The sequence below is a fragment of the Rattus rattus genome, chromosome 4 (genome assembly GCF_011064425.1).
Source record: "Rattus rattus isolate New Zealand chromosome 4, Rrattus_CSIRO_v1, whole genome shotgun sequence".
Taxonomy (NCBI): domain Eukaryota; kingdom Metazoa; phylum Chordata; class Mammalia; order Rodentia; family Muridae; genus Rattus; species Rattus rattus.
In genome coordinates this window covers 144,733,207-145,021,564 of record NC_046157.1, presented here as the reverse complement: position 1 = coordinate 145,021,564, position 288,358 = coordinate 144,733,207, and the positions used below count along the sequence as shown (strand labels likewise).

The 288,358-nt window shown below is 40.2% G+C and overlaps 1 protein-coding gene across 1 annotated transcript; it reads left to right on the top strand.

The window, feature by feature from the left end:
* The first annotated feature begins 52,126 nt into the window (after window positions 1-52,126).
* Window positions 52,127-221,966, top strand: Abca12 (ATP binding cassette subfamily A member 12). The gene is made up of 53 exons (XM_032901300.1): window positions 52,127-52,369; window positions 65,020-65,113; window positions 109,825-109,978; window positions 121,146-121,237; window positions 123,082-123,179; window positions 125,684-125,869; window positions 128,665-128,843; window positions 133,745-133,857; window positions 139,437-139,506; window positions 143,686-143,804; window positions 144,817-144,923; window positions 149,891-150,147; window positions 150,229-150,341; window positions 151,745-151,866; window positions 154,541-154,714; window positions 157,122-157,286; window positions 157,598-157,808; window positions 159,111-159,250; window positions 161,127-161,246; window positions 163,711-163,801; window positions 166,559-166,738; window positions 167,274-167,589; window positions 169,267-169,381; window positions 175,134-175,463; window positions 176,551-176,620; window positions 176,706-176,840; window positions 177,764-177,919; window positions 178,838-179,024; window positions 181,375-181,593; window positions 182,027-182,223; window positions 183,001-183,161; window positions 185,129-185,365; window positions 186,357-186,507; window positions 188,895-189,147; window positions 189,665-189,751; window positions 190,803-190,896; window positions 193,203-193,330; window positions 195,003-195,090; window positions 197,133-197,238; window positions 201,738-201,792; window positions 202,370-202,547; window positions 204,008-204,123; window positions 205,115-205,274; window positions 206,326-206,579; window positions 209,107-209,311; window positions 210,518-210,627; window positions 210,905-211,046; window positions 212,150-212,284; window positions 214,192-214,295; window positions 215,902-215,994; window positions 217,137-217,242; window positions 219,528-219,665; window positions 220,991-221,966. The coding sequence occupies exons 1-53, from the start codon at window positions 52,301-52,303 to the stop codon at window positions 221,096-221,098; spliced, it is 7,788 nt and encodes a 2,595-aa protein (XP_032757191.1). The 5' UTR covers window positions 52,127-52,300; the 3' UTR covers window positions 221,099-221,966.
* Window positions 221,967-288,358: the final 66,392 nt, after the last annotated feature.

Genomic DNA, 288,358 nt, shown 5'->3' with positions numbered 1-288,358 from the left:
ATTTGTCTCTGTGCTTCTACCTGCCAGCCTCAGCCTCCAGTCAGACTTGGTTCAGGTCAGGAGCGAACCTTCCTGTTCTGGGCACCAAAAACCAACTACAGGAAATGGGCCATTTGGAAGATGAACTGTGATGTTATAACTATGATGGGGGAAGATGAAAAGCTTTCTTCTAAATAAATTGTTCAAAGAAAACCAGTTAGGCAGGTGACACCCATTTCTAGAATTCTGGGCCTTCACATATGGCAGTTTGTGATTTTGGTGGCACGAGATACATCTGTGACACACAGGGAAACAAAGACAGGGAAACAAAGGCTGGGGACCCATTGACAGGCTCACTGACCAGCATGGCTCTATCCTTAGTGTAGGGCACAAGCCCATTCAGCAAGCTACAAACACAATGAAAACTGTGTCGTAGAAACAGTGAATGCCAAAACCAGTCCCATCAGTTATTCATGATGTACCACATGGAAGGGAATTTTCTCAAAAAACAAACAAACAAAAAACCACTTAGATACTCACGACACACTGTGTTGGCTTTGTTACACAACATGCTGGACATTGGTTTCATTTCCAAGATTTCTCATGTTTGTATTTGTCAAACTAGAGGACAAGAAGCCATTGTGATTAAAAAGTAAAGATGCCCTCTTTCTTAATGGCTGAGTAGTACTCCATTGTGTAAATGAATCACATTTTCTGTATCCATTCTGTTGTGGGACATCTGGGTTGTTTCCAACTTCTGGCTATCACAAAAGAGGCCACTATGAACATTGTGGAACATGTGCCCCTGTGGCATGGTGGGGCATCTTTTGGGTATATGCCCAAAAGTGGTATTTCTGAATCTTTAGGTACATGTATTTCCAATTTTCTGAGGAACCTTCAAATTGATTTCCAGAGTGGTTGTACAGGTTTGGAATCCCACCAGCAATGGAGGAGTGTTCTTCTTTCCCCACATCCTCGCCAAGTGTTGTAATCTGAGGTTTTGATTGTAGCCATTCTGACTGGTGTAAGGTGGAATCCCAGGGTCTTTTTGATTTGCATTTTCCTGATCACTAAGGACTTTGAACATTTCTTTAGGTGCTTCTCAGCCATTTGAGATTCCTCTGTTATGAATTCTTGGTTTAGTTCTATATTCCATTTTTTGATTGGGTTGTGTGACAGTTTGCATATGCTTGGCCCAGGGAGTGGCACTATTAGAAGGTGTGACCTTGTTGGAGGAAGTGTGTCACTGTGGGGTGGGCTTGGAGACCCTCTTCCTAGCTCTTCCTAGGATGCTGAGTCTGTTCCTGGCTTCCTTCTGGGTGAAGATGTAGAACTCAACTCCTCTTGCACCATGCCTGCCTGGATGCTGCCATGCTCCTGCCTTGATGATAATGAATTGAACCTCTGAACCTGTAAGCCAGCCCCAATTAAATGTCTTTTATAAAACTTGCATTGATCATGGTGTCTGTTCACAGCAATAAAACCCTAAGACAGGTTATTTGATTTTTTGGTGGTTAGCTTGAATTCTTTATATATTTTGGATATTAGCCCTCTATGGGATGTGGGGTTAGTGAAGATTTTTTCCCCAATCTGTAGGATGCCAATTTGTCTTATTGACAATGTCCTTTGCCTTACAGAAGCTTTCCAGTTTCATGAGGTCCCATTTATCAATTCTTGATCTAAGAGTGTGAGCCATTGGAGTTCTGTTTAGGAAATTACCCCCTGTGTCAATGAGTTCAAGGTTCTTTCCCACTTTCTTTTCTATTAGATTCAGTGCATCTGGTTTTATGTTGAGGTCCTTGATCCACTTGGATTTGAGCTTTGTGTGTGGTGACAAATATGGGTCCATTTTCATTTTTCTGCATACACACAGTCAGTTGACCAGCACCATTTATTGAAGATGCTTTCTTTTTTCCATTGTATATTTTTGGCTTCTTTGTCAAAGATCAAGCATGTGTAAGTGTGTGGTTTTATTTCTGAGTCTTCAATTCTATTCCATTGATCAACCTGTCTGTCTCTGTACAATACCATGCAGTTTTTATCACTATTGCTCTGTAGTAGAGCTTGAGGTCAGGGATGGTGATTCTCCCAGCCATTCTTTTATTGTTAAGAATTGTTTTCACTATTCTGGGTTTTTTTGCCATTCCAGATGAATTTGAGCATTGCTCTTTCCACGTCTTTGAAGAATTGTGTTGGGATTTTGATGGGGATTGCACTGAATCTGTTGCAAGCAAATGGATGGAACTAGAAAATATCATCCTGAGTGAGGTAACTCAGACCCAAAAGGACATGCATGGTATATTCTCACTAATAAGTGGATATTAGCCAAAAACAACAACAACAACAACAAGAACAACAACAACCTCCCCCCCCCAAAAAAAGCAAAAACAAAAAACCTATGATACCCAAGATACAGTCCACAGAATTCAAAAAGGTCAACAAGCTGAAGGGCCCAAGTGAGGACACCTTAGTCCCACTTGGGAGGGAGAAGAAAGCAACCACAATGGGGAAGGAAGGGAGGGACCTGGGAGGGAAAGGGAACAGGATGGGGGGATGGGGAAATATGATCTGGTATTGGGTTGGGGAAAAGGACTGAAGCCCTGAGGGCCAGCAGAAAGAATGGAAATAGGTGACCTTGGGAGGAAGGAGGTTGGAAGGACCCTCCAGAATGTACTAGAGACCTGGGAGGTGAGAGACTCTCAGGACTCAAAGGGGGGGGGGACCCTAGATGAAAGACTCTATAGTGGGAAGAGGGAACTTATTGAATCCACCTCCAGCAGAAAGACAGGGCATCAAGTGAGGGATGGGGTTGCTATCCCACAATCAAAACTCTGACCCATAATTCTTCCTGTCTAAAAGAAATGCAGGGATGGAAATGGAGAAGAGCCTGAGGAAAAGAAGGTCCAGCGACAGGCCCAAAGTGGGTCCAGCTCAAGGGGAGGCTTCCAGACCTGACACCATTACTGAAGCTATGGGACATTCACAGAAAGGGACCTACCATGACTGCCCTTCAAAAGATCCAACAAGAAGCTGAAAGAGTCAGATGCAGATAAGTGCGCCCAACCAATGGACAGAAACTGCTGACCCCTGTGGTTGAATTAGGGGAAAGCTGGAGGAAGCTGAGGAGGAGGGTGACCCTGTAAGAGGACCAGCAGTGTCAATTAACCTGGATCCCCAAGATCTCTCAGATACTAGATTACCAACCAGGCAGCATACACCAGCTGAGAGGAGGCCTCTAACACACATACAGCAGAGGACTCTTGGGTCTGGGTTCAGTCACCTAACCCCTCAAGAGAATGGAGACCCCAAGAAGTATAGAGGTCTGATGGGGTGGATAGGGTGGGGACATCCTCATGGAGATGGGGGGGCACGGAGGAGGTATGGGATGTGAAACAGTCAGAGGGTGGACTAGAGGGGAATACAATCTGGAGTGTAAACATAAATAATTATTAAAAATGTAAAGATGCTTTTATTTATTTAAATGATATAAACCAAAAATATTCTATAGATTTGAAATTATGTTGTACAGGTAAAGCATGAAAAGAATTTGTCCAGATAGTCTATTCATGCTAAATTGCTGTTAAAGATAAAAATCCCACTGAGGATGTTGGCACATGTTAATTCTACAACTCCGGTAGCTGAAGCTGGAGGACCACAAGTTCAAGGTCAAAGAAAAAAAATAAAATTAAAATTCCTGTGTAGAAAAGATTATTAAATACATGTGTGTGTATGCATATATAGGCACATGCACAGGGTAATGGGAGTGAGGGAGAGAGGGGAGGAGAGAGGAGGGTAGGTGGAGAGAGAGGGTTAGGAGAGGAGCATTAGGGGTTGGGGATTTACTCTCAGTGGTAGAGCGCTTACCTATAAAATGCAAGGCCCTGGGTTGGTCCCCAGCTCCGGGAAAAAAAAAAAAAAAAGAAAAAAAAAAAAAAGAAAGAAAGGAGAGGAGCATTAGGCTAAACAGAAAAGCAGGAAGTGGGGACAATATATCAGTGACACTCGGTACCATACTCAGGTTGACTTGATTTGGTTGATGGGTTAGGCCAGGAGTGTGTCCACTTCTTCACCGGGTGCTCCTGGGAGAAGATGGCCTTGCAGAGAAGGGGACCATTCTTCAGGGTATGCAAGTAGCTGTGCTCTCTGAGAGCACCTCACACAGGGCTTCGAGAGAATACACGCAAGGAAGCCTGGACAGTCAGCTGCATCCAGTAGCCTCTGCTCATCGCAATTTCCACCATTTTAGTTACTCACAGTCAAGCATGGTTTGAAAATTTCATATAGAAATTTCTAGAAGCCAACAGCTCATGCGTTTGAAATAACAGTTGCTGTCTTGTCTCCCCATAATTCTGTTTTATTCTTAGCTTTACCATCGGTACCATTTCATGTCCATCTTTAAGTTTCACTATAGGTTTGAATATAGAGAAGGAAACTGGGTATGTATGGTTTGGAACTATCTGAGGTGTCAGGCGTCTGTTAACTATCCCAGGACAGATTTCTGTTCTCCCCACCCTCCCATTCCCTCAAGAGGCAGAAGCACTTCCATAAGGCCACCTCTTTAAAGTGGGAGGGGCTGGATTTGTCCAAATGTTTTGGTGTAAAAGCTTCCAGGATCAAATTATCTCCGACTCCCTCCTTCAGATTTTTTTTGCTGTATATTATTAGCTCATGGTGTTTTTGAAGTCATGTACTGATTATATGTAAAATATAATAATTGAACTTGATAGCGCCTGCTATTCCAGCAATCTCTAAAGTATTTTATTGTTTGTTAAAGTATCAGTTAAGCAGGACTTGCCTCACCATCCAAGAATTTTCTATATGCAGGCAATTTGATACACACAGATCCTATATGAACTTTCAGATTAGCTTTAAGGTTTGAATAGGACTAGCCAACCAACAACTATCAAGCTATGCACAAGAAGTGTGTGTGTGTGTGTGTGTGTGTGTGTGTGTGTGAGAGAGAGAGAGAGAGAGAGAGAGAGAGATAGAGAGAGAGAGAGAGAGAGAGAGAGAGAGGAAGAAAAGAGCAGGATGAATCATTAGAAAGAGCGTCCAGATCTGTAGTTACTTTAAACTTCAAAAGAAAGCAGGAATCTACATTTCACCTGAAGCAAAGTACTAGTTACACAATTCTTCCCATCAAACTCAGAAGAATATTGCAGTTAATCCTCCACAGGTAGGTGCTATATTATGCAATACATTGAAAATCTATACAAATGAGGTTCAAGAGAGGGTCATGGCATAAAAATGTGGTCAATAATATAAATGACTTGCATAAAATGCCTGACGTATCAAGGCTTACATTATTTCTAAAGAGATCTACAATAAAGGCTAATTTATAAATATACATGTATATTAAAATAGAAAAGACTATGTAAGGAACTCACACCCTAGTTCCCTTAAGTAACCTCCACCCTTTACCTGTTTAAAATATTTATTAATTCTATATTGCAGTAGCGAAATTGCAGAACTATCTTAGAGTTATATTTTCACAGGGACCGGTTGATAAGAGATGCATATTGCTTTCCTAGGACTGTTGTGAGATTATCAGAGTCACTGCTTCGCTCCCTCCCGCCCCACCAAGAAAATACTTGCAGGGTTATTCAGCCTGGACAGAACAGAAAGCCTCACAGAGTTTCTTCCCAGACACTCCCATCCCTGTTTCTTTGAACAGCCATAAAGTGTGGTCACTGAGGTCAGCGCCTCCTCGTGTGTGCGCAGACTCTCAGTAGCTTTGGTTTCATTGCTGAGGGTCTTTGTTTCTCGGTCTGCTTGCTTTCATTTTTGTTTACTGAAAAATAACCTCTCTAAGTAGCCCAAGCTAGCTTTGAACTCAGAGTTCCCAGCCTCTGCCCCTCCCGCACCCCCATTCAGGAGTACTTACCGGAATCCAAGCTGTGACATGCAGCTCTGTGCTGTTACTGTGGGCTTTGTTTCCTGTCCGGAAGATCAACTCCTAGAAAAGTGAAGAATCTTCCTTTCTCGGTTTCTGTTAAACCTTCACAATGTCACCCACTTATTTGGGGGTATCCTTGTAGTAGGTTTTCTCTACATTCTGAGAATTTTGGGTTTGTCTTGATTTTTTCCTGACCTAGAATGCCCTTCTCTGAAGAACCCCACAAACTTCTACTTTTCCACGAAGAGCAGGAGTGATTAGCACGGAGCCCACAAGATAGCAGATGCGTGGAATTGAATTCAGTGTTTGTGAGGCAGCTGAGGGAGTTGCTCTAACTTTCCAGGGGATTAACTTAGAATTAAAACATGTGATTTTTCCCGTGTGCTCATTTATCAGATTCCGCTGACTCATGGTTCAGTGTTGGAGTTCAGGTTTCATGCATATTTCATATCCAGCTTAAAACAGAAAAGGGCACAAAAGGGGTCCTAGGGTTCCGGAAATACCTAGCTGTGCAGGTTCAGATGAACAAACATTGTTCTCACGTTCTGGGCCATTTTCACATGTTTCTCTCTGCGTGTGTTTATTGTATGTATTTTCACTTTATTATGAAATGTAGCCTATGTGCTCATTATACTCCATATAAACAATAATGACATCACTTCCTGGGGAGACTTCCTCCCTCCCTCCCTTTCATTTATTTATTACTGGTGTGGGAGGCACACATGCAAGTCTTGTCGGACAGTGAGAGGGCACTGGGTAGGAGTCAATTCTATTTTTTTTCTTTCTTTTTTTTTTTTTCCGAAGCTGGGGACCGAACCCAGGGCCTTGCGCTTGCTAGGCAAGCGCTCTACCACTGAGCTAAATCCCCAACCCCCTATTTTCTTACCATGTGGGTTCTGTCACATTCAGTTTGTCAGGCTTGGGACAACTACCTTTATGCAGTGAGCCATCTCATACAGGCATACCTGCAGGCAAAGCACTCACGCACACACAATAAATAAATCTGAAAGACATTTTCGATACTGCAGTGAGCAATAAAGGAAGGCCATTGACCTCTGGCCTTCACATATACATGCACACATGTGGACCCACACACATACGAACATGTAAACATGTGTACATCATAACACACAGAAAGATTAAAGCATACGGAAGAAACACATCGAATAAGACTAGGGGAAACTGGAGTTAGTAGAAACAGTATAATATGCCACAGAAACTCCATCTTTTCTGTCAATTTCTCGGTAACAAAAACCCAATGTCAGGTAAGATCCTTTTGACAGAGTCTAGGGTGTTTTACATTTGACTGGAGGACAGCAGGCTTGTTACAGGGAAGAGCTACCAGAGAAAAATCGCCACTTCAGAAGCTATAATTGGAAAAATATGATGTTCTGAGGAAATCCAATAGAATAATCATAGCTTCAGAGTAATATTTAAGTTGGAAAGAATCAATCTCGATAGAAGTAATTATCAGTTACATTACAGATAAAAATAGGAAAATATGAAATGTGCTGTATAGAAAATTAATCAAAGAGTCAAACTGGCTTAATGGAATAAAGCCCAAAAAGAAACTTATTTTTTATTTTTAAATCAGAGAGCTCATATTCACTAAGGGAAATTCAATTGACTGATCGAGTTTATTCACTTCCAACAGGCAAACTACGACCCTGTAAGTGAGCATGGCTCGAGGATTTTACTGTCTTCCGGGTGAGGAGAGGAAGCTTCGCTCTGGTCATGAAATCTTGCCTAACTCTCCTCTTCACGCTAGTGTTCTCTTCTCCACCTCTAAACTACTGTATTTTTTCATTGTAATTTTAACCCCTTTCCAGAGAAAGTGACGTCATCATCACCTGCTTCCGGCAGACACCCTACTTCCTGTTCTCACACCGCTTTCCCCAGGGCCTATGTTCATGTATGGGTCCTGTTGGCACTTGCCACATTTCTTACAGAAACTCAAGAAAGTCAGCCTTGCTGACCCAAGTGTTGACAAGGAGAACCAGAAAATGCGTAAAGTATTTAGCCAGGATCAAAATGGTTTCGGGGCATAGGGTGCTGCTGCAACAAACTACACTGTGACGTCATCAGCTCCTTTCCAACTTAAAAGACCTGCAGCGTTTTCCTTCTTCTTTCTCCCTTCAATTCCCTTGCAGTCTTTGAGGTACAATGTCAGAACTGCTCACCCATGAATCAGCAACTCTTTTCTCTGAAATGCTTCTGCCTTTGTTCCCTTTTCTAGTGACTCAAAGTATCTTTCCCTGCAGGACATCCACGTCATCAGATCGCTTCGATCCTCTTTCCTCCCTTCAGTCCCCATTATGAGTCACCGATCATCTTGAAGACGCAAAGTCCAGATACTCAATAGTGTGTGTGGGGGGTGCCCAGCCTTCTCTGCGAGCATCCTGCTCTCTGCCTTTGCCCCCTTCCTCCATCTTTCTGGCTGCCTACCCTCACTAAACTCTTCACTCCCTCTGGGACAGTTCCAGGAGTCACAGGCTCCGATGGCAAAGTCACTCTTTAGCTCTTCTGCTGGTTCATCTTGGCCCTGAAAGGACACCGGGGTGGGGAAGACCCCCACTCAAATCTAGAGACGACGCAACCCCCAAGAACTCACGAGAAACCCATCTTGACGTAATAAACAAGAGGTGTATTTGAGGAACCAGAGCTCTGGGGACGACTCATATCTCACACAGGAGACAGAGGAGTCGACCCCGAGCCCAATTAGGGGAAGGGAGTTATAGGGAAAATTACATAGGCAGTTGGCAACAGTCACACAAAGCAATTTCATTGGTTTGTAACTTGGGCTCAGTTCAACTCTAGGCCACCCTGCTTCTAGGGCAAGGTGACCCTAACTCTCGATTTTCTCAGGACTGTTGAGTCAGGCCTTATCGAGGTCAGATGGTTTGGGGTGGCTATAGCCAGGCCACATCCCCAAAACATGTTTTGTTATTCTTTGCTGTGAGGTGCACTTGTCCTCACAGCAGGGTCAGTGGGGGATAGTTTAAAATCTTTATTCTTTCAGTACTATGCCTTTTGATGGTGACTATGTTTAACTCTGGGCCTTGATAAATAAATATTCCATTGGACACCTGCATTCCAGACTTTCTCTCTTACCCTTTAAAAAATTTTTTTTTGTCTGTTTAAACTAATGATGTTGGGGATTGACCCACTAAGCCCCCCTCTGTTTTGTTCGTTTGCTTGGTGCTTTCTCATCCACTAAAACTATATTGCCAGTCTTCTGGATTCCTACCTGTGACTACAGTCTCTGGCTTGTCACCCTGTTCCTGTCTCCAGATGCCTTTGGTTACTTGCCTGGTTCGATCTCTGAATACAGCTTCCTGCAGACAGTTTCTATCGTCTCCTCTCTGTTGTAACCCTAGCCTTCCAATATATATATGTATGTGTGTGTGTGTGTGTGTGTGTGTGTGTGTGTGTGTGTGCGTGTGTGTGTGTTGACACTCCCTAATCTTGGGGAGAGATCTCTTTGGTTGGTTTGCTTTAAATGCTCTTAAGTCATTTTAGAATCACAAATAATTCTAATATTTACTACATCTGTCTAAAGATGCACTGGTATTGCTCTAATAGAAAGAAAGGGAAGGGGCAGGAGAGCCAGCTCAGTGGTTAAGAGCACTGGCTGCTCTTCCAGAGGACCCCGGTTTGATTCCCAGCACCCACATGCTGGTTCACAACCATCTGTAACCCTGGCCCTACCTAGGGGATCCAATGCCCTCTTCCAGCCCTAGCAGGCGCTAGGCATGAATGTGGTGCAGAGACGTACATGCAGGCCACACACCAGTGTACATAACAATAAGTAAACAAAAATTTAAAAAGAAAGGTCCCATGATCGTCATCAGAGGACTTGCATGCAAACAGGCTGCACTCCTCTGTCTTTAAGTGGTGCACACACCGCCAAGTTGCAATGAAGTTGGAGAAAGTTCTACCAAATGGAATGTGCAAAAGCTTACGCCCATAAGAGTCTGTCTGATTGACTTGCTTTGGGCAAGAGGATCAGGGGTTTCTTCATAGCCCATTTGAGCTGCTTCCTGAAGAATAAGTGTTTGGCCATAAGGGGCCAGCAACAGGCCAAGGAGAAGAAGCAGGAAGTGGAGAGATATTCCAGCAAGTCAGAGCACAGCCCACTCCATTGGGGAAATCATGAATAATCTGGGTGGCTCCAGAGAAGCTTCTCTGAGGGGGCGGAGCAGGAAATATGACTGGAAGACAGGTTGAGGTGCTGGTGAAAGATCTATGCTAAGCATCCCAAGCCTGATCCTGTGGTGATAGTAATTATTCCTTCAAGTTGAGCAATTCAAGTACCTGACGGTGTAGCCCAGCCTTTCCTGGCTGCCTCAAACTGTACTTACAGAATTTTAAGAACACATTAAGTATTTCGTGCTCTAAAAGTTGGGTGAGACTGGAATAATTCTTCTAGAAGGTAGGTACCATTCTAAACTTTAGCTCTACAAATGTCTGTTTTTGTATTTACATGTAAGTATTTTTCCTTGGTTAATGGACAATTTGTGGGAAATATACTTAAAGCTATAGTTTACCTGAGCACAATAGTGTGTGCTAATAGTTCTGGCTATTTGGGAGACTGGGGCAGGAGGATTGCAAGTTTGAGGCCATTGTACACAATTCAGCCAGATCATGTCTCCAAAAATAAGCAAAGGAACAAACAATCAACTAAACAACAACAACAACAACAACAACAACAACAAAAACACAAATCCTGGAAAACAAAAGTATAGTTTAGGTTTTCCTGCATCTGGGTATTTATTTATTGACATTAGAATTTTGGGATGAGTACAGAATTATTTTTAAAATAATTTTAAAAGATTTATTTATTTATTTTATGTGTGTGAGTACCCTGTCTTCCTGCATATCAGATGTGGGCATCGGATCTCATTACAGATGGCTGTGAGCCACCATGTGGTTGCTAGGATTTGAACTCAGGACCTCTGGAAGAGCAGCCAGTGTCCTTAACTGCTGAGCCATCTCTCCAGCCCTAGAATTATTTTTTAATGGAAAGAGTAACTGTGTGTACATATGAATCCATTTATTTTTAAAGAGAAAGAGACATTGGGACAGAGAGAAAGAAAGAGTGAGTGAGTGATGGAGAGACAGACAGAAAGGTGTCAAGAATTGAGAAAGAGAAATTGGGAGAATCCCAATTAGACAATGTACATTTATTTTTTCTTGAAGTTTTTTAGGTTGAATATGAAATTTCCTCTGACTTACTGTTAGAATAATCTCTCACAATTTCTAGTAAATGACTAACAATTTTACATTTTTTTTCATGTAGTTCTAGGAAAGGGATTGTCTCTCAAGGAAATGTAAAAATATTTTCAGAACTCTTCCCTTTCGTGAATACCTTTAAACAGATGTGTTAGAGAGACACATCAAAAAGGACATAGACGTGGTTGACACCCCCTCCCTGGTTATGCCACTGGATGACTCATGTCTTGTCCAATGTATCTGTAGCATTGGCTGCACACCAAGCCCTTGGCTAGGTGCCCAGGCAAGGCTCACAGAAATAAAGAGTGAGCTTCTTTCGCTGCTGTCTTCATATCTATCAGGTACTTCTCAGGACACTTGGATTTTGTCTGCTCACTCCTGGATTTGTGTCTTTTCATTCTTCCTCAGAAGATAATGCTTGGGTTTCTAAAGCCACCGCTAGAACCAGTGGCACTCACATTGTCCAGCAGAGCTGTAGTCAATGACAGAAAGGGGGAACTTGATCTGGAAATGCCACTGTGCCTGGGTTCTCATTCTCTTGGGTAGTGGGAGAGGGCAGGGTGGAATTTCAAGCTCTCACTTGTCCACAAACCACCAAAAAGCAATGATTTTGGTGTTACAGGTAAATTTTACAAGTAGACGTATTAGAGAATATGGAATCTATGAATTGTGAAGGTTGGTGGAATGGGTTTGTTATATATGTGTAATATACTTATTACACGTATATATGTACATGCATATATGTGTGCATATATATGGGTATGCTAAGAACTCAATCAGGAATTAATGCTACACTGTTTTGTCAGAATTTCTTCCTTAATAAACCTTCAATTCTAGGAGTTCCTTCACCTACTTGGCTGCGGCCCACTCATAGCATTAAAGTCAATCGTATACATAAAGTCAATTGGTTGTAGATGTTATATACATTTACACAATTCTTCATAGCAATGCTTAGATTGGTAATTTTTCAAAGTTACCGGGATTCTGTAGACCACTCGACTTGGCACAACAGAAGAACCAACCTGCCTCCACCTTAGTTTTCAAAGCCATCTGATAGTAAAAAGAATAAGGTTCATTCCTGTTCATGATTAAACCTCGAGAGTTAGGCCATGCCCCACCTCTATCTTGAATGACCAGTGGCTCTGTACTGCCTGTTCCAGGAATGGCAATGATGTCTATGTTTTAAGAAGTTGTTTATAACCATCTTGCAACCCTACTTTTGTTTCAGAAGGTTGAATTACCACCTCTAACTGCTTTGTTAGAGCTCCTTGTTGTTATGACGAGCTTGTTATACTCATCTTACAACCAGGTCTTCGTTTCAGGAGGTCATTAGTACTCACTTGTTACGATGTTCTGCTTCTGTAATCTCAACTATTTTGTTAATCGAATCCCCCATTTGGAACCCCTCTACCCCTGAGCTATAAAAGTCTTGCTTTGCTCACATCCAATGCTGACCATGCAAACCTCACCTTAGGGGCAACCTACATACATGAATAAAAATGTTTGCTTTAACCAATTAAATTAACTTAAATTAATGATGATTTGGATTAATGGTCTTTCTCCTCCCATCTTTGGAATTAACACCAGCAGGTAATGCTTATACCACACAAAACGGTGTTAGTGTGAAGTTAGTGCAAGTAAAATGTAAGATTGGTGTTGTGGGGGGGTACTGTGTGTATGTGGGGTTCATTTGCATACACCATGGACTATGTGGGGGTGTGAGGACAACTTTGTAGAGTCGGCTCCTTCCTTTCATCTTTACATGGGTTTTATGGAGTGTCCTTGGGCGTCTGGTTTTCACAGCAAGTACTTTTATCCATGGAGCCATCTCCCTGGCTTGCAGTTTCTCTATTCTTGATTATCTCTTGGCTGCACATTGCAAGGTATCTCCACTGACTGTTTCTGTGAGGGCCATGTATTTATAGCCTCCTTCTCAGTCTTTTTCTCTCCTTTTTGGGGAAGGGTGGAACCATCTTCATTTCATTATTTCCTGAGTCTATATCCCCAGGTCATCATCTTCCATCCTCATGAATTAAGTTCACTGTTTTCTGGGACAGCTCTGATAATTAATTAAAGTCTCATCTGGTTTTATTTAGGTGGGAGTCAGAAGCAAAAAGGCTAATGTGTTATTGACTTGAGATTGCATGTTAAGTATGGACAAGATTGAAATAGGCTGAGAGGTCTAGGGGAGGGATGAGCAGGAGTCAAGACAGGGGCAAGAGGGAAATGAAGAACACAGTCTTAGAATGAAAAATTGTGCTAGAATCATCAGACATCAAAATTCATGTCTGTGTCAAAGCCAGAAAGATAGGCAGTGGTCACATCACATAGATACTTGAGCAGAAATAGGCATATTACAAGAACTTTGGCATAGCTATGTCTCCTTCAAACATTCCTGTTGGGTTAGAAACAACTGTTTGGAGTTGAGTCCTTTGTAGGTCATTATGGATCAGATAAGTTGTCATGATTGAGAAGTGAGAAGGTCTAGAGAACGTGCACATTTGGTACCATGTGGTACCCTACATTGCCTCTGGACCCTGTGATAAGAAGGCTGTAGCCAGCAGTGATCTCTTACAACTTCTGTTTCTCTGGTCAAATATCCCAACAGAAGCCACTTAGGAGAGAAAGGGTTTATTTTCGTGCACAATCCCAGAATATTGGAAGTATTCTTTGTATTCATTGTAGTCAAGACAGAAGGAACTTGAAACAGCTAGGCGAACCTATAGTCAAGATCAGAGAGACATGCGTGCACACATGCATGCTTAGTGCCCAGATGGATTTCTCCACTCTCATACAGTGCAGGGGACCAAGCCCACTTTAGGCTGAGTCTTTCCCCTTCAGTTAAGTCAAGACAATCTCCCTCAGACATGCTCACAGACCACCCTAATCTAGGCAATCAATCCATCATCGAGACTCTCTTCCCTCAGGAGAATTTACAGAGTCGTGATGATAAGGATTCATTACCACAAACATCTAGAGACCTAAGTCAAAGCTAATCTCTTTTTTAAAAACTTTCCCAATCTGTGGCATTGTGTCAGGAACATAGGAAATGGACTAAAAACACATGATGGGTTTTGCCTTTATCCTTCCCACCCCCTTCTTGGTTTCCTCTTCTTCCTCAAGAAACCCCTCTGTATCCAGTCTGGATATGACGTCTTGCCATGAGAACTGGGAGAAAGGTTTAGGATCTCAGAGTACACCAGGAAAGAGAGGGAATATAATCAAGCCAGAAAATTTGAATGTTAAATGCTTAATTAGTCATTAAAGAGTAAACTAATTGCTCCATTTTTTTTCAGTCACCACATGAGTGAATGACCAAGGGGACATCCGAGAGGCAGTATCCCTGAAGCATGGCTGCTGGGGCTCTTTGCATCTGCACATGTGAAAACAGCCTCTTCTCTCCATTCCAGAGAGAGACTCCGGGGAGAGCTGAGTCTCCTCTGCTCTGTTCTCCAGCCTGCAGAATACAGAGTGCACAAAGCACCAGCTGAAAATGGCTTTTTCCTTTGTTCTTCCTCTGTAGAGCTTGGGGATTTCGGGAGGTATTTACAGGCAGTTCAAGTGAAAATGGATGTTGAGTAGTTCTTAACTTTCTGGAAAGAAAGTAAAGGGAAGGAAAAAAAAAAGAGAAAGAAAGAAAGAAACCTTCAACAAGTTGCCTCCAGGTGCATTGCAAATCGCATGCTGATTGACTCAACTCCAAAAGAAATTAGGGATGTAAATGTGTTTGAGAAAATTATTACCCAAATCACAACATCCTCTTCAGACAGTTCTGTGATTGAATACCAAAAAGAACATTAAAAGTCTTCCAGCAGAGTGCTTCCCCCAAAGTATTAAATGATAAACTGGAATGAATTCTCGTCTTGCCTTGGTATCTGCTGTCAGGCTAGGTTTGTGTGCAGGCCTAATTCACACACATTTGATGGTGGCCTTCTGTCAAAATGTGATACAGCTTTGTATTTAAAGCTATTAATACCTAAAAAGAGTAATGATTCTTAGAAATATTGGTAGAGATAGCTGTTTTCAGGGTCTTAAAGCCAATGGGGTATAAATAGTGTATCCCAAATGTATGTTCAACCTGCAATAACAAAAATTCCTTTCATTTGATTATGATGACAAATGTCTTAATCTTTTTGCTTTAAAAAACGTAGAAGTCTAATAAACATCCATGTATTTTGACCTTAATGATCAATTTATTAATTCTATTCACAAAGACCACTTACTGTGTTGATGCAAGAACACAGCTATCTTTCTGCTCAACGTGAATATGAGATAGTTTATTCTGGAGTCAAATGTGACCGCCCGCAGCCTTGGAACACAGATGCAGGTCACCACAAATACTGTGTTCCCAGGCGCTAAGAGTTTCATGAACATTTTTATAGTAACAAACCAGAGAAAATTGTAAACAAGACACTTCTAAAATACATTTGTGAAAACAGCCAGGTGTGTGACAGCCAAGTAGAAAAATTGTGCGTCAGGTACTCTCTGATGACATTTTCAGTCTTTGGGTTGGTGGAGGTCAGGGGTCTTGTTTGTACATTGCAAAAAATTTACATAACAGTCCCAGGTATGTTAGGTCGCACCAGAAGGACTTTATTACCCACACAAGTGGTTATAAATGGCAATTTAGGGGGTTAAAGCTAGTTCAGTAGAATTTAGCTCCCCAACCTGTAACATTTTAGCTTCCCACAATCACAGAAGTTCTAATTGGGCAATAAGCTTTGTGGGATGTTTAGCCCAGGTGTGTTTTGTTTGTTTGTTGATTTGTGTGTGTGTGTGTGTGTGTGTGTGTGTGTGTGTGTGTGTGTGTAAGGGGTGAGTGTCAGTTCACAAGTGACAGACCTTGGAGATACACAGCAGTGAAGGAGATAGACATAGAAGGATGGTGTCCTTTACTGTGAGGACACAGACAAGATAAAACATGTAAACGCATCCCTGTGCCTGAGCTTCGGCTCCTCCCTGCCTTCAGTGAGTCCACCAGAGGAGATTTACCTTACCCATAATGTCTGCCACTTCAAATTACTGCCTTATTCAGTGGAGTGGCACCTGTGAATTCCTAACAGAAATGTGTGAAATGACATAGTTGTATGTTTTAAGAAGCTTCCACAGTAGTAGGTGTTCATAAGGCTTCTTCAAAAGGCCTTTTGTTTTATTTATCTCTGAGAAGTTTTTGGCATTTGCTAACTGCTTGAAGAGGGAGAGTCACTTTTGTCTCAAGATGTGACTCCTAGTAGGTTTACTATGCTCCAGGGCAGGCCCCGTGTACTGGCTGGTTTTGTGTGACAACTTGACACAAGCTGGAGTTATCACAGAGAAAGGAGCCTCCGTTGAGGAAATGCCTCCATGAGACCCAGCTGTAAGGCATTTTCTCAACTAGTGATCAAAGGGGGAGGACCCATCCTATTGTGGGCGGTGCCATCCCTGGGCTGGTAGTACTGGGGTCTATAAGAGCAAGCTGAGCAAGCCAGGGGAAGCAAGCCAGTAAGTAACATCCCTCCTTGGCCTCTGTATCAGTTCCTGCTTCCTGACCTGCTTGAGTTCCAGTCCTGACTTCCTTTGGTGATGAACAGCAACATGGAAGAAAGCTGAATAAACCCTTCCCTCCCCAACTTGCTTCTTGGTCATGATGTTTGTGTAGGAATAGAAAGCCAGACTAAGACACCTCGTGTCCAAGAGTATCTGGGTAATGCTTGTTTTTTTAAAAGAAAGAACATGAAGTTGGGTGAGTTGGGAAGGGGAGATTGATCTGGAAGGAGCTGGGTAAGAGGGGTGAATAGGATCAAAATACATTGTATAAAATTCTTAAGGAATTAATAAAAATATTTAAAATATGTGGAGTTAGAAGAAAACAAAAGGGATGTGGAGGAATTATTCTAATGGCATGTGTGTATGTGTCCGTGTGTATCTCTGTCTTTCTCTGTCTCTCCTCTGTCTCGGTCTCTCTCTCTCTGCCTCTCTCTCTCTCTCTCTCTCTCTCTCTCTGTGTGTGTGTGTGTGTGTGTGTGTGTGTGTGTGACCAAGGAGGCCGCTGAACTTGAAGCTTGCCTTATCACTGGCTAGACCATTACTGGATGGCCAGAAAACCTCATCGATCCTCCTGCCAAAGGGATAGGTTTTAGTCGTATACGGCCACACTTGACTTTTATGTGAGTGGTGGGGGATTCAGACTCAAGACTGCATGCTCTCACAGTAAGCACTTTACTGATTCCCATGTCCTCAGTCCCCTAGTGTTGATCTTTATAAGGACTAAATGAATTGAATTCTCTGCTTATGGAAGGATGGTCATCAGGCAATACTGGAAAGATAGCATTTCTTTTTACTGGTACACATTAAGTTCTTTCATTATGCTTTGTTCTTACAGGTTTTATAAAGTAAGAAACATGCATGCAAGCTCACAAAGAAGTATTCGTATTGATCCACAGTGCATTCATTTGGACAGCGAGCCACAATTATATATTACAAACCTTTTAACACAATATGTTGTGGTTTCTAATACTCAACCAAATGAAAAGGATACATTTTTTATTTAAAGGTAGACTAACCTCTCCCACTTCCTGCAACTTCTTTAATGTCATTCTTGATTCCTTAAGAATCTCTTTCTAGAGCTAAAGCACTGTTTTGGAGGGATGCTTCTGTGTGAAGCAATGAATTAATAATTCCAAGAAGGGAGATTTGATGACACAGCAGGCCACTGGGTAGAATGCAAACCTTAAAACCCAATGAAATATCTGAGAGTATAGCACAGTGCCCATGGCTCTGGCTTCCTTGGTACTGATGTGACATTCTTGTTACTAGAGGTGAGAAAGAGACTCAATTATTTATTTTTCTACTTGAGTGAGTTCTGGAATATAAAACTGTAGTTATTAGTAACAGAATTCTGTTTAAGAAGAACCTTATCATTTTAACAAAATACCAGAAATACATAGGTTTTCCCTATTTTGTTACATACTGTTTAAGCTATGTATTGTTCCTTTTTTGGAAATAGCTAACTATTTTTGTTGTTGTTGTTTGGAAAAATGTACTGAGAGTACTGTATAGCAGAATTATAGATTGTAGAATTTGACACTTAGCTTTGGGACAGCTGTTGTACACACTTCAGCCACGTTGTTTCTCATCTTTAGGATGAGAGGAGTGTTAGCTGAGCTCCATGTTGCCCCACTGGGCTAGCAAAAGTCTTCACTTTTATAACCAATCTATATCATTCAAGTGAGACTGCTGTGCTCTCAGATCCTGTCCCCATCTAAAATCCACATCCACTTTGTCTTTTTGGTATTGGGTAGACCAGTTGTCCACTAGTAAATTATAGAAATACCAATAGATGTTAAAGGGAGGAGATGTTAAAGGGTTCAAAATTTCATCTTTAAACTTTATTACGATTATATTTTCATAGGAGGATTACATGGGACACTGAAGGAAATGTGAAGATCCTTTAAAAGCAATTTTATACATGCACATGCACATGCATGCTTTGTTCATTGCCTCCCTACATCTGAAACCCATGCACAACACAGAAATGACTTTATCTTTCATAACTTGAAGCTGATCCTTTAAGAAAAGATACTTTTTCCCCCATTTTATGTATATGAGTACAATGTAGCTGTGTTCAGACACACCAGAAGAGGGCATTAAATCTCATTACAGATGGTTGTGAGCCACCATGTAGTTGCTGGGAATTGAATTCAGAACCTCTGGAATAGCAGTCAGTGCTCTTAACTGCGGAACCATCATCTTTCCAGCTTCAAAGCTGGTTCTTAAACACAGTGATGATATTTTTACTTAGGGATTCTGTGAGATCTGTACCCTGAGGGTTAGACACTCTCAGAGGATTCTGTCCTTATTCTTCCCTTGTACCCTTCCTGCTGCTGTATTTCTTAGGGCTGCTGGTCCTGCACTTCTGATCCCTTCAGTTTTTCTCCTAAAACCAGGGGATTTAGCTAATCACCTCATTTTAGTGGCAGTGTGGCTCTACATTTGTCTATTAATTTATTTGAGACCAGGTCTTGCTCTGAAGCATAAACTAACCTCAAACTAAGTCCCCTTGTCTCCGCATTCCAAGCTGTAGGATTATAGGTGTGTACCATGTCCAGCTAAAGTTTTGTTTATAGTTTGCTTTAAGAAAATCTTGGCGTACTGTTAATATAAGTTTGACAAACATATAGCATACAACTGCAAGGGAATAGATTAGGGCTGCTACATTAAAATTTCCTTTGTAGTCAAACCTCCAACTTTCCCTCTCCCAAACCCTTTGCCAGTTACTGATTTGCATGCTGACCCTTAAAGCTTTGCATTTTCAAGAGGACCATAGAACTGACGCAGTAAGTATAGCATTAATCTCTCGAGTCTGCTTCTTTCACTTTACTTAATGTTCCCGAGAATCATTTATATCCACACATTTCATTATTTTTTCTTTTTATAACAGAATATTATTCTAACATGTGGATGCTTTCAGTCACTTTTGGGGATATATTTGGGTTGTTTCCAGCTTTGGGCGATTATGAATAATGTTGCCAGAAACATTTATGTTAACGTGTTCTTATGATTATTGGTTTTCATTTCTGATAGGTAAATACTTAAGTGTGGAGTTGCCAGGCCCTATGGTACCCTTGTGATTTATTTTGTAAGAAAAAGCCCACTTTTTGCCTGAGTGGCTATTCTATTTTGGATGCCCACTAGGGATGCATAGGGATGGCAGAAACTCCTCTGATAATGTTTCACATGGTCAAACTTTGTTCTCTCCCTCCTCAGTATGTAGTCAAAGGTGAATACTGAGATGGATCCCTAAAAAACCATGAGAAAACAGGGCTACTGAGATAGCTCAGAGGACACCTGCCACCACACCTGACAACTTGAGTAATCAGATCACCATAACCTACAAGGTGGATGGAGAGAAGTGACTGATCACCTGTCTCCTCATGCCTGCATGCACATATGTAGATATGTAAATATAAGAAAAAAGTTAAAGACATTATTTACATTTTAACATTTAACATTGCATCCTCATGCATTTGCATTTGAATTAAATTGCCAGCATCCAGAGTGGCCCAGGTAGAGTAGGCATTTGTTTATATCTGGTTGGCTAAAAGGATGGAAAGAGTAGATGCCATTTCAAACCCAAGACAAGCCTCCCAAATGGCAAACTAGACATCTGGGTCAAGAGAAAGAAAACGCATAGGTTCAAATTAGCTCATTTGCTCTGTACACCATTACCAAGTGTTCAGAAGTGACAAAGTCCCTTCAATTTGCCACTATATAACTCAGAATATTTAAAATAATAAGAGACCGTTCACATTATGGGTCTGACAATACCTCCAGTCCTGTTTTTAAGAAATACATTTGAATCTTTTCTAGGGAGTTTTCTTCTTTGTTTTTGTTTCCAGATGAATGGAATTCCTGATGTTTTGTTTTGCTTTGTTTATTTTGTTTGGTGAATGGGTCTCACTGTGTAGCTCAGGGAGGCTCAGCTTTTAGTGCTTCTGATAGGATTATAAGCATGTGTCATCCCCTTCAGCTGTAACTCTTGGTTTTAAGTATCAGTCTCATGGTGATCCAACCATCCTTTAGAAGAGCTAATGTTCACAAGTTCATGCCTTTAATCCCAGCACTCAGGAGGCAGAGGCAGGTGGATCTGAGTTCGAGGCCAGCCTGGTCTATGGAGCGAGTTCCGGAACAGTGAGGGCTGCACAGAAGAACCCTTGTTTTGAAAAACAAACAAAACAACAAAAAAAAAGTTGGTGTCCTCTCTGTAGTATCTAGTTCATGGCATCTCATAACCTCAAAGTTGGACCTGCCCATCTTGGAGCTGTTCAAAATGGGCAATGATTGGGTTATATTTTAAGGGAGGGTTAATTTTTTCATCAGTATGAAAAGAAAAACTAGTTGTTACAGTTAAAGCTACTTCCCAGATTCCTTGAGGTTGGTGCCAAGATGGAGGCTGCCACAGCATCTTGCCGCTGAATCCAGCTCTGCCAGTTCCTTCCCAGCTTTGGAACAAGTGGCTTTTCTTCAGTTGAGCCACAGATGAAGGTGTTGGCTTGTATGCCAGGGCCATGTGGTAAGAGAACCATCTTGAGCATCCAAGCGCCAGGACTTTGTTTAGGGAGTCTGACTCTTATACAGGAGAGGCTGGGAGAAACTGAGCCAAGCTGACAGGGAATTAGGCTTATTTTTCCCACTGTCAAGCACGCTAGGCACACACTCAGCCACACTGGGAGGTACAGCAGGTGGACGGTCTTAATTGTTATCTTTTCACCTTTTCCATTATTTTCTTCCCCTTCCCCAGGTGTACAGTTGAATTTCTGGGGGGGAGAAAATGTGATCCATGTTGTTAATGTAATCTTGCCATCCATCCGACTGTGGAGAAGCTGATTACCGTATTCTTTTGTGTTTCTTCACAATGAGATGGAAAAAAATTGGATTTTTTTTTTTACATGCTCTGTAATGTCTAGTGGTACACTTGACCAGCCCTTGGTGCTGCCCTCTGTCAGTGGCACAGATGAGGAACCAGACCACAGAACGGCCATATCCATACTGCTATTGTGTGTGAGAGAGACATTCCCTGTTTCTTCTAGCCCGGAGCTGCAGGCTGAGATTGCCCCTCCTGAGGTCTATAAATGCTCAGGAAGATTATAGAGCAGGACTCATTAAAATCTGGCTGTAGAGCAAGAGCAACGGTAGTAATAGAATGTGGTATTATTACTTCAATTTTCATTTTCTGAAATGACCATGACATTACTCATTGGAGATACATTAGACCTTTTGGGCATGTTTTTACACAATCAACTTTTATGAGGGAAAAAAAAATGCCAACAAAGTTCCCTAAAATTGGCAAGACAAATTTCCAAGTCTGGTTAATAATGGCTAATTCCACGTAGTAAACAATAGCATATAAAGCCGGATAATGACTTGTAAACACAGCTAATTAACTATGCAAAACTAGGCAGGCAGGGATTTGAAAAATTGCTAGCACAAAGCTTCGTGTGATAGGCATTCATTAAATATTAAATACCCTCCCTTTTGTTCATTTTTAATCCTCTGTTTCTGGAAGATGAGTTTGTTAAAAGTATGATCATGAAAAAATAAAAAGCAAAAAAGGCTTAACAAAGTAAACTTAGCCCTTAGGTCCCCCATTCTTATGTATGTTTTGAAAGTTGGAGTGTCAGGAGAAATTTGACGACAAGAGCAAATCATGAGAGTCCCTGTTAACTGTGACTTTGAATGAACTGTTTTTTGTTTCTGAGCATAGACTTTGTTCTTAGGAGAGGGGACTATTTTGAAGATCAATGCAGCAGAGAGGGACAGCATCTTGAGGACTTGCTGGAACTGTCTAGGACTAGGCCATTAATCGTTTACGTTCCCTTCTGTTTTGGTTCCAATTCATTCTCTAATTACAACTTCTTAGTTTCCCAGGTACTGCAGGGAGATTTTGACTAGTACAGGCTCCAGATCCTCTCAGCCATCTCTTATGACAATCAAGACCATCATGGCCTGGGCTTCTTCATGGGAAAGAATGCATGACTGATGCAGCCTGCTGCTAGCATGAGGCTTCCCCTACGTTAATAGGCTTCATAGTTACAATCAACACAACTTTCCTTGCTTCTCCTAGAGAAGGATTCCCCCACCCCCTGTGTGTGTGTGTGTGTGTGTGTGTGTGTGTGTGTGTGTGTGTGTGTGTGTGTGTGTGTGTGTAAAATTAAGTTCTTAGTCTTCTTGGAGCATGGTAACAACTGAAGGTTATACCCTCAGCCCAGCAATGGCACCCAGAGGCAAGAGGAAAACCAATAAGTAATTTCTTTTCAGATTACTCTACTCCTGTCTATTTGCTAACTTTTTCTTGTAACCACTAAGTTAAAATAAGACATAATTTAAAAATAAAATATTTGATTTATAATGCAAACTGCCCGGTTACTGCTACTCAGAGGCTACCACTTTTATCTCTGTAACACTTTTTACTTTTATTTAGTTATTTTGGCCTTCAGACTTTTGAGTTGGATATTCCACGTGTTGATTTCTTTATTTTAATTTTGTTGTTGTTGTTGTTAATTCCATCCCCTCTCTCTGATCCTCCCATATTCTTCCCACTCCTTTTCAAATCCATGGCTGCTCATTCTTTAATTATAATTGTTTATCCTTGCATGTAAGCTGATAAATATAATGCGCTGTGATCATTTGGTGTTGCTCATGTGTGTTTAGGGTTGGTCTCTTAAGCTTGGTTAACCCCAGGGCAATTTTGTGCTTTTCAAAGTTTTAGACGTTTTGTATTTACTTCAGACTATGGGTGAAAGGACTTTGCCAATCTCTTCACACTAATCAATCCGTATAATGCTGTGAATACATACCTCTTCCCATACTGCCTTGCATATGATTATCTCAATTTTTATTTGTAATAATTGAACATTGTAATATTTGTGTATGCACTCATTGCTCATAGTTGGGACATTACTAGTGAGTCCTGTCATGGCACCTTTTTTTTTTCCTGTACAACTTTTCGAAATGGGTCCATCCCCCCATAAAGCCACACTGGATGACATGTGTCTAGGGTGCACACATCTCAGTAGCCACTCCTACTTAACAGACAGCTGAGGCCATTAACGATGCTCTGTCCCCGTGCTTCTGCTCCGATTTCAAGTGTCCGTTTTGAAACTTAGATGATCATCTATAAGGTCTGCGTCTTGAAGATTCCAGCCTGCATGCAGTCAGCTCTGCTTCCCCTGTTGTGTGGGTTAGCATCCAGGGCTCCCAGCCTCTTTTCCACATGGCTGTGCTCCTGAAGGACAAAGGCTCAGTGCTCAGTGCTGGGTTCAGACCCTGAGTTGCTTCTGTAGTTATTATGTTTTAGTTTCTGTTGTTTTCCCAGCTTCCTTTCTCTAACTTAAAGCATATTGAAATGTCATCACTTGCATATTCTTGGAGATGGGCCTCCAGAAGCTTTGTCTTACTTCCATAGGACTGGCTGCCCTGAGGCTGGAGTCAGAGCTGCTATCCCAGGTCTATGCTAATGCAGTGGTTCTCAACCCGTGGGTCTGCAAGCTGATGGGGGTTGGGGCTTCACAATCAGATAGCCTGCATATCAGATATTTACATTATGACTCATAACAGTAGCAAAATCATAGTTATGGAGTAACAATGAAATAATTTTAAGGTTGGGGGCCACAACATAAACTGTATTAAAGGGTCACAGCATCAGGAAGTTTAAAAGCCACTGGGCTAATGCTTATCCAGTTCTCTCAGCTTTGGGACTCTGTTCCCCACACTGTGTTTCTTTCTCTTTCCTGACTTCCTCTCCTCTCATAAGAAAGCATATTCTGCATTTTTCTAGGAATCATTTTATGAGTGATACTTTCATTTTTTTATATCCCAAGATATACTTATTCTGTTTTCAAACTTATTAGCTTGTCTTCTTCATATTCTAGAGTAGAAGTGCTTTTTACTTTTCAAATGCATCCTCCAATGCGGCCAGCTTCTGGTTTGTGAAGGGGAAGTTTGAGGCTGTGATTACTATGGCTGGGGTAGGTCTATAGTGAGTCTCCTTATATTCTCAAATGCTTTTCATTCCAGCAGAGTCTTGTTTTATTCTTGGCTAATCTCATTTGTTTTCTCTGCTCCCTGTTTCTGGGACTAATATCATTTAAATGTTGGGCTTTTGGGGTTAATTAAATAAATAAAAATTTCCCTCAATTTTCAATGGCTTTGTAACCCACTTTCTCTTGTTTTCCAGAGCTTCCGTTGAAGTATATATTTTTTTACACTGCTGTTTTTCAAGAGCTCCTCCTTTTCCTGTTGCTTCACAGAAAAGATTGGTGCTGAATTCTTCCCTTTTCTCGACACCCCTTCTTTTTGGTTACTGCAGGGTATAAGCTTTTCTTCCCAATGAAATAAATTTACAAGTCTTCCAAGGTTTTTTTCCTATTCCCCACTTATGTTCTCTGCGTTCCTGTTTCTGCCTTCTGTGATTCTGCTCTGTGATATGGAACTGTCCCCCAGGTTGCCTGGTTCTCTCCAGTTGCTCATTTAGAAAGAAAGTCCCCTATGGAGCTGTGTTTGCGGGCGCAGTGTAACCAATTTGTGGGCCTTGACAGGAAGAAGGTAGATGGAGGATTTGTCCCTTGTTAAGATGCTCCTCACAGAAAATCTTTTGGATGGATTCTTTTGCCTTCTGGGAAGAAACTCACTGTTCTCCTGCCCGAGGACATACATTGACTGCAAGTTCTTGGGGAGTCTATCCTCGAAAAGATGCTAGCGAAGGGATCAAGCAACAGATTTCATCAGTCCTGGAGAGTTAGAGGGGAGCGAGCTTAGTGTTTCTTACCACGGTGAACTAGGTGTTCCTCCTCCTGTCTGGGAAGAGGTGGGCGGTGTGGCTAGGGTATTTGTTATACATATCAGGGCTAAAAGGAGCAGGAGCCTGTATTTTGTTACAGGGAGCATAGTACTGAGCCTGTAGCTGCCAGTTAGAGAGTAAAGTACTTAGCATGCGATGAAAGCACTTTAGTTAGTTCCTGACAGCAACTACTATCGCAAATATAAATGTCAACAATCTGCCACAGCTTTGGGGACCTATCAATCTTTGTACCTTGCTAAGAACATCTCTTATTTGAATAAGACCCTACTTTCAAGGAGCCCGCATTCAATGAGAGACACGTGAAAAACTGATAAATTAAATCACCGAGGGAAAGCACAGGATAGAATGGAGAATGATGCCTGTGTTAGCAAAGACAGTAATGGATTCAAGGAAGATGCTCTGTCCAAGGGCAGAAAAAGCATCTTTTCTGGGCCAGAGGAGACTCCAGGGCCCCATCCCCTCCAGTGTTGGGGCTCTCACACACATTCTACTTTTACTCTCGCCCTGCTTCAGAAAACTGTCGGGAAGTCCTTTAACATAATCCCCCCGAGGGGTGGGGCCTCGCTCACTGCTTCCTGGGCAGTACTTTTACATTCCTAAGGAGGCATAAGTGTTGTAGATTTTATTTTCACCGAAACAGGAAGCAGAAGTCACCCAGTAGTCCTCTCACGGGCATTAGTCCTCAGATGGGCATTTTAGCAGTTTTCTGTTGCCCTAAAGAAGCCAGTTGCCCAGAGGACTCTAACAATAGAAACTAAAGGCTATCAGTGTTATCCCCCTGGGATTCAAGAGGGTAGATGGAAGGACAGCCACACAATCTCACATGACAGAAGCTAGGCTAATCTTGTCCTGAGGTGAAATTGTACGTGTTCAAGGGCAGCCGAGACCTGCTAATGCACTGTAACAACGGCTGCTGCTATTCCCCAGGTTTGTGTGTTTTGAGAACAGAACCATTTGTTATTCTCAAAAGAGACGCCTGGCTCAAAAGAGGCTCGTGTTTTGTTTTCTTTTATTTTAACTAACTTTTTGAAAACAACAGCAACAACAAAAGATCTTGCCTAGATGTCAGTGTTATTTCCTGTGTATTTGTTTATGTGAATCCTGATAATCCAAAAGGGGGTGTCTTCTTCATGCCCATATTCATGTGATATTGTCACCCATCATGAAAAATAATTAAGCAAATATTATTTATTTAACAAAAGTTTACAGAGGATCTCCTAGGTAGCTGGCACAGCGGGGGTCCTGGAGACACAATGTGATCCCAATGTGTTAAAGATTTCAGTATTTACAGCCTTGTAGAGGGAGACAGACAGTAGTGAACTGTCACACAACTAGAAGTGACTAACTATCGAGAAGATAAGTGCAATACTGTGAATGTTAAGCTGGATGTTTCTAAGAAAGTGATCCCCAGAAACCGTAAGTAATATAGAACTTGGGGATGGTAAGAGGGACACATGTGCAAATCTCTGTGAGGAAGAGGCGCTAAAAGCAAACTGGAGGAGAGACTTCCCAAGCAGGAGAACACGCAGATAGGGTCACGCCATGGAAAGTTCTGTAGGTCATCAAGTGAGCTGCTTTATTCCTAACATAAGGAGAAATTCAAGGCCATAAAAACAGGTGACATTTTTACATTAGTGCTTTCAAAGGACAGTTTTGTCTCAGCTAAGGAAGGAGGATGCCGACCTTTGACTCTTGGGCTGCATTGGGAGAGCCTGTCTCAGAAGGAGGAGGAGAAGAAAGAGGAGGAGGAAGAGGAGGAGGAAGAGGAGGAAGAGGAAGGAGAAGAAGAGGAAGAAGAGGAGAATAGGTTGTTATCATCATTTTGGCCATAACCTAGAGAAAACTTTAGAAAGACGAGAGCAGACAAAGCTGAACTCTTTGCTACAGGAGAGCAGCATTTAATATAAGAGTGCACACCTGAACAAAATGTCAAGAAACCCAATCAAATGTTCTACTCTCAGATCAGAAAATGCCGAAAACTCACAGGACAAATGACTTCATAAAGCCCCCAGAAGAGAGAAATAACCACCATATCTCTTGGGAACAGATCCTGGCGTTTGACGTTATTACAGGAGAACCTATTGAGAATTGTAAAAGGCCATTACTCTTGATATAGGGAACATTCAGCACTACATGGAGAAATAAGTTGGCATCATTTCAATTTGTGCAGATGTGGACTTCAAGGATTTAGAAGCAGAGAAACCCAGCGATTTGTCCTAGGGAATGACAAAAGTGAAAGCCGGTGGTACTTGCTCATTTTCTTCTCCTGCTTTTAGTTCTCAGTATCACCCAGATGACTGCATTGGCCACAAACGTCTTGGAGAACTTAAAACTATGATCAAAGTAAAGGATTGTTGTTCAGAAGTCTCTTCTTGTTGGCCATCTCTAATGCTATTCTAAGCATAAAGCTATATTCTTGAGCTCAAGTTTTACATTTTTTTCTTTTCTTTTCTTTTCATCCTTATTAAATTAGGTATTTCTTATTTACATTTCGATTGTTATTCCCCTTCCCAGTTTCCCGGCCAACATCCCCCTAGCCCCTCCCCCTCCCCTTCTCTATGGGTGTTCTCCTCCCCATCCTCCCCCCCCCATTACCGCCCTCCCCCCAACAATCCTGTTCACTGGGGGTTCAGTCTTGGCAGGACCAAGGGCTTCCCCTTCTACTGGTGCTCTTACTAGGCTATTCATTGCTACCTATGCAGTTGGAGTCCAGGGTCAGTCCATGTATAGTCTTTGGGTAGTGGCTTAGTCCTTGGAAGCTCTGGTTGCTTGGCATTGTTGTTCATATGGGTTCTCGAGCCCCTTCAAGCTCTTCCAGTCCTTTCTCTGAATCCTTCAGTGAGGGTCCCGTTCTCAGTTCAGTGGTTTGCTACTGGCATTCACCTATGTATTTGCTGTATTCTGGGTGTGTCTCTCAGGAGAGATCTACATCCGGTTCCTGCACTTCTTTGCTTCATCCATCTTATCTAGTCTGGTGGCTGTATATGTATGGGCCACATGTGGGGCAGGCTCTGAATGGGTGTTCCTTTACATTTAAAATGAAGATTTTGTCCATTTTAGGCTTAAGTTCATTTACTGCTCTAGGCTACTTGTTAACTCCCAAAAGCAGCTTTGTTCATAACAGTTTATGAGCAGAAATGGGCCCATTAAACTTTCAGCCACAAGATATACATGGTGGGATCTTTAGGGCTGATCCATCTTCATCCCGTGGGAAGTGATTAATGTGAAGTTTTAACCTTCCAATGCAAAACTTTTTCTTAGATGATAAAAAGTGATGTTCATAAATTGTTTTAAAAATTCATGGTAACAGCAATATTCTGTCACAGATATTGATGTTAACCAGCCTCACTTGTTTGACCTCTATTTGTAATATTGATTAACCATTTTCTAAAGCTTCGAAGAAGCCTTAAAAGTGAATGATATTTTAAAATTCCCAAAGCTTAGTCTGCTGGTTTGAATGAGGATGGTCCCCATAGGCTGGTGTATTTGCATGCTTAGTCCCCAGTTGCTGAACTGTTTGAGAAGGATTAGGATGTGTGTCCATATTGGAGGAGGTGCGTTGCTGAGAGTAGGCTTGGAGGTTTCAAAAGCCCACCCCAGGCCCAGTGTCTCTCTCTTTCTACCTGCTGCCTGTGGATCAGGTATGAAGCTCCGGCCCCATTCCTGTCTGCTTCCTGCCATGATGATCACGGACCAGTCCTCTAAAACTGTAAGCCAGCCCTCAAATTAAATAATTCCTTTTATAAATCACTTTGGTCACAGTATCTCCTCAACACAGTGGAAGAATAACTAAGATAGTTAGGCAGAGTATTGCATGCCTTTAATCGTAGCACTTGGGAGTATGAAACAGAAGGATCATGAGTTCAAGGCCAGACTTGTCTACATTGTGAGACCCTGTTTCTGCAAACTTATAAATGAATGAATAATGAAAAACAGGAATTCCTGGAAAAGTTTCCCATTTTTGTCTCTCCTCTCAGCATCTATATAGCGTCTGGCTTAACGTTAGAATTCAAGATTTTTCACTGCTCTTTAAAAATTGCATGAAGAAAAGACCTTTGGATGATTTGATGGTTCCTGGTATTTGGTAATGAGCAGAGAAGAAAATGTTTTATATCATGAAAAGATATTTAAATAGATACTGAAATTCATCTTTAGATCGCTGGCAAAACATACATCTACATGTCTTGTTTAACATATGGCTATCTAGATACATTTAGGAAAAGCATCTTCCTCTCTAGGGAATGAACCCAGAACTTTTTTTTTTTATTTTAGATAAGTACTCAGTAACTGAGCTAAATCCCTAACTTTTAAAAAATACACCCCCCCAACCCCTTTGAGTAGCTTTCGTCAAAGAAACCTCTTTTGGCAGCAGAGATTGTTACAGAGATACACAACTTGTCAAATGCAAATGATAATTGATCATGGAGTACACAGCCCGAAAAGGTTTATCTACATCCCTAAAGCAAAGAGGGGGCAAAAAGATAAGACTGGAGGGCCAGGATGCCTGGGCAAGATGTTGTCATTTAGATACAACAGGGATGCCTCATCAGTGAAATCTCAACAATATGGCTGCTGAAACAAGATTTGCATAAAGAAAACACCTCTTAACATGTCAGTGTGGATGACGGAACTTTGTAAGGTCCCATAGCCAGATAAAGAGCTACAAGTAATCAATTTCTTCTGAGAGAGGCAGAATCAATTTTCTTCAAGCATAAATTCCCTCACAAGTTTGCTAGTCCCAAGTGGTCATCCCTAAACACATGTACGTATGAGTAACACTACGTGTTTCAGTAAGTTTCATACATGCATGTATACACATATACACATAGGTACAAATATATATGTAGCAACAATAATTATAGAAGAGGCCAAATATGGGTGAGGAGGAGTTGGGAGAGGGAGAAAGAGTGATGAAGATGTAAATACAGTACTCAGGTACAAAATTCTCAAAGTTTAAAGAAAGAATAGTTAAAACGACTATTTGAATAGATACTACACAGATATTCTGCCTTTCTTTAAACTTGCTCCCCTAATACTACCTACTATATCAGACCTAGTATCACTACCTACTGTATGAGTTTTAGTCATTTATTACACTGTTGAGGCTGGCACTGAGTTCATCACATAACTCAGGTTGACCTTGAATTTCTGATCCTTCTGTTTCAGTACCTAGAGTAGACATTATACCTGACCACTAGTTTTTAATTAAAATGACAAAGCAACAGAAAGACATCTTGGATGTTATTGAAATTATAGACATATTATTATGTACCTTTCTTTCCTATGCATAGTTCCAGTTTTCCTGTTATGAATGCAAAGTGGTTTGTGGTTTTAATCCTATTGGTCTGATGGAGTGGGTAGTATTATGGGAACAAGTTTAAAGGAAGACAAAATATCTGTGCAGTATCTATCCAAATAGTCGTCTTGCAGTGGAAAAACTGGAGGCCAGTGCTTTAACCACGGGCTCAGGACCAATATTTAAAGGGTTGGAGAGCTGACTCAGGCACATGCCTAATTACGAGGGTATGAGTTTGGATTCTAACATCGACGATAAGCAAGGAGTTATGCAAATGACTGTAACTCCAGCCCCGTGTGATCCAACAACCTCTTTTGTTCTTCATATACACACAGATGCGTGTGGCTGGGCACACATGTGAACACACACACTTAAATAACGACAGAGTAACATGTTGAGATAATAGTATAAAGATGGTAATTAACATTGTATCCTAGAGAGAAATCTGACGCTCTTTGCTCATATCCACTTGGAATGGAAGACAGGCCCGATAAATGCAGTTTCCGTGGTGTTTATTGGCAGGGGCATAATCTTTATTTGACATAGTTACTATTATGTCTTGTCTACCTAATAAGCATTCAGAGACGAGCAATTGCTAATTCATTCCACACTTCTTGAACACTGGAAAGGAAATCTATATAGAACGTACACACACATTTATTTAAGAAAATGCTCTCAAATGAATGTCATTGTATGATTGGGATCATAGCGGGGTCAGAATTTTGATTTAATCATTCACATAGGGTCTTCTAGTACAGGCATTGTTTTTAAAATTATAATCACATCATTTCTGGTACTTCCCTTTCCTCCCATATGTAATCTCCCCCCACGCCCCATTGCTTTCTCTAAAATTTATGACCTCTTTTTCTCTGACTGTTGTTATACACACACACACACACACACACACACACACACACACACACACACCACATACTCATGCATCCCTAAATACATAAATACAACCTTCTTAGTGTGTATAATGTTACTTGTACATACGAGAGCTCAGGCCTAACCACTTGGTATTGTATAACTACCTTGGGCTTCTTTTGGGGTGAAGATTATTTCTCCTGCTCTCAGCGCTTTCCAGTTGCCTGTAGTTTTTTGTCTAGAGTTGACACCCCATGAGTGTTCCCCCTTCCATGCTAGCATGACTGCTGGTGTCCTCACGGTTCAGGTCTTTGTGTAGGCAGCTATTGTGATAGGATTTCATGGACAGAGCCTCTGTCTGTGACATTTCTTGGAGACAAAAACCTCATAGCAAACTTCCTGTCCCTCAGGCTCCTACACTCTTCCTGCTTGTTCTTTCTCAGTGAGCTCTGAACTTTAGGTATAGGAACGGTGTTGTAGGTACATCAGTTTGCCACTACGACATCTCTTGTTCTCTGCATTTGTGGTTTTTGGTCATGGTCTCTAACTGTAGCAAAGCAAAGTTTCTTTGATGATGGGCAAGGACTACAGTTATCTGTGGGTATAAAGCTAGATAAATACTTTAAAATATAGTTAGAAATTATGTTGGTTCTCCTCCAAGACCCATGACTTCACCAGCTTCAGGTAATTGGCTAGTTATCTAGGTCCAGGTATGTTTTTCTTCTTGATGAGTGGGATGGAAGACCACTTAGAGAGCTCTTGGTTTCCATGCCACTCTTGCACCCTAAGGGTTATTATGCCATGTTGTAGCTCATAGGTGTTCTTGCTGGGTAGAACTTTCATTTATTTTTCTCTCTCAGAAGCTTGCAAGGCATTTCTGGTACTTACAAAGCTAGTCCTCAGGGAGGAGGTTTTCAGGTTAGATCCAGCTGGATTCTCTTGGTCATTTGTCTGAAGTGCATGGTGTCATCAGCAACACGGACTCACCTTCTACCTCAGCAAGGCAACCAAGGGCAACATCATAGCCTATAATGTTTTGGAAGTCTTTTGGACAACCCTAATCAGCAAACCAAAGGGGCCTTCCCATGCCTAATGTTGGGGGCTTTGCTAGGTATACTGTGGCTCTTGAGGTCAGTGTTGTCAGCCCAGACGGGAAGATTTCATTTATGCTATATGTATGCATGGGTATATTATAATCTATGCATTATATGTATATATATATATACTTGGTTTGTTTTGTTTCTGGATTGTGGAAGAGAAAGGAGAAAGTACAATACGTTGCAGAAAAAGAACTTTTTAACAAGTGGGGCTGGAAGGAGCAGCTGAATATCCACATGCAAACCCAAATATATATATATGTATACACACATACACACACACACACACACATACACACACACACACACACACACACACACACACACATCCCTTCACAAAAATAGAATGAAAATGAGTTACAGATGTAAAGGCAAAAACAAAAACAGTATAAAAAATAGTAACTGTCCTAGAAGATAATAGGCCAACAAAAATCTATATAATCTTCAACCTAGTAATATTAAAGTAAGACCAAAGACAGGATCTGTGGAAGAAAGAATAGACAATCTGGGCTTCATTAAAATCAGAATCCCTGCTCTGCCAAAGTCGTGGTCAACAGAAGCCACCAGTTGGGAGGAAATATTTGTAAAATGTACCTCTGGTAAAGCACTATTATTAAGAGAAAACACAAACAATTCTCAAAACACAACAATGGGGAAATACCTTGCTTCCAAACCAGAATGAAAACTAAACAGACAGCTTGCCAAATAAAATGAATGAAAATAAAGAAATGTTAGACACAATTTGTCCTCAGGGAAAAGCAAATGAAAACAGCAAAGACAAATACTTCAGCTCTTGCAGAAAGTCTGCAGCCTAAAACAATGATACAGCGGTTGGGGACAGATGGTGACAATTTGGAGTCACTGAAGGAGGTGCAGCATTACGGTCACTTTGGAGGGCTGTTTGGAAACTGTCTGTGGGATTAAACATATTCCCGGCATATAATGTAGTGGCTGCATACCTTGGTATTTACTCAAAGGACCTTAACATTTATATCTGCACAAACTTCTGCCCACAGGTATTTATGGCCACTGTTAACTTTTCTGGGGAGATATGAATAAACTTCTTTTCACTCTGTATATAAAGCACCAATGACACAGCGAAAGTACAGATTCCATCGAGTCCAGCTTGGCAAACCAGTGAGTTTATTGCACCTACAAACACACTGACAGGAGCAGCAGTGACCCAGGAGCAGCTGTACCACTGCAGAGCTCACCTCCAGAAGACTGGAGTAACAGAGTTACATCCTGGGTACCCTCCCTTGCAGCTGGATGGGTAGCAGGAGGGAACAGTGGTTGGAATCCAAGGTGAGTCAAGTGAGGGACCTGTGACACTGCTCCCTTTCACTATGGAGTATTCACAGCTCCAATCTTATTACTGTAGAACTAGATACCTCTGGCGTATTCCCCTTGCTCCATTGCCAGGACAAAGTTATATGACTAAGAGATGCCCAGAAGAAAAAGCCATAGTAATACTAATTATGTCTTAGTCATGATTGTGAGAATTTAGAACGAACCAATGTGTCCATCAGCAGGTGACTGAATAAATAGTCATGGCATATCCAGACGATAAAATAGTCAGCGTCCAGTATGAACGAGCTATGAAACAAGATGGAAGAAAGTCAAGGGAATGTTTCTGTGGAAGAAGTGAAAATGAAAAGAAATTACAGACTGAGCCCTTCCAACTATAGCCTGTTCTAGTAATGGTAATACCATGGAGACTCCTGGTAGTGAAGGGTGGGTGGCGATGGACAGGCAAAACACAGAGTAATTAGGGCATAAAAAAAAACAACAACAAAACCCTGATCCTGATATATAAACAAAAATGAAAATAGATAAAGCACAAATAAAGAACGAAGTGAGGATCTATGTTGACATGTCTGAATAGCCAAATACGATTACAGCAGAAGACAAGGGGTAACACACATTTGTAGAATTGCAATTAGTAACTGCAGAAGGATGGCGGTAAATATAGAGCCACTCCAACTCTGAGGTAATAATTGCTTCAGGCAAGATTCACCAGGGATGCCAAAATTAGCAGAGAAAGTCCAAAGGAGGAACATGATACATGCGTCTCTAGGTATCTGCTCAAAATCAGCCACTTGACAGTGGAGAAGCTCCCATCATTAAGGGATCCCAGTACCTTGGGTTCACGAATCTCCCCTACGTTGTTAACAGGAAACACTGGGTCCCTTCTGTGGGCTCTCAGTCCCGATAGACAAAAGGAGGAAACTTTAGGATAATTTTGAAATTTGAGAGAGAAAAGCAACACGCATCCTTAGAAAAAGAAAGTCAAGTTTTCTGAATTGGTGGTCCACACAGTGAGTAGGCTCAACTGTGAAAACCAGAGAGCAGCTGGGCTGAAGGGGAGAGTGGGGGCGAGAGGAAGGGGTGAATGGTAGGGAAATCGGACTTTGAGGTTTCACCAGTATCTGCAGAGGGGAGGTAGAAAGAAGGGAAAGGAAAAGTTAAGACTCAGAAAACACTAGGTCTTGAGGTAGGTTATTTACAGGGACAGTTTAGGGACATGTGACCCCCTACTGCATCCATCTGGACGTGCCCGCTCTGAATGAGGCAAGGGTCAGTTTTCTTAATAGTTCCGTAGGATTCCCTAACAACTCCACTCTTGTGTTTAGTTAGAGATCAGAGCCATCCTGGGACATATGCTAGAACACAAACGAGGCCGTGCGCCCATCTGCCTGGACTGGTTTTAAGTGCATGTACTGTTTCTGCCAAGGACCTCAGCTAGGTCAGAGTGCCTTAGAGAAGGGGTGTATGAGAGCCGAGAAACAAAGGATTCAAAGTCAAATCGTGGGTCCAAGCTGGCAGCCTATGTCCTGCTGAGATGACCTTCCAGGCCGCTCTCTGGGTTCTGCTCTGCTCTAGACCGCGTTTTCTTGTTACTCTCAAAACTCTATGGTTGGGACATCCAACTTTCTGCTCGAGATAGCTCTCTACTAGTAAAAATTCTAAATTTATTTTTTCATCTTCTGACCAAGTCAAAAGTCCTGTTAGAAAAATTCTAAAAGTAATTCTAAAAGTTTTCCCATCAAAATCAGTAAGCCAGAAAAAAAAAAAAATTCTAAGAGTTGTGCTTCTCTGACAGCTGTTAGAACATATCCTGAAGGAGCAGTGTCAGCTCTCTGAGTAGTTCTTGGGATTTCTGACCAAGAAAAAAATTCTAAAGAGCTATGAAAAATTCTAAAAGAGCTGTGTTCACTCTCCATGGATTTTCTGACTAAAATCAGAAATCCCATTAGAAAAAAATTCTGGAAGAGCTGTGTTTGCTTTCCAGAGATCTCCAGACAGCTCAGTTCTTGCTAGAAAAAATTTTAAAGAAAAACAGCTATCATTCTTCGCTAGCTCAACTCTATAGACCAAAAGTCCCAGACACATATACATTATACACAATACACATACACATATACATACACATATGCATACACATACACATACACAAACACAAACACATACACATACATATACACATACATATACACATACACATATACATACACCAATCCAGTTATTTATTCCAGGTTTCCTCTTGATCATCTCACGAATCTACACTCCAAGACCTTAGCTTAGCTCCTTGACTCTTAGGAGTAGACAGCAACCTTAAGCACGGACAATAAGATGGCTGGGTGGGGCAGGCCGACAGGAGCCGGATGTAGATCGCTCCTGAGAGACACAGCCAGAATACAGCAAATACAGAGGCGAATGCCAGCAGCAAACCACTGAACTGAGAACGGGACCCCCGTTGAAGGAATCAGAGAAAGAACTGGAAGAGCTTGAAGGGGCTTGAGACCCCATATGTACAACAATGCCAAGCAACCAGAGCTTCCAGGGACTAAGCCACTACCTAAAGACTATACATGGACTGACCCTGGACTCTGACCTCATAGGTAGCAATGAATATCCTAGTAAGAGCACCAGTGGAAGGGGAAGCCCTGGGTCCTGCTAAGACTGAACCCCCAGTGAACTAGATTGTTGGGGGGAGGGCGGCAATGGGGGGAGGATGGGGAGGGGAACACCCATAAAGAAGGTGAGGGGGGAGGGGGATGTTTGCCCGGAAACCGGGAAAGAGAATAACACTCGAAATGTATATAAGAAATACTCAAGTTAATTAAAAAAAAAAAAAAAAAAAAAGATAGCTGGGTGGGGCCCCGCCCTGGAATTACCCTTCTGATTAAGCCTGAACCTAAATTTCCTTTGTCGTAGGCTGACCTTGAACTCAGGAATCTTTGTATCTTTCTGACAAGCTGGCTCTATTCCTTTAGATCTGTGACACTCCTTATGCAATTCATATTGCACACTTTTATTTCTACATAGTTGAAAAATTACAGATATATTTAATTGGATTTTTTAAATTTATATTTCAAATATTATCCCCTTTCCCCACCCCACCACCCACCCCTTACTCCCTCCCCATGCTGACATTTCCCTACACTGGAAGGAATGGCCATTCAGAGCCTGCTCTCCCTGGAGATCCAACCCATATACATACAGCCACCAAGCCCAGACAGTATTGCTGATGCCAAGAAAAATGATATTTTTTCAAAGTCATGTTTTTAGAGTTCTTTTCCACAGTCTTAAGGGCTGTCTCGAAAGGGTCCCAACTTTTAGCATTTTTCTGAGACCTTAGTCACACCTTTGCCTCCTGGACGCATGCTGTCTCTGATTATCATGGAGTCACTAATGTTAAAAAGGAGGACGTTCCTGGAAGGAATGTGAAAATATGTACATTATCATACAAAGAAGCCTTATGCCCAAAACAGCTTGTGGACATTTGTGGAGGCCTATGCCCCTGCTGACTCTATCCTGGGACAAGAACCATGTCATTCTGTCCCTAGTAGGGCCATGCCAGACTTGGTAAGTTTGTTTTGCTTGAACATATGTCTTAAAAAAGTGGCAATGCTATCTATCTATATATATTATCTCTTGTATGCCCTATGAAACTCTCCCTTTATGACAGTGGTCTTCACTGTATTAGGCTGCGCTGATTAACTTCTAACATACACATGGCGACTCAACACCATGACCAATAGGTTAAGTCCTCTCGACTTTGTAAAATTAACAATATAACCTGGAGGGATTTATTATGTGACTAATGAGATGAATTCAGCAGCATGTTTTCTATAAATAAACTTTGTTCTAAGGGTTTAGTTTGCCAAATCTCAGTTCTTCTCCTTCAAGTAAGTAAGTGCTCCCCGGTCCACAGTCGTTTGTTTACATTTTAGTCTTTGGAGTACGGAGGAGAAGTTTTGTTCAAAGTCTTTATAAATCCTACTGTCCTCCAGTTTGATTAATGACAATGAGATGTGGTGGGTATCTCATTTTTCTTTAATACTTTCTCTTTCTCACAGCCTTCATTGTGCTTGGATCGAGGATAATTCATCACTGATATTTTTAGACACAATTTGAGAAGCTTTTCTTCCGCCGCAGGTCGGAAGAAGCCAAGTTGCTGCTTTGATTTTGTTTCCTCTGCTCAGAATATAAATTATTCCAAACTAAGATTTTGTTTTTCAATTATTCAAGGACTGCGTGTCACTAAAATTGAAAAGTTGAGCACAGTTCTTAAAATGTATATTATGTAATAAGTATAGCACATTAAGTAGTTCCAAATAATACGTGTGGTGATTTGACCTCAGTTATGTGGATTTATGTAGTACTTGAGGTGAGGTTTGAAAGATTTATATTTATAAATAGTGCTAGATTAATGTGTCAGAGGTTGCACCAAAATTTTTTATTTAGATTCTTTTAATTTATCTGTCTGTGCGGGAATGTATTTGTATTTATATGTGTGGGTATATGTGTTTGTATATTTGCAGAGGCTGAAATATAACTTTCAATCCCTTGGAACTGGAGTTACCGGTGTTTGTAGAATGCCTAGATTATTAAATGGGTCCCAGGATCTGAACTCAGGTCTTCATGATTGAGCAACAAGGCTCTTAAGCACTTAAAAAACAATAGTAAACATTAGCTATCCTTACAGTGCTAGTTATTGCATTGTATTGTATTGCATTGCATTGCATTGTATTGTATTGTGTTGTGTTGTGTTGTGTTGTGTTGTGTTGTATTGTATTGTACTATATTGTATTTCATTTCTTTTTTCACACTCGAGACAAACTGGAGTCACCCAGGAAGAGGGAACCACAGGCATGGCTGTAGTGGACTTTCTTGACTCATGAACTGATGTGTGGAGGGTCCAGCTCACACACATGCAACACAACTGATATAGGGGACCCAGCCAGTGGTCTTGGGTTATATAAGGAAGCAAGCTGAGCAAGCCATGGAAAGCAGGCTAGTAAGCAACATTCCTCCATGGTTCCTGCCTTGGCTTCCCTCAAAGAAGGACTGTCACCTATAAACAAATAGGTCCTTTTCTCCCTGGACATAGTATTCATGCAATCTCTCTTTTTGGTTTCTCTCAGTGTGGCAAACACAATAGAAGGGCATGGACGTAGTGGTGAGGAACACATTGCAGGCCTGTCCTAGCATACGTGCCAGGTTATATTTTCCATTTAACATTCACAGGGATTATTAATGGACTTCTCGTTTACAATTGTCTTCTTACCTGTTAGGGTCATACATTTTCGTTTAACCTTCATACTAATTATCAATATAGTTTCTTATTTATTTAGCTATTTAAAAACTTTTAGTAATTGGTCCTGTCCATTAAATTAATAGCTTTTAAGGCTTACCATTTGAGCAACATTTTACTGTTGTCAGAAGTATAGCTTTAAGTTTAAATATCTCAGAATTTCAACTCAAGTACACAAACAGGTGTTTATTTCAGTCTATTTTGAATTTTACCAACATTTAATAAGAACAATCCAGTCAATAATAAAAATTCATAGAACTTGCCTTATTCATGTCCTTCGCAGTGTAATTCTGCTTAGGGATGATGCTATCATGCACGATGACATAATCATTAACCAGGTATGGGTTCAGGGTGTCTGAAATGTCATTCACTTTGGTATTTACCTCACCTCTCAATGCCTGAGGCCATTGGACAGATTTGGGTCAAATAATGAGGCCAAATGTCAAGACATTTCCACTACATAGAGCCATCCGTGAATTCCAAGTTAACCTACATTTTCTTTTTCAGATGATTTCTTTCCAGTCTTCAATTTCTTTCTTCTATACTTCAAAACTTATAGTAGATGTCTTTCCCTCCTTGGTTAGGTTTGTTCTTAGGTAATTTTTAGAGACTGTTGTGAGATTATTTTCTGGTCCACTTCTTTGCATCTCTGTCACTGATACATAGATACTGGTTTTCATACATTAATGTTGTAGCAGACTATTTTACTGAAAGTATTTATCACATTGATGGGTTTTCTGGTGTAGGTTTTTGTTGGTTTGTTTTGGTTTTTGTCTTTTACATATAGGCTAATATCATCCATGGATAGGAATGATTTGAGTTTTTCCTTTCCTATTTGTCCCTTTAGACCTTTCTCTTCTCTTATCACTCTGGCCGAGCATTTTGATGTTATAGTAAGAATAGGCAGGCATTCTGATAAATTCCATGAAGAAAATGTTTTCCAAGTATTCTCTCAGAAGCTTCTGGATTTCATTGATTAACTGTTACAATACTTCTATTTCATTTCTGATTTTATTAATTTGGTGCCCTCTCTCTTTGGGTTAATTTAGCTCATGATTTGTCTACCTTGATTTTCCTTTGAAAGAAACACTTTCATGGAGTCTTTGCCTTGCTCCAATTTATTCTCCACTTCATTCATTTGTGCCCTGATCATGGTTATTTCTTTACATCTAAGAGCTTTGGGTTTGACTTGTTCTTCTTTCCCTAAGACATTGAGGTCATAAGATGACTTATTTGCCTTCTAAGTTTTAGATATAAGCAGCCTCTCTTACTTCCTTTTATGTCTTTATTTATTTTATCATTATTTATTATTACTATTAAATAATATATTTATATTATTATTTTTTATATTTGTATTTGTCTTAGGACTGCCTTTACTATAGCCCACTTATTTTGATAATTGCATTTTCATTTTTTACTTGATTTAAAAAAAAATTTAAGTTTCTTTCCTGATTTCTTTAATGGCACACTGATAATCCAAGAGGGTATTTTTTCTATCACTATGTGTTTGTGTGATTTCAGTACAGCTTTTTTTTTCCTATTGCTTCTAATTTATGTCACAAAACATGCAAAAATTATTTTAACTCTTGTTTGATAAAACTTTTTGTACAGCACAGAATGCCTTTTATTTTGGATTATATAATATATATAATACACACACACACATACACACACACACACACACACACACACACACACACACATATATACTCTGTAGTTGTTACATGGAACATTCTGTAGATGCCTGCTAAGTCCATTTGCTGGATGATACAACTTAACTCTGAGGTTTCTCTAACTGATTTTATTTTTGTTGGAGTAATAACTTTTCTAGATACAGTGACATTAGTTGCAAACTACTTGCTCTCAGGGCTTAGGAAATATTATTCCAGGCTTCCTTTGCTTTTAGGATTCTAGTGGAAACAGACAGGTTTACTGCTATTCTTCTATGAGCGTGCCGTGTAAGTTTGCTATGTTCGTGTAGCTTTTAATAACATTTCTTTGTTTTGCAATCTATGCATTTTACGTTATAATGTCCTGTGGAAAGGTTTCTGAACATGTTAGGAGTTCTAAATGCCTCTTCTAGTATGTAAATGTCTATATATTTTCCCAGTGTTGGGAATTTAGTGCTACAATGCATATGTGTTCTATGCTTCAGCTCACAACTCAGTTCTTAAATTTATCTATCTCATGAATTCTTAGGATTGTTCTGTTGATTATGTCCTAATGTTATGGTTATCCTTTTTTCTTTATTTCTGTCTTAATGTGGTATTTTCTTGACCTTGTCCTCACACCTCAATATTCTTTCTTTCCCTTGATCTAGTGTACTAATACTGTCTATTCGCCCCTCTCTTCATCTGAATCTTCTGTGAGCAAGCAGGGGTGTGCTTTGAAGTTTGGAAATATAAAAATGAGGGCCATTTACTTTTGAAGTCAAGAGGCTTAGCTGAAAATTGTCTTCCAGATGGGTTCCCTTTGCAGAACCCCTAGAAAGTGAAAAATACGTAGTGGGTCTCTTCTCTGCTCTGTGCTTGGTGCGACCCCTGTGTGAGCAGAACCTCTGTAACCCCTGGCTTTGCCTGGTGCACTTGGCTGCTGCATTCTTTCATTTCCTTTTCCTGACCCTTTTGCTCCGTGCTCTAAGATGAGGTCAATGATTGCTTCTAACACCCCACCCCCAGCCCCAGTTAATCTGTTAGGATTTTACCTGAAAACTGTTCATAGCTGTCACCTGCTGGCTTCCTATCTCACTGAACTCTTCTTGCAAGTGTGCATCTGGTGATGTTTCAGCCTCACAGAGATGTAGGGTGGGAATGGGGTAGTGTGTGTGTGTGTGTGTGTGTGTGTGTGTGTGTGTGTGTGTGTATCTAATTTATCATCATTTAGATGATGTCATATAAAGATAACTTTTCTGTGATGGTCTAGTGTTTCTTCAGGGTAAGTGCTTAATATTTTACACTCCATCTCACAATCACAATCTTCTTTAGGATCACATGATGATGACTTTTGAGGGATGGGTCTACCGTGGTAAAGAGGTCAAGTGGGCCTGTAAGATTCATGAACTATAAAAGCCACAGACGTGAAATCATCCTGGTTCTTCACGGGCCTCCTCTACAGTGTCAAATCTGGTTTCTACATTGAACTTACAATTCCTAAGATAGTTCTGTTCCATGGTTTGGGCATCAAACTGATACCTATAATTAATAACCATTTAGCAAGGCCATTTGTTTAGAAATTTATTTCCATTACAGTCTCTTTATTGTTTACTATCTATAGTTTCCAGTAATTGTTTGAATTATGGGCTGTAGATTCCATATAAAACATCATTAAGGTCAGTACTTTTATCTTCAGAAACAGTAGGAAAAAGGCACATCCTGATATTCTGAATTATAAAAAATTAATGAATGTACAGTTCTGTGATAAGAATTCCTTGAATCTCTCTTACATATATGTAAATACACATATATGTGCATATGAATATATATAAAACCAAAGGAAAAATCCAGTTATGTAGGATTACAAAGAGAAGTACTACATTTGTAACTTGTAAATAAATCTCACAATTCTTTTGCATTTCAGTTGTAGTGGCAGATATGAATCAGTTGATGCCAGTTTTACCTCAGGATGTAAGAAACTAGGTAATGTTAATTTACTGAAAGGTTAAATATCTCTATCATATGGGATCGCATCCTGCTTAATTTTTCATCTAGGATGCCTGGAGAAAGTGAAATTAACTTCTATAATTTCACAAAGGGTATCATAAACATTAAAGATAGTCAATGCATATCACAGGATATCATAGAACATCAAAGTTGTAAAGGGTGTCATAAATATGATGGTCTCAAAGGACATATATGTCGAGAGATAGTATAAACATGAGCATTATCGAAAGCTATCAAAAAACTATCATAGGTTGTCAAGTGATATCAAGAATATAAACTTCAGAAATTTCCATAAACATCAAATGGCATGACAACAATTAAAACAGCAAAATATTAAATCTGCAAAAGGATTTGGTAGAGCCCTGAGAATATGTCACAGATACCTAGAGGGGTGAACTAAAGTTCCTGAAGTATAAGAAAAAATAGAAAGTGAGCCTATTTCATGTGTCCTGATGTAGAATTGCACATGGCTATGCGTTTGAAATGTTTGATATGAAATTAATCTCATTATCTTCCTTGATCACCATTGTCTGAAGGTTCTAAGTGATGAAGCATTATATCGGTTAATCGTGGTAAGCTGTAAGGACATTTTACTCCTTTAGGAACCACTAGCCGGGTCTGTCAGAGAAGAAAATTAGAACATCTTTCTTCTAGTGACTAAGGAATGTGGGTGTTGAAACTCTGCTCTGAGATGTGTGGTCGACTCTGGCATCTCGGGTCAGCAGACACCAAAGGATCACAGAAAACTGCAGAAGCACTTGACAGGAAAGACAAGAGGTATTTAGTACCTAGAAGAAAAGAAAAAGAATGGAGTGTAATCAAGTTACGATTTGAAAGACAGATAAGAAAACCAGACTCTAACCGTAGTAAGACCTACCAGCCTCCAGTGAGGGTACTAAACTCTTCAAATACTTAGCACATGATTTTGTTTTGTTTTGTTTTGTTTTTATATCTATCACCAATGTGTTGAGTTTCTATGCATTTCAAAAATTTGAAATTCATTTTCATATTGGATTTACAAGTAAGTACTTCCTCAAAAAGGTTGATATGACAACCTGATATTTTGAAAAAAAAAATGAGTTTATTATAGAACTACTATATACTCATGTATATAGTTCTATGATAAGATATTATAGGTATTATATTTATTATACAGTCCTATAATAAAATACAGTTATATAATAAAGATGACTTAAATTTGTGTTTAGGAAACACCGTGGTTGTGTCTGTAGATGCATAGACATATGAACTCAGGGACAGAGAGGTCTCAGGTCATTTTGAGTTAGCCAGATTTATTTGGACTGTTAGAAGAAGGACACGTCTGTGGACTAAGACTGATTACTGCATTTTCTAGAGAAAGCAGCCGAGCCTCACAAGCCAAGGCGACAGAAAGTGATAAAGATATGCAAAACTGCCCAGATAGCATCACTGGCACCTCTCTGTTCAGTTGTCCCCCATTCTCAGCTTCTTTGTCAGAGCAGCTCTTCAAATAAATCCTGGAAGCACTCCGGCATTTTGCAGTAAATTAGTGCCTTCTCTTTCAACATGATTTGACATTTCTCACGTGACCTCTGGTTTAGGGAATGGAGTTGCTATAACAAAATGGCATCTTGCCAGTGACCTCTGGAGGCTGAGGGACCATTGCATCAACAGAACTCATTTTGTGGATTCCTTGTGCTACGCGGAAGACTCGATGTTTGCTTTAAGCAATGAACTTTTATTATTGCAGGAGGCGGAGGAGTTGAGGGTCAAACTGTAGGTGAAAAGCAGATTATGTTTCCCAGAAGAGGAGCCTTGGTGGTAGCAAAGTTCGTGCAAGCTTCTCAGAGAACGTTGGACAGATTTTGTTTTTAATTATAGTCTATATATAGACCATAACCAGCTTTCTAAACAACCCCATGATCCAGAAAGCAATCGCAGGTATAACACACCGGACAAGACGGCTTCATGTCTGTCATTTGAATTATTCTGAATGGATATTATTATATCCATTTCGTATTATACATGGATGCTTTCCTGTTGACAAAGGGATAAACTAGAAACCCAATGTTCACAGTCATAACGAAAATTACTGAATGTGTGGCTACTTAATTTAGGATAATTTGAACTGGAGTGTTTAGAAAAATCCTGCGGTTGAACCTATCTGTTCAAAACTCTGGTTCAGAGCCTTGGTCCTCTATAGCAAACGTCTCTGGCATGATGTCCAGATGTTCTGTTTTTCTCACACTATCATTAAAATCCTTATTAAAATGCATAACCAGAGAGCCAGACATTTTATTTTTATTGCCTTCTATTTCCTTAACATTCACAATCTACATATAGTTACAAGGCGAGTGAAATTTTGTGACAGTTCTTTCCATATTTATGTAAAAGGTGTTACAGATGTATATTTATATAGATAGAAGCACAGACAAAATGAATATTTTGGGCATGGCCAGGTGTATGCACAAAATTCTATCTTAATTAAAAAGGACTTGCTCTTGCTAAGGAACCGAGCAATCAGACCCCTCAGAACAATGACTACCATTCACTAACTCATTTGTTCTACTTCTCCCTGATTCTTTCCTTCTCTTCCCCTTTCAAATTATTGCTTGTCAAGGACTTGATAGAAGAGAGGTGCTATTCAGTTAGGCATACACAGAAACAGAGATCTTAATTTTCTCTGTGCTGTCTACTTACTGCTTGATTCTTGACCAAAATATATTTTTACTGGTTTAAATCGAACCAGAAAAGTGTGGCTGGTCACATTTTTCTAAATTTATCCTTTTCAAATAGTAACTGCATGCAGAAAATATATAGAAAATTTTATGTTGCTCAGGGTTGGGGGGGATGGACAAGAGGGTGATGTTTTTCTTTACTGAAAGTTGAAATGTTAAAAATCACAGGCAGGCTAACTCCTAGCCCGGAGATCTCTTTTCCAGACAGTTTCTGTGTCTTCAGGAGAGCCTATGATTCCAGTTATATCTGGATTTCTTCAATATTTGTGAAATTCTCCCCCCGCCCCAGGAATTCAGCAAGGAGACCAATTATCAGAGTAAGCATGTGAAGATATTTGTCCGTTCAATCATTTCCATAAAGAAAGAAGGTGTGTGTGTGTGTGTGTGTGTGTGTGTGTGTGTGTGTGTGTGTGTGTGTGTGTGTGTGTGTTTTCAGCTGCTCTAGATGCCTAGATGTAAGGGAATGAAAGGTGAAATCAGGAGAATACTTTTTTCATCTTCATTTTAATTTTCTTTTGTCTTTAAAGGGGAAGCATTGGTTAAACTTTACACTCTTAAAAAGGAGGCACGATCTTTCTTGAAACCTTGTGTCAAATCTTTTCTTCATTCTTGGGTTTTTCTCTGGCTTGGAGGGGACACCGATTTTTAAAGCCTTTTATTACCTCTTCTCACAGGATGACTGCAGTACATGTAGTAAAACTTGCTAATTAAACACACTTTACCTGTCTAACCAACTTGGTTATTACTCACTCTAAGTGAGTGGGTGAGCGCTTCTTTGCAAGATGGTAAATTGCCATGAAATTTCCATGTTCATATGCTAAGATAATCAGTTGCTCTATCAGACCGGCTGTCCTGACATGACTGTCATTTGTGATGGGAAGTCGGCAGCCCCGCCACCATCTTGGAGGACCTGCTTGTCTTAGAGACTGGTTTCAGCTCTTTGAAATCATATTTTCCTTTGTGATTTTTGTAGACCAGCTTTGTTTCTAGCTGACTTTTAAATCAGCTATTCTGTCTACATATTCAGTGGAATGTCTCGGTACAGGCCAGCTGATAACTTTTGTTCTATTACGTCCTCATACCTACCTGATTCACAGCATTGGCTATCGGCTCCCTACACACACAGTCTGATCTTAGGTAATAAGGTATTAGCAATAGGTGCCTCATTATCTTAATCTTAGGGTGGTGTCTCTCCTCTTTGTAAAAGAAGGTGCTGTTGTTATTTTTGTGAGTTAGCTTCAGTTTCCCAATTTGGGGTGTCTTTCCACATGGGTTTAATGTATGTGCTTAAGCAGTTCCTCACTCAGGTTTCCTTTTCGAGGTGCAGTTAGCGAACAGGCCTTGTAGACATAAGGGCCTGGGTTCAAATCACTCCTCTGAGTATCATTAGCTTGTGACATGGGAAAGGATCTTGTCCTGTGCCTCATGTATGGAATAGAAAGGCTAATATTGACCTCCAAGGTTTATTATGTAGATTAGCTCCTGTGTGAGACTCGCACGCCATGGTATCTTAATGTACAAAGTCAATATCTTAAAAATAGTAACTCATTATTGATGCTAACTGGTGAAAAAGCAGCCTGGTAGGAAAGCAGTAAAAGTGTTGTCCTGACTGCCATTACATTTTCTGAAGTATTTTACTACATTGCTAATTTCACATTGCTGTGGATTTGAAAATGAGGATTTTTAGATCTTAACTTCAAGGACCACCTCATCCCCACAGCATCAACTCTACTCCACTATCTTTGTGGAAGAGTCACTAGGCGCTTACCATTCTCTGACCTCAGTATGTCACATCTGTTCTTCAGTACTAGGTCCCCAACTCTCCATTTTATCTCTCCCTTCCAACCAGCTCTTTAATGCAGTACAGCCACAGTTCTTCACACACGTGACAAAGCATTCTCGATCCTTCATATTCCCCTCAGACATCCTCTCTGTGTCCCAGGAGATCGGAGTGGAGGCGGAAGTGAGCTGACTGTAGAATACAAGGCAGGGAGCTATTGGCTATCTTTACGAACAAAGACTTATGGGAAAGCTGCTGAAGGAGTCATTAGTTCAGCTGGGAGTGGGGTGTGGTGGGTGGCAGGGCTGGAAAAAGCCTCACAGAGGAAGTAACCCTTGAGCCAGCCCTTTAGGAACGAACACAGGTTCATGTTGGGCAGAGGAAACAGGATGACAAAGTCTGAAAATGAGCAGTCCTCTACCGTGCCACGGCAGATGGCAGCGGGGATAGCTGCAGATACAGTTCTGGTGGAACTGGCAAGAGCCGGCTGTGAAATGCTTTGGTGTTCAACCAAGAAGCCTGAAAGCAGAAAGCGGAGCCTTCTCCTCCAGTTATTCTTGTGAATACATTTGGGCGATTTTTTTTTTTTGTGTGTGAATGTACTTTTAAAACAATCTCTAAAGTGTTTTCCAGTGAACTGGAAAACCCTCTGTTGCAAAACGAAACTTTATTTATTTATTTATTTATTTATTTATTTATTTATTTATTTATTTATTTATTTATTGCCTTGCCCTGTGGTATTGGAGACAGAGTAGTGTAAAGACTAAAAGTGTAGACAGACAGCATGGCGACTTCCTGCCTGCCATTTCTCAGTAGCTCTGCTTCCAGCTGGGTCCTCTAATAATCACCAAATGCCACTTTCTTCTTTGAAAGGAGGATAGTGACAATTTCAATACGGTAAGGCTCCTTTGATAATTGCTTAGTAAGTGCTTTCTGTTCACCATTTACTAAGCAATAATTAACCATTTACTGTGGAGCAGCCCTGTGCTAAGATTCTTACCTGATGGTGACAAGCTACACAGACTGGGGACTTACAGTTTGTTGGTTTATTTTTATTACTCCCATTATTAAATGAGAGATGACTTCAATAAATACTGTTAAAATGAAATGCATTCTAGCCATTTTCATGCCCCGTTTGTAGGGCTGTACTGTTTCCTTTTTGGTTCAGCTGTGGAGTGTGCTTCAGGACTGGTTGACTAATCCTAGTTTCCAAGTCCGTTGTTCGTGCGGATCCTGAATCCGTACCATCATGCAGCCTGGGTAACCTCATCATTTAAGCTCTGTTCCGTAGTCAGAGGTGGTCCTGACCGGTTTTAGATACAAGCAGCCTCAGAAGGATGGCCACACCCTCTCAGAATGAGTTCTGGACTTTTAGATTAGTTAACTTTGGGCTGGCTGGGCTTCTCCTAAAATTTGCAGTCAATGGATCTTGGGAAAGAAGAACTTCAGAGTCCTCACATCCCATAATGAACTCATCATATTTTACTGCTGGTTAGAGGAGCACTTAAAGACACACACTATCGAAGGGCATGTATATAGAATGGCTCTCTGATTGATTAAGGGGTCCTATTGATCTCCAGGGAGTAAAGGCATCAACAGAAAATAAAGGGAGTTCAGGTACACATGCTGGAAATCATGACTGAAGACAACTTGGATTTACTGACCAAGAAGCACAGGTTTGGCTGACACACAAGGCAGGTGATCAAACCGGAGTGGCACTAACTCTTCAGAAGAACCCTAAGTGAATGTTTGCAGGGCTCAACTGGTTAACCAGGGTTTGCTTTTGCTTGTTTTCCGAGACAGGTTCTCACTATGTAGTCCTAACTGTCCTGGAACCTGACATGGGGCCCAGGCTGGCCTTGAACGCACAGTGGAATGCTGGAATTATAGACGGGGGTTGGGGATTTAGCTTAGTGGTAGAGCGCTTACCTAGCAAGTGCAAGGCCCTGGGTTCGGTTCCCAGCTCCAAAAAAACAAAAAACAAAAAACAAAAAACAAAAACAAACAAACAAACAAACAAAAAAAACATGCAGGAATTATAGACGGGCATAATTATGCCCGTGTAAGCAAGGACGTTTTTCATTTTCCTTATGTTGTGTTACCTGAACTTTGCCTCTGTTTGTTTGCCCTGCAATTTACCCTTTTCGTGTAAAAGTGGTTTTAGTAGCTGTGTATTTGGGTGCAGATTATTTTTGATTAACAATCATCTTTTCTTTCCTCGAGGAAAATCTGAATCTATCTGTCAGTAGCACCTCAACCTATAATCAGGACTGGGGAACAATGCTACATTCTCCCCAATACAATATCTATCTCTAATTTCCCTGAACATTCTTCTTCCTAAGTCTTTTTGTTTGTCAATAATCACCTTGACTTTTTGTCTGTGTAAAGTATATCATACTTAATTTATATAAGCTATACCTTCCAAGGTTTATGTTTTTTTTTAATTTTTTAAAAATTATTTATTTTATGTGAGTGCAGTGTAGCTATCCTCAGACACACCAGAAGAGGGCATCGGATCCCATGATAGATGGTTTTAAGCCACCATATGGTGGCTGGGACTTGAACTCAGGACCTGTAGAAGAACAGTATGTGCTCTTAACTACTGAGCTATCTCTCCAGCCCAAGATTTATGTTTTTTAATGTTAGACTTTTAAAAATTCATCTTTGAAAATCTCCTTTTAAAGGGAATTTACACATTTAAAACAATATTGTCAACGCACCTCAACTTAATTAACTACTGTAAGTTATATTTTATAGAAGATTGCCCATCCTCCATGGAAATGTGTGTGATGTTTGGACCAGTTACAACATTCCTTCCCATGCCAAGGGCTAGCCAATGAATATGGGGCACCTAATGTACAACTAGGGAATTTTGCTGAAGAAATAGATCTCCCAAAGAGGTCCTGGGGTGTAAGGAAATGCGTTGTCTTCACTGGATAGTCAGAGGTGGTTGGGTGAAGGTTTCCAGTCAAAAGGGCTGCCCGAGAGGTCATCAAACAGCACAATTCTGGGATGATATTGTAAAAATGGACAAACCCCTTCTTGGAACCACATGGTTCATCTTCAACTCGACTCTCACGGCCCTGCATCAGTCACATGATAATTCAGGTCTTTTTGACCTGAGGTTACCTAACTTCGGAAAGCCACCATGTCTGCAATGTCCCCAACCCTATTCTGTCTTCCCACATAAGCTGTTTATATGTGAACCATTACACCCTTGTGGGTTGTGACAACAGCTAAAGAGTTCAGGAAAATAGAAACTGCAGACATTTTCAGAAACACTGCTAATTAGAGAAATCTTAGCTCTTTTCTCCCCCATCCCCCATTGAAGGGGCACACTATTTTAGAGGCTTTCTCTCATTCAGAGAATACTTTGTAACCTTGCCTAGAAACAAGAACCTGTAGGGGCCACACTCTCCGTAGTCAGGACTGTTTGCCTGGCAGATTGGGTTTGGAGACTTCACAGTAAGGAGAGCCAGAGCTGAGGTAATGGGCATGCTCTATCATGGATCCAGTCTGCCCCAGGCTGGCTGCCACCAAGCTCCCAGAGTTGGCATGGAGACCAGGCAATTGAGCCAGCATTTACTGGCTTGACTTGAAGGAAGAACTCAAACGATGCTGTAACTGATTTGGCAAGTAGACTCTCGATCAATCAGGTCAAGCAGTAAGAATCAGAGATGCATTTGATTGGCTTATATGGTCTGTCTTTTTTATCCAGTAGCGATTCTTAAGCACCGATCATACACAAAGCACTGTGATCTATAATCATTCGTGCCCTCATAGAATTTTTAATCTAATTGAGATATTCAAAATAACAACAAGGCAGCAATATAAATTACTGGAGAGAGATAGTAGAAAGAACTGTAATGAGCTATAAAGAGGGAGAGATATATCTGATGAGGTCATTTAAAGGCCTGTGTGGAAGCTGCCATCGTGGAGATAATTCTGAGAGGTGCAGGTCTACATGGGCAGAGAATGTCTTAGGCAGAGAGGACAGCAGAAGCATTCTGGGTCACTTTGTGTCTCCTGTAAACTGTAACTTCCCACATGTCATTTTGTTACCTTTCACTGACCACTAAACCTAGGAGCTGGGGCTCAATTGGCCTGGTCACCTTCCCCAGACCAGAACATTACATTTTAAGCTAAAGTTTGGAACTTTCATAGTTTATCATCTAATCATGAGCTGAGATTACAGCTTTGCATCTGATTTAAAACATCCGATTAAAACATTTAAAACACGCCAGGAGTCTCACTCTCTGCCTTAAGGAACCTGTAAAATCCTCAGTGCCCAGTCCCTGTCACAGCAGGGACTATGTGTAGGGATGAAAGCAAAGGGATGTAGGACAAGTCCTACTGGCCCTTCCAGGGTCCCGCCTAATTCCTATGACGCGTCTAGTGCAGGTGACACGCTCTCTAAGGTGTGGAGAGGCAGTTAATTTCTGGAGAGTAGGAGGTGTGGGTTCACCTTTTGTTTGTTTTACAGTGGGGCATTATCTGAATGATACTCATTCTGTCTGGAGTGTGGACTTCGCACAAGAGGCATTATTTTACAATAAGCACAAGCCACTGAAAGGCCCGGAGGTGGCTCCTCATTCCTGAAGACATTTTGCTTGAGAAGAGTTTCTTGGTTAAGGATTTACTGACGGGAAAAGCAAATCCATTGGGAAGAGAAGAGCTGTGGGCCTCTTACCCCAGGCCCTACGAAGCTATGCCGTGAAAAGGCTCCCGACCCATCGGCATACAGCAAGTTAGACGGGACACCACTTCTCTTGAGGACCGGAGGAAGAGTCGGGAATTTTTTGTTTTGTTTTGTTTTGTTTGTTCAGGGTGTCTGAAGGATGGCTTCCCAGTTTCATCAGCTTCGGATCCTGGTGTGGAAAAATTGGCTAGGTGTCAAAAGGCAGCCGGTGAGGAGTTCTTGGGTTTGTTTTGTCTAAGGTGGGAGCGTGGGGATACGAAGCAGTAAATCCTGAAATGTGATGTTAATGAGAGCTAGACAGAGAAGAGCTTAAAGGCATTTTTTCAAAAGAGAAATAAGATACTTCAAGTTCTTGCCTCCATCTGTCCTTCAGCTAATGGGGCGAGTCTTAACATGCCCCCAAAGCAGCCTTTTGATTTGAGTAAATTGAAAGAGTAAATCGGGACGCTCCTTGGGCAAAGCAGAGGATGTACCTTGTGACTGGATGAACTGGTACTGGCGTGGAAGTTTGGATGCAAGCCAGAGTGCTTTTAGAAAGAAACGAGGTGTATTTCCAATGGGATGAATGAAAGTAACATTTGAACACATCGGAGATGGGAAGGACTGTTCTAGAAAGGGAAAAGTAGTAAGAACTTGGTTGAAAAGACTGTAGGGTAAAGGCTGCTAGAATGGAAAAGCTTTGAAAGGAATTCACGTATCTAAAAATCATTTACTGGAAATGAGATCGTGTGTGTGTGTGTGTGTGTGTATGTGTGTGTGTGTCATATATATATATACACACACATATAAATATACACACATATATATGTATTTGTCTCACATACATATTCCTGTTTTTAAGAATACCACTGACTCTCTTTGCTGTTTTTTTTCCCACATCATTTTGAAAGTCTTACATTAATGCTTTTTTTTTTTTAAATTACAAAGACAAGTTATTCAGAACTCCACTGTACAGAGTCCAGGGTCCAGAGAGCTGAGGGAGGAGCACGTTTCTGTGAGTTATGCATTCAGAAGAGTGTATAAGAACTAGAGAACCCAAGCCTTATTGAATCCTTCTCTTTAGAGCAGTCACTCCAGCCTCTGTTGGGTAATGCAGCTATGCAAATGCAAATCAGTTTCATCATAAAACCCAGCGTTTGATCCAGGCTCCTTATCTCTCTCTGCGCTGGCTTGTGGAGCCTGCAACCCCAGTATTCTAATGTATGTACTCAAAGGAAGAATTAGTTAGGTGGTTACTTACGCTAGGGAATTTGATAGGCAGGGCTTTAAGTCATAAAGCGTCATGTGATCGAATGAGTGTGATAAACTGATGAAATCATTGACTTTGTTTGTTTGTTTGTTTGTTAACTATAAAACCAGCACAGAAAAAGAAATTCCCCCATACTTCCCACGTGGGTGATTCTGGGTGTCGTTCAGCAGGGCAGCACAGTTGTCGGTATGTGGATGTCCCGAGCATGAGTCGGGGCTCCTCCCAGGATCACCCGGCACCTGTCACTTGAGCTCTGGTTTTTCCACTCATAAAATGGGCACAAGGTCTGTCAGATTTATCCTATAATATGGAAAGATCTAAGTGTGGACCTAGATTCCAAACTGCTTTCTAATAAGTCTAAATTGCTGAGGAATTTGAGTAATACGGATATGTTATTTTATTCAAATTAATGATGAAAGTCCATTTGAACAGAGAATGCAGAAGACATTATTTAAATATATATTAAAAATCAGAAACCAAGACAAACAAACAAACAAAAACCAGTGAAAGCTGGTATATTGTTGACAAAATCATTGCTAAAGTTGCCTGCCTTTTGGCGGTTCAGTTTCTAAAATCTTAATCATTTAACCCCAAGCTCCCCAAAACACGCACTGAGATTTCAAGTGAATATTTTTCTCCCCAGTCAGGATTTTAGAATGCCAGCATTTTTATCTGTACATTAATTCTGAAAATGGTATGTCAAAGACAGACATTCATACTCAAGAAAATCCGAATGAAGGTGTGTGATACTGGAAATGAACTGTCCTTACTGAATGACAAGCAAAACATCAGTATCGCCACTATGTCAACCGCCCCTAATTTAGAAAAGCATCGTCTCAAAGTGAGATGGTGGGAAAGAAAGATTACAAAGGAAGATAACGGAACTAACGAGTGCAGAAACAAAGGCACAAGAAAGAAAAGGAAAGGTGAAAAATATTCAGGTAGACGGGGTACTGTAGAGAAAATTCAACTGCTCACGGCAGGATGGAGAATGTCACAAGAATTATCGATAACTATATGATTCAAGAAAAGAATGTTAAGAATAGCCTAAGTGTTCATCTGGGGCATATTTGCAGGGACATCCTCTCTTAAAACTGCATCTGAAATGAATTTCACTTTTACTTAGAAAACTGCAGATGAGAATTTCAAAATATTTAGGGATATGCAATTGACAATTTTACAGAATTCCAGAGAGTTATCCAAGAACTTATCCAAGGTTACACCATGGCTCCAAGAATCAAAGTCAGATTTCCCCAGTGATGAATCTGTTATCTGTACTATGATTTCTTTTTGTTTCTTCTAAGTTTTCTATCTTATTTTCTCTGATCTTTGGTCAGAGTTGAGCCCACCAAAGAAGAGGTTGTATCTACTGTATAGGCCATAGATATTTTTCTATTTATTTAAAAGATTTCTGATGATATACTTCTCAGTTATGTTGGGAAATGTATTAAGTACCAGCAGAAATGGTGGGTAGCAGAGAAAATCAAGTAGATGTTACCCTGCTGAACTTGGAATTTAAAATTTATGGGCAATGAAGACAGATTCCAGAACAGCAACAGGAGGCTTACCCAGTGAGATACTCCTTAATGAGAGGAAGGGGGACCGCAGAGAGTTGTGGGCTGAAAGACAGGGTTAAATGGGAGAAGGGATTATCTTTCATTTAGAAGATGGGTTCTAAATAGGGGTTCAAGTCTCGTCAGAAGCAGATTCTAATTTCAAACTTCTGACCTGAAGAGGAAAAATTCATGCTAGTTGAATATTTTCCTTTCTATGTGCTTAGCTAGGGACCACACTCAGCTCAGGTGAGGACGGTCATGGACGTTCTCACGTTTGTCAAAATGGCACTGTGGACCAAGTTTGCCCTCCCTCCCTCCCTCCCTCTCTGCCCTTCTTGCCCCTCTTCCCTTTAGAGAGACTAGAGGATGAAGGGAGAAGCCTTAACATGGGTTGGTTTGTGCGTTAAAATAAACTTTGCATGAGAATCAGCTGGGACTAAGTTCTACTCCCAGGTTTAATTCTTTATCAGTTTAATAGAAAGTAAGTCCTGTATGGTGTACTCGGTTGTGTGAGTGAATGTTCTGGTCCTTTCACCACGTGGAGATGGAGGACCAATGATGTCCTTTCATTCCTTTTAATTGCTTGAAAAATTTTTTTCCATTTGCTAATTATGGCACCTGATACATGGCAGATACACATGTTTTAAGTTCTGTCAAGAAATGTGAAGCAATGACATGAAGGTGCTTTAGGAATTTGAGCAATGAAATCCCAGCAATAATGTGTTGCCCTACATGCAGTGTGACATACATGGGAGAAAACTCTAGGATGAAACCCAGGACTTAGTTGTATGCTAGCTTTGCAGATTAAAGAAAAAAACTTCCATTGTCAACCCAACAGAGTACATTGTTTCTATATCCATCAGAGGACATTTACCTATCTCCAAGATGGTATTGTAATTCATAAGGACAGAATCCAGAAAATTGACTTATTGTTAGTCACTTAATTGACTTATTGAGTTACTTATGTTCATGGCAGCATTGAATATCAGAAATTCCAACTGACTAAGGTGTCCATGTCACCTATAATGCCTTATTTTGGAGGTAGAACTAAGGTTTATCCCAGATTTAAGATCCTGAGCTCTTATTTTGAATGTGAATCTTGGGCTCCTCTGTTGCTTTCAGTAACGGTCATCCTTGTCTTATAGGGAAATGCAAAGTGAAATGGATAAAGGAGAAGGAGGCAGTGTATTCAGTGGATTTTATGTTATGAAAGGTTGGACAACTTTTATTTTCAAGTTTGTAATAAAAAGTTATGATTCTAGATTACAGGAAGACCTTTAAATGACTTTCAATGCTCTCTAGCTTCGAAATAATAAAAACTCTTTTACTAGTCTCAAGGATGAACTAATAAAAATATAATATTCAGATCAAAGCAAGCCAGAGTTCTGTTCTGTAGTGTTTAATCTAAATAGCTTAGTGGCTAATTGCACTGGTGCTGAAGCAGGACTCTAGGTTCAAACATCCGCTCTATGGCTTTGCACCTTCTGGAGAGGCTTATTTCGTCTTCTTGTGTTTTCCCACCTGCAAGAGAAAATGAACCTGTTACACTAAGTGAGGTACACAAGCTAAGTGTGTCCTAGCATGTGCCTGCTCTAAGTCATTCATGTTAGGCGTCCTCTTTCAGAATTCTGTAAGAAGTTCTGAAACTAATTATAAAGCAACAACTTGACTACAACATTTCATTCTTGGATATATATATATATATATATATATATATATATATATATATATATGTAATTTGTGTAGGAGTGTGCGTGTACATAGGCACATATGAGCCAGTCACAGGATAACTTTCAAGAGACAGTTCTTTTTTTCCATCATGTGGGATCCAGGGATCAAAATCAGGCTGTCAAGTACGTCTATTCACTGAACCATCTTGAAATTCAGGGAAATCCACTTCAAAATGAGACTTAGTAGAGAGAGTTATTGAAGATACCCTGGGAGTGAAAAGATTTTTTTCCCCTCTCTTCAGATACTTGCAAAACTCTCATGCAGACAGGCCAAACTAAAATAAGCAAGTGGTGAGTAAAGGAAGGAAAAATTTTGCATCAATATTATCAAAAATGACAGACAGCATCCATTGTCTGATAATGTAGTCTCAGGGCAGTAGACTTGTCACTAGAAGGAAGCGTGAGGCTGAATAACTGTATGACATAGATGCTCCCACTACCTCCTGATGAGTCAGTTATGTGCTCCTGGCATACATAGTCTTCAGTTCTTTCTGTCTATGAACATTAGTCACATGGTTCCTCTGTTTGAAAGACTTCTATGTCATAACCCCCCCCATCTAATGTACATGTCTTTTCTTCTTTCTGACCCCTTTTTACCTTTGAGGCTTTTCCAATGATCTTTCCTTGAATTACCATCCCTTTCACACTATCTTTCTATACCGTAGCATTGTCTATTACATTCATTGTATTTTTTTATGTTTCCTCTCCTTAAAAGATGGACTATTTTATTCATTTATCTTTATGCCATGGTATACAGTAGGTGCTCAGCAAATGTGGTTGTACTAATGAATGCACAAACCTTGTGTAGATGAATACAGTATTATATGTTCAATTTTAAGTACCTTAAGAGTCTCCCAGACTATGGTGAAGTAGACTAGATGGTTAATGCTAGGCATTCTGGTTTTATTTTGGCAAAATACCCCTAACCAAATTGAGTGCTGATACCCAGTATTATTCATTTGTTACATAACCAACTTCGAAACACTGTAGAGCAAGAGGTGCTGGTGTCTGTAAGGGCAAGGTGATAATGAGACCATGTGAGGCACACAAAGAATAAAACCGGAAGGAATGGTGTAGCTATAATAAAGTGGATCACATGCTCTAAAGCATTCCAACCCCACTGACAACAATCCACGTGCAATGAATGCAGCCCTTCAGTGAGTCTGATTAGACACCAAGCCCCAGTCAGTATCTGATCTGGGTAAAAGGGTAAAAGTCTGTAAGTGATATTTTAAAGTCATTCCCTCAAGTTTTAAAATAGGCATTGAAATTTAATTTAACTATGTTTTTTTTTAACTTTCCCATTAGTACAATAACCAGAAAATTCTAACAATGTTAGGCATGAATAGACTCAGACAGACTGGCAGGAATTACAGTAAACAATTCTGACAAAGTAGTAGAGGTAAGAATGAACTAAAATCTAAATGATAGCTCCTTTTTTTGTTTTTCGAAAATCAGTTTTGTGAGATTTCTCAATGGTTCTTTCAGATGTAAATGCATCTGTGTGATTCATTCTAGCTATTGGGTACTACAGATCAACTCTCAGTGGAAATTTGGGGGTCAGTTTACATTTGATTGGTGCCAGTTGGTGTGGATGACATCACCGAGTGTAGTTAATAAAAATGTCGTCCAGTACGTCCATTCACCTGCCCAACTTGAGAGTGACTAAGAACAAGATGCATCAAGACACGTGTGTGAAGGTGTCATAATGAAATCCATTGTTTTGTACGCTAACTAAAAACTAATTAAAGAAAAACACACAAAACCGAACGAAAATCATGGCGCTAGGATGGAGCTCCGCGGTAGAATACTTGCTTGGCATGTGTTAAGCAATGAAATGTGAAAGCCATGTATCCTGCCCTCACACCCACAGTCTTACAAAGATAAGATTCAACACCCTACCCCTTTCTTCTCCCCCCACAATCCTATACACCCCTCCCCACTTCCTATGAATGGTCTAATTACTGACCATTGCCCCGTGGAAGGAAGCCTGGGCTGCTGTGACAGTTCGTTGGGATAGCTTGCAACTGTGCACACCTAAAGAGGCCACCATATGGGCCCTGCTGATTAGCCTGCTCGTAACCCAGCAGCCTCATTAGCTGATGTTCCTGGGTCATGCTTGTCCTTCTGTTTCATCTGTTGGTTTGTGCAAAGCATGTGCCCAACCCATGAGCTGACTTCCAGGTCGTAATCACATTTATCTCAACGTTAAAAAGTGCCCTCCAAGTTTAAGAGCCTTGTATCTGGGTAGATAGAATTTCTGCCTACAAAGCTTGTCTGTTTGTTATGTCTTTTCCTACTGCTCTGCCTTTATGTTTGAGTTTTCAGATTGGGTCTGGACCTTTTCAAGAAGAGATACAGAGATCATTAATATAATTTCCAAACTTTTCATTTTGAATAATTTCAAATTAAAAGGAATGTCATTAGGACAGCACACACACACACACACACACACACACACACACACACACAGACACAGACACACACACACACAAGTCCACCACCATTAGAGGCTAGCACTAATCTTTAGTGTGCTTTTCTCTATATAAATGTAAAACACCATCAGATTGTAGACTCTCAGCTTCTAATTATGAACAGAATCCTTTTGTTTTTAGTTTGTGCACAAAATAATGGACACCATTATGACATTTTCATGTATTTATCTTTTTAAAGTATTATTTATTTAATGTATATGACTACACTGTAGCTGTCTTCAGACACACCAGAAGAGGGCATCAGATCCCATTACAGATGGTTGTGAATCACCATGTGGTTGCTGGGAATTGAACTCAGGACCTCTGGAAGAGCAAGCAGTGCTCTTAACCGCTGAGCTATGTTTCCAGCCTATCATGTATTTATCTTGATGTGCTTTGTTTTTGTTTCTATATGTCCTTAGATTATATTTATATATATGTATCTATATGCATATATAAAATGTATATATAAATTTGTGTGTATACACACACACACACACACACACACACACACACACACATATAAATGTGAAATGCCATCAGATTCTTAGGCTCCTTTCAAGCTTGGCCATTCTTGGCACTGAGTCCTTTAAAGCTAAAGGACTGACTGTTCAGGATCAGATGCTGTATGTGGCTTTCAGCTCTCTCATCTTCGGTCTGAAATCATCTTCCTGTCTTCCCTTGATGTCCATGATCCTAGTTCTCATGAACTCTCAGGAGGAGCTGCTTTGTGGCAGTGGTCATTCATTTCCTCAGTTTTACAGCAATCCATTATCTTGGGCAAGAAACCCAAGGAAGTGGATCTCTCTTCTCTCTTATTGCATTTTATCAGTAGTGCATGAAGTCAACTTCATCCTTGCAGGAAAATATGCACATGCATTCTAGTCTTTACTGAGCATTCTATAGAGTTGTCTGCTTTCTTATGCATTTGTTTATATCTATAGACTCAGTGACCCTTAAATATTTGGTTATTATATTGAATTTTAATGTTTAAATTTGGCCATCGAATCAAATCTGGTTTGTATTCTCATGGGTTGGTACTTGTGTCTTCTGTATGTTTTCATCATTTGACCGTCTCTGAACTATTAAATTCCTTATATCTGCCTATGTTTATCTATTGACTGACTGATTGATTGATTGATTGATGAATAGATCTCTCTTTATCTTCCACATGATTTTCTAACTATGTCTAGGCCTGGAAATACTGATAGTCCACCAGCAAGGATCACTGGTAGTTCTTGGATGTCCAGTTGAAGAAGACAAGATTTCTTGAACAAATTAGCATTTTCAGGGTTGAGACAATGATATAAAATGAGGTGGAAAGAACTTTGTAATCATAAAGGCAGGAAATAAGTAACACGTATTTATGTTTATTATTTGTACTGCTATTTTTTAAAGATAGCATCTCATTATGTAGCCCTGGTTAGCCTGCAATTTGCTAAACAAACCAGGCTGGCCTTGAACTCACTATCTCTGTCTCTCTAGTGTTGGCACTAACTAATATGCCATTATGACCTTTCAAATTTGGAAATGGGGAATGTCTTAGCTTGATATTCTGTTACTGTGATAAACCACTCAGTCAAAAATCAGCCTTAGGAAGGAAAGGGTTTATTTTAGCTTACAAGTTACAGTTCACAATTAGGTGACAAGAGAAGAGCTCAGGGTAGGAGAATGAAGCAGAAATCATGGAGGAATGAGGTTTGTTCCCAGTCTCATTTGCCTAGGAATGGTGCTGCCCACGGTGGGGTGGGTCCTCCTACAACAGATTTCAACCAAGGAAATGTCCCCACAAACGTGTCTATAGACCTCAGTTCTTCAGTTGCGATTCCCTCTTCTCAGGTGTGCCAAGTTGACAAACCAGGCTGGCCATCCTAACTTTATCCCCATGTTCTTCAGCCCACTGGGCTCTGATGTCCCTCATTGACCCAGGATCCTCCATAGTTCTGGGTCCTCTTCGACTGTTTAGAAATCTACACCTCTTACTTGGCCACCATGATGTCTTCAAACCTAGTGTGGATGGATGGACTTTACCCAAAGGTTTTTTAAAAAATAAATTGTTCAGGAATGAAATGAGAGAGAAATAACAGAACAGGGCATTTCAGATAAAAATCAACCTCAAATGATTTGAAGAACACAAATACCATCTCCTGTCAAGGACTTTGTAACTTAGTGTGCATACTTCTTTAAAGGTCAAGAGCACAAGGTGATGAGATACAAATGAGTTACAGGAGTAGCCCGAGACAATTAAAATATCAAGAAGAAATGCGGAACCTTTCAGGAATAGCTTTTCTCGGAGTGTTACTTAACACCTGTGGCTCTAAGTATAAAATCAATACATTTGCCTTTTGCCAAACAAACAGAAGTCATGGCTCACTGAGCATTGGAGCCTTAACTTTGTTTTTGCTTTCTGGCCGCTTATGATGATACTTAGCACAGAACTGAAAGCAGCCCTGCGTTATGGAAACTGAAACTTTATTTCTTGCTCTTGTGATTAATTTGTCAACTCCAACATTCCCTAGACCACAGTGTAGAGGACTTTTGTGTTTATCATCCCTCGGAGATGAAGTATACAGGGGAGTCCTCAAACCTTCTGTGAACTAAAATTCCAGGGAAAGCCTGGGAGAATAGATATGCTTATGGGTTTTGTGATAGTTTTTGGTTTTTTCTTTGTTCGCTTGCTTGTTTTTGGCTTTAACAGGGCCCACAATGCCTTAAATTTCTCTGACTTAGACTGTGATTTTATCTGGATTTAAAATAGATCTAAAATTAATTTCAAAATGTGCCAAAGCACCCTCATGAAAAAAAAATCATCCGATTAGATCAATCAAAAAGACAACTTTAAGAAATGCCATAGTGTGTTCTTCATTTGAAGGTGGATGTCTGGAGTAGCTTAACTCAGTTTCTTATTCTCCTGAGGCTACCAGAGGAAACAAATAGATACTTCTAAAAGCAACTAATGGATTCCACACCTTCTATTCCAAAAGAATTTTCTTTTTAAAGAATATCAATGGTCTCCCATAGCAAATGGTTAAATCCACCTTCATTCATGTTTTTTTTTTTTAAATTCAATTCCCTATAGTGCACATTTCAACTGAGTCATACAAAGTATAATAGGTATTCCGTATCCAGAATGTTTGAAAAACAGACTCCAATTGTCAACTATTCAAAGACTAGGCAAGGATAACAATATTGCTTATAATTCATTGGCAGTAATATTTATTTTTTTTAGAATCTGCGTTCTGCGACGATTTCTTTTTTAATCCTCAAAATAGCACAATAATTATATTAAAAAGTCCTGCCCTGAATGTTCTGAGATTCACACACCCTTGCTCACAACCTGTTTACACATTGTATATGATGTTAGACACGTTCTGCGAGCACTTGGTAAGCAGCTGACATAAAGGAGCTGCATCAGATAAGGACTCATTTGCATCTTTGATGTCTTTGTTGTGTTCAGTGGCCTGGCCTAGTCTGTGGCTCTCTCTTCTAACAGTGGTCTTTTACAATTCATAAAACAAAAGGAAATTGAATAAATAAAATTGTAAACTAAGTCAGCTGTATCAGAATTGTTAGTGAAGTGTTAAAGGGGAATTTATGATCTGATAAGAGGTGGGTTTTAAAAATTATAGCATTAAGTAAGAAGCTTAGCGGGTACTCCTTAGTGCCATCATTCCAATGTGATTTTTAAATATCCATGAGTTCCGATGCTGACACAGTCAGAGGCCTACATGCGTGATTTTTGGAAATTTTAATTTAAGGTACAGAAAAATAAAAATGCAATGTGTCCCCATATGTAAGCTTTCAAATGCCCTAACTTTTATCCATCAGATGATTCCAATGAGACTTTCCAGCAAAGATGTTGTCAGACTTGATAAACAGTTCTTCTGCACATCTAGCTCCTGTCTGTGCAAAGGACCATCGATACCACCTACCTAGCAGCCTTAGACATGTAGACCCTCAGGACTCCCTTCAAATCTCCCAAGCCCAGGTCTGAATGTTTGAGAGGTTCCCCAGGTGACTTGGAGCACACATCACTGTCGGAGAAGTGTCACATTATATCGAGCGGTTCCACCTGTCTGGGTACGTCTTAGCTTCTGTCAAACCGAGCCATGTCAGATGTCCGAGAGCTAGAAGAATGTCTTCAATCTTAGAAAAACGTGTGCTTAGATCCAAAGTCTACCTACACCTGTGTTGGTGGCATAGTGGCGAGCAGAGCTGCCTTCCAAAGTCTACCCACCAGTGAGGAGAATCATGATCTTAGATCCTGGGCAGAGACCTGAGTGGAGTCTTCCAGCTGGGAGTTACTGAGGGATCAAGAACTGATTGGCTTTGGGTGGTTTTGAAACGCTGACGAGCCACAGGGAGAAAATTTGAGACGTGCTATGCTAAGCAGGTGGGGAATGGTAAAAGTCTGACTTATAAGCAGAGCAGAAGGGTTCATATTTAATCATAGTGAATGCAAACAAAGTCTGTGCCCCATCTTGTGTTTGCACACCACAGTTCATGGGTTTGTGAAGATGTAGTTTCCACTGTTATGGGGCCAGTATCATAGGCCTGAAAAATATTAGGCAGATAGTGAATTAAAGTTTGTTTTTTTCAGTCCTGAGGATTGAACCCAACCCTCGCACGATTTAGATGAGTCTTCTTTTTATTTCTTTATTTTGAGACAAAATCTCACTTAATTGCCCAGGATCGAGTTGAACTCACTCAGTGGCCCAGACAGGATTTGAACATTTATTCCTTCAGCCTTAGCCTGCTGGGAAGCTGGGATTAAAGACCTGTGCCATCAGGCCCAAATGTAACTTCTAAAATGTTTACCATTACTGTTATCATTAGTGTGTGTGTGTGTGTGTGTGTGTGTGTGTGTGTGTGTGTGTGTGTGTGTGTGATGTATGTGAGGAGTGGGTGTATCACAGCATGTATGTGGATGTCAGAAGACAACTTTGTGGAATCAGTTCTCTCCTTGCACTGTTACATGTGTTTGGGGATGGACTCAGGTCCTTAACCTTACCTGACAAGCATCTTTACCCACTGAGGTTCATCTGTCTCCCTGGCCCTGGCTGTATCTACATTGGAAGGGAAAGCAGCCACTACTGTGCCTAAAAGTGAAATTCCCATAGGCGTTTCAGGGCAGTGTACATTCCTTGGGAACCTACTTTGCACCAGGTACTGAGGATTAAGAAATGAATACAACACTGTCCTTAGCATAAATGAGTTGTTGGTTTTTTTTTTCTTCTGGGATCCAGGCAACCATAGCAATAAATTAGGCTCTACAATGGAAGCACACAGGATGCTACACTGGGGCGGTAAAGAGCTACAGTTCACTGTCTGACTCAATTAGTCACTGCTTTGTTCAACCACATTTATTGGGCAGTTCCTCAAGGCCACACGCTAGTCTGTGTGACTGAGTACAGAATGCTGACAATGGAAACTGTACTATGTTTCCAGGTTGAAATAATCCTGTATTTCATATGCCCTACTTGGGACACTGAGCCTTCCCCATCAGACAAGTGGAAAATACTAAAGTATTTTATCTGGAAGTTACTGATCTGATTGGAGGTTTAAGATAATCACTCTTGGGATGGTCATAATTGGTAACCAGAGAGGGAACACCAGATGGACATTTGAAGACTTGATTTGGAATAGTCATTCTTATGAATTTGTCTGCATTTATAAAATTCTTTCATTTGTTTCCTGTTCATAAACATGTAGTCAAATATCTAGCCTCTGTAGGAATATTATAACTTGATTTTTTTAATTTAGTAATGGTATGGGTTTTTTTTTTGAGTATACATATTTTTCTTTAATTTACTGTCAGCATTATAACACTTTCTATTGTTACTTTGCAGCTTTGGACACTTGTTTTGATCTTATGGCCAGTGATTATTTTCATAATTCTGGCTATTACCCGGACAAAATTTCCACCAGCAGCAAAGCCAACTTGTAAGTAAATGACTGGTTTTCTAATGTTAGTATTCTACTGAAAACTTTCTGCGTGCCATGTTACTGCTCCATTCTAAACTTAACTTTTTAAAATAGCATTTTCTCTTGGCTACTGCCTAACAGTTTGTGTGTTTTTTCACTCCTAGTTCTCCAAATCAACAGATTTCATTTGAAAGAAGGTTGTTTCCCAATTAGGGCTGTTTCACATCTATGAAGTCATTGCCGGGTTATAAAGTGGGCAGACTGCCTAACTCACTCCATTATTTTCTTTTGGATCTGATACAGAGATGTAGGAAGGACTTGGGAAGGCCTGAGTATCAGACGGAGAGCTTTGAGTCACAGTCATTTGTCTGGTGTGGCTGTCAGTGTATCGCTGTTGTTAATTTCTCTTGGGGAATGGTTTTCTTAGTTTAGGACTAAGCAACTAGTCAGGTGTTTCAAAGCAGCAGCCTCCTAAGAAGATCCATATAAAACAACCTTACAAAACCAGCATCAAATGATTATGACAATACACAATTGTATTGTGCCAGAGTACAATGTTGAATTATTTTTTAAGGAATAATAGTAACACACTACTGACTTTTGAATACAGTGATTTTCAGTCACCTGCTCTCAAGAAATAGGATGAAAACCACAGGAGTATACTTTAATCATGCATGGTAGAATAATCCAGAAAATATCAATTCAGTTAGTGTGAAGCATTTAAACTGTTGGTGTTAGAATAAGCAGTTCCTTACACCTGAATAGCACCTTTTTCCCCCTGAAGAACTTTCCAATAAGTCATTATATAATGTTGTCAAAGAGAATTTAATAAGTTGTTATTAAAACAGCATACTTTCATTTTCTGCATTGTAAGTGCATTAGTTCTTTGTAACAAATGTATTGTGTATTTAATGACTTGTATATAACTATGTATGCCATACATAATATATACATGTTAAATGTATATGTAATGCAATCACATATAATATAATGTATTTGTATACATATGAATAATAGAATGTATATTATTTGACAGACTTTAGCAATAGTACATTCAACTTATTAAGCAGGACAATAGGACTCAAGATGTGCTACTTTAAGATGCTGTGAGTTGATTCACTGATAGTGTCTGGAGTTTACTAGAGCCCTTCAACACATTTTCTCCAATTTCTTACTTTTAAGGATTTCCACTCCCCCCCCCTTCAGTTACCTAATATTGTGTTGTGAAACTTTCAGGAGAGAAATATAAAGGTTTTGGAATGAATGGTCTTAAACTAACTGGTTCCACCTGATAGGAGTTAGAGACTCATTCAGGAAATGATGCACAGGTCTCAGCATCCCACTGAGTGGGCAAGAATCAAGAAAGAGTGAGCAGTTCTTCCTGGTCTAACCTGGAGGGTTCTGAAAGAAACATAGTATCAGAGATGAGATGAGAAACTATTGTAATATGCAGCTCTTACAACTGTAGCAATAAATTCTGTCTGAAGGTAGAGGAAAAAAATTATAGGAGAGTTCAAACACTGAATGTGTGTTTGCTAGCCTCATAGAACAAACTGGGTAATGTTCCTTTGATTTCTATTTTGTAGAATAGTTTCAAGAGTATTGGTATTAGGTCTTCTTTGAAGGTCTGATAGAATTCTGTACTAAACCAATCTGGTTCTGGGCTTATTTTTGTTGGAAGACTTTTAATGACTGCTTCTATTTCTTTAGGGGTTATGGAACTATTTAGATGGTTTATCTGATCCTGATTTAACTTTGGAACCTGGTATCTTGTCTAGAAAATTGTCCATTTTATCCAGATTTTCCAGTTTTGTTGAGTATAGGTTTTTGTAGTAGGATCAGATGATTTTTCGAATTTCTTCAGTTACTGTTGTTATGTCTCCCTTTTCATTTCTAATTTTGTTCATTTGGATATTGTCTCTGTGCCCTCTGGTTAGTCTGGCTAAGGGTTTATCTATCTTGTTGATTTTCTTAAACAACCAGCTCCTGGTTTTGTTGTTTCTTTGTGTAATTCCTTTTGTTTCTACTTGGTTGATTTCAGCCCTGAGTTTGATTTCTTCCCATCTACTTCTCTTGGATGTATTTGCTTCTTTTTGTTCTAGAGCTTTTAGGTGTGCTGTCAAGCTGTTGGTATATGTTCTTTCCCGTTTCTCTTTGGAGGCACTCAGAGGCATGAGTTTTCCTCTTAGTACTGCTTTCATTGTGTCCCATAATTGTGTGGGTATGTTGTGCCTTCATTTATATTAAATTCTAAAAAGCCTTTAATTTCTTTATTTCTTCATTGACCAAATTATCATTGAGTAGAGCGTTGTTCACCTTCCAGGTGTATGTGAGATTTCTGTTGTTTTTGTTGTTATTGAAGACCAGCCTTAGTCCGTGGTGATCTGATAAAATGCATGGGGTTATTTCAATCTTCTTGTATCTGTTGAGACTTTTTTGTGACCAATTATATGGTAAGTTTTGGAGAAGGTACCATGAAGTGCTGAGAAGGTATATTCTTTTGGTTTTAGGATGAAATGTTCTATAGATATCTATTAAATCCATTTGGTTCATATCTTCTCTTAGTTTCACTGTCACATAATAATCAAAACACCAAATACACAAAACAAAGACTATTAAAAGCAATAAGGGAAAAATGTCAAATAACATATAAAGGCAGACCTATCAGAATTACACCAGACTCCTCAACAGACTATGAAAGTCAGAAGATGCTAGGCAGATGTCATACAGCCCCTAAGATAACACAAATGTCAGTCCAGGCTACTATACCCAGCAAAACTCTCAATTATCATCGATGGAGAGACCAAGATATTCTATGACAAAACCAAATTTGCACAGTATCTCCACAAAAATCCAGCCATATAAAGGATAATAGATGGAAAATTTCAACACAAGGAGGGAAACTATACCCTAGAAAAAACAAGAAGGTAATCTTTCAATAAACCCAAAGGAAGATACCCACATAAACATAATTCCACCTCTAACAAGAAAAAACAGGAAGCAACAATCACTTTTCCTTAGTATCTTAACATCAATGGACTCAATTCCCCAACAAAAAGAAATAGACTAACAGACTGGATACGTAAACAGGACCCAGTGTTTTGCTGCATACAGGAAATGCATCTCAGTGACAAATACAGACACTACCTCAGAGTAAAAGACTGGAAAACAACTTTCCAAGCAAATGGTCCTAAGAAACAAGCTGGAGTAGCCATTCTAATGTTGAATAAAATTGACTTTCCACCAAAAGTTATCCAAAAAGATAAGGAAGGACACTTCATATTCATCAAAGGAAAAATTTACCAAGATGAACTATCAATTCTGAACTCTATGCCCCAAATGCAAGGACATCCACATTCATAAAAGAAACTTTACTAAAGCTCAAACTTTACTAAAGTTTTACACATTGCACCTCACACAATAATAGTGGGAGACTTCAACATCCTACTCTCATCAGTTGACCAATCATGGAAATAGAAACTAAACGGAGACACAGTTTCCTTGCCTCTTAGATAGCATATACCTTGTCAAAAAAAAAAGTAGCTGATTGGTTTGCCATCAGGACCAGGAAGGAACCTGTTCATGTTATACATGAGACCCCCAGAGCCCAGAGGGATTTCTGCTTGCCAAAATTCAGTCATGTGGGCACAAGAGAAAGGTATTGGAAATTGGTTATTAGTGATTGTTCTTTATTTTGGAGACTTGGAGCCTATATTAAGTCTCTTAAATAACCTTTTCTAGATCTTCCTAAATAACACTCAAAGAAAAATATGTTCAGGATTTCAACTCAAAATTAATAGACTATAAAACACAATTATACTATTGAAGGTATTGTTCTGGGGAGCGTCTGAGACCAGTATAAAAGGAACAGCCCATTCAACCCCCATCCTCACTGTTTGACAGTATAAAACATAACTCGTCGATGAAAGTTTGAGTTTAGGTATTTTTATGTTATTGTTTTAGTTGTCCTTGGTTTGGGTCTTACATTTGTCTATAATATTAAGCAATCAAAGCTGACTAATAGCAAATAATAATAATAAATTGTTATTGATCTCATACTTTGGAGACAGGCCCTCAGAGGCATGATGACTGGATTATTCATTTCATAATTGAGAAAGCTAATCATACAGAAGCCTAAAACAAGTAAGATTTCACAGTAATGAGTGATGATGCCTGACCTAGGTGGGTTGGCTCTAGACTGACATTAAGCTATTGAAAATCTCTCTCTCTCTCTCTCTCTCTCTCTCTCTCTCTCTCTCTCTCTCTCTCTCTCTCTCTCTCTTCAAGATAGGGTTCCCCTGAGTAGCTCTGGCAGTCCTGGAATTCACTCTGTAGAGCAGGCTGGCCTCAAACTCACAGAGATCCATCTACCCCTGCTTCCTAAGTGCTGGGGCTAAAGGCATGTGCCACCACCTCCCAGCTAATTATAATTCTTACATTTAGTAGTTAGTGCTTGATTTTCATGTCACATCATGTATGTCAGTAAAAGAGGACTAAAGATCAAGGGTTAAAAATATAAACACTTCTGTCACAAAATTAAGAAATATAAAGTCATTGAAATGGGCATCTCAGAGTCTCCCTTAATATTAATATTCAGTGTGGCATGTACTGACTCATAGTGTATCACTGTGGTTGTAGTATCACAGAAATCACAGGATCACAGATCCTGTTTTAAAAAGGTAAAACCCTTTCTGGGCTACACTACTGGTTGGGCCATTGCATAATAAAAATGAGCATTAGACTACACCCTTTGCTGAAACTTGGTCATGATGAGTATGACATTTGCAATTCCACAGCCACATTCTGCTCTCAGAATAGCTTGGCAGACCTGCCTGTAGGACTCTGTACACCACTCAGAAAAAGATAATAAGTGACTCTCAAAAGACTCTAGTATTTTTGATGGCTGGGCACCTGAAGAAATCTGGCCTTCTTCTTGCCATTGTCTGCCTCCTTCTCTGACTCTTTCGTGTTGCAACAAACATCTCCTGCATATTACAAATCTCTGGGAAAGGAAACCTCCCAAGCCTGGCAGGCAGGCCCTGATGCTTCATTCCAACAGAAAGGGGTCATAGCACTAACTTTGAAGTTGATCCAAACTCTTGCAATCTCCACATGAGGGAACTTGTCAAGAGATAAACTTCAAAGTGTGAATGCCACAATTAAGGGTAAATGAACTTCTCCAACACACACTCAGACTAAGCTGAGCTATAGCATATCATGGAGTTTTCTTATTTTCTTATAAATATACCCAAAATGTCCAGGGCAGCTGACTGCTATGGGGCTGTTTGTTAAGACCAATAGAATCCGGTCTTACTGAGACCAGAGATACCAAAGAATGCAGTTCTGACTAACTAGCCATCATGCATTCTTGTGTGTGGTTTTAAATAAATATTTTCAAGTAATTGGAAATATTGCTAAAAGCATGATGAAAAATATATTATACAAATATTATCACATATGGAATTAAACCCCAAATATATTAAAGCTAACATTTCCTAGTACACCTTCTTCTTTAGAGCAAATTCATATCCCACAGGTTAGAATTGATAGGAGCTGGTACTCAGCAGGGATTAATTGAACTATACTAGTCTACGCTATCATAAAATTATACTAAATTCTGTACATCCAGATGTGACTTCACAGCTTGGATGAATGCAAGCTCAGCTAACCTTTCTAGCATGTGTTTTGACCACCAAAGCATACCTTTTGTATTTACAGACAGGTGAAAAGAACAGAAAACGTTTACTAGATACTGCTATGCAGTAGACACTACACAAATGAGAGTCCTGTGCTCATTTGATCTCAGTTAACACATCACCTCTTTGAGCTATTTTGAAAGTTAAAAATTCAGAAACATGCAAATGTTAAGAACTCAGTGATGCTCATATGTACAAGCCTGGACTTTACCTAGTTTCCACCTACACATCACATTTATCCAGCTTGTAGGTGCCAACCATCAAGAAGCTGAGGTTTGCTTTAGTCTTTGATTTCTTCTGCCCACCATCTATCAGTATGTCCATAGATTGACCAATGACTTCAATTGGGTTTTCTATCTATCAGCAGGTCTTGGGAGCAATGGAGCGGTTGGGTGGGGGAGCACCCTCTTAGAGGCATGGGAGACTGGGAAGTGGGGGACCACACTTAAAATGTAAATAAATAAAATAGCCAAAAAAAGACATTATTGCTCAATGGCGGGTCAATGGGGTCTATGCAGGTTGCCTTAGCCTGACTCCTGAATCGTTAGGAAGAGGCTGGTGAGTCAATTTATGCTGAAAGAGTCTATGAGGCATCTCTCAGGTGAGAGTTAAGAAAGTCAGGGAGATGAGACATTTTTTTCCTGTTGAAATTGCCAGGGGTGTTTTCACAGAAGGGAAGGTAGAGGGATGTATGCAGGAGTCCGAGGTGTATCTACTCTAGCAGTCACAGGAGTTAGAGGAGCTGATGAGGGACTCAGAATTCATAATTTGCTTACTGTCTTGATTGAGTTTAAATGTATTGGCTGAACGTGGCTGTGAACTCTTGTGTGTTTTTTCTGTTGGGGGGTCAGGTCTAGGGAAAATGAGAAGGAAGGTTGAAATTCTTGGTCCCTTGGTCATTTGTTGTTCGCAGGATGGAAGGATTTTGTTCTGGGAAGATCATGACTCAGCATTATTCATCACTTGTTGAGTATTGATTGCCCCATCCAGTTTCTCCATTCGCATCCATTCCGGCACCTCTAGTCAATCTCTTGGTTTAGAAACATTTGAGTCATCTTGGACTTCTCTCTTTTATCACCTCCCATGACCAATAGCTCTCAGTCAGAATCTGTCTTATGAAATGTATCCTCGAGTTACCCGTACATTTCCATCCTTCCTCTTTCCCTCTGACATCAAAACCACATCGTCTCATGCTTGGATTGATTCCATAGCTGAAAGGGGTGGGGTCAAATCCTATTTCTATCTTTTGCCACATATCCTAAAATACTCTGTATTCAAGACAGGATTTTCTCAACTTTACCTGCTTATCATTCTTAGACTTAAAGAGAAGATATCTGAATGGCCTCATTCCATGTTCCTTCTTATTGGGTTGTATCTTTTACATCCTCAAGGCCTATTAGGGCATAAATTCATATCTTAGCCTCTAAGCCTTCTGATTACTTACATTCTAATCACTACACCTGTCATTGACATATTGACGTGTATTTCATTTGCATGACTGGTGACAACTTTAACTTATTTATCACACAGAGGGTGCATTGACAGCAGGGACCACCTTATAACATCACAGTAATGTCAGATACAGCTCAGTTCTAGATGTGTTGGGGGTTGGTCTGGTGCTGCTATGCATTCAAATGCTAACTACTGGTCCCCAAGATCTGGTTGTTCCTGATGAACAGATCTTCAAATACACCAACTGATACTATGTAAATTTTGCTCTCCAATTTAAAACTATTGGCTAAGATAAATTGGTTACAACCAATTACTGGGGAGAAAAGAATTCTTCCAGGGCTTCAGTCACTGGGCTGGGAGGCGGGCCGCAGGTAGGAGAGAGAAAGGAGGAGAGAGGAAAGGAGGAAGAAGGCAGAGAGAACAGGAGATCCTGTTAGACGTGATGAACCAGAAGCATGTGCCCAAGTGATAGGCAACCCCCAGGAAGTACTGCTGGAGCAGAAGTTACCCCAGGATGAGGTTCAGTCAGCAAGCATTTGGGAAGCGCTGCTGAAAATGAACAGTCTAGCGAATGGAAATACAGATTAGGGGGCAATCCCCAGTAATTGGGCTAAAGCTAAATAAATAAATCATAGCTTGAGTATCATTTGTTTGGAAGCTAACTGAAATATTAGTAATTTAACTCTTCTACATTTGGCGCCCAATGTGATGAGCAAATGGGAATCCAACAAGTCAAAGATGGTCCAAGTTAGGAGATGGTTATTGGAGACTGGATCGTAAATTCACTCTCAAGTAAGGGTAAAAACACTCTTGTGTTTACGTGGTGCGTAAGTGGCCAACACCTTGTTTGGCTTTGATTCTTAGTTCCCAGATATGAGTGAATGTGACTGTGCTATCAGAAAAAGGGGAGGGATGGGCAGGGAGGAAAGCATGTAATTATATGCCTTAATTTTAAAAAATTAAAATGAGAGGAGTATGAAGAAAAAATACCAAAAATATCAATGATGCTTACATTGAAAATGGAAGTCCCATTACCCATCTCAAAGTAGGTCTGCCTTGACATTCCCATCACAAATATTTAGAAATTCTAAATTCATAGGAGACATTGGCTTTTTTTTTTCTTTTTTTCGGAGCTGGGGACCGAACCCAGGGCCTTGCGCTTGCTAGGCAAGCGCTCTACCATTGAGCTAAATCCTCAACCCCGGCATTGGCATTTTTTATGTAGGAGAAGTTAACACCTGTAAGTTGCTTAAGAAATTTCAGAAAAAATTCACAAATAGCCTCTAAATCCCATACCCAGTCTTTCATTCTTAAAACAACAGTTAATGGTCATTTTGAAAGCAGTACTGACACTTTCCATGAAAACATGAAGAGAAACTCCGGGAGACACATAGAGACAAGATGGAGAGGACACTGGACTCTGCTTCTCTTGGCATTCTTCTCAGAGCTGTTTATAGTGAGCAAGAAGAGGCTATTGCGGGCTCAGCTCTGCTTAGCCAGCCAACTGCAGCACTTGCTGTCAGGTGCCCATTTCCCTAGCTCCAGCCTGAGTCTCTCACAGTGCAGATGGGCACACCCTGATGCCAGACAAGGTGGGGAAGAGATTTCTCAGCTCATGTTCTCTTGAGTTAAGAACACAGAGTTACATCAGACTACCAGAAATGCCTTTAAAGTACAGGAGAGGTTGGTTCATCTAGTAGAGACTCAGGATACCAAATAGCTGTTGATTCCATCAATGGGCTTGTCTTAATTTTACTCTCTTTCCGTTCCACATCACCCCCACTTTGACAGCTTTGCCTGACAAACTTCCTTGTGTGTTCCACTCGAGTTTGGTATGGAACTCCTATAACTCTCACACAGGAAACATGAGTGTCTGCATCTATAGGTGAGAGTAACCGAGTAATTATTTTAAGTGTTCTTATAAGAATAGTCACATCATTTCCTGAAGTTGCCAATCGCAGTTGCTCTCTCTACTCAAAGTCAAGATCCAGAGTTAAAGAAAGAAATCTACCTAATTCTCTTTCACTTACTGGGGAGCGGACAGCCCAGCTTGGCTCATGGGTGAGGATCTGTGATGCAGTTGGCTGACCACATCTTCCCAAGTGACTGTTCATTAAAACTTGCTTCTAAGCATCACTCAGGAAACCTGGCCTACCAGACTTTAGTCATCCGTGATACTCTTGCTGTTTAAGTTTTTCGTTGTTTCTGATTAGGTCACATCATGTCTTATGTCTTTGATAAATGAACCCGTGTATTTTTAGAATGAAATAGCCCATGTGGAAGAAATGCCATAGCACACACTATTCTCTTTCTCTCTGGTCAGTTGGAATTCCATTGTGGATTAATATGAGAATGCCCTATGACATTTTCACATTTTTGACATTTTGTTTTGGTTACACACTTACATAATTATAATCGGGATGGAATTGCTATTATCGTGAGAGGCAATGTAGAGGTTGAAATCATGGATTCAGTTGAGATTGCCTGTTTAAACATATTTTGGAGAAGTCTATCAGATGCACTGAGTGGTTCCTGGTACTGTATAATGATGTATAGTTTATGGAGTTACTGTGTAAATAAACCAGTTAACAACTCCTAAATACTTAAGTGCTTGATCCTGAAGAACAGCAGCTTTAGTTATGGTTATTATTATTATTTTTTTTGTAATATTATATATAGAAACAAACATCAGCTACTGAACACTGGTCATTATTGAGAGAAGAATAATTGCTGATTGAAATTTCTCAACATATACTCATGCTGTCATCATATATTTAAAGGCTGCTTGTTAGGTATCTTGAGCACTTATAGCATCATGTCTCGATGCATGTAGTAAGTACATTAGACATGCTAAGCATATTAGCTATGCCCATCTCATTGGTTAAGTAGGTCCAGGAACAAAGGAACCAAACAAAATTCAACTGGTGACTTTACCTACGACCTGGAGTAGGCTGTGGCAGGACAGAGGCAAATCAAATTCACACATTTGGCAAAAAGCTAGGATTCAAGGTCAATTATATTTTAATTCAATTATTTTAGAAATTTATGCAAGAACACAATATTGACAGAAACATCAGCATTTAATGTAAAATCAGAGTCACTGTTACCAATTTCTTGTTTGCTGATAGTTCTACTGTGGCCCCCATATGGTTCCACCCCCATGTGGAACACCCAGGAAAACTTTGTGGTAGGTGTGTCTCAGCAGGATACTTGAAGGACTGTGGGTGTCTGTGAGGTCAAGACTAAGTGTCTTTACATTCCTTAGGGATACCAACTGCTGTGGGTGGGGACACGGGGTAGGAATTCTGAGTCTATTGTCTAAGGAAGGTGCTTATTAAAAGTGTAGGTGATGGAACTAAAATTATTTATCTTTTTTTAAGGGAGTGAATTTTTTTAAACTGAATTTATTTTATTTTATACCATGTGTATCTTTTTCTGTCCAAGCCTGTTGATAAATTATATAATTATATTTGTATTGTAAAATATAGAAGTCCTGCATTACTCTAAAGGGAAGCATTGTTATCACTTCACTCTACAGTTTCTGACAAGGCACACAGCACACACATTCTCACACATGCATACACTCTCTCACACATGCATACACGTACTCTCATACATTCATATACTCATACTCTCACACATGCATACATACACACTCACACATGCATATACATACACTCTCACACATACATATACACACAGCCATCTTCAGACCACTAGGTTCAGATGTCCTGTTACATCAGGAGGGGACATGGCCCAGAAGTGTAAACACAGGTGACCCAGTTGGAAATGGAGTTCTAGTTTGGAAACTCCTTTGAACACCACTTTATTGGAAATGTTAGAGGTCTGCAATGTCTGTAGCCTTCTCTTTCACAGTTATTTCCCCAGTGTTTCACACCCCTTTCTTCTATCCTTTACTTTCCGTGCTTTTATAATTCAGAGAATTATTCTTTATAACCAGAAGCTTTCCATATAAGGCCGGTCATGGTTTCTAGCTTCAAGCTATCCAAATGTAATTGATACAGTTTAAGATAGATGTGAGTAAAGGACTACACTAACTAAAGGGAAAGAAAGGCAGGGGTCTTAAACAGTACTGTCAGGCCAGTGACAAATGACTTAATAGTCACAATATCTTGAGTAGGTGTTCCTCCAGAAGGACTTTTGTAGATGACTTACATGTTCAGAGGAACATAGTTTCACATGACAAAGCACCTCACACAGTGACAGATAACGCTGTGTTGCTCATGAAGAACAATGAGAAATGTCAACATCTTCCCGCTATTTTGAAATGGCTGACTTGTATGGAAATAGTGTGGCGATGCCCCTGTGTCTTGTGAATAGGAGCCATCTAATCGCAAGTTGCTTATGACGTAATTTAAGAGTGAAGGGACACCCACCACCTCCATCATAGCTTGAAAGTAAGAAAGTTAAATATAACTGTATTTGGTATAGCCCCGTGCACATGATACTCACTCAAACGTTTACTCATTGATTAATAGGACTATGAACTGGGGCACTAAGTATCAGTACTCCAGTACTGATCACATAGTGTTAACAGCGAAGTCTACTGGAAGTTAAAAGTAATACAACATTGCTTAGAGTTAGGATAAAATGAAATTATATTTGGAAGGGAAAGGATAAATAGGCAACAAGAAAAGTTAAACATTTTGGAGCCAGGAATTCCATAAGTAACTGGCTAATGAATGAAAGACTGATCCGACCAGAGTATAGTGTCTTGCTGGAAAGGAGAGGGGAAAAGGTAGGATGGAGTTGGACCTTGTAATGTTCTGAATACTAGACCTGGAAGTTTGCACTTTATCCTATAGGATGGACATAGTGGAGGTCTGTGGGAAGTTACCTAATTTTCATTTTTCAATGTGGCCAATAAACTAAAGGAAACTATAAATGAATTTTTTCCTGCCCAAATCATTTATCGTTATATCTATATAAATGTTCCTATCATTAACCATGTGGACTATTCTATAATCGCCTCCCCTTCCACCCCCAAAATTCATGGTAGCAGGAGTGAACTTGCCCACTGGTTCTCATGGATTAAAAATTAGGGAGTGACTTTGCTGTGGGTGTGGCTCAGAATTTCTCATAATCTTGCATCAAGATTTTGGCGAGGGCTGCTCTGATCGCAAGATTTAACTGGGACTGGATCTTTTTCTGAGGCAGACTGCTCCCATGACTGACATGCTGTTATTAGCTGTTGGTGGGTGGCCTTGGTTTCTCTCTGACAGAATCCTCTCTATGGGTTGCTCAAGTGTTCTCATAATTGGCAGCTGGATTTCCCCAGAGCTCGAAACCCAGGAGAAAACCAGATAGAAACTTGATGTTTTCTCTTACTTAAAAACTGTGTTTTTGCATATGAGAATGTGTCTGCATGTATGTATGTGCACCATGTGTATGCTTGGTACCCTCAGAGGACAAAGAAGGGGGTCAGATACCCCGGGACAGCAGCTACAGATGCTTATAAGCTGCATGTGTAGATGGCAGGAATCAATCCTGGGTCTCCTACAAGAACAGCAATTGCTCTTAACATTGAGCCGTCTCTTTCTCCAGCTTCAGAAACTTGGATGTTTATGACTTAGATTTACAAGCCCCACTTCTGCCACATTCCCTAATACCAGAGACAAGTGGCCAACCTTCATCCAAGGGCAAGGGAACAAGCCTCTGGTCTTTAAGAAAAAGTTCCAAGCATCCTAAGGACAGACTTTGCAAACACAGGTTCGATGGTGTAGTAAGAAGACGCACAAGTCTTCTGTGCTTGAGAAATACGACTTGCCATGGCAGAACCTTTATCTGATTGCCTGATGTATAGCACAGTGCCTACTACACACTGAGGACTTCATTACATAAGTTTTGAACTATAACTATTTTATAGACGGAGATATTTAGTTTTTAGAGATGTTACCGACAGACCTCACCAAGTGTGGAAGCCAAGATTCATTTCAGTTTTCCTGTGAACATTTGCTTTCCCCTCACTATGTGATCTGTCAGACAGAATCACTCTCCACTATTCGATATGCTCACCTTGCTGTTGGGACAGCTAACACTCTCTGGAATATTGCCTGCTACTCCGTAGTCACCTGCCAAATATTTAGTGAACAAATGGATGAATTTGGTGCAAGAATAACTGAGGCTAGTGATGTAAAGAAGTCTGCTCAAATTTACTCACAAGTCGAGGTGAAGCAAAGACATACAGCTGAGCCTGCTTCCTTCTTATGTAGGGGACCATTCTGCCACATTCACTGAAAGGACATCATGATCCAAGTTCAGAAGTTACATTCTAAAGATACAAATGGCAAGAAACTCCTGTATTTAGAGTTTTATGATGACTTCGAGGAAGGACTTTATGGCAAATGATCTTGTATCATAACAACATTATTTTAGACACAGCTAATACTAATACTAATACTAATACTACTAATAATAAACAGTCACCATCATGATGATGATGATGATGATGAGATAGGGTCTTATTATGTAGCATCAGCTGGATAGTTTGCTATCCAGACCAGGCTGGCCTTGAACTAACAGAAATCTACCTACCTCTGTTTCCTGAGTGCTGTACTAAAGGTATGCATCACTGTGTCTGGTTAGACACAGTCTTATTAAGAGTAGAAGGTTGTGTGTGTGTGTGTGTGTGTGTGTGTGTGTGTGTGTATGCACACATGCACGCATGTGTGCATGCATGCACGAGCACATGTGTAGGAGTCCAACAAGTGCTAAGCAGCTGGAATTCCTCTGGAAGAGTCATTTGCATTGACGTTTAACCCACAAAGGGAACCAGATGAGTGAGGGGACCAGATGCTATCCTTTGCTCTCGTATACCTCTCTCTGCAACTCTAACATGAATTATTATAGAAAAATTGTACTAAAATTGAACCTAACTACTGTGCAAACTTTCCTCGCCGTCTGTGAATCCTATTTGCTTTAATATGATGTCTCTAGGATTTATTTTTAAGTAGAGTTCAAAAACTGAGCAGGTAGAAAGTCCATGATTTTGTAACCTGGATTATATTCCCTCCAATGGCAGACCAAAAGCTGGTTTAATGTCATCATTTTGTTGGTATATATTTAGTTTTATGTGGAAGTCTTGCCTTACATGTGTAATCCAGAGGGGAAGCCACAGGAGCAAGTGCAGTGCACGGGCAGGCTGTTTGCCATTATTATCAACGCCGTGTTAGCACAGGTAATGTAGCCAAGCATCCTGCACAAGCAGTGATCAAATTTCTGAAATGGGTATTAAACTTTAGCTCAACGAAAGCCCAAAGCAAATGAGCAAGAATGGGATTAGACTCATTTGAAGCACCAAGAAGGATGCTTAAAGCATTAGAGCCATGACTGCAATAATACATGTTTTATTACATAGATTTACATATATGTTAATGTGGATTCCGTAAGCATTCAATTACTCTTTATTTGTATTTGTGTGTGTGTGTGTGTGTGTGTGTGTGTGTGTGTGCGCGCGCGTGCGCGCGCACGCGCGTGTGTGTGTGTACCCTATGTATGTATCAGCAACTGTGGAGGCCAGAAGAAGCTATTAGATCCCCCAGAATTATGAGAATTTGATGCGGGTGTTGGAGTCTGAACTGGGATCCTCTGGAAGAGCAGCAAGTGCTCCTCACTAGTGATGGATCTCAATAGCCTGCCCCCATTCAGCTACTTAATGACACTCTTCTGCTGTGGTGCTATGTGGGGCTGAAGGAGAGCATAGAGTTCTTAGGTGAAAATGTCCATAGTTGCAGCTTAACCTGAAATCCATAATCTACTATGTCATTGATTCTAAGAGCAGGAACAAAGAATCAAATATCCACTGAGACTTAAAACAACAGTGAGAACTTTCAGGCTCAAGAAGTTAGGCAAAGCTTAGTATTCAGAAGACTTGAGGAACAGCTATAGTTAGGTTCTCGTGGAGACAAATAAGGTTTCTCAAGGAAGGAAAGGAGAGGAACCCAAATCATGATGGTGAGGATGTAGAGGGAGTAGAGTTGTTTCTTAGGGTTGATTTCTTCACTCTTCTTCCACCCATCCCTACAGCTATAACAATCTGAATATACGTGGGATTTGTTTCATCCATATTCCTCTGGTTTCTCCTTAACAAGGTCTATGCTGAGGGGGTCTTTCTTACCACAATACATCACCAGTGTTTGTTAGTACGTCACAGACCAATCATGCAGCCTGGTTCCATTAGATACCAGCAAGAAACACATTTGTCTCTGTAAGATATGACCAAGTGATCGGTCCCTACTAGAGTGAAAATGTTACGATACATTTATCTAAGGACATGGCAATAAGAACTGGCGTTCAGTGCATATTAATCAGATCTGATGAGAGGACTGGATTAGGATAAGGGGCGGTCAGAGTGAAAACATAATCAAGCATTTATCCAAATTATAAAAATCAGTGGGCACTCTCACTAATACAAATTGGGAGATAAAAATGTGAAAAATGGGTAAGATCTGGAGATCCTGGGGAGAGAGAGCTGTACTAGGATATGAGGGAGATTGGGTGTCGAGGACAAGAGGATCAGAAGGCATGGGAGCATTCTCTTGGGGTTTGACCCAAGAGTGTGAGAAAACAAAACAAGTAATTGTAGCAATGTTCTTGGGCAGTATTGTCTCTCAGTTCTTGTAACAATCCTGAGGGATTCATTCTTATGGTTTCCTTTGTACTGAGCAAGTCCGGATTCTTAAAGTAGAAAGTATAGGGTACTTGTCAAACCCATGAGTGCTTGATCACAGCACTCAAATCGACAAGATCAGTATTTGTGTCCTTGCAAAATCATTTGACTTTGGAGAGAACCAGCTACCTCCTTTAAGCAGGGGTAGTTAAATAAGGGATTACAACCAATGAAATAGTATCTAATATGGTAATTCATGCTATATGGAAAAAGGAGGCCTACAATTGATCTGTGCATATAGTAAGCACTCAATAAATGATAGCATGAGTAGGTGACTTGTCCTAGGTTTGACAGGTAGTTAAGTAGCAACCTTCTGCTTTGGGTCCCGCTCCGTTGATGCATTCATTATGTATGGCATGATGCCACAGTAGGACAATGTCACAGGCATAGGGACTTGGGATGATTAATTGTTTGCTACCAACAGGCTCTTCCCCTATTTTAAAACTTATTTATTTTTGCAAATCATGCTCAAAAATGATCACTGATCTGGTGTTCAAAGAAATGTAAAAAAAAAAAAAGAAAAGAAATAGTTTTTTACTTATAAGCTCACCAGTATGCATTATCCTAAGATTTTAGGAAAGACAAAAATTGTTCTATGATTTCTATACTCCTATACCAGATAATATAAGTGCAACTGTGCCAAGAATTCTGAATGAGAACTCTCTTAATTCTAAATTAGTATTGCTAGAAGGAGTAAACCTGAATCCCAGCTGAGATGAATCCATCTGAGATCCGGGTGTTAATCTGCTTCGGTTATTTCTGTCTTATGTCTCAGGTTCCACATTTGAAAGTGGAGATTTGAAGTTCCAAAGCCTTCTCTTAGTGCTCCGACCACAATTCAATACTTTTCTTAGAACGTTTCTCAGACTTTCCTATTCTTGTTGAATATTTGGACAGATAAAGGGATGGACAGACATCCATTTTTGTGAACTTTGTGGAATGCTGAAGTTTAAGAACAAATTCTGGCTTCTCTTTCACCACAAAGCCGGTTGACAGGCGTGGTGTTGTACTCAGCAACATTATGATGGATGGAGGATCATACTGAGATCAGACAGTCTGTTCTCCACAAAAATGGGTGTCTCCATCCTCATTTTCCTTTCTTTAATAAAATCAATTTCGCCCCTTCCCATTTATTAAAATTGTGATTTGAACTGATGACAAATACCTCTATGGCAAGCCTCTGACAGCTTCATTTCCAATCCTCCAGTCAACCCATAAAGAATGAATCAAATCCCACTTCTAGCTCTTGTGACCTAATGGCTTTCCATTAGGTCAGACTAACTCCTCTGCAATTCCTAAGGAAAAATCATTACGGATATATGGGCTTGTTACAAATGTTCAATACATTTAATGATAAACCCTTTATCTTCCTTTACCCTAAACTGGCCACTGAATGATGCCAGGGAGAGCTCCACAACCCACTGAATCATCCTGAACAAAAAATGACACCCTGGCCTTTCTTCACCCCTCCATCTTTCAGTCACCAGATCTGTCAGTTTATCCTTCCAAATGTCCATTTCTGCTGCCACTGTTCACATCTTTATCCTGTCCATCGGTCATAGTATAGTGGCGTTTTGTCTGGTTTCCATGCTTCAATTTAGACTTCTATTGACCTTTTATACTAATGACAATTATGTTTCTATACTCAAGCTCCAAATACTGCTTGCCTGCTTACTTGCCTTCCGAATAAACATGGCTGTCAGGTGCTATCATAGACCACTTTAGACCTCCATGAATGGACCATCTTTTTTGAGAATTCCCTCCCTGTCATAGCTGCATATGTCACATCAGTCACCCAAATAAAGGAAGTGCTGCCCTGCTGCTATAAATGGGATCTAGAATATTCAGTTGTGTGCAGTGCAGTGGCCTATTTTGCAAGGATAATGAAATGACCAGGTGAGCCAATTGCTTTCCATCTGAATTCAAGTTACTGCATTACCATGGGGTTCCATTCTACTTCAGGCTCCTCCAGGGTTTTCTTACAGTCATGCCTCTGCATATATTTTCTTCCCCTTCCTTGTCATTTGCTCAGCTGTCTGCAATGTGCCCTTCAAATCTCACAGCAGGCACTGTTTTCTCTAACACCCGCCTCCAGCCCACCCTATTCTGTGATACTAAATGGTATCGAGCCCAGATTTCATGCTTTATGTACCATGGGTACAATTCTACCATTGTGCGCGCACGCACACACACACACACACACACACACACACACACACACACACACACACCACACACTATATCAATGGCAATATTTACATACATCCTTGAACCTTTATCTTCCTGAACTCCATGGCATTGTGCAACCTACTCTGCTTGTAAGTGTGGACTCATCTGTGATCCACGTGGATACTGAAGCTCTGTGTATGTAGTAAACCATGAAAGCAAGCATTCAACAGGGCTCTGTAGCCTATTTCGTACATCCCAAGTCAATCTGCCCATTCATGATCGATCATTAGATTCTTCTCTCTAGACAGTATAATAATTAGCTGCTAATTCCAGAAAGGTGAGCTGTGTGGGTCTCACCCCTCATCCAGTCTTGCTTGCAGTTGTATATTTACAGTGAAAACAAGCTTCAGTTTGCCACACTGTGAAAACATTCATTAACCAGCATGCACAAAGGCAGTCACATGATGCTCTTCTAGAAGTTGAATGAGGGCCCAGATCCTATGCCTTGTAGGTGTTCAAACAAGGTCACTGATGGTAAAGTGCAGCAGAGACCCGTACAGTAGCCTCCAGTCCACATAGCGCCTCAGCTCTGGGAATTTCCTCATATTACACATGTTCTAGAGTATCCTAGAGTCCTGGGCTTGCTGGTTCTTAAGACCTTGTCTGTGCAGTGGTGGCCTTTACAGCATTAACATGTCTGCCACCTTACCTCACTGAGAAAAACTTAGGTTTCACCCCTCTGTTTCTGAACACCATTTAGGGCTGACTGACGTCCAGGTCGGAGAAACATTTCCTTGCAAAGTACCACCCTAGTTCACTTTCTGTTAGACTTAACTATCCCTGCATGTCTGTCTTTCTGATTTGGGAGCTTCAAATGTTCCCTGTGGGTTGTAAGCTCTAATTAACTAGAAAGTTCACTGAGAGTGGCTAGGCTGTAGATTTAAATTAACTAATGCACCTGGCCCACTGCACCTGATGCATTATAAAATAAGTCAGCGGTGTTTTAGATCCTCTAGCCAGGCATGATGGGTGCTCGCCGGCTCCCTCCTAAAGATGAACCATTGAAAATGTGGCTGATTACAGAGGAACATGACCAGGATGTTGGATGAGCTGAACAAAGACTTTTCTCCTCTGGTTTAAATCTATTTAGTATTTCCCATTCTTCTTTCTCTCCCAGGGGTCTCTCTGTTAGGATCACTCTCTCATGGTTCTGCCTTCCATTTTCCACCACCACGTGCTGCCTTTTATGCTTTACGAAACTCCCACATGCTCGTCTTATCACTTGCATTTGGGGTCTGGCAATTACTTGCTATCCCTAGTTCTTATATGTTTAATGTCCTTGTGGATATAGACTGGGGCTTTAAAGAGTATTCTTGTTTTTCCAGGGTTCTTTTCCCTTCCCTTCTCTGCCTACTAGCTTGGTCATAGTTACTTATAAATATAATGAGCTAAAATGTCTACTGTGAATGCATGACTATCCAAGTTACTAATGGGAGAATTTTACCCCTATGTGTATAAAGCTAAAATGAAGAAGATAGGAAATTACATACACAAGCAAATCAATTTAGGCAGGACTTGCTGACTGAGTACAATTATTAAAGAAATTGTTTCAAGAATTAACAGTTTTTAGCTCAAAGACTAGCTACTGTATATAACCACTGTCAATCTTTCACATACAACATCCCATTTGATCTCTAAAATATTACTATGGGAAGATGTTATTGCCTTTTGCCCCTGTAGATAAAAAAAGCACTCACAAGCAGCTGGGCAAGGTCATTCAATGGTAAGGCTTACATTCCAGGTCTGGGATAACACCATACATGAGTCCATTATAACCCATTGCCAAAAGCACTTTCAAATCCTTATCCGGTTCACTTAATTTCAATTTGTCTTTAAAGCAGTGACTGTCCAGTCCACACAAGGCATGGGAAACACATTATAATTGAGATCTGAACTTTATAGCTCAGGCTTCGTTAGATGGGCACTTAGCATCAAGCCACCCGTTCATTTGTTCTTTTGGCCACCGCGCTGTAACTGACTGAGTTTTTTCTCCAATCGTATTATGACAGCTCTATCCATGGCATGATAGACATAAAAAGCCTTCTGAGAAAGGCAAATCGACCTTCACAGGGAGCTGTAACTCTCCATAGGTTCTTGGGCTGGAATGGGCATATCAATCTTTATGCGGCTGGATATTAATCAAGATGAGAGGCTCCCAGTAACGCACCCTCTTCTGACCACTAAGGTTTCTTTTTTTTTTTTTTCTTTTTTTTTATGTTACCTATTTCTTTTTCTTTTTTCTTTTTTATTATTAACTTGAATATTTCTTATATACATTTTGAGTGTTATTCCCTTTCTCGGTTTCCGGGCAAACATCCCCCTCCCCCCTCCCCTTCCTTATGGGTGTTCCCCTCCTCATCCTCCCCCCATTGCCGCCCTCCCCCGACAGTCTAGTTCACTGGGGTTCAGTCTTAGCAGGACCCAGGGCTTCCCCTTCCACTGGTGCTCTTACTAGGATATTCATTTGCTACCTATGAGGTCAGAGTCAGGGTCAGTCCATGTATAGTCTTTAGGTAGTGGCTTAGTCCTGGAAGCTCTGGTTGGTTGGCATTGCTATGCGTATGGCTGACCACTAAGGTTTCTATGTGCCCCTGAGAGCTGGAACATTTCAGTCTATAGCATCTTGGGCTATCTGAAAGCTGTATTTGACCTTAAGCCATTTTGGTTTGTAAAGAATTGTAGGAAAACAATTCTAGATGTTTTCTTTAATTTGTATCACACGACACCCAAGTGCCGTGGCTTGGGTTGACATTCAGTAAGTAAAGGGTCATTGTGCTTATGGCTTCTGATATAAGGAAGTTTGGTCCATGTGTGAAGAGTGTCATCTGGAATGCAGATTGAAAATGTACTTTGTACAAAAGGGTAGAAATTTCATAATGACAAAGAAGACACTCACAAAGGGCAACCACAGTAAACCAAGTTTCCATTTGCTGTAGGTACTTAAGGAAAATATGCCTAAAAATTAGGCATCATACACACTTGGTATGTGTGGTGGTTTGAAAGAGAATGCCGCCCCCCCAGCTCACATGTTTGAATATTTGGTCCCTAGTTGATGGAACTGTTTGGGAAGGATTAGTGCATGTGGCCTTGTCTGAATAGGTGTGCCATTGGGGTGGACTTTTTAAAAAGCCACACCATTCCCAGGTGGTTCTTCTCTGCTTTGTGGTTGTCGTTTCAACATGTAACTCTCAGTCACTGTTACCACCAGGCCTGCTCGCGTGCTTACTACCAGGAAAATTATCAACTCTAACCCTCTAGAACTGGGAACTCCCCCTCGCCCCAAATTAAATGCTTTCTTTTATAAATTGCCATGACAACAGAAAGCAATTAATTCAGTATGTCAATAGCCCAAGCTTTGTCACTGGGCCGAATATTCATAATAAAGACATTTGTTATTTCTTTTTTTCCTATTTATTCTATTTTTTTTTATCTTTATTAACTTGAGTATTTCTTATTTACATTTCGACTGTTATTCCCCTTCCTGGTTTCTGGGCCAACATCCCCCTAACTCCTCTTCCTCCCCTTCTATATGGGGTTCCCCTCCCCATCCTCCCCCCATTACCGCAACAATCACATTCACTGGGGGTTCAGTCTTGGCAGGACCAAGGGCTTCCCCTTCCACTGGTGCTCTTACTAGGCTATTCATTGCTACCTATGAGGTTGGAGCCCAGGGTCAGTCTATGTGGGTAGTGGCTTAGTCCCTGGAAGCTCTGGTTGCTTGGCATTGTTGTTGACATTTGTTATTTCATGTGGGCTGCTTATGTTATTTCAGATGAGCTGTGGCTTTGACCCTATTGTCCCCAACAGGGCACCATGATGCCAAAGTGCTCAGGGCATCTAGTAAGCATCTAGACAGGGTGTAGAAAGCAGTCTCATGGTCATACCAGTGACAACTGACTGGGATTAATTTTTTTCCTTGTTGTGACAAATCCTTTCCTCATTGCTTATCATAAAGAAATATTATCATAAAATCTCTGATGCCAAATGCAATCAGGGTTTTGAGACCACAAAACACTCCCTGTTTGTCACCTTTTCTCCTGTTGTGACTTTAAGCCTTCATTTGTCCTTTAGTTTGTAACACTGACATCCAAACAACCCTCTCCAATGTCCCACTTGGAATAAAACCCTATGATCAGTTTCTTCCTTTCCTTGTTAAACTTTATCATCTCACAATCTACTGCTAAACTCTCTCTTTTGTTTGGAGAGTCTAGGTCTTATGATGAGTAGCAGCAATATTCTCCAGGGATATGTTGGTGATCCAATAACTTAAATCCATTACTATGATTTAAATGCACAACCCTCTGCATTGTTATTGCTAATAGCTACTAGATGGTTAGATTGTGTGTGGGGGCATGAGCGCGATTTTGAATCATGATTAATTTCTGTCAGCTCTCAAATCACCCATTCACACACAATGATGAAGTAGGGAGATTGTGAGGCACAAGTCCTGATTAAAGTTCCAGCGAGGGGCTGGTGAGAAGGCTTGGTGGTTAAGAGTATTTGTTGACATTGAAGAGGGCTAAGATTCAGTTCCTTGCACTCACATGGCAGTTTACAACCATTCCTAAGTTCAGTTCCAGGTGATCTGATATACTCTTCTGACCTCTAAAGACAGTGCTTATATGTGGTGCACAGATAAACAGGTACACACACATATGTCTAAATAAAAGTAAACAAAAATCTAAAGTTCCAATGCTATTACTCACAAATACCACTGAGCTTTATTACCTAACCCATGAACAAGGAAATGATGCTCATCTCCCATGGTTACCTGAATAAGACCCAAGTGCAATGTTATTTGTGAAAACACCTTTCATCAAAACACACTGTACTTATGTATAGATAGTGTAATTCCAGAGAATGAAAAAGATGCCTTGAACAAGCTCTTTGGGAGATACAAAAGATAACTTGCATTTAGGAAAACTACAAGAAGACTGGCATTAGCAATATGTGTGGAACAATGAGTGGGTCACTCATTACATCACTCAGACATTGATGTAAGAGTCTCTTTGATGACACTCATCGGCTCTTTCACATCAGCCTGGCCTTAAAGCTAACAGGTTAGAAACAGTGTGGAAAACAAGGGAACTGCTTGAATGAGGAATATTGATTGTCCAGGGTCTCAGGTTCCTATAAGTGCTATGGCACAATTATAAAAGTACTAGGATACAAACAAAATGATTTATCTTAGTAGATGGGAGACACATCTTGTGGTTGGAAGATAGTTGAGGGATGGAGGCTGGCAGGGATCTTACTCAACACTAAGCTTTGATTATGTTCTAAACGTGGGAGGGCAGCTTAAGAAAGAATGAATTAATGCGCCAAGAAGAGTCGAGCAGTTTCAGTCCTATACCTAGGCTTGATGCGACTACAGATGGGTTGTCAGGTAAGAATCATGCTTTCCTCTGCAACACTCTTAATAGGTTATGCCAATGTTCTACTTTGTATAACAGTGTGGATAAGCTGGGTAGCACTGTTAGCAAGGGTATTTCCAATAGTCAAAGGACAAGAAACCATCCAATACCATTTTCATATTAACTTTGGGTTAGAACCATCAAAATTACACACACACACACACACACACACACACACACACACACACACACACACACACATTTTTTTAAATATAAATTTCCACTGTGAACCTTGTTTTCCTGAACCCCCTTCTCTCTCCTGACACAGTATCTTCTCTTGCAAAGTCATGACCTTTCTAAAGACAGAGGTGTAGAACCTGCGCTCACTCTGTGGTAAGCCGTAAGATAGGCGTCACAGATCATAACATGCCAGCATCCAAATGTAATGTTATTTAGAAGGAAAACCAAATTTAAGCCCTGCCTTGTATTTCATTTATTAGTTTGCTTTGCTGAGAGGTGCAGGCAAGTAGACTTAAGATACAATTTAACTTGAGCTTTTGAACACAAATATGTACGATATAAAACTTAGGGTAATTGGTATCTATTTTTCTAACCAAAAGTTGGTGCCATAAAATTAGGCTTAACTCAGGAAGCAATGATTCTGGGTAGACCAAGTGATTCTCAACTCACTGATCAACCAACAGAGGAGTTCCCAAGCATGGGTCCAGAAAAGATAAAAAATACAGTTCTGACGGTGAGCAAAGAAGGCCTTGATGAAGAACTCATTTCATGGGTTGCCTGACCCTTTTGGGATGGTTACTTAAACCACTACTTAAACAAGCAAAAATGGCTATAGAGTAGAAGTGGCACAGCCAAGACAATGTGCACTGTCCAGTACACATCCCCAGTGGAGGGGAGAATAAAATGGCTGTGAATTTGTCTTCTCTTTGGCCTACTCCCCATCTAAATAGGTAATTCCTTTTTCTTAGAAAGACGAAGGCCATTGTTTCTTGGATTTATAATCTTGTGTGTTTAAAGCATTTTGAGCACCAATAAAGAATAAGTGTCCATCCCAGGCTAAGCTCTTATAAATTTCTGACTTAGACTTACCTCTTAAAGGGAGTATGCTTTTCCAGGAATTTAAAATAACTGTTTTGAAGAATGAACGACTGTTCACACCCCCATTTTCATGTGTAAAATCAGCGAGACAACATGGGACTGAAAATGTAAAATAGACCTTTCAAATACATGCCAGAGTCTACCAATTACCATAGACAGCAGAAAGAAATCCCACCTAGCTAATCCATTACAAAAATGAAAGACTAAAGTCACCTATAGGATATGTATTGAGACTACAGTAAGAACTACAATTAATGTATCTATCTGCAATCTGTATTTTGGTATCAATCTGACTGAAATATACGTATTTAATTTTTTCAACTTTCTGTCATACCCACGTTCTATCAGCATATTTTAATGCTGAAAGCCATCTTCCTTGAACTTAAAGCTTTTGCTCATTTTCCCTTAGCATTGGCAGAATATTAAGAGCTGCACAGTCTCAGCAAAGGAAATGACAGTCCAATGCTTATGGAAAAACCTGTGGCATTTTTAGGAACAATATGAAAAGCTGGTCACTCATTCTGCTTGCTTGAGTGATAAGAGCAAGAAGGGCCATGGAGAGGGAAGTCTGAGGCCATGGAGAGGCAGAAGGTGGACTGAATGACTTTAATGTCTATACCCTGACTTCACTCAGCCTTTAAGCATCTGGAGACGGCAGTGATAAAGTTACTCCAATTGTGATGTTTGAAAAGTGGAGAGTAGATGGAGCTTTGAGATATCTTCCCTGCTTCTTTTCTATTATTTATCAACATGCTCTGGGGCTGACCCTGAGGATCTGATATTGAGTATTGACTATTTAGTGAGATCTTTCAGTCAGTGATCTACTTATTCTCTCAGAGCCAGAAAGGAAGTGTATTGATTTCCAGGGTCTAATGCTTGAGTTTCACGTAGGCTGTCAATTTATTTTAAAGATCATCCCAAGATTTCCTCCTGTGTTATAGTGCAATTCTCTTGAATGTGCTTCACCCATCACCAATATTGAACTGGGAAGAGAAGACGGTAGAGGGAGAAATTCTAATGGCTAATATCTCTGAAGCCGGGCCATTGGAAGACTTTCGTCTTCTCTGCCTCTCCTCGCGTCATTAAGCTAGGAGAAAAACAGCACATGCATACCTGAGACTTTAGGCTGCCACAGAGTGCACTGAATAGGCACAGAGAGGACAGAACTGAAGGACAATACCCTGTGTGACTCACCAAGTTTGCTAGCCAATTCACTTTCTTTCAATTACTGTACTTGCCTGATAGGATTTCGTTTTATTGCTACTTTAGAGAAGTCTAATCCTAGAAGGGAAGTTCTAACATAAGAATGAGAAAGGCCATTGTGAGGAAGGTATTGTGTTAGTTAGGAATAACTCTTAGATTTGCATGGCCCCAAATAAAAGCTGACAACCATCTTTTTTCCAGATAGCTCTATGTTATGGGCATAAACGAGTCTTTGGACAAAGGCATTGATTGGATGGATAAATGCTTAATGATGCTGTGTCTGTATTGCAGGCCCAGATATGGGAACAATATCTAGCTAGACAATGACAACAAAGGGGATAACTGCCACATGTGACTTCATAAAATCCAGAAAAAAAATTTTTTTTTTTAAATCCGAAAGGATTTGAAGGCAGAATTACCTGATATCATAGCAGGAAATCGATGGTGTCATACACAGGATGAAATCAGATGAGTCTATAATGACTGTATCCTTTCAAACTAACAGTGTTGAAGGGCAAAGGTCAACATGATACTGCAAGACCTTGCATTACATTTCTCCATAGAACGATGGAGACCACTGACTTAAGTTTTCCGGTGGAAGCCATGGAGTCTAGTGGAGAGGAAATGATTGCTTCTCTGAATTTTCACTTAAGAAAAATCTGATGAGGATGTGAGGGCGATCTGGCTGCGACATCTGTCACCCCATTGATCGCCAGGGTTGATTCGGCTGATCTGGCTGGCTAGGCGGGTGTCCCCTTCCTCCCTCACCGCTCCATGTGCGTCCCTCCCGAAGCTGCGCGCTCGGTCGAAGAGGACGACCTTCCCCGAATAGAGGAGGACCGGTCTTCGGTCAAGGGTATACGAGTAGCTGCGCTCCCCTGCTAGAACCTCCAAACAAGCTCTCAAGAAAAATCTGATGAGATTTCAGGACAGAACCAAAGCACTGACAAATCCTTGTCACTTGTCATTATTTATAAGTGTATCCTGGGGGAGGTGCTAGGTGGCAAATGATGAATCTGTTGATTAAAATGTGAGACGAGAATGAGAGATCCTGGGAATTCACCCAAGGATTGGGCTTTTTTTTTTTTTTCCCCATTCATCAGGAGAGAGCAGTGACTATCCTGGTAGCCTAGTTGGGTCAGCTGTAATGAAGTAAGTTATGTTTTTCTAGCTGGCGGAAATTCTTTGTAAAAATTAATTAAATATTTGTAGCTAGGAAAAGCTAGTTATTGTCAGTATTTTTGTGATTGCCCCATAATACTATAACAGACTCCCACATGGAGTTACCAGGGGATATAGTAGATAAAAGGTCTAAGACCTGGAGAGTTTCAAACAAACAGTTGAGAAAGGCACTCAGATTAAACACTGAGTCAGATTTTAGAAACAAGTAAAATATATTTATTAATAATTCAGAAGCAATACAAATGAATGGTACATATTTAACCAACAACACAAAGTTTGAAGGATTAGGAGGAACTCTTAAAGGACTTAATTAAGCTCAGTAATGGGGCACACAATGCTCAGTGGGAACAAGACGGAGGTAATGTAAAATGAACAGTTTGGAGTCCTGTTTTTAATGAGCTCTGAATTAGCCATCCCTCTTAGGAACACAGATCCTAGCTAATATCATAATCAACAGGGCAAGGAGGATGTCGAGAAAACAAAAACAAAATACCTAGGTCAATGAGTTTTCCACAAGATTTGCACAAAGGGTATAGAGTTTATTAACTTAGAGAGCATTGTAATAAAGCTCTCCTTGAACTGGCTTCTAGGTAAGATTGCCTTCTAATGAGCCTTCTCGGCTTCTTCGGTAACTAAAACCTTCTTATTATGGTCAGATGCAATTCTAGTATATCACCATTAAGAAAAATGTGAAATGCTCAGAACACATTGGCAAGCATGAAAATAACTTACAAATATCAAAATGTACCCACTATATATGACCTTATCAATTCCTTACATTTTTATGCTATATTGGACTCAGCACTTATTTTCTTAATGTTTAACAGAAATTGAACACGATCACTGAAGCTCCAGTGTAAATCTTCCAGATCTCGTTTCTCCCTTCCTTGCTTGCTCCCCCTTTCATTGCTAGAGAAACTGTGAGCAGTAATATTTTCATACTTGGTTTGTTTCATGCCTGACTATGTTATCCAGTGGGTTTTGTTGGTTTTTTTTTTTTTTTTTTTTGTTGTTGTTGTAGCGGTTTTGTTTGTTTTGTTCTGCCTTCAGGTTCTTAAACTTCATAGAAATGATATCTCATTTGTGTATCCTTTTTCTTTGTTCATTTTAGGCTCAGCATCATGCTTTGCTTGGCACTGTATTGTATGGACTTGTCTCCACTGATCTTTACATGCATTTCCTGCCCAGATACATCATAATCTATCTGTAGTCTTCAGATAGGCACTTATATTCTCTTCAACTCATTGTCAACCAATGGGCATTCTCTCAGGTGTCTCTTATTTTGGTAGAATCTGTCCTTAGAAGTAAGCATATTTCAGTCATTGTTGAGTGTGCCCAAGTGCCGTCTACAGTGAGTTTACCAAATCCCTTTTTCCCACTGTGGGATGAGAGTTCCCGTTGCTCTGTTGACTCTCTTATTCTTGGAGGTATCAGATTATTTTCATCCAAGATGGTTGATATTTTTAATTTCTCTAAAGTCTTTCTCTTCCAGCAGAAAGATTTCTTAGGAAAATATAGAAAATATTCATTGTTGTGCTAATGTTAAATTGATAGGTTTTGAACCGCATGACTTGCAAAACTACCAGAAGAAAATTTCCCTCTGTATCTCCCCACCCCCACCCCTTAGAGAGGGAATTTGATGAAAAGTGGTTCTGGCAGAGCTGGGGAGGTGCCCAGTGATGTATTGAGGATTACAAAGCAAGCCACAGGTCACTCACATTGTCTCTTCCCATTGGCAGGGGTCTTGGTAAAGGACTCTGTGGTTTAGCAGAAGAGCTGAGTCTGACAAGAGGATGGTCCTGCTACCTGCCAACAGTGCCACTTGAGAGAAAAGGCTGTGACACAACGTTTTCCACTGGCAGGTTGTCATTTGTATCATTTGTAAACAGATGATACCTGAATATCAAAGACCTAAACATTGCCTGGCTGATGAGGAGGGTCGAGACCCCTAACCAAACTGTGTATTTCCCCAGTGAACAGACCATCTGTTGATTAGAGAAGTACTGACCTGTGCCTTTATGAGATTTTTTTCCCCCTCTATACAAATGACAGTGGCAGTGTGGGTCCCCAGCTCTTATTTTGCAGTAAGTGACACACAGTTTCACGCGATAAGTAACAACTGACTCAGATTTCCAAATGAAAAAGTCAGTGTCAGGAGCATACCTCTACGGGGCATAATTCTTTCCTCAATATCATTATTCCTAATGGCTTACAGAAATCACATTTTAATCTCCAAACATAATTTTCATCTTAAATGTATGACACTTCCACATGCCAGTCTTGTTTTACAGGAGATTTTTTAACTCACAACATTATGATGGATGGGTAGTCCAGATTTTTTTCCTTGTGTAAGTAAGGAAATTGACTTGAGACAGAAGGTGATTGTTAAATAATAAATCATTTCAGAGCTAATACTTGAAGGATGCATTTTAGACTTCTCTTCCTATCTGGTATTTCACTCACTGGAGGACTTTGTAAAAATTTTGCTGATAGATACTTTCGAGTAACAACCCCAAATTCAGATTATCTAAAGGGAAAGGATTTGGTAGAAAAGTCAGAGTGGACATTTTTTTTTCTGAGTGTGCCTTATCAACTTGGAAAGTTATTTCATGGTCCTGATCACAATTCTGCCTACTGGTGTTAAGATACTGTCCCCAACTTGGCATCACTTCTCTTCTGAGTGGTGAAAGGAGAATAATACAGTTGCTCTTCCCCCTCCCCCTCGTGTGCTCATGTGTGTGATTGTGTGTGTGTATATGTGAGTGTGTGTGTGTGTATTTACATATATGCACATGTGCATTCACATTTTTCTTTTGTGTGTGTGTGCACATGTGTGTATGTATGTGCCTGTGTAGGCCAGGGGTCAACACTGGATATCTTCCTCAATCATACTTTACATTTTTTGAGGCAATATCGCCTCTCACTGAACCTTCAGCTTCCTAGTAAGGCTGCCCTGGCTTATGGGCAAGCTTCAGGATCCTTCTGTCCCTCACTGGTGTTACTCACAGGGATTACTGAACCTGGCTTTTGACATAGTTGCTAATAATTGAACTCAGGTCCTCATCCATGCACGGCAAGCAATCTACTTTACTGAGTAAGCCAGCTCAGCTTTGACTCCAGTAGCAAATGCTTTCATTATTTCCATCCCCATTAAAGATATTGATGTACCTTTAGTGACGTTTCTGTGCTGGCCCGAGGATAAAATCACTGGGAGGCCCCAGAATGAAGCTCTTAGTACCTGATAGACAGGATTCTCTCTATACAGAAAGAGCCATCTCCATTCCCAACACATTTATTTAGTTTTATTTTATTTTATGGATGCTGTAAACTGAGTCACATCTCTGTAGTTCCTGGACTTCTCTAGGACATCCAGATCCAAGCCTATAGCCCCTTGACCAGCATGTGTAGACCTATGATGTAACTACTGGGCGGGCTTTGTTTTTCTGACCCTTGTTTGTTCTCCTCTGATTTCCTCATTACTTTATTGTTTTTCCTCATTATGGAGTGGGTACTTTTAGAAGCCTCCGCCAATCCTTCCACGGTGAGATTTCTGCCTCTGAGCAATGTCCCAGGTGAGTTTTGGAGATGAACTGCCGAGGACTGCAGTGCTCATTTCCGAAATACTTCCTGACTCACCAAAGCTAAGCCCTTTTAGTGGGGTGGCAACTCACAGGCAACTCTTAAAGGTCAAAGTGAAACTAAGATGTTTTCTAATGGAAGCTATTCCCCATTGCAGGGCATTAGGGTAAGAATGTGTGAGCTCCTGGATTAGTCACTCTCTCCATGTGCTCCATAAAATAGTCACTCAGGGACATTATTCATCACCATCTCTAAAAAACACAAGTAAAGGAAAAAATGAATCCTGTGATCATGCATGTAAATGTATGGAACTTACTAACTTTAATCCTTCAGGATCTGTGTGTGTGTGTGTGTGTGTGTGTGTATCTGCAAAACTTTTTAAAATCTTTAATATGCAAAGATATCCTGTGTTCCCCAGATTGGGAGCCTGAGTTAAGTTTCGTAAACACTCTGGGCCCAAGAGCCTGGATTACGGAAATCTCTGGTGCTCCTCCACTCTCCACTGGGGTAACTTAGCATTGCATCTGAGATCAGGGTAGCAGAGAGGCATTAAATCCTCCACTCATCTCTTCCCACTGCAGGCTTGGTGCCTCTGCTGCCTAGAGCCCTGGGTGATCTACGGTGCAGATAACTATTCAGGCAGCATTCTGCTCGCCACTCATAACAGATGCCCTGATGCTGTAGGACTGTACCCTCTCCAGCGTGCTCCTCCTTTGATGAGGTCAGCTGGGGTTGATGGATCTGTATAGGGGACAGGCTCAGGGGAGGGCTCCCCACAGTGACGATTACTAAGGGCTCCTGGCAGAAACTCCCAACCGAGGCATCAGGCATCTTTGACATTTCTCAGCAACACAGTTGTGCCAAGTAGGCATACATCCAGCCTCAGTCAGCCCCTCCCATAGGCCAAAAAGAAGGTTCCTACTTGAGTAGGTCTGAGAGAATCAAAGGACTAAGTTAAAGCAAGAGGGTATATATAGCACAGTGAAGGGAAGGGAGAATCTAGCCTTCATTTTTTTCCCTCTTAAAAGTCTAATTTAGCTGTAGAGAAGAGAACTTGCTGCTTAAGCGTCTGTTTACAGATGGCAAAAGCAGAGAGATTCTTCAAAAACGAAACTGAAGCATTGTTGCTAAAAAGGAAGTTTTGGAAAAAGCAAGCCAGTTAGTTACCACTGTGCTCATCTAGAAAGATCCACAGAGCCTTGCAGATAAGCCACGGGCCTCCACATATTTGCCCACTGGGAGTAGCGTGTCTGAGATTCTTATTTTTAAATATCCCCAGATGCAATCCCCATGGGAGTTTCTTATCTGCCACGTACCTGTTTCTGTTCAATCTTCCAGCCTTAAATCATGATATTTTAAAATAAAATTTAAGTAGATCAGGGCTGGGATGTGGGAACTCCCCATCCAACTGTCTCTGGGTGGCATTCATAGAGGAGGGAACCTGTTCTGTTGGAGCCTCAGCTGAGGCAGGGTTCTGAACTTCAACCCGACCGTGCACTTGAGGGTCAAAGAAGCAACGGCCAGAGGAATAGCATGGTCTGGAGTCTAGACTGCATTCTTAAAGCAAGGAATTTTCCTTTAAAATCTGATGAGCAGTAAGCCAAAATCATAAAGAGGCAGAAATCATTTCTTATTTGTCTTTGTTTGCATCCATTTCCAAAATTGTCTCTGCTGGGGCAGTTTTCACACCTTTCAGAATCTGTCTGTCTGTCTGTGCACTTGCCAACAACTTTGAGGAATGTAGGTTTGGGTTTGACAATGTGAGCTCCAGCCCCAGTGGTCCAGGGTCTGTTCTTATTCTTGGTGAGTGTAGATGTTGAGCCAAGCAAATGCCAATTAAACTTTTACATTGCTTTCAGCTATAGGTTAAACCCCGATCTTACACATTTTTGACAGACACTCTAGGCCTGAACAATAGTCCTCAGATGCCGATCAGGTGAACTCGGGGCCTCACTGCTCACTGCTTTAAGGCTCAGACCTCAGACACGAGCTCTCACTGTCAGCTGTACTAGACTTCTTGCCAATGAACTTGAACTGAGAAAACCATCTCTCCTATGGAGCAAGACTTGCCACAGGCAGAATTAGAATGTACCACACTGTACCACACCCACTGAGCACGCAGTAACTGGAATACTGCTCCAGTTGATACAAGTATATATTATGAATTACTAGGTAGAAAGAAACATCATGCAATGTCTCTAACCATTCATTGGCTCAGGGCACAAAGACTAGATTGAGCAGCAAAGCCACAGCCACTGGCAGTTAAAGAAAAGATGGCGTAACAGCAGGCAGATGAGCAAAGCAGCCTATGTTTCTACAGGCCTGCTCAGTGCTCGTAATGTCTCTCATAAGCTTCATCTAATTCATCTTCCTTGAGCCCTGTGAGGCAGCAAGGCCCATCATCCTCAATTTTATAGATGTAGAAATAGGTTTAGAGAGGTTAATTGACCCCCTCACCCCCTAATGATTTAAGAATTCAAGAGCAAAACCCAGAAATGTACCCGTTTTTCAAATTCCCACCGCTCCAAGATACTAAAACATAGCTGAATGAGGTGTGTCCATCACCAAGTCTCCTTTGGTTGCATTTTGACATGTCGTTGTTCATCTGAACTTAACCTGGCGTGAGCTGCCAAATGGATGTCGGACCTGCCCATCCTGTCCTTTAGGATTGTCCCAGGGCTCATGAGAAATTGTATATGTTAATTTTCTTTAAAACTTAGGATGGCATCTTAGCTTTCTGTTGCCATGACAATGGCGGTGGATAGAACCATCTTGTGGAGGAAAGGGTTCATGTGGCCTACGTACCCTGATAACTGTCCACCCCAAAACAGGAACTCAAATAGGGCAGGAAGTGGAGCAGAAGCCATGGAGGAGTGCTGCTTGCTGGCTTGCTCCTCACAGAGCTCTCAATTCGCTTTCTTCTTCTACTCACGACAGTCTTCCCAAGAATGATGCCACCCACAGTGAACTGGGCCCTCCCACAACATTCACTAATTAAAAAGCAAACCAAAACCCGTAAGCCAATCTGATTGCGGCACTTTCTTAACTGAGGTTCACCCCCCACCTCCCCAAATAACTCTGTCTTGGGTCTAGTTGACAAATAACCAAAACAACAGCAAAGTGATCAGGATAAAATGAAACCTATTCCTTTCAGCATTTCTTTAAAACATATGCTTTTCTATATCCAGAATTTCTGGCAGTTCAGGAAAATAAAGACTTTCCAGGTACATTTTATTTAGTAAATGCTTGATGAACTTGAACATGTGACAAGTTCACAGCCATTGTCTTATCCCTTTATAACCCCTATTAACTTTTTATGTTCAAAAAGAATTTTTATTTTTTAAAAAATATAAGAATGAGCCTTACTTAATCCTTTATTTGGTGCCAAGCACAGAGTATTTTAGTAAATATTTATTGAGTAAAAGATAGAGAGCTTCACTATGTGTTCAGTGGTTGGTATTATAGATGCCATGCATTAGTTAGATTTTCAGAAGTACCAATATTTATGAAACGTACAAGAGTAAGCATTACTGGTTGTTTCAAATAACCAATTCTACCCATTTCTTATTGGATAGTTTATATGTTTACATTTCAAATGTTATCCACTTTTCCATTGTTTCTCTTCTCTCCCATCACCACCACCTGCTTCTATGAGGATGCTGCCCCTCTAACCCAACCATTCCCACCTCAATGCCCTGGTATTCCTCTACACTGAGGAAAGGAGCCTCCACAGGACCAAGGGCTTCTCCTCCTATTGATGTCAGACAATGCCATCCTCTGCTAGATAAGCAGCTAGAGCCATGGGTCCCTCCATGTGTACTCTTTGGTTGGTGGTTTAGTCCCTGAGAGCTCTGTGGGGTCTGCTTTGTTGATATTGTTGTTCTTCGCATGGGGTTGCAAACCCCTTCAGCTCCTTCAGTCCTTCCCCTAACTCCTCCATTGGCATCTCCATGCTCAGTCTGATAGTTAGCTGAAAGCATCCTCATCTGTATCAGTAAGACTCTAGCAGAACCTCTCAGGAGACATCTATATCGGGCTCCTGTCATCAAGCACTTCTTGGCATCAATAATAGTGACTGGGTTTGGTGGCTGCATACGGGATGTATCCCCAGGTGGGGATGGCCTTTCCTTCAGTCTCTGCTCTACACTTTGTCTCCATATTTCCTCCCTTGAGTATTTTGTTTCCCCTTCTAAGAAGGACTGAACCATCCACATTTTGATCTTCCTTCTTCATGAGCTTCATGTGGTCTGTAGATTGTATCTTGGGTATTCCAAACTTTGGGGCTAATATCCACTTATCAGTGAGTATATACCATGTGTGCTTTTTGGGATTGGGTTACTTCACTCAGGATGATATTTTCTAATTCCATCCATTTGCCTAAGAATTTCATGAAGTCATTGTTTTAATATCTGAGTTGTACTCCATTGTGTAAATGTGCCACGTTTTCTGTATCCATTCCTCTGTTGAAGGACATCTGGGTTCTTTCCAGCTTCTGGCTATTATAAATAAGGCTGCTATGAACATAGTGGAGCATGTGTCCTTGTTACATGTTGGAGCAGCTTTTGGGTATATGCCCAGGAGTGGTATAACTCAGTTCTCAGGTAGTACTATGTCCGATTTTCTGAGGACCCGCCTGATATCCAGAGTGGCTGTACCAGCTTGCAATCCCACCAGCAGTGGAGGAGTGTTCCTCTTTCTCCACATCCTCTCCAGCATCTGCGGTCATCTGAGTATTTTATTTTAGCCATTCTGACTGGTGTGAGGTGGAATCTCAGGGTTGTTTTGATTTGCATTTCCCTGATGACTAAGGATGTTGAACATTTCTTTAGGTGCTTCACACCATTCAATATTCCTCAGTTGAGAATTCTTTGTTTAGCTCTGTACCCCATTTTTAATAGGATTTTTTTGGTTCTCTGCAGTCAAACTTCTTAAGTTCTTTGTATATATTAGCTATTAGCCCTTTATCTGATGTAGGATTGGTAAAGATATTTTCCCAATCTGTTGGTTGCCATTTTGTCCTACTGACAGTGTCATTTGCCTTACAGAAGCTTTGAAATTTTATGAGGTTCTATTTGTCAATTCTTGATCTTAGAGTATAAGCCATTGGTATTGTGTTCAGGAAATTTTCCTCTGTGCCTATGAGTTTAAGGCTCTTCCCCACTTTCTCTTCTATTAGTTTCAGTGTATCTGGTTTTATATGGAGGTCCTTGATCTACTTGGACTTGATCTTTGTACAGGGTGATAAGAATGGATCAATCTGCATTCTTCTACATGTTGACCTCCAGTTGAACCAGCACCATTTGTTGAAAATGTTCTCTTTTTTTCCATTAGATGGTTTTAGCTCCTTTGTCAAAGACCAAGTGACCATAGGTGTGTGGGTTCATTTCTGGGTCTTCAATTTTATTCCATTGATCTATCTGCTTGTCTCTGTACCAATACCATGCAATTTTTAACATGATTGCTCTCAAATTGGAAAAGAAGAAGTCAAGATATCACTATTTGCAGATGATATGATAGTATATTTAAGTGAGCCAAAGAATTTCACCAGAGAATTCCTACAGCTGATAAACAACTTCAGCAAAGTGGCTACATATAAAATTAACTCAAACAAATCAGTAGCCTTCCTCAACTCCAAGGATAAATAGACTGAGAAAGAAATTAGGGAAATGACGCCCTTCACAATAGTCACAAATAATATAAAATACCTTGGTGTGACTGTAACTAAGCAAGTGAAAGATCTGTATGAGAAGAACTTCAAGTTTCTGAAGAAAGAAATCAAAGAAGATCTCAGAAGATGGAAAGATCTCACATGCTCATGGATTGGCAGGATTAATTTAGTAAACATGGCCATTTTGCTGATAGCAATTTACAGATTCAATGCAATCCCCAACAAAATCCCAAGTCAATTCTTCACAGAGTTAGAAAGAGCAATTTGCATATTCATTTGGAATAACAAAAAATCTAGGATATCAAAAAGTATTCTCAGCAATAAAAGAACTTCTGGGGAAATCACCATCCCTGACCTCAAGCAGTATTACAGAGCAATACAGAGCAATGAGAGAAAGTTCTACTCATTTTTATAACCCAAGACTATAGGACAGTCTTACCTATCGAAGGTGGAATTTATGTTGACATTAACAGTAGGGGAAAAGCTAACACCTTGGTGTATTAATAACATGAAGGACTATCTTTTACTAAACTCATACATCATGCAATATTCTTTTGACCTTGGGAGTTTTAACCAATTATTAATTTATATACATCTCATGGTTGATTGCGGAGTGTTGTACACTGTGCTAAGATATACCAGGAATTTCCTTCTTTCAAATAGCTCATGATTTATGCAGTATCTTTCAAATATGCACTGTTGCTGATTTTCTTTTTTCTCCATCTTTATTAAATTGGGTATTTCTTATTTACATTTCAATTGTTATTCCCTTTCCCGGTTTCCAGGCCAACATCCCCCTAGTCCCTCCCCCTTCCCTTCTCTATGGGTGTTCCCCTCCCCATTCTCCCCCCATTACTGCCCTCCCCCCAACAATCCTGTTCACTGGGGGTTCAGTCTTGGCAGGACCAAGGGCTTCCCCTTCCACTGGTGCCCTTACTAGACTATTCATTGCTACCTATGCAGTTGGAGCCCAGGGTCAGTCCATGTATAGTCTTTGGGTAGTGGCTTAGTCCCTGGAAGCTCTGGTTGGTTGGCATTGTTGTTCATATGGAGTCTCAAGCCCCTTCAAGCTCTTTCAGTCCTTTCTAAGATTCCTTCAACGGGGGTCCCATTCTCAGTTCAGTGGATTGCTGCTGTCATTCGCCTATGTATTTGCTGTATTCTGGCTGTGTCTCTCAGGAGAGATCTACATCCGGCTCCTGTCAGCCTGCCCTTCTTTGCTTCATCCATCTTATCTAGTTTGGTGGCTGTATATGTATGGGCCACATGTGGGGCAGGCTCTGAATGGGTGTTCCTTCTGCCTCTGTTCTAAATTTTGCCTCCCTATTCCCTCCCAAGGGTATTCTTGTTCCCCTTGTAAAGAAGGGCTGATTTTCTTTATAGAAGTGTTTAAAGTCCTATCAGGTTTTCCCCTAATTTGTCACACTGGGACTTCTGGGTGCCAACACCCTTCCTCAGAGGGTGCGGAACAAGGAGGAGCAGATACATTTTTTTCTCCACCCACTGGAGGGTGGCAGAGCAGCAGACTTCCCTGTCAGGTATAACCTGGTGGGAGATTCCTGTGGAGAGCTCTCTGGTGGAGTGACCTTGTCTGTGAAATGATTTGGAAGGTCAGCTTTACATTCTTTACAGTTTTAATTATGTCTTCAAAATGTAATTAAGAGCAAAAGTTGTTCAAAAACTACCAGAGCAAAAACTTACATTAAGAAATATACTCCCAAATATACTCCTCAGACCCATTTCCATATTTATATTATCTTACATTTAACTGTATTGAGTATTTCCATTGCTTTTAGATGATGCTTTTTGATCTGCTTGCCTTATTTACTCATGTCCTGAAGTTGTTTAATAAAAAGAACCATCCTGTGTGTGAGCAGTAGGCCTTCTATTATCCGGACAAGAGGACTCTCTGTCTGAAAACTTAAGAAAAAATGTAAACTCCTTAATGAATAACTCACTAGTTTCTAGTCCAAATTTTCTGAGACTTAAGTAATCTTTTCATTGGAATACAGATTAATTTCTCTTCACCTGGAAATATAAAAACTACTGAGTAGGTTAGGGTTCTGACCTGTTTTGAGACAGACACAAAGAAACACAGTGGAAATTTGTGAATTTTGCCACTACTAGAATATCTATAAATGTCACCAAGCCAGCTTCGCAAATGCTTCCTGGCCAAACAGTGTTAAATGAAAGAAACTTCATTACAATAAAGATTGACATTTCTGTTTTGAACAGTAGAATAATTAGGAAGGAGCCATTGTCTAGACAGTATGGGAGAGCAACATGCTCTTGAATTGACTGTGGAAGTGAACAACAATCCTACTAAAGTGAAGGTAGAGCAGAAAGGGAGGATGCTGGGAGAACACTCTGGGTCACATGATGAGCAAGAGATGATGAAGCAGAAGATGGGGAGAGAGATGGAGGAAGCAGGCGTACGGAAAGCAAAGAAAGATTTGGAAACAGGGAAAGGGCAATGTGGAGAAAACCAGAGAATGATGGAAGGAGAAGAGAGGAAAGAGTAAATGAGAGAGAGAGAGAGAGAGAGAGAGAGAGAGAGAGAGAGAGAGAGAGAGAGAGAGAGAGAACATGGAATTAGGAAGTCTCCCTCCCAGAGCACAACAAACTATAGTTCATAGACCACCTCCAGCCAATGGCCTGCCTTTGTAAGTGAAGTTTTGATCACACATCGTCTGTGGCTTCTTTCAAAATAAAAGTCACCCAGTTAAGTAATTGTGATGCTGTTGGTCAGTTTACTGAGCAAATACGTTTCCTATCTGACTCTTATGTAAAGGCCCACCATCTAATCTTCTGTAGAGTATGTGCCTGAAATACCTAACCTAGTTGTAACCACAGATTACTGAGCCCTCCTTCCCCACCAGCGTTTTCAATAAACCTGAAGCAGCACTTTTTTGGGGGCGGGGGCAAACTTTATTGATGGTATTCAAGAGAGTAGGGATGGTTCCCTTGGCCCTTCCTGTTATTATGGGGTTTAGGATAGGATTATGAGGGAAATGCTCAGTGTTGGGGGCTGAGTTGGGATGGGAACTCCTCAGCAACTGAGGGCCTCTCTCTTGCTCTCAGTATCCTTGCTGGGCTGGGGTGGGTGGTCCAGGGTTTCTTACTCCTTGGAAGCCATGTAGGTCCACCATCCTGTTGCTGTAGCTGTATTCATTATCATACCAGGAAACGAGCTTTACAAAGTTGTCATTGAGAGCAATGCCAGCCCCAGCATCAAAGGTGGAAGAGTGGGAGTTGCTGTTGAAGTCGCAGGAGACAACCTGGTCCTCAGTGCAGCCCAGGATGCCCTTTAGTGGGCCCTTGGATGCCTGAGCAGCACTTCTAAGTCAGGAGCTGAGCTAACTAACGTCTCTCTTCTCCATGGGGTGAGTTGAGCTCTGGGTAGCTTACGCATGCAAAGCAGGTGTCCCAGTCTCTGAAACTTCATTTCTAACTCAGTCCCAGGTGATGCCACCGAGGCTGTGGTCCACCCATTGCTTTAATCTTCAAGGTATGTCTCCCAAATAGTGCTCTGAATAAGGATTTTTGTGTAGTGGGAAAGGAAAAGCTGATCCTTCCTGTCAGTGAGCATGGATATATGGACTGGCATCACTACACAACGAATGTGCTGCTCAAGATCTTAGATCTGAATCTGTTTGTAAGGCGAGTTTTACTGGATTTGATTTAGGTTAGATTCATTCCTAAAGCCGTCCTATGGTTGCCCTTGATTACACTTCCCAAGACAACTGAAATGTGTTGACATTCCAATGGGGTGGTGTTAGTAATGCGGACGTTCTCCATTCTAAGGAAGTAACTTTTCCCACCCAGGGTTGGTCACTCACTGTATATATTGGGGAAACTGAGTGGTGACTTGGGATTTTCATTACTATTCTTCTTTCTCCTCTTCCAAACTGGGTTAGGGACAAATCTGACCTCCAGTAGCTATTCTCCCAGTGATGGGCATGGGTGTTTTCCTGAGTGTGGATTCTTTGGGTATCATGATACCAAGAATCTTGTCCTACTTGACATCCTGAGCCCCTGAGATCTGATTTTACCTGCAAGTTTTGCTGTGGTTTGGCTTACAGTCATGGCTTTCTTCCATTTGTTCCTTAAATCCGAGCTCTGGTCTAGAACATGGCCATCAATTATTAGGATAAACTATGCATGCATCTTAAACGTCTTGTGAAAGAGAGGGGGCTTTTCTTTTTCCCCCCTTCACTCACATTTAGGGATATAAAGGGAAAACATCATTTTAGGATCTGAACACCACAGAGACACCTTTAGAGTAGAATAAGTTCAAGCTAAAATTAGCCACTCCTTAGAGCTCGTGGTTGTCTAGTGACAAGTTGCTCTGAGTCGTTCCTTCCTTGAGCAGATAACTGAGATTGGCGGAAGACAGAAAAATCCATTTTCCTTTCACAAGGAAGCCACAAGAGTTTAATTCTACTTGATTCTCGTTTGTTAGCTTTAGAGAATTCCCATGCTTTGTGGAAAGTTGGTACGGAAGAGAAAAGAAATCATGGCGGTGAACCTAGGATGAGTGGCAAAATGCATGGCACACGTCTCGCAGAGAACACAGGACACAGGCATGCTCCTGCATCAGTCCCCTCCCTATGATGAATGCACAGACCTTAGTTCAAAGATGACCAAGTGTGGGCTCCAGGCAGAACATGCCCTGTGAAACACTTGGGCAAAAAGGAACCTATTACTCATTTGCATGGTCCCATTATGACAGCTTAAATATCACTTATCAATAATCTAGGCACAGTGTTATCACCTCTCCCTCTGATACTTCCGGAGGTGGTTGTTGTTGTTGTTTAATCAAGGCAGTAAATAGGTTGGTCCTTTTTTTTTTTTATGACATTGAAGACTATTGTGAGTTTATATTGTTTCAAATTCTTCTTGAGCCATTTGCAAGTTAAAATCAACTCCAGAAAAGGTAAATTGGATGCAAAACTCCCTCCTTCCCACAGCATCTTTCATTCTTTGCCTCATTTCAGGCCATAGCATAGCCTTGGTGTACTTCTGTTTGTTAGAGCCCGGCCCCACTCATTCATCCCAGCAGTACTAAGTGATGCAGAGTAATGGAACCTTCTATCGTGTTTCTACATCCCTTCCTTTCCATGTTACTTGGTAAAATGTAATCTATTACCTACATGTTTATGTCTGTGTACCACATGTGTGCAGTGCCTACAGATGCTAAAACAGTGGATCCTCTGGAACTAGAGTTACAGACACTTGTGTGTTGTCTCACAAGTGGGCAGTCTCAGGTCCTCTGGAAGAACAGCCAATGCTCTTAACCATTGAGCCATCTCTCCAGTCCCTTATTCTTCCTTCAAGTCAGTGTCTACATGTGCTTGAGATAGAGTGGGATAATCTCATTGGCAGGGTCATAATTTAAATGAGCAGCTATAGCAGGCATCTATGTAATAAGACGGATGACCATTCATAGCGAATCTGTACTATAGACGTGTGCCGGTCTTGCATGATGTTCACTCAGGCAGAAGTTTGCTCTAGAAGGGATGGTGAGAAAGGATAAGGGCTGACTTGATTGTTCCCTAATAGCTAGTTCCCCGAAGAAGACACACATAGGAATGGTTGGTCCACTTTATTTTGCCTTTGGGTTTAGCAGAAGGAATCTTCCTTGTGTCATAAACTGGGCCAGTTTTTGTGGTACTAGTGGGTAATTAGGTGGCCCTAAGTTCTCTTGAATCTCTTCTGAATTTCCAAGCTTTGGAAACTACCAGTATTCATTTTGAAGACAATTGGTGATTGTTTCTGCATTATTTCTTTGTGTAGGCTATAATAAATCATTAGAAAGTCAGTTGCCTAAAAACAATAGCAACTCATTACTTTACGTCTCTGGAGATCAGAAGTCCCAGAACTGAATCTCGGTGTGCTCATGATTACGGCATGAGCAGACCTTCATGTCTCTCAGACTTTCTGTGCAAGAATTGGCTTTGTAGCCTTTTCTGACTTCTGTATGAAGCCCACCCCTGGACTAGTAGCTGCCCTCTTCATCTTCAAGGTCAACAACACCATTTTTCCTAAAACTTCTTTCTTTACCTTCTTGCTATTCTTCGGGCTAACATTCTAGGCCCCCTTCCAGTTCTTTCTTTCTACTGGCCTGTCTTTAGGCAGTTTAGATCACATCTCTTCACCTCTCCTCTCTTCTCTCATATTAATACATGGTCATGGTGAGCTCACCACTAAGTTTGTCTCTTTCTCTTTAAAATGAAACTAGGCTCGCACGGACTCCCTTTTAAACCAGATTCATGAGGAAATTAAGGTTGTTTTGAGCCCCCAGATTGGAATTTCCCTTGGAGTTACAACATCTGTCTTTTTTTGAAGTTCATTGTCTCCCATCTTTTCCCACAGGACACATCTAGTATTTTAATATCAAGCCTAAGTGTGAGAAAACCCTCATATTCTACAGCTGGCCAACTGCCTTGCCAGCCAGCACATTGCATAAAGCGGTTGTTAAAGTCGGCCCTTCACCACTGCGGTGCATAAGTAATGCTGGGGAAAACCTGCATGTTCATTCACACCATTTACTGTTGTTTTTATTATTTTACAGAGTTAGGTTTCAGTTTGACATTTTTATTTTTCAAATGAAATTTGTTTCTATTATTCCTGTGCCCTGCTTCCCGGCCCTTCACTTTTACTTTTGAGTTGCATGTGCCTTTTGCCCCTCCCTCTCAACCAACCTGGTCCACTCTCCTGGTCTCCTGTCTAGTTCCACAGTCTGCACCTGCTCTTCCAACCTCTCATTTACAAACACAGATGCATATATCTCGTGTATACTAACATTCGAAGTTAAGATCCCCAGATATAAAAGGCAATGTGAGAGTTTTGTTGTTCTGAGAGGAGGCAAGGTCACTTAATGCCAGATTTTCTGGTTCCATTCATTTTCCTGTCAATTTAATTTTTATTAACAGCTGAATACATTCTTTGGTGTCTATAGACTATGTTTTTATTATCCAGTCTCCTGCTGATGGACATCTAGGCTGTTCCATATCATCACTATTATGAATAGTGCATTAATAAGCGTAAATGCACAAGCAGCTCTGTGGTAGGATGATACACAGTGCTTTGAGTACATGCCCAAGAGCGCCATAGCTGGGTAATAGCATACTTCCATTTTTTGTCTTTTGAGGAACCTCTATACCGATGGCCATAGTGTTCACATTAGTTACACACTGATGGTCTAGTGTTCACATTGGTTACACACTGATGGTCTAGTGTTCACATTGGTTACACACCCACCAGCAGAGCATGCGCTTTTCTTTCCCACTTACTCAATAGCACTCATTATTTGTTTTCTTGACAGTAGCCATTCTGACTTGGGTAACAAATGATCACAAAGGGGTTTCAATCTGCATTCCTTAATCATTAAAGGATATTGACTATTAAATATATAATATTAGATACATATACTTATTTAAATATTTGCCAGCCATTTGTGGGCTTCTTAAAGAGCCGTCTTTTCATTAGCCATTTGTTGATTGGAAATTTCATGGTTTTGGTGTTTAATTTGTGCAGTCCTTTATATCTCCCATATGTTAGGCCCCTATCTGAGGTATGGTTAGCAAAAGCTTTTCTCCTGTCTGTACGCTGTCTGTTAACTCTGCTGATATTTTCACTATTGAGTTTTTAAACAAGGGGCAAAAGAACATTTATTTGTAATAGTTAAAATGCCAAAGTGCGAGGAGTCTAAAATATTTCTTAGCCTCTGCAAAGTTGGTTGTATTCATTTGAGTACAAAATCAGACATCTATTGTGGGAAAAGCTGATAATACACACAAAGAAGACAGGAAATTCACATAAAATGTATCACCCAAATTTAAAAGGCCATATACTTTTTTTTTTTTGGTGTGATCTTTCAGGTTTTTAATACAAATGTGCTTATTTATTTTTAAAGGATTTGGAATATTCTGTTTTTTAAGTCTGTCCCCTTTGGCATACTTTATAAACTTTCCCTATGTAGATTGGCATGCTCAATGGTTACATAACCTTTTATCACGTGGATTTATAGATTTATTTTTAAACCACACTTAACAAGTGTTCTCATTCAAGCATTATTTTAAGGGGCCGCAGTAACTCAGTGGTTAAAAATACTCTCTGTTCTTTGTGAGGGCCTGAATTGCGTTCCCGGCACCCACACTGGGTGCTCCCAACTCCGGGAACTACCGCTCCTGATGCTCTTTTGCTGTAGGTACCTGCATTCATATGCACACCCTGCATCCCAGGATACATCACATAGTCAAAAATAAAAACAACAAAAAAATTTTTCAAGTGTTTCTTTCGAATGAACTCTAGGTAGAAGAGCCCATGGGGCAACCAGCATTTTTTAAGTCCTTTGATTCGTTTTAGGAAGTCTAGAAAAATCAGGGTGAAGAAAACCGTCTCTAGACCAGTGTTAGCCTCCATGTGGGACTGATTTTAAGGTCCCAGGCAGTCTTACCCCAAATGCAGTTGTGTAAAATGCAGCTGTTACTACTCTTCTCTCCCTCCCCAGGTATGTCTGTCACAGTGATGTCATCTTTATTTTTTAATTTCAGGTTACCTCGCACCTCGAAACCTTCCCAGTGCTGGATTCTTCCCATTCCTACAAACCCTCCTCTGTGACACAGACTCTAAGTGTAAAGACACACCCTATGGGCCACGAGATCTGCTCCGCAGGAAGGGCATCGATGGAACGCTATTTAAAGAAAGGTAAGGCGTGAGGGTGGGGATGGGGGCGGGGCTTCTTAGGGACGCCGACTTTTTCTGAGAGATCAACTGTCTTTCCTTGTGAAACAACCAGTGTATCCATCTGAGAACTATGTGAGTGGATGTAACTGTGAAAGAGTGAGTGTACACTGAAGTCCCAACATTAGGAAAGATTGAACACATTCTATTTATTCTGAGGCAGTTAGCTCCTCAGATTTTCTATCTCAAGATGAATGGCTGAGGTTCTATTTTGCTTCCCTCAAAGATTCTCTATACTTCCTTACCTTGTCAGTGACACATTGTCCTAAGACACAGTCACAGATATAAAGTAAACAGCAAGGACTCATGTCCAGGAAGAATGACACATTTATATTACTATATGTGGTCCTTCCAGTTATAATGAAAACCAGGAAGTGCATATAAGAAAACCCCAAGATCTCAAAATGCAAAGTAATAATGTTGACAGTACAGTAATCAGCTGGGAGGTGGTGGCGCACTCCTTTAGTCCCAGTAGTCAGGAGGCAGAGGCAGGTAGAGCTCTGAGTTCAAGGTCAGCCTGAACTGCAAAGCTAGTTCTAGTTCTAGGACAGCCAGGGCTACACAGAGAATCCCCTCAAAGTAGAGTGATTAAACAATAACCTTTAAATGGGGTTAATTCATGTTCTGTTTTATGGTGTAAGAAACAGCTGAAGAATGAAGATAGACAATAGAGACCAATTACAGCCTTATCATTTACAACCTCAGCTTCTCCCTGGAAATTTAATCTCAAAGAGATGCTCAGGAGCCCACCAGTCAATAGAACTGCAAACAATATTGTAATTTAAATCAACTGAGATAACAGTTACAGAGATTTTAAAGGGTTCACTGAATAAAAGATTAGGGATAGTTGGTTCTGAAATTTGAATGTTAAATTTCTTAGCATGTAGCACTGTTTCTCCTTTGACTGTATCAGCATCATTTTGGCCATCATCCTACAAGATGACTGATAATTTTAGAAAGATCGACTGCAACCTTTTTAGCATAAACTGTAAACATGTCAAGAATTATCATATCTGATCTATAATTTTCTGTGTCTTCAATTCTAGTGTTCCTTCTAGGCTATATTGCCAAGATTTAATTTTCTCTTTCTGTTGTTCATGTTGTTCCATAATTACCTGTATCTTCTGTTCTAAAGCTAGAAATTTGTTATTTAGGGCCCTGTCTTTTGAGAAGATATAGTAAATCAGAAGAATGAATATTGCAATACTGGTAAATGATAAAGTGTCTTTTTCCTCAAAATTCTCAACTGTCAGACCATTCAAAATATCATTCCATAAGGCCCAAAAGATATTCATTATGTTTCTCATCTTTAAGTATCATAAAGTTATATATCTCTCTTACATCAAAGTAGTATCTGATCTGAAGCCCCTTGTACCTTTTTCTCCCTCTGCTTCAGAATACGTGCATATGGGGAAGAGATCTACTACAGCAGTGGAAAACTCAAATTAATATCCCCTCAGTTTCAGGTTCTGGCCCTAAAATTCATCAGACTCCTAATAAAAACTTTAAATTAGTCAGGGAATGTTATCAAGGACAGTTAGAGACTGTCCAAGCTGTCCATAAGCAAGATACAGCAGAGGCTGACAATTTAGTGCTACCCCAAGGAGCCACTGCTGTTAAAACAACAACAGCCTTGCCACTAAGGTGGCTGACTGACCAACCCATCTGGATTGATCAGTGGTCCATGACAAAAGAAAAGCAACAGGCATTAGAGCAGCTAGTCCAGGAGCAGCTGGAGGCTCAGCATATAGAGGAGTCCACCAGCCCTTGGAATTCTCCAGTATTTGTCATTAAAAACAGTCTGGCAAATGGAGGGTATTGACAGATCTCAGAGCAATTAATAAGATTATTCAGCCGATGGGTTCCATGCAGCCTGGGATCCCACTGCCTTCTTTGTTGCCTAGGAGTGGCCTATTATAGTGATTGACTTAAAAGATTGCTTTTCACTATTCCTCTACATGAAGGCGATAAGGAAAGGTTTGCCTTTTCGGTGCCTACCCTTAATAGAGGTTAGCCCCATAAAAAGATATCAATGGAAAGTCCTTCCACAAGGAATGTTAAATAGCCCAACCTTGTGTCAATATTTTGTACAGCAGCCATTAGATATAATTCAAAAAATTTCCCCAATCTATTATTTATCATTACATGGATGACATTTTATTGTCTGATTCAGATATAAATATCCTGGAAAGAATGTTTGATGAAGTAAAAAAAACATTACCATGCTGGGGATTACGAAATCGCCCCTGAGAAAAAATACAAAGAGGGGATTCTATTAATTATCTAGGGTATAAAATAAGTGTACAAAGAATTAGGCCACAAAAGGTGCAAATCAACAGAAACAAATTAAGGACACTTAATGATTTTCAGAAACTACTTGGAGACATTAACTGGTTGAGGCCTGTGATTGGCTTGACCACTCAAGAGTTGAGCAATTTATTTCAAACACTACAAGGCGATAAAGAATTAAATAGCCCAAGGAAACTATCAGCTGAGGCTGAGAAAGAGCTAGCTTTGGTAGAAAGGAAACTGCAGGACGCAAATCTTGATCGTATGGTCCAAAGATGGCCTGCATATTAGTCATCTTGCCCTCTACTCATTCCCCTACAGGAATTCTCATGCAAAGGGAAGATTATATCTTAGAATGGATATTTTAGCACATAAACAGAGTAAGAAACTGAAAACCTACATTGAGAAGGTCTCTGAATTGATACTTAAAGGAAAATTGAGACTTGACAATTAGTTGGAATGGATCCGCTGAAATTGTGGTACCTTTTACTAATGCAGAAATTAACTCTTTGTGGGTACAAAATGAACATTGGCAAAGAGCATGCAGTAACTTTTAGGAGACATTAACAACAAATACCCTAAAAGCAAAAGACTTCAGTTCATAAAATTAACTAACTGGATCCTCCCTCGTATAGTAAAGGGAACTCCAATATATAGAGCCCCTACATTTTACACTGATGCCAGTAAGTCAGGGAAGGCAGGATATAAATCGGAAAATGTAAACAAGGTGACTGAGAGTCCCTATAAGTCAGTTCAAAATCTGAACTGTATGCAATACTCATGGTGTTGTCAGATTTTGAGAGCCTCTTAATATAGTAACTGACTCTCAATATGCAGAAAGGGTTGTTTTGCACATAGAGACTGCTGAACTTATTCAGGATGATTCGAATTGACATCACTATTTATTCAGCTACAACAAAAAATCAGAAATAGGAGTTACCCACTATATATAACACACATAAGATCCCATACAGGTCTGCCAGGCCCTCTGACACAAGGTAATAATGAAATTGACCAGCTACTGATAGGAAGTGTACTAGATGCTTCAGAATTTCATAAAAAACACCATGTTAACAGCAAAGGCTTAAAGAAAGAATTTTCTATCACTTGGCAACAAGCCAAAGAGGGATGGTTGTGAGGGATGGTTGTGAGGGATGGTTGTGAGGGATGGTTGTGAGGGATGGTTGTGAGGGATGGCTGTGAGGGATGGTTGTGAGGGATGGTTGTGAGGGATGGTTGTGAGGGATGGCTGTGAGGGATGGCTGTGAGGGATGGCTGTGAGGGATGGTTGTGAGGGATGGTTGTGAGGGATGGCTGTGAGGGATGGGTGTGAGGGATGGCTGTGAGGGATGGTTGTGAGGGATGGCTGTGAGGGATGGCTGTGAGGGATGCTTGCTTGGGATTGGTGGTTTGTAACCTGGGCATTAGAGAAAACACTTAGGATATGTACTTACTATTTAGTCATCTATCTGTTTATATATGTGTGTGTATGTATGTATGTATGTATGGATGTATATATGTATGTATGCATCCATGTATCCATCCATATACCCATCCATATATCCATCCATCCATCCATCCATCCATCCATCCATCCATCAATCCATCCATCCACCCATATATCCATCTATCTATCTATCTATCTATCTATCTATCTATCTATCTATCTATCTATCTATCTATCTATCATCTATCTATCTATCTATCTATCTATCTATCTATCTATCTATCTATCTAATATGACTTTCTTCTTTATGGCTTTTCTTATCCACAGGGCCCTCATGAAATAATACATTTCCCCCTGAATAGTAATGTTCCTGTGTCCTAGCATAGAGAGTCAAATGCAATTGGTCATGTCTGCTATTTAAAATGACTTTCTAACCTCCAGGTTGTTTATCTACTCCATTGCATATTGCTGCCCATTCAGTACTTTTCTGAACTAACTGGCTTAATTTAGGAAATTATGTACAATAATAAAATTGTACTAATGATACTTCTTGGCATCCTATTAACTTTTATGCAGCCTTGCAGTGAAACTGGCACCTGGTTGCTCGGTGAACTTCTAAATTGCTTCCCTTTAGTGAAGGAAGATTCACCACAGAGCCTCATTAAACACCAGTCTTCCTCTTCTGGTCTTGGAATGAGGAAAGAAACACCTTTGGTGGCATCCAAAGAGCCCTGCAAGGTTCCCATTGCAGTCACTGCAGCCTGGCTAGTGGCCTAATGTTGTAATGTGATTTTGATTTGGGCATGAGTCTTCTGTTATTAAGTTCATACTCCTCTGAGCATTAGCTTCACAATGAAAGGAAGAAAGACAACACAGCAATGACAACAACAACAACAACAAGATGGTGCTGAACTCAGCGTCTGTGTGGCAGAGAGACAGTTGTATTTATGGCTTTCCTGCTCTCTCGAGCAATGGATGGTCTGACATCGGAGCTTACCTCTGTACCTCTTCCCTATGCAGTGTCTAAGAATACATCACACAGTGGCAACCTCTGACCCATGCCATTGCTCACACAGTCGGTGAAGGGCAGAGATCACTCCCCTCAGAGCTCACAGGGTCATTATGTGGAGAAATGATTCAGCATTCCTGGGGACTCTGGGGAGAGTCCTCTACAGATTTTACCCCTGTTCTTGATCATACTTTTCCATGACCCATGGCTTGTGAATTCATGTCCTTGATCCTATTTGAAGGCTCCTGCAGAACTAGAAAACTAGCCAATGTAATTTATTCAGGGAATTTGTCTGTGTGTGTATGTATGTGTTAGAAAATATAACACACATAACTGAGTTTTGAAATAAGTCTGAAAACAAGATAAGGAGGTTGGTTTGACTGTAGAAATGAAATAGGATGTATATATAGTTCCTATGTTGCTTTAATTTCAAGCTATAGTCATTTTAAGTGGAATTGGTGTTAAAATAAAGGTTAGAATTCATTTCTCTAAGAACAAACTGGAAAGATGCATTAGCTGTCACACAGGCCAATTATTCAGCCAGATTGAATACATTGACTACACAAAATGTGCTACAGACGATGCAAGTTGCTGCAGATGCAGAGATGAATTATGCACACTTCATGCTCAACAAGAATTTAGAACCTCGGAGGAAGAGGTAGAGAGACAAAATAACAGTCAAATGATCACATAATATGCTAAATGTGATGAATATTTGTTCTCAGCTCTTACTGTGTCCAGAACATTAGACATAAATGGTGACTCGTCACACAGCTTTCTTAAAATATTGTGGATCTTGCAGTTAGCTATACCATTAGAGTAGAAGTAGATTTGGGTAGGGAGATGGCAGGAAAGTTCACCCAGGGACTACATTTGAGCGCTGAGGATGCAGCTCAACTCCTGCCTAGTATGTGCTAAGGCCCTTGGCTCAAGCCTTAATAAGACACACACACACACACACACACACACACACACACACACACACACACACATACATGTGTGCATGTGAAATTGTGTGCTAACAAGGGTTCTGCCACTAAGAATAGAAGTTGTGGTTGTGTTAGAGAGAATAGTAGATGTGTTTAGGATAAACCACAGAGAAAGACTCCTAGAACTTATTGAAAAAATAGACGAGATGTGGATTAATCAGCCTGGAGAGACAGGAGAATGGATTTTCCTTTAAATTGTGATTTTCATGAAGTTTCTCAGTGTTGCCACATCTATTCTGTGTCTTGGTAGAGCATAGGTGCACAGCATCATTAAAAAGGCCACTGGTGCTGCCTCTTCCTCTCTGTTGCCTGTGTTCCTAAGACTTCTCTAACATGTTTCCTCATACACTCAACATAGGACCTTAAAAAACTTCTAGACATGTACTTGTTTTAGTTAGATACTGTAAACCTGAAGGTCTTCCAATGAATATTAAAGCCCTGGGATAGGTCAACATATTAAGGAATTTATAGATCTTGACCATAACTGGGTGACCTAGATGAGAATGGTTTCAAAAGCAACGGGCAGGTATTATATCTGAAGTGGTGGACGGCTGTTGTGGTTTGCCTTGGGGTTTTCTCTGAATTTGTTAAATAAAGGCAAGAGCGTGAGATTTGGGCAGAGGTAGGAGTTGGGAGTGAGAGGGGGATTAGGTTCAGAGGTTAGGTTGACAGTTGACAGTTGGAGACAGTTGAGCGAGTGGAACCTGAGGAGGGGGGGGTGAGGATTGACAGTTGAGGGAGGAGGGGTTAGAGTAGGGAGCCAGGAGGAAGAAGAGAGGGGAGTTGGAGAGACGATGGGGAACTGAGAGGAGTTAGAGGTACCAGGGGGGAGGAGAAGCTGGAGACTTGGTAAATAAAAGGTGCAGGGATGAGTAATTTGGGAACTGGGATTGGGACAGTGTAATGGATCTGCCAAATCTAGACGCTGGATTGCTTTAATGCTAAATGAGTGTGTTTTTTTAAGAAAGAGTCTCAATTTAAGTAAGTGTGGCTGGGCTGAGTTTTATGCCAAGATATCCAGCAGATATCTGGGGCACTGAGGTGTGGAACACTAGCAGGGTAAAAACACCAGTTGTATGCTCTTTTGTGTAAGAGTCTCAGTATAAGAAAGTGTGTGGCTGGGTTGTGTTTCTGCCAAGATATCCAGAAGATATCTGGGGAAGCGAGGTGTGGAACCCTAGCAGGGAAAAACACCCTGAGGGAAAACATTCCACCCCCGGTTTTCGTTTATACATTTTTACTTTTACTTTATTTTTATTTATTTACGACAACAGACGGCCCTTGAAGAATGAAGGCCAGAATAAAACCAGAGAGATAATTAAAGCAATTAAAATTTTCCTGTGAATGGCATTGGCTCAGGGATAGCCCAGAAGGCCAACTGCATCAAGTCAACATGAATGACTCCATGGCCACTACAGTGTCCTGAGTCTCTGTTGTTAAGTCGGTGATGAATGGCAGGTGGAACTGGGATCCTATGAAACCTTACAGCTCATTTTTCTTCCAGATGTCACCACATATGATTATGATTCTGAGGAGAAGTGAAAAATACTTACAAAATTTTAACTAACCCTTAGAGATAAAAAAAGAATGTCAGGCGCGTCTTTCCAGGATGGACCATATGTCTCTTTCCTAGTAAGAGTGCTTTATATAGACACACTTCACCGAGGCACACAGACGTTACCTATCCAGGTAGTCGCTCTCTCTCACAGGAAGCACTGACATGAGGTACAAGTGCAGAAATCCTATTATGAGGACATATATAGCTAACTGTGACATTTCCCAAATGTAGCTGTTGGTAGACATGTCTGAGAAGTCAAATCTATTCTGGGTTAAGTTTTCATCACAACTGAGTGGAAATTTTAATACAAAACATCTTTCTTATTGAGTTCTGCTCCGAAGAGATCTTCATAAATGCCACTGAGCAAAGTCCTCATCTCTGGCATGCTAGAAGAAAGGTCCTCAACCGACTCTGTGGCATGCGTACACACATCTTAGACCAATGAAGGCCCATTAAATAATGCCACAGGCCACTTGCTGATGTGTGTCAGACATTCTTGGCTCACGCCCAAGGATAAATTTTCTCGAATCGGATGGACCTATCTGTCAAATTCAGAAGCTCTCTACATTTTGCACAATGCTTTCAAATATTCCCAGAGATATCCAATGCGAAATAGATTTTAGATGAGTTTACTAGCAGCTATTCAGAGCTCCTGAATAGGAACTATTCAGTCTCCTAAGTTGGTGGTGGGGAGTGTGAATGGACGTGAGCTATCCATATGTAATCGAGTTCCATTGTCAGACTCCTGCAGTGGTTTCCAGCTTGGGTACAGCGGATACTTGGGACAGATAATTCATTGTTGTGCAGTGTGTCGCAGGGTGTGTAGCATCATCGTCAGCTTCTGCTACTAAGTCCCAAGTGCATCCTGTCTGAGGTAGTGACAAATGACTGTCTCTAGACATTGTATGGTCAAATACCCTCTGAGAGAAGCGAGTAAAGGCATTCTTAGGCATGGCTTAGAGAGCCAATGGATAGTGGGACAATGAAGAAAAAAAATCAGGTAACAAGGGTTCAGGTTCAGGCTGTGAGCCTAATGGCTATGCTCTACAAATATGACCAATGATAGCTCCAATTTAGGAGCCCCATCATATTTTTTATCACCCCCTGTATGTGACCTCCTATGAGCTCCTCCTCCTATGAGCACACCAGAACTCTTAATTTTCCTATTCGATTTTCCCATTGTTACAGAACAGCAGTTTAATACATGTTGGTAAGCTAATGATGAGTAAGGATAGGAAGGGGTGCCATTATGTGTCTGTGTCTGTAATGCCACCACTGGGTGTTGCCTTCTGCAGGAATAGCTGCAGACTTGAACACGCCTATGGTGAGGGGTCCCACACAGATGCTTAGTCCTTCACATACAGATGAGGAGAACAATATCCGAGATCTTTTAGGAGGAAACAGAACTGAGATTTCTAGTACCCTCTAACTCCAATTAATGTGAGCTATCCAGCAATTCTGTTTCTTTATTAAATCAGCCATTGCATCAAATGGTCCAGTGCTAGGCGGACTGCGTTAGATCTAGAGTGAAGAGGTGAATGACACATGGTGCCTGCTCCCTGGTATCCAAGATGTCACAACTTAAAATGCAGAAGTTACAGCATTTAAATGGCAGGAGTCAATTATGTGAAGTAACAGAAAGGGCACTCTGCCTCTCCTGACTCTCTAATCATGCTCATTAGAAAGCTCAGAGGATGCCACTCAGGATGGCTGGCTTCCTTTTTACCCCTTTTTGTGTTTTATTAGAGGGGTAATAAAATGATCTTTGTTTGACAGAAGTTGTATTTCAACTAATAGTATTGACATGAAATAAAATTGGGGAGATTTTTCCAGAGGACAAACTGAGGTACATACATACAATCTTGAAACCCCAGGATCCCATAGCCCAGCCTCACAAAGGAAGTGGGCATGGCGCACATGTCACTTTCTCATCTAGGGAGGATCTCCCAGAACTGCAACCTCCACAGCCCCTTGTCTGGAACCAGAACTTCTCTTATGGCAAGGAATGGAAGGAGCTGTCCTCTTGGCAGCAGTAGGGTCAGTCAGGGCTGTTAAGTGACAAGCGAAGCTGGGTAGCTTGGCTCTGTGTGGCAGGAGAAGCCGTGCTTTCCTAAGACCACGGTTCTTAACTGCCCACCTCTCTCTCCCTCTTTCCCCCCATTTGTTATTCAGTTGTTATCCCTTGGCTCTTCTCTGCCATTTTGATCTTCCTCAGGTCTCCTCAGATTGTTTTTGCTGTCCCTGGCCCTTAAAATTTTTATGAAGGCAGGGATTTTTTGTTGTTCATGTTTTGTATTTTTTTTTATTTTAAAAATGTGATGATATTCAGTGGTCTTCCTTATAGAGTTACAAGCTGGACTAGAAAAAAAAATAGTCAAGGAAAAAAAGTAAAGCAAACCCAACTTTCTCCAACTTTCTAACGCTTCTTTTTTTTGAGAGAAGGGGAAGGTTCAGGTCAGTTCTTATTTTCATCTGAATGGCTTTTCCATCCAAATAGTCAGCATAAGGAATGTAAAAAGATTTAGGGGAATATAGTCATGGCCATGAATAATTCAAGTGTACATTAAGAATGCAGAACTTTTGGAGGAACCAGTACATTTTAAGGAGAATATTGGAAAAACACTGGGGACTGGAAACAAATGTTACCTCTTCTTACCATTTTTATAAAAAGACGACACCAAAACAAATCCGCCACTGAACAGAGCTTCCCAATTAGAACTTGCTAAGATCAGCTTTGTAAAGCAGGAGTCGGGCTGAAACGCAATTATAAGTAGAGTTTCTTGCCATCTTTATGTATCTTAATTATGCACTTCATAAACAATTACATACAATTCACCAACTTCCCAGAATTCTGAAAATGATTTCAAGTGAGGGTATTCTGTTTGTGGAGGAGACAAATCTATTTTAAGTGCTTGTTTTTAGTTGTATCAAATTTCAAGAAAATACAATTATTTCCACTTTTGGGATGGGCGATTATGTCTCACTGGTCAAGTTCTGGCCTGGTGCACATGAAGTCCTAAGTTCAATCCTCACTAGTGAAAAAATGGAGGAAAATATGTTTATTTGGTGTGTGCGTGTTTGCATTTTAGTACTAGTCATAAACATGGGGAAAGCATTCTTAAAATGGGGGTTACTAAATTTGAGAGAATTCAATAATATTTTCTTCCAAAACTTAGCATGGTTATGTGACATGGAAATAGCTGGCTCCACAATGCAGTTGTCACCACATCGGCATATTTGGTGGGATTTGAAATGTGGCTGAATGCTATCCCTTTATATCCAGTGCCACCCATAAGGGCATCAATCTCAGTATGTTCCTGGCGCGTACTGGATACCCACCAAATGTTTATTCTTCTCTTTTTCCTTGAATCTGTCTGTAAGTACTGGTCCCCTTAGAATCAAAACGGCATCCATAATTAAATGCAGTAGACTTTGTTTTTTTAAATTCATGACAAACAAGCAGGCCTTGTTTCTGTCTTCAAAACACGACTCCTGTACTTGGAATCTGTCATCTTTTGAATAAGAAAGAACGCCATAAATATTTTCAGTGTCTGCCTGCAATCCTTTGTTCAAGTAAGTTCTTTTTACAAGAATAAAATAATAATGGCTAATTTAAAGCCTTATCTAGTCCACCATCAAGGAATAAAAGTTTACCAGGCAGGAAATCTTATCTGTTCATTGGTACATTGGTTAAGTGACTCCATCCTTTAAGAGTTCTAGAAAATAGGTGAGAAATTTGCAAGTCCTTGGAGCCCCTGAACCTTCTGCATAATACATTGCTTTAGTTAACTGAAATTAATGTGGACAAAGTCAGAGAGTTCTTGCTTTTTCTTCTCTAGTGAAGTTCTGAAAAAGTCATCTAACCCGAAGAGGGACAGCAATTTATCACTCCGGAGCACCCAAGTTCCAGAAAGAAGTCACACATCATTGGGTAAGCCAGCTCTCTCTTGTAAGGCTTTGAATAGACTTTTGGAACAGTCAGCAAAAGGGATACTCTTTAAAAGGTTTAAACCTCAGATTTTCAAATAAAAATGGATTGCTTAGATTGCCCCTATGGGACCCCAAGATTTCCCATGGCTACCTGAGTGTGGCAGTATGATTGTGCAGTTCTTCAGAATAATTAGAAATTAAGTTCCGACTGAAATGCTCTATGGGAAGAAACATCTAGATGTTGAGAATTGCATCCCAAAGTTGAATCAGGGCTTCATCTGCATAATAACCAGAACTGGGGTGGATGGAATTTCCAGCAACAAAAATTATTGTCAAACACTTCACAGATTTGTCCAAACTTTCATTTTAACGAGTGAAGATTATGAAACCCAGTGAGTTTAAGTACAAGGTCATAAGAGCAATAGGCATTGGGCAGATGATGTCCAGTGATCTTTGAGCTGTTGGCTTTTTCTCCCCCTTCATGCCATGTTTCAAAGTCTTCAGCTTGACCCTGTTTCTCATAAAGCCAGTACCCTTCAAATATGTGTGGTGTGCCTTGAAGTTCTTCAGTTGCTTTGTAAAAACACAAATTTCTAACTTTTTACATGAGTAAACACTAATTAGAACCCCAAACCCTTAACCCAGAGGAGTGTTTACATTCATTTGACAAATAGGAATTGGGGGTGTGTTATCTTCTACTTGGTACCTTAGGGACTTGGCATCTACTATGGAACAGAACAAAGTTCCTGACTTGCTGGAATTTGATTGGTCCTTTGGGGGAAAGAAGGATCATACTAATGGAAGATTTAAACCTATGATAGGCAGTATGCTGGGCAGTTGTCTCGGGAGTTAATGTTGTTATGACTGATCCATGCCTATCTGCTTGAGTAGGTTCAGGCACAGCAGAAGTAATGTCAGCCTCACAGTCTATTAAGCTTTGCTCTGCTCAGTATCTATAGGTCATGCTGCTTCTCCTGGATACCTATCTAATTAATAGATTGCTTGGCTCCAGAGAAATCAGATGGTAAATCATTCAGTCCTGATAGGCACTAAAATGAAGGTCTTCCTGAAATATGTCACTGGTATCTTTAAATGCTGATATTTTCTGTTGTGAAGATAACAAATAATTGTGCCCAAAATTTATAGAGCGTCAACATACTTGCTTTATGGACATTCATGGTATAAATATGAATCTATACTCTATAGTTAATTAATGCCCCAAACTCAGAAAACTATACCACATTATAAGGAGTACTAGACAAGGCCACTTTGAGAACCTCAGATAGAATATATTATAGTCTAAACTAATTACTTCATCCCATCTATTTGGTCTAAAATATCATTCAGGAACCACTTTGGGGAGGAGGGATTTATGATCCTACACAGGTTTCAGCATCCCAATAGGATAATTAAAAAGAAAGACCATTATCACCAGATGTGCACTGGTTGGTCCTTGGAACAGATGTTGGAGATGATGGATCTATGGAGCTGGTCAGAGCACCTCAATCCTCTAAGCTCACACAGAAATGATTCTGTTTATTGGGCAATAACACTGGTGATGAAGTTTAATGGCAGAGGCTGGAATGAATGCAAATGCCATCAAAATGTTTGTGGGGAGAAATAGAAGAGCAGACTAAAACAATGACAATTTTATATAGAAAGAAAAACTACCATTTTGCCAGCATGCAATGCTCATGGGTGAGTCATATGTAAGCACATTCTTGCTGTGGGGGCATATGAGGTTACATAGCATAGCTATGAAATCATATGTGACTGTGCCCACTTGCAAGCATATGTGTATGTGTGTGTATTTACATTTCTAATATACTCTCTCTTCTATCACAGCCACAATACCTCCTAGACCAAGCTATGATTCAGAAGGAATGGGCACAGAAAATTTCAATGGCAGCCAGTTGCTTACACGAATCCTTGATTTGGAAAAGGTAACTTCATTTATTTCTGCAATGGACAAACATATTTTACATTGATGGAGGGATCTCCCAAGCAGAAAGGGGTTTACAGAACGTCTCCAGTTTAAGTACTATCTCGGGCAGGTTCTTTTCTTGGGCACTTTTCAATTATAGCTTAATTTTCAGACATTGCAAATTCCTTAAGGCCTTGGGCATTTATTTACTGCCCTGGTAAGTCCCTTAATTGAACTTACAGTTTTGACTTACTAGGAAATAATGTAGTATTTTATGTGATCTTTCAATTTTATGAAGCAAGGAAATAAAATACGAAGCTGTAAAACTCTGCATTTGATGCCTCATCCACACTAATACCTTTGGACAAATTGGAGCTATGGAAATCTCTCCCTTAAGTAGAAATATTTTTTTTCCTTAACACATTTTAGAAAGTTTACCTATGGAGTTTTCTGTTTCCCAAGATCACCTACTTTATGATTCCTTGGATTGAAAGATAATAAACACACTTTAATAAGAGTTGTGAGCTGGCATCTATAACCTCTCTCTCTCTCTCTCTCTCTCTCTCTCTCTCTCTCTCTCTCTCTCTCTCTCTGTATGTGTGTGTATGGAAAATGGATTTGAATAGCTTTAAAGGGAAACAGTTACTCTGCAGTTAACTACATTCTAATTTCTTGCTATCTTCCAGCCACCTCAGTTAGCTGCATCATCTTGCTTTTCTCTCCCCACCTTGTCTTCTCTCCCCGTTTCTCTCACACACTTTATCCATGTAGTGGGCATTTCTCCCATGTGAATCGTAAGACATGCCTCTGACATTTATCCCCATCCCAGTAATCCTAGCCACTACTGCTCACTGTGAGATTATTACCGACTCTCGGGTTACCATTGTATGTAACGGAGGCATCTCATTGAACTGAGTCATGTCCTATCAAACTAAATCATATAAATAAATGGAAAGCACAAAAATATATTCCATGAAAGGACACCATAATCAACAATTATGCTGACCCTTCCTGAGCTGTGATAGAAGACTTTCTTATTATAGTATATATAGTCTAGACATCATAGTATGTATAGTCTAGACATCATAGTATGTATGTTCTAGACATTGAACATTGATATTCTGTCACATCCATGCTTGCTAAGGCTCCTTTGGTGGCCTGGAGTTCCTCAGCATTCCCAATTAATGCCGGTCTAAGTCCTCCCCTCACTGGGTCACAAGAAAAATCCGTAGCATTTCATTCTGCTTTCTTCTTGCTTCCTAGAAGGAGTTTGTATCGGATCAGACAACTTCTGTAGTACATAGAATAGAAACACTGTTCTCAAAATTACTGCTTTACGGTCTTGGAACTTCCAAGTTCTCTTTTTCATATGGGATGGGAGTTTAGAATTTTGTGAGACAGCACAAAGTCACATATCCCAGAGATATAAGCCCCGAGTGAATTTAGTATGTATGGACACATATTTTTAGAGTAGTTGGAACACGGCAGGGATGTAGGAATTAGGATGACATATCGATGGCTGTGTCAGCAATCTCTCTGATTCCTTTCTTTCTCTTTGCCGCTTTCTGCAACCCTTGCAGGAATGAGTAGAGAAATCACTTTGGGGTGAGTTTATGTGTAATGTTAGATCAGGGCTGTGGATGAATGATCAGAAAACCTAGCACTTGCAATGCCTCCCAGATAAGTGGATTCTGTCTTGTTCCATTATACTTAGAAGTTGAGTTGCTGGAGAAGAGTATAAATTTTATGATGGAAACTTAAGGGAGAATGAAGTTAGCCATTACCTCACAGGGTCATATGAGTTGGCTACTGGAAGGAATCCCTTGAGTATTACAATTAAATGCAATTAACATTGCAGATGCATAAACTGTTATGGTGTTCAATATTGTGGCTGAAGGAGTGTTTCATCTGTACTATGGGAAATATCGCCCAGTTACAATAATTTCATTATGAAAAATTATTTCCCATTATTGCTTGTTGTAATTAGGTTGGCTTATCTATTTAAATAACATTTTTATATTTTCCTTTTTTATCTTTCTGCAAGGAAATGCAAGCCATCTGCCCCCTTTTGGAATAAGCACAATTGGTTGTCAGAGTAGATCTGGAAGCATTCTTTTGAGGTCTTCCAAAAATTATGACCAATTTTACAAGAAACAACACAGAGTTAATGCACTTGAGCTCATGTCACACAAAGCCCCCCCAAATTAATACAGTTTTTATTCACAAAGATTTTTTTTATCAGAAAACATTGGGTGCTTTTACGTTCTCTGGCAAAACATAAGAAGTAGGTTCAGTTATACAAATGAAATGTGGACCATTTAAATCAAAAGCATGACTAGAATTTATACCTTCCTGCATATGCTTCCTCTACAACTCTACAGAGGCAAAACTGTGTATTATTGTTTCGAAAGGCAGAACTTTAAACCTTGCTCTTGTGAAGATAGGCCAGTGGCCTTAAAGATAAAAATCTTTTCCTATTTATATTTTCTAATATCACTTCCAAATTCTCTTACACACTTCTAGCTCTTGAAGCAAAATTCAACTCCAGAAGACATACGAAGAGAGCTGTGCGAGAGTTACCCTGGGTACACTGCGGACTACGCCTTCTCTTGGGTCACTCTAGGAAAAAATGTTTTCAACAAATTTTGCCTTTCAAACATGACACTTTTAGAGTCTTCTCTCCAGGAACTAAAATATCAGGTCTCTCAGGTGAGTGCATTATATATATATATATAATATATGTATAATATATATTATACATATACATATTTGTATATGTATATGTATAAATATGTATATGTATAAATACATATTCCTTTGGATCTCCAAACTGACTCACTATGAATTACTAAGCATTTCTGTAGCCCATTTGGACTGGGAAATATTGACTAGAATATCTGAGAACTTCAGCATAATTTCTTCTCACATAAACATTTACACCCGGGATTTGATGTTAAGTACCAGATATTTATCATTAAAATGTGCAGGACTGAAATGATTTGATGTTGATTTGAAATATTTCATATGGTTAATGTACATGCTCCTCAGATGAAATACGGCTTGGCTCCATGTTGAATAATGAGTGTGTTCCCTGAGACCCGGGAGTGTGGCTACACAGGACAGAATGCAAGTTTAATAATTCAACTATGAGACTCATATTCTTGTCAGAAGTTAGAAAAATGGGTGATGTCTTTTTATTTTTCTCACGACATCAAATTTCATCTGGTGACTTTTGATGGAATCATTTTTCCCTGTTCCTCAATTTTACATGTTGAAGCCAATCCTGTTCAGTGAAATCTGTGTATGCTAGTCTTAAGTTGTGATGGCAAAATCAAGATACCAATAGGCTAAACTTAATGAAATCTATATGCAACATTCTTCACAAATTTTATAGACAGGAATGAATAAAGAATGTGTACTTTAACATTTACCCTTGAGGAAGCCCTGGATCCTGCTAAGACTGAACCCCCAGTGAACTAGATTGTTGGGGGGAGGGCGGCAAGGGGGGGAGGATGGGGAGGGGAACACCCATAAGGAAGGGGAGGGGGAGGGGATGTTTGCCCGGAAACCGGGAAAGGGAATAACACTCGAAATGTATATAAGAAATACTCAAGTTAATAAAAAAAAAAAATTTACCCTTGATTCTCTAATTATACTGAAAGTAACTTTTAATTTTTTAAAAAATCTATCTTTTAGTAATCTGGTTTCCAAAAAAGCCAGGTTAAAGACACCATTGTATTAGTTCAAATATTATATGAAACTCTCCCATCCTTGAATTGTAAGAGGGATGGTGTCTTAGTCAGGGTTGCTATTCCTGCACAAACATCATGACCAAGAAGCGAGTTGGGGAGGATGTTTATTTGGCTTACACATTCACATTGCTGTTCATCACCAAAGGAAGTCAGGGCTGGAACTCAAGCAGGTCAGGAAGCAGGAGCTGATGCAGAGGCCATGGAGGGATGATACTCACTGGCTTGCTTCCCCTGGCTTGCTCAGCTTGCTCTCTTATAGACCCCAAGACTACCAGCCCAGGGACAGCACTGCCCACAATGGGCTGGGTCCTCCCCCACCTTGGTCACTAGTTGAGAAAATGCCTTATAGCTGGGTCTCATGGAGGCATTTCCTCAACTGAGGCTCCTTTCTCTGTGATAACTCCAGCTTGTGTTGAGTTGACACACACATAAGCCAGTACAGATGGAGGTGTAGCTCAGGGAGAGAATGTTTGTTCACAACCCCAGTATCAGAAAACAAAAACAGAAAACAAACAAGTAAACCAAAACCTTCCACCCTTAAATTCTTCATCAAATAGAGTAGCCTTAGTGGCCAAAATTATTCTGTTCAAAACCAATCAAACTAAGACACATGGAAGCTTCCTCCTGACTGGTGTGAATGGGGTTATGGAGAGAATTGCTTTTGCTGAGAACATAATGAAGAAATACTTCTGAAGACACTATCTGGATCATGTGATCCAAAAGCCATAGTTTCCCTGATACAGTACAGTTATTGATAGTGTGGTGACCAGGTTAGGGGTTCATTATAGTTAATGTCCATAGCTTTGCAACAGAATCTGAAAACACTTTATTCTATTGTGTATAGCTCTGATAGTAAGCACTTTGGTAAATATATTTCTACATGAGTATATCTATAAAATATTTCTGGCATTTTCACACGCATTAGTTTTAATGGATCTCTACCAAAAATAGATAACTTAGATGGGAATAATATGCCTACAGCTCCCCAGAAATGTTATAAGGAACCCCCTCCCCACTCAGGGTCCTGTGGACAGAAAAGTGAATCTGCACATTTGACTTCACAGTGATTGTGGATCATGCATAAGATCTGTACAAGCTCAAGCTAGACCAAATCCCAGCATGGAGAGGAGAGGTGGGCATGATGTCTTAGTGATAGTCAAGGAGGTATTGACAATTGAGATGCCAGGAGAGGGAGAGTCAGTTTTCTTTGATACTCCAGTGGGAAACTGCTCATCTGAGAATATATAAGCAACACTAGTTGGACTTGATGGGCAAGAAAAAAGAAAGTACAACACAAAGTTGGGTAGGTAGGGAAGGCGTAGCGGGTTTGGAGTACCATATTGGGTGAGTATGGGTCAAGCACACTATATTAAATTCTGAAAGAACTCACAAAATATTAAAAGAAGAAAAGCATTCAGAAGTTAACTTGTTCATTTTCATTTTAATTAAGTTAGCTTTAGTTTCTTAATATCTAACTTAGAACATTTTATCACGATACAATTTTGTTAATCAAACTTTAAATATGCTAATATCTGGAACTGTAAAGGCGAAAACAAATCCAATGATGTTGAGAGATGCTCACAGTTTTTCTGAGAAAGAGATGGCTTCCAACAGAGTGAGGATTTGAAAACAGCGTGAATGTGAACAATCTAGTTTTGTAAAAAAAAAAAAAAAATCTTTCCCAAGACAGTAAACTGTGCGATTACAAATGCTAACATATTATCCTTTTCCTCTGTGGTTTGGCTTTTGAAGATGTCAAGTGACCCCAACAATCAGAAGAGGGTGTTCCGGGGACTTGTCCAGGTGCTGTCCTTTTTCTCTCAAGTGCAGCAGCAAAGGGAAGTGTGGCAATTTCTGTCCAGCTTACCAGACGTGTTTCAGAATGACACCTCACTGAACAGTATATTTGGCGTTCTTCAAAAGGCAAACAGGTAAGTAAATGGAACGTTAATTGGAATACAATTGCTCACAAAGAAGTCTTTAAAAACTCGTTCCTGTGAGAGTCGCTGTCCAGTAGGTCATTTAAACATTGGGAAAGCAGTTCTTGAGCATCCTGCCTGAGATTTTTAGCAATGGAGGTAAGTGTGTGTTGAGTGTAGAAGAAAGACACATTGTGTCTGCTCATCCAGGTCAGCAGGCGTCCATGAGGAAGCAAGAGGAGTGCCCACCTCAGAACTTCATATCGTTTTGTATCCTGTAGTTTCTGAGGATGAGGCACAGAACAGACCCAGCTTGGATCAGTAACACAGGATCATTCAGGGACAGCATGAGCCCTGTGCACATGTCACTAAGCTAAGTAAGAATAAAATGTCTCAGTGGAGTTTGCTGTGTACCACTCAATATAATACAGCCCTGTTCGTTTACTCGAGTCACCTAAATGGGATTGACTTCTCTCGTATGGTCTTTCTAAGTCAACAGATGATGTTTTAGTAGGGGTTTCTATTGCTACGATGAAACACCATGACCAAAAAGCAAGTTGGAGAGAAAAGGGCTTATTCAGACTACACTTTGACGTCACAGTTCATCATTGTAAGAAGTCAGGTCAGAAACACAAATGGCGGGCTCTTGGAGGCAGAGTTAATACAGAGACCATGGGTGGGTGCTACTTACTTGCTTGCTCTTCATGGTTTGCTCATCCTGCTTTCTTATAGAACCCAGGACTACCAGCCCAGGGATGGTAACAACCACAATGGGCTGGGCCCTCCCTCATCAATCACTGAGAAAATGCTTTACAGCTGGATCTCATTTTCTCAAGTGAGGTTCTCTCCTTTCTTACATGACTTTAACTGTCTGTCAAGTTGACGTAGGACTAGCCAGCATAGGTGGGGATGGTATTGTTTGGCTTATATGGCTACATGGATTTAAATCTTTACTTAATCAGATATGTGGATTGTAAGTTTTTCCTCCACTATGCTCCTTGCTTTTACAAGAGAGTGGCATTTGACTTTGATCCAATTAAGCAACATTGTTTCCTTAATGATCTGGTAAATTCCTGTTGATTTATATATCTGCTATTTTTATTATGGTATCACGATCAGTGAGGGTTCTGAATCCTTGGCATGTGCTAGGGTGACAGAGGAACTGACAACTGAGCCTTAATTTAAAATTTTAAAACTTGTGCTTAATTTAGTTACTAGGAAACTTCTAAATGAGTTTGGAACATCTTGAGTGTGTACTTCTTCAAAATTTCTGTAAGTTTGATGGAATTTAAACATAGGGCAAAGCATCCCAATTGAGAGTGGCAATAGTCTGGAGCTAGAGAGATGGCTCAGGGGTTGAGGGTACATACTACTCTTGCAGAGGGCCTGAGTTCAACTCCCAGTACCCCATGAGGTAGTTCACAGCTATGACTCCAATTCCAGATGATCCAACACCTCCCTCTGGTTTCCAGGGACACCTTTACTAATGTGCACATAATACCCTCTGTCACAAATAATTAAAAAATAAATCTTCAAAGGGGAATAGCAAGTTTCAACAGCTATATGTGGCCAGTGCATAACATCTTAAAGTTGATCAGTCTTTGATTATATTAGAAAAAATCAAATTCATCCTTACACTAAATTATCCCTTTAAGAAATAATTATTTTTAAAATCTAGGGAGATGGCTCAGTGGAAAAAAATATTTGCTACCCAAGAGTAAAGGCCTGAGTTCAAACCCCTAACATAAATATCTTGAGATGTCTGTGTATATCTATAATTTCAATGGGGGGAGGGAGGAGATAAGTGGATTCCAGGAGTCAGCCTGGATGAATTCAATTCACTAAGACATCTTGTTTCAATGTGACATGGTAGAAATGATGGAGGAAGACATCCTAAAATCTTCTTCTGGTCCCCATTGTTATGTGCTTGGATGTGTGCAATTGCCCACAATTAGTCTCTCTCTTTCATACACACCACACTACATACAGAATTATTCTATACTGAAGCAATACCTCCCAACAACAATATGCATGGGTTTCATCCATCACTGGTTTTAAAAAACATATGCTTTCACTTGAAAATGAAAAAACAATATAATGCAAAGGTTTATGCTAACAGTGAATCTGCATTGAAGTGGCTTCTATGTTGGTATAAAACCCATGTGAAGTTTGAAGGTACAGTACGATAAAAGATTTTAAATACTTTACTAATTTTTATATTGAATACTGGATGCCAAATGAAGAAATTTTGTTTCAGCTAAATAGAAGTCTGTATTAAAATTAATTTTATTTCCCCTAGCTTTTTGAAATATGATTAGAAAACCTAAAAATTCAAGGTCTCAGGTTAATTTTCATTGAAATTCCATTTTAAAGTAAAATTTGTATTTTTATAATACATTTTAATAAATAAGTCTTCATTATTATTACTAAATTGACAATGCCATTAAAGTCACGATTTACTCAAATTACTCATCAAATTATTGTCTCATTGCTTTATTTGACTCTTTGTTGTGCACGCTAAAATGACAAGTGGTGCCATAGAAACTTACTTTCTTTTTCCTCTCCCTTTCAATGGTAATCTGTATATTAATGATCTTCCATATCAGATTATGCTGTTAAGATAGCAACAGTAACTAGCAGAAATGGGCAATATCAGAAGGGTCTATGAAAGACTATACATGATTCCCATCTTTTATGAGGAAAAGGTTACACTGAGATATGAGTCAGGAACCCTTTAAAAAATCTTTATGAAGAAAGTAACTCGCTTTGAATAATTTCTATTTTATATGATAAATTAAAAAAAATCTATGAAATATATCTTGAACTCAATGTATTTCAGAGAGGATGGGAGCCTGCCTCACTAGTGTTTGAATTAGCTAAAAATAAATTCAGCTTGCTGACAGTTTATTAATAATATTAATAATAATGATGCTGCTATTAGATTGGTGAGTGTTCAGTCCTTCAGTTTGAAACAATAGATTAAGGTGTCAGGCCAACTAGTGAGATTGGCTGTTAAGTTAGCTGAAATCAATACAATGTGCAGCCCATTCAGCCGGTGTCCATGGTTACCAGAGTTCAGAGACGACTCAGAGAACCAGGAGATTCTCAACAGGCCAGAATTATGCTACTGAAGACCCAGTGCAAATGACAAGGTTCTTAGAGCAAATATAAAACTTCCCAATGTTGACCGTTACACAGACAAAGCAGAACAAAATACAGCCACACTCCCGTGGCTGAACACTGTAAGCACATGTAGGGTAATAAGTCAGCCATGTCTGTGCTTCTGTGCATGAACGGTCTATGTTCCTCCTCCCCACCATGTTGGTGCAGTTTTTATGCTAAAGGTCATAATATAAACTTTGAAATTAGTCAAACCAGCTCTGCTTATTACTAACCAGGTAACCTTGGTAAGTTATTTAACTTTTCCTCTGTGTCGCTTTGGCTGTCCTGGAACTAACTCTTTGGATCATGAGATCCTCAAACTTATAAAGACTCGCTTGCCTCTGCTTCCCAAGTGCTGGGATTAAAGACATAAGCCACTACTCCCTGGCCAGTTATTTAACTTTTAAAACTGTATCCATCTGAAAAGGCAAGACAAGTCAAATTACCTTCATGGAAGCATTGGAGAACCAAATTTTTAAAATACGTGTAAGCATAATTGATGCATATTTATCTTATATGTATTATATAAGCATGAGTTCATGTTTATACGCATGTTTATATATTAAGCTAGAAGTTACCTAAGAGATACTTACAGTTTAGGTTTCATTTATATCTAAAGGACTAAGAGTAAATCGATTCTAGTTAAAAAGATTCCCAAAACAGTGTAGAATATGCAGGTTCTCTCTACTCACATACTGGATCTAGTGCTGGAGAAAACTTTCAGCTTCCGGGTGAGATACTTGATAGGGAAAAACGAGTTGCTAATTTGTGCTGTGTCAGTTCTGCAATGGCAAATGGTTGGCAGTGGTCTTTTGTACTCAAAGCACTGGGAACCAACAAGCCTGGGAACCAACAAGCCTGGGAACCAACAAGACAAGATGGCTCAGGGCTAAAGCTACTTGCTACTCACATTAAAATGCTGACTCAACTCTGATTGTTGGTACAAATCACTGTATTTGGGAGATTCAGACAGTCTCACGCAGTAGCTGCATCTCTTTTTAGAAATTCACTAAGGATTATAAAGAGACAAAAGGGTATTTCTTGAATAATTAGTTGTTACTTGGAGATGTGGAAGGAACTCAAGCAAAAAAAAAAAAAAAAAAACAAAATTGTGTGTCCCCAGTGTGGACTGCCTGTCTTATTGGTTACATAACTCACAGAAAGGCAATGTGGGGTGTTTGGAAATTAAATTTGAGCTGCATTTGGAGTAGTGCCTGTGGGCCACTTATACAGTGGGACAGAGTACAGTCTTTAATTAGTAAGAGCTTTGCTTTAAAAAAATTATCATTTATTAACAAAATATTCATATATATGACATGCTTATATAATTACTCCTGAAACTAGATCTAAGATTGACTTCTAACAAAAATAGTGTCTAGTATTTAATTTTTCCTTTAATTAAAAAAGGAAATTTTATTTCATCGTGGGCTGCTGAACTCACTTGTTTATAATTCTTAATAGGAAAAATAAAAACAAAATGCCTGACAGAGCCTTTGCTCCCTCAGGTCAAGGTCCTTGAGTACAAATCTTTACAATTCTGGAAACATTAAGTTCTCTGTTCTGGTTCAAGAACAGTGTTGGGGGATTTTGTGCATGAATAGACAATGAAGTAATTAAATTACAAAGGCAGCATCTTGTCTTTTATAGGAATCATTTTCTATACTGTAGCCATTTTCTCCTTGAATAACCTTTCGCTTCTGTCTGTGAGCCTTGACGCACGATCTGGTTTGATTTGTTCCTCCACTCATTAGGGTGCTGCTGGTAGTGCGGGAGGTTTACCCACGTGTTCAAACTGACGAAGGATTCAGCACCCTCCAGAAGTCTGTTAAGCATCTGCTGAACACTCTGGACTCCCCAGCACAAGGTACCGCATTTCCATCCTGCTGTATTAATACAGCATCACCAAGTGCATCAGAAAACCGAAGCAGGGTACAATTGATATGATCATGTAGGCACAGAATTATTCCTAGATGGGAAATGTACAGAGACGTACAGAGAGGAAGCCATGGCTCCAAAGAAGACAAATTCCTAAAAGTTCTCTTTATGTAAAAATGAGCCCTCTCACTGTACAAAATCATGTTTATGTTTGGAATAGAAAATGAATATCAGATAGTACGCATAATGAATAGATTTATATTATCACATTTTGGGACAAAAGCCTAAACCGAATTATAAGGTTTGTGTCCTGTTTGTTTGTTTGTTTTGTTTTGTTTTTCTGAGATAGGGTCTCACTATGTAGCTCTGGCTGTCCTGGAAATCACTATATAGAGCAGGGTGACAGATCACCTGCTTCAGCCTTCAAAGTGCTGGGGTGAAAGGTGAGTGCCACCATGCCTGGCATGCACCCTCGTTTCTATGCTCGAATTAAAAAATATTGGAAAGAATGTTCTGATGGTAAAAATACATGCTCATCCAACCTCCTAGAAATGCATGATAGACACCATAGCATAAATTATTTGTCAGTAAAAGCCAATCACCCCCAGGAAGACAAAGAGAGCATGTTGCAGGGGTTGAAAATGTCACCTTTGAATACATAGAATGTCATTATCTAGAAACCACATGGAGACGGTTGGGTGGACACACGCAGGCACACACAAAGGTTTAGAACTGTGAGACACAAATCCCTGCTGCCGAAGCAAACACAGGTTAACATTTACCTCTTCTGAATGAATTCAGAATTATGCTTTCTTGTCTGTGTTTGCCGGCTTTTAAACAAGTAGCCTTCTGCTTTTGGATTCTAAAGTAAGCAGACTGGACTGCGAGCATCAGACAAAAAGCCGACTGTTCCTCGTATTGTCTCAGTCACCTTAGGAAAAGCAGGCGTTAGACGCCCGGGAAGAATTCTAAGCGCTGAGTCCGACGTACTTATACATGAGCTTCTGCCGGTAAAGAGACGTTTCCTATCTACAGTTACAGAATTAATGACTCATTTACATGGTTGATTGTTTCTAATACTAATGTTTTTATGAACACCAGGAGAGGTTTACTCTCTTAAAAAGTCTAGCCTGGAGAACTAAACAGTGTGATAATTATTCCCTTGTGGGCTTTTTTTTTTTTTTTTTTAATTTTTGTGTTTTAAAGACTTGAGGACTTCACGTTTCTATGATCACTCTTTTTTCATTTTTAGACTTAAATCGTAAATTAATAACAATAAAAGAATATAATTAATAAAAACAACATATAAATAATTAAGTGATCAACTCAAGGCTTTTTTCCCCAGAAGACAAAAGTTTATCTGTGCTTGAGAAGTCAGAAGTAAACAGTATTTCTTACTAATGTGACAGCCAAACCCTTTCCTGGTGAATGATGTAATCCAGTTTTCTATATTTCCATATTTAACAATGGTCAAGATTTATAAACATGGCTATGTTAATGACCTAGAAAATGTTAAAACATGCCATTGGATGGTCAAGGTAACAAGGAAATGCAGCCAGAAAAGTTATTTTTATCTGCAAAGTTGGATGTGATTAACTCCTCTTTGTTATTAAATCTAAGCACGTGTGAGGTCATCGGTGAGGGTAGCAGCACTGAGCCAACTCTTTCCCTAGTTATTAATCCCAGCTTGAACAGAAAGTGCATCACCTTTGAAAGGTTTCCACAGGTATTCCGGGGAATCTTTCTGGAACGTCGAATTCAAACCTATAATGCGAATTCATCTACACGAGTGTCCTGACCACAAGGGCAGATACTTGCCACCTTGGCCAGGTTACCACAGGGTTAGTCTTGATGATTTTTCGCCGTATATTTGAAGGGCATGTACTTGTTCCTTGAGCTTTGTGTTGATGTGAGGCACAGGGATGTGGTTACTCACAGTGCAGTTGCTTGTCTTCTGTAGATCTCACGGCAGCACTCTTAAAAATGAAGAAAATAATAGTATTGTCTGTGTCAATGTTAAGTGATTTTATTACTACAACAATTCTGAGGTATTATCCCATTTCATAGCTGGCTCGATATGTGTTGTTCTGCCAACAAGATGTCAGTCTGAGAGTAGACTCTGAACCTATCTGTTCACAAAGCCGGGTTCCTTGAGCTCTTTTATAGATCACCCCATTCATGTCTTTCAGACACCCTAGGACACATAGTTTCTCACTGGAACACATCAGTACCTGCTGCCATCAGACTGCAAAACTTCTAGTCAGCCACAGAAGTTACAGAGTGTAACATGTCAGGCCACAATTCTTCCACCATGACAAGTTTCACAGTGATGCTCCAGTATCCTACACAGTCTGATACACTACACTTCCTGCTACCTACGCCATGGCTCTAATCCAGCCTGAATTTGAAATACACTTAGGGCACCTTCAGAAGTCTCCACATCAGCCAGGAAGACATGGAGATGCTATTGTCTCCTCTCTTTGTGGTAAGGTGTCTCAATTCTGTATTCTGCCCCGCCTGGTGTTGCTGGGTCCCCAATACTAAGTGCTTCCTTTTATGAAGACTGAGGTTCAGGAGCAGAGGTCTCTTTTGTGACTTGTGAGCATGTGCTCCTTTGCAAAGTCATAAGTCCAGAGAAACAGTGTTTTAATATAGAGTACAGCATGGGCAAGATTGTTGGGGGGTAGAGCAAGCACTTGTCTTGATAATCTGATGACTTCCCAATGTGTGCTATGGTACTATGGTACATATATGTACCAATGTTCACATACATACTGCATACATGTGCAATAATAATTAAGAAAGTAAATGTTGATTATTGAAGCAGTAATGCTCCCCAGCTTACAGACAGTACAGCACAGGTGTTTTTGCACATCCGTGTTTATTCTCATATTATTCATCATACCCACGATATGCAAACAGCTTAGATGTCCATCAACACTAGAATAGATAAAGGATGCAAATCATATATGCACAGTGAATTTTCAGGTGTTAAGAACAATAAAAGTATGAACATTTCAGCAAGATAAATGAAGCAAGGGAACATTCTGTTAAGTGAAATAAGCCAGGCTTGGAAAGACAAATACCAGGTTTATTCTTATATCTAGAACTCGTATTTAAGTTTAGGTAGATAAATAGGTGATAAATAGGAAGGAAATTGAAAAGGAGACCATGAAAAGAGAGAAAGAATCTAAAGGGAGTGATGGAAAAAAAGAGAGAGTAGTGGAAAGTATGTATCATAGAAGCAGACGGGTAACTCTTTGGAAGGATAAAGAGGTTGAGCAAACAGGAGAAAGAAGAGAATGGAGTAAGGCAGTGGAGGGCAGGTAAGGACAAAGTATGATGGTATACACATATACATGCATACACATACATACATATATATACATACATACACACATAATATATATACACACATATATACATATACACATACATACACATATACATACAGACACATGCATACATACACACACATACACATACTACACGCACATATACATAAACACATACATACACATATATATAGACACATTCATATACATACATACACACATACATCTATTGTATATATGTGTATGTATATTATATGAAAATGTCACAGGGAGTAGCCAGCATGGTGGCTCAGTGGGTGAGATACTTGCTGACAAGAACGATGATGTAAGTTCAGTCTGGGATTCACAAGTAGAAGTAGAAATCCAATTCTCCAAGTTGACCTCTGACCTTAACACTCATTCTGTGGCATGGCTAAGAAATCAATTAAATAAATAAATATAAATAGGAGAAAAAGGAGCACCATTACAGTGAAATCCATTTCGTTATAGGCCACTCCCCCAAAGTAATTATAATAAAAAAAAACAAACTACCAATGCAGAATGTTATCTAGATGTCTGTGGATACCATTTTATACATGCCTGGTCCAAAAAAAAGTTAAAGAAGTAAAATCTTGCTTTTCAATGGTTTTAATGTTTCCCACTCATTTTGGTCTAGTTAGTCTACTGATAAGGATATTTCTTCCAAAGTGCTTTACAGCCTCCAGTGGACAGACAGAAAGGTTTCTTTTAAGTTCAGAGTTAAGCCTCACTGATAACATGAAGTTAATTTCTGTTAGTGATTTTCTTTATTGGCCTAATGGAAAAAAGAAACTCCATAACCAGAGGGTGTACAAATGCTGATCCAGTTGCTGACAGCCTCACACAGAAGTTCAATGTGAGCAAGACAGACCTTGGCAAAAATGGTTGTGCAAACATTTCTGTTGAAAAATCATAAAACGCAATAGATTTCTGTTCTTAATTTTTCAACATATGGGTATCAATGTTATTACTGATACCAATTAGATGTATTTATTGTGATGTCTTTGTTGCTGGTCTTTTACCTTGATTATACATTTTCTATAAGGAGGACAATAATATTCAATTGCCCTTTTGATAATTCTCAGAAAATTTCACTCCGCTGAACAGAAAAGCAAAAAAGACCATTCTGACAGTTACTAGCGGCCAAGCCAACTTGGACATGAAGAACAATTCAGAAAGTGGATGGGGGCGGGTGTTAAATTCTGGGATATTCTTTTATCTAAATATTTATTTCAATAGAACAGAAAACATTTCAAAAGCATGGGTCTCTGCACAAAGGCAGTTTTAGAAGACAGGAGGGTGCATGACCTAGAAACAATGGAAGAACCATTAAAGTGGCTAATTGATATCCTATTGATAACCCATGTTAAAACATGACTGCACCTGAGCATCCTGGCCCACTGAAGCAGCTCGAGAATAGAAGGCTGATACCCTTCGGAAGCTAGGTAGCCCAATGCCCTGGATTTAGTGTTTTCATTTACACCATGACTGCCTAAGGAACTTTTCATTTTCAGTTTCCATGTTGTTTCTACGCCTGCTTTCTCTTTATCATTCAACTTACATAACAAGCAGAATCACTGACTTTTTTATCTTCAGGGGATAAATCTCAGCGGTTACTATGGCTTCATTGCAACCAGTATAGTTGTCCATCTCGCCCCACCCCCGCTCCGCCCTGGCAACTTCTTGTTTGAGATAACGACTGCACAATCCTGTTTACATTGGCCAGTGCTCATTCATAGCTGCGTGCAGTGATCACTGCCTGCTCCTTGAAATAAAGTAGATTAGCAGCGAGGGCAAATGCTTCCCAGGTCTACATCTGAATGGCCCAGGTCTGGGTGGGGGAAGGGACGACAGATAAAACAACCCAGAGTGTCACATTAGACTGATTTGATCAACAAATTGCTTGGTGCTCAATCTTCATTACGGTGTTTGAAAGTCACCTATGGAATCAGGTCTCGGGACGAAATAATATGGTCTGATGTATGAACGAAAAACGAATAAGCTAGGATTATTTTAATCAAAAGGCCCCATTTCCTACAAACACCTTACATATTTCCAACAAAAAGAAAATGAATAGCATTTGTAAAAACAAAACAAAACAAACGCTGCACCTTCTTTTTCCACTATTAATTTGACTTATGGTAATTTTTTTGACAAGGAGGAAAGTGTCTTTGAACGAACATGTTCTATATTGACCTGTGTATTATTGCTGTAGGTGACAATTCAACGCATGCGTGGACTGATGATGATGAGGAGGCACTGTCCCCAAGCAGTCTGGCTGCACAGTAAGTTGTGTTTCCCGACCGTGGGCTAGCAGGCTGGATAAACCAAGCCTCTCATAAACCTTATCTTATCAGCCCGGAAACCGGTGCTCCATCGAAGGGCATTATCAAATGTAGTAAAGTTGAAACTAGTTTGGGCGTATTAATTAACGTAGTTTGGATAACACAGCCTGAGGCGCTCTTTTCCAGTTCTGAGATGTACTCCGCCATGTCTGCAAGGGTTTCTTTGTGCCTGCGAGCCGAGTCTCATGGGCACTTGTTTCTTTCTCTATGAAAAATACATAAGCATCTGCCTTAGCCTGTTCAGTTCCTGTAGCAAAATACCACAGACAGGGCTACTGGCAAATGATGGAGACTTACTTTCCACACTGTAAGCCTGGCATCACGGAGGGAGCAGATTTGGTGTCTGGGAAGAGCCTACCTTCCAGATCATAAAGGGCACCTTCTTTCCAAGGCTGTTTGTATAGGCTACCAGTCCCACCCATAAGAGTTCTGTCCCCAAAGACCCCACCTCCTAAGGTCATTATCATCGTGGCATGTAGAATGTCAGTATAGAGACTTCAACACATTCAGACCAGAGCAGCGTCCAGAATTTTTACATTGCTATTTCTTTGGCGTTTTTAAGAGTCAAAATATTCTTAAAGCCTAATCAAGATAATGCAAATTTTGTCTGCTCTCAGGAATGTTGGCGTGGCAGGGGGAAAAAGATTACAAATCATTTAATTTTGGACTTCCCAGGAAATGACAGCAGTCACCATGGTGTCTAAAGACCACACACGTGAGCAGATTCTGAAGGAACTCATAATTAGGACAGGGAATGCAAGCAGTATATCAAACTTAGGTAAATTTAGAGACTAGTTGGTCTCGTGGGTAAAGATTGCTTTGGCTTGATAAATCATGCTATTGTGGTTCTAAGAATTTAGTCACGCCAAAGACATGTTTGTAACTAGTAGAAATCTGCACAATTAAAATCGAAGAGTCAAAAGGCAAGGAGACGTTGCTCAATGGTTCTAAAACACAGTTAGGGAAGAGTCAGGATGTCCCACAGCGTGGCTGCTTAGTAGACTGAGAGAGCAGTGATGTGCTCAAAAAGGTAAGGAGGGGCTGCAGGGATGGCTCAGCAGTGACGAATGCTGGCTGCTCTTCCAGAGGACCCAGGTTCCATTCCCAGCATTCCCATGGCCACTCACATCCAATGCTACTGTCAATCCCAGAGAATCCAACGTCCTCTTATGTTACGCTATGTTTCAGATATCTGGGACTTTTGATATAATCCATGGATAACCATCATACATAATAATAACTTTAAAATAAAATAAAAAAACCTCTTTAAATTGACACTGTGGATGCTTGGTGAGGATGTGAGAGATTCCTGTCAGAGCCTACAGGCATGCATAGCATTGACAGTCCTCAGCACTTCTGTCTTGCAAATCCCTCAGCTGCTGCTGTCAGTTTATTAGAGGGAATTCAATACCCGTAGATGAGTCTTGGGATTGATGAAATTAAGGCGTTTCTTTAGACTCTCTCTCCATTTCCATTTTAAAATGATCACACCACAGCAGTAACGGCACAAGGCAGAAAGGCTTTTGGTTCAGCTTGTGCTAATGACGGCTACTCAAGCTCACTCTTTTTCTCACAGCTTTCCATCATTACTCATGTTCTAATGCTGCTTTAAAATTTATGTGTGTGTGCACTCCTGCACTCGTGCACACAGATGTGCGTTTATATCCATAACCTATCTTTTATTGTAAGCACTTTGTTGAAGAAAGGATTTTGTATAAAGAAGTTTAAATTAGTCATTTAAAGGACTCATGGTGTTTAGGCCAAAACAGGGGCATATATATGTCATCTAAATTTTTGAACATATTAAGTCATTTTAAAAGGTGTCATCAGTGCTTTCTACAAAAGTAAGCGGGGGGGGGGAGGGTTATATGCTTCTTCTGGGTCACTTCAAGTTCAGCTATTGTGGGAGGTTAGGCCAACATTTTGCTACTGACACTGCTGCCTGGGAGAACTGGCTCTACATGCAGTGTTATGTATCTTGCAGTGGGAACAGAGAGAGGGAAGGTAAGATCCATGAGAACCTTCCTACTGGAACCAGTGCACAAAAAGCCATCCTGAGGTGTAGTCATTGGCAGACGGGTTCGATGGCTAATGTCTCTGCAGTTTCCCACGTCTCTTCTACAGATGACTGTATCCACTGAATGCTCACACAAATGTGAATGCTAGGAAGTCTTCCATGGTCAGAAAGGATGGAATATAAATTTAAATGGGTCATTCCTTCAAGGTGTGCACAGGAAATCTTGAAATCTGTACTTGTTACTACAAAGGAATGAAATAAATGGATAATCTTCCCCCCTCCAAATAGATATACTCTACAGCAATTTCAATAATTCTGTTGGTCTCTTGTTTGGCATTGTGTCCCTAAATGAATTTTAGTTTATCCTTAGCATCTTTTAACCTGCCTCCCAGTTCCATTAATACTGTCTCATGTTCAAAATCAATAGGTCAGGGTGATTTCCTTTCTTCCTCTAGCTTCTATCTATCTATCATCTATCTATCTATCTATCTATCTATCTATCTATCTATCTATCTATCCATCCATCCACCCACCCACCCACCCACCCACCCACCCACCCACCCATCCATCCATCCATCCATCCATCCATCCATCCATCCATCCATCCATCCATCCATCCATCCATCTATCTATCTATCTATCTATCTATCTATCTATCTATCTATCTCTCCCCTCTCTCCTTCCTTCTTCCCTTTATTCCTCCCTCACTCCCTTCTTTCCTTCCTTCCTTTATTCCTTTCTTCCTTTCTTGCCTCATGACCTTGGCTGGCTGATACCATGGATTGAGAGACAGTTCATTAAACTTACCTGCATGCAGGCGTGACTCAGTGTTCTACAGCTAATCTATACAATAGGTTGGCATTGTAGCCATCCTATTCTGTTGGGTTATTATTAGTTACAAGGTGATTTAGTATGGAAATGCAGTTGACAGATGATTCCTTTTATTTGGGCCATACAAACTCGTTTAAACCTGCACTCCCTGCCTTTTATTTGTCAATTGATGATAGCATTGATTACTTTCATGGAGGCTTTGATAAATGATAAAGCTAAGTGTCGAAAGCTTAGAGATCTAAGGCAAGCAAACATGGCGTTTTCCACAGTCTCTAGACAAGGAAATACCTAAACAAGAGCTTTTAGAATCAGTGCTTTAAAGTAAACATTCGTGATCTATCAGAATGGCTCCATGGGTAAAGGCCTTTGCTGCACGAACTGGTGAACCTAATCCCGTCCCTGGGATCTCTGTGATGGAAAGAGAGAGCCAACTGCAGCAAATTTTCTTCCTGTATCTGTCCACACATGTTCTGTGGAATTTGCACTTCTTACTCTCCCACAATAAATAAGGGTGTAAAAATTTAAAAGTCTGGGCAGGTAGCTCAATGGTAGAGCCCTTGCCTGGCTTGCAGAAGGCACTGGACTCAATCCCCATCACCAGAAAAGAAATTAAAAAGAAAAAATGTATAAAATGTGAATTAAAATTAAAAGTTAGTCTTATGACCAATAAAGTGTGCTCTTGCTGCCAAGTTGGAAACTTTTCCTAGCGTTGGTTTATTTCTTTTTAATGTTCCTTCAGGATCCAGAGTCGTTAGCCCACATCCGGAGGCTTCTTTAATATTAGTGCTTTTTTCTACATTACTAGCTGTGTTTGGAGGGGGCTCACTCACTAGCATTTTGATAAAATACAAGTTAATATCTTACAGAACCTGCTATTAGTTATTTTGCCTACTGTTTAGCATAATTCAGGGCATATGTCTTTCAAACAGGCATTATTATTTATTCTCTGTTTGTCAGTTAAAATGTAACAGCAGCCAGTGATGAAAAAATCCCCATGGATTGGGGAGGTAGCCTTATGGTTGACGTGGCAGGGACACACCACACACACACACACACACACACACACACACACACACACACACACACACACACACACACACACACACACACAAGCACACATTCAGAGGTGTGCTACCTCTGGACAGCAGGGCTTGGTGAAGGTGGGTACCCGATTTCACAGGGGGTTTGGTACCCAGGCCAACAAATTACAGTTTAAATGACTTTGCTTCCATTTTACGAATCCTAATCATATGTTCTCATCTGATTGACAGGCTCCTGATCCTGGAAAATTTTGAAGATGCCATCTTGAACATATCATCCAGAAGTCCATATTCTCCTTATTTGGCATGCGTAAGGAACATGACTGACAACTTGGCTAAGGGATCACCAGGTGATGCTCTAGCTCAGCTCATGTTCTGTTCTAATCGGTTCAGACATCAACTCATCAAAGGAGATTTTTTAAAAAAATATATTCTTTTTCATAGTTACACTTCCGTTTTAGCTAAGTGATTTAATATTAAAGTGGAATTGCTAATGTCATTAGGCTGACCTCTTGCTGCTACTTGCATTGCACGGTCACCCGAACAAATTCTAGGAGGATGGGTTCCTACTAGATCACGTGATATGGGTTACCTGGACAAACTTCCCAAGAATCCAGAGTCACCAGGAGCTTATGCAGTCCTTCATGACATTCTCCGTGTCCTTAGTGTTCTTAGGTTGTTGAAAAATTAAGATAAAGAATCAAGAATTCCAAAGTTTTAGCATATTACATGAACAAAGGGGACCCTGTGTCAGACCGCTTCCCCACATTGAACTTTCAATTTTTTAACCTATGTAAGCAAAAATTATAAAGACTGTGACTGGGCTGGAGAGATGGCTCAGCTAGGCTAGGATCACAACCCAAACTATAAGACTGCAAACATTTTCCACTGTTCTCACATGCATTCTTTTTTTCTATACCACAAGGTATCAAGCAAACAGTACAACACATATTTTAGCCTGGAGTTTGTTTCCCCAATATTACTAAATTATGGCTGGAAGTACATACTTGGGTATATTGACTATATAGTCTATTTGCCCTAACATATTCCAGCCTAGTGTATCCCAGAGTCAGAAATAAGAAAATTATTTAATTCACAAAGAGCTAGTGCTGTGCGGTACTGTACTAGAAACATCTTTTATCTCTAAGCAGCGTTATCTGTGAATATTTTAAGAAATAATGAACTCTATAGTCCACATGGTTCAAGGAAAGGTTAATTTTCACTCATTTTATATTTATATTGAACTACAACATTATTCTAAAGAAATCCTTGCTGATAAGTCTGGAGAAAAGTCCCTTTCCACTGTGCTCCCCAGGTAACCTTGTGATCCTCACAAAGTCATTCTTCCTCCCTCCTCTGCAGACAATCTAAAGCTTCTACAGTCCACAATTCACTTTAGAAAACCTTTCCTTCAAAATGGCTCCTATGAGGACGGCTTCCCTCCATTTCTTGAGATCCTGAAATCCAAGGTAAGTCAAGAAAGGAAACATAAATAACAGAATAGCAATACTTTTGGCGATATGCTAGGAAGATTCAGTTAAAATGCCTGATGATTACAGGTGACCTCCTTTCCCCTGCAGCTCTGTTCAGGCCAAAGGGTGACAAAGGTGCTTGATTTTACATAATGTCCTTAATGTCGTCCTCAGCATAAGATGATCTATTAAGAGCCCACTTACAGTGCTCGTAAGCGTCTATAAACATTTCACAATATAGCTATCTTATTAAGCTTCCTAATTTGGGAGTTCGTTGTATTATTATTATTTTTTAATTTCTTGACTTCCATATCTATAAAAGTAGATTTCAAAAGCGAATGTCCCGACTTCACGGTGCACAAAGGTCTCAAATCTTAACATATCTGTTTTTCTTGTCATCATATCGGGCACTAAGAAGTCATATTAAAATGTGTGACGCTGAAGAAGGAAAGGGAAGAATCGAGCCTGTAAATCTCTAAGCTTGAATCAGATCCTGCTATTTGCCTATCGTTCACACAGTGTACAGATTATCAGGAAATTCATTTTTAAAGCAACTCTATTAAGATTTGAAAACAGTTTTCCTAGTAAGAACTGCGGTTTAATTAGATCTATGTAGCCTGGGATAAAGTTAAATTAGAAGTGGTTTATTTAGGGCAAGCAAGTGATTTGCTGTGTGGTAAACAAGCCGTAATTAAGCAGGCATGCAAAACATTATGTCCATGTATATTACAGATAAATGTGCTCATTAGACTACCTACCTTTTAGCCCCACTTTTCTACATGAATCAAATTTTCTAATGTACTTAATTTAGTGTTATCTTAATTTATGCAAATGAGAAAGAAGGCATACATTCACCCAGAATGTTCTTATTCATCTTCCAAGAATCAGTGTAAATGTCACTTCTGCAACACTAGTTTATCTCCTTTCCCCTGTTTTCCAGACAGCTGTGCCCCCTTCATTTATTTTATATGGATACTGAACTCTGATAGCATCTGAACAAAACTCCTCGCTGATAGGTCGGGATAAAAGTCCCTTTCCAGTGGGCTCCCCATGCAACCTTGTGATTTTTACAAAGTCATTTTTCCTTCTTCCTCTGCAGACAATGAAGACCTCTGCAGTCCACAATTTACTTTAGAAAATCTTTTCTTTGAAATGGCTCCTACTAGGACAATTTGCTCTTTTATTTATAAGACAATAATCTCCAACCTCCAAGTTCTTACAATCTTGCCAGGGGAGAAGTCAGGAAGTGAGAGTCACAATTGTAACAGAGTAAGATAAAGGATGTGGTATGCGGACCGACGGGTTTCTGCGTGTAAAGATAGGTATCGAACTCAGATTATGGGGTACAGAAGTGAAAGGAAGAAACTTGGCCGAGAACGTAATACTTACTCTGAGTCTTGAAGGCTGTGTATCATTGGGTCATACTCATGCATTCCAGACTTAGAAACTCAAGTTTGTAAGAAGCCAGAGAGGTATGAGCCTCAAAGACAGATGCGGTTACCTGGAGTCACAGGAAGGAGAAGGTACCTATGGGAAAGTCAGAAACTGGACTTTAGAGAAAAGCCACGTCCAGGTCCTACAGACATCTGAGTTGAGGAGTTTGAGTTCGGCATCAAATATGAAGAAGGCAAATTTTGTATTTTAGAAGGAGATTAAGATTGGGAGAATGTTACATATGCCATGTCTGAAATAATCTAAACAAACAAACAAATGAAAACCCCATGGCCTCTGTGGAGTCAGTGCAGTCAGAGAACAGTAGGGAGAAAGAGCTTCAACTGTGGTTTAGGAGGTCAACCCGAGGTGAGGCCTGAGGAATCCAGAGCTCTTGGTACTGAGACTTCCAGTACCGATTTGGAAGGCGGTAGCTAGCATCATAGTTTGCTTTGTGGGGGTATCACTTAGCTGGAGTAGAAACCCTGACGAATCCAGGCTTCCTTCATCTCTACAAGCACATATCTCTAAATGAAAGGGATGAGTCATGAGCTTATAAACAAGGTGGGACACCAACAATGGCGCTGTGTTCTCTGAGCTGCTACTCAGCACATGGCTATGAAAGAGTGAAGCCGGGCGCCTATGGTTTTATGGCCATTGCTTCCTGCCATCCTCAGTGTGGCAGCCATTTGAGTACCCAAATTTTACTCATAGAATTCCTTGCAGTGGGTAGATCCTCCAAAACACAAAATGTCTGCCCACTTAGAACACTGCCTTCTATTTCTCAGCCTTCTGCTTACACATCTTGTTTGAGAGTGTCTGTGTTCTTTCCTTTCCTTGTCTGTTTTTAATCTCTTCTCCTCTGCCCCCCTCTGGTTCTTTTGGTAGAAAGGGACACTTCTTGACTGCATAAAATAAACTTCTTATGTTGTGCAGGAATGCAAACAATATACTATGTTTATTGTAATGCCTTCAACATTTTTGAAATACACACACACACACACACACACACACACACACACACACACACACACACACACACACACACACACACACACACACACACTTACTGGCCAAGGGTCAGGAGCATCGATTAAAGACTTATCAGTTGATGTCTATAATATTATAGACTCTTCATGATCATATGAATTAAATTTCTCTTTCATTTGAGAGCTCCTGGACAATGAGGAAGCCTGTCATAGCTAGAAATGGAGTTAGTGAGGAATCATTACCCAATCATAGGTCTGAACCTCTGCCGATGTCAATGGAGACAGCCTCTGTATAGGGCTTTGGAAAATCGGTAGTCTAAAGTTAGCATATGCTTTGTTTAAAACAACATCTCACTCCATTATCCTGGATGGTCTGAACTTACTGCGTAGCCCATACTGGACTTAACAGTGCAATCCTCCTGCCTCTGCCTCCTGAGTGCTGGGATTAGAAGTGTGCACCACCACATCTTGTTATACTGACAAATGCAGTGAATGTGTGTGTGAGTTGCAGACATGTGTGTCTGTGTCCTCGTGCACTCATGTGCAAACACGCAGAAGCCAAAGCAGGACTTGTGACATCTTCCTCTATCTCTCTCTACCTTGACACTTTGAGTCAAGGTCTCTCATTGAGCTGGAAGCAAGTCAGTGAGATCTTGGTATCTCTCCTCCCCGTCTCCCCTGGGGCAGTAGGCATGGGTAGGCAGTGAGTGTTGGGGATTCAATCTCAGGAACATATTAGAGAGCTTAGATCATTAGAGTTTCAGGATCCTTTCTTCTTGCCAGTTTGGGAGTTTAAGTCATTTTGACGATTTCCATAGAACAAAAATGCTTAGTCTTTCTAAACACATCAAAAGGCAAAAGCCAATACGCATAACAAGGCAATGCCTGAAAATTAGATCTATCACCATGGAGTTGCTAATGCATGCTCCAGCTTAAAGACTTAAGAAAATGTTGATTAAAATTTAATTGTCCTAAATACCATAATATTTAGACCATAACCATTTTTAGCTGTAGAGGTCAGTCAGGTTATATGCATTCCTGGTGTTGGGTAAGCACTGTTCCAGAATCCCTTTCACCATGCAAGTGTAAACATTTTCTATCACTCCACACCTCTCTCTCCTCTCAGCCTCTGGGAATTCTTAGTCCCTCTTTGACTTTCTGAGTTATGAACTTCACTCCTCTAGGTTACCCATACATTGGAATTATATAGCATTTGAAGTGACTGATTAAATTTAGCATGGTTTCCTCAAGATTCCCCATGTTATAACAGCATATCCTTTTCTATTTAAGGATATACATATATGTATATTTGTATATATGTATATGTGTGTATACATATATGTTTATTTATACATATACACACATATAGCACCTTAGACATTGTTTCATTTTTATATATAGTCTGGTTATCCATTCATTCTTTGAGTTGTTTCTATTCTTTGGCTATTATCAATAAGGCTTTTGTGCACATTGGTATACAAATATTCTCTCCAAGCACTAGCTTCAATTCCCTGAAGCATAGACCCAGAAGTGGAATTTGAGCTCATATGCTGACTTTATTTTTCAGTCATGAGAAAGTGCAATACTGTTTTCCATAGAAGCTGTACCATCTCACACTCCTACCAGCAATACACAAAGGTTATAATGCCTGTACGCCCTCATCAACACTTGTTATTTTCTGGTTCTGTTTGCTATATATCACAGTCATCATGATGGATGTGAAGAAGAAAAGGCTTTTTGAAAAAATTCAAGACAAATCTGCCTCCCCTCTGCCCTTACACATAATATAAAATAAAAATTAAATATAAATTCAAAGTGATTGTGATTTAAACTGTATTTTAAAAAACTACTTGTCTTAGTCAGAGTTTCTATTGCTTCAATGAACACCAGGACCAAAAAAGCAAGTTAGAGAGGAAAGGCTTTATTTAGCTTATACTTGCATATCACAAGTCCATCAAGTCAGGACAGGAACTGAATCAGGGCTGGAACCCAGAAGCAGGAACTGAGGCAGAGGCCATGGAGGGTGCTGCTTACTGGCTTGCTTCCCCTGGCTTGCTCAGCCTGTCTTATAGAACCCAGGACCATCGGCCTAGGGATGACTCCACCCACCATGGGCTGGACCCTCTATCACTGATCAGTAATTGAGAAAACGCATCCCCTCTGTGCAAAACCCCAAAAGGGGTCTGATCCCTTGGAGCTGGAGTCTGCAGGACACCCGGCTTGTTACGTAGGTACTTGGATAGAAACTTCCGTCTTCAAAACTGTGTAGCAACCTCTCTAAACTACTGAGCAATCTCACTATCCCTCTTAATTTTTAAAACTACATTTTAAAAACCTGCAGACCTATGCCACTGATTCTTAGGAAAGAGAAGTACAGAGAGACAGCAAAGGACGCTGCTGTGTTATAAGGCTAAGCCCAAAGCCTAACTAATGCATAGGCAGAAACATTTTTTACCGGATCAAATTTGGTTACCTATTTTCAACTACTAAATATGCCAAATAACATGACTAATCTATTTTCTCTCCTTTCCCCTTTCTGGGAAGCTGTCTCAGCTTCGGAACTTGACGGAACTTCTCTGCGAATCAGAGACTTTCAGTTCGATCGAGAAGTCTTGCCAGTTCCCTAATATGAGCTTCAAGAGGCTGTGTGAAGACCATGCCTTTCACCTGCAACTGATTGAAGTGGCAGAGCTGGGCACCGATCTCGCCTCTGGCTTACTGTACCACGACAACATACTATCTGCAAAGCTGAGGGATTTGCTCACTGGAGATCCCAGTAAAATTAATCTCGATATGGACTGGTAAGTTTTCTTTTTCCTTGGAGAAATCCTGTCTCCAAAATTGTTATGCCTAGTTGAATTTATTCCTCTGTTTTGTCCTAGGCTCCTGGAACAGGCGCTGCAAATGAATTACTTGGAAAATATCACACGGCTAATACCAACCGTGGAGGCCATGTTGCACGTCAACACCAGTGCAGATGCTTCTGAGCAACCAGGTGTTTCCCTGCCCGCATTCTAAAGACTCATTAGGACACAGGTTGCCATCTGCAGTTTAAGAAAAGTCCCCAGGCAAACTTGCTATACTGTCTGCCCTGACAATGAGGAACCCGAAGCTTCCAAAGGCAGCTGCTTGTCTAAAGCAGAAACAACAACCTAGTAGGGACCTGAAAGAGTGTTAGAGCAAAAGATTTCCAAAATTTAACAAGTTAGACCAATTTACCTTCTGTTTCTAGATATAGTAAAGTGTATTAGAGAATTGACTGTATGAAGGAGGGTGAAACCTACTCCCTTCTATAAGAACGATCTGATTAAAAAACAAAAACAAAAACAAAAACAAAACCCTAGAATGGACGCACAGCTGTGTGTGGAAATCTCAATTCAGAAGTTTCTGTTGGTATTCTGAGCATGACACACCATGCAATACACTTCTTCTTGACACAATACCTGAATACTGGAAAGAAGGACATTCTGAGGCACAAAACTGAAGGACATGAAGTCTAAAAATGAAGAAGATGTGTTGCATGAGGGTAACTTGGTACAAGAAATCCAGGCTTGAGAGATGGGCTCATAGGTTAAACGCGCTGAATTCTCTTGCAGAGGACCCAGGTTCAGCTGCTCGCACCAACATGGCATCTCACAACCATTTATAGCTTAAGTCCCTTGATGTACTCCTCTGGACCCTCTGGACACTATACTAACATGATGCACAGACATACATGCAGGCAAAATCCCTATACATATGAATTAAAATTAAATAATCTAAAAATGCTTAAAAGCAAAAGTTGTTTCTAGAACAGAGATTACAATCTTCTAAAAATAAGATAAAAATATTGTTTCCTGTGTCTAAAATGGCCCAAATGTGAAATGATCATAATTGTCATCCTTAAAGAGCTTGAAATAATACATTTTTAATATATAAGGAGTGTGAGATTGTAAAAAACATTTAAACAATAGAGTTCATGGACAAATTAAAGACAAATATTTTGTAGTTGATTTATTAAGTCTATCCTCAAATTGACACCATCATATATGCTCCTAGGTTAAAGAGCCTTTTGAATTTAGGTGAAGGTTTAAATCAAATGGAGATGTATTTATTTAGTGGATTATATGATCAAAGTCTGTGAAGAAAGTCTATTTTCCTTGGATCAACCCTGGGTTGTGGACACCTGAGGAAAATTTACAACCTAGAGCAATCTGTTAGCCCAAGTTAATGGTATCATAGGCACAAGTCTACATCAGACTGACATAGATCTTAAAGATGCAAAACTTGCCAGACCTGGGAGACATCTCCTTCCGGTGAGGCATGTCTGTTCAATACATGATAATCTAGGAGTTAAGTTAGTGTAGCTAAAACAGTGCCATTAAAACTGATGTGTGACTGTGTGTGTTTTTCTTACAGGTCAATTAATAGAAATGTTTAAAAACATAGATTTGCTGAAAGAAGATCTGAGGGCCATAGGGATGTCCAACACAAGTATTGACAAACTGCTGGCCATTCCCATCCCAGACAACAGAGCTGAGGTAAGGGTTCACGGTTGGACTTAAAGGCCATTTGTAGACGTTTATGTAGCACGTAGTATTTTAAGTACGCATCAACAAGACACAGGAAGATGCATGTGATTCTGATCAATTTTCCATGCAAATAGTAAAAGACGTCTACACCTTAAGTGAAGATTAAAGTATTCTGCACTTGTGTGTGTGTGTGTGTGTGTGTGTGTACACAAGCCTGTGTGTTTGTGTGTATGAATATGTATTTTGTGTGTGCATGTGTGCATATGTATATGTGTTTGTGTACGTGGGTCTATGTGTGTTTTCTCTCTCTCTCTCTCTCTCTCTCTCTCTCTCTCTCTGTGTGTGTGTGTGTGTGTGTGTGTGTGTGTGGCTGGACCTGCGACTAAGCTACACGCTCAGCCTTAAAAGAGTAATTCTGAAGCAATGTCGTTATGTTTCAATGCTTTGTATTTGTCCTTGACTCACTTTTTTTGTTCCACACTTTCCTTCCCCCAACCCCCACAGAATGTTTTCTTAAACTGTCTGTAATTGTATATTACACTATTATAATAACATTATCTGATCTCCTACAAGGATATCAAGGTCAAACTTCAAAAACCAAGTTAGGGATAGAGCACAGAGATGTTCACCCTTTGTTATAACAAAACGAAAACTGAATAGTCACGTCTACTTTATTCAAGTCTCAGGGAGAGACTTATTATATACAATAGATGTTGTCGTTGGAACTATGGAAAAGTTAGTGGCTATAGCTAAACTTTTTGGCTGTGAAAATAATGTCATTTTCTTCTTAGCTGATAATATAGTTTTCCATTCAAAATGTTTGTCTTTTATCCCACTTCCAAAGTCATTGTCTGGAAGTGTCATAAAAATTTTCCAAAAGAATTGCACAGCTTATGGTCACATGTGACAGAGCGTGTCATTTCTAAGCACAGCTCAGTTATTAACCAAAACTAGATTAAGTTCCTGGAAGGTTCCCTCTGGAAGATACTTAAGTTGCTGCTGTCACCATGATTAGTTCCCTACCCAAAACTAAAACTGCTCTGCCTTGGCTTTTGTCACTCCCTCTCCCTCCCCCATCCTGTTAGCAAGTAAAACCCACTCACCTGTTCAGTTTGATCTTGCCTTTTGCTCTTTTGATTCAAACTGTCACCTTTGTGATCAGGTCCTTGGCTTCTGAAGAGCAGGGCTATCTTAGTAAAAGAAGCCTAAGTAGAGAGTGCACAGTCCAATTGGTATTTTAAAGAAGGAGAAAAGTTTTGCAACCTCAATTGTCATTGGCTCTCCTTTTTGTTTCTATCTGGCATCAATAGATACCTTTCCATTGACCTGTCTTCTCCTCTCACACTTCAGCTGATATACATGGCTATCTAGGGTCTGCAGTTGGTAATTAGTTTGTAGTTCTGGGCTGCCTCCTCCTCCTCATTGTCCTCCTCCTCCTCCTCCTCTTCCTCCTCTACCTCCTCCTCCTCTTCTCCTCATTGTCCTCCTTTTCCTTCTCCTCTTCCTTCTCCTCCTCCTCCTTGTCCTCCTCCTTCTACTCTACCTCCTCCTCCTCTACCTCCTCCACCTGCTCCTCCTCCTCATTGTCCTTTTCTTCCTCCCTCTCCTCTTCCACCTCCTCCTTATTCTCCTCCTCCTCCTTCTCCTCACTGTCCTCCTCTTCTTCCTTCCTCTCCTCCTCCTCTATCTCCTCCACCTCCTCTTCCTCCTTCTCCTCATTGTCCTTCTCCTTGTCCTTCTCCTCCCTCCTACTTTTTCTCCTCCTTCCCCATCTCCTTCTCCTCCTCCTTCCCTTCTTTCTTCCTTCCTCCTCTTTAATCTTCTCTGAAGCTATAGAGTAAACAATCATCAAAATGGAATGCAACCCAAATTAAGGAAGAGTAAATGCTTAAAATAAGCATGACTCCTAAGCTAGTCAGCTAGTCATCCCCTAGACTGACTGCCATCTATCTATCTGTCTGTCTGTCTGTCTGTCTGTCCGTCCATCCATCCATCCATCCATCCATCCATCCATCCATCCATCCATCTACTGTTGTTTTGTACCCAATTGTGCAAGAAAAGCTCTAGTTTTCTCCATGAATTTCTACCTGCCTTATTCCCCCATCATACATCCTGTACTTTCTAGTGAACTATGGGCTCTCTGTAGTTTTATTAATTGTAATTGGTGCCTTAAACACCTGGTGAGGTGTATGAGTGATTAAGCATTTGTGGCACAAAATTGAAGACTAGATTTGAATCCCCAGAATCACCTAAACTCATGGTAAAGTCATAATGTCTTGCCTATAATCCCAGCATCAGAAGGTAAAGACTGGGGAGTCTCAAAACAAGGTGGACAGCAAGAATAGTTATATCTATCAATGAGGTCTGGTTTTGACTGAGAGACCTTGCTTTGTTGAATAAAGTAGAAGAATGAAGGATGATTCCTGACATCCTCAGGCACTTCTGTGCACTCTCACCCTTCCACATCTGTGTCCATACCCATACAAAGAACATACACACAAGCATACACACCACACCAACATGAAAGTAGATAAAGAGGAAAATATAGTGGTTAATGCTTTTAAAAAGTTATTTTATTTTTAGGGACCACATACACACGCACACACAAGACATCTTCCTTAAAGTGAACAGAGGGTACTCAAATGATTTACAACTAAAATAGTTTTCTTTCTCCTATTTTCAGATAATTTCTCGTGTGTTCTGGTTGCACTCATGTGATACAAACATCACCAACCCCAAACTGGAAGATGCCATGAAGGAATTCTGCAAGTTGCCCCTTCCAGAGAGATCACATCAGTCCTACCTCATTGGACTCACCCTTCTGCACTACTTAGACATTTATAATTTCACATACAAGGCAAGTTGCCACTGGTGAATCTGTTTCCATGCTAGTTTGGGTTAAAACTATTATTCACAGGTGCTTTTTATTTTAGAGCCAAATAAGGCTTCTACCAGAGATCATCTATTACAGATGTGGGCATTTGCTTAATAATGAAATTAGTGACCAAGCTTTATCAATTTTTTTACTTTGTATACATAAAAACAAAGTAAAAATAACATATTACTACCGTAACATAAATCTATAATTATTTCTTATATTTCAATAAGCATTATTTAGTACAATGAAAATAAAGATTGGGAGCTGGAGAGATGGCTCAGTGGTTAGGAAAAAATATGGCTGCTCTTTCAGAGGACCTGGGTTCATAATCATCTGTAATTCCAATCCCAGGGGGCTGTGATACTATCTTCTGGCTTCTGCAGGCACTGCATCCTGCTGCATAGACATATTTGCAGGCAAAATACACACACACACACACAAATTAATTAATTAATTAATTAATTAAAGTTAGAAGAAAAGGTTGAAACTTTAAAAGAAACATTGTTTTAAAATTGCAAGTAAAAAACACACACTGAGAGGATTTTTAATGCAAATATATATATAAAATTCTTTGGGGTGTTTTCAATAAGCCCATGTTTGTATTTCCTTCATCAATTTAGTAAGAAACAACCATTATTTCTGGCCGTGGTGAGCAAAACTCTGCTCTGGAAGTGTTCATCACCACAGAACTAAGAGAAAAGTACAAGTTGGAAAATGGAAAATGTTTCTCTACCGAAGCCTATACTTGAGTCAAAATTGAATACTGATCGCACCCTGCCTCACTCCTCTCCTCCCAGTCCTGCCTTTACAGATTCCTCCCCCTCCATTACCTCCTCTCCTCCTCAGAGATGGGAACGCTCCCCTTGCGTACCACCCCACCCTGGGACATCCAGTCATAGCAGGACTAAGCACATCCTCTCCCAGTGAAGCCCAGTCAGGCAGCCCTCTGAGGGGAGGGGGATCCAATAGCAGGCAAAAAGCTGAGAAAAAAAAATGCTGTTTTCCCAGCTTAAATATTAGGAAATGCAGAGGCCGAGGGGATAGAAATGTTTCAGGATTAGTTACGGTTTACCGTGTTCTGCGCATGTGCTTCATCTTAGTCCTGCCCATGCTGTATCCCCCATAGCACTCCTCCACCCAACCCCGACACCTCTCAAGCAGCAGAGTAACCCTTAAAAAGTGTCACTTTATGTCACCGCTCTCCTCACCATTCCCCAGCCCCTAGGAAAGCCCCCTGTCCTATCCCACACCCTTATGATCTGCACACATTCCCCATTTGGAATCACTACCTACTGAGCCATCCTTAGGCCCGTGGTTACCACGTGACAGCGTGGTTATCACCCCAGAGCACAGTTCACAGGATCTGAAGAGCGGGTAGTTCACCTGTAGCACTCACCCTTTCCTTGCACATATGTTTCTTCATGGCTGAGATCTTAGCAGAGAGGCACTGGCACAAGCCAGCCCCACAGCTGAGAGGAGAAGGAGAAGGAAAGGGGGAGGGGAAGGGGGAGAGGAATGGGGGATGGGGAATGGGGACCGGGACGAGGACTGGGACCGACCGGGACAGGGAAAGTTCCAGAGACAGAGACAGAGACAAAGACAGAGAGAATCCTTTTTGGCCTTCCGTTTTGGAAGAGCTTTTCTTCCCCAAAGACCTCACACATCTTTTTGTGTCTGCTTAAAACCTCTTTATTCTTATATTGCTTAATTTATTTTTTTTACTGTTATTACTTTGTATATGTGTAGCCAGGAGCACAATCTTTAAAGCAATAGCATGCACATATGCAAGGCATTACACGATAGATGTTTATCATTCTGACATTGAAAATAGCTTATTTGGGGACTGGCAGTTAAGACCATGTAGTAGTCCCCTATAGGGTAGCATTTCTATTCCCACTCTGAGATCTCAAGCATCCAGTTTGTGTAGTCTCAAATTAGCCTTTGCCTTTTGTATCAGTTGAATCGATCACATAGTATCTGGTGTGTGTGCCTGGTTTCTTTCACTTAGTATAGTATCTTCAAGTTTGGTATTTGTTGTAACATGTATTAGCATTTCTTATTCTTTTTCTGATATGTCCATATTATATTGCATTTTAAAGATAAATTTAAGTAGATTGTTCCCACTCCCAACCTGTTGGCTGTTGTTGGCAAAATCCCTACAAATGTTTGCATACCAGCCTTTATGTGGGTTTATGTGTTCCCTCTGCTTGGGTGACCACCTAGAAATGGGAGTGTTGGTTTGTTTGGTAAATGTCTCCATTTGGCTGATCCGTAGGCTTTCCAAAACATTTCACAAAGAGGCTGTTCTGTTTTATAATCTTACCAGGCATCCACGAGGTTCCGTTGCCTCCATGTAAGCCATTCGTTTTCATTCTCTTTCCATTAGGTGTTTTTCCCAAGGAAAGATCAAAAGCCCATGGAAAGGATGATGGAGCTTTTCATAAAGCTGAGAGAGATCCTCAATCAGTTGGCGTCCGGCACACATCCACTGCTGGACAAAATGAGATCCCTGAGACAAATGCATCTGCCCAGGAATGTTCCATTAACACAGGTAGAAGAGTCGCTCGGTAACGTTCATCCTGAGAAATCATTCCTGTCAGGATGGCTTTTATTTAAGATTGGGTGCAATACGTTCAGCTACTGATCTAGTGCACAGAGGACAGAGACTCACGGGAAGAGAACCCCCCACTTTAGCCATCTGGCATGTAAACCACTGAGGCTTCTCATTCTCTATTCAGGTTTGCAGTTCACACTTTAAAGAAATCATGGAAACTCTCAGCGCTGCCACTTTTTCGTTCTATGTTGTCTTCTAGAGCACAGGTAGCTCCTGTAACATTAATAACTCTGGACATTGTCTCCCAGGCCATGTATAGAAGCACCAGGATGAACACGCCAGCAGGATCTTTCAGTACCATCTCCCAAGCTCTGTGTTCCCAAGGGATCACCACGGAGTACTTAACCTCTATGCTGCCTTCTTCCCAGAAGCCAAAAGGCAACCACACCAAGGATTTTCTCACGTATAAATTAACTAAAGAAGAAATTGCTTCAAAATATGGGATTCCTTTAAATGCTAGTAAGTGTGCCTCAAATTAGTTATGATAATTATTCTTAATGATAAGAGCATTACATGTTCTGCCTCCGCTTTTCTTGGTAAATGAAGTATTAATTTTACCTCGGAATAAAAATAGCAAACACTTGTGCAGGACTCACTTCGTGTTCTGCCTGTTAACTCACGCCCTCGTCACAGCAGCCCCATGAGGTAATGTCTACCTGATTGCATCTTACTGAGGGCGAGTACTCCCAAAGATAACGAACACCTGCCCAAGGTCACTGAACTTGGAGGTCTCAGATCTCAGAGCTATTGAATTCTGTAAACGACAGAATGTAGGGTCATAGATCATTTTAGTAATAGACATGCCCATCATGTATCATTAGGTGACTTGGTCATTGTGGGAACATCATAACAACTTAGAATGCCAGCCTCCACATCTCAAGTGATGTTATTCTACAGGACCCTTATATATATCCATATATGGATATATATATATATATATATATATATATATATATATATGTACGCATCCCATCACTGATAACATTGTTGTTGGCCTGCACAGCTCTGTGGGTCTATAGGCTGCAGCATCTGTAGGTCATAACGATGAATTCTTGCCAGTTCATAATGCAAAAGCTTGTTTTAAATTTGCTTGGGTCAATATTTTCCCCTAACTTTCTAGCATTAGACGTTTATGTGGCATCTGGTAGAACTGTGTGTATGCAGCCGAGCATAACTGTTTAGCGGCATATCAAAGCCATTCACTTGATCTATAAACTTTGAGATGCAAAATGTGACCCGAGGAACTCTTCCAGGTGATGTATGGATGTTTAGTATAGCAATTGGGTTGGCTCATTCATTCATCTTTTTATTCATTCGATAAAAACGTATGAATGTCTCTTACATATCTGGCTCCATTCTGGGAGTAGGGTTTTGTGTATTTTTAGAATATTTAAGTGGTGGTAAAACGCTTGTGTTGGAAGCAATTGTGGAATAGGGTTTGAAATCTTTGTATTTCTTCTTGGCAAAATGCCATCATTTATCCTAGGGTGGCTTATCCGCTTACACTCTTGCTCCTTAAAGAACGATTGTTACTTTGCTGTCTTACATCAATACCAGCTGTTTCATATCTGCTACCAGTGTAGACAGTGCTAAGACATACATTCTAGGCTCCATAGTCTGTACCCATTCTCCATGAAGAAGTGAATTTGGAAGGTGTGCCTATGATGACTGTCTTTCCCCTAAATTACGATGATTGTTGCATATTAATTGTATATATTAATTGACTGGTGGTTTATTTTGTCTTGTTTTTTTTATTTCCAGCACCATTTTGCTTCTCCCTTTACAAAGACATCATTAACATGCCGGCTGGACCTGTGATTTGGGCCTTCTTGAAACCCATGTTATTGGGAAAGATTTTATATGCGCCATATAACCCAACTACAAAGGCCATTATGGAAAAGGTTTGGCTGATAAACTCAATGTGTGTATGTGGGGTACTGTTTCTGTCTTAACGTAGTCAATTCCTAAACTTATTTTAGATGATTCTGGCTTATGTCTTCTCTGCCATCATTATTGTTCGTGGTTTTTGCTTTGGCCCTAGATAGGTGTGCATGACACTGAATACCAGTGGTGACAGCTCTTGGTGAAATGAACCATATGACATTTGGGGATAAAATTAGATACAGATAGAACTCAGACTTCTCACTGCATCTAAGAAAGCCAAAAAGTTTTCAATGAGTGTTGAATGTTAGAAACATTTATAAAAATCACACTAGAAAGAGAAAAAGGGTGATTATGTAACTCATTCAAATTAAAATAGCCCGAAAGTATAAGTTCTTGGCTTCGTAGTTGACTGTGTAGTTTAATATTTCTTATTTTCATCAATGACACATCTTCAGAAGGACAATGTCATCAGGACCTGCACTTACCACTTGCCTCAGTTTATCAAAATAACATTCTGCCACTTTAAAGTTGGCTTTAAGGGATGGGCATGGCACTCCATGGTAGAGTGCTTGCCTGACATCACAGAGTCCTGAGTTCAATCCACAGCACTGAAAAGAAAAGAAAGCATTAGTGAGGTTGGCTTGGAGAGAGATGTGCAGAGTACGCATGGAGCCCCAGTCCCTTGAGGCTGAGACTGGAGACTTTGGAAGGAGACGCCACCTCTCAAAAGAGAAACAGTGGTTTGAATTACACACCAAGTCTTTGAAAACACGAAAGAGTGGAAGAGAACAAAATCTGCCTTAACGTTACCCGATCATTAAATCACAGTTGGCGTGAGTCCAGTGTTACTCAGCGAATGTAAAATGCACAGGTGGTTTCCACTGAGTGCTGCTGCTTTGAATGCTTGTGATTTAACATCTTATTTGTCTTACTGGGCGTGAACATCACCTAACTTTGTATAAGTGAGTCACTCTCACTGTCTTCAGTGTGGACCTGCCCTTTCATGCTCAACTCGAATCTCCTCTCTTTTACATGGTAAAAAAAAATTCCTTCAACTCAATAGAGCTAGTGAAATTCTTTGCTTTTCAAAGATGTTTAAAGAGGTGTTTTAATAACACGAAAATGCATTTATTTAATTCTCACTTGCTGGACACTCATTTTATCTCCAAGGTACATTTTTAGTTTTGTGCTAATGCAAACATTGTGGCCAACAGAACACATTGCATACATTTCACCATGTTGTCTTTTTCCTTCAGTAAGGTTAATGTCTAGGATTGGAGGGTTGGAGAATATTTTATTGCTTTGTTTTATTATTTTATTTTATTGAGATAGGGTCTCGCTATGTAGCTTATGCAATCCTTGAGGGTTCAGAATCTTCCTGCCTCAGCCTGCATGTGCTGACGTAGACAGGTACCACCATGCTTAGCTGCACTTTATTTGCTCTTGTCAGAGTGCTTTTCTAAATGGCTGTGGTACATTTCCCAGGAACAAGAAGCAGGCACTTATTCTGTTTTCTGTCTTAGAACATTTAAGGAAACTATCCTCCCTATGTGCGTGAACTTGGCGCTACTTAATAGGAAAGTGAAATTTGACATTGGTAAAAACTAAAACCTGTGAGAACTCTGGGAATACTCCCATTTGATTACAAATTCATGTTAGACATGAAGCAAACCCTAAATTTCCAAGAATTTTAAATACATAATCTTGGTCCTTATAAGGTATATCATTTGAACACGTAGAAATAATCTGACAATGGTTTTTCTTTTTTCTTTCTTTCTTTTTTAACCAACTCTACCTTTTAATGCTGTTGTTCTTAATATACCAAAAAGTCTTATATTGAAATATGTGAAAAATACAAATTGACCATGCCTCTCTTGTTTCTTCGTCGTTAAGTCCAATGTAACTCTGAGACAGCTGGCAGAATTAAGAGAGAAATCTCAGGAGTGGATGGATAAGTCACCGATCTTCATGAATTCCTTCCACCTGCTAAACCAGACCATCCCAATGCTCCAGGTACTGGATCCCTCTGTCATATGCCTTCCTGGGAACTACAACTCTCTGATGTTTTAATTACCTTGATTATGGGAAGATAGTAACTTAGCATCCATATTCAATAAATCGGAATAACCGTCTCTCCAGAGAGAGGGTCGGAGATAAGATAGCAGGATTCCCACTCGCATTTGTACCCCAGCCTTCCCTCTTGATGTTCCCGCCTCTCTACTGCTGTAGACGTGAGAGCACTTCCACACGGATGTAACTCTAACTGGTGCTATAATTATTTATTAAATGATTATAATTAATATACCACGGACATGCTTAAGTTATGTCTCTTTAAAATTATTCTTTGATAGTTAATGTGTTTAGAAACTAATATTCTAGACAGCATTCAACACCAGGAGTTCTTTAGTTGAAGCATGTGGCATGGACTGTATACAAGGTACTCTCATGGAAGTAGATGGGTGGGTGCCTTAAATTGAAGTCTTTGTAAAGAAGCAAACGGCAAACCTAGAAAAAAAAATAATGTTCTAATACATGGCCTCTTTACAAATTTAGTCCTCACTCAGCCATCTTGGTTTTCACACCAGAACAGTTGCAGGTTTGACGGTGCAGCCCTGTGCACTTTGAAAAGTATGGTTTGGGATTCTGGTAAAAAGAAGCAGGCTCTTCTGAAGATACTGAAGACAGTGTAGGGAAATGTTCCAAGCACAAATGGGACTTCTGACGACTGGAGGCCAAGCAGCAGGGCTAGCCTGTGATCAGCTGGAAAAGAGAATGATAGTATTCAAGATACTCAAAAGGAATCCGTTTGCACTGCAAAGGGATGCCCCCTGTAATCCTGATGAAACCCAGGAATATTTAGGCAAAAATAACATTCTTGCCTTTACCATCATGCCGTGTAAATGAAGCCCAGAATGAATGATTCGTTTCACGAACACTTGTCAGGACAATTGCACCTGGAAGCTACTTTCTTTGGTTTGTTTTGAGTAACAATCAATACATAGTTACATTTACAGTGTGAATTAGAAAATAAATATAAAAAACATTAATATGTCTAATAACTACAAAATGAAGAACACTTTTTCATCAAGCATGGTCCCCACAATGTACTATTCAATTTAACAATTAACAAAATATTCTAAGTTCAACTTCTCATTTACAGTGGATCTTTTCTGGCAAGTCTCAGATGGCAATGCGTCGTGAATAGAATTTTATTGCCCTATCTATTCTCCTCAGTGGAAGGTTGCTCTTTTTCTCAAAAAAAAAAAAAATCCTTTTATCTATGGAGAGGGAACAGTACACACACACACACACATACACACACACACACACACACACACAGAGTATTTTATTAAGAAAATTTTTGTTGGCTAAAGTACTGAATTACTAAAGGACGTGCTCTGTACACAACAACAGTTCCCCAGTACAAAATTTATTAGAACCTCCGTGAGCATCTTTACAGTGGGATTAGCAGCTAGCGGAAATATCTTTACTCCAGAGAAGGATAAATTGCTACTCTCAATTCTCCAGGAAAAACTTACTTCTGTGAATGCACAGCAAGTTTGACACTGGAGGCACTTACAGATGACATGGCATGCTCTACAATGGTTGCTCCACAGTACAGAGGCTCTGAGTTCAACCATTAGCAAACATGCGCGCGTCTCTGCGCGTGCGCATGCGCACTTGCCAAGGCGCTATAGGGAAGATGGACAGAATAGTGCTCACTGTGAGGTGTGGTAAAAATCTTCCTAGTGTCTGGCTCACAGCGAAAAGAGCTAATGATGGCTAACCTAGTGAAAGCTACGTCCCTTATGTTTGAAAATTGCCACAGAAGCCTTAGTATTGTAAATAAATTATTATTTTAAATTATCGGTGTTTCTGTGGATGGGTTGGTTCTATTGGTGTGTTTTTCCATGGCCATATAGCTGTTCCTATTCAATGCAGAACGGTGTTACAATAATGGACACTGACATTTCTGATTAGTCATTTATCCCCCCACTTCACAGAAAGATAACCTGGAGCCAGAAATAGGAGGCCTCGCAGCTGGGGACGAGGAACTAGAATACAAAGCAGCCGTGAGGTCAGACTCAGTGCAGACCTTGTGAATGTCACAAGTTGCCTTTAAAAAAAAAAACCTCTGGAGAATGAAATGCACCCTGAAACACATTATTTATAATGTATGTTTAACTGGAAATAATTTATTAGCACCGGGAAAAATTCTATTTAATTGAATATAATTCTCTGGTGTTAAAAAATAACTATGGTCCCCTCAAGGCACTTTTTAGAAATCTGAGTAATTTGTGTTAAAGACAAAAGTTCGTTCATTCTTTCAAATCATTGTGCACAAGCCCACAAGTAGGTAGGTACATTAATAACGCCCAATGGCGTCTGCTTCTTTGTTCAAGGTTGTGTTAAGGCTGACAGTGATTAAACATGTTTTCTTCCCATTTTGAAACTGGTTCCTGTTATTAATTTTTAGAATACTCTACGGAACCCCTTTGTGCAAGTTTTTGTGAAGTTCTCCGTGGGACTCGATGCTGTCGAACTCCTGAAGCAGATAGATGACCTCGGTGAGTCCCACCGCGCTGTGTACTCTCAGTCACTCTGTACATCAGAATCAGGGGAAGAAACCCAGAGCCCTGTGTCTGTGAGAGATCGCCCCTTCTCTTCTGTATTCAGCTCTTTGTTAGTTATTGGAAGGGAAGCAGGACCCTGGCCACGTCTACCGACATTTTCTGTTAATTAGTAATAGGGATGTGTGAACACTCATGGTTGGTTTCCATGATTTTGCAGCAATGCATGTAATGTGAATGCAACTTTTACTCCAATCACAGAAAGGCAAAAGTAAGAGTAAGGTGGCACATTTTACTTTTTTCCCCCTTTTCCTTGATCACTCAGTGAGAAGTCAGTCCTCACAAGTGTGGGAACGTGAGATGATTTCTGGCAGCGTTTAACATTTGATCTCCACTGGCCTCATAAGAGAACCTCTGTGAGAACCGAACGGGAACTGGAAAAGACTATAGAGTTAACAAAGGCAAACACTGGAGACTCGAAAGGAAATAAGCCTAAATCAGTATTCAAGGTTCGGTCTTCCTCGCGGGGTCATGTAAAAGGAACAAGCTGCAGAGAATCAAAGGCAGCTGTCTGAACTTACATATTTCCTCTGCCAAGTCCCCACCTTCAACCTAAAGGATGCAAGACATCTAATTCAGGCTGTGTCTGATTCACGGTTGCTATGCAGCCCACAAGGATGAGGAAGGGATTGAGAGCATCAGAATTTGGCAGTAGCAGAGCAAATACCCTCCCCCTTCCTAGCACCTCTGGGACCCAAATGACTTAGGTAGTAAGCCGGTGGGAAGGAATCATGTCTGTATTTGCATGTGGCTGTATGGCGTATAATTATACCCATTGGATGATAGTCAACCCAATTTGGTTAAAGAAAGGTATTAGGGGGTTTATTTTCTGAAAGTAAATGGTAAGTCACCATGTGATAAAAATATCAGGGATAAAGTTCTTAAATAAATATTATCATTCCTAACTTTTAAAATAGATGAGGCTTAGAATTTAAAATCAGATTAAAGTAAGTATAAAAGTGAGTCTAACTCACTTGAAGGCCTGCGTTTAATGATCAAACTTGACTACACACACACATACACATACACACACATACATATTATACATGTATACATATATATGTTTGTCAATGAGACTTGTATTATATTATAATGTAAGGAGTATACAGTTAGATCTTGCCCGAGCATTTCCTTGAACCCATGCTCCAACAGGCCTGGAGACTCCTTCCTTGTCATTGTTGGTTTCCAGTGTATGCTGGAGGCCACGGTGTTCTATAACACAGCCATTCCTTACTAGCACCCTCACCATCTAAAGCCTGTTATGCTAAAATGTGCCGAGAAATAGAGTCAGGGAATTGCCCTCTGTGAGAACCAGGACTTACTCTGGGTAAGGTAAGGGACCTGTTTAGAAGGATTTATGATAGTCACAGCCCAGTCTTCATAATGATCAAGTTAATAAAAACTTAATTGGTCAAATGATTTGTTAACTCATGATTTTATATTTACCCTTGGTCCCTGCTGCCTTCCTCCCATGGAATCTGACAACTGAAGAACAATTAAATCCTCTTTCTTCCAGTGTAATTACTTACAATTAAATCTTGGTCATATTGTCTAGGTTAATTCAGACATGAATAGAGATGACTCACAAAAGACTGTGTTGTTTATTTAAGACAGTGGTACTGGGAATCAAATCCTGGACCTTGTGCTGCTCCCTCATAGGGCTGCATTCCCTTTCCACCACCATTGCTGGATGCTTTCTCTCACCCCCTCCCCCATCCCAGCCCAGGCATGGCGATATTCTCCTCCTCCTCCTCCTCCTCCTCCTCCTCCTCCTCCTCCTCCTCCTCCTCCTCTTCTTCCTCCCTCCCCACCCCGCTTCCTCTCTCTGTCCCCTGACCACGTAATTTAAAAGTCTCACCTTGAAGTCAGCTGGGGGCAGGGACCCTCAGGTCTGGAAGTGCAGCTTTGGGAGCCAAATTAAGAGAAAGCATTAGAACCAATTCCCAACACTAAGGAAGATTTTTTGTTTCGCTTATTTAAGATGGTCATAGTTACCCAAAGTGTATTACATATATAATGTATTTATTCTATGTGTGTGGTCTGTGCACATAGCATGTTCATGTGTAGGCACATGGAGGTCAGAAGTAGATGTTGGGCGTCCTCTTCAGTATCTCTCCATCCTATTTTCTTGATCTCTCAGTGATTCTATGGTCTCTCAGTGAAGATGGAGCTTGCCTGTTCAGCTACACAGACAGGCTGGCAGGCTCCAGGGATTTGTCTGTTTCTGCTCCCAACCCAACCCTTGTCAATGTAGGCACCGCCACACCTGGCTTTTGCATGGGCGCCAAGCCTCCACATCCAGGGTACCTGTGCTTGCTTGCCAAGTACGTTTTTAAAACCTACTGAGCCATCTCCACAGCAACTATATTCATAATTTTTAAGATGTGTTCATCCTTAGTCCTTTGTTATTTAAATCATAACAGAATATACTTTTGCATTATCTTATGTCCCTCTGAACCTGGGTTGGTTGTATTTGTAACTGGCTTAGCATTCTTCTCAAGGAATTTCTGCAGAACTGGACACATTTTCTTCAATATGGAATATTAGATATTTTTGAAATAAATTCTACAGCATCACCTCATTGTTATAATTTAGTTTAATTGACACCATGTCACCATTTTTCAAAAAAAAAAAATCAGTATTTGTTTTACTACTTTTGAAATAAAGATCGTAATCTCTCTCTCTCTCCTTTAGATGTTCTCAGGCTGAAATTAGAGAACAACATTGACATCATCGATCAGCTGAACACGCTGTCTTCCCTGACAGTGAATATTTCCTCCTGTGTGCTTTACGACCGTATTCAGGCAGCAGACACTGTGGACGAAATGGAGATGATAGCCAAGCAGCTCTACAAGAGTAATGAGCTCTTCGGAAGTAAGTGCTACCCTGTTAGGGGAGGAGTCTCTGTGGACTAAGCCATACTGTATTCTTTGCCCCCCTCTTCTGTCCAGAACACAAAAAAAAGTCTGAAGCCCGTTGCCCCCTTCTGACATTAGTATAACGAGATCCTTCAACCGACTGCATTGTCCAAGCACAAGAGCCCTTCAACAAATATCTCACTTCACTGAGGAAAACAATTCAGAGTAGAAAGCGTCATGCAATTAAAGGGTGAAGCTAAGGCTAGCCTCGTTATCAGTCAAGATTATCCATTTAAAATATTGCTTGGCAATTTAAATGAGTGGCTTGCGGTGATATATTTACTCTGTCACTCTGTGAGGATATTCTTAACTCCAGCTTTGAACCTTGACGTGGACCCCTCTTAGAAACCATCCCGCTAAACGAAGAGCCTGAACGCACTGTCCCACTGCTAACTCAGTTGTCTGGCTGCTCCCTAAATTACACCCTCTGACCAGTGAGTAACGCTGCCCAGGAAGTAACTTTTGTGCTGCTGTTGCTGTTTTCCTTTTAGGTGTCATTTTTAAGCTTCCATCTAACGGAAGTTCACACAGAGGCTTTGACTCTGAAAGAGTCTCCCTTCCTCCTATCGTGAGATATACCATCCGCATGAGTCTGAAGACGGCACAGACAACAAGGAGCATAAGAACAAAGATTTGGGCCCCGGGGCCACACAATTCTCCATCACACAACCAGATCTACGGCCGGGCCTTCATTTATTTGCAGGATAGTATTGAAAGAGCCATCATAGAATTACAAACGGGAAGGAACTCCCAGGAAGTCGCCGTCCAGGTTCAAGCCGTTCCCTATCCCTGCTTCATGAAAGACAAGTGAGTGGGATGGCTAGTGGTCAAACACCCTTTTGAGAACTCCCTTCTGCCTTGACGTGTCCAATGAAGGGAAGACATTCACCATGCCTTTACCATATGTTTAGAACCGAAAGCAGATTTTGCCTGACTGTTTCCTTAAAGAATAGAGGCACCAGGACATTGCATGCTTTGTGAGAGTGAACAAAAGACCTTGTATGTAATGTAAACTCTTTGCAACATACAAAATTCTTCCCAGTATGTTATTTTATTTGATCGACCTCTGCACTCTGTCAGTTAAATGGAAGCAGTATCACCATCCATAGTTTTCAGATAATAAGGAAATTCAATACCTCCCTTGACTGAGATGTACACCCATCTGATGACAGTATCTGCATTTTTCTCAGTACTAGACTAAACCTAAAACGCACCATTATTTGGAAGAAACATTATGAGAGCATTGTCATTAACTAATGGGAGCCCTTACCTAATTGTCTATCCAGAAACTGAATTAAGAATAAACCTGGTCTGAGGCAAAATTCATTGAACAAATGTTCTCTTACAAACATCTCCCCCAGGAAGCAAACTATATGCTAGTTTCCCATCTCTTCAGTAGTGATACACTTCTGCACAGTACCGTGATATCAAGTGATAGTGACCTCACGGTCCATTAATATTTGCCTTTTTCTCGAGTGTGTAAGAATGGTCTTGGGACCTTTCTCTAAATAAAGACTTCTGGGCAGCCCAAGAGGCTAAAGAGATTGATGTGGAACTTCACAAAGAGCATCCGCCTTTGCCTCTGCCCATTAGAGGGCTGTGATTGCCAGAGCCATGCCTCCCTGGTTATTACCACCACCAGCTCCAGGGAAATTGTTCAAAAGCAAACTCCTGCCCTGTGCGTACATAGTAAGTGAGCAGGTTTTATGTAGGAAGGTTTAAGTGTTTCTGCTCTATGGTCAGCTTGGAGAAACATCAAATAACACCAAAGCGTTATCACCAACTGCTCGGAAATACATGTAGGACTTTCCAAGGTCCCTCTAGTATAACATACAGCCAATGTATATATACATATATACATACATATACATATATACACACACACACACACACATATATATATATATATATATATATATATATAGAGAGAGAGAGAGAGAGAGAGAGAGATTTCAACACCATTTGAAATGCCTTTAAAGAATCTGACTTCTTTGCATTTTAAATAAAATATTCTGGATTTCATATCATTTGATTCAGGAACTTTTAGTTTAATTATAATTACAAACTTCCTTAAAGATTAATTCAGTCACCTCGGACACTGTCACTTTTAGATTGGCTTGCCAATCATCCTCTAATTTTGAATCTGCCATTCAGATAAGAAAAGTTTTGAGTGTTGTAATTATAGCTGAATAATGATTTTCCCAACCAGGACATACTCAAGTGCAATTTAAACAAAGTGACAATTTTTCTCTAACCCCTCCCCCCACCAGAGCTATGTCTTCACTCTTGTACTACCCCCCCCCAAAAAAGATAGCCACTGTTAAATTAGCTTCCTACTTCATAAATGGTGAGGCTGTGTTAATAGTTATTCTGAGCTCCCTAATGGGAATGTAATTCCTCACACGGGGGCATTCACTTCTTGCACGCTGCAGTCTGTAGGGCGGCATTTATTTTGATGACCGGATCTTCTCTTCTGTTTCACAGCTTCCTCACCAGTGTCTCCTATTCCCTTCCGATTGTGCTTATGGTCGCCTGGGTTGTATTCATAGCTGCCTTTGTTAAAAAGCTTGTCTATGAGAAGGACCTTCGGCTCCACGAGGTATGTTGAGAATCTTCTCCTGTTGGGAATAAGTCCTAGTCATAGAACAGCTAATTGCTGTGACTTTTATCATGCCTATTCAGACTCAGACAGCATAGCCCACATTCTTGCAAATGAGAAAGGCAAACATTTTACAGATCACAGGCAGTCCTTACTTGGTTTTCTCAAAAAAGCAACACAAAAGGCATTTAATGAGTCCTTCTGAGAAGACAAAATCAGAATAATATTGAATAAAATAAAATATAGTTATGAACCTCACAATAATTTTTCCAGAGTAAGTTACCTATAAGATATAGGCTCTAATGAAGTTTAAATACTACCGACACTATTGAGGAAGAATGATGGCTGGAAGGGCAACCAAGCGAGCCCCTAGTAGGTATAGACACAGATGTGGATGCAGGCATGAGGTTAATTTTGCTTTTAAAGAATAAATTCCCTTTCCAGTATACCTTGCGTCTCATTTATCTTTCAGTTACAATTTGCTAAGTGTCTCATACATTGATTTAAGCCTCGCTGTCTTCTGGTCTGAATGCCATGATTTTCTAATAACCATCTAAAAGCCTGATTCACACCCCAAACTTTAATTGGGTTGCATGGTCTTTTCTATCTTCTATGTCTCAGGTTCCTAAGCCTCAAAAGTGGGTCTTTAAAGATTAAAGGATGACTTTGAAGTAGAAAACTGAGGTAGACACTGAGCTGTTTTCTACTTCAAAACAGATACCTACCTGAAATATGATACTCGTGATACAAACAACAAACGTGCTTGTGCATGTGTGTCAGTGTATACTCGTGTACACATCTGCATATGTCACGCTCACCACATTGTTTTATGGGAGGACACAATGCTGTTTGAATGCATCCGTTGTATGTCCCTGGAAATGTCGAAGCATAATGCAGTCCTCTCTCAGCAGAAGAGATGAAAGGCGTATTTTTAACAGTGAACTATTTCTCTGTGCTAGTTCTGCGCCTTCACTTAGGAGGCATCCGCTTTCAAGTTCTAACCACATGACAACAGGGTCAAAGTTACCTTGGGGATGGGGGAGGGGTGGATTCAGAGATCTTGGAATTCCAGGCTTTGGGAAGTCCTCACTTGAGCCTAGTCCCTAAACTCAGTCTTTCTCTTTTGTCTAGACATCAGTCGGTGTAGTATTTACAGAATGGATATATCTCAGAACAGAGGGGATGCTCTATGTTACTTCTCTGTTACTTCTTACTTATCAGTGCTAAGTTACTGACCCCCCGCCCCCCCAAAAAAGCCTGTGACATCAGGATATAGTTAATATGGTGTCATAACTTAGTCAGCAGTAATTTTTCTTTTGGGGGCTATATGCCAATTAATGTCACATCTTTAAAACAACCGTGTCCTAGACTGAAAGGAATATAGCATAGTTGGTACATGGTGCAACACAGATGGAATGCCCCTACTGTCCCCAGGTTGGCTTCTCCACTGCCCTCAGGTCACGGCTACCTCCTTCTTCTCAAAGATGAGGAGGCTCTGTGCCCAGGCAGCGAGAGGTGAGCTGCTGAAGACCGTCGTAGTCATCATGGTCCTCAGTAGGACTGTCTTGACTTTCACACAACCCTTTTCAAAGCCGTAGCTGCTTTCCTTCAGTGGTGCAGAATTTTAAGATGTTTCGAGAGTGGTGATGGCCAATCTCTTTGGTTACCAGAAACTTGAAATTACTTGTTAATGCCATCATTTTATATTCAGTTAAAGTATGAAAGTGCCCATGGACTACTTCTTTTCCACTCAAATTAAAACACGAAGGTTAAAAAAAAAACCCACAGCATTGTACTTCTTGCCTTCTATAATTACTTTTAAAAATGGGGCAAGAAAACCTATTTAGCTGTATCTCAATGAAGTTACTAATATTTGACCCTGTCATGATGTGCCTCTGAGAAATCTCCTTAACTTTGAAAATAGCACAAATATTAATAACCAATAAATCTATTTTTGAAACTGAGTCTTAAAATGCTTTTTAAAATACCCTTTGTGAGTTTTGTTCTACATTCTGTGCTTTTAACAATTAAAATACTACAGCTATAAAATATTAATTTTATAACAGAAAAATTTTTAGTTTTGAGACAGGGTTTTATTGTATATCCCTGACTGTCCCGGAACTCACTGTGTAGACCAGACTGAGAACTGCCTGCCTCTGCCTCACAAGTTCTGGGCTTAAAGGCATGTGCCACACCTGGCTAAAAAAAAAAATTTTTATTTTTAAATAGTGTGTGTGTGTGAGAGAGAGTGTGTGTGAGTGAGTGTGTGAGCGTGTGTGCATGTGTGTGTGTGCGTGTGTGTGTGTGCGTGTGTGATAGTGTGTGTGAGTGTGTCTGCGTGTGTGAGTGTGTGAGAGAGTGTGTGTGTATGTGTGTGAGAGCGTGTGTGAGTGTGAGAGAGTGTGTGTGTATATGTGTGAGAGCATGTGTGTGTGTGTGTGTGTGTGTGTGTGTGTGTGTGTTCAGAGCTAATTGGATCAGGTTGCTCCAAGAATCCATTGTTGGGACTTTATGTACAACTAGAGAGAGAATTTTGGAGTTTTCCTTCAGTTCAGACAGGCAGCCCAAGTTATCTATGAGTTAATACCAAGTTATCTATGAGTTAGAACAGAGTCTTCAGTACCACAGGGCTGCTTCACATCAAACACCTTTTCTATGCTTTCATAACATGCCCCATTCCTTCCTGCAGGAATATGGAACATTCCCGATAATAATCACATTCTTTTTAATCTTACAAAAAATTTTAAAAATCTATTGTCAAAATTAATTTCAAAATTTTAAATGAAAGATGTCATTATTCCTCATGACTTAGTGCTTGGCCTGTGGTGACAAGCAAATCGTGAATATTTGTGACTTCCCTTCTCATATCAGCATTAGTCTCTAAGCAGAAGTCTCTCAGGAGTGTAGCAACATGTTCTCACAAATTCTTCTGGAATCTCTTTCTGAGTGACTGCTGTAAACTGGGCCAGCTTTGACCGCTGTGTGCCGGGCTTTTCCGGTTATCGGATATTGATGAATTGCACTGGCAGGTTAGGGAGGCTAGGGACAAGTGACTCTTTGATTGCAAAGCCGGCACCTGACATCTGCCACACTGAGGGAGAACCAATGGCATCAAGGAAGAGCAGCCGTCCACTCTCTGCAGGCCATCTTCCACCCATGTCTTTGGTCTTCTTTGCTATCAGGAAGTTGGCAGCAATTCCGGATGATTTATGAATGACTTGTGTGCTCTCAGAGCCCTTTCTTGTTATGAATACAGCTGGTCCTTGTGGCGTGAAATCCTCGAGTTCTGCATCGAACTTTCATGCTAGAGTCCGCTGTGATTACTTCAGGGAGAACCCAGCTCAGCCCATTTCTGTGGAAAGTGAAATGACCAGTCTTGAAGTTTTATCAGCTCTTAGCAACCAGAATCACATCTTGGGTTTAAACGGCTCCTAATTATTGTGATGGGCACCTTCATTGTTAGTTGTGAGGCTTGCCATATTATCTTTTAATTAGTTTACAGATAGAGAATATTCTAGAAACATAAAGACTTTCAACTGGGCCTGCTGGGCACCAGGACAGAAAAGCATATTTAATATAAAATGTACCCTTCATTTCATGGCGTCAATGTAGCTTACATATGTGATATTCACTTTAGAAAGGTAGCAACATGTTTCTTACTCATATTCAGATTGCAGGTGGAGGGAGGTTTTTTTTCTCTTGTCATTGTTGTCGTTGTTTTATGAGCCAATAAGATTAAATAGTTTAGTTATGTGTGTTCCAATTAGTTATGTTCAAGCCTCCATAAGTAATTAAATCTCAAAATGCAAATAACACCCAGGCAGATAAAAAGAGCCTGCGTTTCAGAATCACACTGGGATTGATAAGTATCTCTGAACTGGAGATATCAAAACCGACACAAATAATTTTCTTAAACTGGGTGAGAAATGTGGTGAGAATTTCTGGAGTAAAATCAGTGAGCTTTGCTTCCTGTTAGAAAAATCAAAATGTAAGTTTGTTTTCAAGGAAAACAAATCTTGCAATTACGGGGAACTTTCCGCGGTAAATCTTTACTTAGTGCAACTTCTTCGAGTTGACTTCCTCTTCCTTTGGAAACATTTAACTTCCTCTTCCTCTTCCTTTGGAAACATAGATGGGCTCTTCTTTGCAGAGAGGATGGAGCCAAGGAGGAGGCATAGAAGAAGGTGAGGGGAGAGGACAAAGTTAAGAGAGGAAGTCCCTGGCTTTTTCTCAGTGTTGATTAGCTTAAGGCCCACTGCTTAGACTGTTGGCAGGCACTGTCTCCATGGTAACAAGAGCAAGCAGAGTTCTCAAATGTGATAAGTTGTAAGAAACCCAGAAGGTAATGTCTGCTACATAGAATAAAATACCCAGTGCATTATTATATTGTTGTTGTTGTCTTTCTGTACAGTATTAAGAGAGAGATTAAAAATTATTTATTCTATAAAAACATTGGACGATAAAGCTGTTAGCGGAACATGTATTTTATTATTTCAAAATGGGACATTAGATATATAAGCTTAATATTAACCATAAATTGTTATAACTGGAAGCTAGGTTTCCCCAGTGCTCTTCTTGTACCAAATTTAAGATTACTGAGGTTGAAGGGGAGTGGGGGTCATGGACAAGACTCCTTTGCATTTGTGTAAAAGCAGATCTTTTTCAGGTAGAAGGTCTCCAGTGGAATATCTTGGCCCTAGGGATATTACTGACTCAGAAAAGAATATTAGCTGAGAAATTGACCTATCGCATACCTCAGTTCGTGGGTGTATGAACGCCTTTTTGTAAAAAAAAAAAAAAAAAGCCAAGACTGACACAGTCTGTTAGGGATGAGGAGGTTATCAGAAAAGGCAAAAGATCATCCTTCAAACTGCCACATTTTGAGTAACAAGGATCTAAATCGTCTGTGTTTCTCTCATGAAACAGAGAAACAGAAGCAATAGTTATATTGTTCATTAAGGCTTATTAAAAATATATAGACTTTTATTATTCCAATCCCTATTTGAAGTTAAACTATGTGCGGCTTTTAAACCAGACTGAAATATTTATACCTAAGCAAATGCCGAGTTCATGCTGTAAAATAATAGAGGAGACACCATAAATTTGATATCCTCATCTAAATCAATTTAATCTAGGGTCTAATCTAGGGAAGTCAGCTAGATACCCGTTTCAAAGCTAACACTGTACTGTACATACAGAGGTATGTGTGTGCATATATGGTGTGTGTGTGTGTGTGTGCGCGCACAAGCGCACGCTCAAGGGTGTGTATTGCTAGGAATTGAACTCAGGACCTCTGCAACTAAGCAAGTGCTCACTACTGATTTATTTTCTGGGAGAGAGACAGAGAAACAGAGAACGACACCAAGCAGGCACACATTGGTGAGGTCAGAAGACAGCTTTCAAGAGTTGGTCCTTCTTATCGTTCTAAGATGCTGGTGTGGAATCCGGCTCACCAGGCCTTCAGTCAAGAGCCTCTGTCTACTGAGCTACCTCACTTGTCTTAGAAGTGTGTGTTTTTATTAGTGAGAAGGGTCGTTTCTGATAAAATTGTTGTCTATGTTGGGATGCCACTTTGGGCACATAAAATCCAAGAGGAGCTGATACAAAAAGTCTTAGCAATCCAAGAGAATTCTCATAAATTATTCAAATGTATAGTCCCATGTAAGACTCTTGGACACTTTGTCACGATACAGAAGTAATCATTACTTGGGTATCAGATGAAGAAGCATCTAACTCTTCCTTCTTCTTCTAGTACATGAAGATGATGGGCGTGAACTCCTGCAGCCATTTCTTTGCCTGGCTTATAGAGAGTATCGGATTCTTACTGGTCACCATTGCGATCCTCATTGTAATCCTCAAGTTCGGCAATATTCTTCCCAAGACAAATGGCTTCATTCTGTTCCTGTACTTTTCGGACTACAGCTTCTCAGTGATTGCCATGAGCTATCTCATCAGTGTCTTCTTCAACAACACCAACATTGCAGCTCTGATTGGAAGCCTCATCTACGTCATCGCCTTTTTCCCATTTATTGTTCTGGTTACGGTTGAGGATGAGTTGAGCTATGTTATTAAAGTATTCATGGTAAGCCAACTGTTGGAGTGCACCCTTGTGGGATATAAATACCTCCCTCCTTTAGTTCATGAGTACACTCAAGTTGAAAGATCACTTATATAATTAAAATATAATGCAATAGCAAAATAAACTTAACTCTTCTAACAACTTTTCTAATTGCCATCTACTCTGAAAGGAAACACCCCCTCCCTAACCCCACAGCTTCTAGAACCATTAGTGATGCTGTTAGGCTCTGGTTCTCAAACAGTTAAAATATTACCTGCCACATTTTAGAGATCACTAAGAGTTCCGACTTCTCTGGTTCGAATCCTTAAACATCTCAGAACCTCTTGTGTTAGAACCATTCTCATGAATAAAAAGCCATCATAGTTTTCATGAGGAACACACAGCCAGCAGGAATAGTGATGAAGGCATTGATAGTCTATGCTCAAATGTGGATTCTTTTCTGCTTTTTCCTAGTCCAGAAGCACTAAATTGAGAACTAAGATGACTGAATTTAAAATTCAAAAAGCAGAACATTTCCTGTCATATTAAGGCTTTTCTGTTCAAAGACATAGAGCTTGATGAATAACCTTAATTCAACCCTGACTGCTCTAGGTTTAAACAAAACTTAAATTTATAATTTGTAGTGATTATCAAATATTCAACCAATAAATATTTTAGTATATTCTCATTCAAAACTCTAGCACCTGAAATAAATTTAGGAACATTTTCTGGCCCTGATATCATTTAATTTGAGTCTTCACACTCTATTACTCTGTAATTTCCTACCTTATAAATTTCTGAACAATATTTAATAAGCTTAAACATATATTTTGGATTGTTAAAAGGCATTCTCCAAGTATTTCCTCATTCTCTCTGTCTCTGTCTCTCTCCCTCTGTCTCTCTGTCTCTCTGTCCTCTCTCTCTCTCTCTCTCTCTCTCTCTCTCTCTCTTTCTCTCTCTCATTGTAGTATTTTTGGCAAGGAACATCGGTATTTTAAAATAGACGTAGAGAGCGAGCATCTACTTTTCCTATGTGTCTAACATGTTAAGTATTTTGAGACCTTCCAAGTGAAATCTGCTGTTCTATCACCACTGTTCATTTTCTTCTTAGAGCCTGTTGTCCCCAACAGCATTCAGCTATGCAAGTCAATATATTGCCCGGTATGAAGAACAAGGCATTGGTACGTTTGATTTCTTTAAAGTGGGGCTTTATCTCTAACTGTGATGGGTGCCAAGGAAGAATAAACACCTGTGTTCAATTTCCAGGTCTTCAATGGGAAAATATGTACAAATCCCCTGTCCAGGATGATACCACCTCATTCGGCTGGCTGTGCTGTCTAATCCTAGCAGACTCTTTCATTTATTTCTTTATTGCTTGGTACGTCAGGAATGTTTTCCCAGGTAGGAACCTGCACAGATGTTTCTCGTCATGGCTGTCAGTCAGCTAATATACATGAGCTAATAGTTGACTGGCCCTCCGAAACCTCTGAAATGGTATAATAAAACCATGAATTGACCAAATTGTTCAGATTAAATTTGTTGCTGTGTCTCTTGTATCACTGTCCTTTTAAAGACAAGGTAAATTCAAAATCATGTGGTAGCGTCAGGTCCAACCAGTCTTTCCAAATAGAAGCTTGATACACCAATAAGGTAAAACCTAAGTCTCTAATTTATGGATAATGAAATGCACTCTATAACATAGACTGGCCTCCCACTCTGGATGTCAAACAGTTATTCTTTCTAACACGTTTAGGTGTTTTCCCTCTAAGTATTCTTGATATGTGTACATTTTCAGTGGATGGATGAATACATTGTGCTTTCATTTGCACAAAATGTTTATTAAAAAATGACTGTCTTGGGGTTGGGGATTTGGCTCAGTGGTAGAGCGCTTGCCTAGGAAGCGCAAGGTCCTGGGTTCGGTCCCCAGCCCCGGAAAAAAAAGAAAAGAAAAAAAAAATGACTGTCTTGAGACAGAAAGCATACCAGTGCTAGTGTGGGACTTGGGGTAGGACCAGGGTATATGGAAAGGAATCCTGTGAAAATGCTGTGGGGATACAGAATTAGTTTAACACTGGACCATGGTGGTGATGCCTGCATTTGTAAATGAACAAAAATAATCCAACTGCACTCTTCAAATGGGCAGATTTTATAACTGTTGTTCACTGACACTGCTTTTAAAAGAGAGGATCCTTTTGGCTTTACTCTGTGAGCGGAACGCACCCTTTGACGTTATGTAGTATTCTACAAAATGAAGTCATTTCCGAACCATCCAGCGTTTCATTGTTTAGGTAGTAATCACTCTTCCTTATGTGTTCTCATTACAGGGACATACGGCATGGCAGCTCCCTGGTATTTTCCTGTCCTTCCTTCTTACTGGAAAGAGCGATTTGGATGCGCCGAGGTGAAGCATGAGAAAAGCAGTGGCCTAATGTTTACTAACATCATGATGCAGAGCACAAACCCTTCTGCCAATAAGACAAGTAGGTCAACAGCTTGTGGCATTACAACAGAAATGACATTAAAATCACCTAACTAGTGGGTTTGGCTACATTTTCCTAAACGCTAAAATTATCAACCCTTTAGTCATGGGTGAGTATGTCTACACATATGTGTTTACATTCTTACAGGGATTGAATTGTGCCTTCTTCTGGGCTCATTAGCTCAGTTGGTAAGCATATGTCGCTAATTAAGCAAACCTGTAGATCCCTTTGTGGTCCAGTTAGACTCACGTAGAGAAAAATGTTCTTCCTTGCCCACAGTCCGCATCCCCTACTCTAGCCGTCTGCTGCCAGTCATAGGAGTGACCAAGAAACAAAACTGGGTCATGCAGCATAACCCACAGCTAACGTGAGACAAAGAGCACAAAACCCACACCGTACTCAGGGCGAGTGCCATCGTCTCTATAAATTAAAGATCCCCCTGCAAGTGGTGGCCCGGTGATGCCTGAAGAAACTGTGGATGGGAAAATTAGCTGGATTCTGTAAGCCACAGGTCCAAGAAAACCGCGTTACTGTAAAAGCACAACTTGGAAACATTTATTTCATAAAGTGATAACATCCTTCCCAATCAGAGAACAACCCTTCTGGGTTATCTTTTGAATATTTAAGATCTGTTGGGGAGGAAAAAAAAAAGAGAGACCATAAACTTATGATACTGCATTCGGGAAATGCTTCTTCTGACGGAGAAGGCTGATATAATAAACCCTAGAGAATGTGGTTTTGTAGTCCTGCTCATTCTGTAAGCAGGTCAGAAGGAAGCTAGAGAGTATAATAAATCAGTTGCCCCTGAACTCTTTAAACTTAAAGATTATATTTATATAATGTTTAGTTTTTAAAGTAAAGTCTAAGCCAGCTCTATTACTTACTTATGAGCTTACAATTCCTCTCCTTCCTCTCTAGGTCCTGACTGTGCGTTTCCCTCCAACATTGAACCTGAACCTAAAGATCTCCAAGTTGGAGTTGCCCTTCACGGGGTCACCAAGAGCTATGGCTCAAAAACAGCTGTTGATAACCTCAACCTGAATTTCTACGAAGGGCACATCACATCATTGCTGGGACCAAACGGAGCTGGCAAAACCACAACAATGTATGTTAGTTTTCAACTAAATGTCAGAGGAGGATATTATTAACGAACAATGGCTTTTTATAAACTAAGGACTTAAACCGAGAAGCAAGCAGCGCTATTACGTCCTATGGATGGTTCAGCTTCTCCGCGAATGAAATGAAATCTAAACCGCAGATTCCAAACCGTGAGCTCTAAGTCCATCTTAGGCCAGCATGGGATAGGTTCATTTGCTGCATTTAGTGCTGTCTTCCCCTACGTGTCTTAAGATGTTTAGTTCAGTATAATTTCCACATAACAAGTAAGTGTGCTTGGCATGTCTTAGATCAGTGCTTCTTCACCTTCCTAATGCTGCAACCTCTCATACAGTTCCTCCCAACCATAAAATTATTTCATTGCTACTTCATAACTGTAATTTTGCTACCATTATGAATTGCGATGTAAATATTTTATATGCAGGATTATCTGGTGTGCAACCCCCAAAGGAGCAGAGACCCACAGGTTGAGAACCACTGCCAAGCATAGAGCCTTCTGCAACCCAGAGTTACCTGTTGAGACAGGAGCTGTTGGTAGGGTTCACTAGTGCCATTCTCTTCAGACTGCATGTGCTCTCTGGCTTATCCCTGGTCTGGGATGTGTACGGCTACATTAATCAGCTTGTCCCTCTTTATTTGTATTTCTACCCAGGCCAGGGATGGGTCTGAGTTTGCACACCCTAGCATGAACACAGCGTACCATCTGCCCTGTCACAGGAAGTGTTAGCCTTGATTTGTGGAGAAACACAGAACCATCAGCATCACACACAGTCAAGGTCAAGAGCAGCGCACAGCTGTTCTTTCTGTCTACTGACCATCCTGATAAAGAGAGGATTAGGATCCCAGGATTCTCAGGTCATTGTATTGTTTGCGTGTTTGCTTTGACGCTGAGCCTCCAGGGCTCCGCCAGCACGCATGTGCCACCCGTGTTAAGATGCTGTTAAACCCAAGCCCTTAAGGACATGTCTCACTTCATCCACATTCTGTGTTTAATCATCTTGAGTAGGCTCAGTAACTACTCAAATGCTGGCACAGTATATTTTTCTAAATAACTGGAGACAAGTGAAGGTCGTGGTAAGAGTAAACACGCAGCCTTTTATTTGTATAACCTGTTAAAAGCCAGGGTTGGCGTTCTAGAAGGGAACACTTATAAAGTGAATTTTCTAATAGGAAATAAGAAGCCAGGGGAGAAAAATGATAGAGAAGGTGTTTGATGAGGCTATAACTTCAGCTGAGAATGCCCTATTTTATTGGTCTAGATATAAACTCTTAAACATGAGGGAAAAACACGTTGTTTGTATTTCAATGGATGTCATGAGGAAATTGCATATTACCTTGATTCATTACTTAGGACTGTGAGAGACTGGTAGGAAATCTGGTCCCTTCTCTAGACCTTTTGTGGATCATGTTCTGAGGGGGAGGAGATGATTTCGAAATAACTGTCCAACTTACTACTCGAAAAGTGTTGAGAGTTTTCTAGGTAGACATATGTTGACCATAATACAGAGAATGGCACTGAGAAGACCAGAGAGGTAGGAGGATCAAGAAGCAGGCGTGCGGTGAGGTGATGGCTGCTGCCCCCTGGTGGTAGGAGATGTTGGTAGAGTTAGGTGACCAAGAGACAAAGAGGCAGATGTGACTTCTGACATACACTTTTGTCTCCAAAGTAAGCTAGACTAGAGGCGCATGTTGCTATGCCTGGCTTAATGTCGTTATTAAATGGATTTGATGCATTAAAGTCACGTTAATTAATTTTTGACCTCCATTTAAAAAATATATATTTTGGAACCTTCCCAACAAAAAGAAGGGAGAAAGGAAGGAAGGAAAGAAGGAAGGAAGAAGGAAGGAAAAGGAAATATAGTTTTGTGCAAGCACTATAGGAGTTTATTAGCGAATGGAAGATACAGCATAGTACCATGGGCATCTTACCATAAAGGCATCATATGAAGATGCAGCATCTTCTGGTAGATTCATAGCACACATCTGGGTGCAAATGGTAGGATTTGGTCCAGAGACATAAATTGGATATTCGCCAGTATATAAACAGGATTTCAAGGAAACATGGTATGTTCAAAAAGAGAGCGTACCTTCAACTAGAAAGCACCCTCAGTTTTAGCATTATCACCACCACCGCTATCATGTAGCGTTCACACAACACCATAAACAACTAAAAGTCGGTTTCATTTTTTTCATTTCCTCTTATTGTCTTTTTCCCCACAGCTTGACTTCACTAAAGAGATGTTCTTCCCACCCCCTTGCTGGCACATGAGTTATGCCTAGTCTTGCTGTCTGGCTTGAGTGATTGGTCCATTCCTAATTTATCATATCCTCCTTTCCAGCTCCATGCTGACCGGGCTGTTTGGTGCCACGGCAGGTACCATTTTTGTCTATGGGAAAGATATCAAGACAGACCTGAATACCGTTCGGAAAAACATGGGGGTCTGCATGCAGCATGACGTCTTGTTCAGTTACCTCACCACCAAAGAGCACCTTCTCTTATATGGCTCCATCAAAGTCCCTCACTGGACCAAAAAGCAGCTCCATGAGGAGGTTAAAAGGTGAGTCAATTCAGAAATAAGAGCATGACTGGTTAAGCTCTCCCAAATGAACACTTTTCTAGTCTTTGCTCATCTGACTTTTTGTTTTATTACTTGTGTGCTGATTAGCACTTGTTATATTATAAACATTCTTGAGATTGGGCATAATTGGATTTTCTTCATCTTCTGCACATATGCGTGTACAATCTCTTTATGAAAAAAGTTTTTTTTTTCTGTTCATTGCTTTTTTTCTATGACGTAATCTGGCACAAAATGTCCAATGTTCTAACCACTTGTCAAATGAATGGTTCTTCTTACTAATTATTTTTATGACAATAATTAGATGATAAACGACAATAAATGACTTCCCATTTTCAGTACTGTACTGCACCTCATTGAAGATGTATTCATTGATTATGAACATAATAGGACTGTTCATTATTTATTCTTGAAGGACTTTAAAAGACACTGGACTGTACAGCCATCGCCATAAGAGAGTTGGGACGTTGTCAGGAGGGATGAAGAGGAAATTATCCATATCCATTGCCCTCATCGGTGGATCAAGGGTCGTGATTCTGGATGAACCATCCACTGGGGTTGATCCATGTTCTCGCCGAAGTATATGGGATGTCATATCCAAGAACAAAACTGGTATGTATAATTTTCATAACTTCTCCATAGGACAGTCATAACTCTACCTGTAGGGCTCCCCAAAATCAAGTTGAAGCTTTTCTGTGTATAACACCCTCTAAATATCTGAGGTGAGATCTTTTTTTCTTAAGATTTCTTGGTGAGATTTCTGGGTCAATTCGTTAATACATAGCCAGGACTACTGTGAGTTAAACTTATCGAGGTTTATTGGGAGACTAGAGGAGTCTGCCTACAGAAGCATGGAATCTAATTAGAGATACCAAATGTACACAAATGAAAATAAACTGAAAACACACGGAATAAGTGCTAACAGGATGTGATTCAGAGAAGTAATCAGACTGGAGTGGATTATTCTCTCTGGAGTGCAGAGAGGAATATTCAAAAAGTCTTTTAAATTACCATTTTTATCATAAAGGAAGGAGGGAGAGCAAGAGCGAGAGCAGGGGGAAAAGGGGGAGAGGGAGAGAGAGCACACTGAAACAACGGAGGTAAAACTCTGACAAATGAGAAAAAGTAGCTGATGCCCACAGAAAATGAAGGGCATTAGCTATGAAGCTTAATAAGCACTTGCTTGCTGCTAAATTACATATAAGACCCCCTCCTATATATTTAATGGCAGCCTTCTGAGTTTTCCTTTGATTGTTACAGAGGTTCACTCACCTCAATTAACGCCACTCTGTCCTCAGAAATCCCAGGATTTACTCTTGCTAATTCTGTTCTATGGGGGCCTTGTATCCTCATTTTTCATTCTGCGTTGTTCTCGACTGTATCTTTAAGCAAGAACAATCATTCTGTCGACACACCATTTGGACGAGGCTGAAGTGCTGAGTGACCGCATTGCCTTCCTGGAACAGGGTGGGCTCCGGTGCTGTGGTTCACCATTTTACCTCAAGGAAGCTTTCGGAGACGGCTACCACCTCACACTCACCAAGAAGAAGGTTTGTATGAGAAAGCGCACTGCATCATGGGGTCATGAGTTAAGCGCTTCTATAAAGTGAAGACAGATTCTCTCCAACTTAACTCATTGCCAAGACTCATCAGTATGCAACCTTATGTGGTTCTCAAATCTCAGCAAGTGGGTTGGTTAAAACCCCAGATTTCTGCTCCCTTCCTAAGGGTGTCTGGTGTAGTAGTTCTGCGTTTGACCTCCAAATTTTCCTAAGCTTCCGGTAATTTCCCATGTGGTGGGCACTGTACAAAATGGTGTCCTTCTATAGTTTACTGATGGACTGCCAGCATTTTGTTTGTTTGTTTGTTTCTGTACCACTTCAGCCTCTGTAGAGAAATTTAGATTCTCTGGCTTAGAGAAAGCAAAGGAAGGGCACATAAGAGGTCATGTCTTCGCTTTGTGATGGCAAGTGTTAAACTGTGTAGTTGAAACTGTGACTCAGATGTGACTCTTCTGAATGACTCTATATCTAAGTTATCTTGGCATGATTCCCAAAATATACACAGTAATTCAGGCTTAGGGCGGGGCTCTTATGTTAGATCTCTCACCTGCTTCCACTCTTACAAGTGCCTTTTCCTATTTCCATGAATAACATTTGTATTAATTTTGGGAAATTTCACACCTCGTAGCTTGATCACATTCACTCCCAGACTACTCCCATACTCCCTCTGTCCATCTCTCCCCTTCCTACCCATACAACTTTAGTTTAGTTTCCCCTTCTCCTCAGCAACCCTAGTCAAGTCCAGTTTGTGTTGCCCAACTACCTTCAAGGGCAGGGACCTGCCATGACTGAGGTCAACCTGATAGTGGTCACCTTGTTAAACAAAACCGACTCTCCCTCTCCCAACAGCAAGTAGAATTTGCTCTTCCCAGACAGTGATGGGATGCTGTGCCCATCCCCCCAACCCCATGTTGCCATTGTGCCTGGCTGGATCTAGAGTAGGTCTTATGGATACTGTCCCTACCACTGTGAGTCCATATGTGCAACTGCCCTTGAAGTCATCCGTTAGTGCTGGCTCTTACGATCTTTCTGCTCCCTCTTCCTTGAAATCCCATGAGCTGTTTTGAGAAGGGTATGCTATGAATATTCTACTTCCGGCTGAACACGCCATAGTTTCTTAATCTCTGCACATTGATCAAGTGACGGTATCTGTGTTAACTATCATCTGCCTCGAGATGCTTCTCAGATGAGACTTGTGGCATGCCCTCCTCTATGGGCATGGCAGTAAGTCATTAGGAGTCATCTAAATAAAGTTTTCTTCCTTAATAAGCTGTCTACTTCTACCCCGTTGGTTAACTGAAAAGGCATGGCTTTTTCTCCTAATCTATACTATATTTTCTTTTAAACCCTAACAAAATTATCCTTGAGCTTCCAAAACAAAATAACCATAATTTATCATTATGTTTAGAAATTCATATATTAAAGGATATTGTGGTGAATGATGTACCCAATCATTATTTTAGGCACCCAGGCTGCATCAACGAACTCATAATATAAACTCCATGTTCCAGCTGCATGAACTTTGGGCTTGATGAAATGTGAAATTTCAGATGTTATGCTCAATATGTAAATTATTTAACACACTATCAATTAGTCGATGATAAATTACATAGAATATTTATTTCTATAAATGTAGACAAAAATAAGCCAGGAGCGAGAAAAGAAGTGTCAGTTAAACCATGGGCTGGAGCTGGGGAGAGAATAGGGAGTGTTGACTGCCTGGGTGTAGAGACCTTGAGGGGCACACGCACCACAGCATGGCATCCTGTGCCATAGCCATAGAGACTCAAAACTGCTGCTGCATTAAAGCATGAGAGAGGAAGGTGGGTGGGGGTGGAAGAATACAGTTGGGAGGGATGTGGCTCGTCAGTCTCTGTGTAGGACATGGGATGGCTGGAGGGATGGCATGTGGTCTGACTCAGGAGCGCTGACACAACTTTTCTTTTTGTCCACAGAGCCCAAACCTAGACACGAATGCCATCTGTGACACAGTGGCTGTGACAGCAATGATCCAGTCACACCTCCCTGAAGCCTACCTCAAGGAGGACATTGGGGGAGAGCTTGTATATGTGCTACCTCCATTCAGCACCAAGGTCTCAGGGGCTTACCTGTCACTCCTGAGAGCACTGGACAAGGGCATGGGTAAACTCAACATCGGCTGCTATGGCATTTCAGATACCACTGTCGAAGAGGTAGAGGGACATCTCCTTACTGCTTATCCCATCTATCTATCTATCTATCTATCTATCTATCTATCTATCTATCTATCTATCTATCTATCTGTCTGTCTGTCTGTCTGTCTGTCTGTCTGTCTGTCTGTCTGTCTGTCTATCTATCTATCTGTCTATCTATCTATCTATCTATCATCCATTGTTATTTATTTATTTATTTATTCATTCATTTATGTATTTATTTAATTTAGAGTGCTGGAAATTGACCCCAGCACTGTGAACATAGGGAAGTGCTGTGCTTCTGGACTTTGTCCATATCACATTCCTGTGTATGTCCATGATTGTGTCTGTGCGGAGCTGCATGTGGATGCAGGAGTTCACATGCACTTTTGTCCACATGCCTGAAGTAGTCATGGGACAACACTGTAGGGTTATTTCTCTAGGGCTTTACTTTGGGAAACAATGTTGCTCATTGGCTTGGACCAAAGTCTAACTGGTTGGCCAGTGAATACCAAGGTTCTGCCTATGCTCACCCTCCCAGTGCTGAAGTTACAAGTGCACACTATGAATCCAACTTTTGTATGTGGGTTCTAGGATTGGACCTCCAGTCCTCACGATACTATACTGAGTGAGCTCTCTCCCTATCCCCACCCCACCTCGCTACTTCATGTATTGGTGCTCATATGACTTTCTCTGCCCTTAGAAAAATATGTGCAGGTGTTTTTCTAATTGAAGGGAAATGTGTTTTTTTAAGTAAGTATATCACAGAATCACTTGCAATTCTCAGTACCACTCTAACAGAAGGTTGATTTCTAAAAAGAAAGTATTTTTTCAACATTTCTCATCCAAAACGTAAGAATGACCATCTTTTATACATAAAGCATATTCTCTTAATGTCAGTTGGAAACAGTTGTCCTAATAAGTGTGATAATAACTCAGAATCAAGACCAAGGTCTGGTCCAAGAGATGCCTATCTTTTATGTTAATGAAGTGATCTGGCCTCTCTTTCTAGGTCTTTCTGAACTTGACGAAAGATTCACAAAAATGTGGCAATATGAGTCTGGAGCACTTGACACAGAGGAAGGTTGGGAACCCCAGTGCCAATGGCACCTCAACTCCGGATGACTTGTCTGTGAGCAGCAGCAACTTCACTGACAGAGACGGTACAGACCTAATGCACAGAGTTTGCTTAATTTTCGTAGACGACATAATTGGGGAAAATAGGTGCAGATTTTTACTCCTTTTGTGAAATTCAACTTTAAAGTTTCTCTTTAAATTAACACTCCCAATACACACAAGCATCCTTCAACACACAGAATATTCATTACAGAAGATCAAATTCTCACTTTCAAAAGGGAGATGGCTGTGAAAGCGAGGTAAACCTGGGGAATACCTTTGACAGGTGATGGGGAGGGAGGCTCTCTCTGTTCATCAGAAATGCTTCTCTGGAAGTAACTTTCTGTGATTTCAGAGGTGTGCTTCACAAGTTACAATTCTTCCTGCAATCAGGGCTGGGCAGGGGCGGACACAGTTATCTGGTCAAGAGTACGCTAATAACACTAGGTGTATATATGTGGGAGCAAAAGCATAAAACAATAAGTTGTGTTGTTTTTAAATTATCCCTCACTGGGAAAGGTGAGGTGAGCCCTTAGCTTCCCCAACTATGATTCACTCGAGGGGCAAAAATTGCTTTGTTCGGGGTAGTGTCTATGATTTGATTAAGTTAGATCTGAAGACACTGTATTAAAATGCTTCACCTTCAACTCTTCACACAGGATATGTCTGAAAAAATCACATTTTTGGTATAACATTAGGGCTTAAGTTCTTTTAAAAACAGCTTCTATGGTCACCTGGTCTCCTTCTGACAGTTAATTTATACTCTGGAAACATAATTTACTTAAGGAAACATGTAGTAAAATGATATATGAATTATGGAGCAGTCATTTCAAACGTTTGCTTAAACAGAACTTTAGGAACATCTCTAGGAACAGAACTTTTAATTAAACATTTGCCTGTCTCGAAAACTCAGCAAAGATCATCTCTGATGTTTGTGTAATTCTCATTGTGTAGAGTCTCATCTGTCCTCTGTCGTATTTCTTGTTTATCAACTGTTGGGGGATAAAACTCTGGAATCTGAGGAATTGGGGGCTTTGATTGGAAAGTGGTCATCTGCTTCTATGTATTTGCCTCTGCCTTTTCCCCATGATTTGAAATTATTCTTCATTTAGAATATTCCCCTCATTGACATTATCTTTGAGGCAGCCCATTTGCTCCATTTTGATACACCTGTAAGTCATCCGCATGTAATTTCTCAAGGAACAGAAAAGCATACTAATTAACTCAAAATATTCAGCTCCTTGTACAATTCCCCATTGCAGAGATATGAGTTTGCATTTAAACATGTTCTCTCTGTTTAATTGGAATTCATTTTAAATTAAGCAGCTCTGTATTTTTTTCCCTTATCAGCTAAATGGAGATCATGATTTTTGAGCTGCATGATTTATGATGGAGAATTTTAAACGCACACAGAGTTGACAGATACCATTGTCCTATAACATGTAAAAATGTCTTGTGCTGAGTCTCTGATGAGAATGCTGTATTTGAAGCTACTTTGGGGGGAAGCTGCTGAAATGGTTAGCCTTTAGAACTCCACTGAGCGGCAATGGCCACCGTGTCTTCCATGGGCCTCAAAGCAATGGAAACTTTCTTAAGCCTTGGAGAGCATTTCAGAGTGGGGGTGCATAGTAGACAAGTTTTCAATGGTTTCTTTATAGAAACTGAATGTGGAGTCTTTTTTTTTTTATTTCTTGTACTTTTTTTTTTTTATTAACTTGAATATTTTTTATATACATTTTGAGTGTTATTCCCTTTCCCGGTTTCCGGGCAAACATCCCCCTCCCCCCTCCCCTTCCTGATGGGTGTTCCCCTCCCCCCTCCCCCCATTGCTGCCAGGCCATAATCATTTCTAATTTCTAAAAACAGTGTATGAATATGTGGTTGAATCAGAATTATATCTTGGAGAAGCTTTCCTTTTCCTACGTGTCCCGTGAGTTCAGTGTATTTCATATCAGAAATTGAAATATCAAAACTCATAGCCTGTGCTAAGAACCAGTTCTTACACTAGGCCAATATTTTATTTATATTATTTGAATTCAATCTTGATGAGACTATTTCCTATTTAATCAAAATTAGTAATTATATATTGGATCTGCATTGAGACATCGGAGTAGGGAACAGGGCTCATTTACAAAATTCAGAATCTTTAATTTGTCCCAGCAAACTTACTATACATATGTATTGTAACTGATGGTAGTGAATCACAATTTTCGTAACACTCTTAAGTTCAGCTATATACGAGGCCCGTATTGGGGGTCCCCTACTTAGGGCAATATTAGAAATGGATTGCAGAGGCTTCAGTCTGAATAGAGAATACAGAAGCTTCTCCCATCCATGCAACATGATATCATTCACCTGCAGTTCATGAAGTCGTATTATGACTTGATTTACAGAGGTTTCCTGGAACTGCATTAAATCTCTTGTCCTTACTCAGACAAAGTCCTGACGAGAAGCGAGAGGCTGGATGGCTTTGGACTGTTGCTGAAGAAGATAATGGCTATTCTCATCAAGAGGTTCCACCACACTCGCAGGAACTGGAAAGGTCTCATCGCTCAGGTCGTTCTTCCCATCGTCTTTGTAGCCACCGCCATGGGCCTGGGCACACTGAGAGACTCCAGCAACAGCTATCCCGAGCTCTTGATCTCTCCGTCCATTTACGGCAACTCCGAACAGACAGCCTTCTACGCGTGAGTTACTTTCTGACAAGATCGTTTCCACAATGATTTCAGGGTCTGTGGAGAAAAACAAATAATTTGGGAGCTGCACCACTTAATTCTGCTAAAGAAATGGGCTGCTTCTGTGCCTACCAAGTAACTTAAGAGGATTTATATACATCTACAAATAAAGTCAAGGGGATGTTTACTCTTAATGAACAGACTTAAACCACATGTGATGGCGACATGCATGTCATAGCAGAACATTGGGGCAGCAAAGCCTGTATCTTTCATAGGTTTTTGGACACCTATAAGGTGGGTGTTTACACCTATAAGGTGGGTGTTTATACCTATAGGGTGGGTACCTCAGGACCACTGTTCATATCCAGCATATGTGTAGGCGTGGAGAAAGGGAGGAGACTGGTAGAGGCAGAGAAGTAGGACCAGAGGGAAGAAATGGAAAAGCAGTCTTGGAGATAGCATAACTCATATCTTAGGGTTGTTAGTGAACATGTGTTTACTGATGAGTCCCTGTCACTTGATGTTGCAGGAATTTTGATCCAAGCACTAATGCCCTGGTCTCGGCTCTATGGAATTTCCCTGGTATTGACAACGTGTGTTTGAATACTAGTGACTCGTAAGTTCTTCTCCTTTCTTCTTGCCAGAATTCTAGTTTGCATGAGCGTGTGTAGGAATACATAAGGTATATGTGTGTGATTTTCCTGGAAAGAGATAATATCGTGATAGAAAGTTGGTATCTTTCGTTTTATTTCCTCGGCAGTACTATACCATAATAATAAACATTAGATTCCTTACATTTGCTCACCTCTTGTATTGTTATATTTTACAATCACAATATTAGGTCATATTGCTAATCCCATTTTATTGTTTTTAAAGATTTGCTTATTTCTACTTTATGTGTATGTATGAGTGCCTGCTTGTATGTGCACCACATGCACACCTTGTGTCTACAGAGGCCAAAGAGAGTATTGGATCCCTTGGAACTGGAGTTACAAGTGGTTATGAGCCACCAATGTGGATGCTGGGGACCAAATTCAGGTCATCTGCAAGAGCAGCAAGTTCTCTTAACCACCGAGCCATCTCCAGCCTCATTAATCTCTTTACTGACTAATGTATATGTCTACGGAAGTCTAGATCGTATGATGAGACCGAAGAATTCTGATTCTTCTCTGATATATGTAAAAAATACATATACACATATACGTATGCATATATATATATATCATAGCTTATTTAAAGTTCCTAGATAGTACATAGCATGTATTAACCTGGTCCTAGTGTATTATCTGCTGAGATGCTGAGAAGAATGAAAATGAACAAAGAAAGCACCCAGCCTCATCTTGCCACAGTGAGAAAATTCACTGAGCTTTGACTCAACTTTTCTTAGTCAACTGATGCTGCCCTGCAATTCCCACCCCCACGAAATGCCAATCAAAAGCACTAGTGCATCGCACAGTCGGCTTACGCAATCTCATACCTGGGCCTACACACCTAAATTTAACACTAACTACTTATTTATACGCTCTCTCACAAGCATGCACACGCATGTATACACACACCTCACTTCTACACACACCTCACTTCAGTATACACACACCTCACTTCAGTATACACACACCGCACTTCAGTATACACACACCTCACTTCAGCATCCTTTCTCTTTACAGGCAGTGTTTAAAAAAAGACGATCTGGGAAAGTGGAACACAAGTGGAGAAGCTATCGACAACTTTGGTGTTTGCTCCTGTTCAGACAATGTCCAGGTAAAAGAGAATTCCATTTCAGTAGAAGAAAAAAAAAAGAGGAGAGAATAAATAGCAAAACTTGAAAGATCTATCCAGGTTACCAAAGAGTCAGTATAATTTCATTTTATGGAACCTAGTAGCTCAAAAGATATGGGCCTGGGCGCTCAAAAAATATTGACTTTGAACTCCAGGTCACTGTTTTAAATCTGAACCAGGACACATTTCCAGAGGTAGAAGATGGTCTTTGTGGAACCAATTCTGTTCTAGCTGGAAAGCTCAGTTTCACAGTGTCACAAAAAGTGACCGTCACTGTCGTATTTGAAAATGTAGTGAACACGCTGCCAGGCAGTTAACTGGGAAGCCGGTCGCCTGTAAGTCTAGAAAGGAATTCCATGCATCCCCAAGCAACACCTGAAAAAGTTTAGCATCAACATTAATTTCCTGAAAATATTAAAATTTATCCCATAATTACTTTATCTTTATTTCATGCATACAGATTTTCTTTTTCTAAGCTATCAACTCCCTAAACTCTTTGTATAGCGAAGCTAACTAGGCAGGTTCAAGACTTCCATTTGAGTCGATACACATGTATCACATACATTTCATGTATCAAAGCAAGCATCCTAGAGGAGATGCTTTCAAAGTTTTTAAATAAATTTTTTATTGAAGAAAAGACACTATTGGTTTCTAAGGAGCACCAAACCTCTTCTCTCATGCAGGAAGAGTCTAGCAAGGCTTTCTTCAGGTGTCATAGTGTTGTACTCTGGTCACAGTACAATATTTTACAATAAAAACCCTTCCAGTGAGCACAGTCCATTTTGGAGTTCCTGTGCAAGGTAGTTATTAACTATAAGAACTAGGGTCCAAAAAAATAAGAGAGATCTTTTTCAATTTTTAAATGTTAGTCTAACCTACCATTTAGAGTTTTTACTCTTTCGTCTAAATTAACAACAATAACAACAACAACCTTCATGATTTTGTGTGCTAGTTACATAAATAAATGGCTAAAACAAAAAGCTATGGTCTTTTGGGGGTGGTAGCAATTTGCAGGGAGTGTGAGAAGGCTTTGAACTGATGGGCTTCTGTCGCCTTCCTACTTACTAATTACATGGGTGTGTCCAGTTTGTCAAAATTCATCAAGCAGTGCCTTTATAATACATGTGGGTTTTTATACGTATAATGCAATGCAATTTAAAAAAAAAAACCTTCAGAGCTATACTGGTTACTTGGAGACAACTTCTGACTAATCGGGAAGCCAAGGCCATTCAGAAATGTGATCTTTAGGGTAGATGCGGCTGTGCGGTCAGTGAAATTCACTCTCGGCATTTCAGAGAAGTCTGCAACTTGATACAGCCCATGTGTGCCCTGAGCCCCTGGCTCTGGGGCTGGCTGTGAGTGAGCTCTGGAAGGAAGAGGTGCATCTCTCCAGACTAGATATCATAGCAATGAGTTTCAGGACCCAAAGGAGAGCTAAAGGTTTTTACTCTGGCTGAGTGTAAAAAATAAGTGTGTGAACTTGAACCTCCGGAGTTGGGCGGAGTGCACACATCTGAAATCTTTGTCCTCGGGAGGTGCGAGCAAGAGAATTGGAAGCTCAGTGGAATCCTCAGCCACGTAGTAAGCTTGAGGCCAGCCTGAACTAGAGCCCCTGCCTTAAAATCCCAAATAATAAATAAGCAACTAGAAACATAAGCTGTCTGTGGAGATGTTCCTAGCCATTCAGGCAGACACGAAGACTCTCATTCCTGTATGTGTTACTTTTCTGTAAGCCTAAAATTAGTTCTTAAATAATAAATATACAAACACACGTAAGTAACACGTTAAAATCTATATGTACACCAATAATTACTAAACAATCACACAACTCCTAGGTTAGGCAGTGAGAACCAATGTGTTCAATCCACTGCTGTGGTTTTGATGAGTTTTCTCTCATAACATTGTTTTTAATTGGAGGCAGATCCCTTTTTGATTCCCTGTGAATTCTTAAAGTATTTGAAATGTTTCTGTTTCCTAAATTTCTAAATATTCCCCCCAAAAGAGCTTACCTCGTCAGAACAATGAAAGATGGTGTATTTGTGAACCTGTGCTCTGTTTAGCTCGGGTGAGTCCTAAGCGCATGTAGTTGCTCGACCTAAGTGACAATTGTTCTAATTTCTTGGCAAATAGGCAAGTTGTCTTCTTTCCCAGAGTTCTTGTGAATCAAAAGGCAGTTTGATCACACCTCAGCCCGTACAGTGATGGATAAATCGGGAGACACTGACCTTGTCTATTTAACTTCCACAGGACAGGCAAGAAGAACTTAATTTGATAATTTTATTTTCCAGGAATGCCCTAAATTTAATTATTCCCCTCCTCATAGAAGAACTTACTCTTCCCAAGTTATTTATAACCTCACTGGAAAACACATGGAAAATTATTTGATATCAACTGCAAATCATTTTGTACAGAAAAGGTAAAACTTCTGTTTGTAACATTTCTTAATTGATTTCCAAAACAGCACAAGTAAGGGTTGCCAATTATTTATCTAGGGAAATTGATCATTGCTTTGATTTGACTGATTGATGATTGATCTGATCATTGATATAGCAGCACAGATGTTTTAGTGCTGTGCTTTCTGTACATAGTTTTATGTATAGAAATTTAATGATTCTAAATTAAGATTCATTTGAGCAAACTAAAAATCACTAGCGTTTTAAGGTCTTTAAATGTATTGTTGAATTTGTACTTTTTTTTTTTTCAGAGCAATAGACAAAATTTTTGACTGGATTGAATTTACTTAGAGTTTGAAAGCATGACTTTTTTTTTTTTTTTTATGACAGTTGGTCTGAGTTACAATGCAGATTGTGTCTGTGAGTGGACAAAATGTCCTGTGTGTGGCAAGGCCATGTGAAGCCGTTTGTCAAATGTCCCCCAGGACATTTGCTAGGACATAAAGCCTATGAACTTATGGTCATAACTCTTCTCTCCCTTCCACCTCTCCTTCATTTCTCAGTGTATAAAATTCTTCACATTCACTGTGCGCTATTATTGTTACAGATAAGCTAAAAGAAGAAAAAACATGTTTTCTACTCATATGTAGTCACTGTTAATATTTTGGTATTTTTCTCTCTTGAAATTTCTAATTACAGATATACAAAAATTTCCATAAACATGGGTTTACATAGAAACAAACGTTTTCTATATTCAAGGATATCAGGTTTTTCATATAGTCAAATAATTTATGGTAAAGTAAATTTATTATAAGAGAAAGGAATTTCTTATGAAAAACTAGTCTAAACTATCCACATTTAAAAAGAGCAATGGTATCATTTACATATTAATTATATCTCTACACCATCTCATCCATGATGAGGTTATTGTAGTATAAATTGCACTGTCCTGTTATTTAAGTTGGATCTAATTTGGCGAATATCTAAGTTAGTCTATTCTGGGAATTATTACTTGAATTTTAAAGTCAATTTTTTAAGAAGACCATAAATTGACATGTCAAACTCACATTCAGGGATCTTAGAGGGAAATAAAAAAAAAAAAAAAGGAGGACCGATCAAAAAATCTATAAATCTAGGGAAAAATCATTTTCAAGGAAAATTAAGTAATTTGAAAAAAAAAAGATAATAAATTAGATCACTCTGGTATCAATTACCTGAAAAAAGATTTAAGCATTATAATGTTGAGTTTTGAGATAGAAAGAGGAAAAGCTTAGATTATAGCATTCCTTTTCAGAATGCTCACTGCATATATGTAACTGTTTAATGTAGTGTGACTGTAAAATTGTTACCTAGGCGGGAATGTAAGTTGTAGATCAGGCCAACTCAGAGCTCACAGCCGCTCTCCTCCCTCAGTTTCCTGAGTGTTCAGATCACAGGTGAGAGCCACCATCCCAGACAATGGATTTGTTCACGAGACTCTTGCCTTAGGAAAGATATACACTTGAGTTAAAATATGATAAAAAAGGATCAATAGAAAAATATCACATATTTATCTAGTTCTGAATGTATTTGTTGTATTTATTTCGTTTTGTATTCTGGGTAGAAAAGAAAAAAAAGTTCCTACTTAAATATTTTTGATCAACTTAGGGAGATTTTACCCAGTAAAACAAATAAAAATTTTGTTGCTCTATGTAGATATGGAGGTTGGAGTTTTGGGATGAAATTGACTAACGACCTTCGTTTTGATGTGACAGCTGTCCCCGTCAATAGAACTCTTGCTAAGGTAAATTTGGGACTTTCTTCTGGGAGGTCATATAAATGGGGATATGGGATTTGTATATGTAAACACTTTCATGTGAGAAACAGGAAACATATTAAACATCGTAAAACATGTAAAGTCAATTCTGCATGATACAGATATGTACTCTAAGGAGGCATGTATACACGAGAGCAAGAACGTAGAAACTGTTCCCAATGGTGCTTTTCCCAGTAATCAAAAATGTAGCTCTAAACACCCATCTGAAGTAGAATAAGAACTTATGGTCATATTCATTCACTCACTCACTCCATCCATCCATCCATCCATCCATCCATCCATCCATCCATCCATCCATCCATCCATCCACTCTTTCATTCATAGAACTTTCAGCCGTGGAAATAATCTGTATATCACAAGTATTCATTCATTCATCTGCCCACTCATTCACACATTCACTCACTCATTCGCTCATTCATTCATTCATTCATTCATTCATTCATAGAACTTTCAGCAGTGGAAATAATCTCCTCCCGTGCACCACTGATAAGCAAAGCGAGATGTAGGCAGTAGCACTGGACCGTGTCCACTCCTCTGTAAACATAAAGAGTAGGGGAAACTCAATCACAGAGTCAAGGAAAGGGGCGGCGCTATGAACTGGATCAGTACGGGGCTCGCCGTCAAGTGACTGTTTTTGTGTGCGGTGGATTAATGCGCGCGATCCTGACGATTGCTTTTGTCTCGAAACGCCTTTATTTTCCCTGCATTTCCTTCATGTTTATATCGCAGCCTCTTAGAGAATGGGAATGTGTGCTAATGCCTTGCTTCTCACCAAAACTGGAGTAGCAACAAATCTAACAGGGATAAATAAGCCCACTGTTTATTTCTTCCAAAGAGCGGCAAGCCAGCCACCGAGTCAGACACAGATGACTGCCCAGATGATAAACAGCGGTTATAAGGAGTTTAGTTGTTTGCTTATTTTCCGTCACAGACAATTTCCATATCCTGTGAACATTTCTCTCTGGGTAGTGAGAGACACAGAATCGAGGTGAAAGCAGAGAGATTAATATCATTTAGTCCAGGATTGTTCTATGCCAAGCAGCAGTTTCACCTTTTAGGAAAAAAAAAATTAATTCCATTCCCACAACGTCCCTACTCCATAGACACTGTGGAACCCAGATGGTCACAGAGCTGTGTGGGAAATAACAATCCTGGAGATTTTGGTGTCCCCTTCCCCACACAGAGTAAATTTCCTTTCAAACTCAAGGGACTTTCTAATATGAAATTATCCCTCTCTAAACCAGAGTCCAATTTTTAAATTAACACCATGTAAAAAGCATGCTAGTATCTTAAACGCCTTGCTTTTGATGTAGAGGGTAAAGGAACTCACATCCTGAGGGCTATATATAACTAGGAACAGCAAGTGTGGGGAGGGGGGAGGTAAAACCAGCAATTTTGTTGGTAAGGACCCAAGGCTTGCATATTGTTAAAATTACTTTCTCTACTCTGCTGCTATCCATTTTTTTCCTCTTTTTTTTTTAAATTGGGTATTTCTTATTTACATTTCAAATGTTATTCCCTTTCCCAGTTTCCTGTTCATCAGCCCCCTAACCCCTCCCCCTCCCCTTCTGTAAGGGTGTTCCCCTCCCCACCCACCCCCCCCTTCCCAACCCCCCTGACATTCCCTTACTATCCATTTTTTATCACTGCTGTTAAGAGGCTTCACTTTCCTCTCAGAATCACTATGTGTCCACTGCGGAGATAACAATGGCTTCTCCTGTTCATTTCAGGTTTTGCCCGTAGAAGCATCTAGAGCGGCTGCTCAGTCAGCTGTTAGGCATTCCGTTACTCAGAATAGCAGACTCCCTAATCTCTACCCACCTGTAAACCGAAAACCCACAGATCCATGTACGATCAACACTCCAGGTGTATCTTATTAGCTTCCGAGGTGGAATGAGTCACTAGCAAATCGAGGCTTTCCTTTAAAATGAAGTATCCTGTCAGATGTTCTAAAAGCCCTATTTTACTTGAATACAATCCTGATCTTGTCTCCTTTGGAAATTTGGCAGGTGTGGTATGATCCAGAAGGCTACCATTCCCTCCCGGCTTACCTCAACAGCCTCAACAACTTCCTCCTGAGAGTTAACATGTCGGAGTACGATGCTGCCCGACACGGTAGGGTCACTGTGCCGAGCTATCTCTAATTATAAACTCTTTCTACAGCCTTCCATGTAAACGCGCTCCCCGTATCTGCTTCCCTGTTAAGGGTGTTTCACAGCATCTAAATCAGGGATCTTCAGAAAGCATTTGGAAATTGTAACTCTTTCCAGATGGAACATTCCAGATGACACCCTTAACTTCAGATTAATTTAATCTCCTCATTTATCAAATCAGGATAATAACACCCCTCTGTTCTCACAGCTAGTAGCGGTGGTGTCTTGTGGAAAATATTTCAGAGCTATTTATTTGTCTGCAGACAAAAGTTGGCTAATAAATTAATATTCATAAGTATATGTTCACAGATCTATATATGCAGACAAAAAAAATGTTATGAAAAGTATTCAGTTCTTACCGGGTAGCCCTGACTGGCCTGAAATTAACAGGGATCCACTTGCCTTTGCCTCTCGAGTGCTGGCCTTAAAGTTGTGCACCACCATACTGAGTTATGAAGACAAAGCTTTTAAAACACAAAGGTCTACACTGCACCCAAAGTGCTACCATATATGACACATATATGTTATCGAAGTATGCAAAAACATACTTTCATTTTGGGTTAACATTACTGTTTGCCCCCACACTTTCACTGAGGTGCTAAAGTGGGATTTGAACTCTGGGCTCTCTGAGTCCTACCTGTCCTTTTGCTAATGCTCCAAGCTGTTTCTCCAGACTCAGGCAGATCTACTCCCGTTTCATTTCCCCACAACCCTCCACATCATTTTTAAATAGGACTGGGATTTAAAGGAAGTTGATTTATTTTTTTCTAACTCAATTACTGTTCATCAGACCATTTCATCTCCTTGAGCTTTGCTCAAATTATTTTTCCATATGATCCTAAAAAAAATAATAATAAGGAGGGAGAAAAAATGAAATAATACATTTTCTGGCCAGGACCCAGCCTCATAAACAGCCTATTAGGAAGGATAAATGATACAAACTATCTTTTATGAAAGCTGCCCCTCCCCCTTTCCTTCCATCACCCCACCTCCATGCATTCCAGAGTCTGCTTATGTCACTGCAGTGTCAGACACTCACTCTAGCAGCAGAGTCCTCCTCAGAGGAAACAGTGGTTTCATCCAACTGTTTCGGCATTTTTTTTTCCTAGCAGGAGGAGCTTTAAAGAAAAATAACAAGATGGATAGTCCTCAGGTATAGCACATTAATAAAGGACAAAGTCAAAAGTGGTAAATTAGGTGAAACGGTGACTAAAGCCAGGCGAGTCTAACCTGGATTGAAATGGTGTTGGAAAGCCTTCTGTGCGGTGTTTTATTCAGAGCAAAAACACGCATTGTTGTGACAGACAATGAAAGCACAGAAGCTATAGAAACAGCCAGGGCGATGTAGCGAAGATACAGAGAACAGGAGGGTGCGACCTCGTCTACAGGGTTGGCTTCTGGAAACCTGTGTCCTGGTTTCCTCTACAATTAGTCCTCATTACTGAGATTAATGTGACGGGACCGCTCTCGCCCCCCGCAGGCGTGTGGAGGGCCTTACCGCTGTGTTTTAAGGTACAGAGGATAAAAGAGTCTGGCAGCATAAAACGTATGCTGGGCCTGAAATGAAATTTACTTTTCAATCTAAAAATAAAACGTAAAGTTTTACATAAATTAAGGAAAGTATGTCTTTCATTCCTTATTAATTTGTTTATTCAAACTTACAAAAAAGTGGCAACATTCTGCCCTCTCTGTGAGATATTTTATTCTTTTCAAAGAAGAAATCTATGTCACTCTTAAACATGCATAATGTTTTGGAATTCATGAGTGGGTTCTCCCGTGGCAAGAGAACCTAACCTGTCTGTAAGGTTCAACCTATTCTCCCCTCACCACCACTTCCTCACGATCCTCCGAGTGTTTAAAGACATCTTTGCAGGACTCCAGGTGAACTGGGGTTTTTCTTTAGCTGTAAAATTCATTTTCTCTGAAGCTTAATGTGCTCATAAAATATTTTAATTAGCTTTCATTGGCAATGTCAGTATCTGTTACATTCATGTGGTTCCCTCTAGTGGTTAACTTCTTGTGGAAAATCAGGGTTCTTTTCAAAGAACATTGGTTTGCATGTTTTCTCTGGCAAATTCCCCCCCCCGCCCCCACTATGTGCTCCTCCCACCCTCTGTTGTACCCACAGGGAGAATCTCAGTCTCGCTTCATATCTATAGCGACCACAGAAAATGCCTACTTTTGATGTAGGTTCCATGTAAGGACAAATTCTAATTGAAAAATTATTTGATTTGCTTTAATATACCCATTGATCAGTCATGCTCTTAAGACATGGTATTGGCTGCTGTAGAGGATGTGGGGAGGCTTATCAGACAGGACTTTAGTCCTGACACATTACTACATCTTTCAGTAGGTACTCATGGAAGTACCCTATTCCACAGCATTACACTGAGTGGATAAAACCATATTTACAAAGATTCCGTTGGTTAATTAAAAAATATTTCTTGATTTTTGAAATAAAATGTACAAAGAAAAGACAAACCTTCTCCTGTCTTCATTATAATGTACTGGGTTTTATGAAGGGCCCAGAGAAAAAAAGCAAAAAGCCAAAGAACACGGTGATCAGTACCTTTAATTCCAGTACTCAGAAGAGAGGCAAAGACAGGCACATCTGTGTAGGTTTAAGGCCAGCCTGATGATCTACATGGTAAGTTTTAAGCCAGCCTGGTCTACATGGTGAGTCAGAGAGCACAGCGAGATCTCCTTTAAAATAAATAAACAAACAAATAAATGAATACAGAACAGAGACTATTAATCTTCACAGAACATAAGAGAAGCAAATTCCCTTACAATGTGATTAAAAACAGAGTTCAAAGTAGGTTTGCTGTTGTTGTTGTTGCTGTTGTTTTCTTTGTTTTTAACTGTTTATTTTCTTCAACATGCCATTTGTCTTAGTTAGGGTTACAATTGCTGTGCTGAAGCACCGTGACCAAAGCAACTCAGAGAAGGAAGGATGTATTTGGCTTACGTTTTCACATTACTGCTCATCACTGAAGGAAGTCAGGACAGGAACACAAACAGGGCGGGAAGCTTGAGGCCAGAGCTGATGTACAGGGCATGGAGGGGTGCTGCTTACCAGCTTGCTTTTCTTACAGAACCCAGGACCACCAGCCCAGGGCTGGCCCCACCCACATGAATTGGGTCCTCCCACATCAGTCACTGACTAATAAGAAACTGCCTGACAAACTTGCCTCCAGCCCAGTCCTCTGGAGGCATTCTCTTAATGGAGGTTCCCTCTTCTCGGATGACTTTAGCTTGTGTCAGGTTGACATACAACTACCCAGCACACTATTGTTGAGGAATTCAACTTAAAGTAGCATATTTACCTTAATAAACGCTACAAATTTAAGTTGCCTAAGTATATGTACTTGCACTGAAATGTCCCAACATATGTTCTAACATATCCTATACAAGCAGTGAGAACAAAAGTTCTTGCTCAGTTTATAACTGTGTAGGTACAGAGGAGTCCCACATCTCTTTTCCTACCATTCTTTCCCTCATTTATGTAGACAGTATGCACACTGCCTCCACATTACAGTTTTTGGGAAACTTGCCTGTCCACTTTTGACTCTGGCTTAGTAAGATCCTTTAGGAAAGGAGAGGGAAGAGCCTTGCTTCCAACTCAGAGAACTCAACCAACTCTGAGAACTCAATACCTTGTGGTCACCATAGAACTAAGTGAATCGTAGTTAAGTGTGGGTACGGCAAGAAGCTCTCGGGCTTCCTGAGTTTTTATGGATGTGCAACATTGAGGTTCCCAGTCTCTGCTCTGGTAGGACTTTTAAACAATAAGCAACTTAGAAATAGTAAAAGAGAAAGGACCATGTTCTCACTTGAACATGTTTCCTGACCCTTGTCATTAACTCAGAAAGGAGGGTTAGAATGCTGTTGGATATTTGGAGAGACTTATATAATTGATGACCATTTGAGTTGTTTATTTAAATGTATTCTATTTCTGAAGTACAGCTGAAATGCAAATAGAAGTGACCAGACAGAAGAAAGTTGGAAGCAATCATTTGAATGTTCTCCAGAGTATGGCATGTACTATATAAGAAGTAGATGTTCTTAGATCTTTCCAGAATGTTCTGCACACAAGTAGACATTGTTTATTTTCTTATTGTAGATGTTCTTAGATCTTTCCAGAATGTTCTACACACAAGTAGACATTGTTTATTTTCTTATTGTAGATGTTCTTAGATCTTTCCAGAATGTTCTACACACAAGTAGACATTGTTTATTTTCTTATTGTAGATGTTCTTAGATCTTTCCAGAATGTTCTACACACAAGTAGACATTGTTTATTTTATTAAGAAAAGATAATTTGATGGGATTAAGAATCTTGGAAGTACTATTCTTTGGCTCATCTTGTAAGAAACAAAGTATTGTGTATTATTCATGTAAAACTTGGTACTCCTGATTAACTAAGTACCATCTAACAGCAGAACTCTCCCCTCTTTCTAGGGATCATCATGTATAGCCACCCTTATCCAGGGGTGCAAGATCAGGAACAAGCCACGTAAGCGCATCTCTTTCCTTGACATTACTACCCTCCCTTTGGCATAGCTGCACTTCTGTAGGATGTGCAATGATTGGAAATTACAGTGGTATCTGAACTGATGTCAATCTAGGAGGGCTGGTAATATATAAGTCACTGACTGGGATGAAAGGAAGTTTCTGGAAGGGTGTGGGAAGGGCTGCCAAGTAGAGCTTGTCAACTGTAGATTCACGGAGTCCTCTGCTTTTCTGAGTCAAGTGCACAAGTACTTCATCATTTTGACTTCCCTGCATAGCATTTAAGTACTGTTTCTTTGCTGAAGATCTATATATCCCTTGCATGCACTCTGTAACCCTTGGAGACCGCGGCTTTTCTATTGCGCATCCCTAGCCAATTCAGATGCACTAGCGCTACATTTATTCCAGGGTCACAGAAGAGTCATGTCGAAGATAGTATCTGGCTGCCTTGCAGGAAGCCTTATCTGTGTCACAGCCAGCTCTTGTACTGCTTTGTTGATGGTTTTAGTCATGAATCTTCCTGAAAGGGAAGGAGTTCCAAAAACTTATGTGTACTTTCCTCTCCCTATTGCTCATGATAGAATCAGCAGTTTAATCGATATTTTAGTGGCGCTGTCCATCCTGATGGGCTACTCTGTCACCACTGCCAGCTTTGTCACCTACATTGTCAGGGAGCATCAGACCAAAGCCAAGCAGTTACAGCACATTTCCGGCATCGGTGTAACATGCTACTGGGTGACAAACTTCATCTATGACATGGTGAGTAGCTTTTGTCATTGCAAGACAGGATCAATTTGAGTAGAAGTCTATCAGCTTTGTATTCAGGAGCTATTTGCTCTAATTATTCAAATTATTACTGCAAGGACAGAGAATTAAGAAAAACCAATTGACTTGGGCTTATATCATCTGATGGTTGGAGGAAAAAGGAAACCTATTTTCCCTTATCTGTGAGATATCAGATTCTTAGAGTGCACATCAGCATACAGATTCCTGGGCCTCTCTTCAGGTCTATTTAAATCTGTGTCTTGGGAAATGGAGTGTAGAAAGTGTGCATTTCAAACAAGATCCCCCAGGTGATTTTTAAGCACATTGAAGTCTAAGAACCACTATTGTAGCAAAATAAAAGCTTATCAACATTACCCTGTAGTACCAGATGATCAAGCTTATAAAAATTTAATCAACTAATAGTGAAAAATTCAAAGTAAGCTCCTGCTGAATGACACACTAGAGAAGATTAGCAGGGACAAGGAGGGATGTATTTCATTGACAGCGCTCTCCGTTATGTAAAGTGGTCCCCAAGTTCAGATGATCATTCTTGACTCCAAATGTACCAGCGTTGGCCAAGAGCCCAGATGAATATGTACGCGTTTGCCTGTGATTGCAGCGATTGTCTGAGTTGTTGTCAAGATCATTGGCTTGAAGAGTTGGAGAGTAATTAACCACAGATCCATTTTGCTAATGCATCCAGTGAGGTCTGAAATGTGCCCGCTGTAGAAGCCAAGTCTAAAAGAATTCTAATGACCGCTCTGTACTTCACATGAGCTTAAATGTTAAGGAAGCTTCAATGCATTCTTCTGTGAAGGTCTACTCGGTACTGAGATCCTGTTATCAGGACTACTGGTTCCGGTACAATTCACAAGATTCACCTCCGCTTTCGCTGCATGCATCTTGCTGCAAACTCTTAAGCCTCTAATATTTTTGCTTGTAAACAGAATACTGAAGTTTTTGTTCAGATACCTGTGATTTCAAGAACCTGTGATTTGAGAACTGTTGCCCTGCTGTTTTGCCTGGAATGCCTAACACTGATAACCAAGTCTCAGAAAGCAGCCATGTGAGAGAGAGGCAGCATCCAAAATGAAATCAATACTTCTAGGACTGACTCTAATACCAAAAAAAAAAAACCCCTGCCTTTCTTATCTTTCTCCCAGAACCCCTGTCACTGAATGATCCCAAGTCTTAAGCCTTGAGGCAGGAACACCAGGGATTTCTTGTGTATCTATATAGATTGAAATTGCCTTGACCTCATATTGGAGAAGACAAATCCTAAAGTGAGATCAATGTAAAATGAGCTGAATGTTACAAGCAACAGGAAGATAAATAAAAATTCATTTCCTCAGAATTTTTCTAGGTTGACTTATTGAAGAGTTAAATAAGGTGGGCTATTGATTTAAAAAAAAATGCTCGCCATATGCTAAGCATTGCTTTGTCTATATCTATAGGTCTTCTATTTGGTTCCTGTAGCATTTTCAATTGGCGTCATAGCAATTTTCAAGCTCCCTGCCTTCTACAGTGGAAACAATCTAGGCGCTGTATCCCTCCTACTTCTGCTGTTTGGGTAAGCTGCTGATCAAGCAACGAGAAAAAGAATGAACAAAATTAAGCACTCCTAGACACAATAGGACCTGAGTCTCATCAGTTAATTTACACTTGTCTTGGGGTCATTTACCATGAGTGATGACTAATGTAGCATAAACATTTGCTAGTGCACAGCCTGTAAGTGCCACACTTCTGCAAGTTAATGTTGTTATCACTAACAGGCACTGACCGGGTATCATGCACTGTACCAATTTATACACATAATCTAAAGTATATAAAATGAATATTTTAGAATGATCAGAAAAGTATGAGTATGTGTTGGTAGATGTATTGACAAAGTACATTACTATCTATGGCTTTATAAGGTACGTGTAAAATTTATGTCTGTTTTTATTTGTCTTTTCCAGATGGGTAAGGGCATAAAGACTGCTGTTTCTATATTAGAGTAATATAGGTTGCATGATGTAATTGACATCCAGTGTAAAACTTGATTCTATTACAAAGGCATGAATAGAATCAATTGTTTAAAAACTGGGACAACTAGATGGCCTTTCTGTTGCTAGATCTATTTCAAACCGAAGTTGCTCATCTTTGCCCAACCTAGGCCACCTGTCTTTTAGCCAGACCTTGTTAGCTACCTACAACAATGTCATTATCTTTCCTCAATTTTAAATGATCAGGTTTGTCCAATACAAACTCCTATTTCTGAGCAGCCAAAGTCTTGCCTGGACAGAGTAACACCATACCCTGCAGGGCAGGAGTCTGTAGTTGTGATGACAGAGAAACTGTATGGGTTTCTTAAAAGAGAAGCTTCTTGCTGTCATTTTAAAAACATCCTTTGAGGGTCTTTTGTCAAAATGAAGAATGAAATACAGACCTAGCTTCAGGGCTTGGCTACTCTCCTCTCATGTTTACTGTTCCCTGGGAAACCCATCCGAGCTTTACTTTATTGTTTTGTAGACTAGAATAACTAAGGCATAATTTTAATTTTTAGTATTTCTGTCCTACAGCTATGCAACATTTTCTTGGATGTACCTGCTGGCTGGTCTCTTCCATGAAACAGGGATGGCCTTCATCACTTATGTGTGTGTCAACCTGTTCTTTGGCATCAATTCCATTGTTTCCCTGTCGGTGGTGTACTTCCTTTCCAAGGAAAAGCCTAATGATCCGGTAAGGTCTTTTATTTGTTACTTAAAGTTCAGCAAATGAACCAGAAGCCTTAACGTGCTCCATGTGGGAAGATTTCCTTTACTCTGTATTTAGATAGGAAAGACTATCTTTTGATTTAAATTTAGAAAAGGAGAAAGTATAGCTTGAAAAGAAATTAAGCTCTGTATAGGTTAATGTTCATTATTATTGCATTGACTGAATGTTAGCAATACTGACTTTTGCTAGGTCTTGAGGAAAGTGATAGATTATATGGCACTATCTGCTCAACTAAACATTCTACTCATTAATAGATCCCAAAGGTGCAGTGGTGGCAAGAATGGATTATGTATTATGGCTGTGGGTTAGGATTCATTTGAACACTCATAGGGGAAAAAAATTCCCTTTCAATCATGTATTGGAATCTACTTCATTGTAAGCATCATTTGCCATTCAGAGCTAACAATTATGATCAGTGAAAGAGAAGCTTTAACAGTGCCTGGAAATGGAGTGCGAAAGAATAGAGAGGAAATGAAGTGAGGTGAGGGATAGGCAAGGCCACTTCGGGAGGAGGAAGGGAAATTGTAAGGTGGAAGTCATTGGCCTCAAGTGTGAATACGTGAAAATGAGCCATTTCTGCCTCTTTGATATCTGTTGTCTCTCCTTCCATCTCATTTCACCTCTGTCCCTACCCAGGTTGAGATTCCCTAAGTTCAAAAGCTTTCCTGAACCCTCTCTCACTCACAAACCCAGTGATACAGCTTTGCACCCCAACATTCTAACCAGGCTGACCTCTCCCACTGAATCTAAGCCAGGTCTAGAAGTGATTTTTGCCTCCAGAATTGGGCTGGATACCTTGGGCCACTTTGAGGAAAAAACATTCTTTTCACTTGCATTTTGATGACAAATTCTGTCATACTGTCATTTGTGGAGCAACTATAATATGCGATTGCAGCATACATGCGAAATAATTGCCAATCTGCCTGGGCGTCTCCATCTGTCTTCATCCACTTTTAAATGTTTCGTCAATCAGTCGGAATCCTAAAACTATATTTTGTTATTTCTCTTGTTTCAGACTCTAGAACTTATTTCTGAAACCCTCAAGCGAATTTTCCTGATCTTCCCCCAATTCTGTTTTGGCTACGGTTTGATTGAACTCTCACAGCAACAGGCAGTCCTGGATTTCTTAAAAGCCTATGGTGTGGATTATCCAAGCGAGACCTTTGAAATGGACAAGCTAGGAGCCATGTTTGTGGCCTTGGTTTCTCAGGGCACCATGTTTTTCTTGCTGCGACTTCTCATCAATGAGTGGCTGATAAAGAAGCTCAGGTGAGGCAGATGAGAACGGCATCTCCCCTCCGCGATGTTTGCGTCAGAGCACTCAGGGATGCGCAATAATCTTGGCGTTTTCCTCTGGCAACACTGGAAAGTCTAGCTTAGAACCTTTTAAAACATGGTTGCATAATGTATCATTCGTTTAAGTCTAGTAAATAGTTGTCCAGTTTTTCTGTGCGTTCTTGATGACAACGCCACAAACCTTATACATAGTGGGTGGTATAGAGTAAGAGACAAAATTAAGTAAGCACAGCTGTCGCCCTAAAAGAGAGTCAGTGAGTTGAGGAAGATAATAAAGGCTTCGAGTGCAGAAGTGAAAAAGAAGTTTGAGTGGGTAGCGTGGACAGTGAGTCTGGGAGAAGATGACTGGGCTGAAGCAAGGAGAGCAACAAAAACAGGAAGAGGGGCACCGCCGAGTATATTTACCCCTAGCTAGTGCTGCCTTCCTAGGCAGTGTTCCTAGTGACAACACCACAAACCTCACGCTGCCATGTGTATAGAGTTACGTCACCACACTCGTCATTTCTAATAGCAAACGAACAAGCAGCTTATCTTTACTTAGGGATTGCCTAATTTATACATCCATATTCATAAATATAACACTACTTAGCCATCAGAAGGAATGATCTAGGAGTGAGGAATGCAACTCAGTAGAGAAAACTGGCTGTGCAAGCCTAAGAGCCTTACTTCAGATGCTCACCGCCGACATGCAAAACCCAGCACAGCCCAGCAAAGGCCTGTAACTAACTGCAGCCAGCATTCCTGGAGGTACTGTGAGACAGACAGATCCCTGGGGCTTGCTGGACATCTAATCTGACTAAAAAAAGCAAGCCCTAGGTTCAATGATAGACTCTCTCTCAAAGGAATAAGATAGTGATGGAGCAGACACCCAGCATCCTTTTCTGCATGAGCGTTTTCATGATCAAGTATACTTGCACAGGCGTTTGATACATACTCAAATATTAAGCATGCACATGTAAACACACACAGATAGTGGTTCAATATCTATGTAATATTTGTTCTCATAGTTACTAAATGAAAGTGAAAGGCTAAGAAATGAGTATTATATATTACTGTGTGAGATAAAAGGAAATTTACCTTCTTACAATGGATTATCTTAATGTCAGTGTTGCTTGAAGACGGCTTACTTTCGACATTCTATTTTCTAGTACCATTTTAACTTTAATATGAACTCGGATTACTTATTGAAAATAAAAATTTTAATTAAGTAGTAATAAAAGGAAGAAAGAAAAAGAGGAAAATGTTATAGACTACTTAATTAAAAGATTATACTATTTGATTGGAAGATAGAATAAATGTAGTAAATGGCAGGCTATTTGGCTTATGGTGTGGCTGGAAGGTTATGGGGTCTCTTGAATGCTTAGTAAAGAGATCTGGCTTGGACCTTATTTGAACAAACCAATGGCAGTCTATTGAAGGTTAGCAAACAGAGAGCAGCACAAGCACATGATACCTTAGCAGGTATAATTCTTGTGGAACCAGTGCAGACTGGGACGCAAGAGTCAGCGACACAGGAGCAGTGTGGGTTACTGGGAAATGCTGGTAAAACTGAAGCTTATAGTGGAGACAGAAATGGTCAAGGAAATGGCCCATGACTAAGGGAGGGTTCGAAGGCATTTCCAGTGTTGGGAGACTGACTGCATGAGTGGGCTTTTAGACCAGAATAGATATAAAGAAAACACCATGTTTTGGAATCCTTGGACCCTTTTTAAAAGAAGCAGAGATTTTCAGGGTAGACCTGAAATAACTGATTTGCAGAACTTTAAAAGGTTTGGTTTTCTTTTGATTGGGTGTTTGCTGGACAAGACTAGGGTGAGGCTGGAACTGAGAGATTTTGCAGGGCTGAGAAGCTTAAATTATCTCCTGGATCTTCAGTGAGACATTAGTTGTAAATAGAGTGCAGAATAAATAGTGTCCCTGTTATTAATGATTTAAAAGGAGAGACCTGCTAATTGTTAGCAATACGATCCTGGGATCTATCTCCCCTTGAAGATATAAGGAGAGAAAAGAATGTAATTAGGAGGGTATGCCTCATTTTAGGTTTACCACAATAAACAACAACAACAAGAAGAAGAAATGGAGAAAGAAAAGGAGCAAGAGAAGAAAGGGGGACAAGAAGGAGGAAGGAAGAAGTAGAGAGAGAACAGTTGTTAGAGCAATAAGGGGATAGATGATCTTGGGCTCGTTAAGTGTGGAGTTCCACTAATGATTCTGAGCTCCCTGTTAGAAGCTAGCTTTCAGACACGCACCTGATTTAGACATCAGGATTCTAAAATTGAACAATGGATCCATAGATATGTCATCCATGGAAAGTAAGCACTGTTTGCCAGCATTGTAGAGATTATGGGAAGAACATGACTACCTCTGCTGACATCATTTAAACAGGACAACATAATGAATGTAAGAACAGCCTAACGGTAGGCAGGCAGTGGATTTCCACAGAAGTGAGAGCATTGAGGTGTCCAGACTGAGTCACGTCACTTCAGAATCTGGTTTTCAGGCTCTTCTTCAGAAAATTTACATCTTCGCCTGTCATGGAGACAGTAGATGAAGACGAAGACGTACGCACTGAGAGGTTAAGAGTGGAGAGCGGCGCAGCTGAGTTTGACCTGGTCCAGCTCCATCGGCTCACAAAGACCTACCAGCTTATCCACAAGAAGATTATAGCTGTTAACAACATCAGCCTGGGGATACCTGCTGGAGAGGTAGGGGGCGTGGCTTGGCTTTGTTTTCTAGAAATTGAAAACCCAAGCCCTGAATATTTTCATAGTCTAGGTAGGTATGTGTGTTTGTGTGTGCGTGTATGTAAGGGGTTGTTTGTGTATGTATGTGTGTGTTTGTATGTATGTATGTATGTATGTGTTTATATGTATGTATGTGTTTGTGTGTGTTTGTGTGTCTATTTGTGGGGTGTGTGTTTGTGTGTGTATACGTTGTGTATATGTGTTTATGTGTGTATGTGATTGTATGTGTATGTTTATGTGTGTATTGTGGGGGTGGGAGTGTTTGTGTATGGATGTGTGTATGTGTGTGTATGTTTGTATGCATGTATGTGTGTTTGTGTGTTTTTTTGTGAGGGGTATGTATGTTTGTGTGTATGTGTTTGTAGGTATATGTATGTTTATGTGTATATGTTTGTATGTGTGTATATATATGTATGTATTATGTATGTTTGCCATATGAATTTTTGCTATTTCTAGGGAGGGTTCATCCTCAGCACACAGCAGGTCCTGAGCCCATCGCCACTGTCATTGTCGGAGGAGTGTACTATCAGCTGGAAGCTTGTTCAGGATGCTTTTTGGCACCTCTCCTTCCTAGACCTATTCAAAGTCTTCCAGAAAGACAGCCATTTTCAGAGGGAGGGTCTTAGCATGCGTTGACTTTTATTCCTATGGTTTTCACAGGTAAAAGATTCAGGTAGCGTTGGAAGGGGAAAGGGATTTTGGCTGTTGCGATTTCCCCTTAGTTTTCTGTGCAGAGCTGGACCGCATGCATCAGGCTCACTCAATGACATAAATTATTGCATCAGTGGCTTTTTCAGTAAAGTTTTGATTTTGTGTAAATTATGTGCAAATCTATAACTGTAATTACTTCTTTGAGTTAGCACATCTTACCTGAGGGGTACTTTATCACATCACATAAAGGGGCGCTGTAGCATATGTAAAGCAGACCTTCTCTACATGCAGATGTTCAGATGTTTAGAGGGAAAAGAGCCCATAATACCCATTTGTTTTAGAAGAGAAAGTCTTACCAAATGCCAGAAGAGCCGTACAGGATTCAGAAGTAATTATAGTGATTTATTCTTCCGGGGAGGGTGTCTCACCCAGGGAGGAGGAAGATGTTATAATAACAACGTGTTTCTGTAGCTTACGTCTTTTTTTTTTTCCTCTCTTTCTTTCTCTCCATTTCAGTGTTTTGGCCTCCTTGGTGTGAATGGAGCAGGGAAAACCACTATATTCAAGATGCTGACTGGAGACGTAATTCCTTCCAGTGGAAACATTCTGATCAGAAACAAGAGCGGGTACAAACCTGTCCTTCTATTTATTGAGTACAGCATAATTTAAGTGGACTTTTATCTAATTTCATGACTGTGTTATAAATCTTCCTGACCTAAGGCGGGAATCGCTGAAGTGACTGGGTTGTTTTTTTTTTTTTTTTTAAACCTTGACTATGACTCAGATAAATTATTTTCCTCCTTTTATCAAAATTGCTGTCTATTTTAACCCAAACAAAGCCGCTAGCCCGATACTTCAAGACCTCTTTTTAGAAAGTCATGTGTTCTGATTTTCTCCGTTTAGATCCCTGGGACACGTGGATTCTCACAGCTCATTGGTTGGCTACTGCCCTCAGGAAGATGCCTTAGACGACCTGGTGACCGTGGAAGAACACTTGTATTTCTATGCCAGAGTGCATGGGATTCCAGAGAAGGACATCAAAGAAGTGAGTACACCTGCGGAGGACGCCTCATTTACAGACCACTGCTGGCTCCGCCCCTCCTCTCATGACTGCTCTGGCAAAGCCATCATGCCACGTGGGAGATCATACAATGCCCCTCTAACCAGTGAGCCAACTTGGCTTCATGATGTGGTCTGTATCTATCTACATCTATCCACAAGCTTAGCTTTAGAAGCTTCTTGGCCTGAGTTTGCTCAGTTCCATTAATAAATAGATAGTCCCACTGTGCCTTGCTCCAAGTTGAACCTTGATTGGTGATATGGGATTTTCTTTTTAAAGTATTCAAATTGATCCACACGATTCTCTGCAGAACACCCAAGTGAAATAGAAGGGCTTCAATTTCTACTTCTTTTTTATTATTTCCATTATTTTTATATATTTTATATATTATATATTATATATTTTTACATAATATAATATATTACTAATGCCTTAATTTTTACCTTTATTCTGTAACTCTCTACCACTGTAACAATTTATTTTTGTAATGGAATGACTAACCTCTTGGGGCACATTTCTTTGTTCTTCAAACTCTGGAGACCTGATGGGCATCCAACCAGGATGTCCGTCATTTGCTAGGGTTACTTAAATACAGAAATAACTGCACGAACTCATGGTTCCGAATGTGTGACGGTTTTGAGAGCAGGTCAGTTTTAAATAGTCTGAAAGTCTTTCTGACAGCTCATGGCTCAGTAAGAAGGAAAGATGGACTGGGATGGCAATCAATGGGAAACCTGCTTTTGAATTCTGCCTGAGATCTCTTCAGCTTTTAAGCTTTGTAGGAGAATCCCATGCTAACAGCATGGTACAATCTGTGAAGGTAAACACGCACAAATATTGGGGGGGGGGTATCCCATTTGAAAGCATACCCACAGAAAATTACTTTTCTCTCTTTAAACTGTTAATTTTATAAGTGGTCTTTAAAAGATGAAAATAAAATCTATGTTGAATTTAAATATTTTCATCTCTTCAAGGCCTATGTTCTCCATGAGAAACATTTCTATCCAGTGGTGTGTTTTGTTCCATTTGGTGCTTTAAGAGTTTGAACGAGAGTCTGGTTGCCTAATCCCTCCTCTTCCTATCCACAGACTGTTCATAAACTCCTTAGGAGACTTCACTTGGTGGCCTACAAGGACAGATCTACCTCCATGTGCAGTTATGGTACAAAAAGGAAGCTGTCCACTGCACTGGCCTTGATAGGGAAACCGTCTATCCTCCTGCTGGTAAGAGAGGCATCGTGAACGAAGCTGCTAGTACATAATTAGAACAGCACATCAGGCGCGTGTATCCTTCTCATCAGCAGTACTGTCAACATCCAGTGAGGTCCCACTGTGTGCCAGTTACTGTCAAAGCACGTACAGTGTCACCACATTAGGAGAATTTGTATTAGCAAATAATTTGCTATCATGACAGCGTCCTCGGGAAGCATTTTGTGTCTGAAGCAATGGCTTGGGGGCTTCAGAGAAAACACTCAGCATGTGAGTTTGAAATAACTGCAGCCAGCTCGGGGGTTTCAAATAAGTCAGAGAGCAGGCTCAAATTTAATTCCCACTTATTGATGAAATCATATTTCTGTTAGGTACTGATCAAGTGAACTCACAGTGTCCAATTTTTGCTGAGGAAGAAAGGCACAGTTTAGAACAAAGTGTTGTACTAAAATTATACTCCTTTGTAGCTTAAAAAGAAGTTATTCAACTTGTGGAGTGATGGAAAATACACTGTGTTGTTTTATATGAATCAGGGAGAAGATCAAGAGACGCACTCTACATTTATATTTTGTTAAGAGCTGCAAATTTTAATTGATCACCTGAACATATAAATTGCACATGCTACTGATGTAGAGTTCTACTCCCCGGGCCCAACAAAGCACAAAGACCTTTGTTTCACAGAAATAAACATGTCCTTATTTTGCAAGATTGTCTTCATTCAAGGATCTCCAAGTTTTAAAAGAACCTGAGTGGCCTGCATTCAAATCCAGTTATAAATCACTATATGATGATTCTAGGGATTAAGTCCCATGGTGGATCCAGTCATTTAAACCACCTAGAACGACCATCCTTCTCGAATACTGGAAGCTTATAATGCGTTACATCTCTGCCTGTCGATGTTTTTAATGGAACCCTATTGTGCAAGCATCTTTTAAATTGAACAAAACAATCCTGGGGCACCCCTGTGAGATAAAGCTGTTTCCATGTAAAAGCACCATGTAAATGTTGTATGGTAATGAGCTAAGGAAATACAGGCTACAGGAGGAAGGCGCAGCCCTTCTTCTGTATGTATTTACTGCATATTCCACTTTCTACAAAAATAGAAGCGATGACAATACCTCCTTTATCATTCCCCCAAAGGAATGCTCGCCGCTCTGTTTAAACTAGCACACTTCTATGCAAAGTGAGCATCAGACGGCCAGACTCTCTCTATCGCACATACATTTTTTCTCTAATCATAACCTATAACTCCTTTTTATCTAACACTTGTTAGGATCCACTATCGCTTGTTTACACTATCTGTTGTTGGAGTTTTAAAAATATCTCTGTCTGAATCTTTCAAAGCCTCATCCACTTTGAAGAGTATTTGCGGATTTTTTTTTCCAGTTGGCGCCTTCTACAAATCTTATTTTTATTTTCCCAGAGAGTCTTAAATTTCAATTAATAACAAAACACTAAAAATACCTGTGGAACGTACCCTCCGAAACGCCAGGTTGTGTTTCCTTCCGCTTCACCTCTCACGTTATTGCTCGCAGCCACAATCCTGCTTCAAGGGGAAAGATGGCAATCTTGTTGACAAAGCTTCAACTCTGTATGTGGGACTGCAGAATTAAACGTAAAAACTCTGCTCTCCTGGTAATTGAAGTAGATTTTTTTTTCCCAAGGAAACATAAGAGACGGATGTAAAGTAACATGGTGTCAGTTTCTCTGAAACACTTCCTTAAACAGACTGACAATTTAAAATGCTTAATTTTGAGCTTTTGACAGAAGCAGAAAAAGCCTATTATGTATAAAACACGTTAGTCGTGGGACCTCAAAAAAATGATTTCTGTTCCCAGAGAGTTGAAATGCAGCAATTCTTATAAAGAACCTCATCAAAACTTAATTAATTTGATAAATTTTTCTGGTAATTCTTTATTAAGGATGAGCCGAGCTCTGGAATGGATCCCAAGTCAAAACGGCACCTCTGGAGGATCATTTCAGAAGAGGTGCAGAACAAATGCTCTGTCATCCTCACCTCTCACAGGTAAACTGAGTCAGGTCCCAAGGAATCCTGGGGAACACATGAGTACTCCTCATTATCTGGAGTATTTGGTTTTTAATTTTTATTAACTCTGTGTGTGTGTGTGTGAGTGTGTGTGTGTGTGTGTGTGTGTGTGTGTGTGTATGTGTGTGTTTATGTGTGTATCTCTGTGAGTATGTCTGTCTCTGTGTGAGTGTATGTATGTGTGTGTCTCTGTGAGTGTGTGTATGTGTGTGTATGTTTATGTTTGTATCTCTCTGTCAGTTTGTGTGTCTCTGTGTGAGTGTATCTCTCTCTGTCTCTCTGTCTCTCTCTGTCTCTCTGTCTCTCTCTCTCCCTGTGAGTATGTATGTATGAGTATGTGTCTCTCCATGAGAGAGAGAGAGAGAGAGAGAGAGAGAGAGAGAGTGTTTCCATGTAGAGGTCAGACGTCAGTTTGAGGAAGTCAGTTTTCTCCTTCTCCCACATAGGTCCCAGAGACCAGACTCAGGTGGTCAAGTGCCTTTACCCACTGAGTCCTCTCCCCAACCTGTTTAGAGCATTGCTTATTGGTAACAGGTAAAGACTGGAGGGTTCAGAGTGACGATACTGGGGTACAACAGGGCAGAGGGTCTCGGCAGACATTTTTACCATGAAGTTCTCAAGACCTGCTTATTCTTAGCTACTGTTTGCTGTGGCCTTTCAGAATCCTCAGTCTTTCCCCACTTAATGCTGCCTCCTATTCGTGAGGCCAAATGACTCTCAGCTCTGTGTCCACACACTGTGCTTTCTGTCTCCATGGATTTCTTCATGTGTGCTTTCTTCTTGAAGTAGAATCTACAAATCGTCAGCAGGTTCTCATTCACCTGTCCCCTAGAACTCACTCCCGGGGCTCTCTTCCACAAAATAGCCCCCTAGTCTCCTAAGTAAGGGCGACAATGAAACATTCGATCTATGCCTCTCTTAGGATATTAGCCTTTCTTTATGATTTGGACTGACCTTACATTTCCTTATAATGATCACATAGCAGAAGCTAATTAAATCTCTTTATTATCAAGGGACTTGTTTGTATCCAGCCTTGAGTTCATCACCGGGGAGCTCATCTTTTCATTCCCACAAACTTCTGCATGGAGTGAACAGGGAGAGAACTGAGACTCTCTCTAAGTACCATCATTCATGAAACGAGAGAGCTTGTACAAGTTAGAACTGTTTATAAACCTCCAGACAAAATCAACTGGGATGAGATAGAATAAAAGGTGTTCTGGATCATTTTTGAAACGCCTCACAGGGAACGTAGGTCTTGAGTCAAAGCTTGAATGAGTTTGAAAGGACCATTGGGTTCGACAGTAGAGGTGTTCCAGACATGAGAGGTAACCTCGAGTGTGTGAGGAGAGTAATATACATCCATAAGCATATGTTTCATTAGTACTTTAAGATTTTTTTTTTGTTCTTTCTCAAGAGAGATTTCTTGTTTGGGTTATGAGCCTAGCCTTTAACAGCTAAACCATATCAAGACAGCCCTCAAGGGAGATTGCCACAGTGCTATAATGAACTAATTAAACATACGCTTATGAACTGCAACCCAATTTTCTGTGCCCTGGATGTTGATAGGAATCTGTTTCTCTTTCAGCATGGAAGAATGTGAAGCCCTTTGTACCCGGCTGGCCATTATGGTGAATGGAAGGTTCCAGTGCATTGGGTCTCTACAACATATAAAAAGCAGGTAACCAACAAATAATGCTGTTTACACACTGCGTAGGGGAATTTCTCCAACAGTTCCTACACCCCAGCAGCCACTGTGCAATGAGTAGAAAAACTGAGATGAGTAGAGATACTCCTCACTGGAAATAGTCATTGACAATCTTTAAATTTAAATTATTTTATTAAGGGTTTATTGTAGTTTTTAGTTAAAATTCTCAAGACCTAGAAGGTTTGAAGCTCCTAATAGTCATACTAATAAATAATTCGCAACCAAAATACTCCCAGGAAGTAGTCTCAGGAATGTACCCAATAACAAATTAGGCTTGACAAGTGCATGAAGGCATAGATTTTTTAATCTACCACGTTCGTTTGCCATTTGCACAAGCTTTCTGTAAGCTATTTAACATTTTCACCACATTGAAAACCTTTTAATCAAGAATGCATTGGGGAAAGATGCATAAATATCATATTAGCATCACATTAGAATTAAATTATTAGTTTATACTCCCAAGTGTATGTGTGCTTATACATATCTATGTGAATCTCCAAATTACAGGATGATATTTTATACCTCTCCATACAGTAACTTAATTGTCTTATCAAAACTGTTATCTGAGATAAAGACAAAATTATGACGGAGACCTTGAGTCGCTTGTAGGGTGTCATAACCTGTTTACAAAGTCTGCTCTTAGTGAGGCTAACACCGGGATATTAACGCCATATTTAGTGTTGGAATCCCAGTGCTTCTAATCTTCATGGTGGATATCAAATCTCCAATGGCCTCTCAAGACTGTGCTCTAATTTAGTAAGAACTTAACTCCAGAAATTGACCTGTATTATTGCCAATCGACGATTGTCAAAGAAAGTCACCACTGTATGCTTTCAAACATTCTGACACAGTATAGAGGTAGACAGGAAGAACAAATCAACAAAAAAAAAAAAAAAAAAAGAAAGAAAGAAAGAAAGAAAGGAAGGAAGAAAAAAAAAAAATCAAAGCGTTGAACTATTTCCAGCTTGCAGCACGTCCTGAACTTTTATGGCCAAATGACAGTCTTTAGATAAGAAAAAGGGCCATGATGGTTGGCTTGGGACCTATTTCATTATCTCGAATTCCAGGGGAGCTATTTTGGCAAAATGTACCTCATACTGTATTTTCACTTTTAGGTTTGGACGTGGGTTTACTGTCAAGGTTCACTTGAAAAATAATAAAGTGAGCATGGAAAACCTCACGAAGTTTATGCAGCTGCACTTTCCAAAAACATACTTAAAAGTAAGTGGTGGCTCCATCTCTGACCTTGACCGTCTTTTCCAGTGTTAACAAAGTGAGTGTTCACGATTTCCTAGTGGGTCACAGCTTCGAGATTCATCGTAATCCACTAGTTCAGGATTTGAACTTTGTACAAAGAGGTAATATCTGCAGATTTTTGTATATCTTTAAAGGTATTTTTCAATTGGTTATTTCACATTTGTTATGTTAGTTTCTTCCTTGCAAAGTCTTTCTGATCATACTGGATTTGTTTTCAAGTTCCATTTCCACTCTAAGAGTAGCAGCATGCATACATTAGGGAACCTAGGAATGGCCGGCTTTATATGACCAACAGTATTTCTTAGAAAAGAAAAATTAGTGAGCTCAGAATCCTGCAGCTGAGAGGTTTTTTTGTTTGTTTGTTTGTTTTTTGTTTTTATTTATTTTTTTTTTGTTTTTTTATTGCTCTGTTCCCTTCCTTTGAAAACTAAACTCGCATAGGTCTGAGCAATCCTCAGCTCCCAGGGTGATTCAAATATGACAGAACTTGTTCCCACCTGCTTAGCCAGTAAAATCAACCAGATGGACACACAGGGATACACATATTTAAACTTCACATAGCGCCTACTTAGTGGACTTGGCAGAAAAAAAAAATCAGTCTAACATCATTGATAGGCAGGTAATTTATACAAATTGAGCATGACAAATAATTGTGAAGAGTAAATCAAAGTAAAATAACAGAAAGAAGTTTGAAAGCTGATGGTTGAGTCTGGCTGTGAGAGGCGCTATCTAAAGAGACATTTAAAGCCTCTGAACTCTGCTTTCTCTTATTTGTAAGCAGGAATAAACATCGACTTTACAAACCTGGTGTGGAAAATGTCTGATATCTTCACAAACTATAGGGCATGATATTCATGTGCAATGGCATTAGACAGCAAAAGAATACATTTTTAAAATAATTATTTTAATCTCCGTGTAGTAATTTTGGCCTCAGTTTCCCTAAGCCTTGAATAATTTCTCTAGGAATATTAGCTTTCAAGATCTTGTTAAAGCCCATTTTTAATCATCAGAATTGAAAACCACAGGAAGCCTCTGTTCTACAAACCATGTTAGTCTCTCTCTCCTGTCAGTTTACTTGCTGAGTGGAGCGTACGTTTCGGTTTTTTCCCCTGCCTGGTCTGAGCCTCCTGGACACATACCTAAGACTACCAACAGCAAATGAGCTGCCGATAAAGCCAGTTTCCCCCAAGAGAGTATTCCTGACACTTCTGCTGCAGTGTCTAGATCTATGGATGGAAATATCTGGAGCAATCACTTGAGAATTAAATACGCAAGAAGGCCAGGTTACAGAGACAGGCACAAGGAAAGTACGAGTTTAGGGGAGAGGCCAGGCTCCGGTCAGAGGGGAGAAAGAGGAAGTCTGGGATAAAAGGCTGTAAAAGGATCTACAGACACAGGAGTAGATTCTGAGCGAGATATCTGATGTATCTAGTACTCAGAACAGATTCCCTTGCTGCTTTTCCCAGAATAAATCAGCATATCTAGTTTCTAGGCTTCCAAGGAGCGGTTGCAGCCACTCCTAACAGAGAGAGAAACAGCAAGCCCCGGCCTGGTGCAAATAGAGGGGAAAGGTCAAGCTGGAGGGATGCCTTACAGAAAACCGGAAGGCTAAAGACAACCATTCAGAACAGCGGGGAGTTAGACATTCTCCGAGGCCGTAGTGACGGAGTGAGGAGTAGATGATCCTAGTGTTAAAAGTTGGAAAATGGAAAAGCCTTTTAAGGTGAATCAAGAAAAGTAGGCAACATCGATTGGGGGAAAGAACAAAAAGGCTGCTTCTAGACAAGACTGAAATCTAGCATGTTCAGCTCATATCAGTTGAACAGCCGAGTCCTGGGACTTTAGACCTGTTTAACATGAAGCAAATCTACTAAAACTCTTCAACAAGCAGAGCATGACCTTGTGAACGGGCTGCACCCTACAGGGTTATTTCTCCCTCTCCAGATGAGAACGTAACTTTCAAAATGCTCACGAGCCCAGGATGCTTTGAAATTTTCATTAACTTTTTAATTTGTTTTCTCTCTGATGTTCGTAAAATTTTTCATCTTATCTCTACAAGCTGTTAGTTTCAGAAATACGCCCACTATTTACACCATGGCTTCATCCCCACCTTCCAGCCCAACCCCCACCCCCAGTGGAACAACTCTCCGCGTCCCCTCCCCCATCTCCTCCCCCAGTGAAAGTGAAATCTGATCAAGTCAATGCTACCTTGCCATTGTAAAACAGGTCTTCCCCTTCGGTCCCCACAGGATCAGCACCTGAGCATGCTAGAGTACCATGTGCCAGTCACAGCAGGAGGAGTGGCAAACATTTTTGACCTTCTGGAAACCAACAAGACTGCTTTAAATATCACTAATTTCCTTGTGAGCCAAACCACTTTGGAGGAGGTAAGATGCATGCCATGATCCACGGCAGGGTATCACACATTAGTTATTATGCATTCTGCTTATTTCTTTTTAATGGCATTTAATTTACTTTTAATTAAATCAGTACCTAATCTTGCACCTGAAAACCTTAGCAAAGAGCCTAATTTATTTCTAACTGCATGTGAGGCATAAAAAAATAAGATATGAAAGACATTAACTATTTTTAGTGGAGAAAGGAAGGGATTTCTTTCTATTATATATGGCATCTACTTCTATAAATGTTTACCTGTACATGGGAAGCAAGGCGCCACTCTTGTCACCTGCAAAATAGTTAGCTATTAATGCTTCCTCTAATTTTTTCTTGGTAAGTTTCATAAGGAAGGTTTCTATTGGTCAGTTCTGAACTGGGGTGAGGGACAGAAAATGAACAGACCTTAGTTTTATTAAATTCACATATTTAACAATTGAAGAATTCCTTCCTCTTAATTACTTTTTACCACTCAACGCTAGCACATTCCTAGATCATCCATCATCTCCATACTAAGTTTTATGTAGCTCTACCAACAAGACCTACAAAAATGAAGTGCTATGCTTGACTTTGAAGTGAGTCTGAAAATAAGCCAATGGATTGTGCTGTATTTATGGATTAATATTTTATAGGGAATTAAGACTAGAATTAGTATTAGACTTACGTGACCAACATTGAGCATCGTGCATTGGAAAACTAGACTCTTGGTGATATTTGGATAAACCTACAACTAATTACTTAATGATTTTAATCATGTAAAGAGAGCTACATTGGCTATTATATTGGCAAACTTATTTGTTAAATTGGCCAATTTAACATGATGGGAGTTTTCTACACACATTTTATTTTAGTGATATAACTTCCTGAAAATAGTGAATTCTTTCCTGACATTTCTATGTAAACATCTGATAGAGCATCAGACTCACCCATACATGATGAAAGTATCAATGAGAATCATATAGACTACAGATATGTGGCTAGAGATCTTTAACTATAGCTCTAAATTTAGACCATGACAAAAATATAGTTATATTCACAGCAATGGGCATGATTTTCAAAGTCCAACTGAGGTTGGCTGTCTCAAGGACATCTAGGGGGGTGTGACCAAGCATGTAAGCAGGTCCTGATGAAGTCTTGCTTTTGTAACTTGTTAGAGTGTGAATGTGTACAGGAAGAAAAGGAGACAGAGAAAGAGTGAGAGCAAGAGCAGAGAGCAGGAGAGGGAGGGAGGGGTCGGGGATAACTGGAGAGAATTAAGTTTTATTTCTTCTCTTGTAAACCTGGCACTAATGTCTTTCATTTCCTTGAAAACACTCAGGTTTTCATCAACTTTGCCAAAGACCAAAAGTCCTACGAAAATGTTGATACCAGTAGCCAAGGTTCCACCATAAGTGTAGACTCACAGGAAGACCAGCTGGATTCTTAACACCTACAGCAGATTCAACTGCAGCAACAACTGACGGATGCTTTCTGAAGAAGACATCACCTTTAAACATCTCTTCCTTTGAAAGTGTTACACTCCGCAACAAATGTGCAGCATTAAGGCTGACAAATGATAATGGACATCGCTGAATGTTACTGCTCCCAAAAATGCTTCCCTGTATTCCACACAGTGAGCATGCCATGTATATGCTGGTGAGCCTTAGGGAAAAGGTGAACCACCCACCTCACGATGGATGTCTTAACTTATTACTTTCAATAAAAGGACAGCTGAAAAGGCACGGGTGTTAGTAGTTGAAAAAGAGGGCCAGAGAAGAAAAGTAAGGTGGACTTAAAGAGACAGTTAGGTGTTCAAACAACTTATTTCTAGAAAATAACATGAATCTAGCGTGTTGTGTGACGTGCTAAAGATCAATTCACAGGAAGCATGGAGCACACTGCATATTGTCTACAGAAGGTATGCATGTTGGTTTCCAGGACTTGGAATACATGGGGATATAGTGAGCCCCCACAAAGTGCATTGTGGTAAGAATATGATGAGACCACAGTTTTACCCTGGTGGTAAACAAACTCAGACCAGAAGCTTCTTGCTCATTGAGAGAAATAGGTGTGTTACCTGGGCAAATCCTGAAAAGAGGGGGAGAGAACTCATGTGCTGCTGGCAGACAACATTTTTAAGCTTTTCCAGAAACCCTCACAATTCTGGTTTCTCCACAAGAAACTTTTTGGTGAAAGAAAAATTAATATGAAAATATTTTTATCTTATTTCCTAGAGGACTATACCTATGGTTACAAGATAGGCTACTTGATAACGCCAAGTTACATGCCCTTTATAGAAGTGCTTTGTACCGAGAGAGAGAGAGAGAGAGAGAGAGAGAGAGAGAGAGAGAGAGAGAGAGAATGTACATGTATGTGTACAACTTTTCCAGCTTTGACACAACTGTTTCTGTTTCAATGACCAATAAACTCAAAGTTTAGAAAAAGTCATTAATGATGTCATTTTGTTTGATAGGGAAGAGCCATGGACCTAAACCCCTGAGGTTCCTATGATCTGGGCCCTGCTTCCTATGCCCCATTCATCAGATCCATTTCCCCTTTAAGATCTAGTTCTTCTGACCTCTTGCACTTTTCAGGCTGCTCTGCTCCTTCCCATTTCTAGAGTTTTTCACCCACTGATTTGATAGTACGAATACTCTTTCTCCACTAACATCTAACAGTTTTAAGAACTAACAGTTTTTAACATCTAACAGTGCCCATTTAACAGTTTTGAGAAATGTTTTGCTATGAGCCAACCTCAGACAGGACAGGGTGTTCCCGAAAGAAGGGGTGTTTGAGAGCAGCCAAAAAAAGGACTCAAAGTGTGGGTTACAAGCTGATGGCCTATGTTCTGTTTTCTCTTACTTTCTAAAATCTCTCTGGATAGTTCATGTCTTACAGACCAAAAGTCCAGTCTTTTATTTACCTGTCAATTCAATCATTACCCTAGGTCCCTTTTGATTATCCCATGAATCAACATCTCATATCCCTAGCCCCTTGGTTTAGTAAAAGACAGCAAGCACATCTTTTTTTTAACATTGCAAAAGAACTGAAATCTGCCTGCCTTTGTTAAGCACAAACAGTAAGCTAGCTGTGTGGGACACCGCCCTGAAATTACCATTCCTACCACCCCTGGACCTGGACCTAAATTCCTCTGTTCTAGGCTGACCTTGAACTCAGGAATCTGCTTGCCTTTATAAGCACAAACAAAAAACTTAGCCTGATCAAATGTTGCCCTTTGATCATCACTTCCTAAATCTCTTTATCTCCATCCTTAGTGTCTGACATAGTGCAAATGCCTCTGTTCTTTTAGACGTCTGAAGTTCCTTATACAATTTCATATTGCATCCTTATATTCTGCATGGTAGAGAAATTATATATTTTTGAACTCATGTTTTCAGAGTTCTTTCCCACAGTCTAAAGAGCTGTCCTGATGGTCTTAGCATTTACCATTTTGCTAAGACATAGACACATCAACTCCTGGACTTGTGCTGTTTCTAGTTATCATGGAGTCATTAGCCTTGGCAGGGAGAATACCTCCCAATAATGTTGACAGGGAGAATATTTCCTGAAGAAGGAATGTGAAGTAAGATATATATATTTTATACAAACAAGCCTTACACCCACAGCAACCATAGACACTCAGGGAAGCCCACACTCTGCTGGCTCTGTTCCAGGGGTGGAAACTATGTCATGCTACCCCTTGTATGGCCAAGCAGGACTCAGCAAAGCTTCACTGCCTTGCTCCTTCAGCTTAAATCTGACCCTCCCCCACCTCATTCTAACATTTTATCATCTGCTCACTTAGTGTGAAATCTTGCATCTTAATTTATTATGTATCTAGACTTTCAATATATATTTTAACAGGTGGTAACACAATTTTGGGGGGTATAAAATGTTATTAGGAGCCAGGCATGCATATGATGGCCCTAGGACTCAGAAGGTGGAGGTAGGGTGATCATGAATTTGAGGACAACTGGGGCTACCTTGTAAGTTAAAGGATATCATCAACTACATACTGAGTCCTTGTCTCAAAAACAAGTACCAAGGAATTAATTAAGTACTAGAACAAGTTTTTCTACTGGAAATTGCCCTTGTTGTGGTTGGTTGATGCTTGCTTGCTTGCTTGCTTGATTGCTTCTGGGCAATAGAGGGGAGGGATTCAAAGGTTTGAATGGCCTTGTAGAACCAAGAATACTCTAATTGTTTTTTTGCACCCATTTTCTGGGCAGCATCTTTATGGATTGGTGCCATTAACATTGCATCTTTGTTAAAGTTAGTCACATTCACAAATGCTTTACATGAATGAGTGTGGACGCTAAGGAATGGGCATGCCAACACCTTTAGTGAGGTATGCAAATGTGACTGCTCCATCACAGAGAATGCAAGGCATGAACAAATACGGATCATGGAGGCTGAGGACATGTGCCTAGGGAAGTTTCTAGCCATCCCAGGACATAGGTCAGAGGTTCCAGCGAATCTAATCTACCCCTTGGCAGGCAGAAAAGTCTTACCTAGACTCAACTTCACTGAACACACATTTGCTAAAGGGCTTGGTACTTGTTTCTCTCACTAGACCTGAAACTCAACAGGGACATCTCTTTTGCCCTTCTAACCCTCTCACTACTTGCACATACAAGAAACATCTGTGGTTTCAGTATGTATGTGTTGGTGAAATGGATAAATAAGTGAAGAGGAAACAAAAGAGAAGCTGGTGTTGTTGGCATGGAAACCACACATCCTGATTCTGTTTAAACTTCTGAAATGCAGTTTCCCATGAGGTAGCTTATTCAGACAAAAGGAGAAAGAATGATGTTTGATGCCATATTACAGCGAATCTGCTGGGATGGGAGGGTTTTGATAACATCTTTGGAATCAGAATTCTAATGCTATGTTTTCATAGATTTCTGAACACTTATCTCTTCCCCGTCTTGTCGGGGTATACTACATAAGAGCTCCATGGTTTCCTTTTCACATCAAAGTAAGAAATGCACATGAAGAAGTATTTGAGCCTGTATTCCTGTGGGCCTCTCCACAATGGAAGGGAGTGTTTTGAGAATTCCCAGTCCTCTGAGGAGGACTCTCCACTCTTGATAATATGAACAGAATCTTTACAGGAGTGATTTGAATCACAGGAGTAAATTGCCTCTGAGGAGTGTGGCAATTTTCACTTCATCTATAAATCTGAATTTTCAAGATAGTAAAACAACGGATGTGATGGAGAAAAAAATGGAAAGACGATATATACACTTATCTTATTCCAAAATGTCCTCTGCCTGGTTTCTCATCCACCTTCCAGTGGATGGATAAGGTGAGGTGGCATAGAGAGATGGGGCCGGTTGCCATCCTCTGAACCCCACCTGAACTCAGAGGCCTTCTTGCTTCATTAACCAAAACTTTTCAACATAACGCAGAGAGTTAAAAGGAGACAAATAGCGTTTTCTTTGGCATTATTCATCACAGTGGATCTAGTGGTTCCTTGCTTACAAATCCACACTGGTCCCCCATCATCTGTAGAGTAAAGATGCTGACAGTATCCTGAACATGGCTTATAAGCTGATTTTATAATTTGTAGCCCTCTTTCCTATAAAGACACATACGTCTTACCAGATCATCTGGGTTTTCAATGGGTCCTTTCTCCTACTATTCTTTCTACCTCAAAGACTTCCTCTTCCTCAGCCTTTTAGAATCCCTTCTTCTACTTTGTAACCCTCCTTAGAGGTCTTCCTTCCCACAGGGGCAGGCTGAGTGGATTGCTCTGTCCTTTGTTGTGAGAACACTTTTGCGTGTGCCTTTGCTGAGGCATTTCCAGACTACTTTATAAATCATTTCTGTGTTTCTCTCTTCCACCACACACCGTTTCCCTGGAGTACTGACTGGCCAGGCTGTTCCCTATCACTGTGTTTACACACATCCAGAATATTAGTAGCATGTTCTCATTGCTCAATAAATTTTCAAATGGGGTTTGAGGAAGAACCCTTGCCTAGCATATACACAGCCCTGGGTTCAATCTCTGGAACTGTAAAATAAGTAAATAAACAGTTTCTAAGACCAAAGAAGTGTCTTTCAATTTAGAAATGTACGTATATAAATTATACATTGTAATTTTGACTTTCAGAGTTTTACACTTTTAGTTTTAGGAGATTACTAATTGCTGGGGGAGCAGAGAGAGACTATAGCTAACAATTTTTAATTAAAATGCTGATTCTGTGTAAAAGGCACTCCATTAAAGTGCCAAGAATTGAACATACAACCACTTTACTAATAGTGTTGCCCATGATTACATTCATTAAGAACAAAGATACCACTTAGAACAAAACACTTTCAAAAAGACAGTTTAACTATTTTCCTATTTGTACAAGTGGAAAATAAGAAAATCTAAAGTAAAACAGAGTTATAATTAAAGCAATTGTATCAACCACTTACTAGTGATTTGTTACATGTAAAATTCTGGGCAATATGTGCCGAATTTTTTAAACTATTACAGTTATTTATCACTGAATACACTAATTTGAATATGTATAATTTCTGCATAATTTAGTGGTGGGCTGTAATGGTATCTTTGTGATTGGAGTGTGTACTGGCTGGTTTTGTGTGTCAACTTGACACAAGCTGAAGTTATCACAGAGAAAGGAGCCTTCCTTGAGGAAATGCCTCCATGAGACCCAGCTGTAAGGCATTTTCTCAACTAGTGACCAAGAGGGGAGGACCCAGCCCATTATGGGTGGTGCTGTCCCTGGTCTGGAGGTCTTGGGTTCTATAAGAGAGCAAGCTAAGCAAGCCAGGGGAAGCAAGTCAGTAAATAACATTCCTCCATGGCCTCTGCATTAACTCCTGCTTGCTGACCTGCTTGAGTTCCAGTCCTGACTTCCTTTGGTAATGAATAGCAATGTGGAAGTGTAAGCTGAATAAACCCTTTCCTCCCCAACTTGTTTCTTGGTCATGATGTTGTGAAGGAATAGAAACCCTGACTAAGACTGAGTGGAAGTCTCAGAACACTGATTGAGCTCTGACTCCCAGAGTTCTCTGAGGTATGTCTTTCAGGAATGCACAGGACTGGCACAGAAGGGAAGGAAAAAGTTCCTTAGCTCTCTGCTACAAGCACTCTGACCCAAAGCCCCGATTCCCAAGGGCTTTGCTCTCATCATGTAAGCACCTGCACGGTACTCAGCTGCTACTGGGGATTCCAAGCACAGCCGATTTCAAAAATACAGTTGTTTCATCTCCTCTGTGGAGTATCCCATCATTACTGTATAGGAGAGCAATTTATGTTTGTGTGTTGACGAATTCATTTATTAATTCCAACAGTTTTCTCATAGAATATTTAGGACTTCTACATTTATTAAAACACCTCTAAGCAAAGGTCATTTTATTTTTCTCTCCTTTTTAATTTGCATGATATTTAATTTTCTTCTTGTCTGTGTCTCCAATTAGAATCTCTAGTAATATGTTAAATACATATCCAAGTCATCTTTAGTTGACTGTTACCCACACCTTCACTGTTATGCAAATTATGCAGAACATTTTTGTGTCTGTCCATATTTCATCAGCTACTACTCATGGAACAATCTACATTTTACCAATAGGCAGCATTCACTTAATAGGAGATATAATGAATTAACTTTTTCCAAGAATGTGTTCACACACAAAATCACTTTAGCCTCATCTTAATGCTGTAGAGTAGCGCTAGTATGGGAAATGGGATCAAATGAATTACATAGCTGAAAACAATAAATAAAATGTATTAAATTATGATGTCATATTTTTATCTGGTCCATGTTATGTCTTAGTCTCTCATTTTTGATGTCTGGAGTTCCCTTGTTCCTATGAAAGGCTGTCTTGAGGACACTGTCAATCACAGTGCCCCCTCTCCATCCCAGTAACTGATGTAGTCATCTGACCCAGCATGGTAATATTTCTTCTGACCATTTTAACTAGTTTAGTGATTTGACACACGCAAAGTTAGCCACTCATTTCCAAAATAATATTAAATTTCAGAACAGACATTTCCTTCTCAAATTAGTAACCTAGGAAAGTCAGAGTCAAGAGCTTCTAGTGGTTATCTTATCAAGACTACAGAAAGAACTTGCACAGTTAGGAAAGCCAAGTAGAAGGAAATGGAACTGATAGTCTAACAGACAAAGTCCTGGTGGTTCTGTCTTTGAGTGTGGAATCCACCAAGCCTGCAGGAGCACTCTAGTAGCAGAGGAGGGCAGAGAGGTGGGGATCTGTTGAAGTCACGACAGTCTAGGAAGCCAGTGTGGCAGAAAATGGAGGCTGTGGATATGGTAGAGAGTAGTCAAGTTCCGGGTATATTGTGACGCTAAAGCTAATGGAATTTGCTGGCAAATTAGTGAGGAAGGTATAAGTAGAAGGGAAAGAAGACAGAGTCCAAAAGAAAATGAAAATGGATAAAAGAATAGGTCACTTAGCAGAGGTTGGCTATAGAGGAGATGCCAGGATGCATGGGGTGCTGGGTTTAAAATTCATTAAGTTTTAAACTCTGATGAGATGTTCGCAAGGAAACATTGAGTCCATCGCAGATCTGCGTGTTTAGAATCTTAGTAAAGTTCCCTATTGAAGAAATGTAGAATGAAACTCACAATCTCGATAAAATCACTTAGGAATTCAAGCATGGCCACAGCAGAGAAACAATTGAAAGGGAGAAGCCAGAGAGAGTCCTCCTGGGGTGGAGAAGGGATGTCCAGAAATTATGTGTAAGATGTAAGCTAAGGGAAGAAATTGCTTCTAAAAGGGTGGGAGTGGCTGACCTTGTCTAGGCAGCTGCTTGTGAGATTAAAATAAAGGCTGAAAATTGACCATTGGGTTTGACATATTCATGAGTGACCTTGGCAAGAGACATTTCTGGGTAATCATAAGAAGAAAGATTCAGAGATGAATTCAATAAAAATTAGGACAGCAAAGGGAAAGGAGGCAAATGGGTTTCCTCAGTGGAGAACAGATAGAGTCATAGACAACACTTACAACATTGTTGCAGGGATAGTGAAGAGGATCTTGCCTGCTCCAGTGGTGGCAGAAAAAGATCATATTTTCCAGAGGCAATAACCTCTGTGTACGATTACACCCCCTCTTTCTGGGTTCTGTTATTTTTTCCATGTATGACTGAAGTCTGGACTGATGTAATTTATAATTTGTTCTTCTTTTTTGTCTTGTTTCCTAATGACTCCAGCTCTCTGTCGGACATTTGCTACACATTCTACATGGGCATGGGGACTCACACTTACTCAGAGGCCACCTGATTCTGCCAGGAGGACTGTGACAGGTCATTCCTTTCAAGTCAGTGACCATGGTACTGAAGAGTTAAAATAAAAACTTCATAAAAACTACAAAAGAACAGCAGATAAGGGGACAGGACAGAGCAGGCCTGAGATGTGCCCGGCCAAGCCTAAAAACAAGGTCAAGGGATTGTTCCAGGAACTAACAGCCACCATCTCCGCTGAGTCGGGGGCCATCCGGATGGACAACTCCCTGCTCTACAGATAAAGATAAGATGCTCTCCTATATTGAGAACACCCCAGCCTGCACGTACTGCTTGCAGATGAGACCTTGTACCCATTTCCCTTGCTGATAACCACGCTGAATCCCCTTGCCTTCCCCTATAAAAAGCCTTAAATTTCGAGTCTTGGGGTCGATTCCTCTGTCTCCTGAGTGAGACACGTTTCAGCCCGAGATCTCGTTAATAAACGCCACCTCTTGCTGTTACATCAAGACCGGCTACTCGTGTCTCCTGGGGAACTCCATCCCGTGACTAGAGTGAGAGGCTCCCCAAATTTTGGCCAGCTCTTTCAGTACACTCAAGTGTAGGCAACTTGGCTGGAACTCAATGCCTCCTTTCCTGTTTCATCTTTTACTGTCCAGTTTGGTTTTATGTGACATACCTTAGAGTGCCTAACAATAGCTCACGTGTTACAGGAAACTCCTTTGACACATACTATATCTGGGCACATACTTTCATGTCAAAGAAGTAGCAGGATGTCTACCCCCTTCCCTCTTAGCCATCTCTGTCCTTAAAGCCCTGGGACAGAGAACAGGTAGGCTTTTTCTGCATTTTACATCCTTCTGCAAAGAGATAAGCTGAATTTGAAGATAAAAAGCTATTTCATGTTTCAGGAGAACTTTGTGAATGGGGCAAAGTAAATCAGATATTTGAAGAATGCTTTCTCAAGCTCAAGTCTAGACACTGTCAGGACTCTTGAACTCATTTAGTTTCCTAAGCTAAATGATGAGCTTACTACAAGGGGTGTGTGGGAAAAGGCAAAGAAATTTACTGTCAAAGAATTTCAAATCAGTTCTTTAAAAAAATTACTTGTAGCTGTGTGTGCACACATATGTGTGTGAATGGGAGGGCTGGTGGAGAGAGAGAGAGAGAGAGAGAGAGAGAGAGAGAGAGAGAGAGAGAGAGAGAGAGAGAGAGAACCTGTGGAGGCCAGAGGAGAAGGAGGATTAGGCCCAGGAGCTGGAGTTACAGGCAGTTATGGGCTGCCCTGTGTGGGTACTTGGACTGTCTGAACTTGGATTGTCTGAAAGAGCAGTATGTGCTTGTAACCACGTAGTTATCTCTTCAACTCCTCAGAGAAATTCTTCTGTCAGCACCTCAGCCTTCATAACCATCTCCCTATTGCATATCTTACTTACTTCAGTTTGTCATAAGCAAAATATTTATTGCCTTCATGATTTCCTATATACCTTTTTGTCTGGAAAATGTATACTTTCCCAAACTCTTCCTTGTTTATTCTGTTATTTAGTGACTTTTACCCACCAAAGATAAATGTCTTGGACTATATAATTAGACAAGCAGGTGAGCAAAAGTATTTGTTTGTGTCATATTTCCTCATGATACATGAAGAAATGGCAACTCACCCGACCAAAACTATGGCTCTGCCCAAGCACAAATTGTTTATTAAGACCACTTAGAGTAGATATGACTTGGGCAACTGTTGAGGTTTTGTCTTTTACTGTCTATTGTAATGCCACATGCCGCCTCCCTCCCTAGACCTAGAGTCTTCATGTAGCCCCTGGGACCCTGCCCTCAGGTTAACTCTGACTGGTGAATAAAGATGCTCACAGCCAATAGCTGGACAGAAGTGACCTAGGTGGTGTTGAGGTTTTGTGGGCTTGCTGGAGAACCCTGAGGAGGAAGAAGAGGAGGGAAGCAGCCACGGAAGAAGAAGAACTTGGAGAAGGGAGGAGAACCACAATGGGCAAAAGGCCATGAGAACATGGTCCTGGGGGCTGAAAGAGCAGCCCAGATGGAACATAGTAAATAGTAAGTGATAACTTGCGGATATCAATAGGGAAGTAAATTCTAACAGCATGGAGGGTAGGCAGCTGCCCAGCTACTGTGCTACCTAAGGCTATTTAAAAAATATAAAGGCTCTGTGTGTCTTTTATTCAGGAACATAAATGGTCAAAGGCTGGGAAGAAGCTCTGGGCCAGGATTTTTAATATTTTTACTACAGGGAACTATGTCATCAAAAGCCCACTCTAGCAGAGAGCTCATGGAAGTTGGACCACTAGAGTTCTTGGTATTGTAGGCATCTACCACTCCACCACAGATTCCTACCCACAGCAACTGTTAGCTGCTTAAACAAGCTCAAGCAGGGGATTCGTGGGTCTTGTAAGTTTCTTTAGCTTCGTAGACTTGATCCTTCCTCCAGAAGGGAATGTTTCAATCAGAAGGAACAGCTACACACCCATGATAGTCTTGTTGGCCATTTGACTGCAATCAACTAAGACTTCCCAGGACAGTATTTCCTGGAAGACATAACGGGAATGAGAAAGAAGACTCCCCTCACAGAGTAGATTTTTTTGCAGTGGCAGCTCAGATATAAAGAGGTAGGAAACAAAAGCAATTGTTTCTTTCATGCTGGCCTTAGAGTCTTGCTATTGCTGCTGTTGCTTTCCTTCATTACATGAGAGTCCAGTTTCTTCAGCCTCCCAATGTAAACCAAAGAATCCTCCAAGCCAATATGGTACCATATTGGAACTACCATGATCCAGCATCATGGAATGGACAACTACTGGGTTCTCAGCCTCTCTAGTATTGATGAATACCCATTGTTGGGCCACCTGACCCACATTGCTTAAGTCAGTCTAATAAATCCTATTTCATGATGTACTCATTCTATCTGTTATTTCTCTAGAATCTAGAGTCTACAATATCCTAGTTTGACAACAGCATCCAAGGAAATAGGCTCTGGTAGGTCTACTCAGATAAACCTTTCCTGTACAAACCAATTAGTATATAACCTGTCATCACACCCTAGCTCTTTATATATCCAAGGTGTTAACATCCTTCTGCCATGGATGAACTCACATTAAATGGCAGGATGCTGGTGGATGAATACCAGATTATTGATTTACAACAAAATCCTGAATTGAACACGCCTATCCCTCAGGCAACAAATTTTCTCTGCCTGAGAGCATGCTACCTAGGAAGTTGAGCTTTAATCAGAAGGTTGCTTGCTGAGCAGAGACTTGAAGCAAGTTAAGTTAATTATGTGATTATAGTATTTAATGTCATCAGGCTTCCTAAGCCTGAAGCGCCCATCTCTATGGTCGGTTATAGCTTCAAAAGATGTAGCCTTGATCATCCTCTGGCAATCTCTTCTCTCATCACTGCTGTGTGGACCCCAAGCTCTGCCATCCTTTGTACCCAGAAACTCTTTTTCATTGCTTCTTTGGAAAAAAATAAAAGACCCCTTTCTTTGACGGGCCCTTGCTTCTTTAAGCATGATAATATAGCCCTTTGAATTAAGACACAGTTTTTTCAGGTGTAGTGAATTCCGATCTTCATCACTTATTGATTCTAAAGCTGAACTCAATGAAGTAATGAAGTCTTCAAATGCAGAGAATCAAATGATTCCTCAACATAGGAATCGCTTAAGGTACTTTTTTTTTTTTTTTTTTTTTGGTTTTTTTTTTTTTCGGAGCTGGGGATCGAACCCAGGGCCTTGCGCTTCCTAGGTAAGCGCTCTACCGCTGAGCTAAATCCCCAGCCCCGCGGTACTTTCTTTAAAAATTAAAGTAAAATAAAATACAGCTTCAGACTTAGTGAGTGATTAGGGAACAAGTTGCATTCTTGACAAGTGTCTAAGAATTTCTATCTTCAAGGGTTTCTTTATTGTTTTACTGCTGTGAGCAGACACTGTGACCAATGCAAGTCTCATAAAGGACAGCATTTAATTGGGGATGACTTACAGATTCACACGTTCAGTCCATTATCATCAAGGCGGGAGCATGGCAGCATCCAGGGAAGCATGGTGCAGGCAGAACTGAGAGTCCTACATCCTCATCTAAAGGCCGCTAGTAGAAAACTCACTCCAGGCAGCTAGGACTAGGCTATTAAACCCATACCCACAGTGACACACCTACTCCAACAAGGCCACACCTCTGAATAGTGCCACTCCCTGAGCAAACATACATAAACCATCACGAAGGGGCTTAGAGAAGCCTTGTTTACAGTACAATGTGCCTTGTGTTTGGCTCTTGACTGAGCACCCCACCATGGCCAGTACATGCACACTCATTCCAAGTACACTTTTGGAAGCACTTACAACATTGATTGTTTCTCGTCTGAGGGAGATTATAAAGCAGGGGTTTAGAGAATTGCCTCTCAAATGAGTGTACACATAAGTCACCTAGAAATCTTATTAAAATGAAGATATTGATCATAAGTCTGGGATAGAGCCCAGGAGTCTGTATTCCCAACAAATGCTCAGTCACGTTGATGCCGCTGCCTCCTCAGACTGTGGACAGAACAGCTAGGGATTGATCTTTGAACCAGTGCTTTGCTTCAACTTCCGGTTTGAAAGTTCACCACCAGTTTCCCATAAGTGTGATTTTTGGATACCTTCCCCAATGTCATTGTAACCAGTTTCTTTATTTTTAGAATAAGCATAGTATCTTCCTCGTGTGATTTATTTTAAAAAGAGAACTGAATGAATGCTAAAGCCCTCCAGTGAAGTCCTATGGGAAGGTCTGCATAGTGAGAGCTGTCTTTGACTCTGTCATACTGTGACTTCCTTTCAGCTGCTAGTAATAAAGGCAGAAGTAACATCAACGAGATGGCCAACCAGTACAGAAGTGTTTGCCACACAAGCCTGAAAGCCTGAGTTCTGTCACTCAGAACCTACAGGGAAAGGCAAAAACTAACAATGGCCACTGGTCCTCTGACCTCCATATACCATGACATAGTGCATGACACATGTGTGTGAACGCACAGATAGCAGAATAAATTAAAATTTTACAAAATAAAACTCCTGAAACCACAGTCTTCTGTGGAAGACAGTGACTGGTTTTGCTTAACATAAAGTAGATGGTGATCTTGCTTATCCTCATTTCAGGAATCCCTGAAAATTCCAGCTTTTAGAGAATAGTCAGTCTATGGTTCCCAGGTGAAAGAATTGTTCCCACCTTATACTGAACCCCAGTGTTCTTGTTTGCGTTTGTTTTCTTTTTGCTTTGCTTTGTTTTGTCTCTTTGGGTTATTCTTACAAGTTACAATCAAGTTTATAGTTTTTGAAAGATATCTTCTATAATTTAAGACTGTTACCAGAGTCAGAGTCTGGGCCAGTGTTTCCAGGCTCCTTCAGTCTTCTTTCCAGGTTGGTCTCAGATTCCTGGGTCTCAGGTGTGGGTAAATAGTACATGCAGGTAAGGATTGTAAAAACTGAAACCAAGACCCACATGGGTTACAAAGTAGCAAGAAAACTTTATTCAAAGTCGAATGATAGGACAAATCTTCAAGAGAATGCACTGTCAAAAGTGGTAGCTGGCCCCGAGACGGAGAGTACTCACGCACTTTCATTAGTATGGGACTTCCTTGTTTGCTAAGGAGTGTTTTAAAGGTTTGTGTTTTGATGACAGTCTTGAGTTACATATGTCTCTCCTTACTGCTTCGGTCCTTTGCCATGATGTATTTGACAGTAGCCATACGAATGCCCAATTACAAATATAGATAAGAAGAAGAATAACTCACTGTAAAAGTTCATTTAGGGAGGTGTAAGAGATGGCTCCGCAATTAGAAGCACTTGCTCTCTTGCAGTGGTCCTGAGTTTGGTCAGTTTGGTTTCCAGAACCCATAATGGGGGACTTAAAACAGCCTGAAACTCTAGCCCTGGGAGATTTGACACCTTCTTCTGGCTTCTGAAGGCAGCTGTAATCACATTTTACACACACACACACACACACACACACACAGACACACGCATGCACAAACCCCATGCACACATGAACTCAAACGCACTCACACACTTTAAGAAAATCACTTAGAGGACATAGCTTGCCTCATTGTACATGCACCCCAATCCAGTGTAGACGAGATCAGTCTTCTGCCTTCATACCCAGATATTACTGAAGTATGATCAAATAGAATCTGCCTGAGTTTGTTGATCATTAACGGGAGAAAAAAAAACATATTCTGTTGTTTGATGTGGAGTATGCATGTAGCTCAATGAAGGTAGGGGACCTGGATAGCTAACAGGTTGGCGGGTGAATGGTCCTCAGGTGTGGGTAAATAGTACGTGCAGGTAAGAATTATAAGCACATTAGAACACGGTGTGTAATCCAAACCAAGTAGAGGTCCAGATTGCTCAACTCTCCCTATGCTTCCTGCCTCAAGAGTATAAACTTAGTCTACGTGCTGATCTAATAAAATTAACCACTTTCTGGAACATACGAATTGGTAATTTTGTAACAGCACTATCCTATGTGATGCTTCTGCGCCAATAGAAGTGTTCTCTGTGTATTGTTCAACAAGACAGCCACTAACTACAAGTAGCTTCTTAGCACTTGGAATATGGACACTCAGAATGAAAGCAGTGTTTGAAATTTCACTTAACTTTATTCTGTGCTGTTTGTGCTTTTACTTTGAAACAGAGTTATGCTTGTGCTTGTATTTTGAAACGGGGTTATGTAGTCCAGGATGCCTGTGAACTTGCTCTAGCAGAGGATGTTCTTCAAGTTCTGATCCTCCTGCCTCCACGTCCTGAATGGTGGAACTACAAATGTCACCGCATTCAGTTTTACATGGTGCCAGTGAAAAAGACTTAGGGCGTTGTGCATGCCAGACAAGCATTCTTCCAAACCAAGTTTCAATCAAGTTCAGGTATTTAGAATTTAAATTGACATGGCACTGGCAGATGCTGCTTTATTCCTTAGAGGAATTTACATATAGACTTAATTCCCGTGTTCCCTGTAGGCTTTCCCTAAACCCACCAATGTTACTGGAATTTGTAAGAGATTTGTAGATGTGTTTATCCACTCAAATAATTAACAACCTAATGCTCGGTGAGTCAACTAGCTAACACAACTGGTTTGGGGAATATTCTTTACATCTGTGACACCATAAAGACAGAATAAACCGACTCAGCCTAAAATGGGACATACTGGAGCTCAGTCAACCTCTGCATAAATTAGGACAAATAAGGAATAATAAAACAGTTCCTAGGAGTCCTATTCCACCTTCCTTTCTAAACAATCTGAGATTGCACCTCATAATGCTATATTGTATATTTATACTGTATAAGGGGAAGAGCTTTATTTCAAGCATACTTTCTTCTGTCTGGAATTTTCTTTTCTAAACAAGATTTATTTTATTACTTATTTATGCCTATGTGTCTGTATGTGTGGACATGCACCTGCATGCAGGTGCCGTTGAAGGCCAAAGAAGGTACCCAATTCCCTCGGAACTGGAGTTGCAAGTGGTTAGGATCTCACAAATGTGGATGCTGGGAACTGAAGTCTGCTTCTCTGAAAAAGCGAAACCTGTTCTTATCTGCTGAGCCATAGCTCTGTAAGGGTCAGAAAATCGCTGAAGGAAGAACCCAGACTCATTATGCATAAACAAAGGGTGTTTATTCTGCACAAACAACCAGCATGTGGGGATCAACCATTTCCTAAAATGGCAACCGCAGATAAAGGCACTCAAGCCTTCTTATAGGGAACCGGGGCAACCCTCTAGAAGGATTAGGTAATCTAATATTTCATTGGTGGGTCCTGGGGGGGGGGATCACAGGTAGTTTGCATTTCTATGTCATGAACATTCAACCATGTGATAAAATAGGGCTGCCCAGCACAGATGGGCCATTCTGATACATTTCCCCATTTTTGTGGTTAACCCCAGGCTGTTCTTTGGGAGGGGGTTTTATGATCTTGTTCTGGATTTTATTATCTGTTTCTAGAGCTGGTGTCCTATGACTTAGTTTCTGGGATGTATGTTCTACTCCTGAACCTGGTGCCTTATGACCTGCTTTGAAATCAGGCCTGGTCCTTAACATGGAGACAAATGGGGTCTATGCTGTCCTTTCACCTCCAGCCCCCACTGTACCGTTTTTTACATCAGAATTTTAGATGCTCATTGAAATTACTTGGGGAAATTATACTAATCTGAGGTTTCATTCATATAAATAATAATAATTACTAACAATGCAGCATGAACACAGGAGCTTTTGAAGCTCCTCAGGTGTTTTTAATAAGTACAAAAGCTGAAATCCAAGAACATCTGATTCCCAAGAACAGCTGATATCTTACTGAAAATCTAAGTTCAAAAACAATATGCAACTCCAGAGCCTTATTAAATTTACTGGATTTTGGTTCCAAAGATTGAATTATAAACTATGTTGCCTCCATACAGATCCCACGAAAACTTGGTTTACAATCACCCACCAAATTGCAGTTGGAAAGAAGAGCCTTTAGAGAAATTGAATAATGATTCTAAATGATGTGAAAATCAAGTTATTCTCTATCCTTCTTATTTGTAACCATATTTTAAAACTAATACTGAAAAACAGACCTGTGCTCAACCGCTTAATATGTGAGAAACAAATGACCTCACTCATAGCCTTTGTTTTCAGACCTCGCCCCCAGACCATCCCACTCACAGCCTTTGTTTTCAGACCCCGCCCCCAGACCATCCCACTCACAGCCTTTGTTTTCAGACCCCGCCCCCAGACCTTCCCTCTCACAGCCTTTGTTTTCAGACCCCGCCCCCAGACCATCCCACTCACAGCCTTTGTTTTCAGACCCCGCCCCCAGACCTTCCCTCTCACAGCCTTTGTTTTCAGACCCCGCCCCCAAACCTTCCCTCTCACAGCCTTTGTTTTCAGACCTTGGCCTTTCCAGCAATGATCTGTACAACTATCATGATAAACTCTACTGCTTTTATTTTTTTTTTTTAAACCATGTGGTTCTGCAATACTTCGAGCTAACCAAACAGCTTCTCAAGTATTTCTCCCATCTGCAGTTGTTGATCTATTCTTTGTTTCCTTAAAATATAACATAGACTATGAACCGTGTTACTCTGTTCCTAGGGAAGAGGCTTTGTCTCAGTGTTGTGGTGTGTTCATTGTTTAAATCCTACCTAGCAATCCAATTAGGTCATTAAGACATTATATGATGTACCAGTGAGCAGGAACTACCACATAGAGAGAGTGAGTCGATGGATTTAAACAAGATACGTGCCTCTTCCTGCCAGTGTCAGAAACAGAGAAACTGAGGTTTCCTCAGTTCACAATAGCAATGCCTTGAATGAATTCTCACGTTTTTAAAAGTTAAAGTATCATTTGATTAAACCAAATATAATAATATTTATGTTAAGTGTACATGAAAGCATTATTAGAAGAATATCATATAAATCGATGGCATATGATTTAGTACAGACAAAATCGCGTAGGCAAGCCAAAAATATACTAAAAAAGAATAAAATAGCAGCAGGTATTTATAAAAGTCGCATTCTGCTTTGTTTCACTGATGTTTAATTATATAATATTCAGTGATTTGGAACTCAATCTCCCTTAAAACTTTACATGTTTCAAATAACACCGAGATGCCAAATCTTTTAAGTTCAGACTCCATTTTAGAGAACCTGACCTAAGTTTGAACTCAGGTAAACTAAGAGGCTGGTACCTAGCATTAGGTTCCAAGTTTCCACCCAACAAAACTGGAGCAGAGAGCTCCAGCCTAAACTAATCCCCAACAAGACCAGAATTTCTGGTCTCTCCAGCTCTCTCCACCAAAACTGCCCAAGCGGTAGTGAGTGGAAGGGCTTGAGCTAGCTGGAATAGAATAAGACCCTAATGTAAATTGCATCGGATTGGCTCCTGTCTTTTTTTGGGGGGGTGGGGGTAGATCTCTAACATTTCCCTGGCACTACAACATTAAGTTGATTTTTTTTTTTGGTATTAGCATATATGAATGGTTTATATTTTTTTGTTTTTTTATTTCTTTTTTTATTGGAAATTTTTTATTTACATTTCAAATGTTATCCCCTTTCCCAGTTTCCAGTCTATAAGCCCCCCATCCCATCCCCCTCCCCTTTCTTCTATAAGGGTGTTTCCCCTCTCCAACCACCCCCCAGGACATTCCCATACACTGGGGGGGTCCAACCTTGGCAGGACCAAGGGCTTCTCCCACTGGTGCCCAACAAGGCCATCCTCTGCTACATATGCAGCTGAAGCCACGTGTCTGTCCATGGGTAGTCTTTGGGTAGTGGTTTAGTTAATTTTTGAGTCCAATTCTTTGTACTCCCTCTCCACCTCACCAGGCATGACCACCATAATAATCTTTAGTGCGTTGTCCTTAAATTGGGGACTAAAAAGATGGCTCAGTGGTTAAGAGTTTATTCCTCTCTTCCAGAGGAACTGAGTTCAATTCCCAGTACCCACATGGGACAAATTACAACTGCCATAACTCCAGCTTCAAGGGATCCAACATCCTCTTCTGGTTAGAACACAGAAACATATATAATTAATAAAAATAGCAAAACGTTTAAGAGTTTTACATTAATGTATACATGTCCAATTATACGCACATGCAAAAAGAAACAACACAGAGTTGAATCTAAGTCAATGCTTTGTTGGACCCATCTTTTCTATAGAAGCAGAAATAAAGCAGGTCAAAACCAAACCATTGCTTGACTCTACGACATCAACAGATCCACAGACAAGAGGAAGAGCTGAAACCCTGCTTCTAAGAGGCAGCTTTTGGGGCAGTAACAGAATCTCTGGGAAGTAAAGGGAAGAAATTTAATTCAAAATGGGGAACCAGGCTCAGTTAGTTCAGTGTCCACCATTGAGTCTTCCTTTCTTTGGGTGTGATGATTGTATGTAGAAAATCAGATCAAGTAGGGTGTGGTAGTTTGAATATGCTTGGCCCAGGGAGTGGAATTAGTAGGAGGTGTGGTCTTGTTGGAGTAGGTGTGGCCTTGTTGGAGAAAGTGTGTCACTGTGGGTGTTAGCTTTGAGACCCTTCTCCTAATTAATGGGATCCAGTGTTCTCCTGTCGAACATTGGATCAAGATGTAGAACTTTCGGCTCCTCCAGCCCCAGGTCTTCCCTTGATAATGAACTGAACCTCTGAACTAGTAAGCTAGCCCCCAATTAAGTGTCCTTTATATGAGTTACCATGGTCATGGTGTCTCTTCACAGCGATGGACACCCTAAGTAAGACAGAGGGGAAATCTGATAATTTGCCAAGCTCTCCCAGAAATAGGAGGTTGGCAGGTATATAGAGGGTAGTAATTTTCTTAGAGATAAAACCCTCCATCTCGGAGGGAAGGTCCTTAAGGCATGAGCTGTTATAAAGGGAAGTGTACCATTACACCCTGTAGGAAATCTCCTTATTAAGTTCAAGGAGCAAACTCAAAGGTCTCAGGAAGTCCTAGAAACTGACTAGATCTCCTAGGCTTCCCCTACCAAGCTTATATAAGTAGTATAGACTAATGAGAGACATTCAGGCCAGCCACATTACCTCTGCATTACTAGAAATCAGACCACTCAGAACAGCCATACTGACTTTACATGACTAGAAGAGGTTGGACCCAAACCACCTGAGCTGCTCGAAAGAGACATTCTCCAAATCTGTTGAGTTGCCTGCAGGCTACACAGCATATTTCAGGTTTCCAGATTGCATGAGCTGTCAGTCGTTCTAGTGTAGACTTTGGTGATGCAACTGTCTCTGAGTCATTTCAAGTAACTCCTCATTCATACTCCCATAAGTGACCAGTAAAATTCACAGGTCACCAAATTGAACCAAAGTATCCATAATTTGGTCTGTCACTGGTTCCCTATCTGAACTTAGTAGATATTTGTTTATGTCCCCACAGGAATCATGCTAACCAATAGGGTAGTGGGAAATTAGGGTGTGTTCATGATAGTTCTTCCTCACCTGTATTTCCTCCTTTTCCTATGCTTTTCCCAGTTGTTCAAGGTGTGTGTGTGTGTGTGTGTGTGTGTGTGTGTGTGTATGCGAACACGCCTGTGTGTAGTGGGGGCGTGTTGCATGTGTGGATATGTGTATGGTATATAATGAGTGTGTATGTAATGTGTATGTATGTAATTCGTGTGGTTAGGTGTATGCGGAGGTATGTATGGTACATGAAGGTGTGTGTGTGTGTGTGTGTAATTTGTGTGGTTATGTGCATGGTGTGAGTATAATATGTATATATAGAAAATAGAATAAAAACCCATTATTTAGTATAATTAATATATCTTAATTTAAAAAAAAAACACTAAAATGAGTCAGGCAGTGGGATCTGCCACTGCGATGTAGGCAAAATCAGGATCCAATCTTTGTAGAAAATCTAAAAATAGAAAAAGACCAATATAAATGCCATTTTTGTTTTAATCACGTGTCTTTGACTACAAACAAAATCCACAGTCAGTATTGTTACTAGGAATGCAATCTTTCGCAGGGCTAAGTTTGAAATGGTTGACAAAGTTACTAATGGGCTTTACTAATATACTTCTGTATGTTTTGGAAAAACCAAAGGCAGATGGGTAAAGGTAGTTGAGATGCCAAAATACAGGCCAAGAGGATGCAAGGGATCCTCCAAGTACATTTTTGACCCTGTGCATATTGTTGAATGCTATTACTTTCCTGCTGAGAGCTATACTTCTCATTGGAGCAGAACATTCTAATCCTACAAGTAGCCACCAGGGTCATCTCACTCCTAATCCTGTCTTCACTAAAGATTTCTTTATTCTTTGCTCCCTTCTTTCTTAAAATGCTATACTCACATTCTTTAAATAACTAAATCTATTATAAGACAACTTACTACCTTGCCTACACCAAACTACGTTCTTGAGAAACAAGATATATATTATCTTATGTGTGTATTACATATATTAAATGTAATATCTTTTACAATATATTCATTATAAAAGTAAGTTACTCTGAACTGAGAATAGGACCCCGTTGAAGGGAATCAGAGAAAGAACTGGAAGAGCTTGAAGGGCTGAGAATATGTACAACAAAAGCCAGAGAGGGACTAAGCCACTACCTAAAGACTATACATGGACTGACCCTGGACTCTGACCTCATAGGTAGCAATGAATATCCTAGTAAGAGCACCAGTGGAAGGGAAGCCCTGGGTCCTGCTATAATACTGAACCCCAGTGAACTAGACTGTATATTAATGGGGGAGGGTCGAGGGAACACCCATAAGGAAGGGGAGGGGGAGGGGATGTTTGCCGGAAACCAGGAAAGGGAATAATACTTAAAATGTATATAAGAAATATTCAAGTTAATAAAAAAAATAAATACTTGAAAAAAAAAATAAAAGTAAGTTATATTGAAAATAAAGAGGAAAGAAACCACTCGGGTCTGTCATTCATAAATTCCACATATCTTTAATTCTGGGTTTGGACTTTGTCTAGCATCTGTCTGTCTGTCTGTCTGCCTACATATATACCTACTTACCTACCTATTTAGTACTTGGGATTAAAACCAAGGCTTTCAGCATACTAAACAGGGCACACTGCCTCTGAGTTGCTCTTTCAGCCCCCAGGTAATTATTTTTATGATATTGGTGATAGAATCCAGGGCCTCATGCATGTTAGTGGAACATTCAGTGTTTAACATTTTTTGATGGCAAGGCCATTTCAAAGTGGCTACAATCAATCCTAAAGAGAAAAACAAATGGAGACTATTGTGTTACCTAGGAATTATTGTGAAATAAGATTTTATTTTTCCAGGGCTGGAGAGATGATTGAGCAGTTAAGAATAATGGCTGCTCTTCCAGAGGTCTTGAGTTCCATTCCCAGCACCCACAGGGTGGCTCTCAAACATCTGTAATAAGATCTGATGTCCTCATAATGCCTCAGGTGTCAGCACAGGCCACTCACACCAGCCTGATCCTCACCGCTGTCACATCTTCAGTTCTGTGTCACTTCGCAGCACAAGGACCTCAGTGTCTTTTATATATTTCCCATCTTCCTGTCACATATTTGTTCATAATAGTGGTGGCCACTGTCCACAGTACAGAGACCTAAAATGAGATTTTTATAAACCCAAGTTAAATTTATTTCTAGTTTGTTTCTATTATTTGAATAATTGTTGCTTTCTGTCAGAGAAACATTTTTGAATTAAAATTAATAGAACATGTTCTTGGATCAACTAAGAGTGAAGATAGTGTGACCGACTTACGCATGATTATGAACTTAAGTATCCAAAAATGACGAAGTCGTTGACAAATTTGCGGAGTACTTGAATGCAGGAACTATTTAATGTAATTCACTGAGTGACAGACCAATATCTAGATGTTACTTTTCCCGTTAAAGAATGCATGATGATAAATAAGCATCATTGTTTTCTTCTTTGTTAATACTTTTTATTATTTAAATTTATTAATTTAAACTGATATAACTATTAAATTAAATAAAAGAAATCTGTGGTATTTCAATTGTTTTAAAGTTATTTTCTCAAATTTTTTTTATAAATTTTATAAATTTTTTTTGTATTATTAGGGTGTCAAAGTTTGGGTCTCATACATGCTAATAAAGACCTTGTTCCCTTGGCTACTAGTCATAATTATTAAAAATAATTTTGTGTGCATAGTGAGATGGTTCAGCAGGTGAGAGTACTTTATTGCATAAGCAGGGACACATGAATCCAAATGTCTGGCTACTATGTAAAATGCCAGGTGATATAGTATGGTATAGTGTTGTATAAATATTTAATGTCAATTGCGGTTTCTACCCCACCTTTGATCACCCAGTTCCCACATAAAAGACACAAAGTCATTATAATACTTATTTATAATAAGGCTTCACACCACTAGTGCTAGGCAGATATCAACACTCCAGGCTACTCTGACTACTTCCTGTCAATATCCCCAAGATATGCCTTGTCATGTTCTGACTGGCCAGTTCTTCTGATCCTTTGCCTCATGGCATCTGCTCTCTTCACTCTCTCTTCTCCTCTTGTCCTACCTCAGATGCCTAAGCCTGGAAACTAAAAGCCCACCTACCTCTCTTCTGTCCAGCTCTATCGGCTATGGGCATCTTTATTCAACCCAATAATTTTAAATTAAGAAGTTTTACACAGCATCACTTGGTGTACATGACAATTTCCTCATACATGGGGGCAACCAGACCTTGGTGGCAGTACTTAGCATTACGATATATAGCAACAGACCAATCCTCAACCATACAGTATGGTATAGTGTGGTATAGTATAGTATGGTATAGTGTGGTAGAGTATGGTATAGTGTGGTATAGTATGTGATAGTGTGGTGTGATGGTGTGCATATACTTGGCCCAGGGAGTGGCACTATTAGAAGGTGTGGCCTTGTTGGAGGAAGTGTGTCACTGTGGGGGTGAGCTCGGAGACCCTCCTCCTAGCTGCCTGAGGATGCTTAGTCTGTTCCTGGTTTCCTTTAGGAAGAGATATAGAACTCTCAGCTCCTCCTGCACCCTGTCTGCCTGGATGCTGCCATGCTCCCACCTTGATGATAATGGACTGAACCTCTAAACCTGTAAGCCGGTCCCAATTAAATGTTGTCCTTTATAAACTTTACATTGATCATGGTGTCTGTTCACAGCAATAAAACCCTAATTAAGACATATGGTATAGTGTGGTATAGGTATTATAGCATGGTATAGTGTGGTATAGTATAGTATAGTATGTTATCATGTGGTATAGGGTGTTATAGTATGGTATAGTGTGGTATAATGTGCTATAGTATGTGATAGTGTGAGAAACCCTGTCTCAAGGGAATATAGTGGACAATGATAGAGTGATTCTTTGGCTTCTGCATGGATTCATATACATGTGCCTCTACATTACACACATATACTGTATACACGCAAATAAGAGTTTGTCACCTACAGAAGAGAGGCACTCTCAAATACACACATGCTAGATAAGTCCCTGTTTGTCTCACTTTTAGGTCCCTCAGTTCATGAAGCTGACAGGTGAAGGGGTACTGATCAATAAAAGATACTCTCTCTGGACGAGAGTGTAAATATTTCTACATTAGCTACATGTAAAAATTGGACTAATATACTGTAAAGAATTTTAAGTGACTAGAGCTACAGTTAGAATAAAAGCCACCCAAAAGGACTTTACAGAAAGATAAATTTTAATGAATTTATGCAGCATTTCAGAAAATAAAATACCAACAAATATTCTAATATTTCATTCAAAATTCAAATTTCTTGAACATGACAAAATCAGACATCACTGAGTCACTATCTCTGCATGGTAAACATTGCTTGCCCAAGAGCAGTTAATTTAGTCAAATGCAACATAAGCTACTCGCAGGCACGGAAGGTTGACTTGATCTTGCCTGGACTTATTTGATCATGTACCAGACACAAGAACCTCTTGAAAGTGTGACTTGCCACATTTACCCCGCAAGGCTTACTCCTGCCCCTTATTTTCAGTGTTCGTTTGTTTGTTTTCTATGTTCTTGAGAAAGGGTCTCATTATGTAGCTCTTGGCTGGCAGGGAACTCAATATGTAAACCAAAGACCCTTCTGCCTCATCCTTCCAAGTGCTGGGATTAAAGGTTGCACCACTATGCCTGGCTTTTCTTTTCAGCTTGGGACTTAGTACTTGTCCACATATGGACCCTCTTTTTGCTTTTTCCATTCACTGAGCAAATATTTGTTGAGTCTCCTTTACTGCTTTAACACTTCTTTACCATTCACCTTCAGTGATTAAAAGATTTGATATAGGATGGATGAGTTATCCAGCGTATTTGACTTTAAGAGTGGACCTTTTCTTATCAGGAACCTGGACTAATAAGCCATTGTTCCAGTAGTCCCCTGCTGTGGTGAAGCTGTGGTGGGTGTTATGTGCATACTAGAGGATTGTTTTAAAAATTTTCACTACATGGTTTTTTTTTCTATTTTAGAGGAGGGACGTTGACTATTGTTATTTCTTTGTTTTAAACTCTACATAGCCTAGAAAGATAGGAGGAAGTGGCTTGATTGGCTGAGCGTGCACCCTGGTGTGCATGACACAGTTTTGCTCCCATTCAGTACCACATTCAATAGTGAAAGTGATGATCTCAATGATACATGATCAGTCATTTAGTGGCAAGACCATAGAAGATGACACAAAATGTTAAATGATATACCTCAAAATTTTAGATTATATGTCTATGCTGCTTAGAAGACAGTGAAATATGTCATAAGGCATTAATGCTATCAAAGATACCCCGTGAAACGTATCTTAAATGTGAACTGTGTTGTAAGAAAGTATACGATTCTCAGTAGCTGCGGACCATATGAGTATCGAATGCCTTGTTAGCTGTTTCTGTGACAGGGACAGGAACATGTTGCCAGGAGAAAAGGTCATTACAACTAGAAGGTGTACAGAACAAAGGAAACAGAATTCCCCAATGTACCGTGTTTTAAACACATATTAATCAATGTTGTAGATTGAATTTTAGTTTATGCTGAGGATTCACTCTGGAAGTGAACTGATTGACAGGGACTTGGAAATGACACAATTTATAGTGTGAATAGGAGGAATTAAAAGATGCTTTCTAAGTTCAGAAACCATGCATGGGAAAGCAAAGCTAAGCAAAAGATTCTCTTCGATAATTGCTTGTTTTCTTTTTCTTTTTTTTTTAAAAAGAGTTATATTTAGTGTGTGTGGGTGGGAGAGGGATGCTCACGAGTCAGAGTGTACATGTAGAAATCGGAGGACAGCTTGTGGAAGCTGGTTCTCTCCTTCCACCACTGCTGGTCTGGGACCAGTCTCTACTTATTAGGCCTGACAGCAAGCATCTTTACCACCAGCCATCTTCCTGTCCTGTTTGCTTATTTCCTGTAAGTAACTCAAGGAAAATCGGCTATACTCTCAGCAGCCAGACTAAAATCAAAACAGGTCCTTAAATATCTACTTTTCTAGCAAGACTCAAACGTGCCCAGGAACTACATCCTGGGGCTCAAGTCCACACCCTCAAGGCACCAGTCTATCCAAACGGTTTGCACAAATCCCTTCCCTCAACTACTGTCTAAGTCAGAACAAGCTCATTTTGCAGAAAGAACAGCTTGAGGCTTATTATGTCTCCAAATAGTCATTTAAGGGAAAGGTCAAATGTCATTGTTCAAGAACAAACAGTTTCCTCCCGTTTCAGAAAAGAAAGTCTATGCAGAAGGTGCTTTTCTTCCAGAATCAATATTACATGCTCTAGCCTCTTCAAAGGACATAACGCTTACCAAGACTTCTGAAAGAAAAAGGAAACATAGCACAGGTAATTTCTATCCAGCATCTATCTAATATGCATCTCCCCTACCCAGAATGCCCAAAAGAGGGAGGGGGATGAGAAACTCAGCAAAGAAAGAAGAACAATGAAAGCCGTTCAGTCAGGTGTGCTTTCACAACTCTTTACATGCGCTAATAGATGCTCTGATGCCTAATTCAAAGTGTGCTGGCTCATGTTAGCACACAGCAGCTTTCACTTCTTACCTCCTTGTCATTCTGATTTTTAGCACCAGAAATGATACGGCTGCCTTTTCCCCACAGCTACCACCCCTTGCTGAAATGTTGTTCTGTGGAGGATATTTATTTTTGCCTGTAAAACCTTTGGCTCTCCTTTTTTTAAAAATAAAAACAAACAAACAAAAAACAATCAAAAGTATAAATCCTGCTCTCTCCTCCAGCCGAGCAAGATGCCCAAAGGAAAGAAGGCCAAGGGGAAGAAGGTGGCCTCGGCCCCCGCCGTGGTCAAGAAACAAGAGGCCAAAGAGGTGGTCAATCCTTTGTTTGAGGAAAGGCCTAAGAACGGCATTAGGTAGGACATCAGCCCAAAAAGAGATCTCGGCAGCAAATCAAATGGCCCCTACATCAGGCTGCAGCGACAAGAGCCATCCTCTATAAGCGGCTCAAAGTACCTCCTGCCATCAACCAGTTCACCCAGGCCCTGGACAGGCAGACAGCGACTCAGCTGCTTAAGCTCACCCACAAGTACAGGCCAGAGACAAAGCAGGAGAAGAAGCAAAGGCTGCTGGCCCGTGCTGAGAAAAAGCTGCTGGCAAAGGGGACGTCCCAACTGAGAGACCACCTGTCCTCCGAGCAGGGGTCAACACAGTCACCACCTTGGTGGAGAACAAGAAGGCTCAGCTGGTAGTGATTGCCCATGATGTAGACCCCACTGAGCTGGTGGTTTTCATGCCTCCCCTGTGTCGAAAGATGGAGGTGCCCTGCTGCATCATCAAGGGAAAGGCCAGGCTGGGGCGCCTGGTCCACAGGAAGAAGTGCACCACCATTGCCTTCACACAGGTTAACTCGGAAGACAAGGGTGCTCTGGCTAAGCTGGTGGAAGCTATTAGGACCAATTATAATGACAGATATGAGGAGATCCGCCGCCACTGGGGAGGCAACTTCCTGGGTCCTAAGTCTGTGGCTCGCATTGCCAAGCTGGAAAAGGCAAAGGCTAAAGAACTCGCCACTAAACTGGGTTAAATGTACACTTAATTTTGTAATTATATTTATGTACAGAAAACTTAAGTTAAAACATAAATATAATTACAAAATTAAAAAAAATAAAAAGTATAAATCCTAAAAGTTTAATTAGTCGTACTCTTTAAATCTTTTTATCATTTTTTTTGTGTTTGCATGTGAATGTGTATAAACATGTGTGTCACATGTCATACCATTTATGAGCAGGAAGTCAGACAACAACTTATGTAATTGGGTTGTCCTTTCACCCTATGGATCCTAGGGATTGAACTTAGGCTGTCAGGTTTGGGAGGCAAACATCTTTAAATTCTGAGTCATCTCCTTGGCTCAAGAGTTTATCCTGGATAGCTTCTACCTGATTATTTTAAGTAATTCTAAAACATTCCACTATTTAACATGTTTTACAATACAATTCACTTTCGTCAGTATTTGTAGATCTAAAATGTTTCACGCTTAAAGAAAAGAAATGAAACTTTGTCAAATGTTGCAGAAATTATCTTCTGATTATTTTCAAAAGAACATAATGAATAAGTTCTTAATTATATAAACATGCTAATTCTTGTCTGTGAAAATGAATAGAGATTTGCTTATGATGCTCTAGGCTTCAGGGGTGGAACAAAGATTTTCTTAGAAAAAGCAAGGCATTAATACAATATGCATGATTTTCCCAAGAATCATAGTTTATGTTGAGATCTGAAGTCAGATAAAGAAATGATGGAAAATTCCCCACTTACAAAGGAGCCTGCCTACAACCAATTATTGTCTACTTCTTCCCACAACGAATGTGTTTAAATTAATTTTATAAAGTAATTAAACAATAGCTATAGATCAGACTATTCCCTCATTAAATTGAAGAACCAGTATCTACAATTTGCACATTCCTTCTTTCCATTTATTTTCATTTCAGCCAGAGAAGGACTATAATTGAGAAATGAACACACTCATAAATATGCCTATAGAATATGGACCATAATAAAGTCCCTGGTTAATCGTAATTAATGCATTACTGAGTATTCCTAGGAGAAATGTGGTAGAGTCCTATGGTCATCATCTGAGGGAGTGAGAGTCAGGTAAAAGTCAGATCAATCTTTCTCAGTGATTTCTCTTTCTAGTATGACTTACTGGTTATATTTCTGGAAAGACTGGCTAGATTTTTAATATCACCTCTGGATGGTGCAGACATTAAGGCAGTGTTGGACTTAAATGAATTGGGCTATATTAACATCTGATGAACCTTAAAATAATCTAGAACAGAAGAAAGACTTGGAATCTTGGTATTCTTCTACCCTCCTCCTGTACTCTGACATAGTTAGTTTTCTGGGCTGGAGTATTGGCTGGCAAATGTCCTATGTTTGTATGTAACATTTAGAAGGGAGATTTCTCATTAAGACCTCATTTAAAACTTCTCCTAGAAAGTCCTATCTGTCACCATGGCTTCTCCCATTGCCAACTTAAGTGGAAAGAGACAGCAGAAACAATGCAGCTGCTTGTTTCAAACCCTGAGTTTCTCCCAATCCTGGTGCTAAATGTCAGGTTCTCTGAGGCAGTTTCTTACCATTCAAATAGAAGAAATCCCCCATTCCCCAAACCTGACGTTTTATCCCATGTATTCCTTTCTGTTTCCTTGATATTTATCATATACTGAAAGGACTTTTCTTGTTTCTGGTTTACCTGTTCATTCTCGTTGGGGGTTGGGGGGTGTTGTTTGGGGAGGATGAACAATCACACGTGTGGGTAGTTTATCTTAGTCAGTATTCTAAGTGTCTTAGTCAGGGTCTCTATTCCTGCACAAACATCATGACCAAGAAGCAAGTTGGGGAAGGAAAGAGTTTATTTGGCTTACACATTCACATTGCTATTCATCACCAAAGGAAGGTAGGACTGGAACTCACACAGGTCAGGAAGCAGGAGTTGATCCATAGGCCATGGAGGCATATTACAGGCTTGCTTCCCGTGGCTTGTCAGCTTGCTTTCTTATAGAACCCAAGACTACCAGCCCAGGGATGGAACCACCCACAATGGGCTGGGCCCTTCCACCCTTGATCACTAACTGAGAAAATGCCTTACAGCTGGGTCTCATGGAGGCATTTCCTCAACTGAGGTTCCTTTCTCTGTGATAGCTCCAGCTTGTGTCAAGTTGACACACAAAATGAGCCAATACAGACAGATACCGTGACCATAGCAACTCTATAGAAAGCATTTAATTGGGGCTTGCTTATAGTTTTAGAAGTTTAGTCCACTGTCACCATGTCAAGGAGCATGGTGGCCTGCAGGCAGACATGGTTAGCTGAGAGCTCTACATCTGGTTCCACAGACAGCCTGAAGACAGAACCACTGGGTGGAGCTTGGGCTTTTGAAACCTAAAGTCCCACCCCCAGTGACACACTTCCTCCAACGAAACTATACCTCCTAACCTCTCCCAAATAGTGCCACCCCTGATGACTAAGCATTCAAACAACTGAGTTTATGGGGGACATTCTTACTCAAAGTAGACGTGCTTGTGAGTGCGTAGATGTGTATGTGAGTGTGTGCATGTGCAAAAGCCGTAAGTCGGCCTCAAGACGTTTCTTCAATCAGTTGTTTACCGTTTTGTTTTGTTTTGTTTTGTTTGTTTTGAGACAGGATCTCTGGTTGAACCTGGGAGCTCACAGGATTGCTAGATTAGCTTTGCTGGCCAGCCCTGGGTGTACTCTTGTCTCTACGTTCTGTGGAAGATTTTTACATGGGTGCTAGGGATCTGAATTCAGGTCTTCATGCCTATGCAGTGAGCCCATGGATGAAGGGGCTATCTCTCCAGCGCCTCTCTGTTGACCATGGTGACAAACCTGACACGTACGCTAATCGTGAGATAAACACGTCTCATCATCCACCCATGAATGTTAAATTACTGGAGACACCATTTAAATAGTTTGTTTAATTGATAAATTAGGCTTTATTATATACAGTATATAACGGGATGCTTTGATATATGAAGAATATGGGATGAGTCAATAAATCCAATTAACTGTTTCACCACAAATTTATACTTTTGTGATGAGAATGTATAAGATTAACTCTATTAGCAGCCTTGAAATATACATTATTACTAGCCAAGGTCATCACGCAGTTCGTGACCTAAAAAGCCTTATTGCACCCACTGACGCCTCCGTCTCTCCACACCTTCCTGCCTCACTTGCAGCTTCTGGTAACTATTGTGTTCCTTTCTGCTTCTATGGGTTTCACATTTGCAGACTTCACAAATAAGTAAAGTCTCGTAGTACGTAGTTTTTCTGTGCCTGCTGATTTCCCTAAGCATGATGACTGCTTTCACTCAAATTGTCATAAGTGGAAGGGTGTTGTTTTTTTAAGGTTGAGAAGTATTCTTTGCCTGTCTGTCTGTCTGCCCCTTTCTCTCTGTGTCCCTGTCTCTCTGTGTCTCTGTCTCTGATGGTGTGTGTGGCTGTGTCTGTGTCTCTTTGTTCTCCACCCCCACCCCATGACCCTAGACAAAATCATTCTGACAGCATCATACCCACAAAAATAACAAAACCGAGCAGGAAGACTAGAAGGATGTAGCTAGGTGATGGACAACATTGTGTGCTCTTCCAGAAGACCAGAGGGTAATGTCCAACACCTACAAGGATGCTCACAACACTTTGTAAATCTGTCAGGGAATCCAAAACCCTCTTCTGTCCTCTTTGGGCAACAGGCACACACATCGTGCTCATACATGCATTCAAACAAAGCATTCATACACATAAAATAAGCGTTAAGAAGGTCAACTCGAAGTGGATTAAGAACTCAAAGAGCAGCCAATATTTTAAACATTAGAACCCATATGAGTTTAACAGAATTTGATTAAGTTGAATATTCCAAACAAGTCTATGCATAAAGTTCAGTGGAAATACCTGAGAGGCCTGCTCTCTCTCTCTCTCTCTCTCTCTCTCTCTCTCTCTCTCTCTCTCTCTCTCTCTCTTTTTCCTTTTTCTTTTTGAAGGGAAATGGAGGAGGAGTGGATCTTGGGGAGAAAGGAGGTTGAGGGGAAGACTAGGAAGAGTAGAGGGGAAGCTACAGTTGGGATGAATGGATGAAAGAAGAATAAAAGGAAAAAGACATGTTTGGAGTGAAATAGGAAAGGACTGTACATATCTACATGACATAATGTTTATCTTTTTCTGTCTATTGAGGTCACTGGAGAATGTCTCTCAAAACAAGTTTCAGAATTCTCCACTGGACCCTAAAGAACATGGTAAAAGAAAGAAAAAGATTGGAAGTTGAGAGCAGAAACTCCAATCAGCTCACTGCCGTTGTTCCAATATCCATGAATATATAGTAGGTGTTCAATAAACATTTGCTTACTTACTAACAGATGGAGCAATCAATTGCTGTACTCTTAATGACCGGTGCTAACTCCAATGCTTCAAAGGCTTAAAACAAATATATCCAGCTCAATTATGCTATAATGTAATAACTACTGGCTTTATTGTATTGTGTCTTGGAGGGATAGCATTTGTCCCCATGATAAACAGTGATTGCCTTAAGAGCTTTGGAATACCCTGTTGGGATGCCTCCAGCTCCAGTCACTTGAACATGATTTTCATCTCGGTTTAACGCACTGCGCTCCACACATTTTTAAAGCCTATAAAAAGGCTCTGTGTCCTGTCACCGGGCAAATCTAGGTGGATTTAGACATAAATATTCATTAGATTTTTTTCCCTCCATCTCCCCTTAAAAACAATCCATTGAAATGGAGATTTTGACTTTTAGGATAATGAAGAATATTAAGAGCCTTTATTCGTGAAAAATTAATAGATTATTAAAATGGCATTTCTCTACATTCATTATGATGGTTTTGCTTTTTTAAATAAGTTTTTATGTAGTGTGTTTGGGGTGGGGGAGGATCTTTTCTTTCAGTGTATGGAATAGCATCACGCACTCTAAGTTCTGTGCTCTTATTAATCCTCAATTAAATGCAGCTCAGATTGTGGTTATTCCGGTGTTTAGGAGAAACATCAACAATGTCCTGTCTTTGATGAAAATATAGGAGGTTTTAGACTTCTGTCTCTTTAGTTGGGGACTTTCTAAACTATCTTAAGTCCCTTCCCAATTCTCAGGATCATTTTCTTTCCGGTCAGAAGATGTAAACAACAAAATAAGACATCACGAGGTTGGCTCTTTGAATCCCTATTGACAAAATGTTTTTGTCTGACATTTTTACAGTAAGGTGTGTTTGTTTGGGTAGAAGAACTGTATTCTTTTAGAATAAAAGCAGAAGCCTGTGATCAAAGAAATAAGCTTTCAGAAAATTTCAGTATGGGAAGATTAAGAAGAGGGAGTGTTCTTTGTTTTGTTATTATTTCATTTGCTCTTTTTGTCACTTTTTTTTTCCTGAATGGCATTGTCCTACTCTGGGAAAATCTAATCTAACTTGGCTCTTAAGTGAATCAAGGCAAACGAAGAGAGACTCTGTACTGTTGCCCTCTGCCTCTCCAACGGTGTCCATCAAATCTAGCGCTGGCTTGTGCAGACCAGGTGCACTGACGCCTTTAGTTCTGCATCTGCTGAGGAATATAATTGCGGCATTGATTGTCTCTTGCATCTGATTGGCTTCCATTGTGCCTTGTCGTGCTGGGGTCTCGTTTCCTAATCATTTTACTAGTTGTTTGGTCTTTGCTGTGTCCCATTGAAAGAATGTGATTTAGTTTTTCAATTCATCACATCTTATTGTTTTTTATTATTTGGAATTGTAACATCACAATATGGTTTCTTTGTCTAAGGATGTTTAAAGGGAATCTAACGTTTTAGAGAAATTCAAAAGGTTTAATTAGAATCTCCCACAAAACATAGCTGTCACTTAATGATTCTAATTTCTTTCCAAAACCAAGCAAAACTTTATTTTAAATGAAATTATACTTAACTCTAAGTAACTTTTTTTTCTTCCTTTGCTGTAGTTTGTATCTGCAGTTTATTCCAGGAGATCATGTCCCCATCTGATGCTGTGACTAAGAGTTGGTAGAACCTTTAGAAGGTTGAGTGGAGAAACTCACTAGAGGCTCTTCAAAGAGACAACCTTAATAGCTGTGTGTGTGTATATGTATGCATGTACGTTTGCATGTATGTATGTATCATGTATCTATACATCACCTATTTATCTAATCTAGCTAGATAGATAGCTAGATAGCTATCTGGCTATGGAAGAAAAGGCTTTAGTCTATTCTGCAATCCTCTTCAAATGTGACCCATTGACAACTGGCCTCAAACAACTGAACCAACCAATCACGTACGGCAATCTCTAAAACCAAAAGCCCTAATAATTCTTGTTTCCCTCCTTCTAATTTATTATCTTTGGCATTTGTCTTCATGACAACTAACTAATGAACACCAAAACTGGCAGGGCGGTGGTGATATAAAGGGCTGGCAAGATGCATCAGAAGTGAAGAGTAAATATTGTTTTTGCAAAAGACCTGAATTTGGTTCCCAGACCTCACCTTGGGAAGCCCACAATTCCTATAACTTCAGATACAGGCAATCCAACACATGCCCTGCCTTCCTCGGACATTGTATTCACATGCACAAACTCATACTTAGACACACACATTTATACAAAATCTAAAAATAAAAATAAAATACTCTTAATATATTATAAATTATTGACAGGCAGCTGTCGTTGCCCTCTACTGTCTTTGTTTTTTTTTTTTTTTAACCAAATACTCCATCCTGGCCCAGATATCATTCTACTAAAAACTGACACACTGTCACAAAGAATTTTCTTAACTCCTTTTGCAGATAGACCATAGGCATGTGACCCAATTCTAGCAAAAGAGACCCCCTGGAAAGTCTGCTAGGAAGCTTCTGGGAGAAGTTTTCTTTTCTGCTGAGGTATGAAGGAAAGAACTGTCCCTCTTTCATGGCAGACAATGTCATGCAACATCTAAGCTACAACTGCCCATGTAGAACCAGGAGATTAAATAAAGCTAAGAGTCAAGATTCCAAGAGACAAGAGCTGAAATTCAGATGGACCCAAATCTTCCATACATTACTAGTCTGTTGAGCAGATCCCGAAAACAAATGTTTAGGCTTCTTTTAGGACAAGACGATGCTTTTGACGGGTCATGTAAGATGGGTGCTCGATTGCTTCTCCTCAAAAGAATTATTGGAAATATCTCCACACTAACTGATGGGCAATTTGAATACTTTCAGGCAGCATGGAACTATATCTATATTAAATAACATTGACCTAAAATTGTGAGTTCCATGCATGTGGATAGGGACCAGAACATTTTCGTGCTCAACCTAAAATGAACTTCTGAAATGACAATTATTTTTCTAATTTTCTGTGAAGAATCATATTTAAATAGGTTCAGATTCTAATGACATTTTGCTTCTTGTAGAGTGGATTTTGGTTATTTACTTGGATTTTGTTGTTTCTGAGGAAAAAGGTGGGTAGGGAGAGAGGGCAATCTACGATGCCAAATAGAGTTCAGCTTTAAAATCTCCTGCCACCCAGCACTGGCTTAATTAACCTAGTGTGCAATGGGATAGGCATAAATCCAATAGTATAAGCTGCAGACTGTCAGTGAGTAAGTTCTTTATCCAGTGCAATCTAATGTTACACTCCGGTTCAGTTCAGGTACATAAAAAGAATCTTTACATTATTTCTCTTTAATGTGTGCTTCTGGAAAAAAAAAAGTCTTCAGTTTATACCAACCATCCACGAAGTCTGATACCTACAAAACCCGCCCCCTACTCACAACCCACAGTCAACGGAGGCACGTGGCTTTTTCTTTTTCTTTTCCAGCAAGGTCAAAATAGAGGGCTAGTGTGCCTTGGGTAATTTGGATGAAGAGATTGCCTTAGGAAGGAAGTAAACAAGGGTTCCACTTTGGCTGATAGCCTAGATAAATTGAATGTGTGAGTGGAGTCATTGGAATGGGATGAGGATTAATGGAGGGATGGAAACATGAATTTCACATTAAAAAGATTAGGGAAATCCCGACCTTTATTATAAAATATCTCTGAGCCTATAAAGATGATTTATAATACTGGAAAAGCTTTGGCTAATGCTCCGGGGAGGCTCAGAAAACATAATCCAATTTACTCGTGGTGTACAAAAGAGATATAGTTTAAAATAATTGCTATTTTAAACCGAAGCCTTCATAGAGCTTTGGCACCTAACCACAACATAAGGATTAACCAAAACTGTTAGACTGCCGTTTGTAAAGAAAATGTAATACTGTCGTGTGATGCAGTCCACAGCCAGTGGCATGAAAAGCCAGCTGTGAGAGAATCCTGTCAGTGAATGCACTGGCTCAGTCACCATGGTGGGGAAACTCAGGAGCCACAAACTCATGTCTCCTCTTAATCAAGTTTCCTGATTCATGAGACTGTTATTCCTTGGGAAAACAAAACTGTGACCACTATGCAATGACTGTATTTTTGCGAACACTTCCTTCCTTCAAGCATTTAGTCTAATGAAGCTCTCGAGAAGATTCAGGATCGTTTTAGTTTTCGAATTAACTGTGGGGACAAAGGGGATGGACGTGGAGGCATATTTACCTGGCCTGCTTCTCGGACACTCTCCTTTGTCTGTCACCTCGTAGAACTAGATTCTTGGAGGATTTATCTGGTTTGAATTGGGCCTTAGAAGGAAAGCAGGCTCCAGGAATTTGAATGGCCTCTGCTTTACTTTCTCCCAATCAGCAGCCTGTGAATGTTTTTATGCTACAGGCTACTTTGGTTGTTTACTCCATCTCCAAAGCCAGTTTTATGACTCATGTATTCAATTGCATCAGACCAGACTCATGTAATTCTGTTCTAATGCCATGACGAGTATGATGGACTTTTCAATATTCCGCCTAATACAGACTTTAGTAAACAGCTTCTGAGGGCTAGAAATCGACCAAGTTGAAGGTCATTCTCATCGCTGATTTACCCAGAGCTATTACTTTAGAACCAAGGAATCCCAGCAGCTAATCACACGGTATTAGCTCCAGGAAAAAGAAAAAGCTGTAGAGTTTCTAAACATACACCATCCCTCTGACAACTGATACAGATGCCAAACTGGTGGTTTTTAAGTGACTTTTGATATTCATATTTAAATTGAGCACAAAACGAGTTCACTTACAGGTCCCTTATAGCGATGATTTTTCTTAGATGTAAGAACACAAAATAACTTTCATGTAAGTGAAATATGCAATCACTCACTAAATACTACATATGGCTTCTTTAAACACTAGAGTTAATATATGTGAATAAGACAGATACAGTCCCAGACTTGCCTTAATATAATGGCACAGGAGGCTGAAGCAGGAGGATTGCAACTTTGACTCCAGCCTGGGCCAGATCCTGTCTCACAAAACCAAGTATTAAAAAAAAAAAAAACTAAGCAAGACAAAATAAAATGAAATTAACCGGGTGTGAGTGTGGGGGTGGACTTAAGGGAAGTTAATGGATGAAGCATGGCGGACTTTTAAAAATGATTTTATTAACACATAGGTGGTTAGTTCCTGAGAGTTTGGTACTCATTTTTTAGTTACCTTTGAAATAATTCATTAAGGTATTTGTTAAAGAAAATAACAAAGATGATGGTGGTCCAGAAGTTAGAAAGAAAAGAAAAGAAAAGAAGAGAAAGGAAAGGAAAAGAAAGAGTATCTGCTATTTAGGGATGCTCAGAAAGGTGTCTGTTCTACAAGACCTTGAAATTATTAGAAAAAAATAAACATACTATGGTCAGTCATTAGGAAAACATTAACTAAAGTATCATGATTCAAACTACAAGAGTGCTAAAATAATCAAAAATGCAGAACATTTAAACATGGAACAGTTATGAATTCTCAGGCACTCCAGTGAAATACAAAAACTTATTGGAAAACTACTTGGAAATTTATTTGAAAGTTAGACATTAACCTATAACACGTTTCACCCATTTCACCTTTACCTAACTATGCAAGAAAATGAAAGTGTGCCTGTACACAGCCTCGTGTGCAGATGTGCACAGAACATACTTGATGTCGTCCCCAAACTGCAGACAACCAGCACTAACTCTCCCATGGCTCTCAAATGGACTCAACAAATTGGGGCATATCTGTATAATGGGATCCTACTTGGTATTAGCAAGACTTGAACTCTTGATACGTGTGAATCTCAGAAGCATTTGGTAGCTGAGAGAGAGCCAATCTAAAGCACTATAGAATCTGTGTGTCTGCTGGACTATGCACATACAGCACTTATGAAGAACTCTGGTTAGTTCACAGCGTGCTGGGGTTCAACATGACTCAGAACACACACAAAGTTATGTGGTTGCTGTGTGTGTGACTGCCCTTAATGGCTAGGTGTTTTCTCAAAACCAGAGAGGATCTGAAAGAAAAGTGGACCCTGGTGTCTTAAGAAAACAAGGCCTGGGGAGCTCAGTTTTGTCCCTTTTTACTTACATTATTTTTATGGATTACGTTGAAGCATTGCAGAAAGAGCAGGATAAGAGACTAGTCCAATCACTACAGTGTTTGCAGTGTGTGTGTGTGTGTGTGTGTGTGTGTGTGTGTGTGTGTGTGTGTACCAAGAAGTGAAATACAAGCTGATTTGGTTTTATGCAGCATCCATGCAAGTACAAATCATAAAGTTCATAACACATAATTTTGGCCATTCTGCAATTTAAAATTTACATATAAAACTGCTATTTGACAATATAAAAATGGACAGTAACTTTTGCCCTAATAATTAAAAGGAATGTAATGTTCTCCATTTAAAACATTTAATGACAAATGAAAATACTGAGCTAAGTTGAAAGGGATTCCAGAAGGAAAACACGTTTTATTTCATTACCCTAAATAGCATTTTTCATACTTTCTGAACAGAGTACAGCACATTTTTACTTTGCAATGAGTTGTGTGTAGTCTCAGTTCTGAAGAGTGGAGGGGAACTTGCTATCAGAACAAAGTGATGCATAAATGTGAGGGCAAATGCATTAGACACAAAATGCCCAGATCAAATGATGGATGCAGATGTAATGCGTAAGGCTGGCAGAAAGAGGAACGGCCTGAGTGTTCCGTGCTCAAGCCCATATTGCTTGTTAAGATGCTTTTGTTTTTATCCTATGCTGAGACCCAAATCCTGAAAAGTATACTCGAAATTGTCTTCTAGTCAATGTTCCCCAAGCTTCTGGCAGCTGTAGATGTATAGGAGAGAGAGAGAGAGAGAGAGAGAGAGAGAGAGAGAGAGAGAGAGAGAGAGAAAGAGAGAGAGTAATCTAAGGAAAATCATCAATTAATGGGGGGATACATAGTCCGAATTGGGCATTTCTTGTCACTAAATAAAGCTCCCAATACTGTAATTGGATTATATCTAATCTAGTTGTTGGCCAAAGAGGTCCCAGGGGAATCTCCAAATATCCCAAGTTGTTTCAAAGACTATAGTTCGCTCTCCACAAACTGATGGCAAGGCCCCATGGCTGGAGACACCTACGCAACTCATTATACACGAAGAAGTAGAGCTGATGCCTATATAGAGACTTCAACCCTACATGTCGGTATCTTTGGTATAAGAAGGTACTCTGCACAATACCAAAGGAGAAATGTAAACACCAACCCAGTCACAGACCTCGTGCTTGCAAGATGTCCTAGGGTAATGATGGCTCGGCTTGTTGGAGTAACCAACCAGTATCTGATTTGACTTACGGCCCACTCCATGAGATGGAACCCATAACAAACACTGCTCAGGTGATCAAAGCCCTGAGACTTAGATAGCCCAGGGAATCTAGGGTAAAACCAAATACTACAGTAATAAAAACAAACAAACAAACAAACAAACAAAAAGGTAGCAGTAAAATAACTCCTAATGACATTCTGCTATAGTTTGGTGCCTTTCTCAGCTAGCATGCTTCACTCCTTCTTTAAAAGGGGAACAATAATACCCTTGGCAGGGAATAGAGAGGCAAAGATTAAAACAGACACAGAAGGAACACCCATTCAGAGCCTGCCCCACATGTGGCCCATACATATACAGCCATCCAATTAGACAAGATGGATGAAGCAAAGAAGTGCAGGCCGACAGGAGCCGGATGTAGATCTCTCCTGAGAGACACAGCCAGAATACAGCAAACACAGAGGCGAATGCCAGCAGCAAACCACTGAACTGAGAACAGGACCCCCGTTGAAGGAATCAGAAAAAGGACTGAAAGAGCTTGAAGGGGCTGGAGACCCCATATGAACAACAGTGCCAACCAACCAGAGCTTCCAGGGACTAAGCCAGTACCCAAAGAGTATACATGGAATGACCCTGTGCTCCAACTGCTTAGGTAGCAATAAATAATCTAGTAAGAGCACCAGTGGAAGGGGAAGCCCTTGGTCCTGACAAGGCTGAACCCCCAGTGAATGTGATTGTTGGGGGGGAGGGTCGTAATGGGGGGAGAATGGGGAGGGGAACACCCATAAAGAAGGGGGAGGGGGAGGGGTTAGGAGGATGTTGGCTCGGAAACCGGGAAAGGGAATAACATTCGAAATGTAAATAAGAAATACTCAAGTTAATAAAAAAAAAAAAAAAGATTCCTCCTGCAGCAGATGGGGACAAATGCAAAGACCAACAGCCAGACATTACACAGAGTGTGAGAGGCCTTGGAACACTCATCACTAAATTGAGTAACACCATCAAACCCCTCCCGGTGGGCTCAGAAGAGGAGTGTAAGCCAGTGGAAGGGGGATACCAAGAAAGCAACGCCCCCTAAATCAAAAGATCAGTGCATATATGAACTCACAAAGATTAAGGCAGAATACATACATACATGGGCCTGCACCAGATGGGGTCCTAGAGCTGAAAAGGGATGTAAACTAAGTCATCTGTACTGGGTGGTTTTATGTATTAACTTGACAGAAGTTAGAGTCATCAGAGAGGAAGGACTCTCAGTTGAGAAAATGCCTCCATGAGATCCAGCTGTAAGGCATTTTCTCAGTTAGTGATCAATGGGGCAGGACCCAGCCCTTTGTGGTCTGGGCTCTTTAAGAAAGAAGACTGGGCAAGCCATGGGAAGTAAGCCAGTAAGCAGCACTACTCCATGGCCTCAGCATCAGCTCCTGCCTCCAGGTTGAGATCTTGTCTTGACTTCCTTTGGTGATGAACAGTGATGGGGAAGCATAAACAGAATAAACCCTTTCCTCCCCAACTGGCTTTTTGGTCATAGCATTTCATCACGCAATAGAATTAATTGAGACACCCCATCCCTAACGGAGAAGCTCTCTCCAACTGATAACCACTTGGAAGTGAAAATTTTCTTTCCTCCAAAGGAGCTGCATTGGGGAAACAGACTACTTTTAATGGTACCTACAAGTAGATGTTCAACAGAAAATGAGCTCACTGAGCTCTTACAACATTCTTTGACTTACAATGCTGTATCTGGGCCTTTTCTTTTAACTTTATTGTATTGTATTTTTATTTATATATTTTTCTTCTTTTAATCCTACAGGTGCTTTGTGTCTATATTATGGCTTCCAGTTTAGCTTTTTTACACAATTCCTGAGCGTGCGAACTAGTGGGTCTCTGAATCTTGTGCCTTCTCTTGAGTTCTCTCCTTCTGTTCATTTGTCTTGTCCAATTCTGATGTTAGTTTTTTGCCTTATTTTATTATTATGGCCTAGAAGCCTGTTTGTCTTCTGATGAGAGACAAGAAGGAGGTGGATCTGGTTTGAAAGGGAGTTGGGGAGTAACTGGGAGGTGAGAAAAGGGAAACTCTAATCAACATACATTATGTGAGAAAAAATTCTTTTCAATAAAAGGAAAAAAGACCTTGGTCTACAAAGTGGTCATTTAATCAGCTATGTAAGCCACTACCTGCCTTAGATTTCCTTCTCAATGTTCTGCAGAATTAAATATTATAGGAAACTTTTAAATGTATGTAAACCTATGGCTGATTCCCTAAGCATCATTTAATCTCCTGAGCAGAGTCTGAGTATTTGTCTGGCTATGGTTCTCAGCTCATTTCATAGCAGAGAAATGCTTCCCACATATTATATTGCCTTTTTAGTATTGGCAATGTCAAGCATTCCTTTTATTTAAAAATTTAATCTACTTTTAAATATTTATTTATTTTATAAGTATAAGTAGTTTACCTGTATGTGTACAGGGGCACCACGTGTCTGCAGTTCTCACATAGGCCAAAAGAGGGCATCATAGTCCCTAGAATTGGAGTTAACTGAGCTTTGTGAACTGTCACATGGGTATTGAGAATCAAACCCAGGTCCTTTGAAATGGCGGCTATGCTAAACAGCCCTGTTATTTGTTTGTTTGTTTTCAGATAGTCTACTGCATAGCTCTCTACAAGGCCCATGCTTACCTCAAACTCATAGAGATCATCTACCTTTCCCAGTCTTCTAAGTGTTAAAATTACATGTGTGGAGCACCATTCCTGACTAACACTGAATATTTGTTAAGAAGGAACAGTTCAAAGTCTTGGTTCCTTCTTTATTTTTATGTGGCTTTAATACCCTTGTCTGTCCCTTCTCAGCAAAGATTTATGACAACATGTTTTGTTTAGTTAGACATCCAGTGGCCTAAAGGCTCTGAATGCTAACAAGATAATTTGGCAATAAACTCCAGACTGATGCAATTAAATCATGACCTGTAACAAGCTAATTGTGCCTTAATTGCAAGGTAATTGAAATTCCTATTTTTTTTTAAAGAAATGTGAGATAGAGTTTATTTAGTCACCTGGACTAACTTTTATTAAAATGGAATCACTAATTACACTAAGTACTATTTTAAGGGGGAAGAAATGTATAAATTGCTTTCTTTTATGTGTTTGTTACCTTCTACATATAGACAAAAAGTATACTGTTTATGATGATTCTTGATTATAACTTTGAAAATGAATTAAAGTACTTACTCCTGGTAATATCTGAGAAACATTAATGTATGTTCTTATCCTTTGAAAAGATTTATGTTGAATCAAAGTTGTGCTTTTGTGGTGGTTTAAATGAGAATTTTTTTCCCCATTGGCTCATATATCTGAATACTTCGGTGATTCCCAGTTGGTGGAACTGTTTGGAAAGGATTAGGAGGTGTGGCCTTGTTAGAGGAGGTTTGCCACTAGGGGTGGGCTTTGATGTTTCAAAAGCCAGTGTCATTCCCAATCTCTTGTTCTTTGCCTCCTACTTGCAGATAAAATGTAAGCTCTCAGCCACTGCTTATTGTCACGCCTGACTGTCCGCTGCATGCTGCTTGCCGTGATAATCATGGACTCATCCTCTGAAACTGTAAACTCCAGTAAACCCTTCCTTCTATAAACTGCAGTGGTCATGTTGTCTTATCACAGCGATTGAGCAGTAACTAAGACTGCTATGATTCAGATCCTAGATAAATTAGTGAAAACACCCATTGCCATAAGTCAGCAAATGAGGACTGCATTGCTTGGTGCCCTCTTAGGACACACTGACATCTGCAGGAGCCTCTGAGAATCAGTTTGACGGAGGACTCTTGAACACAATTGCCAGATTTTCAATTTAATCTCCTGCTTAGCCACTGGTACGGCCCTGATCACTCCTATGTCGAAGGTTTGATCCCCAGCTCATGGACTCTTTAGAAATTGGGGGCAGATAAAGAAAATTAGGTCCCTAGCGTATAACCTTCAAGTAGCTGTGGTGCTCCAGCCCCTCCTCCATCGCTTGTTTCTTCCCTGGCAGCATGAGGTGAAGGGGCTGGTTTAGCAGACCCATCTATCACGATGTGTTCCCTCGCTATACGTCAAAGTCAACTCATAGACTAGAACCTGTGAAACTTTAAGCCAAAACCACCTTTCCACTTTTCGGATCATTAACTCAGGTACGTTACTCAAGCAATGGAAAATTGAATAACAGGACCCACAGAATAAGCCAGGTGACTAAATTGAAACCGGGTAAACATATAAAATGTTTAGAAAAAAATGTTCCCATTGTTGTTGTTAACAAAATTCCTTGAATTTTGTATTTGTTTCATACACATTTATGCCTTAATTTGGAGATTCCGAAGGTTCTATTTTCATGGAATATAAACACTAGCCAGTTGCTTTTTGCAAGATGGTCAGGCAGGGCAAGGAATGCGACTTTTGTCATCAAACATAGGCCCCACTGCTAAGAGGAGAAAGATACGCAAAACCATCTGAGCTTGCTGACATCGGAGCTGATTCAGTGACGAGCACGGGATCACGAAGAGGCCGGCCTCAGAGTCCCTCAGGTATGGCTCAGACAATTAATTGGCAATGTCACTTAGCCATGAAGGAGCAGGGCATCCTGGCACAAGGAGAAACTAACAAGAGCTGGGATTAAAAGTTCTATAGTCAGGAAGTCAGCACTGGAAACGATCCCACACAAAGTGGAACACAGAGTCAGCAGATTCCTGTGCCGTCTCCAACTACTGGATGCTCCCCTGGACTCTGACTATGAAGGACTTGTCAGCATAAGGCCTCTAACAACAGAAGTCTAGCATGAAACTAAGGAACAGGGATTAGAAAAATGGAGGGGCGGGGGCTAGGGAGAAAGAAGGTCATATGTAATTACAAGAGAAAAAAAAAAAAACCTTCAGCATCAGATCTGCACCGGTGGAACAATGTTGAAGCTCAGAAGGTTGTGTAAGTGTTCATGTTTCTACTGACCTAAGAATTGGGAGTGGAGCTGAGTCTGCGGGGATGTGCATGACAGGGGATAACAGGTTGTGGGAAAGGGGAGAATGTTAACCGGGTATAAAGCTGTTTGGCTTAACAGCTGCATTATTTCTTAGTATTGTCAGGGACTTGCCTCTAGCAACATCTCGCATTTCTGGGAAATTATTATTAAACGTATTATCCACTGAAATAGCCCAAACCGCATATGTTCTAATGGTGTGTCAGGTAAAAGGGAATGGGCTCTGTGTCAGATCAGACTGGCCCTCTCATGAACACATAGATAAAGTTGAGTGTGTAGACCTTATACTGTTATTTTGGCTGCGCTGAAATCCTATCAGCTATGTTCAGTGTTGTGCTGTATGTGCGAGAGAGCCAATTAAGACTTGTCAGTGCAGTGCGAAGTTGACATTATTTCCATGTATTCCCTGCTTTCTACTCACAGAACTGACTCAGATCCCCTCTCTTCCCCAGCACAACAACAACAGCATGTTTTTCCCATTTTAGGGAGGTTTGAAGCCTGCTCTCGTTGTCTCTGTTGAATGCTCTCCCGTCAGACTTACCATGCCGTGCTGTGGATCATCCCTCTTTGTTTCCAACTTTGTGGGGTGCTACCCTTCTGAAATGCCAGCCAAGTGCTGAAATCTGTGTCGTGGTGCACCCAGGAAGCTTTTAAGGTCCCCGTGAAGTGTCACGTGTATCTGCAAATGCTTTGCAACCTCTCTCATTGAGAGACGTCATTTAGTGCTTCTGCTGTTCAATGCACACTGGCCTTAGAGACTTATTAAATAGAAGATGTGGCAGAAATGACATTTCAGAATTCCTAAGGTGGGGATACAAGAAGCTTCCTGCTTACTCTCGCATTCATAGCTTCTGTGTAAAGAAAATCTTGACATCCCAGAGGCCATGTTGCTGGCAGACTCTGTGAGAAGATCACTGAAGAAGCCTATGAGGCTTGTGTGAGAGAGACATACATGCTTGACTGCCCTAGTCCTCAGCCCTCGACCGTCCACCATCCCTGCAAACGTCCCGACCAATTGCCAGATCCGCAAGTTCAAACATGCTTGTTGTTATGTGGCTTTCTGCTTTGGAACTGGTTGTGAAAGAGCAAGATAACTGCTAGAAAAGCTTTGTCCTCAATGGTGCCAGAGATGTGTAGAAAAAAAAATCGAGATTAGCACACCAGGTGTTCAGAGATGTGAGCATTTCCTTCATAAGAAGCTAGGGAGATTTCGGGAGGGAAGTTTAGCATAGACGGCAATGGGTCATGTGTAAGTATTAAGGGAGAGGGTACGTGAAAGAACTGGGCCTTGCAAAGGAGGTCCTCTCAAAGGTGCACGTGCTGTGTTCACCTGCCCAGTTCTCCAGCTTCCAGGCACCTGAGTGAACTCTCCCCCTTAGCTCCACGGATCATTTCACCTCTCCCCTAATTCCGTCCTCCTTGCCTTAAAATAAACTCCCACGCCTGATGCTTGAAGTGGAACAGCAGGTCCAGGATTAGACAGGGTGATTAGTGAAACAGGGAGCTACTCAAGCCTCACAAATTAGGAAAGGAAGGATGACGCTGAGGCGTTATTAAATGGTAAGCAGAATCCTTGAATACAGTGGTGTGTGTGTGTGTGTGTGTGTGTGTGTGTGTGTGTGTGTGTGTGTGATACAAGTGCATGTGCTAATTAACTTGCTTTTGTTAATTTATTTTACTTTTGAGATGATAGTATACCACTTCCCCCTTCCCTTTCCTCCCGCTAACCCCTCCCACATGCCTCTCCCTGCTGTCTTTCAAATTCATGGCCTCTTCTTACATTTATTATTGTAATGGGCATATGACAATATGTGTATATGCTTATACATTCCTAAATACAACCTACTCAGACTGTATAATGGTACCTTTGTGTGTGTATTTGGGCCTGACCATTTGACATTGGATGAACGGTGGTGCGTTCCTCCCTCCAGAAGACTCTCTCCTGTTCTCAGCACTGCTTAGCTGCCGTAGCTCTTTGATTAGATCTGAAGTCATGGATCTCGGAGAAGAACCTACTTTACTAAACCAGCATACTTCATTCTAAATATTCATCTTTATATCCACACGTACATGTAGGCCTCGTGCCTCCACAAGGAAACTTCTCTTTGCTACAGATGGAGACTGTCTCCGAAACCGTAACCGATAAAAGAGTCACCAGTTGGGGCTGGCCTTTAATCACAGCCTTTCGTAGGCAGAGGCAGGCAGATCTCTATGAGTTCGAGGCCAGCCTGGTCTACAGAGTGAATTCCACAATGGCTAAGGCTACACAGAATAACGCTGTCTTGGAAAAAAAAAAAAAAGCAAAGCAAAACAAAACATAAAAGGCAGAGGTGTGGCGCCCAGTCCTTGGATCTCAGACTTAGGGAGGATGTCGGCAGAGAGGGCAGAATTCAGTATTGTTGCAGTTGAGATGATCTTTAGACTGTTTGAATGACACACATATCTAATAGAAACCACTGGGGAGCATACAGCACTCTGAAGTAAGAACGTAGACCGAGGCAACTAATGAGTAGTACTGTGATGCTTTGAATAAGAATGGTCTCGGTGGGATAGTACAGTGGAATGTTTGCCCCCTCCAGGTTGGTGGTACCATTTAGGAAGGATTAGAAGATGCTGTCATATTGGAGTCGGTGTATCACTGAGGGCAAGTTTCGAGGTTTCAAAAAGCCCATACCAGTCTCAGTTAGCTCTCTTTCTACCTGTCTCCTACTTGTGGATCAAATGTTAGGTCTCAGCTACTGCTCCAATGTCATGCCTGACTGCTTGCCTGCTGCCAAGATAATCCTGGGTTCTTACCCCCTGGGATCATTCGCTCCAGTAGATGTTTTCCTATATAAGTTAACTTGGTTACCGCATCTCTTGACAACATTACGAAAGTAACAAAGACAAGTGTCATGATGGTGGAAGATGGGGCAGATGGGTACCATGGCAAGCCGGGATAAGAGTGCTTGCACAGTTGTTTCACACCTCCAACGGTTGCTGTTTTGAAGGAATGTCGTTTTCTCACACCTTTCTTTCTTCAGGCATCTGAACTGATGCATATACTATCCCGATTTTAAAACATTGAAGAGGCCAAAAATTATACATACACATTAAACAGGGAACGGTAAATGAAAACGTAATTTTAAAGTAATGTCTATTTTAATTTTAATCATCAATGATGAGACTTGAACCAAAGCCTCATGCAGGGTCCCAGAGCTACACTTGCATACCAAATATCTGACATTTTCAGGACTGTATTTTGTTGTGACATTTTCATACATACACACACGTCTACTCCCTGCCATTACCATTCCTTGTCCCCACTCTTCTCTCCTCCCCTTCATCTTCCCAAATAGTTCTTTCTCTTACTTTAATGTTCTTTTTAGCATATTAAACAAAGAGGGAGAAGGTATGCTCCTCAACTTTCAGTGGGGTTAGCAATTACATTTTGATAAATTTATAAGTTGAAAATACTATAAATCGAAAGGGAACTTAATATGTCAGTTTTATAGATGTTTCTCCTGGGCTACAATGTCTTGCATCAGCAGCTGTGTTATAAGATGTTATGAGGATTCTCTGGTAGAGGAAGGAGAGAGATCTTTCAGAGTCATGAGTCTTTGTGGGGCTCTGGGGGCTCACAGGAATCATGATGCTGATGAGACCTAAAGCTTCCCTCTTTCCCCTAGGTTATTAAGTGGTTAGCAATGACTGAGGTGCAGCACAAAGATGTAGATGGTCATTAGTTACCCAGGAGGCTCTAGTGGTTCAGCTTTTCATGAGTTAGCCATGCTGTGGGAGGTGAATCTTTCATGACACAGCTGCCTGTTGACCAGAGGATCTCCTAGTGATGTCCCTGCCTTTGAATCATGATGCTCCCAAAGGTAGCCAAGTAAACTCAGTGGCTCACCAGGCTAGATTTGGTCAGAATTGTTTCTTTTCCCTGTTGGTGAATAGATGTTTTTTTTTTCCATCTCCCCAGGAAATTCACGAACACCGCCACCTAATCTACAGAATATCTTAGCAACAGCATGCACTGTAGGTCACAGTAATTTACTCACAGGATCACATGGCTGGCTCGGAGCTGTGCCTTGCTGCCACTACCCAGGATCATCATAAGAGACCAGGTACCATACGTCATTTGCCTGGAAAAGATCAAAATTCAAATTTTAAATTAAACTAAAATATGCAGTTTCGACTGAGTACATATTTCTTTAAAGTCACTGCAAAATTGAAAAATACTTTCTCTAAGAAACAACCCTAAATTAGGAGCTGACTATAGCAGTCATAATTGCCAAGATACCTTGGTGTTTCCCCAGCCCCATAATTATACTGAGTAACATTTAGTTTCCTTCTTGCCTCAAAGGTTCCATCTGAATAATAATTACGTCAGCCTTTAATATTGACTTCCATTTGTTCCTCAGAGTGACTCTCAGTTATGATTAATTCCTACACTCTAGCCATCTTCCTTTATGTGGAGAATGTGTTTTTGCCAATTTTTTTCTCTACAAAGTTTTAAAGATATTGAGAAATGACCTTCATTACAATATTAATTCTGAATCTGCCTCTTTTTAATTTTTAAAAAATATTATTATTATTAGCAGCAGTAGTAGTAGTAATAGTAGTAGTAGTAGTGTAGTAGTAATAGTAGTAGTGTGTGTGTGTGTGTGTGTGTGTGTGTGTGTGTGTGTGTGTAATGGCCATGACCATAATAAAGTGTATATGTAGAGGTCAGACGATACTTTTATTGAGTCTTTTTTCCCCTTTTCCACTTTACATGAGTTCCAAGGATCAAACTCAGGTCACCAGGCTTGGGAGGCAGACACTTTTACCTACTGAGCCATCTTCTCCTATCTTAACCGAAACTGTATTAAGCTAGGATTCTTCATTTGTGTTTTTTATATTGAAAATAATTTAATAAGGATCTCACAGTAAACAACTTTTGATAGTCATGTTTAAATGCTTACAAAATTATTTTATTCTATGACGTTACTAAATCCTTCATTAAGAGGTTGCCCCAACTTCTCCTTAAGGTAATTCTTTACACTGGAATGACATGTACTGTGCTCCAAGATCTCTCAGTCTTTGAGGCCCCTTCCTCCCGTCTAGACAGTAATTTCAAGAGTTTCATTATATCCATATGGGAAAGGAAGTCACTAGTTTTTATTCTTCATCAGTTGCAACATCAATATATGTCTAGATAATAGCAAAAATGTTTTCAGTCTAACAAAACTCGGGTTTTTAAATCATTTCTATTGCCCTCATTCCCCAGTGAACACTCCTCATAAGTAGACAATTAGATCCTGAAATCCCAGTTGATTAACTTGCAACTTTCATAACTTGAGAGTCCTCTTTAAGAAAAATAAAACAAGTTTCCAGTTTCTGTCTGCACCTGGAGTTGACCCAACTCAATGGCTCTCTGTACCCCAATCCCATGTGGAAGAAAGTTGGACTCTCAGGACTGCAGACAATTCTGAGAGCTCAAGGGAGACCACCACTTCTGCTCACATTCCTGGCACAAGAGGAACCTGCCTGGAGTGTCTGGACATAGGAATCTAAGAGCAGTCTGGAACAGGATCCTTCCAGGCTCTGCCTGTGCCCAGAGTCGAATGCCAATCTCCAGGAGCTCTGATACACCTTAGAGCAGAGGTAAGACCACCACTTTTACTCTATGGGACCTGACTGGAGCCCTCAGGATACAGAAACCCAGGAGCAGTCTGGGATAAGATCCTTCCAGTTTCTGCCTGAGCCTGGAGCTGACTCTGTGACACAGCTCTCTGTTCCCAGATCCTGCTGGGAGAAAGCCAGTCTCCAGGAGGGCTGACACCAGGCTTGCAGGAGGGTCAAGCCACTGTCAGAGACAGCAAGACCAGCTAACACCAGAGACAACCAGATGGTGAGAGGCAAGCACAGGAATCTAAGCAACAGAAACCAAGACTACTTGGCATCATCAGAGCCCACTTCTCCAACCAAAGCAAATACTAGATATCCCAACACACCAGAAAAGAAAGATTTTGATTTAAAAATCACATCTCATGATGATGATACAGGACTTTAAGAAGGACATAAGTAACTCCCTTAAAGAAATACAGGACAACACAGGTAAACAAGTAGAAGCTCTTAAAGAGGAAACACAAAACTCCTTTAAAGAATTACAGGAAAACACAACCAAACAGATGAAGAAATTGAACAAAACCATCCAGGTTCTAAAAATGGAAATAGAAACAATAAAGAAATCACAAAGGGAGACAACCCTGGAGAAAGAAATCTAGAAGAGAGATCAGGAGTCATAGATGCTAGAATCACCAACAGAATACAAGAGATAGAAGAGAGAACTCAGGGTCAGAAGACAACATAGAAAACATTGACACAATAGTCAAAGAAAATGTAAAACGCAAAAAGTTTGTAACCCAAACATCCAGGAAATCCAGGATACAGTAAGAAGATCAAACCTAAGGATATGAGGTGTAGAAGAGAGTGAAGACTCCCAACTTAAAGGGCCAGTAAATATCTTCAACAAAAGTATAGAAAAAAAAACTTCCTTAACTTAAAGAGATGCCCATGAACATACAAGAAGCATACAGAACTTCAAATAGATTGGGCCAGAAAAGAAATTCCCCTATCACATAATAGACAAAACACCAAATGCACAAAACAAAAATATTAAAAGCAATAAGGGAAAACTGTCAAGAAACATAAAGGCAGACCTATCAGAATTACACCAGACTTCTCACGAGAGACTATGAAAGCCAGAAGATCCTAGGCAGATGTCATACAGACCCTAAGAGAACACTAATGCCAGCCCAGGCTACTATATCCAACAAAACTCTCAATTAACATAGATGGAAAAACCAAGATATTCCATAAAAAAAAACAAATTTACACACTACCTTTCCACAAATCCAGTCCTACATAGGTTAATAGGTGGAAAACTTCAACACAAGGAGGAAAACTACACCCTAGAAAAAAAAAGAAAGTAATCTCCTTGCAACAAACCCAAAAGAAGAGAGCCACACAAACATCATTCTACCTCTAACAACAAAAATAACAGGAAACAACAATCACTATTCCTTAATATCTCTTAACATCAATGGATTCAATTCCCAATTGAAAGATATAGACTAACAGACTGGATGTGAAACAAGGACCCAGTATTTTGCTGCATACAGGAAACATACCCCACTAACAAAGACAGGCACTACCTTAGAGTAAAAGGCTGGAAAACAATTTCCAAGCAAATGGTCCCAAGAAACAAGCTGGAGTTGCCATTCTAATATTGAACAAAAGAACTTCTGAGGAATAACCATCCCTCACCTCAAGCAGTATAACAGAGGTAATAACAGAGTAATAACAGGGCAATAGTGATAAAAACTGTATGGTATTCATATAGAGACAGGCAGGTAGATCAATGGAATAGAATTGAAGACCCAGAAATGAACCCAAACTCTTATGGTCACTTGATCTTTGACAAAGGAGCTAAAACCATCCAATGGAAAAAAAGATAGCATTTTCAGCAAATGGTACTGGTTCAACTGGAGGTCAGCATGTAGAAGAATGCAAATAGATCCATTCTTATCACCCTGTACAAAGCTCAAGTCCAAATGGATCAAGAACCTCCACATAAAACCAGATACACTCAAACTAATAGAAGAAAAAGTGAGGAAGAGCTTCGAACACATAGGCACTGGGGAAATTTTTCTGAACAGAACACAAATGGCTTATGCTCAAAGATCAAGAATCAACAAGTAGGACCTCATAAAATTACAAAGCTTCTATAAGGCAAAGGACACTGTCATTAGGACAAAATGACAACCAACAAATTGGGGAAAGATCTTTACCAAACCTATATCCTATAGAGGGCTAATATCCAACATATACAAAGAACTCAAGAAGTTAGACTCCAGAGAATCAAGTAACCCTATTAAAAATGGGGTACAGAGCTAAACAAAGAATTCTCAATTGAGGAATATCGAATGGCTGAGAAGTACCTAAAGAAATGTTCGAAATCCTTAGTCATCAGGGAAATGCAAATCAAAACAACCCTGAGATTTCCACCTCACACCAGTCAGAATGGCTAAGATAAAAACTCAGCTGACAGCAGATGCTGGGGAGGATGTGGAGAAAGAGGAACACTCCTCCATTGTTGGTGGGATTGCAAGCTAGTACCACCACTCTGGAAATCAGTCTGGAGGTTCCTCAGAAAATTGGACATAGTACTACCTGAGGACCCAGCTATACCACTCCTGGGCATATACCAAAAAGATGCTCCAATATATAACAAGGACACATGCTCCTTATTTATAAGGTCACAGTAGACTTATTTATGATGGCCAGAAGCTGCAAAGAACCCAGAGGACTGGACACAGAAAATGTGGTACATCTACACAATGGAGTACTACTCAGCTATTGAAAACAATGATATCATGAAATTCATAGGAAATGGATGGAACTAGAAAATATCATCCGGAGTGAGGCAACCCAATCACAAAGACCACACATGGTATCCACTCAGTGATAAGTGGATATTAGCCCAAAAGCTCTGATTACCATGATACAATCCACAGACCACATGAAGGTCAAGAAGAAGGATGACCAAAAAGAGAAGAACAAAAATATTCATAGAAGATATGGAGACAAAGTTTGGATCAGAGATTGAAGGAATGGCCATGTAGACCCTGCCCCACCTGATATATATATATATATACAGCCACCAAACCCAGACAATATTGCTGATGCTAAGAAGTGCATGTTGTCAGGAGCCTGATATAGCTGTTTCTTGAGAGGCTCTTCCAGAGCATGTCAAATACAGAGGCGAATGCTCACAACCAACCATTGAACTGAGAATAGGGTTTCCATTGGAGGAGTTAGAGAAAGAATTGAAGGAGCTGAAGGGGTTTGCAACCCCATAAGAACAACAATACCAACCAACCAGAGCTGTCAGGGTGGGGAGGTGGGAAGGGGTGCGTGGTTGGGTGGGGGAACACCCTCACAGAAGAAGGTGAAGAGGGGAGGGGATGGGATAGGGGGTTTATGACCATGAAACCAGGAAAGGGGATGACATTTGAAATGTAAAAAATATCCAAAGGAAAACAAAAGAAAAATAAAACAAAATTCCTGGACCAACGGGTTCAAGGTACACACACACATACACACACAATGTGAAGGTTCACTCCATTAATGTTTGTTGTTATTGCTTTTTGTAATGCTAAGATTAAACCAAGGGCCACACCCCAGCTAGGGATGTACTCTACTGCTGAATTACCTTAGTTATTCTTTATTCTTAGAAGGTGAGGGGAAAGGACCAGAGAGCTACTGGTTGCTGGATTCCAGCAGTATTGACTGATTAGCTTAGAACTGAATAAAATCCTTCTATAGCCTCACTTATAAGAAACAGAAAGAAATGGCCTTGTGGCAGTGCTGACAATCCTATTTCATACTCATTTTCAAGATATCTGTTAGAGATATCAGAAATGATAGACTGATCTAAAGTGTGTAGACAGTCATTTTTGTTCTCATGTTCTTCATGATTCAGGCTGTATAAAAGATAATGCTTTTGTCATACATAAACTCATTTATTAAAAGTTAGATGGCAGAGGGTATTGGGGGTTGCAGATATAACCATGATACACTGGTATCTATCAAAAAGTGTTACAATGAAATCAGTTACTTTGTATGCTAACTTAAGTACTAACAAAGTAAGACCAATGACAACAAAAATAAACCTTGTGTGAGTACTATCCTGAGAAAAGGAGGGAGACTTATATGTTGAAATTTAATCGTATCTTAGATACACAGTGTGAGAAAAATAAGGTATCAAGGCTTGGTATTTTGTCTATCCTGAGCTGTTCTGCATAAAATATAAAAAATAACCTAAGAAAATCCATATTAAAAATAATCAAATGAGGGATAAAAATGGTCAAATTCATAGATTATTTTATTACCAAATAGAAAAATGTTGAAACAAAGAACAAAACCAGAAAATGTGTGAGTGACCAAATGATCAGATCTGAAACAGGAACAGGGAGGTGGAAGAGGAAGAGAATAGGTCGGGGAAGGGATAGAAGGAGAGAGAAGAGGGAGAGGGAGAAGAGAAGGGAAAAGAGGAGTCTTTCCAAGGGTATACACAAACTCAGGGCTGAAATCAACCAATTAAAAACAAAGAGAACTATACAAAGCATCAACCAAACCAAGAGCTGGTTCATTAAGAAAATCAACAAGATAGACAAACCTTTATCTATCTGTCTGTCTGTCTGTCTGTCTATCTATCTATCTATCTATCTATCTATCTATCTATCTATCAATCTATGTATCTATTTTTGCATAGTCTGTGCCTTCTACGCTATTTCTGATATTTATCTGGGCTTGCTCCTTGCTGGTTGATGCTGTCCTTTGGCTGTGCTTTTGTGTCTTCTTATTTAGATTGTTCTCCCAATGGTTCTCAATCATAGTATAAGTGGACATGATGCAACCACTTAGGACTTCTTGCTCAAAGAAAGGTACACTGCTGCCTTTTAGGGTCCATCTTTGCCCTTTCAGAGTGATGGTTTCCTCATTCACTTCAAAGCATACCGGTGTTCTCTGAGCCAGATAGAAATTTCACTTTGGAAGCTCTTTAAGCTTTTCCTCACCAAGCAACTATTTTTAAAGGCACACTAATTGAGAATCCCTGAAGGAAAAAAAAACACAGCTGGCTAACAAAGGCAAGTTCCCACTGGAGCTACCAAACACTCTGTAAATTAATGAGCAATTCCTGTCTTATTGGAGACATGGATATATGTATAAACACCATTTTCTTACTCTAACCCGGGACCATGTGGAAATTAGCTATCCACCCCGGTCTTTGTCTTCTAGTCTCAATGCACATAATTGATAACCTGTCTTTTACCTGAGACCTTCATCAATCCCTGTGACTAAGCGTGTTACACGAAATTAAGAGTAAGTGTTCTACTTGTAAAAGAAAATGCAGGCCTCGTTGGCAGTGGCTAGTAGTAGACCATGAAGCACAGCAATGTTTCACAGTATGAAGTCTCCCATCTGCTATATAAAGGGCCACTGGGTTATATTGCTGATAATTACTCAATTATACAAACAAATTGGCATACTCAATAAGCAGTGATATGGAGAGTTGCAATTTTTTTCTACCTAGCTTTTCCAAACTTATTTTTGAAGCTACATAATTAATCTACTTGTTAAATTTAGGCAAGTCAGTTGGTATGTTCACAGTGGCTGGTTTGAACTGTGATTCATCTCATGTACCCATCCAATTACCTCTCACAGAACAGGTTCATAAAAGAATAGACACACCAAAGCGAAGCCTTGAATTGTAAAAATTTGCCTATGTTTGTGTTTTTCAAGTTATTTTTGGAATATTGTCTTAAACTTTAAGAGAACTTTAGATATGCCACCTTGGATAATTCCCCCAAGAGAGGCATATTGAATTAACATGAAAGTGAACCAGACTTTAAATCAGGTTATATTTCTGGGATCCTCCAAAAATTTAGTATGAACCAGTCAGAGGTTATGTCAGGAAGCTGTGAGGAATGAATTTCAATTTATTGGTAACTGAGAAAATAGGATTCAGGTCACAGCAATATACTATAGATTAGTTCAGAGGTTGGCACTCTATTTAGTTCTGAATGACTACATCAAAGTGATGTAGAAAAACAAGACGAAGAAAGGAACAGTCAGAGAGGGTTTGAAGAGAGAGAAAACATTCACAGGAGGGGGAAAGGATGAACATGGGAAGGAGTAGATTTAGAGTCAACCAATGATGCTATGGGCTGACTCTGAGTTTTAGTGCTGGCTACTCAATTCTCCATTTACTTTCTTCTGCATAGTAAAGACTGCACAGGGGTTGGGGATTTAGCTCAGTGGTAGAGCGCTTGCCTAGCAAGTGGAAGGCCCTGAATTCGGTCCTCAGCTCCGGAAAAAAAAAAAAAAAAAAAAGAAAGAAAAAGAAAAAAGAAAAAAGACTGCACAGTGTCTGTATCTTAGGCAGAGGAGGGTGGATAATGGAACCCATGGAAGGGATACTGACCACAGGTGTGAGAGGGATACAATACTGTATGTAGTATTACTTGCTAATATAGCATCCAGTAGCATCAAAAAAATCCTTCTACTGAGTGTGTCTGTCATGTCTGTGACCGTGATTCATATTCTCCTTGGCTTCAGACAAACGATGACATCATAAGCAACTTGTTTTAGCACAATGGAACCAAGAATATAACGACAACAATGTGGATGTTTCAGGTTTTGCAATGTTCATTACAATGAGAAGAAATGACAGCAACACCCTAAAGAACAGTTAGAACCAATTAGGGCCAAGTCAGGGTAAAACGGAAACACTGGCGCTCCTGCTGTCTTCTCCATAACTCTGCTTCATTTTCTGTCCTGTCCCGTTTCAGTATAAACTCAGCCATCTGTGCTCTCTCTCCTCACAATGTGAAAAACCTTTATTTTCCTAGATAAAATTGATAATGATTATCCACCCTAGAGGAATTTGTATTTCAGTAAAAAAAAAAATCAAAGCAGTAATTTAAAAAAATCAAATATAATGTGTCTCCCTGTGTTCTTTGATCATGACAACATAGAACAGAATGGAATTCTTGCCCATGGACCTCAGATGAAGTCACAGAAACTACCTCAAAATTTGTGTTCCAGGTACACAAATGACTGAATAAAGTGACCAAGAAACTGAAGGGTTTTTGTTGTTTGTTTCTTGAGGTGGGATTTCTCTACATAGTCCAGGCTTTCCTGGAATTTATTATGTAAACCAGGCTGTCTTCAAACTCACAAAGATCTTCAAACTCTACCTGCTTCTACCTCCTGAATGCTGGGATTAAAGGCATCCATCACCATGCTGGCTGTTTAAGTTTTATTGAAAATTCAGGATCAATTTTATAAAACTGAAATTGTTACATTGGAAGTATAAATTGAGGTATATGAATATGGAGAAAAATTGAAATATATTGGATGATTTAGTGATTGAGTTGGAAAGATGATACGCCATAGAACTACTGACGGACTCTAGGGCTTTTGCCAGTCTTACGCCCACTGCCTCAGGTCAAGACTAGGCCAAGTACCAACTTCCTGCCTTGGGTCAAGGCTAGGCTAAGTTCCATTCTCCACCCATGGTTCCTGGGAGGAGCAGGAACATTCTTGAAAAACTGCAGAATGTACAGAATGATAGTCACCTGATCCTCGTGTCATATGCTTCCTAGCCAATAGATTCAAAAGTCAATATGCTTAGCCAATAAGTTTAAACTGTAACCTTGCTGATGTAACCTGTACCCCTAAAAAATATAAAAACTGCTTGTTATAGCCATTTGGGGTCATCTTCAAGTCACTTGCCATGAGGGAGTGATTAAGGGTGGACCCCTATGTGCTAGAAAAATAAACCTCTTGCATTTGCATCGAACTCCATTCTCATGTCTCACTTTGGTGGGTGGGTCTCCTAGTAGTTGAGACTCACTTTGAAACTTATACTACAAGTCTAATTTTATATGTACTATGATATTCTATGATACTTATGAAGGGAAATGTTGGTAAGGGTAAGATAGACTGATATCTTAGGGTTTCTATTGCTGTGAAAAGACACTATGACCATGGCAACTTTTATAAAGGAAAACATTTAACTGTGACTGGCTTACAGTTTCAGAGGTTTCCTCCATTGTCGTCAAGGTGGAAGACATGGTAGCATGTGGGCAGACATTGTACTGGAAAAGGAGCTGAAAGTTCTACATCTTGATCCACAGGCAGCAGGATATAGATCACATTGCATGTAATTTGACCATATGAAACCTCAAAGCCCATCCCCACAGTAGCACAGTTTCTCCAACAAGGTCACACCTCCTAATAGTGCTACTCCCCATGGGTCAAACATTCACGTACACAAATCTATGGGGTCTATTCCTAATCAAACCGCCACAACAAAGCCATTTAACAGAAAATGTAAAGACCATATTCAAAATCTTAGGTGTCAATTGTTGTGCACAGATTGAGGCACTGGCTGAAACTATTTAAATTTTTATTGTTATGGTTGTTTGCAGAATGGATGGCTATCATTTCCTGCGCACTTGATGTATAATGTGGTTCCACTGTTCAAGAAACAAAGCAGAAATTACAGATCCAAATTGCCATATCTTTTTCAAGTAGCTGCCCTGACAGGAGACACATTTATTCCAACAGTACAGACATTGCTTAAAGTAGTTTGAGAAGTCCTCCTGAAATTGCTTTCAGAGCCCGAAGCTAATTTCTTTGACTATCTTCAATAGTGGCAAATCTCTATCCTTTGACAGGGGATTTGATTTTTTTTTTTCTAAGAGTTTGCCAAAAGTCAAGACTAGTGAATAAAGTAGTTGGTTAAATTGGATTATACTGCTTGGTTTCACAAAGAAGGTAAAGGACAGAGTTATCAGCCTGGTTTTCTCTTGTAGCTCACAAACCACGTTAGTAGTCAATTACAAAAGAGATACTTTTTCCTTTTATTGAAAATAACTTTCCTCACATAACATATCCTGAATGCAGTTTCCCCTACCTGAGATGGAAACTTCTGGGTTTCTTTTCTTCTCTTTCTTTTTCTTCTTCTTCTTTTTTTTTTTTAATATCAGTTATGTCAAATGACGTTTTGCTGGGTCATGTAGGTGGAAGGATGTTTTACTATAGCAGACACATAAAAGAATGTGTGATGTTTAGAAAGAACAAATATAAATAAGACCTCACAGACACTGGGAGCTTGACCATTGGTTTGCTTTGTTCTGCCTTGCTAGTCTTTGTAAGTACAAATTTTTTGCAACCTACTTTTTTTTTCTCCATCTTTATTAACTTGGGTATTTCTTATTTACATTTTGATTGTAATTCCCTTTCCTGGTTTCCAGGCCAACATCCCCCTAACCCCTCCCCTTTCCCTTCTATATGGGTGTTCCCTTCCCCATCCTCCCCCCATTACCGCCCTGCCCCCAACAATCACGTTCACTGGGGGGTTCAGTCTTGGCAGGACCAAGGGCTCTGCCTTCCACTGGTGATCTTACTAGGCTATTCATTGCTACCTATGAGGTTGGAGCCCAGGGTCAGTCCATGTATAGTCTTTGGGTAGTGGCTTAGTCCCTGGAAGCTCTGGTTAGTTGGCATTGTTGTTCATAGGGGGTCTCGAGCCCCTTCAAGCTCTTCCAGTCCTTTCTCTGATTCCTTCAACGGGGGTCCTGTTCTCAGTTCAGTGGTTTGCTGCTGACATTTGCCTATGTGTTTGCTGTATTCTGGCTGTGTCTCTCAGGAGAGATCTACATCCTGTTTCTGTCAACCTGCACTTCTTTGCTTCATCCATCTTATCTAGTTTGGTGGTTGTATATGTATGGGCCACATGTGGGGCAGGCTCTGAATGGGTGTTCCTTCAGCCTCTGTTCTAAACTTTGCCTCCCTATTCCCTCCCAAGGGTATTTTTGTTCCCCTTTTAAAGGAGTGAAGCATTCACATTTTGGTCATCCTTCTTGAGTTTCATGTGTTCTGTGCATCTAGGGTAATTTGAGCATTTGTGCTAATATCCACTTATCAATGAGTGCATACCATGTGTGTTTTTCTGTGATTGGGTTACCTCACTCAGGATGATATTTTCCAGTTCCCTCCATTTGCCTATGAATTTCATAAAGTCATTGTTTTTGATAGCTGAGTAGTACTCCATTGTGTAGATGTACCATATTTTCTGTATCCATTCCTCTGTTGAAGGGCATCTGGGTTCTTTCCAGCTTCTGATTATTATAAATAAGGCTGCTATAAACATAGTGGAGCATGTGTCTTTGTTATATGTTGGGGCATCTTTTGGATATATGCCCAAGAGAGGTTTAGCTGGGTCCTCAGGTAGTTCAATGTCCAATTTTCTGAGGAACCTCCAGACTGATTTCCAGAATGGTTGTACCAGTCTGCAATCCCACCAACAATGGAGGAGTGTTCCTCTTTCTCCACATCCTCGCCAGTATCTGCTGTCACCTGAGTTTTTGATCTTAGCCGTTCTGAGTGGTGTGAGGTGGAATCTCAGGGCAACCTACTTTTAAGAAACATTCAAACTCTCCTCTGGCCCACTACTCACCAGAGGTAGTGGAAGAGAAAAGTTATTAGGACTTGGGGAAAGAAGGCCTGTTTAGCAATGGTTCTTTGAAGGCGAGCTCAATATTTTTTGGCAGTTAAGTTCCATAGCAAACACCAAATATGACTTGGCAGGTAGGCAGGCAGAAACCACACACAAACCTGCAGCTTCACTCTAGTCCTCTCAGAAGGGAAGACACCAGGCATGGACCAGCAGCTGTAGCTCAATCCTGAAGAAGCTGCAAGGCTCACCAACCTGCCTAAGGTGAGGCCGTTGAAGCAGCAAGCTGCAACAGGAACCTCACAAGCAGTTCTTAGGCAAGTTTTTCTCAATGGCAGCATTACTACAAGCTAAGCTCAAGGAGAACAAATACACGTGTGTTGTTAGCAAAGAAGAGTGAATCAGAGGAAAACAAACCTATGCTTAGTGCTTGTCTCCCACTGTCTGTGGGGTCATATGTATACTCCTTCGTCTAAGGCCCTTTCACATGTTTGCTATATCAAAACATCCTTTCATCTGTGTCTGCTTCAGGAAAACATTTTCTCAGGTGTCTGCTTTAGCAAGACATCTTTCCATCTGTGTGCCCCAGCAAACTATCCTTTGACATAACTGACTTTCCAAACAAAACAGAAGTTTCGACTTCAAGTCTTTGCTGACAACACGCATGCATTGGTTTGCCTTGCATTGCATTGATGAGCTTCACATGTGGTGACATCATAAAGAGAAACTTCTCGCAAGGTTCCTGTGGCTTCTTGCTGCTTCGCAGACTCAGGCTGGTTGGCTTGCTGTTTCTTCTGGATTGAACTGCCCTTGCTGAATCATGTGTAGGGTCTGCTGAGTAAACTGAACTGCAGTTGCTGATTTGTGTTTGGTGTTTGCTAGTAGACTAGACTTAGAACAATGAAGACTGGAATTGTCCCAAAGAACTATTTCTAAACAGATCCATTTTCCCTGTATCCTAGTAACCTTTCTCTTCCACTATCTTGATAGGTGGTAGGCTAGAGGGGAGGTTGAACCCTTGTTAAATTAGACTGAGAAAATATATGCCCACACCTACCTTACTACTCCCAGTTTTTCATAACCTTGCCTCCCATACAGACACTCCTTTCTGTCTCTTATTAAAGAACTAAAAAGCTTCTTAGGAATAATAATAAAATACAATTATAATAAAATGAAACATAACACAACAAAACAAAAACTAACATATCAGAATTGCACAAAATAAACAAACAGGAAGAAGACCAGGAGGGAAACAGAGACCCATCTTTTTGCATGCTCATGAATACAATAAAAGTACTAAATTGGAAGCCACAAAAAATACACAAAGGATCTGTAAGGAAGAGTGAGAGAATATATGATGATGACGATGATAATAATGATAGAGGAGACAGAAAAGGAGGAGGAGGAGGAGGAGGAGGAGGAGGAGGAGGAGGAGGAGGAGGAGGAGAAGAAGAAGAAGAAGAAGGAGGAGAAGAAGAAGAAGAAGAAGAAGAAGAAGAAGAAGAAGAAGAAGAAGAAGAAGAAGAAGAAGAAGAAGAAGAAAGAAACAGGGTACCTTCAAGAAACCCCTTGAGTTTCTTTTTCACAGGTTATCTACTATCTACTGCTGGCATTCAGCCTAGCCTTAGGAATAGTTGGTTTCCCCAGTGAGACTCCCTTGGAGGAAAATAATTTTTATTTGCAAATGATTATCAATTGGAGATTGCTTCCAGGGAAAGGAAGCATGTGTCCTCTTCTCCTTTAAGCTCTAGAACCCCATTTAGGGTAGACCCATGCAAGCCCTGTGCCATGGTCTCTGTGAATTTATATTAGCTTTATGCACATTGATTTAGAGGGCTTTACTTTCTTGGTGTACTCCATTCCATCTGGCTCTTAGACTCTTTCCACTTCTTCTGTGGAGTTCCCTGAGCCTTGAGGGGAGGAATGTGATGGAGACAGCCCATTTGATGCTGAGCGCCGTAAAGTCTCACTGTCTACATCATTTCTGACTGTGTATTTGTTCACAACAAATAGGAGTGAGCTGTAGGAGTGAGCTTCTCTGAAGATGGCTGAGAATGGCACTGATGAATGAGTATAGCAGAATGTCATTAGCAGTCATTTTGTAGCTGCATTTTTGTGGGGTTATTGTTTTGTTTTGTTTTATTTTTTGTTTTAGAAGAGTAGAATTTGATTTTACCCAAGGTTCTTGAACTGTCTAGTCTCAGATTCTTGGTCACCCAAGCAGTGTCTCGTATGTGTCTCATCCCATGGAGTGGGCCTTAAATGAAATCAGATATTGATTGGTCACTCCCACAAGCTTTAGGCCATCATTGCACTGGCATATCTTGCAGGCAGGACACCATGGTAGATCAAATGACTTTTTAGTTAGGTTGTGTTTGTTTCTAGTTGGCAGAATACAGCATACCTTCTTTACCAAAGGCCCTACTGTATAGGTGTGAAGGCTCTGTGTAGGCACCAGCTCAACTTCTAATGAGTTGCATGGGTGTTGTCTACAGCATTGGGCCTTTTTGAAGATCAACCTACAGTTTTGGTAACAACTTGGCTGTTTGGGAGTGCCTATGATACCCACTTGATCAACAATTCCAATTAATGACCCAATCTCAGCACCAGAAGTTTCGTTTGGTGACAAGATATCCAGTTAGGACTGTCTCCCCCCAATATTTGGTGATTACCTTCATATATGTATATATTTTAGGAAACTTCTACTGTATTAGATTTCCATGCTATATGTCAAAAGACCCTTAATTTTAGCTGTCTCTCCCATCGTTGCTCCTTTGTGTCCCACTTCATTCCACCTCTCTATCCTCCATCCTAGCTGTTCATGACTGTCTATTTCCCTTTCCCAAGGAGATCTATCAAAACCGCCAGTACCGTATACCTAACCCCTGCAGTTCTGTGGATTATAGCTTGGTTATTCTTGATATTCATATATGATATCCACATACCATATTTGTCATTCTGGGTCTGGATTATCTCCCTTGGAAATATTTTTTAGTTCCACCCTTTTACCTCTGAATTTCATTTTTTATGAATGACTGAGTAATACTCAATTGTGTGACTAAACCATATTTTCTTTATCAATTCTTCTTTGGAGGGACATCTAGGTTGCTATTAATGAACAGAGCAGCACTGAATATGGTTGAGCAAGTGTCTCCGTGGTAAGATGAAGCATCCTTTGGGTACTTGACCAGGAGTGGTATATTTGGATCTTAAAGTAGATTGAGTTCCATATATCTGGGAAGCTGCCACACTGATTTCCATAGTGACCACCAGCAATGGATCAATGTTCCCATTATTCAATATTCTCGCTATCATAAACTGTTGTTTTACTGATTTTAGCTGTTCTAATGTGTGTAAAATCTGAGTTGTTTTGATTTGCATTTCCCTGATGGCAAAGGATGTTGAACATTTTTTAAGGTGTTCCTCAGCAATTTGAAAATTTCCTGTTCAGATCTATATACAATTTTTAAATTGGGTTATATTTTTCTAAATATCTATTTTTTAGTTCATTATATATTTTTGTATATTAGCCCTCTGCCAGGATGTGCAGTTAGAAAAAGTCTTTCCCTATTCCTGATCTTCTCATTAGGCAGTGACACGTTGTCCAAATGATGGTGCCTTTTGCCATGCAGAAGTCTCTTCTCAGTTTTATAAGGTTCCATTTATTAATTGTTGGTCTTGGATTTTTTGGACTAATGGTGGTCTGTTCACAGAAAGTCTTGACCTGTGGCAATGAGTTTAAGTCTTTCTATGCCATATTTTTTCTCTCTAACAGATTCAGTATATCTGGTCTTATGATTGAGGTGTTCTGCTTTTATTTCATTGGTGGCTAGACTGTCTTTTAAGCCTGTGTTTCCTTTAGTTTTGAGTGTTCCCATTTGGGTTAATTTCTTGTAGCAGAAAAGTTTTCATGTCCCCCAGGCTCTTGTTGATAAATATGGATCAGTTTGTTCCAGCTTTTTTGTTTTTTCTAAATGCAGTGATTCTTCATTTCTCTGGTTTTGGAACCAGCACCTTTTCTAATAGTATCTTTCCAGAATGTGTATCTGACTTCTTTATCAAAAACCAGTTGTCCATAGGTGTGTGAATTCCATTGATCAGGTGTATGTTTTGTGCCAATATCATGTTCTTTTTTCAGTATAGCTTTGTAATACAACTTGAAGTCAGACGTAGTGATGCTTCTAACAGTTTCTTTTATTATCCATGGGGTTTTAGCTAACCAGGGGTGTTTGGGGTTGTATTTGTTTTGGGGTATGTGTATGTGTGTGTGTTTCCATATGAAGCTGAAAAATGTCCTTTCACCCTCTGTGATTAATTTTGTTGGAATTTGGATGGTGATTGCATTGAATCCATAGATTGCTTTTGGTAAGATGGCTAGTTTTACTATATCAATCCTATTGATCCATGAGCATGGGAAAATTTTCCATCTTCTGAAATCTTTAATTTCTTTCTTCAATGTCTCAGAAAGTTTTAATCACACAAGTCTTTCACTTGCTTGGTTAGAGTTACACCAAGGTATTTTATATTATTTGAGGCTATTGTGAAAGGTATTATTTCTGTGGCTACTTTCTCAGTCCCTTTGTCATTTGAATATAGGAGGATTGCTGATTTTTGTGGGTCAATTTTGTATCCAGCTACTTTGATGAAGCTGTAGAAGTTTTCTAGTAGAACTTTTAGGGTCATTTATGTATACTGACATATTATCTGCAGATAAAAATATTTTAATGTCTTCCTCTCCTACTTGTATCTCCTTGATCTCCCTTAGTTGGCTTATAGCTCTAACTGAGTCTTCAAGTACTTTATTGAATTGGTATAGAAAGAATGGACAACCTTGTCTTATTTCTGGTTTTACTGGAATTGCCTTGAGTTTCTCTCCATTTAAGTCGATGTTGGCTCTGAGTGAACTGCCTTTGTTATGTTGGGGTATGTCCCTTGTATCTCTAATCTCTCCAGGACTTTTATCACAAAGGGGTGTTAGATTTTGTGAAAGGCCTTTTTGAGTCAAATGATGTGATCATCTGGTTCTTTTCTTTTGGTTTGCTTATACTGTGGATTAATTACCTTTAACAATTTACGTATGTTGAATCATCCCTGTATTTCTGGGATGAAACCTACTCAATTCTGGTGGATGATCTTTTTGATGTGTTCTTGGATTCTATTTGTACTTTATCAAGAAGCTTTGCATCTATGTTCATAAGGGAAATTTGTAATTCACATTGATGGGTCTTTATGTAGTTTGGTTATCAGGGTAACTGTGGCCTCATAAAATGAACTGGACAATATTCCATCTGTTTCTATTTTGTGAAACAATTTGAAGAGTATTGGCATTAATTCTTCTTTGAACATCTGATAGAATGCTTAGTTAATACCATCTGACCCTGAGCTTTTTTGGTTGAGATACTTTAATGCCTGCTTCTAATTCTGGGGGGTTATAGGTCTGTTCAAAATGCTTCTGCTCTTGTTTTAACTAACTTTGCTAAGTGGTATAGATCCATTTCCTTAACATTTTCCAGTTTGGTGGAATACAGGTTTTTAAAGTATGTCTTTATGATTTTCTGGATTTCCTTGGTGTCTGTTGTTATGTAGTCCTTTTCATTTCTAATTTTGTTAATTTGGATATTCTCTCTCCTCCTTTTATTTTATTTGGCTAATGACTTTTCAATTATATTGATTTTCTTAAAGAACTAACTCTTTGTTCCACTGGTTCCTTTGTTCGTTTGGTTATATTATTAATTTGAGTACTGAGTGTGATTATTTTTTGCCATCCACTCTTTTGAGGTGTGATTTCTTCTTTATATTCTAGAGCTTTCAGATTATTAAGTTAGAAGTATGAGATTTCTCCAATTTTTTTTAATGTAGGCATTTAGAGCAATGAACTTACCTATTAGAATTGCCTTGATTTTGTCCCATAAGTTTAGGAATGTTGTACATTCATTTTCATTCTATTCCAGAAAGTCTTTATTTCTTAATTTCCTTCTGCACCCACTTTTCATTCAGTAATGAGTTATTCAGTTTCCAAGACTTTGTAAGAACTGTGTCCTTATTGTTGATATCTAGCTTTAATCCATGATGGTCTGATAAAAATGCAGGGAAGTTATTTCAATTTTCTTGTATCTGTTGAGACTTGCTTTGTGTCTGAGTATGTGATCGGTTTTGGAAAATTTTCTATGAGGTGTTAAAAGAGGGTTTATTCTTTTGTGATTGGGTCAAATGTTCTGTAAATATATCTTAGGTCCATTTGATTCATAACATTAGCTAGTTCCAGCATTTCTCTGTTCAGTTTTTGTCTGGGTTACCTATTGGCAAGAGCGGGATACTGAAGTCTCTCACTGTGTGTGAGAGTCAATAGATATCTTAAGCTGTAGGAGTGTTCCTTTCGTGAACTTGGGTGCCCTTGTATCTGGTACAAACATGTTAAGAATTACAATGTCTTCTTTGTGAATTTTTATTTTTTTATGTTTTGGATGAGAATGATGTGTCCTTCCCTTTCTCTTCTGATTAGTTTGTTTTGATGTCTATTTTTGTCAAATATTTAAATAGCTATACCAGTTTGCTTCTTAGGTCCATTTCCTTGGAATATTTTTGTCCATTCTTTTACCCTGAGGTGATGTCTATCCTTGATGTTAAGGTGTGTTTCTAGAATGCAATAGAACTATGTATCCTATTTTCATATCCATCTTGTTAGTCTGTGTCTTTTTATTGGGAAATTGAGACCATTGATGTTGAGATATGTCAATGAATAGTGTTGTTGTTGTTTTTGTTTTTGTTGTTGTTGTTGTTGTTTTCCTATTACTGTTGATGTGGTGGTGATGGTGTGCTGGCCTGAAATTATATATTCTCTATATTTTCTTGAGTTTGTTTATTCTCTTTAGGTTGGATTTTTCCTTTTAGTGCTTTCAGTAGGGCAGTTTTTATAGGTAAACATTGCTTAAATTTGGCTTTATTATGGAGGGTCTTATTTTTTCTATCTATTGTAACAGAATGTTTTGATGCATGTAATAGTTTGAACTGGCAGCTATGGTCTCATAGAGTCTGTAGAACATCTGTCTAGGCCCTTCTGGCTTTTAGAATTTTCATTGTAATTCTAATAGGTCTGCCTTCATTTGTTACTTAATCTTTTTCCATGTGGCTTTTAATATTCTTTATTTGTTCAGTATTTAATGTTTTAACCATTTTGTGCTGAGGGGACTTTCTTTCTGGTCCAATCTACTTGGTATTCTGAATGCTTCTTGAACCTCGATCAGAATCTTCATATATAGGTTTGGGAAATTTTCTCCTATAATTTTCTTGAAAATATTTTTGATCCTTTGGCTTTGGT

What these genes read in the sequence shown, in the direction of transcription:
- Abca12 (XM_032901300.1), top strand. Translation starts at nt 52,301, where the DNA reads ATGGCTTCCCAGTTTCATCAGCTTCGGATCCTGGTGTGGAAAAATTGG. An exon ending in GTCATCCTCACCTCTCACAG is followed by an intron (nt 214,296 to 215,901) that starts GTAAACTGAGTC and finishes TTTCTCTTTCAG; the next exon opens with CATGGAAGAATGTGAAGCCC. An exon ending in GCCAAACCACTTTGGAGGAG is followed by an intron (nt 219,666 to 220,990) that starts GTAAGATGCATG and finishes GAAAACACTCAG; the next exon opens with GTTTTCATCAACTTTGCCAA.